The 261,823-nt window shown below is 38.6% G+C and overlaps 10 protein-coding genes and 1 long non-coding RNA gene across 26 annotated transcripts; 5 read left to right on the top strand and 6 right to left on the bottom strand.

Annotated features, from left to right (window-relative positions):
• Positions 1 to 9,573: 9,573 nt before the first annotated feature.
• leo1 (LEO1 homolog, Paf1/RNA polymerase II complex component) lies at positions 9,574 to 19,348 on the bottom strand. Its single transcript, XM_088640885.1, has 12 exons — positions 19,192 to 19,348; positions 15,554 to 16,279; positions 15,290 to 15,394; positions 14,735 to 14,829; positions 14,459 to 14,607; positions 14,223 to 14,307; positions 13,603 to 13,697; positions 12,791 to 12,925; positions 11,766 to 11,901; positions 10,696 to 10,888; positions 10,333 to 10,430; positions 9,574 to 9,871 (listed from the first exon to the last, which is right to left on the bottom strand). Exons 1-12 carry the CDS (start codon positions 19,247 to 19,249, stop codon positions 9,767 to 9,769), a joined length of 1,980 nt encoding a protein of 659 aa, XP_088497011.1. The 5' UTR covers positions 19,250 to 19,348; the 3' UTR covers positions 9,574 to 9,766.
• Positions 19,349 to 22,007: 2,659 nt separating this feature from the next.
• On the bottom strand, positions 22,008 to 36,464 carry LOC148659004 (uncharacterized). Of its 4 annotated transcripts, none has more exons than XM_088640889.1 (14): positions 36,196 to 36,464; positions 34,915 to 35,030; positions 34,276 to 34,394; positions 33,145 to 33,270; positions 32,572 to 32,657; positions 31,951 to 32,161; positions 31,687 to 31,820; positions 29,974 to 30,106; positions 29,324 to 29,467; positions 27,601 to 27,683; positions 26,449 to 26,590; positions 25,534 to 25,737; positions 23,986 to 24,143; positions 22,008 to 22,385 (listed from the first exon to the last, which is right to left on the bottom strand). In XM_088640889.1, exons 2-14 carry the CDS (start codon positions 34,953 to 34,955, stop codon positions 22,281 to 22,283), a joined length of 1,686 nt encoding a protein of 561 aa, XP_088497015.1. In that variant the 5' UTR covers positions 34,956 to 35,030; positions 36,196 to 36,464; the 3' UTR covers positions 22,008 to 22,280. The 4 variants fall into 4 exon arrangements, with proteins under 4 accessions (XP_088497015.1, XP_088497014.1, XP_088497012.1 ...); XM_088640888.1 differs by having other exon boundaries at positions 23,974 to 24,143; positions 27,601 to 27,680; positions 36,196 to 36,462; XM_088640886.1 differs by having other exon boundaries at positions 23,974 to 24,143; positions 36,196 to 36,461.
• A 193-nt stretch (positions 36,465 to 36,657) lies between these two features.
• tmod2 (tropomodulin 2) lies at positions 36,658 to 60,252 on the top strand. The gene is made up of 10 exons (XM_088640890.1): positions 36,658 to 36,832; positions 43,877 to 44,077; positions 44,541 to 44,697; positions 53,421 to 53,543; positions 54,374 to 54,448; positions 54,632 to 54,762; positions 54,942 to 55,049; positions 55,682 to 55,825; positions 56,420 to 56,564; positions 58,040 to 60,252. Exons 2-10 carry the CDS (start codon positions 43,952 to 43,954, stop codon positions 58,069 to 58,071), a joined length of 1,041 nt encoding a protein of 346 aa, XP_088497016.1. The 5' UTR covers positions 36,658 to 36,832; positions 43,877 to 43,951; the 3' UTR covers positions 58,072 to 60,252.
• A 14,635-nt stretch (positions 60,253 to 74,887) lies between these two features.
• On the top strand, positions 74,888 to 85,167 carry lysmd2 (LysM, putative peptidoglycan-binding, domain containing 2). Its single transcript, XM_088640884.1, has 3 exons — positions 74,888 to 75,228; positions 76,689 to 77,047; positions 84,363 to 85,167. Exons 1-3 carry the CDS (start codon positions 74,983 to 74,985, stop codon positions 84,415 to 84,417), a joined length of 660 nt encoding a protein of 219 aa, XP_088497010.1. The 5' UTR covers positions 74,888 to 74,982; the 3' UTR covers positions 84,418 to 85,167.
• Positions 85,168 to 86,591: 1,424 nt separating this feature from the next.
• On the bottom strand, positions 86,592 to 101,413 carry scg3 (secretogranin III). Its single transcript, XM_088640883.1, has 12 exons — positions 100,928 to 101,413; positions 100,245 to 100,297; positions 99,374 to 99,413; positions 99,022 to 99,243; positions 97,137 to 97,279; positions 96,567 to 96,722; positions 95,870 to 96,056; positions 95,089 to 95,205; positions 92,252 to 92,335; positions 91,444 to 91,554; positions 90,431 to 90,520; positions 86,592 to 87,605 (listed from the first exon to the last, which is right to left on the bottom strand). The coding sequence occupies exons 1-12, from the start codon at positions 101,022 to 101,024 to the stop codon at positions 87,487 to 87,489; spliced, it is 1,419 nt and encodes a 472-aa protein (XP_088497009.1). The 5' UTR covers positions 101,025 to 101,413; the 3' UTR covers positions 86,592 to 87,486.
• A 1,160-nt stretch (positions 101,414 to 102,573) lies between these two features.
• On the top strand, positions 102,574 to 122,602 carry ap4e1 (adaptor related protein complex 4 subunit epsilon 1). The gene is made up of 21 exons (XM_088640882.1): positions 102,574 to 102,842; positions 103,233 to 103,304; positions 105,119 to 105,242; positions 105,703 to 105,776; positions 105,862 to 105,983; positions 106,477 to 106,636; positions 107,865 to 108,031; positions 108,232 to 108,305; positions 108,403 to 108,525; positions 109,060 to 109,169; positions 109,559 to 109,698; positions 109,990 to 110,102; positions 111,626 to 111,744; positions 112,040 to 112,342; positions 112,728 to 112,839; positions 114,523 to 114,661; positions 114,968 to 115,226; positions 115,653 to 116,225; positions 116,326 to 116,516; positions 116,753 to 116,913; positions 117,597 to 122,602. Exons 1-21 carry the CDS (start codon positions 102,702 to 102,704, stop codon positions 117,755 to 117,757), a joined length of 3,438 nt encoding a protein of 1,145 aa, XP_088497008.1. The 5' UTR covers positions 102,574 to 102,701; the 3' UTR covers positions 117,758 to 122,602.
• A 1,607-nt stretch (positions 122,603 to 124,209) lies between these two features.
• tnfaip8l3 (tumor necrosis factor, alpha-induced protein 8-like 3) lies at positions 124,210 to 155,640 on the bottom strand. 2 transcript variants are annotated; one of them, XM_088640880.1, is made up of 3 exons: positions 155,401 to 155,640; positions 138,204 to 138,316; positions 124,210 to 125,510 (listed from the first exon to the last, which is right to left on the bottom strand). In XM_088640880.1, the coding sequence occupies exons 2-3, from the start codon at positions 138,283 to 138,285 to the stop codon at positions 124,948 to 124,950; spliced, it is 645 nt and encodes a 214-aa protein (XP_088497006.1). In that variant the 5' UTR covers positions 138,286 to 138,316; positions 155,401 to 155,640; the 3' UTR covers positions 124,210 to 124,947. The 2 variants fall into 2 exon arrangements, with proteins under 2 accessions (XP_088497006.1, XP_088497007.1); XM_088640881.1 differs by lacking the exon at positions 138,204 to 138,316 and having other exon boundaries at positions 155,401 to 155,638.
• Positions 155,641 to 161,872: 6,232 nt separating this feature from the next.
• LOC148658998 (uncharacterized) lies at positions 161,873 to 170,653 on the top strand. The gene is made up of 4 exons (XR_015940285.1): positions 161,873 to 162,434; positions 165,232 to 165,328; positions 166,585 to 166,703; positions 167,395 to 170,653. It is a non-coding gene; the product is annotated as an uncharacterized LOC148658998 (long non-coding RNA).
• Positions 169,040 to 178,140, bottom strand: cyp19a1a (cytochrome P450, family 19, subfamily A, polypeptide 1a). Of its 2 annotated transcripts, XM_088640879.1 has the most exons (10): positions 177,903 to 178,140; positions 176,275 to 176,434; positions 174,366 to 174,516; positions 173,891 to 174,045; positions 173,168 to 173,344; positions 172,203 to 172,317; positions 171,075 to 171,186; positions 170,770 to 170,932; positions 169,995 to 170,236; positions 169,040 to 169,653 (listed from the first exon to the last, which is right to left on the bottom strand). In XM_088640879.1, the coding sequence occupies exons 2-10, from the start codon at positions 176,414 to 176,416 to the stop codon at positions 169,414 to 169,416; spliced, it is 1,497 nt and encodes a 498-aa protein (XP_088497005.1). In that variant the 5' UTR covers positions 176,417 to 176,434; positions 177,903 to 178,140; the 3' UTR covers positions 169,040 to 169,413. The 2 variants fall into 2 exon arrangements, with proteins under 2 accessions (XP_088497005.1, XP_088497004.1); XM_088640878.1 differs by lacking the exon at positions 177,903 to 178,140 and having other exon boundaries at positions 176,275 to 176,443.
• Positions 178,141 to 190,588: 12,448 nt separating this feature from the next.
• On the top strand, positions 190,589 to 202,449 carry gldn (gliomedin). The gene is made up of 10 exons (XM_088640877.1): positions 190,589 to 191,176; positions 193,035 to 193,086; positions 194,398 to 194,415; positions 194,875 to 194,973; positions 196,877 to 196,969; positions 197,368 to 197,490; positions 197,795 to 197,878; positions 197,960 to 198,085; positions 200,432 to 200,582; positions 200,669 to 202,449. The coding sequence occupies exons 1-10, from the start codon at positions 190,847 to 190,849 to the stop codon at positions 201,132 to 201,134; spliced, it is 1,542 nt and encodes a 513-aa protein (XP_088497003.1). The 5' UTR covers positions 190,589 to 190,846; the 3' UTR covers positions 201,135 to 202,449.
• dmxl2 (Dmx-like 2) lies at positions 201,963 to 240,029 on the bottom strand. 11 transcript variants are annotated; one of them, XM_088640870.1, is made up of 46 exons: positions 239,580 to 240,029; positions 235,274 to 235,399; positions 235,033 to 235,104; positions 234,269 to 234,347; positions 233,418 to 233,562; positions 232,277 to 232,343; positions 231,192 to 231,364; positions 230,719 to 230,899; positions 230,093 to 230,267; positions 229,394 to 229,600; positions 228,382 to 228,644; positions 227,356 to 228,058; positions 227,043 to 227,164; positions 226,781 to 226,870; positions 226,525 to 226,639; positions 226,192 to 226,311; positions 225,769 to 225,996; positions 223,864 to 225,561; positions 222,506 to 222,616; positions 221,627 to 221,796; positions 221,348 to 221,445; positions 220,760 to 220,925; positions 219,215 to 219,479; positions 217,680 to 218,782; positions 217,402 to 217,593; positions 216,919 to 216,995; positions 216,637 to 216,767; positions 215,874 to 216,122; positions 215,138 to 215,297; positions 214,107 to 214,156; positions 211,436 to 211,617; positions 210,838 to 210,971; positions 210,535 to 210,620; positions 210,168 to 210,369; positions 209,937 to 210,054; positions 209,288 to 209,353; positions 208,711 to 208,797; positions 208,379 to 208,500; positions 208,141 to 208,279; positions 206,982 to 207,042; positions 206,608 to 206,735; positions 205,790 to 205,867; positions 205,494 to 205,585; positions 205,180 to 205,232; positions 204,395 to 204,612; positions 201,963 to 203,513 (listed from the first exon to the last, which is right to left on the bottom strand). In XM_088640870.1, exons 1-46 carry the CDS (start codon positions 239,664 to 239,666, stop codon positions 203,304 to 203,306), a joined length of 9,399 nt encoding a protein of 3,132 aa, XP_088496996.1. In that variant the 5' UTR covers positions 239,667 to 240,029; the 3' UTR covers positions 201,963 to 203,303. The 11 variants fall into 11 exon arrangements, with proteins under 11 accessions (XP_088496996.1, XP_088496992.1, XP_088496993.1 ...); XM_088640866.1 differs by lacking the exon at positions 214,107 to 214,156 and adding an exon at positions 214,749 to 214,823 and having other exon boundaries at positions 215,142 to 215,297; XM_088640867.1 differs by lacking the exon at positions 214,107 to 214,156 and adding an exon at positions 214,749 to 214,823 and having other exon boundaries at positions 215,142 to 215,297; positions 216,637 to 216,764.
• Positions 240,030 to 261,823: the final 21,794 nt, after the last annotated feature.

Below are 261,823 nucleotides of genomic sequence, written 5' to 3'. Positions count from 1 at the left end.
GCTCTTGTAATCCAGGGCTGACCTAGTTTGGATACCAGAGTTATGTTAAAGGCTCCAAAGGTAAGAGCAAGGTCTAGATGGAATGAATCATAACTACAATACTTGAAATTAAATTGTGAAGAATGTTTCTTTGAGATAGGAAGAAACTTGTACATTTCTACATATCCTGTATATATGGACTATAGATCTTGTATGATGGTAGAACTACTTTCCTGCAACATCAACAGATCTTTCTCACTCACATTGTATTTCATACCTTGGACAAATACTGCTTTCAAACCATTTCATCCAACTGTTTTGCTCCTGCCTATCGCTGCCTCTTCCTCTGATCTCCCTTCTGTACCCCCTCTCTGTTCTCCTTCTTCTAAACCCTTCTGCACCCTCAGCTCTCAGTGGCCTAAAGACCTGCCAACAGAAATCAGAACTGCTCTGTCACTGACCACCTCCTGGCTCACACAATCTGTTTAGACAGCACATGTGATCACAGCTCTCTATTGCATCCTTCAATGGCTCTCACACTGCATTGCACTAACATTCTTAGCTCTCAGACAGGCCATGTGATTTGCGTTATGATTTTGTAAACATTTCTTGATGGAATTACATACCATCAGGCTGTCTTCATTACTGCATGGTACCCACATTGTACAAAACTGTAATTCTTATTATTTCATTTTGCCTAGTGCAACACTTGTATTGCAGTTCCAGGTTTTGCTGGCCTTGTTGTCATTTTAGTAATATATCTTGTTGTACTTACCTGAATGATTGTTTCTTGTACTTAATGTAAGCTTCCTATATATAGTGTAACCCTTCCTGTATGATGGTGTTTGCTAAGCAAATATTATTTTTAATTAATATTAATTAAGAGAGGGTGACGTTTTTTGCACGTACTAGATATTGTTTCAGGATGAGCTTAGCCAAACTACTTTTTGCTTATAATATTTTCTTTCCAGAACAGAGCACAATGGCAAAATGATGGCCTGTAGTATGTGTATATATACAGTATATTGTAGTTCAGAATACACAGCCACATATCCATGATACACTTTATGACAGCAGCACAGAGCACACGGTCTACCCATTTCTTTCAGTGACCCAAGCAACATAAAAGTGAATGTTCTGAGTACAAGACAATACATTTGCAGATACTGCAAAAAGCAAGGGCTCTTAGATTTGCAGTCCAGATGAAATTCACCTATGAACCTGAATTCGTAGTTTACTGACTGTACCACACAGTATAGTTCATTGGGCATTAACTAGATCACTGGCCAGTGTTTGTAATAGAGACCCCTATGACACTTCACAAATTTCATCACCCCGATTTCAGCATTAACCCCTTATTTCTACTATGTGTTTCCTATCCACTAATCAGCTCTTGCAGTTTAATCCACTGGAATAATGCAAAAGAAATGCATTACTTTAAATTTCAAACTTTACATTGAAGCTGGCTCTACTTTTCCATGATGCACCTTGATGAACCTTCCAAGAACAAACTGTGAAAGTACAGACAGACACACATTACTTTTTATTTCACTCCAGAAAATATGTTACTGGCACAACGTTTATAAAAGTTGTGTAAGTTAAGAAGTTTGTCTCTGAAATCCGATTTCCAGTATATGCCAGCTATTCAATATAACACTCAGAAGGAACTTATGGAAGTAGATTTCCAATTAATTGCCCTCTTAACTTATATTCTTGACAATATATTTTGGATAGTGTTATTTTTATGGTCTTTATACTTTCATCGTACTGTGTCAAAATGAGGTGTTGAAGGGTTACATTTCACTCATCTGCAATGCAATTTAAAAGCAGAAAGCAGGTATAATAACCATGATTCACAGAATGTGATGAGATAATGTTTTTGTGAAATGGTGTAATTAGCTTTAACTTTAAAATGTACTGCTTAAAAAGCTTCACACAAGCAACACACTATCTTTATAAATGTGCTCCCTCTGATGATGAGAAAAATATATTAGATAGTTATTCCTTATAGGTTTGTCTAGATTTATGAATTATAGCACATATCTGTAGACTTTTTTAAAGGGATAAACAGAGACCTATAATGAATCCTTGAGCACAGTAGAAAATAAATTTGAAGTTTCTGGTTTTCAAAACAAAATACCGTAACTACTCATATTTTTATAGTTTTAAAGCTCAAGTATTTTAAAATATTTCTTTCTACATTTTTTTTGTTTACAGAATTAAGTATGTAATTTTAAATCCTAAAAGTAAGTAAACATTAATTATAATTACTTCATGCAGCTTATTAAAATAAGTGCTTTATTTGAAAGTACTCTAGAAAAATATTTACTTCAGACAATAGAAGAGGTCAGCAAAACATTCAATCACTATGTATTTAAAGGCCTCTTAGTCACCATCTACTGTATTTAAAGACTGCTGTGTTACATTTCATGGAGTTAAGTCATTATATTTTGGAAAATATGCTGGATTTGTTTAAATTGCCTTCGACTTTAAAACAAACCTAATTCAGAAATGGAAAAATAAAACATATACAGTACGTAAATATTTTGTGTTATAAGGCCGCGTGAAAATAACCTTCATTTGAATGTTATAGAGTCTACCTGAGGATTGACATCAGAGAAGGTGAAAGATACATAACAAAAAAACTGCTTTGGATTAGTCTTTTCTCTCAGGGTTAGGAGATATTGAATGCATGTCTGTGCAGCACAAACAGAACACAGGGACTCAAGCAGCCCCTGAGAAAGCAGTGCTGCACTTAACCAGCCAGAATTGTTGATGCCAGAAGCAGTCTAGGCAGCATTGAATTTCGCATCACTTTACTACAGTTAATACCCAGCTCATTAAAAATCCACCACAAATCTGTTAGTAGTTAAAATGTGCATTTTCCCACAGAGGTAGACCACTGTGTTTCTACACTGCTTCAGCACAATTTTCGTACAAAGAGTGTGGAGCTGTGTCAGTGGACAAGCTGCAAGGAAACAGGTGGAAATTAATTTTCTGAAAGAAGAAAACATGACGTTTTGACTGTGGACCCTCTTCAGGAGTGTGGGGGTATGAGGGAGATGGCAGGAGCAGGAGATGAAGGAGACAGAAAGAAAACATGAGAACAAGTAGGAGGGGAGTCAGGATAGCTCGATGGGCTAAATGACTATATTGGATGTAATCCTTTGCTTCCAGGAAAACAGGTTCAAATCCCACCTCTGAGGAATCATGGCTGTGCAGCAATTAGCACTGCTGCCTTGTAGTATTTGTACTTAGCGTTCACATTTCTATAGCTGGGATGCATCTGTGTGGAGTTTGTATGTTCTCCCCATGTTTAAGTGGGTTTCCTCTGAATGCTCTCCAGAAACATACAGTACTGTGGATTAATTGGCTTCTGGGGAAATAAACCCTAGTGTGAAATGGTGTGTGTGTGTCTGTTTGCTGTGATAGACTGGTGTCCTGTCCGGGGGTGTATCCTGCCTTGTGCCTGTTGCTTGCCAGGATAGGTTCTGGCTCTCTTGCAACCCTGAAATGGAAAAAGGATCGATGGAGGACGTTAGAAAAAGGGAGTCTAAAAAACTGGGAAATGAATTCCAGGTGTGTATGGTAGAAATCTAGATATTAATGTATTTTTTAAAATCAGTCAATAGTTGAAGGTGTGAACCTTTAAAAATAACTTTGGTTTCTGGTGTCTTTCTGGAGAAGCAGTCTTTGACTCCCTGTGAAAATATGTATATACTAACAGTGTATTTTCCAAAATATATCTTCATTGCTATACTTCTCAGAAACTGAAGAACTGCAATTGTATAAAACCCTACTTGAAAGACCGTTCACTTAACCCAGTCAATGCACAATAATTTAATCATTACAAATGGAGTCCTTTACCTCTGTGAATTCTCTCTGCAATATCCTTATTTGCCTGCCTATTTCACATTAAACTTAAAAACCTAGCAGTGCTAAACAAGATTGGGTCAGAATATAAATCTCTCTTCAGCTTGAGCCATGAACTTTCCCCCCTCTTTATTGAATTGAATTCTATTTATTTAGCTTTTCAAGTTGTATTGCTGATAGACTGATGAGAGAAACAGGAAGCAGGTCAGTGTTCACTGTCTACCAGAGTTCACAGCAGGTCTTGAAACCTCAGGTCTGCTGCCTGTGTGTTTATTTGTAAACATTTATACTGGGAATTACAATCCTCCTTCTTAATTGCCAAGCACGGGCAAATTACCCAGCAGACACTTACATGGGCACTGCATGCCACACAAATGAGAGAATCGATTAGAGGGGTTACACCTCAGACACCACAGAGGTTCGGGTGACAGAACAAGTGCCAGGGTGGTTCAGTCCTACACTATGAGCATGCCAAGGAGCTCTCTCCATGACATACGGACCCCCATTATATGTGCCTGTGGGTGCTGACACCTAGTGGTTTGCAGAAGCGATGCAGAGACCAGAGGGATTTCTTTAGACTAGAGCAGGTACAGTATGGGCGACACAATGACATAGTGGTTAGCATTGTCTTGGGTTCAATCCCAGACCTGGGGTGCTATCTGGGTGGAGTTTGCATATTCTCCCCATGGTCGAGTGGGTTTCCTCTGGGTGATCTGTTTTCCTCATACAGTCAAATCCATACTGGTAGGTTAATTATCTTCTGGAAAATGTGGCCCTGGTGTGAGTGAGGGCATGTCGGTGTCTGTGTCTGCCATGTGATGGACTGGTGTACCCTGTCTTGTGCCTGACAGGCTCCAGCTCCCCCACAAACCTGAACTGGAAGAAGTGGTTAGAAGGGATCGATGGATAAAGCAGGAATCTTCAGCCTTGGTCCTGAAGGGCCCCAGTGAAGATTGTCATAAAGGTCATTTGTTTTTAAAGATTGAGGACACCTATCATCAACAAATAATACAGCAAGTGTCCTGTTCAGTTAAGAGAGGTCTGGTTCTTGAAGAGTGAAGATAATTCTATCTTGAAGATGAAAACACTTCATGTCACCTGCTTAATTGATCAAATTTAAATTCTTCTATGTCTTCATGAATTAGAGACTTGATGATGACCCACAAACCTTGCTGGACTGGGGCTCCACAGGACCAGAGTGGGTGACCCTTGCTCTAGAGCAATGAGAGAGGGTCGAATCCACGAATGCCAACAGAGAAACACAATATATCCACATTTTCATCCTGGAAATATTGCTCAATTACATCCTTCTCCGACTGCGTCTGATATGGAGAGACTAGTCCACACCTCTGTCTCATCCAGAAATTCATATTGTATTGCCCTGCTACTGGATACTGTATTGTGAGGTAGTGGGGTTGGCTGGTAGCCTAGATCTTTATTTTTCTACAAATCCTTAAATATAGTTACTGCATGCATTTCAACCGATGCTCTGTATATTATCAGTCGTCTTCAGAAAGATTGATATATTAACCTCAGGGAAATTTGTCAGTCATTGGAGTGTAATATTGTACTTTCAGATCAAACATATATTAGGTTATAAAGCTTAAATATAAAGCTTACAGATCAAACATATATTAAGTATTGAACACCAGGAACTGCTTTTCATTATCATTAATTTAGCATATTTATAAAAAATAGCTAAATGAAAAAATCACCCATTATTTCCACAATTGTTGAAGTTAGACATACAATTCCACCAAGAACCTTCTGTTAAAAAGGTTCTGTTCTGTTCAGACTCCTAACACTCTCCACATCCTACAGAAAGCCTCAAATAAACAGAAACAAATGCTGCAGATTAATCACCTTCCCTTGCTACTTCATAGGCTCTCAAACGCTTTGGCTAAATTAAAAGCAATTTTAGCTGTTCAGAAACATAAATGTCTGGTGAGAAGGCAATTTATGTGGGAGACGATAGGAGCTTCTTGTAAGAATAAGGAGATTTAGAAATAAGAGATTTTGTACCTATTATTGGGATTTATGCACATTTTATGAGTCTGGACTGGAATGGCTTAGTTTTTTTTCTTCCATTTTTTAGGGGAGTGTTAATCCATAATCTTTAAGCGTAGTGCAGTTCATTTTGGAAAGTAACTCCTTGTTAGTGGATTTTCTCCTTTTCTATCTGGGTACAGCCTGACCTAAATTGTACAGTTCTGCAAAGTAAGGGGGAAAAAATCAGCAAAGCATGAAATGCCAGCTGGATGTGCGGGACAGTACTGAGAGCTCAGCTGGAAAGAGGATGGCAGTGGGAGACTGAGTGAACAGCCTCCCTCCGACAGGCACAGTGTTAATTCTGCTCTTCCCACGTCTGGCGCTGTAAACTCTCTGTCGGGGGTGCCAGCAGAGATCGTATTTGAGCCCTGAGCTCTTAGATTTCGTTTAGATTACAGGAATTAACCACTTACGTAAGCAAGTTAGACGGGGATATTCCAGTCCTGAGTACAGCATCTTGGGAAACACACACCAGTTGGATCATGAGCATCACATGGAGATCAAAGATATATGATTACTGGGGGGAGGAGGTTAGGCGTAGTGTTATAATGTTATAACTGTGTCAGTGTTATAATTCTGAAAGATAAGGGCAATAATCCATTAACCACCTCCTTACTAAACCTATCTTAACATGAAAACTTTCACTGATCGCAGGGCAATTGGGTACCAGTTGATAATTCTGTTTTTCAGCATAGTGTTGGTGGCCTTCCTAACTAATGGTGCACATTTCTAAATATAGCCTAATGAAGGCTTTAATAATATTTAATATCAATATTTAAAAGCAGAACCTTTCTTATCATTAAGAACGCTTCTGATGGGTGCGGCTGACAGGGTGACTGCTTTGTCAGCATTTTTTCCTCAGAAGGAGTGTCTGCATTTCATATTATTTACATCTCCAGGACTCCTGATTCAGCAGACGAAGATAAGAACGTAGCAGGGAACTGAGATTTAAGCTTTCTTGCAGAATGCGTACACTTCTTATTAATCTAAACACCTTAATAAGCAACAGTAGTGTTTTAGGCTAATCCTGTGCTATTATTGCTTGATCACGTCAACAGTATCTTGTTAAATTGTTTTAACCGGAGAATAATAGGTTTCTAAAGGTAAAGGAAGGATAAGGTATTGACAAGGATGTTCCCATTAACACTGGATGAAATATTACCCAGCAGTTTGTTACTATTGCCACCAAATCATCAGCAATTACACAAAGTGAACTACTGTAGTATAGTGAAAATGACAAAATGGAGCTGCATAGCTGGTATCATTGGCTAGTCTTACATCTCAAAGGAGTTGTGCCAAGGCTGTGTTGACTCATTCTTTTAAAAACTCTTCAGTAATCCAGGCATGCCCAGACCAGTACAAACATGGACGCTGTTAGAAGGGGTCTTTTGGGAAACTTAGCAAATACATTGCAAGACTTAAACCTTTCTCAGTGTTGCAGGCCTGGTTTCACAGGCAGAGAAGGGCTCTTGAATCAATCATTCACACAGAACAACCTGAAAGCCTTTTTAGTCATGCATGCCATTGCCTCCTAAGGCAGCCGAATTCAGAGCACGCTCCTGGATGATGAAATGATAGATAGCCTTTGGCTTGATAGTCACCTTTAGAAGATGTGATCTCAAAATGCAGCTGCAATCATGACACACCACCGGTCTGTAACTGGGTTTGTGTAATTAGGCATGGAAAAAAAGGAGTCTTGGCATAATAAGTATAAAAATAAAAAAATCTTAAGACTGCTTGCATTTTAAATCTCTGTACCTTGGGCAAGCAGCACATGTATTACTGAATCTCCCAGTTTTGTAGTGAAACGGAGGAAACAAATTAATCTTAGTGAAACGCAGTTTGTGAGCTCAGTTTTTCATGTGAACTTCTGAACTAATGCACTCCAGGCCCAGCACTTCTCTGATTTTTCTACTTCCCTGCTCTGTCCTGAGCTTACCACACTGTGAGTTTATTCAGTTCATCAATGTGACAGTATTGCATAACCACATTCTTGCTCGTCAGAGCAGACGGAGCAGAGAAAATGTATTTCAGAAAAGGTCAACAATGTCAGGCTGCTACCTCAAGACACCATTTTATGGCAAACACTGGATTAGTTTTTTAAATTGATATCAGCAGCTTTTAAAGTACAACTTCATAAAAATGGTTTGAAAGGAAAAGCCCATTTTCTCTCTAAAAACAATTCTGTACATTCCAAGAGGGAAATAAAATGATTTACACAGAAAGATTTATGACAGAAGAGCCCGGGACAGTTCCTGGAAACACAAACAGGACAAAGCACTCTAATTGTTCACAAGTAGTTAACTCAGGTACTTTCTAAAAACCTTTTATTACCAACAGTACCAGGAATTCAGAACCTCCAAAGATAAAGACACGTATTAACATAAGACTTTAAAGCTCACTGATGTCCCGTTCTGTTCTATGCAGACAGAAAAAAAAATCTGTAAAAACTGAGACTTAAAAATCATGCCTTTCCATGATTTTCGTTCTGGTATAATAGTATCAACCCTCATTTTCAGGAGCCAACATCAGTTTCGTATCAGAAACATTAACAACTCTAGTTCAGATCACCATTGTGACTAAAAGCTACCTTGACCTCCTATGTGTACCGTTTGAAATAAAGGCCATTCAGAATCAAAAGCTGAACCATTTTATATAATATTAGCTAAATCCCCCGGCCATTAAGAAAGACCGCTTCCTGTCTTGTGTGCAGATTTGCAGCCGGTTTTGTCTGGCTACGGCCGCCTCAGAAATGAGGTGACCTCCAGGGCATTCTCCCTGCTAAATAAATAAAAATCCCAAAGCAAGCAGATCTCTTTCATTCTACCAACACCACTTGCAAATCAGAACTTGCTCCCTGGGTTCCCCCATGACCATCAAAGTTAGCTTTCCGTGACACTTTGCCTCTTTTCCATGACATCACAATGCCTTCCCTCAAACACCTGGACTTTACTCTCTTTTGCCCTGGCTTACCACATTATTTTAGCAAACTTAGCTGTTCGGCATAAGCTTGTCAGTCACTTAAAAAAAGCTTGATGGATATTTTTGCAACTATTCTGTATCTATCTTTTTTATTCCTTCATTTACATCCAACTCTCACAGTCCTGAGCGCGGAGGATGCAGTCCTCCAGGTTCTGCAGGATGAGTATGAAATCTCAAGTTACTAAAAGGAGCCCTGTACAACCCACACTCTTCACAGATTATTGCACATCTCCAGTCATTGTTTACACGTCTGCATTATTTACATTCAAACTGTTTACTTGTACATTGTCTACTGTTTGTATATTGTCTTGATGCACTGTCTGCACTTTCTGTAAGTAAGAATTCCATTGTACCAGTACATGTACTGGTTACATATGGCAATAAAGTTCAAGTTCAGTTGAAGGAAATTAACCTATTGAACAAAGGAGGCAGACTGACAACGTTGACCCTGCAGATTTCTTCAGAACTGAGAGAGTGTAAACTAAATAGAAATGCATTTAAAACTGGGAAGAGGAGACAATTCTTCACCCAACAGGTAGGAGTATGGGACAAGCTACCAAATCATGTTGTTGAAATTAATACCCTTCTTTTTTTAAGATCCTCCCATCAATCAACTGCTAACTACCAAACAGGCTGAATGGGCCTTCAGCCTCTTCTCGTCAGGGCATGATATAAAAAAGGTTACCAACATTTTAGACTATTTGGTACATTATCTTTAATACTTTCTTGGGGAAAATTAGAAACTCCACTATAGTGTTTAATGCCACACAACTGAAAGGCTGTTTATTATTTTAATTTAACCAGTCTGTACAAAAACAAAATTCCTTTTTCATAAAAATAGAATAACTAGCTAAACTGACAAAATACTGCGACCGTTACAAAATTATTCGTCTTCCTCATCTTCATCACTTATGACATATTTCTTGGCCTTCTTTGTGGACATTTCTTCATCATCATCAGCTTTCCTCTTCCCAGAACTCTCTCCCTCCTGTTAAGAGTCAGTAAAAGACAAATGCCGATTGCAAATTCAAAATGTTTCTACCAGACACGTATGGAGAATTTAAAAGATTAAAATAATTATGTACTTCACAGCCTAATGTAGAACATAGCTTGGCTTTTAGTATATATTAATCTAACCAAAACCTAAGTAACAGCACCAACTGCTGTGTAAGAACAGTAATGCATCAGAGAGTATAACACAAACAACTAGCATATTGGAAGGATGAAACATTAAAACTAAGTTTGAAAAAAACGGCTCTATATGTATATCACAATATTGTGCTTTGTGTCTTTATGAGATCATAATTCATTAAGTTTAAAAGCACAGCTTTTGAAAATGTCACTCTGTGTTTAACTATTTCTGATTATTTAACCAATTCTGACGCAATCAATCAATATTTTATTTTGAGACATTAAGAGAGATTTAAAATAAACAGTTGAGGGACATACGTCATCGCTGTCCAGTTTCTTGGCCTTCATGAGTCTCTGGGCTTTGTCATCGTCCGAGCCCTCATCGCTGTCTGAGGAATAAATTCTGGCCCGCTCCTCTGTATGAAGAAATACTGTTAAAGCTCCGACATGACATTCCCATTATGGCAAAGTTTAAATTCTGAACACTGGTCAGCATGTTATGGGACTTTGACTGACTTAGAGATGTTCCAGTTCTGCTTGTTATACTGTACAAGAAAACAACCTCAAAACCCCTGTGCCCTAATTTCATTCTTTTCAGGTAGCAACACCCTCCAAAAACACAGGTGATTTCCTTCTTATTCAAGCAATTCACACTTGGGAGATGGCGTTCATGAGCTTCACCTCTGATTCCGCCGCCTCCCTTGTACTTGCTCTTGATGGCTGCCAGGCTGATGGACTCCTCCCCCTCCTCTTCCTCCTCGTAGCGATCAGGCTCCAGGTAGTTGGCACTCAGGCCGCGCTGGTGCTGCTTCTCCCTCATCCTGCGCTGCTGAGACTCCCTGCGAATCGACGCACGCAGCCTTTCCTCCTCTTTCTGAAAGGCGGAGGCAAGGACTGGGAGTTAACTGGGACAAGGCGGGAGCTCATGCCCGGATGGCAGCAAACCTGCACTCTGTACCACACAACTCTGCCACTATGGAAGAGAACATCCGCGAGTCCAACTTCTCTAGTCAAACCTCAGCAGTACTGCTCACAAAGGAGCTCATCCTCATTGTAAACAATTAACATGTGGAAAGAAAAAATAAGTCCATCAAAATAATACTGGCACCACAACGTGATGGATGACATTTGCAGTCATAGTGCATTGATTATTTCTCTACAATACACAAATGGGGGAAGCTGCACCTTTGAACCACCTTCATTAAATGTAGCTCAAAATACCTCCCTCGCAAAAAAATGAAATATTAGAGCAAACAGGGTAAACATTTGGCTGGCTTTGAGCTCTAAAGTCATTTCAGTAGATCCAGACCTGTGTAATTTAAAAATCACAGAACATCAGCTTTAAGAATGAAAGGACAAGGACTGTCAATTTAAATATATATATATATTGGAACTCCTGCTTCCATTTTAGTCACTTACCATGCAAAAGTACAAAGAACAACTACCAAACAGGCTGAATGGGCCTGAGCAAATAGCACTGAGCTAAACAAGACTGGTATGAACAGGGAAGATTCTGAATGTTTTCTTTAAGCATTTTAGCAAATCAAGAAAAAGGTGTAGAACTTTCAATAAAAAAAGAGCAATGGAGTGAATGCATTTTCCACAGTTTTTAATGCAGCTTGTTCATGTTTATGTTTGGTCTTGTGTCTTTCACAGACATTATATTAGTCATTAATTTCTTAACGAAGCATAAGTTACCTGTCAGATAACCATCTACTATTTATAAATGAGGCTACTGGTTGCCTCATTACCTTGATCATTTCATTGCGCTGAGACTCTGGGTCCCGGCCAGCCATTGGCAGAATCCGAATCTTCTGAGTCTTTGAACACCTGTCTGCTAGAGACAGAGTCATCTTCCTGTGAGTGGCACTGTCTGTGGAGTGGGGTCTGTAAAAGACAAATCATCATGAATAAGATAGGCTCAGGCTCACAGCACAAAAGCTGACATTTTAAATTTCAAGGGAGAACAAAATGAGAAGGTTCTAAACCCAATAAACTTGTACAAACATGTGCACAAGCAAACTTCTTATAATTGTGTTCAACCCTGGTCAATTTTAATTTCTATTTTCAAATCTGATTGTTTCCAAACACGTGATTAAAACCATCTTTTCACAACATGTGCTGACATATCCTCACTGTTCTCAGTACTTGAAACTTTTCCAGAAGGGTTGTAAGCTGAATGAGTCTAAAGTGTCAAACAAAAGCACTGCTGTTATGTCTTTGTGAACGTAATACTCTTTTATGCAAGACTCTCTATTGAGTTTTTCCAAGTGTTTTTCGTCTAAACAGAACAGATTTATGGTAGAATTTGAGCTTAAGAGAGAGAACAATAACCACACTCAGCCTTCAGCAGCTGTATGAAAGACCATATATACGAGGGAGGGACATTAAAAAGCACAGTCCAACGCAGAATGTTTTCTAATCTGTAAAGGTCCAGATAAGCCATTGATGGGGCTACATTACACTAGTAGCCCTACCTTTCTGTCAGAAAACCAGGGCTCAAACAAGTCACATGCCTCCACTATTTTTTATAACTTTGAAAACAGTATATTAGTAATATAGGACAGTATATTAAAGATATATTCTATATGTTTTGTATTATAAATATAATAGAATAGAAAATGTACATTAAAATTTGAGTCTCAGCAGGAAAGAATCGCAACTGTCAAGTAAGACAGGGGAACATCAACAGAACTGCCCATCAGGCTTTGAAAAGAGTTCATTTACTGTGTCTCATTCAGGAAGGTACTGTGCAGAGAGAAGAGTACTCTGGCACCTGAATGTGAGCTTGGTCTTGAACACAGCCTGTCCCTGAAGCCCAGTTCCCTGTCGGATGAAGAGATGGTTGTGATCTCCTTGAAGAGGAGCCTTGTAGACATCAAACACTTCATTCCCCAAGTGCAAGGACATGCTGGGAAGAGAAAGGAATACCATCAGCGTTCTTCCAGAAGGCTTTTAACACCTTTTATAACATGGTGGAATGCTTCAGAATATCACTTCTTTATCTGACTCCTTGACATTGGAACATAGCATGATCACTGTGCAGTATAAATGTAAAACAGCACTTCCTATGGAGTAGCTTAAAACGGAAAGCAATTCTTAAAAATGCCAAATTAGTTTATATCAATACTTCTGAAAAGTATGATCGCATCATGAAAGCTGTTACAATGATGCAAGCAAGGGCCAATTTCACAATAACAAAGACATTTAAAACTGCACAATCATTATCATCATTACCACTTAAATTCCCTGAAGTTTTAAGGCTTAGACTTTCTTACAATAAGTACTCTATAAAAGCCATGAAATGTCTGTACTTGCCAGAACAAAACACAATAAGAGTACAATTATTCTACCATTGTTACAATCTTTTAAAAAGACATGAAATGATATTTTACACAATTTTAAGATGGTTACTAGAACTGAAATTACTTGTCAAAAAACATTTTTTTCCCCCGTCGCTGAGACAATGATGTTTTGGAAAGAATTAAAAACATTAAAACCAAAGTCAGCTGGCAGCTGAAACTGAAAAAAACAGCACAGGAGGTTTTGTTACTGTGAACAAAAGTTAAGGAAAAGCTGCCTCCTCACCTGCCATCAGACCACTTCACAATGCGTGCGTTACTTTCACGGGTCTCGTTGCCCTCCTCGTCTCTCCGGGTCCTCCACCGAATAGTGTTTTCAACCTTGAAGATGAAACAGCAAGCAGTCTTTAATGTATTTTATTGAAATGCCGTGTTAAGCATAGCATTTGCAAGTGCTCATGCACCAGGTACCCCATCAAAGTGCTGTAACCCCATCAGGCTGCCTCTAGAGGCCGCAAGGGAGACAGACACTTGCTTGGAAAGTGAGATTCTCAGCTGGGTTTGAATAGTACACGAGGTTCGAATAGCATACAAAAGCTTGAGTGAGGTCATTTTAGGGGCTCTAGCTTACAAGATTATTATTTTTGAGAAATTCTAGAGTTTTTATATTGTGATTGAAGCTAAGAACTCTCCCACATATTGACGTACATGACCATTTTGTGGACTGTCATGTGAATTTGCCAAGTCAGGCTACCATGCAATAATAATAATAATAATAATAATAATAATAATAATAATTGCTTACACTTATATAGTGCTTTTCTGGACAATACACAGCCACCTTCAAAACCTACAACCGTTTTACAATTGTTTAAAAAAAGAATAATGTATTTTAGATACTCTTACCTTTAGTTTTAGCCTGGTTCTGCCTTCTTCATCTAACATCTCTTCATCTTCAAACTCATCCTCATAATATTGAGAGTCAAAGGGTCTGTCAAGAATGAGAAATTATAATGCGGACTTAGAGGGGCATTAAATTAATGGATTCAATTAAGTAAGCATGAAGAGTCTCAAGCATCTGTACTCAAATTTGTTATGCAACAATTTCATCTGTGTGCTGTATATTAAAGAAAACTATTCACCTGGGCTCCACACTAAGGAAGTTGGGCAGCTTTACAAAGTACAAATCACTTCCCAAATCTGTGTTGACTTTGGGAATCTCTACTTCTATCCTTGTCTCTGGCACTTGTTCTTCCTCCTGCTGCTCATTGTCCATTCCATCGTCATTGTCCTGCAGTACAAAAAGCTGTGAGACTCACGGAAGCACTGCACCGGACACATAATGGCTAAGCAAAGAAAAATCCTTTCACAATTTCCACATTTAGATAAGGATTGGAGAGACATTGGACTTGATTTACCATGGGCTGTCCAGGAGTAGGAGGCTTCTCTGCGTCGCTGTCTGAGGAGATGTCATCTGCTTCCCCAAAGAGGTCACTGGCTGCAGGCTTATTGCCTGGATAAGGAAAACATGACATGGACAAGTCTTAATCCAGATGAGACAAACAAGGGCTTTTACTCAGAGAGAGACACTTAAATCATCAACAATAATTAAGCCTAAAAGTTCTTAATGAAAACTACAAGGAAAATTTAAGGATGTAGATTCCTCTGTAATATAATTCTGCCCTTAACCAGCCCGCATTATTAACTCTTGACTTAAATGAAGAAGCAGGAAACTCTGTATAGTGGTCTCAGCCTGTCCAGCTTTTCCCTAGCTAAAAATCAATCATAGCCATCCCTAGCTTCAGGGCCATACAGCACTACTGTGCTGAAATCTGCGACAGCGAAAGACCAGAGACAATTCAGTTCTATCCAGGCTTCAGGGAGCCGGTGCCACCTTCTGTAACTTCTGCTAACTTGTGCCACCTTCTGCTGATTCATGCACTTCACACTCAGTACGCAGGGCGACTTCATACCTTTTTCTTCTCCGGCGTCACTGTCCGAGTCTGAATCTGAAGCGGCTGTCCTTTTGTGTTTTTGTCTCACAAAATCATCTTCGCTGTCGCTGCCTTTTGCAGATTCTATAAAATGAAAGGAAAATCCCAACATCAGATCACATCAGATTTTACAACCCAGAACGGTAAAACTCAGGTCACAAAGAATGCTTTTGCAAACACCACCACGTCACCCGCAAAGTGCACTGGCAAGATCGTTACGGAATTTCTCCATTCACCTCCTACCTGATTTATGCTCCCGTTCTTCAGCTTCCTCGTCGGAGTGCCCATGCTCCTCATCCGTATGCCGGGGCTTTTCCTCGTCATCTGACTGGTCGCTCTTGGCCTGTGCGTCCCACTTCTCGTCCTCTGAATGCGCCTCTTTCACCGATCCCTCCCCCTCAGAATGTGGGGTCACCGGTCCAGACCGGGGGGTCCCCGGGTCCGATCGAGGGCTCCCACCGTCGTCCGAGCGAGGGGAGGCAGCTTCCGAGTGGGCACTGCCTGCGTCCGAGCGGATGCTGCCCGCCTCCGAGTGCGGGCTGGGGGCCTCGGAACGGGGGCTGCCGCCCTCAGACCGATGGCTGCCAGCTTCCGACTGAGGGCTGCCTACATCCGACCTGTGCCCGCCTTCGTCTTCCTCCTCCTCTTCCTCCTGGTGCCCGTCGGAGCCGCTGGGCTGCTCGGCGTCCGAGTGCTCGTTGTCCTCCTGCTCTGAGTGCACGCTGCCCTCGGACTGGTTGTCCGACCTCTCGGAGCGGTTGTCGCTGCCGCTGTGCTGGCTGCCGTGCTCCTCCTCGCTGTCGTCTCCAAACAGCTCCTTGTTGCTGGGGTTGCCCGCCTCGCGCCCGTCGTCCTCGTCGTCCTCGTCGTCGCGGTCCTCCGGCTCGCTCTCGCTGCCTGAACCATTGCTTACCGACCTGGGTCGTTCCTGTTCCGAATCCGAGCCCGACCCTGAGCCGGATCCGGAATCTAGGGTCAAAAGAGAACGAGCAATGATGGGAGAATTCTACAAAACATGCGTTATTGTCTCACTGATTCATTTTAAAGCAACAACTAATAATTAAAAAATTACTCACTAACAGATTAACCTGTAATCATTTCTAAAATTTCACATTTCACCAATTCATCGTTGTTTTCATGTCTGGCTGTTAGGCTCTTGGTCCCTACTATATCTATTCCAAAACTGGAAACCTAGTTCTTTTATGCTTAATGTCAGGCATACTGTCCAATGTATTCCTTACACAATCCTGTAAAGTAAATTGCACTATGCACATTGCACTTTATGTACCCTGTACCTTGTCGGAAATGTCTGTCAACATTGTCTATAGCATTGTCTCGTCAGTGTCTTGTCTGTATTCGCACTGGAGACCTGGATAAAGATATATTGCTCCTCTGTATACTTGTATATGGCTGGAATGACAAATAAACTTGAACTTACACATGTACTTGGTGAAGTACATCACCAAGCACTTCAATTTTAAGAGCACTACAGAAGATTGTGAATGCAAAAATAATACATAGGTTAAGTAACCTATACATAGGTTAAGTGTGGAAGGATAAAAGTAACAACCGCACATACCTTGAATCCTGTTTTGTATTTTACAGAACATTAAAAGTGTAGTTTTTCAAAACAAAAAAATTATTTAAATGCATCAAGTAAAAGTCTTCTGTAATGTGTAACTGTAGCTATCAACTGCCTCCACAAAATGCCTGGATGGGGCTTTAAAGTCAATCCTAAAACAGAGAGCATACAGTGCAAAAAACTAACTTTAACCACTTTTTCATAACTGCTGTGCTCATAGTAATTCTAGACTGAGAGGGAAAAATCTCAGGCAATGCACAATGCTTCAGCTGTGGTTATACAGTAAGCTTTTGTATCCTCCACAGCCCACACACTGACACAGCCCCCAGTCTACCCTTCTCCGTAGAGGTGATGAACTGGTCCTCAGGGTGTCTCCTGATTAGAGAAAGGCAACACATCTTCCCTATGGGAGAAGACAGGGCTAGTCCAATAATCACAGCTCCCTGTGAATGCAGGGCTTACGTTTCCTTTATTAGGTGAATCTAATTTTTTATTCATCTGTGCCATAAGACTAGCCTTTCTTCATTTATTTTGAGATATATGAATTCCTTGTGGGAAAGGATTATTCAGTCCCTACCCTCCTGCCAGTGCTTGTAGATGACTGAATCCTGAATGAAGTGAACCATGCAGAGTGAGGTACATTACAAATCAATCAAACCACACAGAAACGCAAAAATATCATGAACTTATGTCATCACTCTGTTACTACTACGTTCCTATATGTTGTAATTCTAATGTACCTGCCATTGCACTCGTTCCTCATTGGGGAGGCAAGCATGCAAGCATGCAACCCTGCGGTGCACACATGATCTAACCATACACAAATATTTAGCAAATACACGTTAAAACATGGTTTGAAAACAATAATCATTGTATTACAATGGTGATTGCGTCGCACAAATTGTATCAAACCAATTTAAATATGGCTCTATCCCAAAAGTATTCAGATATAGTGTACCCAAATAAATCGCTACTCCCCACAATGCTTCTCCAACTTTACCAAGCACTAAGAGGGTACTAACTTGCTGCAAGTACCTGGGAAACTCAAGTCTTCTGCTGGTGTATCACACTGCACAAACCCCAACATGCTAAAACGAAGCACTGTCCTAACATAAGATAAGATCACTTTATTAGCCATAGACAATTTCTTGCACTAGGAATTTGTCTTTTTTACATACCCTAGCTCGCTCTTCATGAGACACACAGACAGGTAGAGAGAAGCTTGGGGTCAGAGCGCAGGGTCAGCCATTTATACGGCACCCCTGGGCAGTTGGGGTGAAGGGCCCTGCTCAGGGGCCCAACGGAGTAGGGTTCCTCTGCCGGCCGTGGGATTTGAACCGGCAACCTTCCAGCCACAGGCAGAGATCCTTAGCCACAGTTCGACTGCTCTGCTGTATCCTCAACATATCCTCCTTCAAAGGGATACCCGGGAACAGCACTGGCTACAGTGAAATTGCTAGTGGAACCTCCAGTAGAAATTAGAAACTGGTTTCTAATGGTATGAATTGTTCTTAAAAGTACTCGTCAATTATACTGGTCATCTCACGTTTCCCAGAATAATGTAAACAGTCTCTTTCAGTTATGCTGCAATAAACTTGGATCAGCTGGGTTTTTACAAGTTCTGAACTGGGAGATACAGGTCAGCATGAGAAACCAGCTGAACCTTTTTAATTATGAACTTTCACAAGGCACTGACGGATGGTTAACACTCAAACAGTAAATGTAAAGAAACTGCCATGTTGCATTCGTCCACTCTCCACAAAATAGATAAACAAATGACGTCACTAATCTCCTAAAAATAAATCGTGAATATCTTGAAATGCAAGAATGCCACAACCTTTATTTCAAAGCGTTTATGTTGTTTTGTATGTATTCATACTGCACCCTGTAGTTCGGTCCTGGAAAAAAGAGGCCTTCGTGAACAATTTAACAGGCTTGTTATCCAAAACCGATGTTTTATTTTTGTAATAAGCCTTGCTCCCAAAATTGTGGTCGAACAAAGGACATGATAAAAATTCAGTGAGTCCTTAACTTACTGAAAAGACACGTTCGTTACTAAGTGCCCGATGTACAGCACGACTGTTAATGTGCAGAAACTAATGATCAATAATCCAAACTACTACAGACCTCAGCCCCACCATAACTACAGATACTGGGATCGCGTAATACAGTCATACCTAAGTCAGGAACAGGCTTCGCTTTCGCCAGTGTCTCTCGAATCACATGCATTCAAACACTATAATCACCAACGCTTTATAATCATAACTAGAAAATGATCAGTGATGAAGATAACCATTACCTCTCTGTTCATTGTCGCTATCGCCATCACTACCAAACAAGTCGTCCATGTCCGCCATTTTTAGGAAGGGTGACGCAGCCGTGCCTTATGCGATATAACCACATTATTCTCCATGTGGCTTCCTGTCTTCGGTAACTCCCGGAAGACTTCGTGTATATCCGACGCAAGCAGACGAGCTGAGCAGCTCTGGCCTCTAGTCGCTACTACGTCATCGGTTTGTACATTCAGTTCTTGGAAACATATGAGTTTTAATTCATTTAGAAATTTGACTAGTTCCGTGTGAATGGAGGGGGTTTTTGACAGCTACAGGGTGCTATTATTTTCATTTACGTCTCACTACTTCGTTAAACGAATCACCTGTTCACAAAACGTGAATATTCAAATTGTTTAGAAATGTTAAAGAGATAAATAATAACTGCCACCTTTATCTGGTTCCAATTCAAATCTATAAATTGTACAAAATAAACATGATGCGAATTTGATTATATATATCATGAAGACGTTCAGAGCTCGAAATAAATGTTCGTGAGACGGACACTTAATAACATAATTCGCCCGAATAACAACTCGCTGCGAGAAATAATATAACATTATCATTTGTAAAAATGTTTTTTTTCCTTCCCATTTATATTGCACTTTCATCCTGAAAGACCCCAGAGCGGTTCACACATAGGATGGGACGGACACACTTGTCTTACCACTCCGTGCAGTGCGCACCAGGCCTGTAGGCACTACACTGCACAACCGACCTCACCAACTAATTTGAGGGGAACGTCATTTTGTACAAGCCCAGAATTAAATTTAGCCAGGATATCTGGGTCAACACCCAACATTCACAAATAATGCCACGGGAGTTGTACTGGTCAAGCAGTGAGGACCTCAGTTTAGCGTTTCGTCAAGGAGTCTGCATGGCCCATCCAAGGCCACGTGGCTTTCTCTGTTTACTCTAGTTTTCCACAAATACGCTGTCGAGGGCCGGGGGCTCCCAACACTGCCACTGGAGCTCTTCAATTAAACGAGTTCTGGATTGAACCGACTGGTTGCTTGGTTAGAATATGTGCGTTTTTATGTTTTGCAAAGAATATATTTATCTGACTTCCTCTTCAGTGTTTTTCAGCTCCACATTCTTATATAACCTGTAAGACTGTGAAGGCAGTGTGTACTAAACTCCCTCCCCTCCCTATATGCGGTGCTTGAAAATTTGAATGCGTTTATGTAGTATAAACCAAGACGGTGTCATGCGTGGTGGGGTCAAACAGGAAGTAAAATGTATTTATGTACGCCAGAGAGAGAGGGTTCGTTTTTTTCTGATTAATAGATTCAGTTTTAAAGCTAAATCAAGTTTCTAAATAAATAATGAAACCCACGGATGACGTGAGGTTGAATTGTACCGAGGATAGCAGGCAACGCTGGGCTAGCACTAGTTGTTGCAGTAACGTGGTCAGCCACTGGAAGGAGTTGCCGATTCAGTTTGATTGTTTCGATTTATTTTTTAATCCGACTGTAGTGAACAAAAACTGTAGTAATCCACACATTATACCTGAATTACTTTAAGGAATGACTTTATAAAACACGAGACAACGTCTGCACGTCCTGTACAGTTCTGAGCGTCCTGGCGCACTAAGACTGCCGTCGCATCATCCAGGTGGGGCTGCACATTGATGGTGGTGGGAGTCCCCATTACCTGTAAAGCGCTTTGAGTGGAGTGTCCAGAAAAGCGCTATATAAGTGTAAACAATTATTATTATTATTACAGTATATGTACGTAGATGGACCATCAACTTTACAAAAATATTTCGCATTAGTATTTTTCTTTTCTTTTCCCCAAACACAAAATGAATCACCAAAAGAGAGATGATTTACTTACAGTTAAAGACACTGTATAGAGTATATCACTTACCTGTGTGCTGTTGAATGTTTGCCTGAAAACAATGTATAATTACTATATATGTATCGTAGTTTTCATGTTTGATTATATGTTGTGCGTCTTTGAGCAGCTTTTATCTGATATGAAATTTCCAAGTACCGGTTAAGTCAGACCTTTGATATAGGTCCTTCAGACAAGGCATGTTTTTTATTTTGCTTTATGGTAATAATACTCTAGATTCTAAGGGTATTGTTTAAAAAAATACAAATGCCAATACAGAAGTTTCACATTTTATCCCAAAAGTTGCAACTGCTGAACTGTGGAAATCTGTGCTGAATATTCTCTAGTCCCTGTCACACATCTTATATACTGAAGTTGCATCTGTCTTTCTTTGTCCTAGAGCTTTGCTGGATTCCTGTTTTCATTTGGTTTCCAATAAAACTGCATTGGGAAACGATGTCATTTCTAAAATATGCACTTATGCTTCCAGGTTGACGCACTCCAAGCTTTTAAAGGGGTTTCCACAAAAACACGATGACATCATGTTGCTTGAGAAGTGAAATTTCCTTAGACCAAGGAAATTGGTCTAAGTTAGACCAAGCATTGTCAAGTCCTATTTAATCAAGGGGATGCAGGACTGGATGCAAATGACAAAAGTCTCATCTATTATAAGATCATTTTAAATTTGCTTGTAAAAATGTAGACTTTTGTTAAAGTTAGTTCTTTTTAAAATCAATGTGTTTCAGTACTATAAAATGAAAACAAAAACAGCTTTATAAAGAACCCACTGAAAAATAATAAGAACAGGGTGTTTCATTTTTAAATATTAATAAAGTAGGTTTTAAAAAGTTTAAAGTTTAAAGGTTCTATTTCTGCATTTTCTGTTTGTAAAATTGTGATTCATAGATTCAGCTGATCTGCAAAAAATAAGAAATTGATGTGACTAAGGTATGTGAAATTACACTTTAATATTCATTGAAAACAATACATTGTTGAGTCATTCAAGGCTGTACATTGCTAAACTCTACTATTAATGTCCCTGTAGTGTTTCACACAAAGTAAGATTCAATTTGTTGTGAATACAGAAATGTGTTTTCCTTTTAACTTATTTATTTTGGTAAAGTTTCACAAAAAACATTTTTAACAACCCTATTGGCTTATACTAATCAAATGGTTATGTATTAAAAAAACAATACCACTACAAGTTATGTAAGCTAATAAATTAAGAGAGGTTTATCTTTTCCAGGGCTTGGGTGAATAGCAGCACTTCAGTTAGCGAATTGAATCCCACATCTTTTCTTAGGCTTGTGAAGAAGAATTCTGGAGCCTAGCAGAAGAAAAACAGAAAGATACATTCAAATCACACAAGGGGCACAATTCAAAAGGGAATTAGCATTTAGCTTTTTTTCCAATGTTTTTTGTATGTTCCTGTTAAGCACAATTCTCTTTCGCCTCTAACAGTCTACAGCGATCTCTTCCTTTTCTGGTGAAAAATTTCATTTTGTATTTGAAGTTTTTTCTTTTAAGGAGCAAAATATTCTGCACAATGACTGCACCGTCCCATCAAGCAGCAGGCCAGGAGTGGAAGAGTGAAGTAGTGGAAAATCCCTATATATCAAATGTAAAATACTTTTGTGCTGAACTGACTGTTTAATGCATTAAGCTAAAGTGAAATAGGATCTTATTACAGATGCTTGCCTATGCCATGTACTGGCCCTGATGGGTAGGTGTGCTATCTCTTGCTGAGCTCAGCACACATGAGGCTTGACAGAATGAGTTAAAATGCAGCACAAGGTTTCAGTTAAGGCTGCATTGGACATTAAATGTTCACACCCTAAAGAACATGCTGGAAAGGTTTTCAACGGTGGGGTGTTCAAAGGCATTGAGGTTCCAGTCAAGGGAGCAGGTAGCCAGGCCCTGTCCATTATTAAAGACAACTATTACTGTTGTCATTATTAAAAATGAGAGAAGGAAAAAAATAAAAATAAAGAAGACATCCAAAGTTGGGGGGTGGAGGTGGGTTTCATAATAAAAGACAACTTTTACCTATGGTACCTGTGGAGAGTTAAGAAGGAGGAAGCAGAAAATCTGTGGAAAATACAGGGCATAGGACTGTGTCTCAACATCGTATGATGTTAAAAATCATGTAAGGAAAAATGGCATTTTTCATGGAAATTGGCGTCAACAAAGGTTTTGGAAGTGATTCAGAATGACATGTGAGTTCAGGCACCTGAGCATAAGCCTTATGTCTGTTAACCTAATTTCCTTAGATGTGTGCATATATGGTATATATAAGGTATTTATCATACTTAACAGTTTTCTCACTGTGTTTTTCTGTATTTGTGGAAAGAAAATGAAGTTCTTAAAAACGGAAGAACTGTGCTGGAGCACAACTGAGACAGGAAACTGAGGAGTGGAAAAGGATAAATAATGGCAGATAGAGATTATATTTTACCATTTATATCTGGTACATTTATTTGTGTGATAAAAAAGGGTTGGTAAAGAAAAACCACCAATGTATTCAAATGACATTGAAGTACAAACATGGTAGTTTTTTGTTTACTTTACTCATAACATATTAGAGGTCTATTTATAAAATCCAGTAAATTTTTAAAATGATGTCCATTGGGTTGTCATCACATTCATGAAGAATAAAACAACAAAAATTGGTATGTGTTTCAAAGTCTGCATTTTCAAGTTTCTTAACTTGCTCAGATATGTCAAATATGAATGTGGCAGTTATAAATGGGATAACCTATAAATGTAGCATTAAAATATTAATTTTGCTGACTAATTCAACCAGTAAAAACAAATATGTTAAAGCAGTTTGTAAGTGAACAAAAAGGAGTTTGCCATTTCAATTAGGAGCTAAATTACAAACCATTCCATGTCACATGTACACATTAATAACTTGCCTCTTTCCGCACCTTCTGAAGCTGATAAATCAATGCTCCATCATACTCTGCAAAGATTTCGAGGCAGAAATCCAGTTTGCTTTCTTTCAGCCATGTGGCAACATCTTTTTTTGTCCATTTGAGCACAGCAGGATCATTCCTACTGGTCATCGGGGGAATAGCATTTTTATCTACAGTGACATCACGTAAATAAAGACGTTATTATGCCCATCATTCAGTGTGTAGTTGTAAGTTTGAATTCAACATTGTATCTTCTAAGAAAATCCTTTCTGTGATATACTCACTATTCACTGGGTAAAGCATAAGAATTTTATTTTTCTTTCTTAATATGGTATGCAGTATCAATAATTTATAAGGTAATAGCTCCAATATGCAACTTCATGATAATGGCTTAAAATGTAATTTTAAATGATAAATTACAACCTTAAAAATTCTATATCCAACATCATAAGACCTCATTTATAACAACGTGTGACGGATGCATAATACCTGTTTGATACTACAATCAAACAAAATATTTTTTAAAAGTTTATATCAGCCTCCTGAATGCAGGCTGTGCTCCATGTGGGTTAGATGTTGGGTCATGTCACTAGCCAATTGTGACAGTGATTCCCCAAGTGGCCACACAGAAACAGCGTTCCCTTGTGGCTCCCTGGGCACTTGCAGGCATGTGGTGTTGCCTGTGAGTGACTTGCTTCTTCTCCTATCAAAACTCAGCCTCCAGGAAGGGCAGTGGTGCCTGTGTCATATTTTAAGAGATAAGGGGCCTTAAGGTGGGCAGGTCAGAGGAGTCTGACCACACTTCCTTCTTTTCCCCTGTGTGCCACTGAAGGTTTTCTAACCAGAGAAACTTCATTTCCAGTCATTTTCCTGCAACTTTCACAGTTGAATAAAATCCTCATTGGCCCTTAACTTGGAAACAGTGGGAATTCATGCCAATTAAGGCAGTTTATTCAATTCATTTATAATTAATAACTAATAATTAACAACTTCATTCAAAGTCGCATGGCTCTACAGAAGCAATTAACTATTTCCCAACTTACACCCATGTCAGCTGTTTTAAGAAAATAAAGTTCTTAAACTTACACTCATTAGACTGCATTAAACGGTCTACTCAAATTTTCTCACAACTGAGCAAAGGTTTCATACATTTTATTCACCAGCTAGGAGATCCCTTAGGATTCAATTTTATTTGATCCTAAGCCAAAGACCCAAGAGCTAAAGTGACCGAACTTCATTGAACTAACTTGGTAACATGACTTTGAGAAACCTGGGGATTTGGGCTTTCTTGGATTTGATGGCAACTCTAATTTCCTGTGTTACTATCTGCCTTTGGAAAAAAGAAATGAGCTGGGTTGCTTAAAGGTCACATTATTGGCAGACAAAAGAAAATGAGTCAAACTTCCCTGACACTTAGCTGACTTCTCTGTTGGAGGCTTGTTTTGTCTCTCAAGACCAGAAATTGGACAGCATTTGTTAAACAGAAAGTCATATAGTTACATGTCGTAAGACAAAGGAAGTATCTCCTGCATTTGCTGAAAGATTGAAGGCAGCACTTACTAAGAACTACATTTGATTTCATTGGTGTGTACGTTTCAATCTCCTTTATCAGTTGGCTGATGCTCTCTTCAAAATTACTGTCATTACTGAAGTCAATCCACAGTTTAGCTCCCAATAAAGCCCCAAGCCAACCATCTGGCCTGTAATTCTTTTCCATCATGAGGGGAATGATTTGTTTTCTTAACTGGAAAGTGTATTCTGCCTCTGCAAATAAAAGCAAGATCTGCTGAGTTACACGTGGAAGATCACAGAGGAAGGTAATGGTTTGGCCTCGTTGCAGAATTCACACGTGGGAAGATAACAGACTCCACCAAAAACCTCAAACGCACACGTGTGGTAAACTTTTTTAATCTGTGTACACAAAACACTCTTTAGCTGGGATCCAATGCTCGTCTGTTTCAATGCAGAGAAACAGACCTGTTGTGTTTATTTAATTTACGGGACAGGGTCTTGGCATCATTTCACAGATGGGGGTTCTCCTCTCAGCAAAACTAAGCAATCAATTTCGGTTTCTGTTTTCTCTGAATGGGACAGATCAAGGTCACCCCAAGCATTTTCAGAGGGTTATCAGACCACACAAAGCAGTGTGTTTTGTGTACAAAAGCACCATCAAGGTACTTTAATTTTATTCTAACATATCACAAATGATTTCAAAGACAAAAACGGTGAACGGACACAATATTAATAAGTATTTAACAGTGCTTGTCTTGAAAAGATACTGTACTTCCTTTAATTGTAATTTTGAGATTTTAAATGTGTATCTTTTTGTTTTTAAAGGCCAGTTTTAACTTATTATGCTAAAAGAACTTAATTATAATATGACTTACTAAACACTTATATATGTAGTTTACGTACAATGTTTTCATTAATGATGGCCCTCTGTTTCTACTACCCTGATACTGCAAGGTGTTGTACCTGTTCTGCAGCTTGGACTCTCTTTGTACTTGGAAGAGATGCAGATTAAGACAGCATAAGCCTGCTCAACAGCCTCAGCCATAGCCTGCAGTGTAGAGCCAGCCATCTGCTCCACATCCATCCACAACCTTAAGCCACTGTTCTGTAATTAATCAGAAGTCTGTTCTATCACATGAGAAATGGACAGCACTGTTGCCAAAGCAATGTATCGATGTATAAAAAGAGGCATTCAATCACAGCATGGGTTTATGAAAGGTTTGTCTTAAACTGAAGACCTCAATTTTTACATCTCTTTAGTGTTTCAGTGTATTCCAGCAATTGTTTGCATTAAACAACGTTTTCCCAAACTGGAATTGTGAGTCTGCCTTCCTGATACGGGAGAAGAAAGTGATCTGAAAATCATCCACTAACTTCCTGTCAGTGCAGGGATATGAATGTATATTAACTCAGCTGTGGTTTCTCACTGCCGCCTGCATTAATCATATTTATACAGGTTATTTATATGCTATTCACATCACAAGAATTGTTCATATGCTTATAATGAATGTATGAATTATTTTTCTTGTAAACAGTTTGAGAGTTATATCTTATTCACCTGACAGTGTAAATCTGAGACAGAGATAAAGATTTTTTTTATCGGACACAAAAAATGTAAATATTATATTCAGGTTACTGTCATGAATGTCGGAAGGGACGAACCGTGGAGAGGCAGGAGAGCGGAAAAAGACCCTATGCGAAGCAGCAGAACGGGGAGTTAGCCCGGGCTCAGCAGTGCAAAGAGTTCTGGAGCGGCGGCCTGGTGCTAGGCGGGTCTCAGGACATCCAAACATCAATCCTGAGCCAAGCAGAATAAGTGACCCGGAAATATATAGCCCCAGAGAGAGAGACACCGGAAGGAGAGCAAAGCACAGGAAACTAGGGACAGGACAGAGTAGGAATGCCCTCTGGCTACAGAAGGCGTGACAGTTACCTTAAAGGTTATGTTACCTTTGTCTCAACATTAGCATAAAAACATTAAAAAGGCTAATCTTTTATTTTTTTACTAATTTATTTGTACACTGCAGTCCAACCTATTCTAAAAATGTAAATCAAACCAGACAGACATGTTGGTAAATATGTAAATTATCAAAATTTTCAAAATATTCAACCAACCTGCAGTCTTTTATTGACTTTCAGCATGGTTTTTTGGTTGTCCCACTGGTAACTTATCATTATGTGTCCCAAAGTCTGTCCTGCTGTAAAACAAACATTATTTACAAAACAACCTAGCTTTACCAAAAAAATAAATAAGATTTGTGCCTTTTCATCCGAGTACAGTATGATAGTATCAATCCATCCATTGTTTGACCTGATCATTGATTGCCTGATCTCATCAGAGGTTCTAACCAAGGCTGGGCCTGGTTAGCATTTTAACATGCGGAAAACAGACCTCAAAGGAAAACCAGGTAAGTGATGTGGGTGGACCAGTAGGTGAAATTTGTGAGAGCCCTAGGTTGGTCCAGGTTCCTGTATATTTAAGTCTAAAATGTAATTAGATCTTCATGAAAGTCTTTAGCCTAACCACAAATGCATACTATAGATTTGAGTGATTTGATTGAAATACTAATAAAACAACAGTGAATATTCTCTTAGGAATATGTCTATGATCCCTTGGATTCAGTAACAGGTGACACCTCCTTGAGCATACCAATCACTTCAGCTAGAAGCTTCCTGCAACTGTATATCAATCTTTCACACTGGCTTTAAGGAATTCTGGCACATTTTTCCTTATAGAACTGTTGCATGTCGGTGATATTTGAGGATTGTCTTGCAAGAATATGTGTCCTATCATAACATTTTTATGGGGTTTAGGTCTGAACTTGTACTTGCAATTGCAATTTTTTCAGCCATTTTGTTATGGTGTGCTTGTGTGCTCAGGATCATTGTCTTGCGCCGTGACCCACGTCGGGCTCAACTTCAGCTGATGAATGCATGACATTCATCCTGACATTTTCCAGAATTAGCTTTTTGCAGAAATTGTTCATCAATGCCAAATCCATGCTTTTGTCCGTGATGGTGAGCTGTTCAGCCCCTGAGGCAGGAAGGCAAATAAGCTCTAATCCATGATACTCCCACCACCATATCTGACAGCGGAGATGATGTTCTTCTGTTGGAAGACATTTTTCTTGTTCTGATGGTTTCTGCCACACAAAAGTATACACCTGTCACTGTGGTCATGAATCTTTTCTGTTTGTCAGTGGATAGATGTAGTCCCAGTTGTTGGGAAATGGTATTGCAACAACCTCCAATCAACTATTCTTTTTCTAAGGTCCTCTGACATTTCTGTAGGTCAGTGCATAACATGGTTCCACTAGGTTATATGGGGAAGACCAAGCTGAGAGTTAATCTGACCATTATTCAGGACACGGCTGCACAAACTAAGACCTTGTTTAATTGTTATCTAACGATTTAACCACCTGATTCTAATTATTCTGGTAACTATGCAGGTTGAGAATGTCAATTGCAAATAAAAGGGAGGGTCAGCCATTTATACAGTGCCCCTGGAGCAGTTGGGGTTAAGGGCCTTACTCAGGAGCCCAACAGAGTAGGATTCCTCTGCCAGCCGTGGGATTTGAACCAGCAACCTTCCAGACACAGGCACAGATCCTTAGCCACAGCGCCACTGCTCCACCCAGGTGGGGGTGGGGGGGGCTGCACTTCAGTGGTGGATAAAATTAGATGAACCCCCCTCCTATATGTGAAGTGATATGGGGTTCTTTGGAATAAAAAAAGCAATATAGAAAAAAAAATTACTACTGATTCTAAAATAGCATTTGCTGTAGTGTGCAGCAAATGTTAAGGTACAGTATATGGTCTGTAAAACAGGTTAATGTACCTGACTGAGAACTGTTATTTTCCTTGTTTTTTGATTTTTCTTCAGCTTGCTTTCCAATGACCCACTTTGCCCCATGGGCAGTATTACGAACTGCTTTGTTCTTATCTTTAGAGAGGCTCTCCAGCAGCTTCATAAGACTCTCATCTATGAAATAAAACACCATTATAAATGTAAATTTCTAAGTGCAAACCTCTCTTATTCTGCAATACTAATATTAACTACAAAAAAAAAATATATTTTTTGTGTGAGACAGTTGTATGCATACAGTACCAGGAAAAAATGATCTTGCATTTTCAGAATAAATTATAGAAATGTAATTTATTCTTAAATGTAGGATGATGACAGCCACTATAATTAATGGTTAAAACCAGAAATAGTTGCAATTACTATATCATTTGTAACAATTTAGATACCAGTAATTAATTTAAAAAGAGAAGCAACTAACTGCTTGAGAACAGATATTATTTGCAGTAATATAACACAAGAATATTACTTCATGAAACAGATGGTAGATTTTTAAATGCCTTTAAGTAGTACTATGGATTTCTGTGTTAGGACAATACTTCATTTTCCTGTTTTATTACTTTGCTCAAAATCTCAGGAATGAAAAGAGTGTGTGATACAGAACGTTATCTTGCTGACTTACTCACTTTCTCCCATCTCATCTCGTATTGACGCATCAAAGGCAAGCTGCCAAACAACTTTGGCTGCAAATAACTTGTCCTGACTGTTTTTGCTTTCCATCATCCCCATTAACACTGGAAGAGCTCCAGATCTGAATATCTAGGAAACATATAATATCAATAGGATGATAACATGCTGACTGACACAATGGTACAGAGGTTAGCATTGCTGCTTTGTAGTGTTGGGCCCCAGGGTCCAATTCCTGACCTGGAGAACTATCTGCTTGGTGTTTGTATGTTCTCCCTGTGTCTGCATGGGTCTTCAAAAGGTGCTCTGGTTTCCTACCACACAATTTGAAGATACTAGTAGGTTAGATGGCTTCTGGGAAAAATGGACCTGGTGTGACTGTGTTGGTGTCTGTCTGCCCTGCAGTGGACTGGTGTCCCTTCTGTTGCTTGCTGGGATAGACTCTGGCTCCCCCAAGACACTGAATTGGGTGAAGCTGTTATAAAATGGATGGATGATGATGTGCTGTATTTTTAAAAAATAGAGAATTAGAGAAAAAGAAGAGCAATGGTAATATTTTGATCAATTTCAAAATTCTCAAACTAAATCATAAGGGGGTTTCTCTGTTGTACTTAAATGAGATATGCTGAATGTCTTTCTTACAGCATTGTATTGTTACATGAATTAGCATTGTATTGTAAATATAATCGCAAAAAGAGAGCTAGCTTTCATGAACGTTTTGACTAACTAGTGTTGACTGAATTCATTTTAAAGTGCATATTGTTATTTTACATCACTGCTTATCACAACCAGTGGGACCAGTGATTAAGGCTTAAATTTCTCTCATAGATACAAAAGTTGTTTCTCATAATAATCCTGAATGTTTTAACTAACCTTAAAGAATATTGGGAAAAGGCATTAGGCCAAGACAGAGAGAACTGTAACACTGTTGTTAGCAAAATATCCAAATATTTTTTAGATTTAAATAACTCTTAATTTGTTCAAATAAACTGCATCTAGGCAAATACAATTTGAGAAAAACAAAATGTGTGAGGGTGGGGTAAATTTAAGTGGAAACATTAATGACAAAACAGCCAAATGGTTCATAATCTTTCTTCACATCTAATTACACAAGCATATCATGCTTTGACTCTCACTTAAGAAACTGGATGAGATGCTTCTGAATGTAAATAATCTTGTAACTGGGAAAGCGTCTAAGTCTGTAGTCTGAAAGCAACTGGCAGATGGTTTCTCAGGATGGAGTACTGATGACAGCACTGAGGATTTCTATCCCACAATTGCATACTAACCCCTCACATTGCTGGAAACCCACTTGAGACAAACAGCTTGTCTGTCACCAGTATGCTGGGACTGAGAATGTGATCATGAATAAAGAACAAATAAGGGCAGTATCAAATATGCGAGTTTACTGAAATAATGCTATTTTTTAGCAAAGCTTGTTCTGAACCTTGCCTGATTCCTTATATTTTTTTACCAATTGAATTGCAATTCATTTTGTTCTTGGTCAGCATGTGTTGAAACTATAACTTATGTTTAGGCCATTTCTCAAACAACATTATGCGCTCATATTCCTAGGGCATTCATATTTTTTTTCCTTTTTGATGCATGGAGTAATGCTTTCAAATGAATTTTGGAAATTCAGAACATATTCTCAGTATATTTTATGAAAGGATTTGGTTTAATCTCTTTAATTTGAAGTTTTTTTCTTTTACCTTTTCCTTATTCTTCTCACAAGTTGCAATGAGGGACAAACCTTCCGCAATTTCAGAAGCTCTGTATCCACAACACCGTTGGTCTTTGGAATCTAAAGCCCCCTGGAGTATTTTTACCATGATTTCCACAGCACCTGAAAGAATTACAAGCATACTATATTCTGTACACTTCAATATTATAACAGCATCTCTTCTCGTATTGCACAACACTGAGAGGATACAGCAACAAAGCAGGCACAGCTGCTTCACAAAATAGTCTGCCACCTGATTCATCCATGAGCACATCTGATTCATCCTCATCAATGATGTAACCCAGTAGCATGATAGACACCACTTTGAGCAGTCCATCATCCACTCTAGTGTAATAGGCGATTTTCCCAACCCCTCTGTCCTGTCGGAGAAGAGGCCTATTCTCAGGAACCTTGGCAAGATTGTGTAGAGTACAGAGGGAAGCCTTCAGAAGATACTTCACATTCTGGAAAACACATAGTTTATTATTTAGGATTTCCTTTTAAAACAACATACAGTATACATTTCTATAGAGAGGGTCAGGTGGGAAACTGCCTCAGTGTGTGGGGTGCAAAGAAACAAGTAGAGGTTAATCCCTTACCACTGTTTTTCGGAAAGAAAGACTATGGCTGATGTGGGACCAATAGCAGAAACATGGTGCTCTTTTATCATATTCATATTCAGTGTGGACTTAATTTCTATTTGTTCCAGTATATAAAACATACAGTACATTCTGAGAAGCACTAAAAATGCAGACAATCCTATAGTGGTTCCAATACTCATTTGCTGCATTTTTAAGCCTCTTAGAATATATGTTGCTCATTGCAACAGATGAGACAACCACAGCTTTAAAAAGGAGAACATGAAAATCCCCACCTTTTCTTCTTGTTTACTCTTGTAGGGCTCATGATCAAGGACTGCCACCAAGTATTTAATAAGTCCTAGTTTACCTAGCTCCTCTCCTGCAAGTTGAAGGAAAATAGCAATGCAGTGAAATGTAGGTTATTATTCTGACCACGAGCGTCCTTTCAATATACTTGGTGTTCCTCGTTTACCAAGGAGTTTTACGTTTTTTGTACCCGTAACAAATAGAGTGAAAGGTATGTCTATATTCTTATATAATTCTAGGAATACGAAGAAGCAGTTAAATATTTTTGTAATTGACAACTTGCTAGGTTTTGAAAGTACTGGATAGAATATTTTAGGGTATTCTGCAAAATTACACTTAAAAAAACACCTAATCTTAGAATGGCCCATTTATCTTACCTCTCTGTCCCAGATCTACAGACACTATATACACACGTTAAGAAGGAAAAAAGTGAAACAAAAGGTCTGAGTCATTAGTTGAATAAAGGCGCTTTTTAAAAATTGCTTTTTTTTGCCTTACCCACATGTCTTTAAAACAATGAACTCATTATGATTCCAAACATTTAAACAAACTTCACTTACCAAACAGCAGACTTGCGTCACTGTAGTTCCATATTGAGTTTAATGTATAGTAAGCAGGAAACCACACAGAATTAGAAGTGAAGAAGCCGATGTCGGAAAGTGTAATGAATATTTTAACAAGCAATTCTACAAGGAGACAAAACAAAACACCAATTTTAACCACACCCAGCTTAAAACCCTCTTAAATTTGAAAGATTGAAAGATGTTGTCTTAACTTCTATAGTTTTCAAATAAGATCTGACATATCACCAAATAAGGTTTTTTATTCGTTTTACCAACAAAATTTATTTTAATATATCAACCGTTATCTGCATTTGCTCACCATTTAGTCCAATTCAGGGTCACAGGCGAGCTGGAGCCTATCCCAGCAAACAATGGACGCAAGGCAGGGTACACCCTGGAGGGGATGCCAGCCACACACACAGACGCACACTTCCAAGGCCAATTTTCCCCAAAAGACAAATAACCTACCAGCATTTTTTTAGACTGCTGGAGGAAACTAGAACATCCGGAGGAAACCCACACAAACATGGGGACGACATACAAACTCCATGATGGTTGTCTGTCGTGTCTGACGATGACGGCTGTCCTTCGTGCAGCTCATCTGTTTGGAAGAGCTGTATTTTAAGTGGGAAAGCCGTTGCACTGGGGCAGTGCCGCTCTCTCGACCTCAGAAGCCTGGGTCCAGCGGTACGAGTAGTCGTTGCGACTGGAGACTTCCTTGGTTGCAGTGGATGGCCACCATGCCTTTCTGTGCCTCGTCATGCCCTTCGCTTTCCATGGAGCGTTGCAACAGTATAGTGTCCCATCACACCATGCTGGGGCATTTGGACCCACACAGGCCGCAGAGTGACAAACTCCATATTTAACATTAATTAACTTTTACAAGTGACAGAAACCCAGGTCTGTAATTGAACCCTGGGCCCAAGCACTGTGAGGCATCAATGCCAGCGTGTCGCCCATATTTAATAATGGCATACACAAAAAAAGAAACATTACCTGGTATTATTTAACGACGGTGGGGCAGTTTGAAACAGTTTACAATAGTGATGCACTACCTACGATACAGGACAGCTGCTGGAACTGTTACTGCATTGTAAATCTGACCATAATCTCAGGTAATTTCATTACCTGCCCCTCCTTCCCTGACCAGCAGGTCTGCCAGCTCACGGCGACTCCCGTCATCTTTGTTTTGGAAATACAACATGCAAAGATTTTTGAGAAGGTCTCTGGTTTCGTCATTGTTGTAACTGCGAACACAGTTCGACATTTTGGCTGCTTAGTGTTTTACCGACACCTACGTCCTCAAGTAAGAGAAAACGAACGAAACGAAAGACAATATGTTTTCTTCCTAAATAGACAAATTACTAACGAAAAAAACAGCTATATCCAGCTATACGGGTAATTATATATTGGGAATTGAATTATATTGTAACGCATACGGCCTCCATTGCTTGCGAGAGCTGGCTTACCAGAGCGGTGACGTCACCGCCCTTCCCTGTGGATAGCAGGGACCGCAGCCATCAGGCTGACGGGAGACTTCCCTTTGGCTCAACAGGCTGGGTACCTGTTGAGTGACACCAGTGGCCTGGGTTTGAGTCCCCGATGGTGGGGGGGCCGACCTGATGCGGCAGCGGCGAGGGTACCCACGTGAACCCCGTAGCGTTACAATATATATATAGTTCGAACCCATTAGTTTCTTGCATTTATTTTAAAAACTGGTCGGCAAAAACAAGTATATATTAAAAGTATAAAATGAAACATACAAACCTCTGCAGATCTTTAAGAGATTTTAGAATAGATTCCGTCATACTGTGTATAGTTTTAAACGGATTTCTTCATAGCAATACTGATGTTTGCAAGAAAACCTGCAGAACAATTATGCTCTGTTGAAAGAAGATACAATTAAAAAATAAAAGTTTAATTTCACGATGAAAAGTAAAAATAAAAAACAAACTTCGTTTTGCGGTGGAGCCTCTTCGGGCGCAAGATAACGCCATAAAAATTAACTACGTTAAAAAAAAGACATGAATTTCAAAGTTACAGTGTAGGTGTTTAATTATTGCATGCATTTCAAGTTTTCTGACCTTTTCAACCCACGATGGTATGTTTAAAAGTAGCTCTTATGAAGCAGGAACAAAAGCCGGATTTCTATTAAGGTGGATGGAAATTTCTAATTTGAATACAGCCATTAAAAATAGAAATAATGTCTAAAAGATGAAAATGGCGGCTTAAAATGCAAAAATGGGTTCAGAGTTTTGTACTATTTCAATTTTTCATGTACAAGGATTTAATACAGTCACGTTCAAAAATATATAAAAAAAACATTTTAAGAGATTCTGTTCCAACATGCACGTATCAAAAACGCTGGAATCACAGCAAAAGTTCGGTTACCTGCGAGATGTCTTGTCATGCAAACATATTTGTTTCCCTAAAACTGCACCTAGCAACATTTCTCTTTAGACGCTAACCTGTTTTTTTACCTTTTGCGGATATCATGTCCCTTGTTGTACAGCTAAATGAGGCATGCGTGTATTTAACTCATTGTATTGCATATCACCCACACTAACAAGGTGACAGCTGAAGAGCTATTCGAATTCAGCATAATAGTATAGACTCACGTTAAATGTTCTGCTCCATCGTATACTTTTTAACAGTAATTATAATTCTTATAAAAATACTATATTTGAATGTTACGATTGTTTCACACAGTACAGATGAAAGGCGTGTGCATCTTTTTCTGCAATTTCCTTCACGGGATCAATAAAGTATCTATCTATCTTTAAAAATAAAAAATAAAGTAATTGAGAATAAATCGGACTTTGTGAGTTTTTTTTCTGTATGGATTTTTCTAAACGAGTGCTTTTCCCTTAGCAATTTGAAGTAAGACTTTGTAAAAGTGAATCAATTTTGAAAATATTTTCTCAGGTTTCGATTTAAGTGTCACTGGCGTGGGAAAAAAAACTGGATTATTTGATTTAATGGTAATGAATGATGTCTCATTTCTTCCAACCTGAAAAGTGAACCGTCCGCCCCTTTCTCTGTCCGTACCTGTTAAGGAGACACCTCGAGACCCATGAAGTTCAGGTACGATTTTATCCGTTCATATTTGTAGGAACATTACTGAAGAAGAAATTTCCTATAAAGAAATTTGTTTTTTTTTAAGTATCAATACACTTTAGAAACGATAGATATTCTCTTAAAACAATAAAGAGAACATTACACAATTCTTTTGGAATGTACCCTGCGTCCAAAAGTGCTGTATAACTTGTTGTCACAGAAATGCCAGCAGGCGGTGTGACTTCTAACAGGAGAAAAAAACTCATTTTCGTTCAGCACTACAAATCCCATGAGCCTGTGGAAATTGCAACCGCTCGCTGAATCACTCTTAGGGCGAGAATCGCTCGTTCCGCGACGTGATTGGCGCATACAAGAGTCGAGGCGGGCAGAGACTCTTCTATTGGCTGTCTCAGCTGTCAGCAATCACCGCCCCACGAAACGTCGCTTGCGTCCAGTTTCTATCTTCCTGTGTTACCGCCCTTGGTGGTTGAAACAGTGGAAGGACTGACCCTGGTGTGAGTAAGGAAATAATAGTTATAAAGCGGCTGTTAGCACCAACGGAAGAGAAATAACATTCGAAGAGACCTTTTATTAATGTGCCTGCGGTTGCTCGGAAACAGTGCTTAGGGTAAGTAGCAAATGCGATGGCTTTGGAGTTGCTGTAGGTTGTAGGGCTGCCCAAATCAGACGCACACTGCTGTGTTGGCTGTCTGTGAATGTGGTAATCTAATTGATACTGTGCGCTATGAACGGATAATAAGCTTTTCGAACACCGACACATAATTATTATTGCACAGAAAGGGCTGGCACCGTTAGTGGTTTAATGGTCTGTTTTCAGCGAGAGAGACGATTAAAGTGAAGTAGCGGGAGGCAGTAGGGAAGGAGGAGGAGAGTACTGGACTGAGTCATTTTTCTCTCACATCTCCGCTGAGTGTGTAGGGGCGACGCTGATTTCACATTTTGAATCCGACTGTGGGAAAGATTGCAATGAATTGCTAGAAAGGATTGTTTCCTATTGTTCGGTGTATTACTTGAGTTTACGCCCAAGTAATGGATAATTAAAAGAGTAAACGAGATTAAGCTGAACCATGTTTATGTTATGGGGATTATGTGGGGGCTCCCTCTGCTAGAGATAATGCTCTTGTAAAATGGGCTCACTTTGCAGGGCACAGGTTTGCTTATCGTCCTCAACATTAAATGCAATAGTTCTCGTTGAATAACATATCCCACGCTGATAATTAGGGGTGCTGTAAGTTTTCCCGGAAATGCGAATCTCTCCTTATCCCCTGTTGAGCGTTATTGCTACAGTTGCAATACAGGAAAACATTTTAATTCGCTGTGTGCTTCTTGTGTAAAATATATCCGAGGAGCCTAAGTGAGAACAACCCAGCTTGAAGCGGTTTTGAATTGGATGCATCGCTTTTAATGTAAGGCATTTAGTTTGCGGCGCTTTGTGTTGGACGATTTATTTTTACGAGAGCTCTTGTCATTTACATTTACGTGGAGTCGCCAGATGTGCCGCTTATAGGTTGTAACGCTACTGCTACACCACAACGCAACATGGACTTCCCCCGCCGCAGCAGGAGCCCAGCCTCGACGGCGGTCTCCTCTCATTATTTAAAGATGAGAAGTGAAAGGGTGGTTGAGGCAGTGATCAGATTGCAGTCTCTGAAATCCACACAGAGCTTTATGCAATCAATGCTCTGTAGACGACCAATGAAAGGCTGCGATCAGAGTTATTTTTTTGTAGCCGTCCCCTAAATGATATTGTCGTAAGGGTGATAACTACGTGTGCATGTATGCATATAAATCATAGTTTCGTTAGTCATGCACAGTGTATGATCATGGCGAACGAAACCACGCATGCCTGTTAGAATTGCTGCCTTGGTGCCAGTATGCTTTCACATACACCTTGTTTGCCCTGCAGCTGATAACGAGCTGGACAGGCGCGGCGCACAGACATTTCTCGACTGTGCGGTTTTTTATAAAATGGGTTAAGGTTGCAACGCGTATGTACCGGTCGTATCTAACTGGCTAAACCAGAACTATAATATGTTGTGCTATGCCATGATAGCTATCTTAGGTATGTAGTTGTGAATATGACAGGTGTAAAAGTCCTAGTTAATCGTGAACGCACAAAGTTTAAAGATTTAAGACTTTAAAAGACTACAGACTAAAATATAATTAAAACTGCTCTGCTGCCACTGTTAAAATACCGTTCTGAATGTTTTTTTTTTAAAACGTGTTATTAGCTAGTCCGATACTGGGTTGAGGGAAGACGGGGCCAATCCCGGCAAGCAACGGGCGCAAGGAGGGATACACCCTAGACAGCACCGCAGGGCCCACATCACACCATGAAGGCATAATTTTCCCAGAAGACAGTAACTCTGTCAGTATGACTTTGGACCGTGGGGCGGACACCGGAGCCGAAAACCCAACCGTAAATGGAAAATACAAACTTCACACAGATAGCAGCCCGGGAATTGAATCCAAGGGCCCAGCACTGTGAGACAGAATGGCAAACACTGTACCACTAGTGTCCCTCATTAAGAATCATTATTCTTAAATATGGAGTAATTTAAGTTAATATTTTTAACACTTCTAAATCAGTTTGGATTTTCAAATTGTAACGCGATACTACAGGACAATAAAGTGTGAAGCAGCTGGTTGTCTGAGATGGTCTTACTTCCGTTATTGTCTCAGATGGGAAAATTGCTTTGCAGGGAAGTAGAGACACAACACATACACAATATGTAACACAACATGAGTCTTCAAGGTATTTTCTCTAAAGAATCTTTTGTACAGTTGTTGAAGTGTGCTCATGGTTAAGACTGCCTCTTGAGAACCTTTAACATTTTGCATGTCCCCTGTTTTGCGTTAAAATAAATATACACCCCTTAAATTCCATCCCCATTATACAAGTGATTATAGGCTCTTAGTCTCTGTCTCACATAGCAATGTTAGAAGCTGAGTCTCATATCGCCTAGCTTAGTCGATGCGAGGTAAAGTCTTTCCTTGATTGTACCTGGTTAGATTCTTGCCTGAACTCGGTAAAGAGGATGGCAGAGATTAACATGTTTCCTTGTGAAATTGATTTTGCTGCTTTTAAACACACAGACTTTCCTTTGTTTTTGTACTGCCATAGATGTAATCTAGTCATAGGGGTACTGTTGCGATCCTTTGCTTGAGAGGGCTCTCAGCACAGATGGGGGTCAGAGACAGCAGACCTGATGTCCTTGTGTGGGACAAGCCCTAGACTAATCAGTATGAAACAGCTGAATCCATTTCCTTGCATGTGAAATGATTAATAGTAGAACTCGGATAAACTAAAGCTGGCAGATCCCAATGGCTTTAAATAATACGAATGTGAACAAAATTAGGCAAGCCTAGAATAGAATTTTTTATTTTCCTTTTCACGACACTTAACACTCTTCTGCACAGTTTACAGAGACTCTCAGCACAACTTACAAAGATAAGTGATTTCTAAACACCACAGATGCTGAGCTCCACCAGTCTTTGTGACGCTGTATTCCTTTTCTTCACAAGCTTGGGAATCAATTCTCAGCTTTGTGGTTGAACGTAGAGTATTTTCTTGGTATTCTAGGAAGTTTGGCAGTTTTTTGATGAATCTGCCGCATTGTTCGGTGATAAATTCAAAATCTATTTTCTTTCCTTTCAAGGCTTTAAGTGTTTTTCCGCTAAGTGGTGATGAAAATCAAGTCACTAACAGAAGAAAGACTAAAAGAAGGAATAAAACTGCCAAAATGTAACAATCTGTATGTAAAGATAATATGTAAATGACCTCTGTTCTGAAAGGCAAAGTGAGGTCCTTGGAGAGGTGGATATATTGAAGACAGACGTAGCCAAGGATATGGGATCAACCCTTATTTCTTTTAATTATTTTTGGTTTTGTAAACCCTTTGTAAAAAAATCCCAAATAATGTTTTATGATTCGTAGCATCTCACATTGATCTTTTGGTCCATTTTAGTATCACTGTCCCCCGTTGAGGAACACTGTTTTCCCTACCTCAGTCTTATTTATTCCGGTTAGGCTTCAAATCCCCTGTTGGAGCTTTGATTGTGATATATTACCGCATCATTAAAGAAAAGCCTCCCCATTTGAGTAGTTTTTTATCCTTGATTGACGCTTTGTAATTCTTTTTTAAAAATAAAGAGTGCCTCGGTACAGAGAAGAGGTTAAAAAAGTGATCTTTCACATCCCCTCTGAAGTTATAATGTGCATGTCCCTATCTTGCTTATGAAGTGAACTCAGAGAGTTAAATCCCATCTGTGTATTACGGCAATCTAATGTGTGACCTGTAGGTTTCCTATAGGCTGGCTGTAGTGTTTCTAGCTTGTCCGGCCCCTAAAGGACAGAGATCCACACATGGGTGTAGCTGGACGGTTGACAAGAGTTCTGCTCAACAGTGATTCTTGAGGGGTTTAAGCACATGATCACATACTGTAGCAGCACTGTACAAGCAGTAGAGTTTATTTTAAAAAAGTTAACTTACTTGGTCCACAAAAAGTAAAAACCTTGTCATAGGTTCGGTGCTGGTAAAGTAGTGCCTGCTTAGTGATCTTAGCCTGTTAGGGGTTACGGAATCGTGTGTGTTGGGAGTTTTGCAGTTTAACTTTTTACACAGGACAAAGGGATTCAAGTTTGTAAAAAGTCTTAGCATTGTTGTGAGGAAAGTTTAAAGGGTGTTTGAAATGCACAGTGTTGACAAGCTTGGATGTGCAGAATTCCAGATATTCATGCACCAGTGATTTGATTTTTGCCATGGCCTAACACAATGGCAGTGTATTATGCGGCTTGCCTTCAAACTGATCAAAAATATTTTAAAACAATTACAGAAAAACCTTAAATATCATACCAATGTTGCCTTAGCTGTTATTATCATTGAAGATGGTTACAAATTTAAAATAGCATTTTTGACAAGGTAAATCCTGATATTTGTAAGAGTATTATGTATATTTAAATAGATTAGCCTAATCCATTTCTGGCAGCAGCTACAGGGGAGAGTGGTCCTGTGCTGGCCCAGTGTCAACATGATCAAGTTACTGAGAAGTTTAATGGTCTGAGCTAATTGTTAGAGGTTTCAAAATATGAGCAGTCTTAAGGCCAAGGTAGCTAGAGAATGTAAACCTAATGGAAAATAAAAGCTCCCCTGAAAAAATCAGAGGGTTTAACTATTGTAAGGAACATAATGTTATCTGTATTGGAGTAAGAGCACCATTTGAAAGATTACTCAAACTCAGAATATGCCCAATCTTGGAAATTTAGCATGATCAACTCTGGATAAGTCTTGGATGGCATCATTTTACTTCAATCATTTTTATATATTTTAAAATAAGGCTTGAACTGCTGGCTTCTACAATGGTAGTAGTATTAAAGCAAGAGATTATTATTATATGTCAGAGAGTGGAACATTTTCTTTTTCCCTTTCAATGTCTGGCCCGAATGTACAGTCACAAGCTACTCAGAAGCTTTTATCATATTACGTTTTACATATTTTATGGTTCTCCAGAAAGGTGCACAACAGGACTGATTACAGTTTTACATGTAAGCTTAAGAAGACCTAAGCTATGGGGTAAAGGACAATATTACATAGCATTTGGTACTTTTCCATAGATTCTTACAGGTATAGGTTGTAACTAAACAAAATAATACATTTTTAAGACACCCCATTTACATTTATCTGCAAATTTGTTTTGTTTTTTAGGACAGCTGTTTCAGTTCAGCGTTCAAATTCTTGAGTGGTGTTTTGTTTTTCATTAGCAATCTCACACCGAGATCCCACACAAATATTCAGACCAGATGGTTGTGATTTAGTGGGGAAGTGTAAGAGGAGGATGGGGAGATCTGCTCTCTAGCTCTCAGGACGTGAGAGCTGGTATGCGCAAGCCTTCCTCAGCCCTGTGTCCTGCGGAAGAGAGCAGGCGTTTCTGCAGTGGAAAACCTGGTTCGATTCTGTGATGCAAGTAAATCAAAGGGATTGATAAAATGGGTCTGTCATTTTTCAGAGGTGCAAGTTATGGTGTGTTTTTTGCTTGAGCTCTACCTTTTTTAATGCTACGCTAAAATACAGTTTCTTTACGTGATGGTTTTACAGATCCACTTGTTTCAATTTCTCCAGACTACGCAGCATTTCTGATGTTTTGATCTATAGGCTATAGGTGGTCTGCATTCAGGTTCTGTGTTATATCTGCAGCAAGCCACTGGTTTTGATCAGCACAGGGAAAATCAAATGACAGGACTTGAATGTCAGGAATGCTCCTGCTTAGAGTGCTAATTTGTATTCCATCTAGCATCATAAGGAATTCCCCTTTCTTATCAGGATTCTATCTGCATCGGTTTAAAATGGATATATGTGTACTGAAATTATTTGCCATTCAGTAATGTGAATTTCTAAGGCTATGCTTGCAAAGCAAGTAACTAAATGTCCTTTTCAAAAAGGTACTCAGAACTATGACATCTTTTTCAGTACAGCACATAAAGCTGTTTCACTGTATTAGCATGCCAACTACTGTACAGTATTTCAATTTACCCAATAACCCTCCATTGAGTCATATGCATTCATTATACCTGGTGTTTTGTTGTGTATACTGATGTTCCACAATTATAGCATTTAGCGTTCCAGTGGTCATGCCTTTTATTCACTGAATAGTTCTGTTTTCCCCACGCTTTGATGTCTTTAATCCTTTCTTTAACCTTATGTTAAAAATGTGTAGTGCTATACAGTAATCAGAAAAGATTAATTTGAAGAACTAAAATAATTTCAGAATTAGTGAACCCAGAAAGCTACATTGAGTCCTGTTGCGGGCCAGTGCTGTACCATTTCAAGGGTTAAATGAGAAAGTCTGCTTTGTTCAGAGAATAGTTAACATCTGTTGCACACTGGAACTCTGGAATAACGAGGTAATTGTGTAAACTGTGGTTAGTGGGAGAGGACATTGATGAAGTTCATCCACATTATAACAAACAACTTATGTAAACAATTTGTTTTTATCGTTTTCACATATACTGTACAATCATTTGGGTTTCCTTTTATGGTGTTAATGATCAGAATGCACATTGAAGGAATTTGAGTTTTTGTGCCTCCTTTTGTTTCTGAGGTGTCAGCCCTTTGTAATGATGTGTCTCAAGGCTGCTGCTGAAAGTCAGAAATGAGATTTGGTGCACAGTAGCACAGATGCCCCCCATGTACAGCACATTCAAAATGGGCAGTAATAGGCCACATAATATGAAGATTAACAAAGCGTTCTTTATTCAGGCAGCTCATGAGCATGCAGTTTGAATCGGAGGGGGAGAGGACATGTTAATCATGCTTTATGCATACATTTTGGGAGGTTGTTGTTCTCGTCTGGCTTCATTCAGAAAGGTTCAAATGAAGCCCATTGGACAGGAGTGGGTGGTCCAGAGGAAGAAAAAGGACAAAAACTGGGCCTTTGGCTTTTACAGAGCTATATGGAGGCTAAAGGTTAGCTCAGAACTCAGTGGGGGCATTTTCCAGTTCATAGTCTGTTTCATTGGCAATGTGAGGAGGGAAAGAAAGAGATGGAGAAGAAGGAGCCAAAAGAATGGAAACTGAAGAACTTAATGTAACTCTTTGTTTCCACTTACATAACCTTTCCGATTTATTTTTTTTGTTCGTGCATGCTTGAACAGTGTACATCGGCCTGTCTGGACACACCGACCCTGAAGACGCCACAGAACCTTGTTTAGTCGACAGACGCAGTGGCCATGGCGTTGCCATTTAAGAAGGACTTGGAAAAGTACAAGGAGATCGACGAGGACGAAATCCTCAACAAGCTCTCCGAGGAAGAGCTCAAGCAACTGGAAAGCGCCCTCGAGGAGCTGGACCCCGAGGTGAGGCCACGGCAGACTGCATGCTTCACAGGGCTGTGCTGGGAGAACCGGGGCTCTCGCGTGGTTTTAGCAGCACAGTGACTGGCTGTGTCAGTGTATATTATCCCACTACACAGCACAGTCAGACAGACAGCCAGGACTGCTGCTGCTTGCATTGCACAGCTGAGTACTTAAGGGTCAGTAGCTGTGAGGGGTTAAGACTGGGCTGTGTAGTATCGTGGGGGAAACCACGGAGGTGGAAGTTCAGAGCTGTTTTTGAGGGATTGTTGGAAAGCTGTCTCTGAGATGTATTTCAGTCCGCTGTTTCTCACTCCTGTAGTTATAAGCCTGGTTTCTGTTATTCAGTAAATTGGCAGTATGGGTTTTGCCGATTCTAAGAATTGCCACCTCAGCAATGTGTTTGATTGATTTCCTGTGTGCAGATTGAAGTTGGAATATTTTTCCTTTTTTTTTTTCTTTCTAGAATGCGCTGTTGCCAGCAGGATTGCGACAGAAGGATCAGACCACTAAACAAGACACAGGGCCCTTCAACCGAGAACGCCTCCTTGCCTACCTAGAGAAGGAAGCACTGGAGTATAAGGATAGAGAGGATGTAGTGCCTTTCACAGGAGAAAGGAAAGGTATGGTGGGCAGTGAGGTTCTGTAGGGACAAGTGTCTTTCACTCAGCTATTGTCAGACTGCTGTGCTTTTAATATTGCTAATAATCAATAGTAGATAATATTGGAAGTAAACTGAGTAGTTGTTTAAAAAAAAGCTTATGAAACGTCTGTAGAATATACATGAAAGGATTTGGAAGATGAATGCAAGATTTTTAAAACTTGTTGGGTTAACATTAGATAAAATTGCCAAAAGACGTCTTTTTCGTTGTCGGAAAGCACAGCACGCTTTTCCGATTTAGAAATAGCACCATTTTAAATCCTGCTAAAATTTTCTTGGGCACTTCTCTCCATTGGTATGAAAAATAAATATAGGCCCGCTGAAGCAGAGTGTGCAGTAAAACAGTTTTACGTCTTTCTTAAATCTGGGATGCGAGTGGTTCATGGATTTTAAAATGATGAAATCATTAATCAAATAACGACATTTTACTAAGTACAATTTATAATCTAATTAATCTGTTTAGTAAAATTTAATAATACATGTAGTTTTCCTTTTCTTACATATTTGTAAGAAAAGGGTACTATAAAACAGTGCATGAGCTGAAGTTCTGGGGGCACTCTGAAAGCACTTGTGTATTCCCTGTCAACTTTCACAGACAGGTTAAACCTGGATTACAGAGGCTAATAATGGAATTTAAAGCCTTCGCATTACACATGTAGCATCTTAGAAAATCTACCTTTTCACATGAGTGTCTGCTTGGCTATTTCTAATTGATCAATTGTCTTAGGTTTTCATGTGCAATTAAAGAAAATAAAAAGTGCAGGTGCAGCATTGTAACATAAGCAAGGTTACAGACAAGAGGAGGCCATTCAGTCTGGCGATCTCACCCAGATGTTTCTTGAAAGAATCCAGTGTATTGTCTTCAACAAACACGGCTGAGAAGCTTGCTCTAGACTTACAAATTCCTTTTCTGTAAAGAAGTACCTTCTATTCTTCTTTTATCCCTGTAATTTCTACTCATGTTTAGGTTCCCAGTAGTTTCAAGCCCAGCAGTGCAGCAACAGCTCTTATTGCTAAAGGTATCTTGCATTATGCAAATTACAGTTCTCAGCCCTCCTGTTCTTTTGTCTTCTAATCAAAGGGTACGTGAATCCCATGTCTGCTGTGCGGTGTCACAGTAAAAGTGTCTTTTGCCTGTTGGCACAGATAGAGACGTGGCTCTGATCAGGGGTTGGGTTTCCTGATTACAACATCAGCAGGGCTTTTGTAGAGCAGTTTTGCCTCTGGTGAGTAGAAAGAGGAATGTGTCTTGTGGGGGGGTCAGGTTAGAGTTCATTATAAGGTCTGAGACTTCATACCGCATGTTGATGATGCGCATTGCATCATCATGCACTAAAATGGTGTGAGCAGATTCAGGTGGTATAATACACTGGTGTTTTCCTGTCAGTAACTCCCCAGCAAAAACCGTATAATGCACATTTTCTTAACATGACAAGTGGAAGCTTCAATTTTTCTCTGCTGTCTTAATGTTTACAATATTGTTTTTTTTATATTTTCATGTTATCTTGTGATTGATTAATCCTCTTCTGTCATGTTTTCTGACAGGCAGGTTATGTGTGTAGCTCATTTCATGGTACGGGAATAATTTTGTTTAGGATTTTGTAGAATTAATACATTTTGCAGAAATATGAGTGCATAATGATAAAACATTTCGGTGTTGTGATAGATCTGTTAAAATAAGCATGTGGAAAATTAAAGCACTTACATGAGGTTTCTGGAATGATATACTAAATAGAAAAGCATTGCTGAAATAGGATGAGTTGAAATACACTTGACTTAAATCCTGCATTGAAAATGAATTGCTGTTAGAAAGGCACTCCTGTTTTTGTCTTGGAATGTAGAGGGAATTGTATTTAAGGGTGGAATGTAGCTCACCAATTGAGTTAGCAAAGTTAAAAATAAACTATTATTCAGTGCTGAAAGTAACAAAAACAGTTCCCTCAAAGATGTATGCTGTAACCTTAGTACTAATTAGTACTAATTCATCTTTTATGAGAATTTCCTCGAGTTTCCAAAGGCAAGGCTCTTGGTCGTTTTAAAAGGTGATTTGAAATCTGTAAGTTAAGGAACACTTTTTTTTTTGTTAAGCCTGGAGTTTAGCCAAATTCCAAAACCATTAGTATTCATTCTCTGTGATGCAAATAGAAGATGTATTAAATAGTCCTAGAAAGACAAAAACAGAACTTAAAACTTTGATGGATTCTTGGTCTTAATATGCACATTAAGAGATGGATATATATCTTCTTCCTCAATTAAATGTTTCTGCTTGAAGACTTTAATTCCTACGATGAGCAGTGTCCTTAGCCTTCAAAAATGTGTTTGTATGACTAAATCATTAGTTTTTGTTTTTAATTGATGCTTGAAATAAGTCATACATTGTTGCATTGTATGGCCTTTTCTCATGTCTTGTTTTGATATGTATTTTTATATGTACAGTATCTCTACTGTTGTTGAAAAAAGGAAATGCATTTCATTTACTGACTAAAGCCATACAGATGTCGGATATTTAATGAATTGTTATCGTAAAGTCTTGTTGTTTTTCTCTTTCACGCAGGTACAGTACAAACTCGGGTACACTAAAGTTGATAGTTTGTGCCTGTATTTGTAAAAAAGTTTTTCCTGTTTTCTGTGCTCTTCATCTTACAGAAAGGCCATGCTTTGTAGTACATCTTGCTTTTAGACCACAGTCATGAATTATTAGGAATGCAAGGTTCCATATTTGATTGGGCAGTTCACTATTATAATTATGCTTGTCAGCAGTGAATGACGCAGAGCTAAAAGGTGCCACGGCATGCTTTTGCTACTGAGTATAGTGTATTAAACTGCAGTGTCTTCCACAAGCAGGATCAGTGGAACATGTATAAAAAATCTTTAAGAGGCATGTTTTTAAATGGACGCTAAGCTTCTTTAGATAAACACAAGGGTTTTTGAGATTATCACTTACTTGTCAACAATGGTGGTTTTTGATGTTTGCGTTCATTTGAACGCGGAGTAATGCAGGATCTTGTGTGGCTGCATTACATAGATTTGTTTAAGAGGACACTCTTCAATACGACCTGACCTTAATCTGCATCTTATGTCCATCAAACAGTGTTGAACTTATTTTGCTGCAGAATGAAGTGGACTTTACTGGAACAGGTCTGGCATTTGAAAGGGAAATATTAGGCTGCCTTACTATCTTATGTGTTGTTGACCAAAGGAGCAACATCAATATGGCAGATTTACGTATTAAATTGGTGTTTTTAGTGACACTCTGGTTCATTTGCCTTTAGTTGGTATTGCATGGAGTTAAAAAGATATATAGTACTCTCTACTTTTTTTCAGTTCTGATCAAAGTGTATGAAAAGCTTTTCTGTTGAATGCTGGTTGGGTACATCTCCTGCGTTTTTTACCTCAGAAGTGGGATAACTGCAGTGCCTGATAATCTGTACCCTATTGTTTTACTAATCTTCAGATCTTTAGCTGAGAAGAGTTGGCTTTATAAGTGATCATTTCTTTGATTTCCCAAGACTGGAAATGTATTACTGCTGTCTAGACACTTTCCTGACTCTGATCATTAACTTCATGCCTGCTCAAGACTCGTACAATATAAATCCCAGTGATTTTTGTTGTGTCCTTTTATGATACATCATGAAAGTCTCTGTCAAACTTTTTACCACTGCTTGTGCTACATGGCAAAATATGTGTGCATTCAGTACATGAAACATTGTGCTGTGCATCAAATTGCTTTGTTGGGTTCTTGCAATGCATGTACAATACTTTACAAAAAAACAGGAAAACTACTGATTACCTTCTGATTGCTGGTTGGGAGGCTGTCGGGAAGTGCAAGGTCCCTTAGTGACTCTGCCTCATTAAAGTGTAGGGGACTACTGTGGGGGAGGAGGCGGTGGGAGAGTGTCTTTTAATATGCTCGCCAAATTTTGCTGCCGCTGTGATATGGAGTTACTGGTTCAGCTGCACAATCATGATATTTTTTCTTAGCAATACTCTTTGCTTCTACAAAGCTCCCTTCAAGCTTATGTAGAACAGACAGTTACTGCATTGCTTTGGAAGCGCTGCTACGGCCATTTACTCTTTCTGTCTTTCTGATGTCCTGTTCTCTTGGAATTGAATTGAGAACCCCCCCCCCTCTTTTGCTAAGCAGTAAGGGTTTTAATTCACCTTTCTTTCATTTTCACACTTTGATCATAAGCATTCGAAACAGAGAGTATGGCTATAGATAATTGGGTGGGGGTGAAGGATACATCTTAAAGTCCTTTTAATCTCTCATCTGGCCCCTTTTTAATAAACGTTTAACATGTTTAATGACTGTGGTCACTTGGAAAAGTCCTGGCTGGACAGCACAATACTGTTTAATCTTTTATTTGAGCTATTCAGGGGTGAGACTGTAAGGGGTTTGCAGGAGGTGGAGTTTCTGTAAGGAAACTGTCTATCTACGGTTGTACGAGTTGACGCTGATCTTGAATATCTTCAGTGCTTTAAAGCATTGTAGAACAGCAGTTGGTCGCTGAGGCATGTCATTCAGGCCTCATGGTGGTTTGGCTGGCAGGATGCTCTCCCTAGTATAGTAACTCTTGTACGGTTACTGGGGAAACCCACTAACCTTTTTATATTTACACTCCAAACATTTATTTTCATTCACAGTAGGATCCCAGGGTGACAAACTAAACCGCCATATTATGTCACAATTAGTTTTTTGTACTTTATCTGCTGTACACAAATATTTTTTTTATAAAATAATAGAAGTGATATTAAACATTTTTAAGGACAGAGCTGTGATTTAGAGTTGATTGGTAAGAGTCCAAGGGTAAAAAACACCTTACTAAATCTGGCAAAAGGCATTTATGTTATTATGTTATCTGATGGTCTGTAATCAGCTGCAGAATGTGGCAACACCCTCTGTTGTCAACAGCATGAGATCTGGGAGTGGTCCTGAAATGTGGTGCACCATGTACAGGCTAAGAGCTTTAAGAGCACAAAGCTAAATTGTATTGAAGTTCACTCTGTGCTCTCTGTAGACTCTACATCCCGTTTGGTTTAATACCCATAGGTCCAGACTATCAAATGCCAAAAACAGACCAAACAAGATTTTGTAATTTTCAGTTGGCAGGTGGGATGAAATTTTCTTAATTAAAGACCTTAATCAGTTAAAGGCCTAGATTGTGTTTTGTCAGAAAAATTAAATTAAATTAGTATTTAAATTTAATAAATATTAGGTCAAAAAAGAGCAATTTTCTTTTTTATATAGCTTTATATAGCCTGCCTATGTTGAATGGCTTGTAATTACTAATTAATAAGTTTTTTTTAGAAATATTATATTGTTATAGTATCCTGAGGTAATACGAACCCATTTGTTGAAGGTAGAGCTCCAAAAGATTTCTTTTATTAATATGACAACGGTTTTTAGCACCCGTCATGAGTGATTGGGGTTTTTGTCAGGCTGTACTGTTTTTGAGAAATAATAGAGGAAGTTTCCTTCTCTGTGGAAACACGCTCCTGGGAAAGCACATACTTGTTTTGATACGAGGCAGTGATTTTCACAAAATGTGTACACAGAGGAAACTTGATGTTGTGTGATAAGTTTGCATATCCTGGTTAGCGGGACATTTGTTTTGGGAAAGTGAGGTAATATGTTCCTCAGTGCTACATTGTGTACTTCGGGAATGGAGCTCCTCAGCCTGGAGGGGAGAGAGTTGGCAGGAGAGGAGTGGGATGGCGTTGCTGCATGCCAGAGAAGTTAGTCGACAAAGCACTGCTGAGAATGTGAAATAATGGATGAGCATGGAGAATAGCAACTCTTAACTTTTTTTTTGCACGTGCTTTCAATTTAGTTACATCCAGTTTTACATTTCTAAGAATAGTTTTTTGGGGCTTATTTGCCAATGCACTATGGTTTATCAATTTTTAGGAGGCTAACCTTTGAAAAGAATTGTGAAAAAATGATAAAAAATGCCAATTTTCCCACAGTTATTTTGCTATATGCCCATCTGACCTCCAGTCACCAGTTGAGTGTGTTCATGTCTTGGGTCAAAGCTATAAAACCCCTGAAGCACAATAGGAGAATGAGTGTAGTCAGACTGTACGGACCCACCGGAATTTCTTTTACCATGTCAGGCTGTGCTGAGATGCATTGTGCCTGCAGGTGTTCTGGGACTTGAAGAGAAAGTGTACCTGAGAGATTTGAACCATTATTTGGTGGAACTCAGGCAATTGTACGCTGCAGCCTGGAGAATTCTGGGTCACAGTCATCTGGTGACATTACTTGAATCCAGAACATTTGAACCAGAGAACTTGACCTGCACTCTGAGCAAGTGCCTTTACAAGCTGAAACACTGAGAAAGCCCACAGTCTGTCATCGTGTGAAAATTCTGGCCTGTGTACAGAGCGGTTTTATAAGTGCTGAATGAACAGGTTGAATGACATTTGCACTGCTTCTCAAGTACATTTAGATCCCGAGAGATTCCAAGGTTTATGTATGTTGCTATAATCTACCCTGCTCCCTGCATGCACTGGTTCAGTTTTAGAGTCTTGTAGACATTAGTACGTTGAGGTATGTTTTTCAGTACACTACATATATTTTTCCTTTCTTAGAAAAATGCACTTTTGTTTCCAAAATACAGGCGTGAATCTCTCTATATATTGCAGCCTTCTGTGCATGTATTGTGTTGGTTGCTAAGTCGAGCATTACTGTTTAGTCCCTTGGCTTTGTGAATTAATTGCCTGGAAAAAATGGATAATGGAAGAAGTGTAGCCCTTTAACTGCTGCTGTATGTAATTATCTGTGAAGTTTAAATGTTAGTTAAAATCCTGCATTCTCTGCATCACCAGAAGTTTCTGTATTCTTTTTTTGTATTTGTGTTCTTTGTATTGATCACCAGTCGTCCAGTTCTTGGACTTTTTCTAATCGCTGCGAATGCGATTTGCATTAAATGATTAGCTAGAAAGTGTACAGGTTCCCCCCCAAAAAGACATCTAGCTAGCAGCCATATCACCCTGCAACTCCCAACTGGCAACCCTTTGAAGCTCAGGAGGTGTGAGCCTGGTCAGTACCTGCATGGGTGACCTCCTGGGAAAACTAAGGTTGCTGCTGGAAGAGGTGTTAGTGGGGCCAGTAAGGGGCGCTCACCCTTTAGTCCATGTGGGTCCTAATGCCCCAGTATAGTGACGGGGACACTATACCGTAAACAGGTGCCGTCCTCCGGATGAGACGTAAAACTGAGGTCCTGACTCTCTGTGGTCATTAAAAATCCCAGGGCCTTTCTCGAAAAGAGTAGGGGTGTAACCCCGGCGTCCTGGCCAAATGTCCCATTGATCCTCTCCTAATAATCCCCATCTATGAATTGGCTTCATTACTCTGCTCTCCTCCCCACTGATAGCTGGTGTGTGGTGAGCGTTCTGGCGCACTATGGCTGCCGTCACATCATCCAGGTGGATGCTGCACATTGGTGGTGGTGGAGAGGAGTCCCCATTACCTGTAAAGCGCTTTGAGTGGAGTGTCCAGAAAAGTACTGTATAAGTGTAAGCTATATTATTATTATCTAGCTTCCTTTTAGTGTTGAAATATTTCAGGTAGTGTTTGGTGGTGGCAGTTGATCACTTACTGTACAAATGTTCATGTTTGTCTTCACTAGTTAGTGCGTAGTTCAGTCTCTTTTCTGCACTGTAAATAGTGATACCCCTCCTCTTGGTGTGCCTAGAATGGTTTGCTTGAATTAACAAAATCACAGTACTGAGGTGACAAGCTTCATAATCTGGTTATGGAGTTGCCAATTACTACAGTTTGTTCCACAGAAGAAAAAATCAGCATTAGCTGTGCTAACCTTTTCAAGTTAATGACCGTGACAGAATTTTACAGCCGGTTTGATTTACATACCCTGAAAGCATTCACTCGTTAAAAACAACTCTGTGACTTGAGATATTTAACAGTGCAGAGAGTGTGTGCTGATGAGGGCTGCTTTTACATGGTTTACACTGATGCTGGTAGGCCAGAAATAGTTTCTACACTGAATGTGTTTTTGAAAGCTTTGTTTTTGATATTAATGTATTTTATGCTTTTCTCTCTTTCCATCTGTGGAGTTTCTCTCTGTTCTTGTGCACAAGCAGGACAAAAGGAAAATGTAGGAAATATTCATCCATTACATCGGAGGACAGATATTGAATTCCTAGAAGGCCTGGTCTCGACTTGTTCCATCATTAAACACTTACACATTGGGTCTAATTAGTTACCTATAATTATAAAATAATCTAACAGTAATTATAATAGTCATCTTTAAAAGACCTTAAGAAGAATGTATATCATGTGTCCAATTAGGAAAATTAAGTAATTGTTTAACTGACTAATCAGGTTGGAACAAAAATTGGAAGATATTAGGCCCTCCAGGAACTGAATTTGAGACCCACGCTATATGCATTTTGCCTAAGATCGAGTTCCTGCAGCTACAGTTGCTGTGATATAGTCTATGCATACAGTGTAACTTCCTCTTTAGATTACTTTTCTCTTGTAATCCTGTTTTATGTAAATTCATTGTTTGGATTTAAAATTGGTTTAATTACAGTAACCTACTAAACCTGTCACCAGTTCAGAATGTTTTTTTGAGGCAAAAAGGGAAAGTGTCTCTTTAAATATTTGTATTTTTTTATGTATTGTTGCATATTATAATAAGATGTATTGTCTGCCTACATCAGGTAAAGCATGGGTACCTAAACAAAAGCCAATTGAAACACGCAAAGAGGAGGTAACGACCCTTGACCCGGAACTTGAAGAAGCCCTATCTAGTGCCACTGATACCGAACTGTGTGACCTAGCAGGTAAGAGGGCAGGAGGGCAACACTGCTGGTACGTTGTGGTCTGTATGGGAATCAAAAACCTAAATAGATGTTACCACTCCAGAAACACAACTTTATAGAATGATCCTGCATTAAAGTCACCAAAAGCCTCAACATTTAGTCTTACTCCATTGAACATTTTAAAATGCAACCAGGCACTTTGCACTATTATTTATAGAGTCTGTTGTCCTGGCACACTACAATGTAGCTGTGTCTTTGCTGCAATTTATTCCCCATTTACCAAAAAACACAAAGGCCATTCAGTCCAAGCCAGTAGCTATAGTGTGGATCCTGCTTCACTCCATGTAAGTGTTTCCTCTGTCCTAATAGCTCACTTTAGTAATACATTATTTATCATCTCCCATAATTCAAAGCTTACAACATTTCAAGGTTCATAGCAAGAAACTTAACCTAGAAGGTTTACAGAAATGTTGAAGCATGCATGCTTTATTAGCAAAAGAAAACCAAGGAAAACACTTTTAAAGCAATTTTATCTTTATTGTGTTTTTATATCTCAAAATGTTTTTAATAGAATATACAGTATATCAAACTTAAAGCATGAAATATTGAAATTGTTAATTAATGCTTTAAAATATGTATTACCAGTCTAGTTACATCTAGTGAAAAGAAATCTGCAGGCAATCACTGCAATTCTCGGTTGCTGTGGTTACCATAGAGATGTCTGCCAGCTTGCACATCTGAAAACTGGGGTCAGTGTTCAGGTCACCAGACAGACGGGGGTGGTTTAAGATTTTGAGAATAAGTTTAGAAATTGTTAATCACACAGCCGTTTTATTTTGATTGTTTTTAAGCTATTCTTGGAGTGCATACGCTGGTGACGAGCACTCAAAGCTATGATGGAAGTAGCAGTACAGAAGGCTACAACAGTAAGTAAAAGTTTTAACATCATACTTGTGAGAAATGGGTTCCATTTCACTACAGTAATGGAATTTAATTTTTGGCTACAGGGCTTTACTGTTCTGGTTCTAAAAATGTAGGAACAATGTTTTAGATTTATTGCAGTAAAGCCTTGTGAACATGCAGCTGAGCCTTTGTTGACTGTTTTATAGACGTCATTAAAGGGGAAAAAGTCAAACCTGTCTTTGACGAGCCACCTAATCCTACCAATGTTGAAGAGACCTTGCAGAGGATAAAATCCAATGATCCAACTCTGACAGAGGTCAATCTGAACAACATCAAGGTATGCCTCTCGCTCTCACCAAATGCCTGATTGTGTTTAAATCCTGAAGGAAAACTGAATGTCAACGTTGATGGCTTCCATTTAGTTTTGGGGAGTTTCGTGTTGTTAAGGGAAGCATAAAATCTGCCGTTTCCGAATGTGAAAACCGGGACTGAAACGTTGTGTCCGCATGCTTACAGAATATTCCCATCCCAACGCTGAAGGATTTCGCAAAGGCCATGGAGAAGAACACGTGTGTGAAGAAGTTCAGCCTGGCAGCGACGAGAAGCAACGACCCGATAGCTGTTGTAAGTGTCTTTTCAGAGAAGCGGTTTAGCAGGGATTCTTTCTGGAATGCCATTTATATTTACCTTGACCTGCAAAGTAGGTGAAACTGAATTCTCTGGATACAAGAGCTCCTTGTCCTTAGTAGGAGTTATGTATGCTCAGGACCATGTTAATTTCTATTGGGTTTCTTTTTTTCCATCTCTCTGTCTTGTTTTTTACCAAAATTGTGTTAGTTGTGGTGCTTTCTTATTTTTTGCACTTACAGTATGTTTTGATATGAAAGATAAAATAGTAGCAATAGTAGGTCAAAACAATTAGTAACGGTCAGAATAGTTCATTTATGTTTTGACATTTTCCATGTACAGAATTGAATTGTTTTATGCATATATTACACAGGACATAAATGTTGATGTATGTGTTTATTCCCTGTTTAAACAAACATAATTGTTTCAGATCTTGTTACAAATGTTTTTAAAACAATGCTTTGTGTTTTAATTTTTTAAGAAAATGAAAGGAATTTCTTACTCGGGGAGATTGTTCCCAATGCAACAGTACTGTTTATATAGAGAAATGGAAACAAATGAGCACATTGTACTGACTAGCCACTTCTCATGTGTGGCTGTACTGAATCTCTTTTTACAACCTCTCCAAGGCATTTGCAGATATGTTAAGAGAAAACAAGACGCTGAAAGCTCTGAACCTGGAATCCAATTTCATCACTGGGACTGGAATTCAGGCTCTAGTAGGTGCCTTAAGGGACAATGACACATTGACAGAAATAAAGATTGATAATCAGGTAAGAATAAAGCCAGTGTATGCACAGCTCTCAATCTTTAGATAAGAACAAATTTAAGCCCCTAGTTACAGATCTTAAAACTACAACAGTTCATCTGGACTCTTTGATAGTGGTGTCTATCAAGGGTGGAATTAAAGCAATTTAAACATCTTTTTTCAAATGTATTTTTCATGTGAATTGTGTCCACTAAAAATGAAATGAGTTCTGTTTTGTTTAATTGCTTGTTTTTCATGCCTTTCTATTATACAGTCCACATTTGTATTTTCATGCTGTATCTGAAACTCCCTCATGTATTAAATGTAATTAATATTTATGTCAGTGGTTCCTCCTCTTACATTCGTCTTTTCAATTGGGAGTTAAGTTATAGTGCGTCAACTAACGTTAGTTGTAGAGTACAAACAACTGACTTTATCATTGACCTGAGACAAATCTACTAAATTTGAACTTAAACTTCTGAACTCCGTTTCTCAGTTCAGTTTTTTTTGTTTCACATGTTCAGTAAAAATCGTTTTCAAAGTTCCGGAGTTGGCTTCCACCTCAAAACTGCAGCAGAGATGAATGATCTCTTTCTTTCTCTGTCAATTGATAAAACAGAGGCAGCAGCTGGGTGCCACAGTGGAAATGGAAATAGCCAAGATGCTGGAAGACAACACGAGTATCCTGAAGTTTGGATACCACTTCACACAGCAGGGGCCTAGGGCCAGAGCTGCAGCAGCAATCACAAAGAACAATGACCTAGGTGAGAACAGTGACCCATGCTTTACAGCTGGTTGGGCAGTGTCTTGTTCTAATCAGTTTTAAAAAGTATTTTTATATGAAAAGGATTACTTTAAAAGTTGTGCATACTTAACATAGTTTTATCATCCTAAAGAATAAATAAAAGACTTCTATACTACAGAAATCTTCTTAGATCTAGAAGGCATCTCTTGTATTGGGTGTGAGTCTGTTTATGTGTTTGTTAAATAAATACTTTGGGTCAAAAGGTCAGAGACAAGGCAATCAATGATCTCTTCACAGACAGAAAAACAGATTGTTTCAAAATATGTGAAATGTGAATTGAAACAGAGTGATCTGTGATTTTCTTTGGTACAGACATTCTTTAACTTAGTAATCATCTGACCATCTTTACATGTGTCCTTATTCTTAGATGTGCATCATTTAATAATGAAGGTTCTGTTGAATTAGAATTGAATTTTTGTGATGTAAATGATGAAAAATGCTGTACTCTTGTGCTTTTTTGTTCTCTATTCCTTGTGCTTTTGGTCTTTTATTCTTTTCTTTTTTCCATTCATGTTTTTGTGTTTTGAAATATTTCTTTGTTTCCTTCAACCAAGCTGTTCAGCCTTTCACCCCTAAAGGTCTCTGGAGTGAGAGGCTATGTCATTGTACAGACTCCCTCCCACCTGTCCAGCTGTGAGTCTGCACAACCCACACCTGGCCTTAAGCCTGCCATCCAGGGTTGTGTGTAAAGCTGCCAAAAATGACAGTTTTTTATCTGTAAGGTCTAAGTTCCTTTTCAATTCTCTGAGTATGTTTCTTACATGTCTAATAAGCAACAGGTTTGCTTTTTGAGTGTGCTGTCTAACAGCATGTGATGTGTTCTCAGGAATGCACAGCGGCTAGAGTCTGTAGAGAACTCTTCTAACCCATTGATAAACCAGCATGTTACTCTTGTTCTTGAAGTAGTTCTACAATACTGTGTGCAGTGTGACAGTAGTTCTTGTTGATGTTCTTATTTATATGCTATAGCTGCAATTTTTCAGATATTAGCCATTTCTTATAGTATTTTAGATGGGAAGTTGTGTGCAGCCTGACTTCAAACCTCAGAATGTTTCAAACTTCTCAGTTCATGCAAAATCACTGTTTCGTAAGAGTGGGTTTAAAAACAGTTGTTTATGAGTATCCTATTAGTTTCAGACCACGACATATGTTAGGTGATCCTAAAGCAATAGACTAGTGCTACTTGGCATTCAGACTAGTCTTGGATAGATTAATTTCAGTGTCAAATCTAGTCATTAACCCACCTATTAACAGAAGTTTTTAAAAAAGTGACAGCTTTTTGAAGACTTTCATGTTTTGTACTTGACTCAGAAAAAAAGTTAATATGGATCATTGAAGCATACACTGACAAAATGTTTGTAAGAGGGGCTTATTTATCTTAAATGATAAAGCATTCAAGTTTCTTATGTGGTAACCTCTAGCTCTTTTGTTTAGTTCGCAGAAGGCGAGTGGAGGGAGATGTCTAAACGTGGATTGTTCGCCTGCCAAATGCCACATTGCATCTTGTGGAATTATTACAGCTCTACTGCAAAGTCTTGTGCCAAACGTCCGGGGCAAGGCATCCTCAGAGAACACCTGTCTGGGTTGAAGGGAAATGACTGGAATAGCCCTCTCCTATAATACAGCAGTTATTTTTAGTCTAGTAAATTGTTTAAGTATTTTTTTTCTTTCATAACACGTCTCGAATAGCACCCACCTTTTAAAAACTGTGCTTATAAAATAAAATGCTAGGAATTATAATGAGTAGTGATTTGGAATTTTGCACAACTTTTTTTCTAGGTATTGAAAACATTGTAGAAATATTCTAAAATCCTTGCTTGAGGAGAAGCACCAGGTGACGGTTTAGACTGGTCAGACTCCTTGGGGTGTTCTTAACCATTACCTTGTTATTGTTAAAACTTATTTTGTATGTTACATTGCATAGGGATTTTTTTCTGTATTTGTTTTTATATAATGTAATTAAGGTGCGTCATTCCATATTTTAAGTGGACACTCCCTTTTTTTAAGTGTATGATACTTAAAGGTTCTACCTGTATTCATGTGCAAGGCTTTTGGTATGCAGCTAGACCTTTAAAGACCTTAAGGTAGTGTTGTATTGATTTGCTTATTATGACTTTGAAATTTGTCATTATCAGCAGTAAGAATGGGCACAGACTGGAGGCTGTTTACTGTTTGGAGTCACAGGAAAAGGAGGGTTTGCATGGAGCCACGCTGTATGTTTTTACACCCCCTCCACACACACACACACTTCATCAGGGCAGTTGACAGTTCATGACTTCTTTCAACTCTCTGAAGCATGGAGTTGATGATAAAAAGGGAGCTGAATAGGACCTTGCAAGCATAACACTTTGTAAACTCGTGTGTCAGCAGCACAGGGATGAAGCATACTGATCATCTGTTAGCTTAAGCATGGTATATGTATGTGGTTTCATTCTCTTACTCCAGTTTCAAGTTTATTGGTAGTGGTAGGTAATACATCACATGTAATATCCTTCTGAGCACCATTGCATAGAGTGAAAGCATTGGGTTTCTTTACCAAAAATGTTTTAGATACACCATCTATGTGGTAAATGTTTTTTATTTTGCTCTGAGTTTTTTCTTCTTCTGTGAGAAAAGGGAACTTGCAAAACAGCCTACTGATGGACTTCAAAACCCCCACTGTTTCAACACCCTTTTAGTATGAAACTTGATTCTTAATCTTTTACCGTACGTTTTCTAATAAACTCTTAAAAGTCGTCATAATTTTTCAGATAATATGCCAAAGACATCTATTGATGATATTCAATTTGCATTGCTTTATTTGATGCATTTCAGATTGCTGAGTTATCGATTAAAAACAAAAAAGGAAGTTTTTTTTTTAACCTCAATCCATTTTATTAAAAGCCATTTGAAGATACATGGGGATATGTCCAAGTCCAATAGTAAATGTGTATCAATATAATTTTCCACTCTGAGTAACCCATTATATAGAATTCCAACAGTGAAATATTGTAGAGTTCATAAGAATAGCAGCATGCTGTTAGCTATAAATTGACTGGATTTATGCAGGGGAATATTTGCATGCTTTAAATGTGAAGGCTTGGCCAATTCTCCGTTGGTACTTTTCCATGTGATGTTTGTATAATATGTGTGGAAAGATAGCTCTTATATGTAATGATCTGCATTTGTGACACTCATTTAAACCACCTCCAGTTCTTTAAACATTGAATTCTGGTTTATAATTGCACAGTGGCCTTGAAAATAATAAACTTATTTTCTGAAGCATTTAGCCAAGTAATACAAGAACTTATACAGAATGTGTGCAGTAATAGTAGGATAAAAATGTTATTGAAAGCATTATTTTAACGAAAAGAAGGAAATTATTAAATCTGTGCAAAACTCTCCTGCTCTGTGAATATTCTATGACCTTTTGGTGTGTACTGTAGATGTTCCTTTTAAACTTAAGTACCTTCCCACAGCAATGTTATTCTCATGTAAAATACTAGATGTGTGTCTTAAGTTACAAACTGCTGAAATAACAAATAATGTACTTAAATACTGCAGGTTTGAACTCAAGAAGAGGAAATATTATGTACTGTTATTTACTGCATAGCTCAGTGGCACTATACTGTGTAAAACATGCGCAACAATAAATGTTTTTACATATCGCTTTTGTGATTTTCTCATTCTTTATAGTGTTTGTTAGTGTCCTGCATACAAATGGGGATGTTATTTCGCATTAGATGTTTTTTTTTCTTGTCTCGGAATATATGAATACAGTAATTGCTCTTTATTTATCAGTCTTAGAGACCAGATGTTACTGTAGAATGCACCTGATTCTATCTGTGTGATACAATATGATTACAGAATTATCTCAGGAATTTCAAGAATGGGTTGGCATGGTGGTGTAGCAGTTAGCGATGCTGGCTTTCCAGCTCTAGCTTTCTGGACTGAAGTGCCTTCTGGATGGATTTTCAATGCTACCTCTGGTTGCTGGTTGTTTCAGTTCCCTCATACCTTCCAGAGAAATGCTGGACAGCAATGCAATGTCCAGGCTCCAATGTGCTGCAACCCTTAAAAGCCACCAGCTTGGAACTAAATATCAATAAACACTGTTTATTTCCTTGAAATATTTATGGGATTGAACAACATATGATTGCTTAAATATCCGTCCCGCAAAAGCAACAGGTATTTCATGCTCTTGTGCAATACCAAAATGGATCCCATAATCAGTCCTGGAGATGTACCTCCAATTGTGTTTAAAAGCTTTGAAGCACATCTGTTTTATCAACGCAAAGGGGAAAAGGTTTGTGTAGAGACTATAGTTATACCAGTCCTTGTATGTCCTTGAATTTGCAGGTGGCTTCTTAATCAGAGACAGTTTCTGTATTTGTTTTAAATGCCTATTATATGATGTAATTGAAATCCATCCCATTTTCAATTCTGTTTGTAGCCAGGGCATGAGTTCAGCTTCATTAATTAATGCAAATGTCCATGAGAACATTTATATTATTACCAACTTGATTAGAACCATAAGATTCAGCACTTCACCTTAGTGACCTTTCGAAAATCTTTGGCAGTATATATTAAAACAAATCCCTGAAGGTCTGTTTCCTGACTGTGAACTTTTGCTTTTTTTCTGCTTCCTTTGGAACTGGAAAAGCGGATTGATTTGAAGCATTGTAAAAGACTGGTGTTTTCTTTTAGTTTTTGGTAGTTTGGTTTTTCCTGTGGCATTTATGGGGTTGGGCTTCTACAAGGCTGGAAGCAAGATTTATTATCCTCCACTGAATACAGCATTTATTTGGTTTGCAAGAAGTGGCAGTTTTTCTCCCCAGCTTCAGACTGCTGCTGTGGAGAAAAATACTGAAGGAACTGGGGGGGTTCCTTTCATCCTGGAGGTCTTTTGTGTTTATCTGATGAACTGCTTGCACTGCCTGGATACTATGTCACTGGTTCACTTCATGAGCAGAGTGAGTGTAATAATGCTCCTTAATGCTGTGAACATAAGGTTAGAAACAAGAGGAGGCTATTTGGAACATCTAGCCTGTTTGATAGTAGTTAATTGATCCAAAGATCTCATCCACCCCTTTCTTGAAAGAAATGAGGATATCGGTCTCACAAACGTGGCTGGGTAGCTTGTTCCATACTCTGAGAACCTGCAGGTGAGAACTGGGCCAAGTGTTTGAGGTAAACAGGGGAACCGTCAGAAGTAAAACCTGTATTTAATGTCAAATAAAACCTGCAGGCCTGACAGAGGTCAAGGGTGATTTTAACACTTCACGCTCAAACAAAGGCCCTTGGACATTAATTCATAACTTTTCGTGAGATCTTACATATTGTTCCTATATGTTTTCTTATAAACGCAGAAGGCCTGAGCCTGAGGCAGCATGTCCTGTCACCTCAAAGTAATAAATTACATTTTCGCCATTTCGTTGTGTACTAGCTGTACAGAGCGTGTCTTGACAGGTCACACCTCTTCCTCTGAAGGTGTCCTGAGTCAGCACAGATGACTAGGAACAGACAGGACAACACCTGTCTGGCAGAAAATTACCAGACTGTGTTGTAACCATGACCCATCTCTCAAAGCTGAATGAGGTAAGCTTTGTCAGTAGTGCAGTAATGGACAAGTTTAAATTGGATCTGGAGCACTGGTTAACACAGACAGTGTGAAAGTGAAACACCATGACCTGGTAACTTCTTTCTGCACCAATTAAATTCCAGCACACCCCAATTAAAGGTGGGGGGTATCTTCTGGGAGGAAAAGAACCTGCCAAATATCCTCTCCTACAGACTCTTCTGCCCAGCACCTTTATTGCTTGTAGCAATAACTCTTGGTTAAATCTTTTTTTTTTACCCAGTATTTAAATCTTTCAGATGAAGAGGTGAACAGATAATTACAGTCACAGAAGTGCATGGGTGTTGAATGCTGAATGGGTGTTTGAAAGCTGTATTGCCAAAGAGCCAGAGTGGATCCTGACATCGAGGAGATTAGGCTAAATTGTTAAATCCTGTTTCCTGGAGCAGTAATGGGAATTGGATAATAAAGTGCTTGAAAGCGTGCAAAGGTCGGACCCTGACTCATTGTGTGAATCTGAATATTCTCTGCAAATGTCCACTGTCCACAATGATTACTTCAAAATCGATTTTGAAATGTCAGAGTGGTTTGCTACTTTAATTTATGTGAGAAAGTATTGGGAGGTGGAACCAGAGATCATAGCTGAAACCTGTACTGGACAGTTATTCCTTAAAATCAGACTGAAATTTTTTCTAGGTTTTGCTGGAAATAGAAAATTAGTTGTTTTTTTTAAGTACATTTCATTGTCAAGAATGGGGAATCAAATTACAGATGAAAATGAATTTTATATAGTAAGCAGTTTAATCAAAAACAGTCAAGCGTACTTTAAAATCCAATGACTATAATGAAAAGCATGAGCAGTGCTGCGTGGTAGTGAATTTACACAAAACAAGCCTCCTTGTGCAACAGTCCCAGGTCACTGAACTGTAGGTACAGTGCTTCTTTGTCTCTTTCTGGGGACTAATCTCAGAACCCACGGAGTCTGCAGAGACCTGATGTGACTTAAGACACGTTTTGAAGCAGTATCATACCTGACCCTGCCGTAAAACTGCTATTCCAAAACAATTACCTTATTTTACACAACTTTCGAAGCGGAAAAAAATGCCTTAACTTCTGAACGTTTATCCAAGACAAGTACCGCTCACCCGTCAACTGCTGAATTATGTTTTACGTATTTAGTTAAACCTTTTAACATAAATCGGCCTTGTTAAAGTGTTTTTTTTTTGTCCTATGTAGTAGGTTATTTAATCTTATATGTATTTTATGTATTACTTAGATGTTAAATAACCTGTAACTTCGCTGACTTTTTTTCAAAGAATCATAGAACTGTTCAGATATATTTGGCTGAAGAAGTTGTTAGTTATTTTTTTGTTTATTGAAAAAGCATTCCAAATTCCTAATCGGTTACAGATGCATTGAAATGCCCCCTGCTGTCCACATGTTGCAGATAATGTTTGGCAATTTCACGACAGACGTTTATACCCAGTTATTCTGCTCCTGCAACCACGCTTTTGTTTGGTCATGTTAGTAATAATAGCAGTGTTTTAGAGCCGCACTGTGGTCTGAAAGCTTCAGTACAGTATTTACATGGAATTATAATTCTTCTAGAAATAATCAATCCTGATTGGAAATTCTTGGTCGAGTAAAACGAAAGCATTATGAATCCGAAAATGTTTTAAAGGATGAGAGCTGCTAACACACTGAATTCGAGTTAAGGCGTGTGTGGTACAGTATATACACGGAGCCCTCGGTTCAGTTCTGGACCCGGGAAACTGGAGTTCGCAAGTTTTCCCTGTGTTCGCGTGGGTTTTCTCTGCGTCCTCCGGTTCCAGTCCAAAAACATAATGGTAGGTTAATTGGCTTCGGGGAAGACTGGCCCTGGTGTGAGTGTTGTGTGCCCTTCGATTGACTGGCGTCTCATCCAAAGTGTACCCTGCCTTGCGCCCGTTGCTTGCCAGGATAGGCTCCAACTCCCCCTCAACCCTGAACTGCACGTGTTCCGTATACAGTACTGTATGTACTGTATGTACTGCATACACTGTGCTTTAGGTGGGAAATGATATCCTTGATGCTGTAAAGGTGATTGCACAGTAGAGGGCAGCAGAGTTCTAACTGATAATACATCTCTTTCGGTTTTTAATACAGTGCAGTACAGCACTCTGAAGTCACGTTTACAATGCTGCACTCAAGGAACAGAAATAAGGTCATGGTACCTGTTCATGATAAACAGGGTGTAATCAAATTACACCACACAAAATAAAGATGAACTTTAAGGAAAAATAAAGATTTACAGTATTCATATTTCTGCGTTGCATACGTGATTCTCAATTTGCCGGATTAAGATAATTACCGAAAATCCACTGTAAGCTTCTCGTATTGAAAGTTAGCATGATTACTTTTAATACAGTTTTACTATGCTAATGAACTTGTTGTCAGTCAATGTTCACTGTGTAGCAAAAGGCGTTGTATCCATCAAACATTACAGATGAACAATTTCACTTAATTTTACTTCTGGATTTCTGGACTGGAAATTCCAGACAATAGGCACTTTTGAGGACAGGGATATGTCTAATGTTGCCTTCTTGAAGAAAACAAACTATTGGTTAAATCTGGGTTTGGCTGGCTGCTTTAAATTGTCCCTTTCCCTGTGGCCCTGAGATGGCTTGGTGTGCAGGGTAGATTCCAACATGCTGTGATCTTTACCAGTTTACCAGTAAGAGACTTTCTATTAATGGGTGTGTTGATGGATTAAAGGACTATATGTGGACCCCACAATGATTTAGAGATATTAAAAAAATGAACACAATTCAGAAGGCCTTCATGACTCGGCTATGATTTCCATCTGAGGCGCTGAAGTCGCTTACAAAAGGAATATGATTTTCAGTGTCATGGCAGTCCAGCAACCTACATCTTTATCGCATTACCTGTGGTTTGATAAGCCTCATGAACAAGGTTAGCGAGACCGGAGGGATTTCATTTCATGTACATCTGCTTACAGGCTTTAGAGGAACAAAGCCAGCAGGGCAGGCAGCAGGCACAAAGGCCATGATTTATCCAATACAGCAAAATCGTCATAACAACCACTCGGTTTGACTCAAATCTACCTAATTACCATTACTGTGGCCTGAGGACTGAGGTCTCAGTCAGCTATTGTTTAATAGAGGGAGGGTTTAATATGGATTTAATTTTTTCTGAGTCACTGAAATCAGATATTAAACTTTGAGAATATTGAACATGAGCTTTAAGCCCTCATGTGCATAAACATGGCAAGTGAAAGTAATAACATTATAACATTATTACTTTTATAATTTCATTATGTCTATGAAATTAACCTGGGCCTGGATGTGCTGAGCCACAGTCCAATAGCTTCTACAGGGTCACCCTCAAATCATCAATTTCCAAACACATTTTTCCTTTGACCAGTTAAGCGTATGATTTGCTCAGTTAAGTAGTTTAGAGGTCAACTGAAATGAGAATGCAATGTAGCTCTCAGAGACCAAAGTTGTCCGTTCCTGACTTTTTCCCAAACCAATTAACTTAATAAATTAATCAAAACTCAAATGTGTTCTGAATCTTTGGAAGTGGGGGTTTAAGTGGGACCTGCTAGGCCTGTGGTACTGTGGCTCTCCAGTACCAGGCTTGTCCATACCTACCTTCCATGATCTCCCCATGCTAATGTTTAAGAACAGTTTCTGTGTATCCCCGCACCCAATATTAATAACTGAGAGCCTTCACTCATGGTACTAAGGAGATTGAGGAGAAGGAAGAAGCAGAAGAAGAGAAAAAAGAAGAAACATCATTGAAAGTCCTCACCTGTTTCTATGATCTTTAATACATGTATTTATTGTGACCACATTTCCTTTTAAGTGCAAGCGTTAAAACACTAAGAAGTAAACCTCATATGCCTCACGAATTCTGATTCTCTTCTAATACTATATAATACAAAATGTTTCAAGGCTGTTGGTTTTGTTTTTTTTCCACTGATGACTACACTTATTTTATTTGATCTGTATGAAGAGACCAACCAGCCTAAATGTGTCACATCAAAGTCGGCTGTTTTGCCTTCTGTTGTGTATTGTATACATTTCAACCAGTAAGGCGAGCTTTTGGTTACTTTAAAGCATGTTCACCTCATATCATCTTTGTACAGCTCCTTTGTAGCAGGTTAATTGCATCTATTAGGAATAAATCAGTATGATGGATAGCCCTATTCTATAACTTAAGCCTGCGGTAGCAGATGGGCCACAAATGATTGCTGATGTGCTAGTGAAGCTCACCGAGTCACACAGGAACTGAGCATACTTACCCTTTTACCATTGTCACTTCCTTGAGCAAACTTCATTTTGGCACATAGTCAATGAGTCCCCTGTTTGCTTTTTCATGCCCAAACAGCTTATCCCCATTATAGCAGAGATAGGATTTCATGAATTAAATGCTTTCTGCAGTTAATTTACCGAGCACACGCACAGCACCCCCTTCATAATTTACTTTACATAGGAGTGGTGGTGTTCGTAAATGTCATTCACCCTAAATAAAGAACTATATTTGACTTCTCCCTTGTGTCTGAGCAGGCACTACATTCAGAGTCATGTAGCAGGACCTGTTTTTAACCTCAGATCCAGATTGTGCTCCTGGGCTGAGAGCTCTGATACCAGAGGCAGTAAAATGCTGATGTCAGAGGTGAACATATTGAAATGTCATTGGCTATTAGATCAGTGAGCACAGAACATGAGAAAAAAGGGCCCCTGTAGTTTGTTTTGAACAAACTTGCACGAAGGAGTGAGCACATCAAAACATTTAAAATATTTGTGTTGCTTCATCAAACTAAATCTTCATTCTTTAATTAAAAATGCAAAATAAAACACCAAACCATCAAAACAAACTGCTTTGTAGATAAATGTTTCAAAGACTTTGCAGGGGTACTCTTGATGGTTCAAAACAATACAGACCCATGAGCCTAATGAAAACAAGAACCCTGATACAGGTGCTTTTCATTGTCTTCCATAGGTAACCCAATGAAAACCATAGCACAGTGAGTTATTTCACCATTGTCCTTTCGTGTAACTTACTTTGGGCAGAAAGGAAGAGGATGGTGCCTCATGCATTAATGGTATAATCTCTCTGTTGTGGATTTATATCCATTATCATCTCACATGAACTATAACCACCCCCTTGATCTCAGGGTGTCTCTTCATTATTTATCAATTGATGTCTCTTGATGCATCTATTATTTTGCTTATTGCAACCATTGTATATTCATATTCTAAAAGTTGTTATTTGTCCATTGTCTTTTATATGTATTAAGAGAAGTTTGGCGATTTTCCATTCTATCTTCAGGCCCTCTGCACTGTCTTTATTTCCACACTGAATGTTGAGATTACGAGCCTAACACTTTTGCACAAACTTCAAAGTAAGCAGTTTTGCAAAATGTTAACACAAATAGTCACACAGATGAAGTTACAGATCAACAGTGGCATAAAGGGTCAATGCTGAAAAGATGCATTCTTCTTTTCACAAAAAAAATAAATCTAAAGGCCTGTTTGAAAGAAAAAGCACCTGCAGAATTAAAATCCTAGCGTACACACACACATTTCCGTGGTCTGTGCAGGGAATGAGATAGTATAGAGACAATGCTGAATTCTCTCAGGAAAGTAAAAAAATAAATTACATTAACATTGTATTCTTTAAAAATTAAGGAACTACTTTGACACCTATTGTAGTTGGTTTGAGAAACTGGGATTATAACACAGTACTGTATATATTGGTGGAGACAACCATTAAAACAAGACTTTTCAAATGGTAAAGAAGGAAAATCCCAGGGATGAAAACCTTTACCATTTGGTATTATTTGTGAAATTTCCATCCATCTCTTCATTTTCTAACCACCTGTCCCGCAATGTCGCAATTGTCGCTAGCAATGCGCACAAGGTGGGGTATACCCTGGAAGGGATGCCAGTTCATTGCAGGGCACCCACAGACACACTCACAAAGGGACAAATTGTCCCAGAAGCCAATTAAGCTACCAGTACGTCTTTGGACTGTGGGAGGAAAACAGAACTTTGTGAACACGGGGAGAACATACACAAAAAAACTCCACACATACGGTACAGCACCTCAGGTCCAGAACTGAACCGAGGGCCCAGTACAGTACCACCATGGCACAGATTTCTGTACCATTTTTGTACTTAAAAATACTCCACCTACACTATGAAATTCTAAGCCCATAGAAACCTGCTTTCCATAGCTTACCTGCATAGTAAAGTTTTCTATGCCAGCTGTCCTCAAATACACCCAACCTGTTTAAACAGGTTCCCATGTAAGAGGCTGGATTAGAGGAAAGCAGCTGGCTCCTGCAGTCCATATGGTGTTCCAGAACTGTAATAATTCACTGTTTTCATTTGTCAGCTCAGTATAAGGTCACTGAGTCTATGTAGTCTGCTTTTGTAATGAATAATATTAAATGTCGGTTCCTTCTTTGCATGAATTCATATGACTAATGAATGTTTTTAAAATCTCAGTTTTATTCATTTACTTATTTCCTTTTCAGATTAACAGGTGTAGGCTACATCTAATAAGGTTTTATAGGCAGTTGCTGTATTTTAAATAATAGGTTTGGTTGTTCAATGATGAGGGATGTAGCCTTCAAAGATTTTTATATTTATATTGCTACATTAATGTGCGCTCCTTGAATCTTCTACAGTGGAAAATAAAACAAAAGGTAATTATCAGGTATGAACTTACTGATAGTTTCTTGGCTGTGTCAGTGCAGACAGTCTTTGCACATTAGTCTGATTGAGAGCTTTAGAATGACATTGTATATTTTAATTACACATCCCTACAGCAATATATGTGTGGTGTGAGTATGTTCAGTTAGATTTGATCACCCACGAAATGGGCAGTGTCATTATTCCACAAGGGAGAAAGGTCAAAATGTCAATGGGTACAACTCATTATTATTCACTTACTGAGGGATTGGAATAATGTTTAAACCAGTACTTACTGTAAAGAAGTACTTACTGAAGAAGGCTCCACGGCCGAAACGTTGTGTTTTCTTTCTTCTCTTTTCAGCACAGAATAAACCTATTACTTGTTCCTTAGCCCCAGGTGTACTAATACCAATTTTTTGGAAAGAAAAAATGCAATTTTTAGACCTTATAGACCAAGCCCACGACTTTCCTGCCAGATGCATCCCAAGGGCTAACAAAAGCATCCGGAATCAACCAATTTCAACACTGATTCACTAGGAATAGGTTTGCATGGTTCCCAATCTTCATGGATCTCTGTCAGCATGGCAGGAGTGTCATTATACAGGAGCTCCTAACAAGAGCACCGTGGAGCTCTCACAGTGTGTGGGATACTGCAGCTGAATAGGTCTGCCCATCAACAGAACAAGGGCTCCTTCCAGGAATCCTGCCATGTAAGTTAAGGATTTTCTTCTTTTGGTGCTCTTTCCTTTGAGCTGTTGGAAGACATTTCCTTCAGATTTGTACCCCTAATGGTTCCCTTCATTATTTTCTGTAATGAGAGACCCACTGCTGGGCTTTGGGAGAAGGGGCTTTGCTACAGTTATTCAGTCTGGTCTTTGTGGAAAGTGTTAAACCCAATGAGGCAGCTGTAGATTAAGAGTTTAAACTTCAGGCCTGACAGATGGGGAAGGGATTTATTGAAGCAACTTGGTCTGAAGGTTTCAGCTACTAGGATGCAGAATATCTTTTGTAAAAACAGTCTTTTGAGTTCAAGCATACCTGCATCAATATTTATCAGAATGATACTTTCAGTCACAGTCATGAATAAATATACATAGGATTTGGCGAGTGAAAGGGGAAGATCATCTTGAGATGTTTGAAAAGCCATTGTAACATAAATATGCTGGAAATTTAGTGGAGTTATCACCGAGGGCTGTTTTACAATTTTTGAAAGATAATTTTGAAGTCCTCTTTGTGGCTTTGTAAGATCCTCTTTGGAAATGGAACGCTGAGAGAATTCCCTCAGTAGGTGGAGCTGTTCTGCAGTAAGACATCAGTAGTGTGTATATTCTGTCTGAGTGATGAGGAGTCAACTGAAATGTACAACAGCTTCCTCCCAGCAACATCTGGATTTTACAGGGACAGATTAGTTCAGGTTCACATGGTGCAACTTTTTACAGCTGCTGAACAAATCATATTTTTAACTATAGCTTAAGGCAAACTGTCCCTCACTATGCCAATGTGTATTCTCAGTAATTTGTTACTGCATTGTATGGATCACTAAGAATGGAAGGTTTGTTCTCATGATCTTTTCCCATTCTCAAAGGTGCCCTTGCCAATTTACAGATCCATTTACTGGTCGAAGAAGTCTCTCAACTTTTAATCTGGAAGAGACAAGACCAAGACTTCTTTCCAGCAAAACCATCCATCCATTTTGTAACCACTTTATCCAATAGAGGTCAATAGTGGATGCTGCCCCAGTCCTCAGGTACTTCTTCACAGTCATTGCTACTGAAATCAGAACACGTCATAGGGGAGAAATGACTTCCAAATGATTTCCCCCACTACTGTCATTGGAGCAAACACATCATTTAAAATGATGACACAATATTTGCTGTTTGGTTGATTTATTGTTTGCTGTACATCGGGTATCAGTGTGAGTGCAAACATCATGTCTGTGTAACTGATAATTTCACAATTTCTCAACCATATCTGCAATTGTTCCATGTTAACTACCTTTTCTTTTCCTTAAGAATATAGATATTGCTGTTGATTTCACAGCCAATGCCATTTTGAGATTTTAGAGTCTCTTGCAATCTCTAACATTTCATGTTATATCAGCTGCCTATGTGAGTATTTTAAAATTCAGTAATTTTGCTCAGTAGGGCCGTGAAAGGAGTTTTGTTGTCTTGTTCTTGCCATCTTACATCTGTTTTTTGGGGAAGATAATTTCTTAACTGTTATATTAATTTGGTCACCATTTATTGTATTTTTTTAGCACTTGTTGTATTAGGGACTAGGGTGTGCATCGTCTTTCCTTGAGTGCCACAGTGTTCTTTGTCTTTCATTTCAGCCAAGCTCTGAAGGATTTAATTGGATCAGCTTCTCAATTAGGAAGAGTTACCTATGGAGTTTTGAGGAGTTACAGTACCAGCTTTCCAGATCTGTGCTCATTGACAGTTTAAGGTTTGCTACAAAACCCGCAGAACTGTGGCTCTCCAGAGCCAGGATTGCAGACCCCTGTGTTAGGGCACCATATTATTATATTATATTTTGTGTAATAAACCTGTTTAATGAGCACATATACAGGTGAAGTAACAATTTTTATACAGTGACTCTGTTGACGATCGTGTTTAATGATGAAACAATACAGCTATTCTACAATCATTTAAAAAAATAAGAATGCTTCACCCATTTCTCTTTATGGAGATAGAGCTCTTTATTTTTTGCTTTATTTTTCCTTCAAAGTAGTTACTGTATACTTGTTTTCATTATACTTACTAATGCAAGAAGACATCATCACAACAAAAGGAAACATTTTCGTTTTGTTTTTGTGTTACATGCTATTTTCAATAACAATCAGGGCTCTGTTTAATGTAGCGTCTGTGACAGGGGTTTGGTGTTTACCTGATAAGGGAACATAACCGTGCTCTGGAATACTGGTTGCTATGGGATCCCAATTACTTCAAGGAGTGAGTCATTTATTCATTATTTGTAAGGAGCTAGCTTGCAAGCAGCAAGAATTTGTATTTCAGAAAAATAATTAGTTTTGTGTAAATTTCCTCATTTTGATTGTTTTGTCATCCACAAACTGTCAACCTGTAGATGTCTAGTGTTTTTTGTTGCTACTGTTTTTTTAATACATTTTGGAGAACACTGTACTTTGCATGCAAGCCTTCAGAGTCTGAGTACAGTGCACTTGTCCCTTATGATTAGGTTCACCAAAGCATGGCTATCACATTCATTAATAAAGTCAGCCTCATTTTGTCAGCCTGGTTGTATACATGTGTAAATAAGATCTAAAGTATAGAGAAATGTATATTTTATATTTAATATATGCTATATGCTGTATTGCTTAAATGTTATATAACAAAAATAGGACACAGATTAATATGAAAATCTATATTTATATAGTTGTCAAACTACAATACACATATGAAAATGATTAAATAAATGTATTGTTCACCGAAAGCAGATATTGCCCTAGTCAATTCATTGATACATTTCCCCCCATTACTGTGATTGGAGCACACACAGCATTTAAAATGATTTGGTTAGACTATTGCATAACCGCTTCCTTTATCTGACGTGCATCCTGACGTGCTCCAGAAAGTAACTAATTACATCAGATGCCAATGATGTATAACAGATGAGTAACAACAGGGCACAGATCTGATACAGTGACATTTGCAGATGGTGTCGACTCATGATGACTCACAGGTGACCATAGGTAAAAGGCCAGTAAAATCACTATCGACAGAGGAGCACTGTCAGAAAGGCTCTTCTGCTAAGCAGCACCTGTTTGAGAGGACATGTGGAGTACTTCCTCCTGACGCTTGGTCTATCTTTTTCCACCTTCCTTTTGTAGGTCTGTCTGAAGGAAGGTCAATGCAGATAAGTGGCTTAATCCTCTGGGGCTGTTTAAACCCAGATAAGCTTTTAATTCCTCAAAGTTTTGACTGTATCGGTTAAATTAAGGGGATTCTGTACAACTGCAAGGTTTTGCCAACATTTCCAGACTGGTATTGGGAAAAGCTATTTTCATTGTTTATAGGTCGTGTAATTCTTCGCAAGTGACAGACTGAAACACTAGTATAGTACTACAAAAAAACTGACCATAAAGAACAGTGGCAGGGCTGACGTTTCCTGTCATGTTTGTCAATGAAACAGGTCTGAAGAGTATTCTTTCACAAGAGAGCACTGATGTGTTGCCATCATTTAGAGTGTGCAATTTTTACATGCTGTCGTTTCCTGAAGAATGGGACCAATGTAGAGCCACACTTTGTCCATTGCTGTGTGCCTGAATGTCCACATTCACACGCTTCTCGTTTACAGCATCTTGGGCTTCAGCAGATCACATGGAGAGTACAGATTATATCCACATATCCATACACTTTAGGGATTTGTTACAGATAATCAGGGTGTTTTTTTTAAACTGGAGACTAGGATAGGATCTAATATAAGACACTGAGTAATGCCAGTCACACTAAGATGACAGATACTTGCCATTCTCGTCAATTCACATAGAACTGATTCATTTTCCCTGCTCTTCTGGCTTCAGAAATACAGTGTTGTTGAGTGTTGAGATAATGTGATGGTACTAAATTTTAGCTTTGCAAATAGTGAATGATCCTTTAATCCATAATTCGATTTGCCTTCTTTCTGTGGTTTAAATTAAGAATCTTGATTGAACATTTAGGGTATCCTATAGGGTTGTCTTACCTTATATTACTTAAAGATAGGGTTCCAGCCCCTGCACCTGTAGAAATGAGACTGTACAGTGTATGTACATCTGCTTTTTACTTCAACAAATTATTGTCTGAAAGTGCTAAGATTAGTATGAATTTCAGCTGCTGGTGGACAATACCGTATGTACAAGGTCAAAGACAGTTGTTATTATCAAGACTTAATAATTTTTGATGTTATTTTGACATGGCAATTAGTGTTGCTACTGTATAGATCTTGATCCAAGGTTTGATTCTGGTTTGAGGTGCTTTCTGTGTGGAGTCTGCATGTTCCCGTGTCTTCATGTTTTCTCTGGGAGCTCCAGACAAAGACTTGCTGGCCAGGTTAACTGCAGTCTCTAAATGGTCACTGTGTGCGTATGTGCAAATTGTGATGGACTGGTGACCTATCGTGAGTGAAGTCCTGCCCTGCCATGCATCCTATACATGCATGACAGTTTCTATGTTGCCGCAATCCTTTCCATGAATAACCCATATACACCCATATTTCCTCATGCAGATCTAAGGAAGCTATCCTTTGTTTCTGCTTCTTGTAATTTGCACCTTAACTGCTTTGCTTTCAGGCCGACAAAAAGAATAGCAATTTATCTTTACAGTGGAGCCCAAAGAAACAGCAGTCCTGTTCTGCATTTTCTGTCAGTAAAATACTGCGTAGTAGATGCTGCTTGGTATTCATCTGGCTAATTACTACATCTTAATTGCTGGTATTAAGCTTGTTCAGGGCACTAAGATCTAAAAATGCACTCTAAATGAACACATTACTGCTTGTGTTTTAATGTGCCAAAACTGTTTTCACTTGCCGTGTATAAGGCTTGTATAATATAGTGATTATATTTATACCACATGAAAAAGGCACCCAGCCATGAATTATCAGGGCAAAACAGACAGGTCAGTAAAAAAGTCGTTTTCAGTTTCTGTTCCTGCCTGGGTTTCTTTTTCTTTGCGTGATAGTTTCTCGGTATTTCTGGAAACTTGTCTTTCTAGTTTTTTAAAAACATTGAACCATTATCATAGGTGTCAAGCGCATGTAGGATAACTTCAGATTTTTTACCAGCATGTGATACTGTGGCTGTGGGTGGTAGGAGAGATAGATAATGTCTATCTGTGTATTTGCATGAGGCTATGCAAATCCCACCCACCAATATATTAGCATATTAAAGAAAGGTGTAAAATAACTGACCTTTTTGGCAGCATAATTTTTAATTAAAAAAAACATTCTTCACTGAATGCTTTTCTAATGCACAGTTCTTCAGAAATCACGCACAGGCAACACTATTCTTGAAACAGCTACTCCTTAACTCACGGTTTGAATTTGCCGGCGCATCTCTTTAACTGGGACGAATCAGCCGTATCATAAACACAGCTGCTTCATTATTTATTGAAAAGAAGATGGCGGAGTTCTCCCCAGTACTGCCGCTGCGGGATGGAGATGATCGGTTCGGGCAACCCGTCTTTTCCCGCTCGCGTTCCGGTTCGGAATCCGAAACCGAGCTGTCGCAGAGCCTGGCCCGGACCAAGACCCGTTCCTACGGTAGCACTGCCAGCGTTGCAGCCCCTCTGGCGGAGAAATACATTGTGCACCGAGTCACGGCCAGCGATACCCTGCAAGGGATAGCGCTCAAATACGGAGTAACGGTAAGAATCTTCAAACAAAATGTTTGAAAGATCAGGCTGTTGTTTACAGAGAAATCTGCTGGGCAGATATCATAATGTTTTCTTTGGCACAGCGAGCCTTAGGGTAAGCACGCCGGTTTACCCAGCACAGCGACATTCACTGTTTACAGAAGAACTGTCGCCCGGTTTCTCAAATATTCACAGCCGGGTTGTTATGAATATGATTAAACACTGGCGCTTAATAAAATATATAGTAGCATGTTCAAAACGTAGATATATTGTTCATGCAGAGCATGACATCATCTACAGAAGGAACTGCTTCCATATGGGCATGCTTATGTACCAGGAAGTAGTTCTGTACTCATTCTAGCTGCACCAGTCTATTAGCAACATAAATACACATTGTGATGCAAAGAATCGTTTACAGGTATCACCCCGTTCCTATGCGGACATATATACAGTATATATTCATGTGTATTATGTGGATGATTTGTTACCCACTCCAATTTCAAATAGATAAAATCAGTTAATACAGGAAATGAACAGATTTAACATTACATTAACATTACCTACTTCTGTATTGTGCAGTGTATTGCATTCAGGTGCAATATGAAATAAGATTGTACTTGTACTGTACTAAGAAATAACTACAGGCAAGACTCGGGGCTATATTGACTAAAGCTGAGATGCATTTCAATGTTTGCTTTACTTGTTGAGATCTGGGGTAGCAGGGTGGTGCAGTGCTTAGCGTTGCTGCCTCACAGGGCTTGTGTCCTGGGTTCAAGGCTGGGGTGCTGTCCGTGTGGAGTCTGTACATTCTCCCCGTGTTTGCGTGGGTTTCCTCCAGGTGCTCTGATTTCCTCCCGCAGTCCAAAGACATGCTGGGAGGATAATTGGCTTCTGGGAAAATTGCCCCTGATGTGTGTGTGTCTGTGTGCCCTGTGATGGAATGGCGTCCTGTCCAGGGCGTACCCTGCCTCGTAATCATTGCCAGATAGGCTCTGGCTCCCCCACGGCCCCGAATTGGGAAAAAAGTTACTAGAAATTGCGTGGATGCCTATTGTGTCGGTTCATCTGATATAAAACAGGTCTTGTAATTTCTTTATGATAACTTTGTGAATCTGTTGCAGTCGTGTTTATTCTGGTGCTCAATGTTTTACTTTTTCTTCATGTTTTCATCTAATAAAGATGTATAATAAATCCACAATTATAAAGGGAAACAAGACACGCTCAGAATGCTCTCTGGTTTGCAATACAGTATTTTACAACATTTTTTAGCACTTATGGTTGCATACTGTCTGCTTTTAATGTAAGTCTTATCTTCTGTTTTGGCTGTAGCAGAAAATTGAAAATTCTGTTTGATCTTGACCCAAGTGCTTGAGTTCAGATGTCATCTCTGGTAATGATTGGGTGAATTAATCTTTCCTTTGCTGCAATGTCAAACCTTGAGTTTTCTCTTTCTTCATTGTTTTTTTTTTCAGATGGAACAAATAAAAAGAGCAAACAAGCTCTTCAGTAATGATTGTATATTCTTAAGGACGACTCTGAGCATTCCAGTCTTCTCGGAGAAATCCACGCTGCTCAATGGACTCAGCTCTTTAGAGTCTCCAGAAAGTGAGGCCAGCGACGGCTGTACACCCAAATATGAGTGTCCCAGTGTGACACAGGATGGTGAGGGTAGCTCATCTTCATCCACTTCTGCTGCTCAGAGTCCCCAGGAACCAGACAGCCGGGCCACTCAGCCTGAGGAGCTGTCAGCTAAAGACTACTTACACAGACTGGACTTGCAAATCAAACTCTCGAAACAGGCTGCTAGGAAACTGAAAGAGGACGATATCGGGTAAGATTTTTATCATAACAAAATGACCTACTGCATGACGTTCAGGAAGGCCAAATGAAGGAAAATATTACTGGTTGTGGCAGAATAGGAAATGGTTAAAAAAAACAGTACCCATGAAAGCATGCAGGAAAGGTTTTGGCCGAGCAAGTTTTGTCCTTCAAATGGATCCGGTCTAGACCTGCCTCTCTGCTCGTCCTGTTCATTCTTCAGTCAGGGGTTGAATGGCTCAGCATCCCTTTCTCCTGTCAGGGCTTCGCGTTGCATGCACAGCCACTACAGGATGAAAATGTAACAAACTCACCACCTCTGCAATAACATGAGCAAGTGAAAAAACCTGTGTGGCTTTTGAGCACAAGGAAGGCGTTTTATCCACCTTTTTAATCGTCGCCTGCCAGCCAGTCTCTTCCTATAGCACAATGCTGTATGTGCATGTGTTCTCACGACAAAGAGAATCTAGAGGTCCTGAGCTGTGCATCCCCAGCCTCTGTTTGCCTTGTTTCTGGAAGCCATTGAGTTGCTGTGTCTCGCCTGTGTGACATTGTAATTGAATGGAAGCGTGGGGTGTGGAAGGAGCAGGGTTGTTACTCTTAAGATTCACCACCAGTTAAAGGGGAGGTGACTAGAAGCTCTGGAGAGACAGGTGATACCTAGGAAGTGCTTCACATCTGCTAGCTGGGTTTATTGGTGTCCATAATCCCTTTTGTGGTGCAGTCCCACCTTGTGTCCTATGCTGCCAGGAATGTCTGTGACCCTCCCGAAGAATAAGAGGCTTTTTGATGACGAGCGGATATTTGGATAACTGGTTGAGAACTTATAGTGGAAAGATCACAAATCTAAGACCGACTGTCTTGTTATTATTTTCTTACACTTATATAGCGCTTTTCTGGACACTCCTCTCAAAGCGCTTTACAGGTAATAGGGACTCCCCTCCACCACCACCAATGTGCAGCCCCACCTGGATGATGCGACAGCCGCCAATGTGCACCAGTACACTCACTACACTATCAGTGGGGAGAAGAGCAGAGTGATGAAGCCAATTCATAGATGGGGATTATTAGGAGGCCAAGATTAGTAAAGGCCGGGGGAAATTTGGCCAGGTTAACACCCTTACTCTTTTCTAGAAACACCCTGGCATTTGTAATGACCATAGAGAGTCAGGACCTCAGTTTTACTTCTAATCTGAAGGATGGCACCTTTGTTTTACAGTATGGTGTCCCTGTCATTATACTGGAGCATTAGGACCCACATAGACCGCAGAGTGAGCTCCCCCTACTGGCCCCACTAACACCTTTGCCAGCAGCAACCTTAGCTTTCCCAGGAGGTCTCCCATCCAGGTACTGGCCAGGCTCACACTGCTGGGCTCCAGTGGGCTGCTGGTTATGAGTTACAGGATGATATAGCTGCTGGCTATCTTATTGCAAACTACACAAAAATCTTTTTTAATGCTCTGGAAATGGCAAAGTTCTTGTTGTCTTCAGCTGTCTTCAGATCCGTCACGGGATCAATAAAGTATCTATCTTTTCTTAACTTGCCAGGGTTCTAAGTGGATCCAATAGCTCAACTGAGTGGCTCCAGAACTGAAGGAGACCCTCTAGCTACACAGCTACGTATCATTAGGCACAGAGTTAAACCGTTTCAACAGTGGTTTTATGTTAGGATTATCATTACGCTCAGTGTTTGGCTAGAGTGAAAACTGTGGGTTAAAGTTTATGATCTGAGGATTGGAGTAATGGGTGGATTTGATGGACTAGAGCCATGCTGTTGCTGTGTTTGTGATCATGGTTAGAGATGGTTGAAGGTGAGGGGATCGGCCTGGTTTTGGGGTCTTGATTATGGTCTGGGCATGAAAAGTCTCAGACCATTTTTAAGGTTCATTACTCAGTCAGACTTAGTAGGTCACAGAGGCCTTATGATTCAGATGGTGAGAATTTATCAGTCTAGTGTCATGTGAGTGTGTTCCTGTCATAATAGAAAAATAGAAGACCGATAATAATTGCGTACAAGTATGTATTACACTTTCTGGACACTCCACTCAAAACGCTTTATAGGTAATGGGGACTCTTCACCACCACCAATGTGCAGCATCCACCTGGATGAAGTGACGGCAGCCATGGTGCGCCAGAACGCTCACCACACATCAGCTATCAGTGGGGAGGAGAACAGACCAATTCATAGATGGGGATTATTAGGAGGCCATGATTGGTAAGGGCCAATTGAAAATTTTGCCAGGACGCCAGGGTGCCATCATTACTCTTTTCGAGAAACGCCCTGGGATTTTTAATGACCGCATAGAGTCAGGACCTTGGTTTTACGTCTCATTCGAAGGACAGCACCTTTTTACAGTATAGTGTCCCCGTCACTATACTAGGGCATTAGGACCCACATGGCCCGCAGGGTGAGCGCCCCCGAGTGGCCACACTAAAACCTCTTCCAGCAGCAACCTTAGTTTTTCCCCAGGAGGTCTCCCATCCAGGTACTGAGCTTCAGTGGGTTGCCAGTTGTGAGCTGCAGGGTGATATGGCTGCATATCATGGCAGATACATACAGTATTAGAATCCTTAAACCAGGCTTCTCTTGTTCTTTACTCTGGTGTTTTAGGCACTGCTTAACACAAAGGGTTGTGGTAGTGTCGAGTCGCCTACCCAGCCACGTTGTTAAAGTTGATATTCTGGCTTCTTCTAGGTAATGGATAAGATGCTTGGATCAACTATCTAATAACTACCAAATGATCACAAGCTAGAAGTTTGTACTTAAGTCAGTTCATGTTTTCAACAATAGTCTCTGATAATTGACTATGGCTGTGACTATGACTATATGACTATGACGATAGGCTGAGGCAGGAGACTGGGGTAATTTTTTTTGTAAAATGTAATTAGTGCTTGTGCGCTTGGTTTCAAGCTGGAAGTTGCCTGCACCTTGTCGGGGGTGTTAAGGGACTGTCAGTGATTTCCCCCACTCTCTTCCTGCTCCCCATAGTGTGGCTGTGCTTGTAACTGCCAAGAGCTCTGCCAGCCATTCTGCAAGCCCCGAGATTTTTCAGAAGGCTGCGCCCCAGGAGACTTCCAGTTTCTCTCTGTTGCTGTCAGGACTGGAGAAGGGCTCTGACAAATCCGTACCAAAAACCGCCAGCCGAATTGAATTAGGGATGAGAAAGCAGAAGCAGGTTCATCGATCATTGCAGCTCTCTCCGCAATAAAGTCTCTGGTTTTGTCTCCTTTCGTAGAAAAAAATACTTATAGAATGTTTTTTCAGTTCAATGTCTACTTTTTTTGTCATGTTGTGCAGAGAAGGTTTGTAGATTTGTACACAAGCTGGTCTTTTTATGTTACAGGGGTTAATGGAAAATATTTGTGTTTTTGCAGCGTTAAGTTAATTTGGAAGGCTAAGCCCCTCAGAAGGGTGAAATGTAAGGAAGGGTAAAGTGACTGGTATGAATGAAAGAGTTTTCCTGGTAATAAATAAAAGGCCAACAGTTTCCACAAAATGTTGAGTTTTTTTTTCTTTTAAAATTACATTTTAAGTCCTAAATCTTGTAACAGCCTAACAGAAATAAGGGAGATTGATCACCCATGGTACTTGCTGCATGGAGCGGGACGCTCAGTTGTAGAAATGAATTTAAAAATGTAAAGTTGCAAAAAAAAAGAGGATTAATTCAAAGGATTAATGGAAAGATTTCATCAATGTGTCTTTGGGTACAAAAGCCAGAGTGTTGGCTTCAACAACATGTCTGATAGCTTGTACCATACTCCCACAACCCTTTGGGTAAAGACCTGTTTCTTGTTCTCAGTTTTAAACCTCTAAGCACTAATGGATGGTACAGTGGAAGTACTTTACTCTATTAAGAAACTCTGCTTCCCAGGAGTGGTGAGAGAGAATTCTAGATATTGTCTGCTCTGTGGTTCATTTTCGAATAGTGAACACTGAACAGTACATTGAAATGAATATGTTGTGCAGTAGCGTCTACTGGTGATGAGGGTGATTATTATTTTTTCTTATTATTCTTTATCAATGTAATACTTACTGTGTAATTTTTAGTCATTTGAAAACTGTGTTAAAGTTGTCTTATCAAGTTTCAGGCTGTGAAGCTGTGCATTTCTATTCCCTGTGTAACAGACTGTCAGCAGAGTGCATCATAACTGCAAATTTCCATGACACGGTGGAACTGCTGCCTCGCTGTTTCTATTATTTTTGAAAAGATCCATGCAAGGCAGCCTTCCTTCCATAGCTGATACTGGTATGACACTATGTTGCCCCGAGCAACAGTTTCCACGAAGCTGTCACATGACAAGGAAGAAGATGTTGGTTAACTGATGGCTCTGTTTGAATGCTGAACTGCTGCTCTGATGAAAATCTGACCACTCAGAAGCACAAAAGGAATATCTCCTGTATTCTTAAGAAGAGAATTAGAAAGAAATACGTACAGGTTTTTAAAAAAAAATCAAATCTGATAGCAGGTCCACATTTTCTGTGAAAGGTTCTGTTGTGTGGGTTTCATATATTAAATAATATTGAAACATAACAATAAAATAAACTTTTTAAAATTTTAAATTTGATTTGAAATTCCCATCTTGATTTGTTGTTTCTCTTGTCCATACGGCTGTACAGATGTCCCTATGGTTTTTATGAATGACATGCTGGCATGTTTTGTCACAGTGGCGTTTGAATATTGCACTGGCATGGCACTGAAATATGTTTCATGGCAGTGCTCTAATATTTTGTTCAAATGTTTGATCCAAGCAGCAGTGGAAGTTAATGTGCTGTTTTAATGGGAGGAAAAGCCGGGCCACGCTGTGAATCATTGACTCAGCTCAAGAAGCCTCCCCTCTCCGTTGTCATTGCTGAATGCTTTTGGCTTTTACAGCATTTCTATCAGTATGTTCTGTCATTTGAGAAGAGGAAATGCCTTATATTTGAAAACAGACACTCTGAAATGGCAAAAAGGTTTCCTAGTTTATTGGCGTTTGCTCGTATGTCGGAGATCATAGAACTGTGTAATAAAGGTAGCAGGCAGGTCTCACTGTGCCAGCAGGAAGCTATATGCGAGAACAGAATAGGAAATATGAACAGAGAGACACTTGTGCCCCACACAAAGAGTTAGGGGGCTAAGGAACAATTCACACGGCATTGTTGTTTAAATCAAAATCTTGCAGTCTTTCAAGACACGGCTGGATGAATTCCTGGCATCAGTTAGGTACTAACTACTGAGTAAGCTTGTTAGGCTAAATGGCCTTCTCTTGTTTGTAAATGTTCTTTATTGTAGTCTGAGCCTAGTTTTGAAAGTTGAGTGGAATTTATAGAAATTAATTACCCCAATTGTAATCACAAATTTTACTGGGTGTATATCTTTTTATCTGTTTTATTAAGCAAAATTAATCCATGGTTTCCCATACTCTACAGAGAAGTCTGAATGATTTTGTTTTAAAAATATGCTTGTCAGATGTATTATTGTCTCTCTCTTACAATGACGCGGACAGCAGCAGGCCTTTTGAATTAATTTGCTGTCTTTCAGGCTGAACAGGTTACTAGTGAATAAATAATAAAGCTTATTCACAAATTAAAGTGGAGCTCTATCCTGTTTCATAGAGGGAGGCTTATCTGCTTCTGGAGCTTTCAGGAGGATGTTCTAGGTCAGGTAGTAGCCGGATGTGCTATTTATAACTGAAGGACGTACGAAGGTAGACAGGTTTTCGGTAGAGTGTCCGCAACAACCCCAAAGCATGACCTTTTTTTTTAGTTTTAGTTTGATTAATGGGACACAGAAATAAAACATTTTTAAGATTCTTTGATTTAAGATGTCTGAAAAGGAATGATGCCATAAGCAAGTGCCAGGGATTTATGAAATGGGAAAATTAACCTTTCAGTTAAGACTCCAGAAGGAGATTTTTGAGAGAGATTGGGAGAGACGGATTATTTACATTACCTATTGATAATGATTGTATGTTTTTGGAAGCTTGTTCTTTTTTTCCTTCACCTTTTTACCCTCTGTAAAAATGCAAAAGAATGATAAATGACAGACTTTATACTCATTTATATTTGGAATACTTGAGGTTTTGAGATGACTGGCAACCTTTTTCTTTATTTCGGATTACCTGTTTGTTCTTCAAAAAAAAACAAAAACATAAGTAACAAAAAAAAGAGAGTAAAGGCAGCAGTACTGTTTTGGGAGCTGGCGATAACACGAGTCACAGTGAGTCAACTTTCTGTTCTTGTGGAATTGCCACGTGCGGCCCGTGTTCTGTGTACTGTAGAGAGTGGGGCTAGCTGGGCTCAGTGGCAGGAGGTGTCACATAAGCGTGACTGCAGTAGAAGTGTCAAACTTTGCAAAGGGAGGTGGAGGGAGAGAGAATAAAAGAGCGATCAGACAAATATTTTGGAGATGCTGTCCAGATAAAAAGCGGCATAATTAGTAGAGTCAGCTGGACTCACGCGCTGTGCTCCAAGATCAGTTTTATTAAGCAATTCTCAAAGTTTTGGCACCAACACATGAGGCTCAACAAGGCGCAGCAAAGCTCTCACACTTCCAAAATACATACCAGGTCTCCGGGTGTGAAAGGCACCTCTTACTCACATTCACAGTGCAACTCATGCTTGATGCTGTTACGTGAAAATAAAGATTTCTAGACAAAAGAGAGAAAAAAGACACATTGTAAGATGGCGCTTGTTTTGCCATTTTTGTTCTCCTTGGGTTTTTGGGAGGTGGGGTTTTCCAAAAGGCCTACAGATGTACCTGTTGCTCGAGAGCTTGTAGTCCGGTAGGTTTGCGAGGTATCTTTAAACCCCTAGAGATTATCAGTAAAAAAATAAGAGACCGCAACAGAAACAAAAACCAACAGTTTTTGGGAACATGCACCAGTGCACTGCTAGTGTGTGTCCCAGGCGTGTGATGTGTGTAGGCCGAGTGTAGTTTCAGTGCTATGCAGTGCCATTCCCCAGAATTCCACTACACCTTGACCAGACCTCCAGCCCCAGATGGGACTAGCAGCACTGTCCAGCTTCCAAGGGGTGATGTCACCTTCTGCAGCAGGCTCAGTGCCAAATGAGCCCTGTTTGAAGAGCAGCAGGCCATCAGCCCTGTGCGGAGGAGGAATCTGTTCTCTCAGTGCAGAATACCTCACCTCCCATCAAAACAAGCCATTTCATTTCAATTCCATGTGAGAGCGTCAAAAGTAATATCTCTGTCAGTCTGCGCCAGTACAGTGGGTATTGGATTGTATCCATTTATTTGTTTGCTAATTAGCCAGATTGTAGTATGTGGCTTTTGTGTTAAACATCCGTGGATGAAAACAGTACTTTATTTCTTCTTTTGTGCTTGCAGACACAAGGGGGAAGAGGAGCCACATGCAGCATCTTCATACCAGAGTATTGATTAAATCAATTGACAGCTGATGTAGGAGACCCAGGATTTGAAGATGAAAGTGTTTACCTGGACAGCCAATGGCGAAATCTGGAGCAGTGACAGCTGAAATATTCGGCACGTTTGTCATGTGTTTTTCTAATTTGCGTTGACCAAATTATGGAACAGGACTTTCTGTCCATGGATTTGCACTGAGCTGTTCTGCTTTGCCTTTTTTAAAATCTTATTTTTAATCCAAGGTCCTTACTTTTATTGGCGAGAGTGTGCGTTGTTGTTCCAGGCACCCACGGCTTGTTTCCGCTGAGAGCTTTCACTACATGTGCCACAAAACAGGTGTCTAATAACCTCTACTGTACAGAGTACCTCTTGTGAACTCTCTACTATTGTATTACAGATTAGCATGTTAGAAAACTGATATTAGCACTATACCCATGCAGTATCTATACAATATATCCCTTTACTATAATAACTATTCTTTCTTTTCTGAATATGTAGCATTCCTATCAATATATTCCTTCCTTCTTCAGCCATGTAACACTGATTTTGAATAAGCTGTGGGTGCATGGAGACCTTAATTTCTCATTTGCCTATTTAAAGTCATGCTTTGAGAGGGTTAATTCTATTTTGAAGTATGCATGTGTTGGTTTGTGTGTGGTGTGTAAAGTTATAAACCTTCTTGGCTTGGGTTCGGTGTTATTGTGCTTTGATTGTTACTTATGGTTTTGAATATCAATAAACTTGACTGTTCTGAAATCCTTTCAACAAACTTGTTTCTGGAATTTTTTGTTCCCCCTTCCTTTGTTTTTTTTGATTGGGGGAGGGGGCAATAGTTGATCAGACAAAAGGACATAGTCTGTGATGTTAAATGTTCACTATCAATGTAAATGTTATTTTTCCTCACACAGACAAATGTGTACATAGTGACAAAATATGTGTACTCTGAAGGTATTTAAGAGTCATGTTCACATACTTCTCAATATGCCTTTTTTAGATGCATTTACTAACTTGTAATTGGCAATTGTTATTGTCTTTGTTGTTGTCATTAGTGGGTATCTGTTAATAATGTACATTGAAAGGTATGAAGCAGTTAAAATATTCTAAAGCAGTTAAATTATAACTTTCTGCTGCATCTCATTAAATCACAAAAAAAATATTTTTCTTGCTCTGTCTGCATTGAAACCAGCCAGCTTGTCTTATTTTCCTTATGTTCTCATTTGATACATATTTATTCTGTTAGCATCCATTGTTAATTATACACGTGCTATCAGTTGAAAAATATAATAAATGTCTTGGCAATTATTGTAAGATCTTATCTATAATATTTTTGATTATTTTTCGATATACCTGTCCAATTAGAACTGATATGCTTTGCAACTCCTTTTTCCTCTTCCTTGTGGTTAAATTGGTCTTGTCAAATGAAAGGGGTGGAAAGCTGTAATTTGTCTTAAACTAGTTATTTTGTCAAAGCTACCTGCTCATGCATATACAGCATAAGAACATGCGTGGAATACATTTGAATTCTCATTTGCAAATTGTGAATCATCTTCATAGGTTACTATCATTTTGAATGATGTAGTTTTGTTTTCTTTCATATTTACAACAAAGCTTATCCAGCTCCATATGTAATACTGAGTACTGGAGGCGGAACTTGTCATTGTGTTACATTAAGTTAAATCAGAGAAAAAAGTTTTTGATATGAATTAATTTCTGATTTGTTTTAAACTAATTGGATATATTGTACTAACACCAACTATTCCTATTTGTCATTCCTGGACTACAAACTGTGGCTGGACAATCATTTATATATGAAACTCCCTCACCACAGGCTGTTTTAAAGACCTGGCTTTAGGTATACCTTTTTATAACCTAGATTTTTAAAATTTTGAAAATATTTTGAGGGCATTTATGTGTTCTATACAAATCTGTAAAGTACTGAATAAGCAAAATCCAGTCTTTTAATGATGACTTCAAAATCAAATAGCAGCATCCTGGAAGAGCCAATCTCTGCAAGGCTGACTTGAACATTTCAAGTGTAATCAATAACTGCTGGCTGATTCTGTAGTAGATGAAGGTAAAATAATTATATTTTAGATATAGGTGCTTCAAATGCATTTGTTTGATTTACCAAACAGAGCTAGAGTCATGAAATTATAGATAGGAAATGCTTTACAACTGTACCCAGCTACTTCATTAAAGAAAGGCAAAGTTTTTAATTACTTTTACAGTATTTTGAAAAAATTCACAAATATTTACACTTAAAAATACTTCAGTTGCATTTACTCACACGACATCAGGGTGCTTTCTTGTTTGTTTCATGTTCTTTTAACATGCAGAATGGAAAAAAGGACACAACATAAGTCACAATTATAACGATTGACACAGAAGGTCCACTGGGGACTCAAAAAGATGTTTCCCTGAACTAGTGAGCTTTACAGAAACAAATAACATAACGAAGATATGTTAGATGACACTGGACAGAACACAAAATTATTTTTTGGCAGAATTAAAAGCCATAGTACAGTATGTTTCACGCTGATGCTGGAAAGGGTTGTGAAGGTACATTCTCCAGACAGATTACATTTAGTGTTTTCTTTTTTTTAGTAAATGAGTAATTGATTGCACAAAAGGATCAGCAAAAGATAGGGTTTGCCTTCTATTGTCTATTCAAGCATTTTGCAACTCTTTCACTTCCAGCTTGTACTGTAGCTTTAATCTCTTTTACAAAATCATATACACGACAGCCATTTCGTTGTGACTCCAGATTGTACCATAACAATTCCCCGTTGTGCACGCAGCAATTTGCAGACAGGAGATTAGTTGGGTGCTTTTTGTTATGCAGCAGTACCATTGTGGAAGCTTTGTAAAAAATGCTTTCTATCGCTATTAGAGGATATTGCTTTTGGGACATAGTGTACATGACCAACTGTGTAGTTATTGCAGTATTTCTTAATTTAGTTTCAGGTGGGTTTGTGGGGCACCAGCCAGCTGACTGGAAGTGAGAGCTGCAATACATTTGCCTATTTTTAATAGATTATATTATTTTAAATTGTATATTTGAATATTTGCAGTTGTTTCTGTCTGGAGTCTACAGGCTGCTGTAGATCCGCTTGATGATCTCGCCCTCATCTTTCTCCAGGATGCCCTTGTCGATGTAAGAATCCACTTGCTGGTCCATGAAGTCTCTCAGCTTTGACAGATCATAATCTGGAAGAGGCGAGACAAGACAAGGGCTTCATTCCAACCGGACCATCCATCCTTCCATTTTCTAACTGCTTTATCCAAAACAGGGTCAGCAAGAAGCCAGAGCCTATTCCAGCAAGGAATGGGTGAAATGTGGGATACACCCTGGATGGGATGCCAGTCCCTCACAGGCTACACACAGGAATAAGAAATGGATCCCCAGGTAATTGAACACAGCTAGCCACTGTGACACTGTGCCACTCCCAATCAAGACCATTTCTTATTATTTTGTTCCACAGTAAAGTCAAAGATCTAAATGGCAATAAAGAGGCAAAAAATTCAGCCCAGCAAATGTTAATTGCTCGTGCATACCTGTCTTAAACCTGGCTTAGGGAGGGACTCTCGTTCTGAGTGCAAGGGCAATGAGGAAGAATATGGAGTGAAGGGGGCCTTAGCTGTTTCACCTGATCTTTTGTGTTATGCTGGCTTGCTCTGTTTACGTCTATGGGAACAGAAACAGCTTTTTTCCTTAACATTGCCACCTTACATTGCCTTTACATGACCTTACTCAAGATATTAAATTAGAAATGAACAAAAATAACATGTAACATTGCAGTTATTATTCAGTTCTGACATTACTGAAGAAAGTAAAAGTTGTGAATTCAACTATTGTGAGGCAGCTTGACAGAATCCTGATGAATATTCTTCTTTAATTAGGGTTCTTTTAATTGGCCCTCATACTCGTTCTTGTTTTCCTGTGTCTCATTTGTGTGGGAAAGATTCTGTGTCACACCAGCTGCGGAATAATGGGGTGGATGAGAGAGAAGTAAAATGACAATAAAAACGGATGTGAATTTCAGGCACGAAATCCAGTGCTAAATTATAACAGATAAAACACCTCTGACTGGACACTTCAGTATCGTGATATCCAATTTTCTTCTCTTCTATTTCAATCAATACCCAAGTGAAGAGCTGTCTTTCTCTGAACATTTTTCCTGAGTGCCCTAATGCTTTGCTTGCCTCTGGGACTGATCAATGGTGATGAAACAGGAATCTTAAACACCATTTAGTTTTAACATTTGAAATAGAATGTAAACTAAGAGCAAGAGAGTATTTAGCTATTGTGAAAAGGAACCTGCTTTTGCTTAAATATCCTACAGCTCTGATTAAGAGGGTTGTCTCTGGTGCTCAGCCAGCTATCTCTTTCAACCTGTTGTCTCATTCTTTTTAATTTTACACTGCTTTGATGTAAACATATTCTGGTGCCGATTCCAATGCATCATTATTAATAACTAGGGGCTTTGGATGTTCAAATCAGCTTAACACATTGTGGGCGACACCGATGCAGATGTGATTTTTGCCTGGAGATACCTGTGCTTTTAAATACCGTAGATACCGTACCAAATTCAGGGAGTTATGTTTGCCAGTGCATGCGCTTCATGTGCATTTGAATGCAAACAATATTTGGCTCATAAGACATTCATGATGAGTAAGCAATTCTTCCATTAAAACAGGTTTAAAGTTCACGGTACGTGTTTATGAAAATGGACTCAGTAAATTTCCATAAAAAGTAATTAAAGGAGTAACAGACATGCTGGAGGCCTCTGAATTTATAGGGAGGGTAGGTCCCACACAACAGTGGAGAGAATAGTGAAGGCAGATGCAGGTAGAGAAGATTAATGCAAATTGCAGGTATGAGGAAAGGAATGAATAAGCTCTATTAAAAAAATGAAGAAAGCTTGTTACTCTGTAATTACGGCAAGCTCATCAAGTCACTGATAAATATTCATGGTGCTTCTGAGTAAACTAGCTGTTTCCACTCCTCCTGAACACTTATTTCAATTGCAAATTTTTCCCAAACAAAAGGGTCTTTAATTTGGTTATTTTGAGATCTTTAGTCGCTTTCTGTAATGTCCTATGTGTTGTGTGATCCTATGCTGCACAGTAAATTACATAGAATGTCATTAAAGACTAAGGTTAATATTATGCATGAGCTCTATTCAAAACTCAAATCTCTTTAAACAGAACAATTGTAAATTATTAAAAATTATTAACAAATTGAGATGTGGAGAATTACTACTATCGCATTGCAGGCAGCATTGGATGAATGATAACGGATATGCAGGAGGTCTTTAATATCTGCAAGGTACAAAAGACAGTTATTGTTTAAAGACAGACTTTCACTGCAGTGCCTCAATCTCCACAGGCTTTTCTATCTTCAGGCCAGTTGCACTGGTGTGAAAACTGTCCAAATATTAAAGGGAAAGGGATTAGCAGTATGTTGTTTCAACACTGGTGTAATTATGTAAACATAAGGACACCGAGGTTAACTGTTGTGAATAATATCATGGGATGTTTAATGGCCAAGTAACTCCAAGTTATGGACTTGATTTTGTCTCTGCTGAAGGACATCTACAGTACCTCCTAAAGCACTGTGTCCCCTTTGTCTATTTGATGGGAACTTGGGTTCAGAGAGAAGAGCACCACCTACTGGTCCATAAGCATCCGCTTGCAGCAGCAATCCGGTTTTCCACAGAGGTCACTCATCTCCGTATTGATCAGAGCCACCCCTGATTAGCTTGTGAGATCTGGCTACAAGATACCAATGCAGCTGTCTATAGCAGTTGTTTTTAAATGATTGAATATTTTTGTCCTGAAGATAACTTACTCAGACTGAACAGATCAAACCTTGCCATGAATAATCAGGCTGTATAAAGATAGACCAGCAGAATTACAGTAGCTGTTAACACAAGGAAACAGCCCTGGTCTTGTAGAAGTGTAAACAGTGTAATAAATGCGGCCCACTGCCTTTTGCTCTTCAGTTTGCAGGAATGATGCTAATTGCTTACCTTCCTTGTTGCCCTGTTTGTTATGCTTTTTCAGCCACTCAATATTCTTTCTGATTGCCTCCAAATAGGTTTCTGTCTTCCCCGAAGAGCCTGTGAAAGGAAAAGATCTCTAGTGTCAGCTCAGATGGATGTGCCTCTTTCAGTTAAGTAGATTCAATTACAGTCGCAGGCAGCATCCTTTTTCAAGTCTGTTTATTGTACAGTAGCATGAAACCGCAGTTCCTGCAGCAAGGGACCAAACAGGAATTTTTGCTCTCATCTGCAGTACTGTGGCTACAGTACACTCATGTATATAGAGAAAAATGTACAGTAGTTTGGATTATTTCTGTAATCTCAGTATCATTTGTGTTTTTTACTCTCAATAGTATTTCATTTCGGTCTTTTTGGTCTGTGCCTGTCAATGCAAGCAGATTGCACTGAAAGCTTTGATTTTAATCAAGGTGAGTTCTTCACAGGCAGTGAAGAGCTAAAAGTCAGATCACTGTGTTACCAATTACATTGGCTGTTTGAGGAATACACCTAATTAAATGTAATCCCTAATCCTTTATTTTTCCATTGTTTGCGAAAAGACAAGAATCAACATGGGTATTTTGTATACCAGGATGATTTTCTCCAATTTTCTGCGGAATTAGATTAGCTCAGTGATGAAAAGTAAGTCATGCGATGGCAGGTGTCCTCATTGCTTTACCTCTAAGTGTTATTGAAATGGCCTGGTTCCGCTCTGATGATGTTGCAGATGGATTTAGTTCACCGTGCTTTGGTCCCCGTGGGGCTATCACATGTAATGAATTCTGCAGCACTGCAACAATGTGGCTTTAGCTGGCTTGAAGACTACTAACATTTTCGAAAAACAAAGTTCTGACCCAAATAACGTTCCTTGAGTAGCTCTTTGCTAACAGGCGCACTGATTCTCTATATCCTAAAATACTCTTGTGTTTGTTGTGATCAGAATCAATATCTGTATCTTTTAATAATGCCTTTGGGTGCTTGGACAGGGAAAAAACAGTGCTTACCTGACTCTGGCACAGCCTGCTCCTCCTTTGTTGAGTCCTTGAGAGATTCATATTCCTTCTCCATTTTGGCCACTTCCTCCTTGGTGTTGTCTTCCTCCTCGCTGGTCTTGTCTAACACAGGCATACAAAAACACAACACTCAGCATCAGCATGCTGCTAGAACAACAATGTTATCAGAACTTGTTTTGGGCATCTTTCTTTTTTAAAGGGTTTATTTTAGAGAACAGATAATGCCATTTTAAATGCAGATGACATTACATAACAATCCTTTTATAATACATATGTAACCAATATACAGTACATCACACATTAAAATTTAGTAGATTCTTATCTGTTCTCTTAAGATTTTACAATTATTTTACTTCTAACCAAACTATACATTCAGAAAAAGAAGAAAAAGAATAGAACATACATACGTGTTTTATGATTTATGAAGAGGGAACAAAATTATGTAGATATACATGCTTAATTCTAGTTTTAGTTATTCTGTGTCTCAACAAATTCAGAGCTTAAGGTTTAATGGGAGTGGTGTAGCATAGTACGGCTGAATTCATAACTGGAGGATTGTGGGTCCAGGCTGCAGACTCTGCTGTTGTACCTTGAGTGATGTACTTTCCACCATTTGCTTAGTTACTCTGCTTATCCTTACTCTGGATGGGAATCCATTTTCCAGGGGCAAATTAATATTTTTCAGTGCAATAAAAGGAAGAAGTGGAACTACCTTCTTCAATCCCAATGATGAAAACTTGAATCAATAAACAACTTTTACCAACTGCCTACCCAAAGGGCTGAAGCTCATCCCGTTTACCTGTCGGTGCTCTGATGTCTGATGTCACCAGCGACTTGCCTAGTTTATTCTTAGTTTGTAGGGCGATCATGGCATCAAGATTTTCTGAAAAACAAAGGAAAACCATTTATATGTATTGATCACTTTATGTTTTCTTCTTTTCACATGAAAGTTTGAGTTGGAGCTTCGCTCATGCGGTCATGTGTTTACTCACAAATATCCAACTATTACGAAACTAACAGAGTTCCACGAGCAACTGATAAAGCCTTCTATCAATCAGAATGGAATGAAAACCGGAAACCTGCAGGATTTGCAGAGAGGAGTTGTCTAATAACCCAAGTCTAATAATCTGTAGGGTCATAGAGCAGTTCAGTGTAGTTCTTGAATAAGACTTTTCCGAAAAGCCCTCCAGAGAACCAAGCAAAGTGACACCATTGTCCTCTCATTCCTCAGCTCCAGGTATTTCTACGTGCTTGTGTATACCCTCGACACAGTTTGAACAGCCTCCTTTTTTACCACCAATGTTGTGGTGCGGAAAACATATTCAGAATGGATTTCTTTGAACAGTGCAATCAACCCAAATGTTCAGCTGTTCAATGTTATGTTGGGGCCATGCTCATCCTAAATAAAGCCTTGTCGCTATCAGAGCCACTCAGCAATGGGCTGCTTGCTTCCTTAAACATGAAGCAACGAAGTCTAACTGAACTCTACCATTCATAATCCTTAACTAACTGCGATTCTCCCGGGAATTATTGTTGCTCCCTTGAGGATGATCTTCTTGAAGCACGAGTCTTGCAATAGATGAGTCATCTTAAACATGGGATCGTAAAGGAACAAGCAAAGCATCAGTTACCAGGCAACATACAACCTTATCTGATGGTTTCCTTTGGACCATCATATTCTGCCATAGAGGTTACCATGGAAACTTCCATCTTACGCAAATCAAACTGAATCAACAGTCTGTTTACAGTTTATAGGTCCATGGCTTCATTAGCTACCTCCCCCGCAAACAAAAGAAAAGTAGTAGTGATTCTCTTGCACTTTGAAATGGTTGAGCCCATGTATATATTTAAAAGGTACTAGGTGCAGTAGGTTGTAGCATGTGCTGGGATTGCATCACCCTAATTTATAGACATTATTCATATAGTAAGAAGATGGGTATAGTCTCTAGAAGAACACAACCCCCCCCCCCAGTAGCTCTGCTGCAGGACACCCAGCTCATGTCGTCAGGTGGATGGTCCATGTACTGTAAATGTGACACTGCTGGCTGTGCACACTAATGTTGTACATCTTGGCACTGAAAGGTGTTAATAGCTTTTTCAGAGTTGCCTACTCCTGCTCAGAATTCAAAATTCAGCATGTTTGTAGTGCATGGAAATCTCTGTACGAGCACCCTCTATCCTGGAGCCCTAACTGTCTGTGAGGCACACCTTACCACGTCAACGGCTTCAGTCACTTCTTTTCTATTTGATTTTTGAGAAAACAAATGTAATCTTATTCCCTTTCTTCTTAAATTGTACTTTTCAGATGTTTGGGAAAAGCTTTTTATTTTTGGAAACAGAAGAGGTAAATATTTAATGGGAACCTTTTACCATCAAAAGTTTTTTTTAAACTGAGCAGTTGGCATCGTTGTTTCCTGCCCTTGCCTGAGGAGATGAAGGTCAGACTCAGAGACATTTATCATCTCTAAACCACCTGACAAGACCGATCATAATGACCATTCAGGATTTATGAAGCGATAATGAGGCACAAATGTCATTGGCTTCTGTAACTCTGTCTAAAACACACATCATGTAAACACTAGAATATTAATCAAGGAGACTTCTTATGTGTCATTTTCTAGTAGAGTAAGTACAGCCAACACAATAGCTGTATTATGAACTGGCCAATGTGTGTTCCAATATATGGTGGTGTGTAAAACTACAATATTTCATTTGTATTTAGTGTAAAATAAAAGACGAATAATAAACTGATAAGCATCGCAGAAAAGAAAGATATTTATACAAAGGACAGGGAATAAAAACAACAGCACAGTGAGACTAATTTCTGAAGAATAAAGACCAGCAAAAATAATGACGAGGGGAGATTAAATTGAACCTAATTCTCCAGGTTTATCAATGTGGAAAAAAACACCAAATAATCTGACAAACCCAAGGCATTAACATCACAAGCAGCTGTGAATAAGCTGAAGGACTTCAAAGGCCGAATGATGCAGTTTAAGATTGCAAATAATAAAGGAAAATAAACTTAACAACTTCTTAAAATGTTGGAATTTAAAGGTGTGTTAAAAAAGGTTTTTTTTTGTAAAAACTGTTTTTTGTATTTGGTTTAGTGCAAAATTAAAACAGAAACAGATGCCAGGCCTTCACTATTGAAAAGCTATTTTTAAAGCTTGCCTTTAAAACAGGAAATACAATGACTAGTCTGTGTGGCAAGAGCAGGCATCCAGGGTGTAAACAGATCTTTCCACTTGAAAAGACAGCCTCCCTGGAGCTAATCATTTCAAGCAGTACAACAGCTAACTGCACCAACAAGATAAGGCAAGGTCCCTGACTACAGGAGATAATGTAGATCTGCTTCCCCAGCACTCCGACAGCATGCAAAAAATAACCTCCTACATCAGCACATGGCAGCATGTAATTTAAAATCAGTCACGCTAACGAAAACGCTTCAGGGATCATATAAAATCACGCAGGTGAAATGGAGCTCATTGCGATCTAATTCGACATGAAGGAATCTCAATCTCTGCCACAGCACACCACACCCTTTAAAGCAGACGTCAGTAAGATGCACCTTTGCCCTGGAAATCCTTACAATGAGTTGGTTGATCTTCAGTTAGAAAATACACTCATCCTTACCCAAATAAGACACTCCTTCCTCGGGCGTGATTGTGCCATACTTGACCATCATCTTCACAAAGTCAATCAGTGTTTTCATTATGGTGATCAGAGTTTCTTTTTCCTTTGCGTCTTGTTCTGGAAAAAGGGAAAAGTCAATTTCATTTTTCATTTTGTGAATTGGATACAGCTGGGAAGGATGTGCCAAATTCATTTTGTGTGTTCTGGGTGGATGTTCCTGAATGTGAGCTTCCCCCCCTTACAAAGCAGGATGTAATAAAAATTATTTACCATTTTCTGCACATGAGATACATTGCATTAAAATCTGATGTATTCCTCCATTTGTCTCTGTTCTTTTTATTAGAAAATTATTCAGCATTTAAATATCATGATTTATCCCTGAGAAATTTACAAATATACTGTATAGGGACCATCTTCACTGCTGAACCTGGACAGTCACTATGTGCTAGCAGTCCCAGGATATCAGCTAGAGAAATTAAATGCTTCACCCACTGGAGGCCAGATTGTGAGAGTTAAAATTAACTCGGACTCCAGGGTTAACACCTCTACTTTTAGAGACAGTGTCACAGGATTTTTGATGATAGTAGTAGTCAGGTAGTAGAAGGTAGGGATAGTAGTAGGGACTGCTACTTTAATGAACTAGTCAGAACCGTGGTTTAACGTCTCATCTGAAAGATTTAACGAACGAGTTGCAGTTAACCAAAACAAAGGCTGCCTTTATGTTAACGTACAACCGAAATGTCAGCTCTGGAAATGGTCTGACAGTTATTTGCCATCTAACCTGAATTGAGGCTCTTCAGAAGGTTGTAGAAGTTGGGGAAGTACTGCAGGTCCTGGAGACTGTCCTCGGGAGACAGCTCGTTCCTTTGGTCTGCCTCATTGGGAGGTGCCCATGTGTTGTCCACTGTGTCATCAACGTCCTCACTCACATGCTGATCCTCATACCTCCTGCTGGCCTTCTCAGATACCTGAGATGGGAAAGAGAGTCTAAAGTCAATTGTTGAATTTCCTTTTTCAAGGTTGATTCATACATTGCAAAGATAATCTTACTCCTCATTTGCTGGCACAGCTGAGTCATGCAATCAGGCATTTCTGGTAACTGCTATTGTGATTTCCCAACAGATCAATATCCCACACAACTGTTTCGTATGGTTTTAAAGCTGAATGAAGAAGAAAGCTATTGTCCATGTTTAGTCATCCATATAGTTCTATTCTCCTGAGTATGGTAACATTATTTGTTGTGAATATTTTTTCAGGCTGTGTTCTTATAGGGATGATAGAGCTTTAACTCAGTTCTACAGTGATCCAACAGCTGTTTTGATGCATGTAAAAAAATGACCGTGAACACATATTTAAAATCGAAATTAAACACATAAAATAGAGATTTAAGTTATCTGTCCATATTATATATGTAAAGTTTTATACATTATACAGAAAGTTTTTGTTTCCTCTGCAGACATTCAGGGACCAAGACATACTGATTTCTCTTGCTTTTCTCCTGGGTCTTCGGTACTGGAGGCAGGGTAGTCCATGCTGGTGTCTTCAATCTCATTGTTTTTCACTTGATTTGCTATCAGTTGCTGCAGGGCCTCTGCCACTTCATATTCCAGTGTATCTGCCTGGCTTTCTGTGATCTGTAGCAAGGGTTTTGTTTGTGTTAGAAGAATCTGAATTGGTAATTTTATTACTATTTCAATTTTGGTCATTTTTATTACTGTCTTTAGTTATGCTAATTTAAATGTATACTCTTTTGAATAGGAGGTCCGCTGTTTTACACATCATTCTAAACATAAACAGGTTTGGGTTTTGTTCTCTTCTTGAACAATCTTTTTCTGTGCAATATTTACTACAATGATTAACAAAAGTTTTTTGTATATATAAACAAAAGAATGAAACATCCCAAGGGCTGCTAGTATTAATTAAAGATAATTGTTCGAATCCTTAATTCATAAAAACTATATAGGATTATGGAACATAATAGATGTATGTATTTTACATGTGTAATACTTTCAGATACATTTTATATGGGCTGTTTAAAAAAGTCATACCAATCCCAGGTTTAACAGTTTGGAAACAATTCTGTCAAAAACTCCTCTGTCATCTTCCTCATATATCCTGGTGGCTATTTTCTGGACAATGTCTTCAGCTGTCAGGGGAGTGCCATCCAACTGATGGAGTCCATCTGGGTCATCTGTAAGCAAGGAAGCCTCCAAATCTTTAGTAGATGCAGATTAATCTTGTCATCTGACTACTTTTTGTAGCATTTCAACTTTATCTTTAATACATATGTATGTAGTCATTGGAAACTAGAATATTAAAGATATGCCTTATGGAGAATGCACTTTTCAGGCTCTGACCAATCTCACTGATGTCTCTGAGGTGCAAAATGTTGTTAGCAATAATGAAATATCTCTTACAGCAACAATTTGATTTCAGCACATACATTTATAAAAGTCATGGATAAAAGTCATTATTGAACATCTCTTAGAATCTCTCAAACACTAGTGAGATAAAAACAATTGCTCACTACAGAAATGAAGCGTTGTCATAATAGGACAATAAAACTCTTTAAGCTGTGATTTTTATTGCTCTTGATACTTTCAGTATATCTCTTGTATATCTCTGATAGCCACTGGTAAAAAAATATTTAGCATGCTGCTGCATTCTCTGAAATAAACCTTGCACCATATGTGTGGCATCAGCAACACGACACAAGCCACTCAATAAGCACAAGGTCAAGGCAAGCTGATAAGCACAAAGAGACATGCTCAGCAGAAACCGTTTTCTGGTTGCTGACTTTACATCATCACTGGTGTGGTTCTTTACAGCCTTGCTGGCCATTCCTAATGAAGCTACCTGAAAAAAGTGTTTTTAAATATTCCTTTGTTATCTACAGTAGTGGTGTATTTGCTCACACGTGCTTTGGTTCCACATAAATCTAAAGTTTACAGAAATATGTAAAAAACAGCTTAAAAGCTCTGCCGTCTTTAATTTATATATCTTGCTGCTTATACTGAATAAAATGCTTGTTAATAAATGGAGACCAGTTTACTGTAAGGGAAACCTGTAAGAATGTGAATTGTACATTACATTTGCTGGGGAGAGTGTATCTACAGTACCACTAACAGTAATAATATCTTAAGTTTCTAAAGCTGGAGCAATTAAATTGCTTGGGCTGGAGGTAATTTTCCACACACTGGAGGTGTGGCAGTGTGCTTAGGAAGTGGACAGGTGTGAGTTGCTCTTGAGCCACACCATGCTTTTCATGTTTCCAGAGAAATAAACAGTTCTTAGTCTGGGTGCGTCAAGTCTGCACGCACCACCAATAACAGATGGTGCTTGGATAATCCCATTTTCTTCTCAAATCACCTCTTTCTTCTGCCCTCTTGCCACTAGGCTTCTGGTGTCTGGTGTCACACAATATATGTGAGCTTGGTATGCAGGTTTAAGAATCCCACTTTTTAATTCACCCCATTAAGTAAAAGCAACGCACATTACATTAAACACACACGCTTTGTGCTTAATATTATTTTTGTTGCTGCTGTATTAAGTGCATGTTTTCCCACAATCCTGTCCATATCACTGTGTACGTTTGCCACCATTCTTAGCCAGCACGATCTAACTTAAATCTGAAAAGCAAGCACGATAATGTAATGTAACCTTCTATACATAAAATATTTAAACACTGTCTTTAAATCCCTTAAGGGTAAAATTGAATTCCAGTAGCTTACTTGAGAAGCAACTCAAAGGTAACATTTCCTTTCCTCCTGTAATTTAGAACCAGGCAAGCCCCACATGAAATGTTGCAGAGTACTTCTCATATATAAGGTAAATGCATTTGGCTTCACAGTGAGATCTACTGTATGGCTACGGTATTAACGGGGACACAGACTAAATATTTTATAAGGCTGTACAAAAAATGTTATTCCATACCTTGATATCTGTAGTCCATTCCATTTTTGGTGGAGTCATAGTCATCCACGAGTCTTCGGTTCTTAGTTGAATCTGCGTCATCAGGAAAGTAGTGGGTATTGATGGACTTTGAACTTGGAGTCTTGCTGCCTAGATCCTTTGATGTTTCAGCCAAGGATCTAAGCAGACTGAAGTCATCATTGTCTGGATCAATAGTGGGTTCTGTCGATGCTGACTGGTTGTCTATAGTGGAGAAAGTATTAAGCATATGACATCCATCCATTTTCTAACCACTTTATCTGATACAGGGATCGTACGATATGTTCACATGTGATTTCTGCTTAAACAAAATAAATCTGCACCATCTACTTACCTTTCGCCACTGATTTGCTAACGCTGTCTGCCTCTGCAATCTGTTACAATGACAAGCGGGAAGAAATATGAATTTCACCACTGCATATCATCAAGCATTTGACCTGCTACTCTCTCTGTTACACGGTGCAGTTTTATTAAAGGATCATGTTTTCCACATTAACATGTGGATGATTCTCCTAACCCTCTGTATTAACAAGCCCCCTTGCTTCAGCTTTCTACAAAAACATATAGATAGCTTTTAGATCTTATTTTCTTGAAATGTTAGGTGCAGACAGAAAAGCGATGTTGAAGGGTAGCGATGGGAAGAAATTATCTTTCAAAACGATTTAATCTTACAAAATCTTTCCCCTTTTCAGAGCCTGGCCTACTGCACTCCAGTTTTTGAAAAATTTATCCGTGAATCTCTATAGCCCAGGCCGTGATCAGTTTACAGAAATAGAACAGTTCCATCATTATTTTTTCTATTTGCTTGCAGCTTCTGACAGTTTTTAAGGATGACAAAGACAAATGCTTTATGTGTCTTGGTCTGTATCATGGCTCTTTGCAGGGTTTTACAGCCTAGTGGTTCAAAGCTAAAGAGGTAGGCAGACTTAGCATCAAAAGCCTTGTACCCTATTATTGTGTTGGGTCAGAAATTGCATGCAAGTCAATGCAATGTTACTTGGGAAGTGATCACAAATGATGTATGCCAATCAATCTACACAGCAGATCAATCTACACAGTGTAATAAATCAGTATACTGTTTTATTAATAGGAAATATCATTATTTGCATTGAACAACACGTGCATATCGAGAATAGTCTGCTCTTTAAAAAAATATAATGTCTTGCTGTGACATTTTCATGCTTTTCACAATGTAAGCAACTTACTTGTTCTTGGAGTGGTCTCTCCTCGCTTAGTTGTCTATTGTACACGGCTTTATCTGTAAAAGAAATCAGATTATTTTTAAATACACACAAAATGTTGTTTAATGAGCTCCTATAATAGAAATTATATTTAGTCATGTCAATGCGCACTATATACTTCTGTGTCCCAAAAACATCATCTGAAAATGATAACCATTTATAATTTCGCACAACCCTTTCCGATAATACTCGTCATAAAAAGGCGGACTAATATACAATATAGTCTGTTCTTATGAATTTTCTCCAATATTTGTTTAGTTCATTGCTGCATTCTAAACTCTCAGACGGGAACAGCAGTGATATAATCGGATTAAGGCAATCAATGGATTAAACAGCAATGAAAATAGCACACAATCGACCTTACAGCAAGAAATGGAAGTCAAACTCTTTAGTTTCACATAGGATCGTGTCCACCATTTATATCATTCATTAAAATAGTTACTTATTAATCCGTTTCAGTCTTGCGGCAAGGTACTGTACGTGCTTAATATTTTACATTGTAAATCTTGAATCCACTGATTATGAACCAATCGGATATAAAAGATAATCCCCCTTTTCACTTTTACTTGGTGTTTTAAAGTAACGAATAAAATAACAATAACACCAGAAAAATGCGAATAAATATCGTCTTTTATTCTGTTACTTACCACTTGTAACGTCAGGTGTGGGAAAGGCATTGAGCTGGTATAGAAAAACTGAGAAAATCTGAACAAAGAGGAAAAATCCCATTCTTTTAGACGCCATTCTGAAAAAGAAGCTGCTGTTAATAGTTGGCGAGGTTGGCCCGGAGAATAACTCCAGGGGTGCTCTTATTCCAGGTTATTCAGAAATGTACACCTTAAACTCAACTCAAATATCTTCTTGATCTTGGGCCAGCTCCCGTTTTCGATCTACTGCTTTTTCGGTGACTCTTCTTTGTAACGCTTTGCCTGAGCGCACAGACTCCACAGCTCCGGTGGCGCTAAACCGGGTTTTGAAATTCACTCTGCGGAGCTGTTCAGCACCAGCGGTGCTGAAATCAGGTCGCCTGCTCTAGTTAAAGGGAAATGAGCTGGTAGGCTCGCAGGTTATACAAGTCCTGTCTAAGCCTCTAGCTTGCCAATGGCTGAATGGTACCCAGAAGAAATAGATCTGCCTCCTTCTGACAGACAATCGAAGAGGTGGACTAAAGAGAAAATCCGCCCATGTGCGTCAGCTCCCACAAACCTGCGTCAGTCCATCCCTGAAAACGCCTTTCCCAGCTTCGATAATAGGAATCCCAGATTTGCTGTTTAATAGTCAAACAGTGCTCGAAGTTCAGTGATTTTTTAACATTAGGAAATACTGCCGCACTGCTAATATTTAAACATCCATAAAACGGCATATAATACAGTAAATCTAAGATGAATTAATATTAAATACACTACACAATCTAAATACACAATACGCAATACACGAAAAGCGAAGAAGTGGACGTCACTTAATACAATTATATACTTAGTACACTATATTAAGATATAGATGATTTAAACTGCAAAGAAAAATGCCTTTCATGGTCAACATGTTTTCCTTGAGTGTTTTGTTACTATTGTGAAGCATTTACAATGGTTTTACAATGAACTTTTAAACTTGAGAATCGTAAATATACTTTTTTTTTTAGCGTCGCACTGCACGTTTTCGTTTACTATTCTGAGGCAACACTGGCTTGTAAACCTTTAAACCTCAGGCCATAACAGATCGCATGAAATGAAACAGCTGTTGTAGAATTGGTTCCCGCGGCTCATTCCGGGAGCGACTGGAAATATTATGTAATGTAGTGCACACCGTCCCTTGATGAGGTGGCGATTGAGTTCAGACTAAAATAACTACATGACAGCACTTTGAATATATCAAGTCCATTGTATGTGATATTCTTTCAGTTTCAGCATGTTGGTGTAGCGGATTTAAAAAAAAACGAACTATCACTCTGTGGACAGATGGACAGATTCAGGAGGAGCAGAAGTAGGAAAAGATATTGGTACAGAAACGCAGTTAAGTAATTTAGTTAAGGCGACATCGAATAGCAATGAATTATGGAAAGCGTCATGAATTTAACGTTTCTCTTATTTTGTAGTTTATTTCAAAAACGAATTCTGCGTGCACATTTTTACACATCAGTTTCTCACATCAGTTTTCAAATGCAGACACGCTAAATAATTAAACGAAATGTGCTATTCAGTGCTGCCATCTGGTGTAAATACAGGCGCATTATAAGTCTTTGTACTGTTTATATTTTACATAAAGTTTTGCTTCCAAACTAACAGGAAATGACGTTTTTGCAAAATGGCATTCTGTCTTGAATGATAGTAAATGAATTGAATTTGCCCAGCATCGATTTGTATGTTTTTGTTTTAATTGTGCAGCTTTTCGAAATCTACTTTTCTTTGATGTGAGGCAGCTGCAATGAGTGATGTAGTTGAGAAGACACTAACTGCTATTCCAAGCCTTCTGTTGTTGGATTCGCAGCCTGGAGCTGGAAAACTTTCTCTTACTTCAAAATTAGGAAGCCTGATAAGGAATATAACTGAACTGACTTCCAAACATGTGAGTAAGACTTGCTTTCAGCGGTATTTACAGCTGTGGCCTTACACTGTTGTAACTCAATCTGTAGAGTCTGAAGCGTCTTTGGCTGCACTCTTTGGCGACATTTGTCGAAACGTTTTTATCTTGGTACCTTTCAGGATAAAATTAACCTTTACTTGTTCCTTTGCATAAAAATAATATTGTTTACAATGTGTCTCGAGATAGATACGAGGAACAGCAGCGTCATGGCTTAAGTCTGCTCGGTTTCTTGTTTATTAGATGATCTAAGAAACCTCAGTCAAGCCTTTTGCGTTTTTTTTACAAAGTCACTTATAATTTCTAATGAAAAAAACTGCTGTTAATTTCCCCAGCGTTTTACGGTAAAATACATTACTCTGCCTTTCATTTTAGGAAGAGGAAAAACTGATTAAAAAGGAATTGTCTGCAATAAGGGAACAAGCGTCATCGCCTAACACGACTCTGGTAAGTACTATGCGGTATGCGGTGAATCATTTCGAGTGCAATTGAGGAGACAATCTAAGACAGATATATAGAAGCACTGTTCAGTTCTAGAAAGACGGTAGCTTTCAATTCAAGTTTATTATTTTCTGGGTGGGTTCTTTTACAGCACAATCCAGTACAACAATAAAAATAAGGAAGACAACCATTACCAACAGAGAAGACAATACAGTATAATAGTGTTATAAGAGATAAGAGAGTTACTGTACATTGAGAGAGGTTGCAGCAGCGATTAAAGATTTCTTGAGTCTGTTACTTTTACACCTGGGGACACAAAGGTGTCTCCTAGATAGGAGTAGTGCAAATTCACAGTGGAGGGAGTGAGACACGCACTCTGTAATGCTCTCGGCGTTTTTATAGCCTTTTGTTTGTAGAGGATATTTATAATAATAGTAATTGCTTACACTTATATAGCGCTTTTCTGGACACTCCACTCAAAGCACTTTACAGGTAATGGGGACTCCCCCCTCCACCACCACCAATGTGCAGCCCCACCTGGATGCTGCGACGGCAGCCATAGTGCGCCAGAACGCTCACCAGGCTCACACCTGCATAGCTTCAGTGGGTTGCCGATTGTGAGTTGCAGAGTGATATGGCCAGTAACATTTAAGTTGATTTGATTTGCCTAAATCATTTTGTTAGTGTTTTCTCTAATTTCCCCCATCTTTTTACAGTTAATGGTACTGATGTTGCCAAACAAACAAGCAAGACAGTATGTTAAGAAGCTTTCAAGAAATGACTTGGAGAAAAAATAGTTCTATCTACTTTTAAATAGCTGACTTTTCAAAGAAAAAAACATTACTTCTGGTGTTTTTTATACATGGTGTTACAACATTTGTCCCATCTTCAGGTTTTTTCTATGACTAGTCCCAAGTACTTGTAGTCATTGACTGCATTGACTGTTGATTACAGTAGGTTTGAGGGATGTTGCATTTTTCCTAAAATCAATGACCATTTCTTTTGTTTTCAAGACTTGAAAGAGAACTCATCACACCATTTTATAAAATTGTTTAGAATGGCCGTATTATTATTTTCTGGGTCATTTAATAAGTTGGCCAGGGTTGTGTCATCAGCAACAGCTGGCAACCCACTGAAAACCGAGGTCCTGAATCTCTGTGGTCATTAAAAAAACCCAGGGTGTTTCTCGAAAAGAGTAAGGGTGTAACCCTGGCATCCTGGCCAATTTCCCATTGGCCCTTACCAATCCTGGCCTCCTAATAATCCCTATCTATGAATTGACTTCATTACTCTGCTCTCGTCCCCACTGATAGCTGATGTGTGGTGAGCGTTCTGGTGCACTATGGCTGCTGTTGCATCATCCAGGTGGATGATGCACATTGGTGGTGGTGGAGGGGAGTCCCCATTACCTGTTAAGCGCTTTAAAGTGGAGTGTTCAAAAAAACGCTATATAAGTGTAAGCAATTAATTAAATTATTAAATGGAATCGGATGTCTTTCTGTGAGCTTCCTCTTACAATTGTTAGTGTACAAAATGGACAGTAGGGGGGGCAAGACACAGCTTTGTTGTGATCCAGTGGAAGTATAGCAAGTGTCAGGTAACTGTTTTCCCAATCTGACCTTTTGAGACCTGTTTAAGAAATCTGGGCCCCATCTTATGTTCCTGTGAATTGAACTGAAATTCTCTGAGAGTTTTTGTGCAAGCAATGATGGTTGTATTGTAATAACAGCAGATAAGAAATCAACCAGTGAGTCCCTTACAAATGCGTTCTGTAATTGTCACCGTGTTTTGATATTGAGGAATTCATTCTTTTATTTCAGAGGCAGATGAAAGAAATTATGGTGAGGGCAATCTATTGTGAAATGTTGGGATATGAGGCCTCTTTCAGTTACATTCATGCCATTAAATTAGCCCAGCAGGGAAGTGTTTTGGAAAAGAGAGTTGGTAAGTTCTGCAGTGTGTAGTGATTTTAATTATAAACTTATCTTTCATTGTTTCTCCTAATTTCTCAATTTTCCTTTCATTGAATTACTCATTACCTTTAAATAACATATATTTGCACTCTGAAAATAAAGAGACAGCAGCAAAAAAAAACTCAGAGAAACTCCACAGAGTAAACTATATACAAATGCTTCGTATCTAAGTGTGTATATTTAATTTTTATGATATGTGCACTGTCTTCATTCTATAAACATTATTTTCCTGTTTTATTGAGTATTTAAGTGGTTATTTTCTTATTTCTTACGTTGCAGTTTTGTTTCCAGCATGAAATGTGTAAGTCATCTTCCTATTCATCTCTGTGTCCATATGTCATATTGCCTTGACCATTAGTCAGTTGTCACAGCTGAGATGTATTTTAAGTACTGAAAGTACTTTAAGTAATGAAATAGTTATGTATTCTCAGGTTACCTTGCTGTGTCGCTATTCCTGAATGAAAGCCATGACCTATTGCTCCTGCTTGTGAACACAGTACTAAAGGTATTGTACTCTAAACAATCTTAGGAGCATTTTTTAAAACTTCCAAATATATCCTGGGTAACAAGTGTTTTATTTTCTGTTTTAGGATTTGCAAAGTACGAATCTCATTGAGGTTTGCATGGCTCTGACTGTGGCCAGTCAGATTTTTCCGAAAGACATGATACCTGCTGTTCTTCCACTCGTTGAGGACAAGTTAACACATTCAAAGTATGATTTACAACTAACTTTTTTTGGGGGTGGGGGGACTGAACAAAAGGGGCAGTTGCTGTTTTTCCAAACAGAGGAGTGGATGGATTTTCTTTAAAATCAACAAGTATAAAAGACAGAGATGTGAAATTTGCATAACGATGCTGAGACAGTTTTTGTTCTTACACGATATTTGCTGGCTTGTATATGAAAAGTACGGCAGTCAGCATTCCACTATGTTAACAAGCTGCTTCCATCTCCAGTATTGAGGAGCACAAGAGAGGTTCTGTCATCCCATCTCCAGTAGATCTAATTTAGCTGCTTCTTGAAAGACACCAGGGTATTTGTTTGAACAACATGACTGAGTAGCCTGTTCCAGATTTATTTTGGAACCGATTTATGTTTTCACTGTGTGTGGATTTATTAACATTTACATTAACAATGAACATTTTCTCCTACGGTTTTTCAGGAAGAGGCAATACAATTTGACAGTGTTTTATTTTTCGCCTTGCAGAGAGATAATCCGGAGGAAGGCTGTGCTCGCCCTCTACAAGTTCTATCTTATTGCCCCCAATCAGGTGCAGCACATCCATGACAAGTTTCGGAAAGCCCTGTGTGACAAGGACCCTGGGGTAATGACGGCCTCTTTGCACATTTACTTGCAGATGATCAAGGTGAGGTGGGTTAATTACATCGGGTAACAAAATGAATATTGTTGTGCATTTCAGTATTTTTTTTATTGAAATTGCCAGTTACTGTCTCCCAGTTTGGAATTATATGTATCAGCTGTGTGTTTTTCGCATCTGTGAACCCCACAGCCGCACACAGGGGTGAATGAGGAAGTGTGGGTAGACATCACCATGCCCACCTTCAAGCCATTTGTCTTTTTTAACATGTAATGGGCAACACAGCCATAGAGGGTTTCTGGATGTCCAGGGCTGAATGCGGAAGAGGCATGTCCCTCACAGATGGCACCACGTTCCTGCAAAGGCCCAGGAGGCTGCAGGGGTAGCTGTCTTGCTGAGAGAGCCCTGGCTGACTAACCCTGTCTGTATCCTGTTGGGAGCTGAGATATTAGTGTGCCATGCTTTGGAGAACCCCAGTCTCAGTTTGTGTGTAATATGGCTGCCTTGATCTCAGAACTCAAACTGCCATCAGGCACTCAGAGCTTTTACCATTTGAGCCACCCGGCCACTGTACTTTTTAAAAAAGTTTGTTTAAAACCTCATTCAGTGAAGATGTGATTTCGTTTAACTATATCTGGTTGCACAGTTGCCACACAGCAGTAAAACGTGATAGGAAATGTTTGCTGCTTTCCTACCTGAAATTTACCAGCATTTCCTTCAGAATTTGTAATAAACATAACTGGTATGGAAGACGCATGTGCTGTAATTCTTTCAAGCTTGGCAACTAAAAAGAGGTAATTTCTGTTTTGTATGTTTACCTTCTAGAGACATTAATGGATTTCTGCAGAAGTTTATTATTTTAAATCTTTGATGAAATAAAATTTGAATTGAGTAAAAAATATAACCAACTTGTGGCATTTTTAGTCATCTACTACTGGGCCAGTTGCTTCAAGATATTGGGCTTTTTTTTTCTTAAATTGAATAAAGGCAATGTTTTAAAGGAAAATATACATTTTTTCCTTTGTGTTTGTTCTTGCCTAGAATTGAAAGTAAAATAAATGGCTGTCGTCAATAAGAATTTGTCTTGTGTGGGGTTTGTCAAGCAGGGAGATTTGACCTTGCAGTGAAGGAGGGGGATAGTAATAAGCCTTAAAATAGCACATAGAATTGTTTATTCTGTTTACAGAAAACAAATCTAGAGGCAGCTAGCTAATGACTACCCTGTGCACAAAACAAGAGCTGTTTTTACCAGTATGCTGATTTTTTTTAATTTCAGGAGAACCCAGGTGGCTTTAAAGATCTGACGGGTAGCTTTATAACAATCCTCAGACAAGTGGTGGGAGGGAAGCTCCCCATTGACTTCAATTACCACAGTGTTCCAGCTCCCTGGCTGCAGATTCAGCTGCTCAGGGTACTGGCATTGCTGGGGAAGGATGACCCGAGGTGAGGTAACTCACTCTGACACTGGAGTCGTTATTGCATGGCCAGACACATCTGGAATCATTCCCTCTTACAGGCGTAAAAGAGCAACATGCTTACAGATGTGTAATGTTAACAATTATGATCATGCCTAATCTAGACCTTAACACTGCATTTTGAATGACTATATTATAGTTTTACATGTTTTTCTTTTTGATTTGCAGTGCGAGTGAAATAATGTACGATGTCTTGGACGAGTCTCTGCGAAGGGCTGAAATGAATCATAATATTACTTATGGTACGTTAAACTGATTGTTAGTTTCTATTGCATAAATTACAATTTGCATAGGTATGGTTTACTTAAGACTGTAAATTTACCTTTCTTATCTCCCCAGCTATTTTGTATGAGTGTGTGAGGACTGTCTACACAATCAGCCCAAATTCAGATTTGTTGGAAAAAGCAGCTCAGTGCATTGGAAAGTTTGTTTTGTCACCCAAAATTAATCTAAAATACCTAGGTAAGTAAAATGTACATTGAAGTACCTTATGTGATGCATTTGGAAATTAATAGCTGCAGCATTCTATACGTTATGCGATTATGATTTCGTTTTTGGAGGACTTTAAGTATATTTTAGAAATTTGAAATACATCCTCTGTTCTGAGGTTATCTACAGAGAAATACTGATAAATTTCCTTGTCTCTGATTCATATAAATTTAAAATGTTAATGTCTGTAAGATGTGTTTGAAAAAGAACACGAATGGCAGAGAGACTCCAGGGACTTCTACTGTCTGGATGCTTTTAAATTTTTCTCAATCCGAGGGCAGTTAGCTGTAATCCTGCTCTTAGCATAAGCCATAACCAAAACTCTAGGCATCTCTCACGCATTTACTGATGTACTTTTCCATAGGTCTGGGTGTATCGAGAAAAAATAATTTGCAATTTTATTTTTTTAAAGTGTATTGTCATTGATCCTTCTCTTGGAGTTTCATTTCTGAGTCAAACATAAGTCACTAACTGTCACTAACAGCTGGATGTGTCTTTCTAATTTAGGATTGAAAGCACTTACCTATGTAGTCCAGCAGGATGCTAATCTAGCCCTTCAGCATCAGATGACAATCATTGAGTGCCTGGATCACCCTGACCCCATTATCAGGAGAGAGGTGAAGAGCTTATTCTGCTTTGCCTGCTTTGGATTCACAATGATGCGCAGTTTCAGAATGAAGTTTGTATGATTGAGATGAAGCTTTAGCCAGCACAAATCGAAAAAGCTTGAAGCCCTTACTTTACCATCGGAAAATTCTGCTTATGCCACCCAAGAAATTTAGGACTTGGTTTTTGATTTTATACAGTTAGCTTGACATTTGTATAAAAAGGAAAGTGTAGTCTTTATAAGGCGAATAATTTCATGATCTACTGTGTGCAGTTTCGGAAACTGAAACCCAACATCAAATATCTTAAATAAAATCTTTGCATGATTTTACATTCAAGGCTCCTGTTAGATCTTTAGTGCAGCTGAATTTACTTAAAATATTTTGACTTTTTTTTACAGACACTGGAGCTGCTCTATCGGATTACCAATGCCCAGAATGTGACCATCATTGTGGAGAAGATGCTGGATTTTCTGAGACAGAGTAAAGATGAATATACGACCATCGACTTGGTGGGAAAGGTGGCAGAGCTGGCTGAGAAATATCCTTTCCTGAGTAGTTGGTGATTTAACCGCAAGACCACTGAGCAATGTGATCCAACTTTGTAAAAGTCAACTTCAGTGCCTGCTCCAGGCTGGATACTGACATAAAGAGAGAGGCCTGTGATTGCAGTTGTAGGTTGTAGTTATGTGATTACAGATATGTTGTACATATAGATTCTTACTATAAATCTAAAATATGGTTGATTTAATGTACTCATAAAAATGAGTAGGTGCTATTTCAGTCAGATATTTTTAAAATAAATTGTTTTTTTTCCTATACATTTCTGCACATATGCCCCAACCAATGGGTGGTTTATACAGACAATGAATACAGTTTTCTCCCTGGGTGGGGACATGATGCAACCAGATATCCCTAATAATTTCCTGAGGCTCCTGGCTGAAGGTAAGAGATTGAAATTGCTTAAGTGTCACTTTATTTCCCAGAACTTGTTCTGTAGTGTAACAGTGTGGGAGTGGGCGGAGCCGCGGCGAGCACCAGTGTGAGGTTAGCAGCAACCGCAAATAACACAAAAAAAGGTGAAAAAAACTGGAACAAAAAGCAAAAAGAAAGGTGTACCGCTGTGCCTCGTGATATCCAGGTTGGGCTTGCGCTATGCCACAGGGTCCAGCCTGGGGAAAGGAAGCCGCTTAGCACAGCGGTAACCAGACTGGGTTTCTTCTGTCCTGTGGGGTCCAGTCTGGCAGAGCAGGGTGCGTCAGGCCAAAAACAAAATAAGAACTCAGTGTGGCAAAAAGAAAAATAACAATTTACGTGGGTACAATCCCCTCTGGGACTGCTGGTGAAAAGATACTCTTGTTCAGGGGGTGGTCCCTGCTTGTCGCTTCGGGGGGTGTCCTGTGAGCCTTTAGAGGACCTTCACAGCTGTGTTTCATCTTCTAGTAGCCAGAACAGCTACTACAAAGGCCTGGCGTCGCCCTCCCTACAGGGCTCCGCCTGCACACTGGGCAGGCCCCCGTGTAGTGCCACAGTACTTAGAGGATCTAAAAAATGTAAAGCTTTCGTCAACTGGTAACACCTATGGGAAATAGATTTAGTGTCAGTCAATTGCTGCTAACCGCTGTAAATTATCTGCTGAGCGATGATTACAGTTGTCTTCCTCTTTCCATGTAGCAGGCAAAAAATATTGGGTTTTATTTGTGAATTTTGACAGAAAATTTGAGAAGTTCAATCAACACACAAAAGTGTTAGTGGTCTCTCTATAGATTATTCAGCATTTCACTGTGTTGAATAAAAGGCAATGTAATTCATGGCTGTGGATTAATATTTAAGTATATTAATCTGACAGTACAGTAAAACCTTAGGTTTCCTTGGTATTAAACCCACAAGAACTGTTACTGTAAAAGGCCAGTCTTGTAGTACTGTTCTTCATTTCTAAATCGCAAACATTGGTCTTTTTCATTCTAATTGGAGTTGAAATAGGACTGTATGCGTTACAGGATTGTAGTACTATTGAACATTTTTGGTGTTTCCTTCTTGCCCTTTAACACTGCTTCCTATGTTTTAAATGATTTTCTGTTTTAAAGAAAACACATGCAAGAAGTGTTTTGGACCATTGGACCCCTAGTCTTTCTGTCATCTTCTTTGTTTTCTGAGACAAATCATCAGATGTTTGTCTATGACCGCACTTTCCTGAACTATAAAAATAGCCAGTTTGTTTTGAGAAAGAGCGAGCAAAGAAATGGTAAATGTATACAGAGATCTGACAACCTGCCTGCGAATCAAAACAAAGCAGCTTGTTTTTCTTCATTCCCAGCCGTCTATGAATAGCCTGTCAGTTCTCTTTCAGATACTGCCTCGGAAACAGGCTTCAGTTTCTCTCACAGCTGACATCGTTTTGACTTCTGTTTGTTGAGACGGTTTGGCACGTAACCTAAATAAACATTAATCAGTAGCTTTCCCACCAGGCTTTGACAATGAAGATGAAGACAGGCAGTTGAGGCTGTATGCAGTCGATTCGTATCTCTCCCTTCTCGAACAAGACAATGTTCACTTTCCTCAACGTTTTCTTCAAGTTATGAGCTGGGTAAGGGGCACCGTAGCATTTCTACAGTCCATATCTCCTTTTCTTGGGTTGTCTAGAGTTTGATTCATGTCATTTTTTGTTATTTAACACAATGTTGACTTTCTCCTAACCTTCATCCACCACACAGAAGAACCACCTTTGTTGATGTGCTTGGTTACTTTACTTTTGGCACATTTGATATAGTTTGGGAGTGTTTGCAGTGTTAAGAAATTACTTAATAAAATATCTGTATAAAGAGCAGTTGGGATTACTGGATTGCATACAATTTAGTTACAATTAAGTTTTCCTTCCTTAGGTTTTGGGAGAGTACTCCTATTTGAAATCGGAGACAGGGTATGAGGTGGTGCTTAATAAACTGGCAAGGTTGCTGGATCAGAGTTCGGTCACCCCTGAAACCAAAAGTTGGATTATGGCAGCCATTACAAAACTGTCAAGCGGCACAACATGCACCGAAACGGCTAGCGCAGTGGCACTCAAATACAGCACCTCCCTGGACACAGTCCTGCGGCAGTGCGCTTTCGAGCTGAGGCACCTGACTGAGGACAGAGACTTGATGAGCCAAGTTCTGCCCCTGGATGCCAGCTGTGAAGATCTAGAGGTATTTCTGTAGCTGAAAATGGAGGCTTTAAAGGTTGAGCCATGGCTCCAAACATAGCTCAGATGTAACGAAAATCTGTGCCTTTTTTACTTAAGGAAAGCAACTTCAAAGTGTTTTATGCAGAATAGTCTTGTAGTGATTGTATCTAATAGGTATTACACTTATGCTTTCATTTCCTAAATTGTAGCTAGTGTCAGTTCAGCAGTATTCTGACAATAACTTGTTTTCAGCCTCACTTTGAAGTCATTTGATAACTGTCTGGGCCTGACAGGTCTGAGAATGCGCTGCACCAGGCAGGCCTCTTTTTGCTCGGAGCAATGCATGCGGCGCCAGGGATTTACTCTTGTGCACTTCCTCCTGTTTGCTATTATCTCTGTTAATGCAGGTGGACACCTCACTGTCATTTCTGGATGGCTTTGTGTCTGAGGCCCTGGCTTCTGGTGCAGCACCTTATAAACCTCATCACCAGAGACAAGAGGAGCTCTCCCAGGAGAAAGGTGCAATCGCCCACTTTAAAGTGTTCAGCCTTACTTTAAAGTCATTTTATAATGAAGTATGAAGCAGGGGAAAGGATTTGGGATAGCATGTTCATTTTTCCTTTCGTTTGTGATTAAAAATGATTGACAAAATCAGAGATTTCTGTGTGCTTTGCACAAATACACAATTTTAGTTGTCTGTATTTTAGCTCTTCTACCTACTCTGAACAGTACCTTGTAGATTGATCTCATCAGATCTCAGAAGCTGAGCAAGGCTATGCCTGGTTCTGTTCAGTACTGGGATAGAAGACATCTAAGGAAAACAGTGTAGTTGGACCAGTGGTTGCTGGTGCTCTTCTTGGAAATTAATTGGACAAGAATTTCCAAGCCAGTATCACACTATGGTGTAGGAGGTGCTGTCCTTTGGTTGAGACTAATCCAAGGTCATGAGTACTTGGTTGTTAATGATTAAAGGCCCCATGGCATCATTAAAATGGAATTGTGTTAGCCCCCATGTTCTGGCTGCATTGCACTGGGTATTGTACAATCTGGTGTACATAGTTTCTCTTTAGACACTCCCCTGTGTCTTTTAACAATATGCCCTTACTTGTAATTAATGATTAATTCCTATGGAGTTTGTGCACCTGCTTCAGAAGGAAACAATAGTTGTAATATGCAATGGATCTGGACAACCTAGTTAATCAGTGCAAAATACACACAACAGCAGAACTGACAGCAACTGTGGCCAAGATATCAGGCTTAACCTCTTATATACCGGTTAATATACCATTGGACACGCACATGTGGCTCAAAAGGGTTTTGTGTAACCTACACCTTTTCTGCTTCAGTTACTCATTCTTGAAGTTTGTCAGTGGGTTTTTGTGCTTTCCTTATTGCGCTTCTTGACAACAGTGATTAGCAGAATACAGTGGCATGTGGCCCATTGGGAACTTATACCAGAATACAGATGTTATAGCACTTGCCATCAGGCAAAACTGTATTTTCCAGCCTTGGACATTTTTTATATCCATATCAAAATTATAAACTGTATTATTTTCATTTCTGACTTTCCATATTATTTTAAGAAGACAGTGCACCAGTATAAATATTGTACCTCTTCAGAGCACCATATGCATTTCAATATATTATTTTCTTATTTCCGTATATATTAATTTTTTCATTTATTTTTAGTAGATTCATAATTCATAGTAGATAAAACCAATTGCTTTAAAAAGCTGAGATGTGTAAAAATACTGTCTTACCATTTAGTATTTCCTATATATCAGTGGTGAAAATAGATTTTTTCCGTGTCGCCGTAATGTCATTTGATAGGGTGTATGCGTGGATTTGCATTGATGGAATAGAGAACTTGGGGGAAAAAAAAGAGGACAAAAGTAAATTAAAGCTGTCAGGTTGCATTAAGATACAAAGGGAGTGCAAAAGGTAGTGAGACACGGGATGCAATGATCCTGTCACACGTTACATTAACATGAAAAGAAGCAGCCCACCCTCAGGGTTACCTCTCTTGATCTTGGTTATTTTCATGACATTGCGGAATCCAGAAAAGGTTAACAGACGACGAGATAATCATCCTTTTCAGACAAGCTGTATCCTCACTGCCTTTTTTAGGTTGAGGTTTGTTTAAAGCTTCATCAGAACATGCTGAGTTTTTTTTTACTCTGTTTGTTTTCCTTTTCCTTTCAGCATTGAATTATGAGCCTTATTCACTGTCCTTACCTGTGAGCCTGTCCTCCTGTAGCATCACAGGCAGGCAGTCTCCCTCAGGCCTCTCTCTGAGCTCCGGGCTCTCGGGGAACAGTGCAGAGATGGCACAGAAGGGAAGGTATGTTTAGGGCAGCATGTGAGTTAACATGCTTTACTGAAAGGGAGATGCTGTTTATAAGGATCAGGATTGTGCAAAACCATTTATTCCTCTTACAATAGAGGCAGCGCTAGGTGCTGTTTGTTTTATATACCTTTTCACGTTTTTGACTGCTGATTTTAAAGGGGGGTGAAGCAAGTGATAAAGAAACATTTTGCTCATAATGAAGGCATTCTAAGTAATATGCAGAGGATAGATGAAAGAAAGCAAAATTAAGAAGCAAGTAATTTTCAGACTGCAGTTCAAGCTGAATTGTTTGATTTGCAGTTCCAGCACCCTGAAGCTGGAGGGGGTGAGGAAGGTGTGGGGTAAAGAGGGGTACCTGCCTCAGAAGGAGGCTCCAGAAGAGAGTACATTGAAGGCTTTGTCCAAGCCCGCAAGAACACCAGCTCAGTCTCCCAGCATGGAGGGAACAACTCCACAGGAGTGCAGGATCAATGAGGCTACACCAGAGCAGGACCAGGAGAGGCAGCAGCTGGCTTCATCCCTGTTTGTAGGGCTGGGATCACACAATTCTTTGTGCCTGGTGAGTGGACCATTAAAAGCACTTATTTTGGAACTTAAGAGCCCAGTTCTATAGTCCATTGCCAGATTTAGTCTGGCCTCTGAGACAGAGGGAAGTGAGCCTATTTCTTATCCCTTTTGTGCTGGTATGAGGTTCATCAATTGGTGATTCCAGATGTAGAAAGATGTGTAAAGAAAACAAAAGGAAATGCAAATGAGCAGAGCCCTTTAGGCCTATCTTTTTTATTGATTTGCTATCTTTCTTTTGATGCAAGATCCTCACTTTCCCGGTGAGTTGCCTTTTACAGTATTTTTAAAATTCCTAATTATATATTTTTAAAACTGTATGCAGGATTACTTGCGCTTGCAATACCAAGAGAAAAGCCCACAATATATAATCCCTTAGACATAATGAAAGAAAACATGATTGATCTTGTTCTGTGTACAGATGGGTAAATCGGAGGTGGCTTCACAACGATTCCGACGGAAGAACAAAGCTCAGGAGTCTCCTGGTGCTGACGACAAATTTTCAGATTCTTCGGTTTCCTCACGGAGCACAGTGGAAAGCCTCTTAGATAATATTTTGGAACCCAGCCCTAAAGCTCAGGACCCGGGACTGGTCACACCAAGTCAGGCACTGAGGAACTCTCCCGATGTGAAAGAGTCCACAGAGCTGGGTGATGTGACTGGAGAAGGGAAGGTGAGACAAGAGGGAGAGTGTCTTCTCCCCTCCCAGTCCCCGGCCTCTTTGTTTGCAGGCAGTGATATGGTGGTTGTGCAGCCTTCTGCAGAGAGACCAGAACCAGACCAGAACAAGTCCAGACTCTCTTCTCATTTGCCAACAGAACTGTCAGAGCTGGCTCGCTCAGTAATTGAAAAGGTGTGCTCTGATGAACGCCTGACTCTGTCAGTTTGTAAAATCTACAGAGAGGACTCCTTGGTGCTGGTTTTCTTTGTTGAAAACCACAGTGAATTATCTGTTATGGATGTTTTACTGCAGCTGGTACCTGCAGAATTGAAGGTAGGCATGTGTCTACATAGTCTTTTGAACTTCAGATTGGATTCATGAAATGGATGTTCTGTGAAGTCAGACGTGCTCATGTCTGATGTTTCCTTTTTAGGTTCACAAAAGCTCAAGTCACCATTTTCCATTGCTTGTACCCCAAAGTGTCGATATCTTCCAGACAGATGTGGTGATGGAGGAGCCATGTGCACAAGCACCTCTTACTGGTACAGTATCTTACCACACGGAACCTGGACGATCATGGGAATTGCAGTTCTCTGTGGCCTTGGTGCTATCAGATTTCATCAGGTACAGTGGTGAATGTACTGTGGTGACTGTTCTAGTGATCATCTTGGTAGGGGGAGTTTTGTAGCTCCCCCAGTTAAGTGATAAATGGCTTTTATCACAATGTTTGCCACCTCAAAATATACTAGATGACATACTGATATATTGTCACATTAGGATGTTTAGGTTACAGTACATAGAATCAGATCGTTACTGGTCTACGTCTCTTCTGAGAAAAGTGTTGTGGTTTTTATTTTTAGGCCCTTGAAAGTGTCCACAGAAGAGTATGGGAAACTTTGGCTGTCCTGTACTCATGATGTGAAACAGAATCTCAAGCTTTTGTCAGATCAAATCAATTCTCTTGTAACACCACTGAATGCATTAAAGCAGAAACTGCAGATTCACGTAGTTGATATCATAGGTAAGTAGTTACCTGTGCAGTATAATCCCCTGTGATTCCTAATTTAGAAGCTTGCTCCAAACCTTTTGCAGTTTTCTTCTGAGATGAATCTAGGAAATATTCTGTTTTGTTTTAAAAGGCTGGAGGTAGATTGCATGTTGGTGTACTGTATTTCAGACCTTGAGACTTTTAAAAAAAGCAAGCTCATTATGTTGTCTTCCAGCTGCTTCTGTGATTTTTAGCAACAGGACTTGTCACGAATCCTGAACTGCTAGCACCTCATAAAAAAACCTACAGGAACAGAGCTGTTGTGTCTGTAGTGTTGGCAGATCTCCTGGGTGCATCAGACAGGCAGATGGCAAACAAGTAATACCGACAGCCAGTTTGCAATGTTTCTTTCTTCTTCAAGGATGAGCCTAATCTGTGATGGCTGTTGTACATTAGAAAATATTCTGTCTGAAGTGAAGGCTCTCAATAATTCACAAGACTGAATATTTTGTGCTCCCAGGTATTTTATATAAAAATGTACATAATCGTTCTTAAAGTGTGCCTGGATGCAAGGGGCATATAAGAAATCTTTACCCTTACAGCATATCTGGTATAAAACATAGAACACATAAACAAAAAGTGAATGTTGTGTGTAGTACCTTATACCTTGGTAGATGTTTGGAGACTGACACTGAATTTGTCATGTTTTCCCACAGGTGAAGAGGGTATAGTAGCATGCCAGCTGGTTCCATCTACACCATGCCTCCTACACTGCCGGGTCCATGCAGGAATGCTGGTGGTGTGGCTCAGGTCCCCATCACCCTATCTCCCAGACTGCATGATCTATCAGTGCCAAAAAGCCATCCAGGAATCATGATTGCTGCTGTGGTTGTGATTGACCTGGAGGCCAGTTGTTCAACATGCATACAATAGTGTGTGTAAGAAACTGAGTAGACGACAGCAGGAATTATGGAAGATTTCTTGTAAAGCAAGAAAAGTCCCATGATTGTTGCACTTGAAGTGTTTTGTGTTCTAGAAAGAAAAACTAAAGGTTACACTGCTTTCTTTTTTCAATTGATTTAATTGTAAGGAATGGAGATGTGCTGCAGGTCACTGAATATAACTACATTGCAGCTGTCATTGGCTTGACCTTTTTTAACCAGATGTTATATATATTTTTTATGTCAAGAGTGAAGGGCATTCTTCATTGATACTGTCGGCCCTTATCTCAGGGAGTGAAAGGAACAGTATCAAAACCTGTGCAGCAGGTTGCAGGTGCAGAATGATGTCTAAACCCATGCAATGTTCTGTGTGTGAATGGCAGGGGTGGCAGATTGAAGGCAGGAATATCACTAATGTCATTTCAAAGTCAGCACAACTCCACGATGTCTAATATCAAAGATGATGTGAGAATTTGGGGATGTAAATGTGTTCTTTTGTGTCACCTTGTCACCATAAGACTTTGACTTAACCTTAACTGTGCACAAATTGTGGTAAACAGCAACAGAGGAACATGAAATGTATTTGTGACCTGTGGATATCAAGCAGTAGCTACTGTATGTCCCATATGAAAATAAGAGTCCTAAACCCAGTTTTAACATGTCATTAATATGCAGTGTCATAAAAAACTATAAGCCTCTGCAATCGTCTTGTGTTTGAAAATAATCCAAGGCCAAAGATAGAAACCAATGTACCCGATCGAAGGAATAAAGTGCAGTATTGCCTGTGGATCAGTGCCCATTTATAAAAGACCTTTGTCTTATAAAGTAGCAACTGTAGTATTAAAGCATGCCTACATATACATTTATAAAATGCTACACATATACATATATAAGCAGTTTCACAAATTTGAGGTGAAGGAAGGTGAAAAACATCTTCAGATTGGAGCTTTTGTGCACTTGAACAGATAGGTTTTGTGTTGAAATTAATTTAAGCCTGCAGTTTTATGACGTATATGGCTGCCAAACTAAAAAAAGAAATTGTTTTTGCACTTGAAGTACTATTATACCAGTATGAAAATGTTAGCTTTTCATATGTCTTAATTATAGGGCTTTCCAGACAGTCTTCATAATTAGCTTATGCAGTTACTTGGTTAATTTTAGCATGTTCTAAATTTGGGGCTTGATAGCATTTGAATGAACATGTGTAAATTACATTTAATAACTCATTTGTGTCATATTGAGACTTAAACATTAATCTGTTATGTTCATAAGCCTGTTTCATCCTTTCAGCAGAGTCAGCATGTTGTTTTAGTGTTTTCTTCATTAAAGCCACACATTTTTGTTGAATTTCACTTTTAAGTATTAGGCTTTTGTATATTTTGTAGAGTAAAAGAATCCTCTAAATATGTACAGTAAATAATAAGAATACATTTCCTTCATATGCATGTTTAGTTTTACTTACTATTAACTGTGTTTATTTTAATCTCTGGTCATTATACATGATTTTGGTGAAATAGTTGAGGCCTTTGCTTGTGACTATTAATACACACCTGAACTAGTTATTGTTAACTTTTAACAACTGGTATTTCAATTGTTCACAATTATTTTTATAGTTCATACAATTTTCGGTTTGCTTTTTATTTTTGTAACTCTTTGCTAAATGTGTGATTTTAACTTAAAGGGCTTAAAACAACACGTTTTTAACATTTTGGGTGAAATTGCAAAATCAAATAATTTGTATTTTAACACCGATAAAGATAACCAAACGTCTTATGTTTTAAGAGTTTACTAGTTTTCTGCTAGTTTACTAGGATATCGATTTTTGTTGCTGTGGTACACATGGCTCATTTAATAACTGATGCATTTCATGTCATTCTGTCATTCTTAAAAAACAAACGTTGTGGAGAATGTATTTTCTATCTGAATTGCGTCTTCCGCGTTTCAGGTGAGTTTCCTTTAACGTGTAATATTCAAATCCGCCATTATATTATATTTTATGTAAACTAGAAGAGAAGCAGAGAAAGTGATGCTGCAAATGGAGAAATAAAATCACATTTTCTCCAGATGAAGCGTCGATTTTTCGTTTTTATGCACTAGACTTTTGTGACGTCCGAACTAGGCAAAAAACATGGCCGGGAGATTGCATGCTTTTAAGACGTACCACAAGAGGGCGCCAAACACTTTAAAATTTTAAAAACGCTAGACGAACCCTAGTTGTGAAAACATTCTTAAAAACATGTTAAACATATGAGTAGGTGTACTGTACGTCAACAGTAAAATTTATACCAGTTCTAAATTACAGTACAGACATCGCCCGCCCATGGGCTTAACATTACTCGGGTGTCATGAGTGTCTTTCATGTGATGTAAGCATAATGGGTTTAGGTGAAGCTAGTACAGATACACCAGCCTTTAATGATATTGGTCATGTCATATTATGTTTTGTACACACAATTAAGGTATGTGGGCTGTATCTGGCGCTTTTTTAGTGCATTCTACATGGGTTATTTTTCATGCTAAAGCACTTTTTCTAAAAAATAAACATTATAAGAAACGGGTTTGGTCTATGTGGGATGTGAGGTATTTAAAATGATGTTTATGTATACAAATGCTGTCCCTTCATCGGTGACTTGTGTTATGATCACGCCCAGAGGGTAATGGGCTCAAATCCCAGGTGTGATGTTGTATACTTTAGCAAGGTACTTCATTCTCAGATTGCTTCAGTAAATGCATTGTTGTACACCTTCATATTATTTCAAAAGGAGGATTTCATGGCTCTGGAACCAGTACCTGGCATCTTTTAAGTAACGGCTAAATGAGACCCATGGATCACTAGCTGCTGTCAACCAAATGAGTTAGAGCCAGCTGGGTGGACTTTTCTTGTGTGTCTCCTCTTTCATGTTCTCTGTGCTTTTGACTTCTTATGATGAAGCTGCATTTTCATGTCTGGTATTTCTTGACATTTGATATTTAAAAACAAAGCTAATTATCTAAGATTGTAAAATCAGAATCTAAGATACAGCAGCAGAGTAACAGAACAATTTATGCAGCACATGCAGTAAGTTATTAATGTTTTCTTCCCGAAAGAACCCAAAGCTCATATGTATAGGAGGGAACTCCATGTAGTGCTGCAGCTGCCCAACTACACAGAAGTTTCGGACAAGAACTGAGTTATTGCTTCACCAATTGAATTAAGGGGAAAGGCCAGATTGTTGCAACCCCAGGGTGTGACAATGAGTTATTTTGAAATTACTGGGTTTTGTGGTGTATTGTTAGAGAATAAAATTTGGATCTTTGTGTCTTTCTGAAATTGCTAATCAGGATATAATGTGGAAACCACTTCATTAAAACTATGCATTAGGTTACATTGCAAATCCACCCCTGCACTCATGATTGTGTAATAGCAGTTAATGCACTATTCTCCACAGCTCCACAGTGACCATGGATCTGTCAAAATCAAAGTGACAGTTGTGCTTCCTAGGGGAAAAAATAAAAAGCAACCCTTCCCACACAAGGATGCATCTTTTCCTTCACCTGTTTGGAAGGCCAACAGTCGTGGCCACTCTGAAACCATGCGAAAACCGCAGACTGATGTACTGGCTCATTTTCTCTGCTCTGTGTGGGTGGGCCTTGGAGCTCGTTCTCCTGTGTCAAAATAATTGCTTTGGGGAAAAAAAGCCTTCTGTGATCAACTCAGCTGTTGTGCTTAGATGTTCTGCAGAAATATACAAAGTAGAGCAAGACTGTATTTATCAAACGTGTTTGAGAGCAGTGTAGTAGTTATGGTGGTTAATATATACAAAATAGCTTAGGCTAATTTGCATGGCTGATTAACTCTTAGGTTCAGCATGGTCCCATCTATCCTTCTACCCATGATTCATTGTCCTTATAGAGTGGCTTGGTGCTGCTTTTCATAACTTCTATCCATCCTCCTGTTTCCTAACCACTTCATCCAATTCAGGGTCATGGGGGAGCCGGAGCATATCCCAGCAAGCAACAGGCACAAGGCAGGATACACCCTGGACAGGATGCCATGCACAACCACAAAAGCACACACACCAGGGCCAATTTCTCCAGAAGCCAATTAACCAATTAACAATGTGTTTTTGGACTGTGGGAAAACCACACAAACATGGGGATAACATACAAACTCCACACAAGTAACTCTCCAGTAATTGAACCCAGTGCCCAGTGCTGTGAGGCAGTAATGCTAACCATTGTGCCACCTTCCCTATTTTAATGAAATCTGCAGTATTGATCATAATGTGACGCAATGCACTTGATCATATATTTATATTTTCATTACCAAGTATACAAATTCAAAAACAATATAGAAATCATGTAATATTCCATACTTAGCTAAAAACTAACATTAAATATGATAAGGGTAGTTATTTATTTTTTCTTTGGCAGATTTTCAGGATTTTGTCAAGTAATATTCAGTGTATGATTTTCCAATTGAGTGTTCAGCGTTGAGGAATAGAAATTCAAACTCTAAATATTCCTGCACTGAGAATCAAGTTCAGTTTTATTTATTTGTTCCTAAATTAATTTAAACGTTTTTAATCGTGTATAAGCAAAAAGCTCTCGTTTTGGATGAACAGAAATTTAAAAATGGTCCTCAGTGTGCAATAACAAAATATTACAATTTACTGAACAAGGAAAATGTTGTTGCATTTACATCTAAAGTAGGATCAATTGGAAACATCCAGCAATCTGTGTGGGTGGATGTAATAACTAGACAGTATTTGAAGCACATATTAAAATCCTTTTTTACAGACATCTGTTGTTTTTTTATTTATTGCATGCAGTAATGGTAAATTCCGATACCTCGTAGAAGGAGTACATTGCTAAGCTTGTATGTAAAACTCGTTAAATCACCAATCATTTGCATAGTAACATACTGTGTTAACACAGCTGCACCATTTATTGTATCAGGGTTTTTTTCCATGTATCCTTTCTGGAATAGGATGAAGTAATATAGTATGCTTGACAACATGTTGGGGGACAAATGGCATTAACAAGTCAGAAATTGCCAGTATGTCCATATGAACCCCCCTCTGCAACGCATAGGTGGAGTGAGGAATGGATTACCTGTTTTTTAATTACTTCTGCTTTTTGGAATTTTTTTTCCTGGTTCCAGAGCACCTTACGTCATCACTATGAGGAAGCAGGGATTTAACAGCATTGGGAAATTTTCAGCCAATCCCTGTGACTCATCAAGAAACCGTCATCTGCTGGCTCTCTGTACCCACTTACTAACAGGTGGGTTAGTTCCCACAGCATCCTTGTGTTAATTAGAGGAATTAATTGGCTGATCCTCTGGGAAGGAAACATTTGCCAACCTTAAACCGGCTTTGCTGTTTGAAGTGGCAATTTAAATGTGTTTAAATGAGACTTAGAAAGTATAACTGGGGCTGTAAAAAGTCAAAGAGAGCAAGAGTATGAACTTAACAAACAGAATTCACCGGCTGAAAAAATTTCATTTTGGAATTCCAACCTCTCAGCTCAATGTCAGATTTGTATGTAGCAGATTTCAGGGGTTTCACTATCTGATGCTTATTACAAGTAGGTGTCATGATATGATGGATGAAATCCAGACTTTGAGAAACCCTGTGGAGGGCAGACTTTCCTTGCTTCAACCCAATATAATCTGCCAACGGCTGGTGAGTTTAATTTCATTTGGGTTTAAGACTTTCTACTTGCTAAGACAGTTTTTATGGTCTTAATGCTAGGAAGACATTCTCCTTAAAAATACTCTCTGAATGTCTTCTTTTGGAAGGTATCTGACCTTATGATCAACAGCAAATTTGAACAAAAAACACAACATTTCATGATCGTGTTCAAGAGGAGCCTTTAATAAAACACACAGCCATTAAAACCTTGGTAAGAAAGACTGTATTAAAATAACCATGGTCATACACTTACAGGACTTTTTCTGCAGAACGTCTTTTGATTGTTCTGGCAAATGTTTTATCCAAATATTTGGTATACTCTGATAATGCTGACACTAGCTAAACAGAGCTAACATCTGGCCAAGAAAGGCTGCAGCAGGCTCTGATAGCCCAACATTCTTATGAGTACAGCATCTGTTAATGAATGTAGTGATTCCTGATAGCAACTGTATCTACAGTATAAGATTTAATAACGGACGCTAAAGATAGAGGGATAAATAAAAAATGATATATAAATCTACAAATCTATTTCCTGACTGTGTCGTATCCTGCTACCTATTCCTAATCTCTCCTTGATGTTTCATGTCTAGTTTGCATGCTTTAGTACTTAACTCTGCTTAAATTTCTTTTTCAGTGTGCTTGTTCTCTCTTCAGAAAAAAGGACAGCCTAAATCCTAAAGCGGGTGGCATGGTGGCATTGGGGTTCAATTCCTGCGTGGAGTTTATATGTTCTCCTCACAAAGTTGGGTTTCCACCGAGTTCTCCAGTTTCCTCCCACAATCCGACGACATACTGATGGGTGAATTGGCTTCTGGACATAATTGGCCCTCATGTGAGTGTGTCTGCCCTGTGATGGACTGACATCCCTTCCAGGGTATATCCTGCCTTGTACCCGTTGCTTGCAGGTATAGGCTCCAGCTTCTTCACAACCTTGTACTGGATAATGCAGATTAGGAGATGGATTTGGTTTGTGGGAGAAAACAGGAGCACCTGGTGGAAACTCATGCAAACACGGAGAGAACACCTCAGGGGTAGAACTGAGCCCATGGCCCCAGCAATGTGAGGCAGCGATGCTAAACACTGCAGCACCGTGCCTCCCTTAATGTTTTCCATGACAAGAAAACACTGCTGCAAATTCTTACTGAAAGATTTTCTCATCTTAAATTATTCTTGTACTGTTAAAATTGTGTTGAATGGAAACCAGATACAAGTCATTGGCACAGATACATAAGATAAAGCCAAGAGTGGCAAAATGATATTCAGGGTACAATTTACAGTAAGGTTCTCTCCAGAAAGAAACAAGCTAAACACTAAAGTGAACATTTTTTTTACAATTACACACAAGGGCTGAGCAGACATAAAAAGAGTTAACAGCCACATGAAAAATCATCCATCCCTTAAAAAATATATATAGTTCATATAGTACAGGAAGGGTTATAGAAACAGAGCTGGTTAAAGAATTCCCTCATCCAGTAGTTTGTTAATTCCTTCACAAATCTTTTTAAGGTATTGTCTGTATTCTTCAGAGGAGCTGTAAAGTACGGAGAGAAATTCTACATCCGCAAAGTGGTCGAACACGTGATCGATGCGACCATGGGATTTGGCTGTTAAGTGGTGCTCCACCAGCTCGTGCAGAAGGTCCTTGCACTCCAGGAGCAGCTCGGAGAGAAGGTTCCTGTCGAACGTGTACTCCACCTCGTGGAAGCTGACCGCAGTCATGGCTGTCTGGTTCATCTTCTTCTTAAACTTCTCCACCGTTTCCAGCTCCTCTGGGCTGAATTGATTGTTCCTGTAGAGGATGCCAATCTTCAGGGCAATCTTTATCACATCCTTCATGATTTTGTGAGCCTCCTTTTTGTTCTTCGTGTACTCCCGGCTGACTTTGTAGAGCTCGTCCAGGATCTCACTGCTAGTGTCATCAGTGAGGAGGTTGGCCACGACCATGGTGGCCATTTTGCTTAAGATCTTCTTCTGAGCCTGTAGGGCCAGGCTTTTGGAATTAAAACTCTCTTGGCCTGTAGTAAAAAAAAAACAAGAAAGTCAAAGATTACCTGGGATACAACATCACATGACATTCAACTCATGGGTTCTGTTGACTCAACACGTTTTTAAAACTTTTCAGAGTCATACAGTGCTTAAAATTATCTGAAGAATGCTGAAGAAAAAAGACTGAATTACTGACTTTGGTAAAAGTAAATTAGGGATCCAAAACCTGAATCTTCTTTGTGTCAATGATCAGCAATGCATTGAAGTAATTAAAATTCAAATCCTACTTGAAAACCCATACATGATTAACCTCTGATGACAATTCAATCTTGAATTCATGGAGTGCAGATCAGAAACATGTGGACTATGTAATAAAGAGGAGGGCTTGAATCTTCTGTTTTTGAACAGTTTTTATCTATTGGCATTGGCATACTGAAGACTTCTGTTCCAAACTGCTGTGTTACAGCCCATACAGCTGCAGTAGTACCATCTGACTTCCCTGCTGGTCATGCAGCACCTGGGAGAGAGTTCATATATATATATAGCCTTTGTAAGGAAACTGAAGATTAAAATATCCCTTTATTTCCATTGTTTTATGAGGCACTAACAACTAGTATACAGTCTTGAGGATTCCTGCATAGCAATTAAACAAAAACAGCTGTTATTTTTTCTTCATGTGATAGTCAAGAGGGAGTTTCTAGTTTTGGAATTGTTGTGCCCTTTTGTAAGGAGTTATAACAGCTGAGAACAACAATTAAAGTCCAGTTTAGTCAATAGTAATTAATTTTGGGAGTCTTTGCTTATTTTTGTACTTTGTTTTTTCTCTGTTACATTCTAATAGAGTGCTTCACATCTGTGATTCTAGCAGCACTGAGAAGCAGAGTCATTGGTCACTAAACATCTGGAGCGTCTCACTTTGTCATTCGGCAGTAATACCTCTGCTCTGTCATTGAGAGTCAACATATATGTGCAGAACAGCAAAGTATATCAGTAGTATGTGTGGCATAGAATACATTAATATTATGTCCTAACTCTGTGTAATGTTGGGGTTGGGAGAGAATTTTGACAGGATACTTTTATCATTTTCAAAAGCTTTTTCACCTGTGAAATGCCAAAGTCATTCTACATTACATTTTCTGGCGGGGAGGAAATTGCAGGCGATGCTTCATTTGACACTCTTTGGTGTCGTAACAATGTAGAATACTGAGCTCTGGCCTAAAGCACATAAAATTAATCACTTTCCTTTTGGGGGCAGTGGGTCCTTATTGTTACGCTGAGGCTGTTCTCTTTGCAAAGTCTGTAAATTAGGTAATGCGGGTTACCTTTATGAATAGACACTAGAATACTTTTTGCAAATGTAGTAAAGAAATGATTAATACTTTAAAGGGAGAAAAACTGTTTCTCCCAGAAATAACAGCAGGCTTCCTGTTCGGCGGTGTTCCGATCAGTGTTGTAGGAGGAGTGGGTGCAATAATGGATTTTTTTTAGATGCCACCCAGCTGCAAATTGCTTACAAAACCAGACCAATTAAGCTGAAAGCTGCTAAAAGAGAGCAGTTTTTGGTCTGCAATATAAAGAAGGTCTTTTCTCTCTAAAAAGATTAAATTGAAAGTCTGTGTCTATTTTACATTAACAGTTTTCATACTGCTGTTACCTTGAAAGGGTTTTGTTTAACTTATTGTTCAAAGTTTAAGCCCTAAAAGTTCAAAAAGTCTGTATCATTAAAGTTTTGTTATTGGACATGTACTGTAATATTCATTTAGTATATGAAACATTTTTACAGCATGTAGGAATGGGACTAAATAAACCTGTCATGTTTAGCTGTGTTTATAAAAATAGAACTTTTCTGAACATTGATGCTCAGCCAATGTTCAGTTTCACTGAAATATTATAGTTTAAGTTGAAAATGTCTGCATTTCAGTTCTCCTGGCAACAGTGTGGGGCATGCTGCCAAGGAGACGTACTATAGTTATTTCAGATTTCTTTCTTTTATTGTTTTTTAGAATATCTCAGGGAAATCATTAATGTTGTAGCATTGATTACAGGTGAAAGCTGGATCTGCTACACTTTATTTTAAACAACGGAACTTGCAAATGTACCTCTGCCCATCTGATGACTGCTGACTAAGATGTAACCTGGTTGTGTGTGAGCTTATATTTAAAGCTGTACACCTCCCTGCCCGGGTTGCACATGAGTGTGTATGCAAAGCAGTGTTTGCTTTTGTAGCATCCTGGTATACCATGACCTTTCTGAGGCACATACACACAGGTGAGAATGCAGGCTGTCGGCTCAGATGGCTGAGGTGGAGATATGGAATTCTTCCCAGTTCTTTTATAACCTAATATGACAGCCTGCTGACTGGGTGCATTCAGTAGCCCCTCAGTAGTGAAATACTTTTGGTTTCCTTTTCCTGACAGTGAGGAATTTGCAGAATTTTTCAAAGGAGACAAATCCCAGCCTGTGTTTAGTCTCTTGGCTTCAGCCTTGTCTCACCACTCCATATGTAACCTTGAGCCGGGTGCTCATTATTAGTGCTGCTCAAGTGTGTTTAAACGTCCCCTTTATAAAACGATGTATTTCTACAGGTTTTAAAGAATAAAGCCTGTATGTCTAAGCTGTTGCTCAAATATGTCTGTGCATCAGAACGTTATTTTAAGACTTCAGCTCTGGTAAGCATCATTTAAGGATAAGCCATCTGACAAAGAAATTCTGGAAATTTGGCACTTTTTAGGTTTTGGTGTTATTTTATAGGTTTCGTAAAGAAAACTCCTTAAGAAAAAACAACCAATGAATCATTGTAATTGTAAAATGTGTGTTGAGTAAAAGTAATTTCCTTCTTGAAACTTTATATACTGTGGCTTTTGTGGGACATGAGTTCTGAACGGCGACCTGGTAGCAACATAATAGGGAGTCTTTCTGAATCACTTATTAAACAGATGTACGCATTAATTACTAGAAGATTTTTACAATTTCCTTTCCCTTCTCCTCTGTGGTCAATGAAACTGTGATGTCTTAAAGAATTGCTCTTAAATATGGTACAGTATGTCTAAACATCTGTGAAACAGATTTTCATGCTTGTTATTTACAGCCCTGGTATGGGAAAATATAACTACCGCAGAAGTTGTCAGAAAATTATAAGATATTAGTTTTTATTTTAAAAGATGTGAATGTTGGTGGATACTCTTAATAAATGTGTTCTTTTAACAAGGGGCAGGTCCTAGTCTTAAGATCTGACACAAGCATCTGTGAGGTTGGCCTTCCAACACAAGAAGAATGAACAATTCATTGTTGAAGTAGCCACTCTTAGGGTGTGACTTCAAAGCTGGTAATTTTATTTTTAAAACTGATTTAAAAAAACACAATGTGCTGGATAGAACTTGGTGCTGATTGCAAGGATATCTTTAAAAAATTTTAGGCTTGAATTGATTCGTTGATTTTATCCTTTTATTGAATGGCTCAATTCATACATTTGAGTGGGGATGTGGTGGGGATACAATTCATATGTAACAAGAAAACAAATAGGGACTGTTTATGATATTTAAACAAACATAAGTACTGAGATGCTTTTTGATTCTTCATTTAAAGTGTAAAAGATGGTTCTCTTATAACATGCAACACTACCTGAAGAAGGGGACAACGTTTTGGCTTCAGCTTTTCACTCTGAATTAGATGGAAATTGGTCACAAGATGGAAATGAGTATAAGGAAGTAACATCTGTAGTAACTACTCTAAGTGGTCAGTGCTGGGTTATTTTACATTAAACCAGTACTTGCTGTGGAGTCTTGTATTCTCACTTGAGCCTAACTATGGTTGTTTAAAGTCACAATAGGAATTGAAATTGTAAAAAAGTCAAAAGACTGGCAGTTTCAAAAAGCCCCATGACATGATTTTAACAGTCACAAGTGCATTCTGTAAATTAATATTCACACTACACTGCTATTGGTGATGACAGAATTTATTGTTTTGTGGAGATGTGTGAAAGGTTTGGTAAGTGTTGGAGATTTGTTTTTCAATGAGCTTACAGTAGTTTTATAGTTTATTTGTATGTGTTATATACTGGTAATACTGAAATCTAGACCAGTATTGACTGTGGTCACAATCCGGGATTTGAAATGAATTTTATCAATACTGATATGTTTTTTTTTTTTGCTTCAGAAGAAAAATGTATATACAGTATACTTTCTTATTTACAACTGTTTAATTTACCTGTTTTAGTGGAGATTGGGGATAAGAGAAGGAAATATCTGTGGAAGGATTAAAGGTGAAGAAGTAAACTCTTCACGTAATTCTCCTTGCCAGTTATGCTATAGTACAGCTCTATTGCCTGTATTTAGTATAAATGGGAAGCAGGTATCAGATGAAGGGTTAATGTGCTCTTTCCCTGGCTAGTTTTTATGACAGTCCTTTTTGAAAGTCTTCAATGCTTTTATGGCTAGAACATGAACCAATTTGTTATGTGATAAGTTAATTTCAAAATCAGTTCATCTCTTTTAATTGTTTTCGAAGGTGCATATATAACCATGGTATTTTATCATATTCATATTAAATGACCAAAATAACAGTGGTACTTCTTTATGGGTTCGCTTTTCAAAGATAACAGTATTTTTTGCACCAGTACAAGCCCTTCTTTACCTTAAACAACTACTTTTGAATTGGACCTACATGTTGTCTCAGAAGAAGTTGCCAATAATAAAAAAGGAAAAATAAAAAGCTAGAATGCTGTAAATTGGCCTTAAGGTCCTAACAAGGAAAAAATGAATTTCCTTTTCCTTGGTTGGACCTAAACCTTAACCTTTTTAAATGGTAATTTTCTGTTGTTATGTTACTGCACTACTGTGCATGTGATGTGCATGTGTTTTAAATTATTTCTGTCCACATGCCTTTCACTGTGTACAGCACTAATCTGTACATCCGTGAAGCCATAAATGACAAAGAATGTTCCTTATTATTTTAAAATCTGATCCAGTGTCTTTGGGCAACACAACGTGTTCGTTAATACAGTACATGTATCACTGCCAGAAGAGGGTTGCTCGTTTTTGTGACACTCGTGCATTGTGCCAGCAGCCTGCTGTTTACATGTAGTTCTGTTGTGTGTGTGACTGTTGGCTTCCACGTACTCAGAAGGTATTAAGAAGTCTGAAAGCTGCCCTGCTATGCACAAATTTATTTTGGAGCCAGCCTTTAGTATTTAATGACTTTGTCATGTTTTGGATGGAAACCATAGATTGCTCAAAATTGCCACAACTCCTATCCATCAGCACTGAAATTTTCCACTGTTCATGGCATCAACATAATTTTATTCCATTTGACTTCCTGCAAAACGTGAGTACTTTATAAAAAGGCAGTACTTTCTAAATAGCTGGAGAGATAGCAACCGAGCAACATTATTATAAATAACACAGCAGACACACATTCCAAAGATCAAATGCAATTTCCTTAATACTTAATTTGACATACTGCTCATTTGAAAAGTCATTGACATGATACTGGTTATGTTTAATGCAGAATTTAAAATAAATGAGAAAAGTGTTTCAGCAGAATTTCTCTTCCAAAATATTTATACTACAGTATTTTTACACATGTATGGAAACCTACAAGAAACAACTTGGTCAATTGTTTAACTGTTGTTTTTAAAGCCATATTTGACTTCTCTTATCACAAAGTATATATTTTAGAGTTAAACTCTGCATTATTCCTGATGGTAAAAAAACTGTTTCACTGAAAATTAAAGCTGAAAAAATAAAGAATATTTTCGACATCTCTTTGTGTAATCCCATGTAAAGAGATTGTGTGACTTTTTAAATTAGCACTTTAACAAAAGGTTCTCTCCGTGAATTTTTAAAAAGTCAGAAAGTGTGAGACGTGAGAAATGTTTTTTAATCCAAGGTGATATGACAATATTTTTTTCCTGGGGTCTTAATAAACTCACTAGCAACCTGTTTAATCCTGATATTTTATCTTGCTGCTGCATATCTGTCTTTAATGACCTTTTTTCTTGTTCTGAAAGAGCACAATATAAATTTGAGCCCTAAACAAGTCAGGGTAAGGCTAAACCTACCCACCCTCTTTTAAGACTTAAGGATAATAAAGGTTGCAAAAGAAAGGAGTCAGTTCAGTTCATCTAACATGTTGGTTTGCTAGTTACTAATTGATCTGAGGAGCTCATGCAGCCATTCCCTGACAGATGCCATGGCACCAGCTTCAGAAATGTGGGTGGGCTGCTTGTTCAAAACTGCCGCAACCCTGTGCATAAACGTGCCGCCTATTCTCAGTTTTAAATGAGAATTCCAATTGCTTCCCCTGGTTTCACTCATCACTTACAATGCACTTCATTGGGTTAATTTGCTAGTGCCTTTGAAGAATTAAAAAAATGTATTTGAATTAGGCGCCCTCGTAGTCTTCTCTGCTTGAGGCTGAGATTTGTTCTTTTTAGCCTGTCATTGAAGGGCATTCCTTGAAGGCTGATTGTCTCTTTTTCGGACTGATTCCATATACAGTAGCAGCAATAATATTTTGTAAATATGGTGGCCAGCATTTTGCACAGTATGCTAAATGAGTCCTTACCATGGTATTGTACAATTTCAGTATGACAGCTTGATTTATATTCTACATTTTTAACTACAGGGGCGGCATGGAGGCACAGTGGCTAGCATTGCTGCCCCACAATGTTGGGTCCCTGTGCTCAATTCCAGTCCCGGGGTGCTGTCTGCGTGGAGTTTGAATGTTCTCTTTGTGTTCATGTGGGTTTTCTCCATGTGCTCCAGTTTCCTCCCACAGTCCAAAATCATACTGGTACGTCAATTGGCTTCTGAGAAATTTGAGCCTGATGGGAGTGTATCCTGCCTGTTGCTCACTGGGTTAGGCTCCGGCTCCCCCAGAACCCTGATCTGGATGAAGTGGTTAAAAAATTGATGGATGGATTTTTACTGTATGTCATAATGTTCTGTTTGCCATTTCAATTGCTTCCTGAAAAATTATGATTACATAAACAAGTAAGTCTTTGAAGATCCTGCAGTATTTCCTTTCTTTACTACTGTATATAACTACAGCTACTATAGAATAGTGTATGGAAATTGATTATCTTAGGAGTGTTTTCTTTGCTTCAGCCTACAGAAAAGATGTGCTTGTTTTGACAGTTTCAGTGACACACATTATATCATGTCAGTACACCCATCTGCCCATTGGTCGTTTGTATGGTAATCTGCCCACTCTCTCTCCTGGAACAAAGAGCTCGCACACACCTAAAAGCCAGCCCCCAGGGAATGTTTTTAAACAAAATATTAGTCATAGATGCAAAATGGAGACCAAAGTTTTGCCCACTCACATCTGGACAGCAAACTCCCTTTAACAACGTGTTTCACGAAAGCAAGCAAAGAAAGCAAACCATGTTTTAAATAACTTAGTTGTCTAAAAATGTCTATTGACATGTTCCCGTCTGTCAGTCCTCAGAAGACTTAATTGAATCTGAAGTTGTGCTCCCAGGCAATGTATTATTAATACAATGCATTCTCATTTTTCTCCCCCTGAAGCAGTTAGCTAAACTTGTGCCACATCTCACCAAAACTGTGAAGAAAAAGGTTGCTTGTGCTCCATTCTGAGCCCTTTGAATGACAGCAATGCGTTTGCATGCTGTTAACTAACTGTGGCAGTTAAAATTAGATATCTACAACACTGGGGCAAGTGTACCATAAGTGACTGTAAACAAAAATGAATGACATTTGCTGTCAGTTCAGTCTCTCCACAATGAACTGAGATGAGATGAATGTGAAAGATATCTGGCCCTGAAATTTGACATCTCACACTTGTTCTCAGTGTCAGCAAATCCATCTGACACTGTGACAGGGTCTGGCAAACAGTGAATGACGTCACTGAGTATCCTGAGTGTCAGTATTACCAAGCCTCAATTTTCTTCTCACTGTAAAGGAGAATGTTGTGTCTCTTGAAGTGAACACTACTTATTTTTACTATCTTGGGTTTGGTTAGGAATTAATATTAAGTAGCTTAAAAAACATAGTTTTTTCCATAGTTGTTGTCCTCATGCTTTCTAGTACGGAAGAGGTAAAACAGCAGAGGACATTGTAAAAATGAGTCTAAATGGGGATGTGCATATATAAAATTTTCATAAGATCAACATGGATTGTAAGATTATTTAGATTTTTAATGTGGCTATGGGAAGCAACATTAAAATAGGATTTTTAAGGTGACCTATGATTTAATACTATTTGTGTTACTACTTGTGATTCTTATTAAGAAATAACTATGGTATTCCCTTTATTTGTGAAATGCTGATGATGCAATTCTTACACATCAGACATGATAGAAAATGAACAAGGTGCGTGGAACACGGCCAGTTAAAAGAAGCTTAGCTAAGCTTCTGGAGTGTAAAAGCAATTCTGTTTTTGGGATCTCTTCCCAATAACCAGCACATTTATCCATCAGCACTTCGTTCTCTTACATATACAGCACTTTGCTTTATTAAATGCCATTGTACAAATATTATTTTGATTTAGCTTGCAACTTCATCCCTTAACAGTGCTCTTATTGATATGAAAAAGACATACAGTAGGCCTCAATTACATTAAAACTTGACAGCAGCTTTTCTATACTCAGAAGGCTTCTTGCATATGGATTCTCAATTTGCAATTGGTTTCTGGGTCAGAACTGTGTTTTGATCCTGGACTGGTTTTGATTATTAAGCTTAGTATTGGACAGCCACTGTCTGATTGTGCAGTGTCATCATCTGTGATCAATTACCCGTTGAAGGAAATGCAGACAGAAAAGACATGTATTTTGTATAGTTCTTTTGACTATTTTGTTAACTTGGAAATGTTCTATGTCTGTGATGAGATTATGAACTGTGGTGGACAGGATATGATCTTGTTTTTGGAGCTTTGTGTTTAAAAATACTGCCCTGTCCTGAAAAAGAGTTTTCCAGACCAACATTTTTCCATATATATTAAAGTAATCATTGCAGGCAGCAGGCAGACTTTTTTTAATAGAGCCCTGAATGATGTTTTCTGCCATCAGTGGAAAATGTACAGTATAATGTGGCTGATTTTTTACATTGGCAGGCATACTGCGCACTATACTGCACCTAGACCAGTGCCAGTCAGACCAGTGCCCGGAACAAGCTGGGGTTTTATTCTAAATCAAAATGTGGTTGCTTTGAACAGATTCCTTTTTATCTCCACATTAATAAAACTTTGATGAATACACACATTAAAAAGCAACAGATGCTCCTGATTCAAATATTATTTATAAACCTTTATGGTTCAAGTGAATCATTTCTTGTATTTAAGTGCATCTCAGTTTAAAACCGTATGTATAACCATCTACAGTGTATGCTCTTCCTGTTGAAGTAGTAATTTTAGACGTAAATCTGAGACCATAATTCTTCTTTTAGATGGAGCCATGTGTCTTTTCTTGCACGTTTGATAGTCAAATAAGTTTTCAATGTTACATTACTCTTCCCACATTAGGTTATACCTGCTAGATTGTCTGGTTATGGATGCAAATGGATATTCTATTTTTATCTCCTATAGATATGTCCTGAAGGCTTTGTCATCATTTAACTTGCAAAATACAAGAAAGCCTAATTTTTATATCCGAGTAGCAGCTGGTCATTTCTTGGGAGACAAACGTTGCACTGAACAGTGCATGCTCCCTGCAGGCTCATCAACAGCTCAGGGTACAAATGCTTGTTTTTGAAATGTTTGTGTTGTGGAGGGAGCTGACTTCTGGACTCACTGGTATATCCATAATTACTTCGGTGGGTAAGATATATTATCAGTTTCTGCATGGGAGAATAGAGAGAACATTATGAACGTCAATATTATTCATTGTCTTTAAAAAAAAGCAGACACAGATGCCAGGATCCATTTTCTGGGTGGTTCAGGTTGCTAGGTGCTGCTGAGATACTTTGTGATGATTTTTCTGCTATGGCTGTGCATACTTTAATAAAAACAGGAGCAAAGCTCAGCTAGCTTCATAACAATTTGAACACACAGAATTAAATATTGACACTATACACATGACCTTTCACACATGTGGCCAACGTGTTTTGAATACCCTTGTTGATTTTCAATATAGGAATGCAAGGAGACAGTAGTTTAGGTTCTTGCGTCATTGTCAGCAGGTTCTGTCTAGTATATAATCATTGCATTGACAACAGCGCAGTCCAAGCTCAATCTTTCACACTTCTGGTGCTGTTAAATAGACGTCTGGGAGGAAGTTAAGTTGCAATCTCACATTCTGCTCTCTTACGTATAAATGATTGCCTGCTGTCCACAACACTGAGCTCTAGCCCCTCCACCCCAGCTCTAGCTTTGCAGCTTCCTGCCTGGTTAATTCCACAGAGATGAGAGGGGTTGTGACAGCTCTGACCTTACAGTCAGGGCTCATATTTTCTCAGTGAAGCAAGTTAACACCAAACACTAAAGTATTAAGTACGCTATCCCTTAAGATTCATTGGCTCCTTTTGTTATAATTATAATGTGATAGAACTACTTAATCACAGAAATGTTCAGCATGTAAATTGTTTATCTGAGTGCCTAGTTTTCAGAAACTCACAAAATTAAACAAAAAAATTGTTTTGGCTCCTTGTAGCTAGCCAGGATTCCCAGAATGAACGTTCCTGATTTTATGTTATTTACAAAGGCATTAGTTCCAAGTCCAAATGCCAAGTAAAATTGCCACACAAGGGCTCTTACACTTGATCGAATGGGAGACCCTGTACCATCTTTTCACATCTCTCATACCCAGTGCTGGACAGAAGAATAGGTGCACTCTGCGCCTTCTGAAACACTGAATTGTTTCCTGTCTGGTAACCCACATGGAAAGCAAGTGTTATATGGACTGCTGGCATATCCCAGTATGTGGCTCCTACAATGTTTATAACCTTTTATGCCCTCCAGTACATGAGTATTACAAAAGCATAGTATTTATGTTTTACATATCTGAGACCATTAGCAGAACATTATACTTTGAGATATTCAAAAGCTGTTTATCTTTTGTTTCTTTCATTTAGAAATATGCAGAATATACAGTATACTTATAGGAAACGTCTTTCTAAGTGGTGATTGAACTTAGCTACCTAACGTTTTCAAAGGTATTTACTAGTGTGCAAATGCAAAAGGATGTCAGTCTGGTCAAGTAATTTTTTGCCCCTGATCTAATTTAATTCAACGAATGGGTTGTCATTGGAAGAGGGGTGAATTCTTTTGTAAGGCCCGATATAAATGCATGCTTTATCATTTAAGACACCCTCGAAAGGATTATAAGGATTATTTTTTTCACTGTGCTTCAAATTAAACATCCGCAGGGAAAGCGTAGGGATGTTTGTATTGTCATGATTTGTCGTGCAACTTTAATGTGCCATTGCATTTAATCTTCTCAAACACTGACAAGAAAAGGTAAAGGTGTTTTGAGCTGCTCTGTCTTTATTAGCAATGTTCTTGCTGAAGGTGAGACCATGTTAACAAGGGGTGAAAGCTCCATCACGCTTCCATGTGAAAGATGTATCTTATTTCCTCAAGATGACAACATTTTAACTACATCAATGCAAAGCCTCATTAAATCTTGAAACCATATATGCTTTTTATGTACAACTGACAACACTTAGGTTTTATAAATAAATTAGGAATAACACGAATACTAACTTAATTGAAAGTGGTTATAAATGTCATCACAAAACCCTTATGTAACCTCTGTATCTCAGGGTCAAAGCTACTAGCTTTAATTAAATGGCTTATTTTTCACACTGAAAATGGTAAAAAAAAAAACATAAAATGGATTAAAAAAAGCCATTAGGTTTGCAGTAGGAGGAGTCTGTCACCACAAAATGTTTAACAATATAAAGTAATTTTAAAAATGGGAGCAATTTAGTGTTATTGTATTTTAAAATGTTTAAAAACATTTTTGGTTAGTTCTTTCAGAACTGTTTTATTATTTCACAAGGTTTTTCATATAGAACATGCATAAATACATTTTAAAATTGCACACTGCTTTTCTGCTTTTCACGTTTCACTGTTAAGTTTCGTCTTCCTTTCTTCTGTACAGCTCCTATTCTAAGTGAGAGTTCTAATATTCCAGCCAGGGAGTCTTTGAATAACATCATCAAAATGCTAACAGAACCAGATGATGTACTGTACTGGTTTTTAGCAACCCTATTCCCTGTAGGACCTCAGTGACAGTCACCCAACACTGTTGGAGCTCATAACAAGTTTACTATATCTATCATCTTCTATGATTCTCCTATTGTTTCATGAAATATCTGCCTTTCCAGTTTTTTTACTTTGTATTATATATTTGCCTCTGTTGCAATATTATTTTCTGCCTTCTTCTTGTCAGCTCTGATGTCTCTTTGAAGAGCTGTGCCTGTAGCTCAGTATACTCTTGATGTATCTCTGAATGGCGAGCTCTTTCATGCAGCCTATGGAATGCTCTCTTCCTTCTGACATTTTCCCACTGTTACCATTGAAACATTTAGGCCATATATTTTCTTGAAATAGGGCTTCATTGCTTGTATTTGTTTTGAGCCTTTAACATTACGTTTCAAAATAAGATCACCATCCATTTTCTATTGATTCTGTATCCATCTAGAACTAGCCTGTTGTGAGTACCCTGACTCCCAGTTCCCTAGTTTAAATATTGCTCAAGCACTCTACACATACTGTACACTTCCCCTGAACATCAGTACTGGGGTGCAAATGCAAACCGTCCACCTTGTAGAGGTTCCATTTGTTCCAGAATAACCCCAATGAACAAGAACCTAATCCATCTTCTTTGCACCAGTCTTTTAGCCATGTGCTAAATCTTCATTTTTCCTATTGCTTCCCTGGTCAAAGACAAAACAAAAGGAGACTTATAATGTATTTAAAAACTATGTGAAGGATTACCAATACAACGTGCACTATGTGCAGTGAGTTTCACATGTAAAATACAAGAAAAAACATGAGGTTTATATAAAACCCTGCTACAGCATGTGAAAATGTGACTTTAATGGCAGCAAGAAATGGGTTCCAGGAGCAAAGATGATTTACATTTTTCTATAATTAAAAATGAAAAATCACAAAACTAAACAGATTAACAATGACCCACAAACGTTATGAACGATGAATGAATCAGATGCAGTCCATATGTAATTATATGAGCACAGGCAGGGCAGCTAACCAGCTCAAGGTTTTGCATATGAATGTTCTTGTTTTTCAGTGATGAACATTTTAAATGCAAGAAAACTCAGATGCACATGGTATGGTAACAATTTGGGAGTTTTCTTTTTTTTCTAAACATGATGACACTGAGCCAAACTGAACACACTTTGAAGATTGATCACTAGCATGTTATTTAACCTTGGGATTAGCATGTTTTTTTGTCACTTTGAAAGGGTTGACTTCCCAGTGAATCATGTTAGTGCCCTTTTGATTGTGGTTTTAGTGCACACAACCTACAAGTGAATACAGCCTGCAGTGATTTGTACACGTGTCAAAAGGTTTCTGTGCTCTGGAAAATTCAGACCGCATTAGAAATGTTATACTTCAGTGCATACATTCAATCTAATATAATTCTTACTTTGTGGTTTGAAAATTCATAGGAATGAAATCATTTCTATGTCAGGTTTTCTGGGAAATACAGCTACTACATTTTATGATTAATGTCATCTAATATTGTGAAGACTGAAGTTAAAATTTACCACAAGTTGTTTTATACACATATTTCAGTAAAATAATGTATTTTTATTTTTATTTTAAATGTAACTGTATCATGAATATTACAAATTAAATAAGATTTATGAATATAAATCAATTTTTAAGAGCTGTGAGCAGATGGACTGTTTCTGACCATTACATTCACATATCTCCACTTTCTTCCTTAAATAAAATGTATTTTATAGTGAGTGTGAGATTTCAGAGATTATGAAATAGATCTGTCAGTGCAGTGTGCAATCAGTGTCAAATATAATGAAACGGAGTCCTTGAAAAAATCTATGCATGATAAGCCTCGGAGGACCAACGGCCGAGTTGCTTGATGAGATACTCGGGTATGCCTTGGCGAGCGGCAGAGGACGCGGCCCCTGATCTGAAGGAGTGCCTGGAGAATTGTTCAGGGGGGTATCCGGCGGTTAGAAGGATGTCGTAGAGGTGAGAGAGGAACCAGTCGTGGGTCACGATACGGCCCTTCTCGTTTCAGAACAGAGGGTCAGTAGGCAAAGCTCCGGCAGAGGTGCAAAGATGTGCGTAATGGGATAGAGGCTCATATGGGCTTACGTAGGAACAGAGTTTGAAATAATAGATGAGAGTGCCGGACCCGAGTTGGTCGGTTTTGCTTTTCTTGAGATAGAAGGTCAGTGTATCGGAAGATAAGATGGAGATGTCGGATAAGCAGGGTTGAGAAGAAGGATCGAAGGATGTGGAAGCAGCTGTAATTTCAGAGCATCTTAGGAAGCCGAAGAAGGCTAACAAGAATAAATATTTGAGAGTGCGGTCGACCCAGGGTGAGTGGTAACCCGACCTGAGAACGTAGATGCAGGATTTGAGGATGTCCGAGGTAAGTGGTGTGCGTTGGTTCGGAAGTGGTTTTTCAAGCTGCTGAAAGCCTTTAAGCAGGAGACTAATTTGAGGGTGGATAAGGGAGGGACAGGTCGTGCTGAAAAGGAGTTTAATGAACAAGCGGATGCCACACAGGTATACTTTGGTGGTGGATGCTCGTACCTTGAGTGAGTTTCTACAATAGCAAACGAAGGATGATACGGTGAGAATATCGAAAGAAGGGAATTTTATGTTCGTGGAGAGGTGGAAGGATTGGAAGCCCTTCCAGGCAGTCCAGTAAGAGTTGAGAGTTCGAGGGGCAATCCCTAAGAGGATAGTTTGCTGGGCCAGCTGGACGTAGTGATGGAAAGGATGATTCAGAGGAACGTGAGTTCCGAATAGGGAGGTATTGTGCATGGGTTTGGTCTTGCATCTGGTGCCAGGTTCCTGAATTTCTGAAATTGAAAGCGAGAGAGAGAGTCAGCTATCTCATTAAGGTGACCTGGAATGTGAGCAGCTACGAGGACGAATTGATGTGTGAGAGAAATCTATTTAAGGTGGCGGAGAAATTTCATGATAGATCGGGATGAAGACCTTCCTTTGTTGATTATATGGACTACTGCATAGTTGTCCGAATGGATAAGGACGGATTTTTGTTTCCAATTGTGGCCCCAAAGAGAAGCTGCAACGCCAATTGGAAATATTTCGAACAAGGCCGATGACTGGTCGGCGAGAGGGATCGAAGAGAATTCAGGAGGCCAAGGGGCTGCAAACCACTGGCCTTTGTAATAGCCTCTGAAACCGACTGAGGGGGCTGTGTCTGTGAAAAGTTGGATATCCTCGGCGTCGGAGAGGAGGTCATCGTAGAAGAGAGATATGCCATTCCAGTTGCCCAAGAAAAGCTGCCAAAGCCTGAGCTCGGATTTGCAGTCGGCTGAAAGGCTTACGTGGTGGTAAGAACACGGACACGGAAGAGGCGAGGTCGAGAAGGTAGGAGATGAATGACCGTCCTTGAGGAATGATACGCATGGCGTAATTGAGGTGGCCGAGCAGAGAGAGAAGTTCCCTCTTTGTGCAAGATTTGGCGGAAGAATAGGTAGAGATATACGTCTGGATCCTGTCGATCTTGTCGCGAGACAGGGAGGTGGAAAAATTGATGGAATTGAGGGTGATCCCGGGGAATTGGATTACATGAGAGGGACCGGTTGTTTTGTCTGTGGCTAGAGGTACCCCTAGTTTCCCGAAAACGGAAGTAAGTGTGGAAGAGGCTCTTGCGGGTGGGGCGTGAGGAAAATCTATGGTAAGGAAATCGTCGAGAAAGGGAAGCCTATAGTTATTCAAGAGGATCCAGCAGAGAGCTTCAGCTAAGGTATCGAACATTTTTGGGCTACTCCTGCATCCGAAAGTAAGGCGGACTGCGAAGAAGAACTTGTTCAGCCAATGAACTCCAAAGAGGTGCCAGAAGTCTGGGTCGAGAGGCATAACTTTAAAGGCACTGGAGATGTCGGCCTTAGCGAGCCAGGCGCCCGGACCTGCGATTTTGATGAGAGAAATGGCATGGTCGATTGTGGCATAGTGGAGGGAGAAGTCTGAACTGGGAATAAGGCTATTGAGACTTGGCACGTGGGAGTTATGGGGGGCTGACAAGTCGATTATAAGGCGTTTTTTACTGGAATACTTACGGACCGCTATACCGATGGGACATGCGGTATGTGGGGAATGGGGGAGAGTCAAGTGGGCCGATCATGAAATCGTTCTCGACTTCAGATGCTAACAAGGAATCAACGGCCTGGGGATTGGCGGTGGTAGATTGCAAATTTTTGCATAAGACGGGGGAAGAAGGAAGTGTGCACAGGCCTGGTGAGAAGGAAAGGCCGTCGAGTAAGATGTGGGTGGAAGAGGGGTCGGGGTGACGGAGCAGTTCAGAAGCAAGAGTGGGGATATCGATTGGGGTAGATAGAAAAGCCAGTATTCATTTGGGAACGCTGAAGGTGGAGCGAGCATGGAAAGGCCGGTGGGGGCAGGCAGAGCGAGCGTGAAGAAGCCACAGAAGCTGCAAATGTGGAGGAAGCAACAAAGGGAAGAGGTGCATGTCGAGGAATTGAAGTTGTTGCAAATTTGTTGACCTCTGATCATCATGATGGGGTGACCGTTAACGTCTCTGGACCTGGCGGGAGAATTGATGCTGAGGGGGAGAAGGGGCAGAGTCGGGGTTGAGCTTGCGGACTGTATTTGGGCAAAGATTTGATGAATGTGTCCAAGAGGAACAGAAGTCGCAGGAAAGAGCTCTGATGCCGGCGAAAGTGCGGCAGTAAAGCTCAATGTCGAGGGCTCCCAAGTAGGTGCGCTGGTTCCATTGGAGTAGGGGGGCAGCAGCCTTGGCCGAGAACTGCTTGTGGTAGTCGTAGAACAGGGAGCCCTCGAAACGGACAGATAGATCGAGGATGATGTGCATGTAATCGTCGAGTTCCTGACGACGTTCAGGAAAGGCGGAGCACATGATGTCGCGAAAAATGCTGAAAGCCAAGCAGAAGTCGGAAATTCGAAGGACTGAAGCAGAGTGAGGGTCAGAAGATTTGAGAGTAACTGAAATCGAGCCGCAGTTGACTGTTCTGGAATCGGAGTTGTAAGTGGAGGAAGAGAGAAGGTGAGCTAGATTGACATCCGCACCTCGTAGAATTTGCTGCCGGAGTGAAAAGGGAATGGGAGGAGGACTAAACTTTAGTGCGTTAGGAGGAGCTGGGAGAGGAACGGCTGTTCGGAGAGAAAAGTCCTTAGTAAAGGGGAGATTGGAATCCAGGGCCGAAGTCATGGGATGACTGATGCCGTGTTGGACACCGGGGATGGGAGAAGATGAGGAGGGAAGAAGAGCAGAAAGCAGATTGTGGTGGGAGGGGTTAGACGGATCTGGGGCCTGAAGCTCATTGGCTTGGGATATGGAAGCCGAAGACTGTTGAGGAGGAATTGAAGCAGGGGCAAAGGCTGGGTGAAGGACTGAGGAGGCTGCCGAGTCGTCTTGGACGCCAGGGGGTGGGGGAGAGTAAGAGCCGCTTGCTGGCTGAGCTGGGGTCGTTTACTGGATGGCCTTTGGGCCGTGGAGACCGCAGCAGGGGCCGAAAGAAAAGAAACCGGGGCCGAAGGCACCAAGCTGGCGGAGCTTGAGCCGTGTTGGACGCCGGAGGTAGAGACAGAAGAGAGTGCAGAAATTAGATTAAGCAGAGAAGGGGGTTGGGGAGGGGCGTGAGCCTGGGGCCTTAGACTCGGCAGCAAGGAGTTTAGGGAAGGAGGCTGGGTGGAAGAGGCTAGGTGTGGTTGTTCAGCAGAGGAATGGATGGGTTGGGGAAGAGACACAGACACGGATATATCAGGACAAGACAAGAGAGAAGTGGGGGTTATTTGGAGGCTTTGCCGTGGAGGGACGGGAAGGCTGGGTTTGTGATGAGAGAGGGACTACGGCGGCGGAACGCAGTCTTCGGCGAGGAGTTGAATCTTGTGAGGACTGGCTGGGAGATGAGCAGCGCTGATGTGGCACGGCGGGTGAAGGAGGCAATGAGACGGAGGTGAGGGGAGCGGGGGGGGGGAGACTGGACGAGAGGGGTAGGAGAGTCTCCTGTGCTGCAGAAAAGGTCTTCATCGGAGCAGCGAATTTGCAGATCCATGAGAAGGGAGCACAGATTCGAGCTAGGCGAAAACGAACCATGCAGAAAACGAATGAGGAATAGGAGAGGGTGACGTTTGATATATATGGAGACCGGTTGCTTACGTCAGGATTAGTGAGAATTGCAGCAGCTGTGTCGAATGAGCTCGGCTGCCTTCATTCCTCCCAAACTTTCATTAAAAACTCCATTAAAATAAACAAGCTGAGTGGAAGTAACTTTTAAAGATAATCTTTTACAGCGATACTTGTTGAGTGTGTATTATAACTATGTAATACATTACTTATTAAAATCAATTTCCCTCAAATTGCTATTTACAAGTGCAAGCCTTTGGACCAGTAACATGTTACTGCATCAAATTATTTTTTTACAAGCACTGCTTATGTGTTGATGATGTATCTTTCACAGCCCAAGTACGATTTTCCCAAGTGGCAGGAACCTTTAATATTTTTGTATAATATGAGCACTTATTTCCTCCCCTCCATTACATAATGTTACCTAATTCTCTTTGAAAGAGCCTTTTCCATTTGGCTGAGGGTGGAGAAGACACACCATAACTGAACAGTGGAGGTTGTTCTGGCATCACACACAATCCACGCTTTTGTTTTTTTCCTCTGGTCCAGATGTAAGGCTTCCTTTTTTTAAAACTTCAGAACACGGTACAATGACTCAGACCCTTCTTGTTTTTTTTTCCTTCCTTTGAGCATTTCTCTGTGTTCATGTGAAAGTCACAGACAGAAAACAGACACCATGGGGAATAAAATAGCCAAACAGCTTTGTTGGGGTCTGCATCAATCACTTCTATCTGTCCAAGAATACCCTGAGAGACTAGCTTCCCAAATTAGGTCGCCATCTGATGAGCACAGCAGGTCTCTTTGGATACTCATAAAGATCTCTAAAATAAAAACCCTTCTGTTCACAATCAGAAAAAAAATGGTACATCCTACACAAACTGTACTTATATTGCAACTTTGCTTGTTTTCCCAGAAGTAAAAGAAATTTAACCCTTTAAGTGAAGATCCTGGCTTTAACTTGTCTGCTATGTAACATTAAATTGTTCTGATTGTATCTGTTGAACCAAGGTGTTTTTATTAACTCTCTAGGTGTTTTTTTCTAAAGTAGCCTTTTCTGAGCATCTTTAAATAAAGGAAAGGTCATTTTAATAAATGAACTGAGCCCTTGCTTTGAAAAGAAAATAGAGCATTTCATTAGAAGTTACAGTACATTTTCTCTTAAGAATCTTAATTCAGACCCTGAATTTAAACGCAGCATAATCTGATGATGTGTTTGTACCAAAGGGTGTGAGATTTGAGCTGACTCTGAGGTATATGGTCCAATGCTATGCCCCGGGGCATTCAGGAGAGCAAAACTCCTGTCTTTCAAAGATCATTAGCTGACATGCTGGTAGCACTGCTCTGAGAATGGCAGGAGAGTAGTCATGAGAAATTAAAGGGCTCTGACCTTTCTGTCCTCAAGTCTTCACTTGACCTGTCTGCCCTTCTGAGAAGTGTGAACACGGAAGCAAACCTGTTTAAATACCAAACCAAAAGAAAACAGCCCATATGCTCAGCTTCTATTGGGGACACATTTCTATCAGAGGATAGAAATAACTGACTGTTTGGTATTAACTCTTTCTTAAAGTGAAGGGAAAAAAGGTTTTTTTCTCCCAAGACAGCAAGAGTGATTTTCTCTTATATTCAACATGTATCACTGATTAACAAGGAGAATATTCATTCTGTGTAGCATGCCTAACCCTACTGCCACACTCCCTCTGCTGGGGGAGATGGAAGGGAGGATTTAAGTAAAAAAAAATCTTTTTCCTGTACTTTCCTACTACCTTCAGGGGGGTTAATAGCAAATTATATTTTGATAGCAAATGATAGCAAAATTGTGCTCTTTTTTGTCCACTGTCACAAAAATGGAATTCTGTCATGCTTTCAGGACGGCTGTAGCGCTCCTGTGATTAGTAGGGTTGACCTGCGTATCCCAATTCAATTCCTCCGAGAAATGTAAAATTGTATTGCAGGCTGTGCCACCAACTACAAAATGACACGCACTAAAATAAACAACAAAATGTCACTTTATCCTCCCTATGCACACAACCTTTAGAGGCAGAAACAGAATCCCTCAAAACAGAGATTACCGGATTCAATGCCTTTCCATGCATCTGTCTTGGCAGGGCCCATCTGCTGGCTTCACTTTTTCCGACTAAGATGTTGGTGTTTACCCATAACCGCAGTGTGAGACGCCAGCCTGCCTGTGCGTGACTCTCAGTTCAAGCCTGGAGGAAACCGTCCATGCCATAGGCACATGATGACCCACCAATGAAGTGCGAGTGTGATTTATGTCACTTACAGGACATAATGTTTTATTCATGTAGATTGCATTAAAAAATACAGTATTTTTTTTGCTTTGTGGTGCCATTCCCTCTCTTATTCTAAATTCACATGTGTTGTCAACAAGCATCTGGCGGATGATGCTGTTAAGGCTGTTAAAAAAAAGGTTTTGGCAAAGGTATGTTAGTTACATTTTTTTAATGTAGTGTATGCACTGCTGCCATGTTTGTATTGTAACTGCTTATGCACTGGGTGATAGCCATGGAAGTCAGGAGTCTATTCAGTTACATGACTGAGACATGTTACTGTTATGTTTAAAGCTTTTCTACTGTCACATCAATATGGGCAGATTGTCAGCGGACAGGTGCATTAACAGACTGCAGGTATGGCAAAATGTTTTAAGTGTCAGTTTTCCAACACTCTCTCTCTCAGTCCTGGTCTAACAAGCTAATAAGCAACTCAATCATCCCTGAGATCTGCACAAAATGAAAATATTGAGCAAATCTTCTGTTTGCTCTTTTCCTGCTAGCTTAGTCTGACATTTTTCCTTGCTCACAATTCCAAGGATATATTAATTTAGATAATTTTTATTGTTGTTTCCTTGAGTATGCACTTAAAGGCGCTGACCAAAGTCTATTTCAGTAATAAAAGCATGATATTGTGTTGGACAACAAAATGCTCTTTATTTCCCGAGTTAAACATTTATCTTAAAGTATATTACCAAGGAAAGATGTGTCATCTCAATACCTCACAGGTCAAGCATTATCTCTCTGTTTTGAATATAAAAGCATTCTGATATTTGAATGAGCCCTTTAAGTGTTTTTAAAACTACAACAGTGGTATAGTTTGGATTTCATAATGGATTTTTTCAGTGTCTAGGAAAGTAGCATATCTTCAAAATTATAATCATTTGAATTTATTTCACAAAGTATAAAGTTTAAATATGATATATACAGTATGTGCTGTCATTAGGATGTCTCTAAATCCCAAATTTCTGTTGTATATTTTGTCCTTTCTCATAACTGTCTTTGCAAGATAAAGGTGTTTGATTTTCAAAGGTTATGTTGTTTTAATGTTTGTACACATTAAGTGTAAAGAACTGTTTAGAGTCAAGAGTAAGGCTTGTCCATGTGGTTGAGTGTAGCTTCAATCTCTAAAGATTGTCTTTTAAAAACAAATACAGATATATGTTTTATATTTAATGTCTGTAAAAAAACAGTTAAAACATAGCTGTTTTTTCTTATTTTAGAAGAACGGGGAAAAACATCTTGGTTTTATTTTATGAAGACTTTACATTACTGTATGTGTGGAGCCCCCAGGGAGGCCTAACATGCTACATATTAAAAACATACTGTATCTGCAAGTGTTTATAAAACATTTACAGTAGGTTATTTAAAGTATCAATGAGGACAAATTTAGTACCAAATGCTACCCAACCCCTACTTCTTAGTCACCTGGGACCGCTTGATAGCAAGTGATTAGTCTGATGAAATTTGCTCCCTAGACCTCAGAGTAGAAAAGAAAATTTTCCACGCCAAGTTTGTACAACGAGCTGAAGAGATGGATTAAAGACCCGTTAACTCTTAAGAGGGAGACAGACATGTTTTTGTGCTCTGGGCCTCAGTAGCAATGTCAGTAGTCCTGTTACTTTGGCCTCAAGGGGAAGTGGCTGTCTGGCAGGGAAAATGATGTAAGAGTTTGGGATAAATGATTTTCAGGCTACAAAGCCATTTTAGGCAGAGCACAAGACAGCAAAATGTAGCCAAGCCCCAGCATGGAACATGATCTCCAAAAAGCTTTTGGATTAGGCCTGCCAACTAACCCCATAACTTTGTGTCTGTAGGTTTTTTAAAACCCTGATTTTGGAAGATTGAATTGAATGCATGTACAGTAACTTATAAATGTGTTATTTCATTCTTGATAAATAACTGCAGAAGAAATAATTAGAATGAAATCTTCGATTAAGTTCCACAGTTCCAGATTGTTTTAGGGTGTCTGTTGTGTAGGTTAGTACTCCTATGGGCAATCTAAACCTATTTTCCAGGATTAAATGGTGAAACAAACAAGAAAATATTTTTTCATTTGAGTTACTGTCTTAAAGGCAATAAATGCCATTGAGGTTTCAGCAAAATGAAAGGTTTGATAATAAATGTTAAATATAAGAAACCCAAACACAGTTTTTTTTATTTAAGAATGTACCCTAGAGCAATTTATACTAGCAATTAAAGTTTTTAATGAGGAAGACAATAATATATATGGCAATTTGACTTTTGAATGTGGCCATTTAAAAAATTAAAAAGCAAATGACATTTACTGTACAGCTTGTTGACACAGACTCTGCAAACATCCTCTATTTTGACGTACATAGAAGACATGTATAATTATATGGCAGGGCTCTACAAAGGAACTCCTACACTGAAAGGGAAAAATGACGTTGTTAGCCTACTTCTCTGACTGGAGACGGTAGTGTATGTTCTGTGGGCAGGACTGGCAGAGAGAGAACAGAACTAGACTGAAATACAGCTTCCTTTCAATAAGTGGCAGCAACTGTGTGCCGGACAACATTAGCAAGATGGACAATTACTGAATTTAACTGACCCCCATGGCTCAGATTAACATAAACAGATGCAATAAGGAGACTTGTCTTTTCTTGCAAGAGGCAATCATTGCTAATCTGTAGAGTTCAGGTCAGGTGGACTGTAGCATTACTGGAGAAATGAGAGGGCTGAACACACTACCTTGCTCTGTGTGTTCTGTCAGATAATAAATAACAACAATTTGACCCACCAATAAATGACTTAGTAAGGGAGGAAAATGTGGAGGTACAAGTCCAATTTTGATTGCACACATATTGAGTCCGCTATCAAATGGAAAATTATTTTAAAGGAGACTGCTGGTTTCTATGGGGGTTTGTAATGAAACATTTTATTTTAATCCGAAACGTGGAATTTGACATAGGTTAGTCATTAAAATTCTTAAAATTTAAAAAAAAAGTTATATGAGGACTTGCCTGAGTATAGGAGGCACCTCTTTACCCAAAGCGTTGTGGAAGTATGGAACAGGATACCCAGCCATGTGGGTGTTATCCTGGTTTCTTTCATGAAGCCGATAATCTGATCAATTAGCTTTTAGTAGCTGAACAAACTAGATGGGCCAAATGGCCTCTTTTACTTGCAATCTTTCCTATGTTCTTGTGTCTAGTTTCCCATAAAGCATGCAAAAGCAACCACAACAATGATAAATACTTGGAACACTGACCACACTTTAATAAGGCCACCTTTGTTCTAATTTTAGACTGGCAGTCAAATTAAGTATCAAACACATATTATGTTTCTAACGTGACAGCTCAATCTGCTCTTAATTAACTTGAGATGTTTCTTTTCAGTAGACATTTAAGCACAGCTACATGAAAGCTGGTTTTCTTTTAAAAGCGTGACTGAGTTTTTGTATGCAGAGCCCTGCTAAGAAAAACAGTTCTTATGGATTTCATTAAAATAGGTGGTTCTTGGAGGCTGACCCTCTTTCGACCAAGAAGTGAATTTGATAACTTTGATGTCTTGCTACGTAGGCATTTGTGCTGATGTGCCGAAACTTGCATGTTCTTAGGTTTGCACTTCCGAGAACGGGACTGTTAAGCTGATTTTTGTTTGGCTTGCTAATTTGTTAGAGTGGATTATAGCTTGTAAAGTAAAATCATTCATACCTCACTTTCTTAATTTAGAGTTGCTGAATTAGTACTTTTGCTGTGTGAACTGATGTTTGTGTTATGAACCGCGTTGTCTGCATTTATAGGCGGCAAAGTGTTGCCCCAGAATGTGCAAAAACATTCCAAACGATTCAGAGAGGAAGGGGCTGGGGAACACGCGGAGTCTTCACTACCTCAGAAGAAAGGTACGGTAGATTCCGGCTATCTGCTGCTGAGGTAGGCTCAATCAGAAACACTTTGAAATGAGAGGCAGGAAGCCTTGTCCTTCAGAAAGTGCAGCCTCTCTGGCGGCCATGGTCGACACATCTGGGCTCCTCTCACCCTGGAGGCACGGCGCAGCTGCACATCGGATCCAAGCTGACATTGGAGTAAGCGGAGGGGGGTGGGGGGGGAAGATTTGCTTTGCTCACATTTACAGCCTTCTATCAAGCAGCAGGGCACAACAGTAGAACGGCCTTCTTTTTCCAGGGAGGGGTGCTCTGTCCTTGTTTTTTTTTTTGTTTAATTCCTCCAAAGAAGCTCAGTGTGTTCGAAGTGTGCCCAGCTGCTTCAGCTGACCTTTTTATTCAAGTGCTGGAACTGACCTGCGAAGCCTTTGCCTTTGCTCTCTTTTGAGTAGCTTCTCTCCCTTCTTTCCTGTCAGCCAGTGTCTGCAGGAAATGACTATGGTTACATTTCCAGAACCTTCCTTAAAAAGAGCTCCATAAAACACAGGGTTAATGATGTCCTTGTAACGTTAAAAGAAGTTCTGCGCTCCCTGTCTAATATACAGTATAATGTGATCTGGCTCAGCATCTTGCATTTGAAACACAGCCATATTTCAGCAGTGCGTAGGTTGGAACTTTAAACTGCTTTTTCTTCTTCTCAAGCTGTGATGTAAACCCCAGAGCTCAGCTCTATATGTTGTCAGAAAACGCCAAACACACTGCTCACAGGCGGGTGAGTGATTTGCTGAGCCTCCATAAAAGAAAACTGGACTTCATCACTGCACTTAAGCATTTGATTGAGCTGAGGAGAGGTACTGTAGCTGCTCAGAAAGTTTTGCATCTTCTTTTCCAGCACGAGTCTCCGACAGAATTTCCGTCTACAGCTTTTGGCTGCTTCTGCAATAAATCTCCAGGCCGCAAAGGAAGGCTACATCTGTAGACCAGATTAAAAAAAAGAGGGGAAGTGTACTGCAAAATATAATGAATCAGTACTTAAATATTTGGCATGGAGATGTACCCAAAATAGTGCTTTATGTACAGTATGTGTCACAAATTGTCATTCATTTAAGGGCAGCATATCTTGGTTTGCGTCTCAGTTTCACCATTTTCTGGGTGTGTCTGGGTAGATGTTCTAGAAGACTTAAGAAATGTTTCAGCACATGATTTTAATCATCGTAATACTACATGTTGTATGCTCCAGTCTGTTTTGTTAGTCATCTTACACCTCTCACTACACACAAGACATGGTTAATTTAGTTCTGCCTTTTTAGTCACTGCTATGGAGAGTGCTAATTTAGTTGGATTTTGCTTTTGTTCTAGTCACAGATGTAGATATTGGCTTGCTTTATTGTAAAGGTGTCGTGTGGTGCAGTAAAGAGGGGCTCTTTAATGGGAAGGTGATGGCTTCAAATCCCAGGTGTCAGTTCTGCTGGTGTACATTTGAGCAAGGTCCTTTTCAGATATTACTCACATATACAACATGGTTGTATAAACGGCAACCATAGCTTGAATGGTCTGTTTAAAAAGAAAGATAATTGAACAATATGCCATCAGCTATACTGAGGAGAATTATCCATCCATCCCTTTTCAATCCTAGTCTGGTGGAAACTGCAGCGTTAGAATGTCGAGCAGGAGCTCCCTCAGCTACAGATTCCAGCTCATCTTGGGAGGCTCAATTTGTTTCTCAGTTCCATCCAGCCATTTTCTAAAGTCTTTATCCAATATAGGGCCATGGGACAGATGGAGCCTATAAGGCTAAGGCAGGATACACCCTGGACAGGATGCCAGTCCGTCGCAGGGCACCCAGAGAAAATCCACACAGACACGGAGACAACTTCACGCACCTGAGGGCCCCAGTGCTGTGAGGCAGTATTGCCAACCACTGTTTCATCATGCTGCTATGAAGAGGTTTACTGATAGTTTTAATGAGACAATAGATAGTCTTAATACAATATGTCCGTCACTCACTAATGAGTATATTTAATCACATTTAATAAATTAGCGCAACAAAACTTGAAGAGTGAAAATACATACTGTAGTTCTGCAGCTACATTTCTTATTGCCCTCAAATTATTCTCCTCCATGAAGACCATATTTTTTTCTTCCAAATATTTGATTGCCATTAGAAGTGTTTTTTTTTCACAACATGTCACAACGATAGATCTTGAGATCGACTGAATTCATTTATTTTGTCCCTTCAGTTCTTTAAAAACTTTCAAATCACAGCTTGTTCCTAGCAGATGTGATTCTGGCTGTTTAGCAAAGCCCTCTTTGGTAGCTGCTGTATTTGCAGCTGTCAGCTTTGTTAATAATAGATTTCTAAAATGACAAGGAAGCCACAACAGAAACAAATTATACTTAAACTGTCATTATTATGACATCACTGCCAGAAAGAAACCAATGGGCACCTTATGATCATCTATATGCCTGATACAATATGACTATTTTTTTCATGAGTCTGATTAAATTCTGGAATGAGCATTATTAATATAAATGCATGCAGAAATTAATAATAAACGCCATAATATACACCATTTCTGATATTGTTTTAAAAACTAAATAACTATGTAAACACCTCATGCATGCAGTAATTCACTAGAAACCAGTCATTGATTTGTAACAGCTATTATAGACACCAAGCTTTAATTATTGTAGATATGTAGTGCTCACCGAGCTTGTTTGCAGTTACTTAAAGGTTGGCCATATATAATGCTGTCTATCGGTAACATAAGCATAGCAAAGCAGTTTGAAAGGAAAATGAAAATTTTGTTTGAATTTAAAATATGGCCTATGGTGCTTTCTGATTGCAAAGTCTTTGAAGTTGATTGTTATACTTTCACAGTTGCTTTGAATCACCTTTCTCTGCGCCGTACAGAAATATTTCTTGACAGTTTTTCAATCATGTCCCAGGGCCAACAATTTTACTGATGCACACGACTGCAAATTCAGAGAATCTGTTGGGATGGTCTGTTGTGTGCACAGCCAGATCAATGTTTTACTTATAAAAGCCATGCATTAGGAGCAGTAGCACACAAAATAACATTGATGAGTGTGACCTCTCTGGGATTAATTGCTGCATGTTGCTTTGTAACTAATTGTGCACAGAAGACTTAAAAGAAGCAGGTCTCAATAGGCATAGCCACAGAACACCGTACACCAACGCAATAGTGAGTGTGGTAATGCATTTTCAAACCAATTACTTTTAAGGTACAACTCTTTGACAAAGAGTTGCACTGAACAGAGAGTCACAGCCTTTATTACAGCCAGATCTGAGAAGGATTAAGATTCCATAATGTGATTCAGTACTATGCTGTGTGACGATATCACATTGATCGAAACACCACAGAAACCACAAAGTTCTACTTTTCATCCAAGAGCCAGATTAATTCAGAATTCTTAATTATTACTAAATGTGATCTTAAATGGAGTTCTAACGAAAATGCTGGTGGAATGTAGGCAGCCAAAATAATTCAGTTTACCCGGCGCAACTTGCAGCTTATCCTGGCGTAATCGCCTCAGTTCACTTATATACACCACATCACCCTCTCCTCCTTCTTGTTCATTTTCACATCCCTCCTCCACTCCATCTCCACCTCCACCAGCAGCCCCTGGGTCACCTCTTCACCAAGCATGGGGGTCCTAGCATCCCCCCCCCCCCATGGCCGAGAGGCTGGCCCTCACCCAAGTGGGTTAAGCCAAAGTTTTCAATAAATTCGATAAGTGATTCAACCATCACAGAAACTTTAGCTGCTGTCATTCCTCGTCAAATTATAATTCAGTCTTGTGTTTGTTTGCCAGGTCTTGAGCGACCTCAAAGCTCAGCTGGGTTTAGAACTGTAATCCCTATGGATACATAGTTTATCAATTGGAAATCTCTCCAGATTTGCTGTTGGTCTTCACATCTGACATAAAAGAGAGCTGCCAAATTCACTAAAGCTAAAGAGCACTAGATGCTAAATCCGATAATATAGGGTCTTTGGGTGTGTCCTTAAATTTTGAAAAGGATCAATAAATTGCCTTTTTTAATGTGCTACACTATTACTAATCTCTTATATACTGTAACCAAACACAAAAACCTCACTCTGCAGAAGATTTAATCATCACCACTTACTGTTTTTAACAACTATAATCCAAAGTGAATAATTTTCCTAATATTTCATGGTTCCCACCTGATCAGCATCCTTTGCTTTTCTTCACAACTCTAATGAATCTTGTGTGGTCAGTACCTTCCTCATCACTGTAAATTTCACCTCCAAGTGGGTCAGATTAGTCTTGAAGGAGTATCTATGTTACTGCACTGAGATGGGAGCTTCTTCTTCACCACACAGTCACTCAAAAAACATGCTTGGCTACATCAAAATTGAATTTTGTAGGCTTTATATAATATATATATATGTGTATGAATTAATTACTTACAGGTATCAGGCATAAACTACTAATGTACTGGAATATAAGGGGAGGTCATTTATTCAGCTCATTATAATAGTAACGCATCAGCTTGATGAATCTTTCTTCTTCAATGCAAAGAAAAGTACTTGTGCTTTCTACTGTAGAGTGTGAGAACAATTCATTATTCAAGACCAAAATACTGTTCCCCATGCAGCATGTGTGCAGTTTTAGTCTTTGTCTTGGTTTTGGTAATGCTTTGTAATCAACAGGAGATCAACAAGTACAGGTACTAGATTTATAAAAGATACCACTATAAAATGTATAACTTTTAAGCGAATAAATGTTTGTGTTTCTAACTTGTCAACATAATTTAGAATAAAAGCCCAGGAACTGGCACCAAATGTTATGTTCAGGGTCTATTCACACTGCAGATAAATATACAGGTCAGTCCGGAAACAAAAAGGCCAAGGAAACAATCTATCTCCACAGACGAAATCTAGCAAGTTGGACTGGCCTTGACAGAAAGATAAGGAGAGATGCAATTTATTATAGCTGAAAGGTTTTTCTTGGCAATCCACTGTAATTCTGCTGTTTTCTTATTCATTTGAAGGATCAGCAAATTGCCTGTTTTATGCCATACTCAAACAATTAAATCTTAATAGAATTCCTCTTGATGAATCTGAAATAGACTTCCTGAAAGAAATAGAAAATGTTTCTACAATGTGTGGACATGCTGAAATGCAGTAAACCTCTGGAAAGTGATTAGCAACAATCAATCTTATCTTTGTAGTTGAACCTCTTCCAGCATCCATAGCAAGAGTTATAGATTTGGTAGATCTGATGATTTACCTGATCTAAGAAAAAAATCCTACTTTTGCTATTTTTAAACATCTATTAATGATGCGTTGAAGCAACACTGAATTAAAAATCCCTTGAAACATAATGTGTTGATAAAGATTCTGACAGCATTTGCCTGAGCTTGCAAGATCTTGTAACTAATGCAGTCCCCACAGTTATTTTCTTACAATGCAAAGAAGGCTTCAAGCAGAGCCTGGTTTTACCAAGTTATCAGAAGAAATGGGTATAAAACCAATCCCTTACCTGGAGACAGTTCTCCTTCACTTAGCTCTCCAGAGTCTGAATCCATGTTTCCTGTTGGACTGCTTTTCCTGCAGACTTAATTCTTTAACTGTGACACTAAAACTCTTTTTGAGTCGAGAAGTAGCAGCTGTGTATAGAAAAGAGCTGGCACCGACACTGCCTTCTCTTTGCTAAGCTCGCTCTCTCCTCCTCTCTCTCTGAGTCAGAGCTGGATGCCCCTGAAAGCACTGAGAATTGCAATAGCTTTTGCACCTCCCAGCCAGCAAAAGCTGACAGAGCCACTTCAGAGCAGAGGCAAGCCTTCTGAATGCCATTGGCTGTTTCAGACAGTCATTAAACAATCACACGCAGATAAAGTAAGAATGCCAGGAGCTTTTCTCTTGAGTCCGGTGACTGAGGATATGGTGAACTGTGTTGATCTTTTTGATAAAATGTATATTGTTTGTAGACTAATGACAGTATTGAGCATTCCTCTGCCATTGTATTTACAAAATCAAATAAATCAACTAGCACAACTATACATTTAATCCCATATCTGGGTCAGAAGAAGATTACTGTAATTCTTATTTTGAAGTGTCAAAAATGTGTCTCTGCTGGGTTTAACTCTTTACCTAATGAGAACATGAAGGAAGAGCTGTGTTACTGAGGTGTAAACCTTTATGTTTGGTTATTGAGAAAAACTTTTTTCCAATAACTGTTGAATAAATTGAGACCACTATTTTGATATTATGTATATAGTAAGATGGTAAAGTGTAATCATGCAGTATACCGAGCTCAATGCAAAATTATTTATGGATCAGAATTTTCAACAAAGACTGTTCAACTGACAAGCCTCAGGCAGCATACAGAGATTTTTATGTAGACTGCAGTTTGCTAAAGAATACCCTTCCACCCTTCCTACACAGGTTTGTTTAATATGCCATAATGCCTAGGGGGGTCTTGAGTGCAGATAACATCATAACAGGATAAAAGATAAGAACTGCACTTTGGTTTTCCAGTGATTTGCTGAAAGGTAAGGTCAGCTAAACTGTTAATAGCTTGTGCTATTGACTGTAAACAGTGGTTGAGGAGTTATGTGGGTATGCATGGCTTAGACCCAACCAAAAGTACCAGGTGCCTGCTAAGTGATGTTTGCATGCTTGTATGTCCTGCGCCTGCACAGCTGCTCTATGGTTATGGTAAAATGCTTAATGGGCCAAGTGTATCTGGGCTCTTACCTATTTGTAGCAATCGATACATATAACAGCTGCAATGCATTATAAATGTTAGCATCTCTTATTTCACAAATTGCAAAATACTAAGGAGAGTCCTACAGATAGAAAACGTTTGTTTATCTGAGCATAGAAAGAAAAGCTACATAATCAAGGAGGAAGAGTTCTGTAGGAGAAATAACTCAAGTGAAACTCTGGAACAGCCATTCACTTTTCCTGTTATTAGACAAGCTATTGTAGTTCTTTGTACGATTTACGTTACGTTACGTTGTTCTTGTTTTGAGGATTTGTGTTTCTTTGAAAATTCATACCTCACTTTCATGTGAGGTACTCTGTAATTACTGTGTGCAAGCATAAAAGAACATATAAGACAAAATTACATCTTTGTTTTTTTTTTTAAAAAGATGTCATTCACCTGGTTTGTTTGAATACAAATGAAGATTTATATATCAACCTTTTTAGCTTACTATAATATCTGATGATTGTGCAGTAGAGAGGTTAATTCTATTTTAGTGTCTTTGAATGGTAGGATAGCCTTTTTTATACTTATAACCTGGATTTGACTGAGATATTGAAACTTTGAAAGATATATACATATGATCTGTTTGCAGAGATGTACATCATCAACGGAGTGAATGATAAACATTCTGCATACCACACAAGTCAGTCCTTTGGCAGAGGGTGAGACTACATTGTGAAAGACACGCAGTTAAGGCAAATCTGCATGCAGGAGTAGTTTAACACACGTGCCAGGAATTAGAACAAAACTCATAGTTCCAAAAGTGCAAGAAGATTCCAAAGTTCACAAAAATAAATTCTTCCTCAGATTTTTCCTTGCCAGAGAAAAATGACATTACAAAAAGATACTTTAGGAAATCATAATTTTGTTCTACAGTATATCAACTTCACATTAAAAAATACAGTTTTTTGTATCACATTGCCCTGCATGAAATCTCTCAATGTGTCTTCTTTTTATTGGAGTTTGAGAGAAAAATGATCTTTTTCAGCCAGCAGTCAATTGGAGTCCCCATTACCCGTAAAGCACTTTGAGTGGAGTGTCCAGAAAAGAGCTATATACGTGTAAGGAATTATTATTACTAATTACTGTACAATGCATCTTATTGCCTAACCTCTTGCTCTATAATGATGCGCATATATACTGTAAGTATGATGTGAGATGATTGTTAAAATGTTTTTAAATGTACTTCACACAGGAATAAAATGTGTCTAATGTTACAGTATGTTAATTTATAAAATAGACAACACTCAGAACAATAGAAACAAATTAGTCACAAATTATTAGAAATACTCATTTTTATGTTCCAATCATCTTGTCTGAGCACTATACTGTAATTGCACAAAATATCTGTTCAATTACAGTTATTAATATCATGTTTGCTCTTGTTACTACTGTGTTTGGTGATTTGAGCCATGGAGTTCTGTGGGAAGCTTTTGTAGCTTTACCTCGAAAAATGATGCTTTTAAGAAAATGTGGGAGTTGGTAAAATAATCAACACAAACACAAACCTGCATTCTTTATAACAAATGAGTAGCTCAGTAATCTCTTTATGTAAATGTTTACATACAGAACAATGGGAATTATATTACTCTGAAGAATAAATCTATTTTAAGAGAGCTCTCTAAAGCCCTTTTAGAACACTAATTGATCAAAGCTAATGCATTCCTTTTTGTGTAAAGCTACATCCCAGCACTTAACAATTAATAGGACAACTGTATGTGTAATGCTTTTTGCGGGTGTGTCTGGAGCTGCCTGTCTGTGGAGTAGTGGTGAGTTCTCTGTGCTCTGTACTAGTGGGTCATGGGTTCAAATCTCAAATAAATTACCCCTGTCGTACCCTTTTATTAAGGTACTTTACTGCAATGGCTCTAATAAGTATCCTCTCGTATAAATGGGTCTCCGGTTGGTAATTGCAAATGTGGATTTGTTTGCCATTGATTGACCTGCTGGAATATAAAATAAACACAGTTCATGACTGGATCTATGGAAGTGGGTGACCTTTATATGATTATATCAAGAACTCACATGTGAATAGAATAGGCAATAATCTTTATGATTTTGTTGTTTGCTTGAGAGCAAAGGTTAATTTCTCCTTGTTATGAGGAGTACATGATTTAGCAACATATCGTAGTCACATTTTATGTTTTACATGATATTAATCATTGCATATGATATATGATTGCAAGATCTACACTGTTTTTGTATTTTATAATGATATGTTGTGGATCTTTCAAGATTGATGTTTTATCCCAGGCTGTCAGATTACAGAAGCTTCCTGTTAAAAGAATTTGGAATTTTCAGCATTAGCTCATCTGTATACCTAGATAGTTCCATCAACCACAGGCTTGGGAGCTGAAGGTTTCTTTGAAGACGATGATTTGGTGTAAGTCTTTCCCCTTCTGGCCGACCTGATATTAATAATTACAGTAGACGTGTATCTGGATTTGAAGCATGCTTATTAACACATAGAAGCTAATAATTAAACACAGCAGCTAAACCTGAGCATAGTGTATGATGCAGGAATATTAAAATCTAAAAAGTTATATACAGCTGAAATCAGGAGATAATTACAGTAGATGCTGCATGCCATCACACCAAATATAATTACATGTAGATGGATACCAAAGGATTTAAAACATACAAGAAGATTTATTTTGAGTGACTACAAATCTATTATGTGGATAACAAATTAGAAGAGAAAGTTAACTTAGGTATGTTGGTATTTTACATTAACTGTTTAAAGAATTGGGATATGAAAAAACATCTATGGTACATTAATACTTAATGGAGAAATTAAGATATTTTAATCTTAATAAGAATATTTTATAAGACTATTGAAGAAGGCTAATAATTTAGTTTCTCGCAAGCATTCTCATTAGAGGCGATCATGTGGCTGTTATTTTCTGGATGACCTTCCCAATTTTTGTTTACCCCTGTCCATCTGTTCAATTCAGTATTATAAATAAGCCAGCTTTATGTTTTTTGTTGTTTTTCGATATTTTCTCCAGTAGAAAAAACATTACAGTACTTTAGTAATTTGGCAAAGCAGTTGCCTATAAGGAGGCAAACTCCAGGAAATAATTAAAGCCAGCCACAGAAAGCAAGTGAATACTTTCTGTCTGGGTATTTTTTGAAGTGCTGTGAACCTCTATATGTTTTGCACTACATCAATATATGCTGGTGAGGGAGGAAGAGGAAGGACTGCAGTTGCTAGATGGCCACTAATTACTATACATGTACATACAGTAGGAATGAAATAATTAATTAATGAATAATTGGTGAAGAGTTGAGAAGTTCACATTTTCACGTGGGTGTGATTAATAAAAGGCTGGAATCAAGTCTGGACATGGGGTGTTATCTGCATGGAGTTTGAATGTTCTCCCCATTTGCATGGATTTCCTCTGGTTCTTCCATAGTTCAAAGACCTACTGGTAGGTTAATTGGCTTCTTGGAAAATTAGTCCTAATGAGTGTGTGCATGTCTGTGGCTGTGTGTACTCCACAAAGGACTGATGTCCTGTCCAGGATGTATCCTGCCTTGTGCCCATTGCTTGCTTGGATAGTCTCTGGCTGTCCCATGACCCTGTTTTGGATAAATGGAAATGGATGGATGGAATTGAGCCAGACAAATGTTACATAATGTTTCTGGATACAGGTCTCATTGTAAGAAACATTTGAGGATTTTGATCTTTTAACTGATGTTTATTAGATTTTCCATGGCTGTTTACAATCAGAATAAAACTCTCTCATAAAGAAACAAGCTGTTTTTCATTAATTCTGAAGAGATTAAATTGTTTTCTCATTAGCAGCAATATTCTAGTGAAATGATTTTTTGTACATAAAAGAGTGATTATGCTAGATAATGATGCCATTGTGCAAACTTTTGAGGTCTGAGGTGCATGTAAATGTCTTTATTATTTGAATATATAAAAATAAGACTAGATAACTAAATTTTAAATATCTAAAAATAGGACTAGGTGTCTCTAGATTTTGATATATGAAAATAAGACTAGGTAACTCTAGATAGTTATCAGCCTGTTCCTATCAGTGTTTCATGGAGCATATGACTGAGTGATTTAGGTTAAGGATGAAGACCTACTCCTTTGTAACTGCAGCTTCCCAGAGTGGAAGAACAGAATTTTTTTCATTTAGAATTTTTTTTCACATTTATGATCCAGTGCCGTTATAGGAGTAATTATGAAAACACACTTTAAGAAGCTAATCACAATATGTCACATTGCAAAAGCTGCCTCTTAATTCTGTTTTCCGTGCTGTTAATGTCTGACAAACTATTCATATGGAAATTTTCAGAGACTTAAAAATGCAGACCTTTTCCATAATGCCATAGTGAGAATATAAGTTATGCATTATTAAGAACATATTCAAACACTTTGCAGTGGCAAGTGGAGTGAGTCACCCATGTCGGAATGAAATAGCTAAAAACCATACTTATTCTTGTAATGACTGTTGCTAGTTGGAAGAAAAACTATGGGGGGAAGCTGTATCTTCTTTCCCATCTTTTTCTATCAGTTTCCATCTCTGAGGACATGTTTTGCTACAGACCTGTTCTCCAGAGGCCAGTACAATGGTACATCACGGTTCTTTGGTTCTGGAATCGATACTAGACTTGGGCTCCGAGGCTCTTCTCTTTGGAGTTTGAGATCTTTGCCATGTTTGAGGGAGTTTTCTCTGGGAGCTCTAGTTTCTTTCCTCCTTCCACAGGCACTTATTTGTGTGCCCTATTTTAGTTCTCATTTGTTTAGTCAATGAGACATGCATTTCACTTGAGACATAATGACATTGTCAGTTGGTTTTAATTCCTAAATACTAATGTTTCCGGCTCAAGGAGGAAATTACTTGACAGCCTGAGACCAATGAGAAATGTGAGGGTGAAACCTGTGTTGAAGAAATAATTTCCATTACGCTACAAAGCTCTTACAGCTCACCTCTGCTTGCAGACAGCTATTGACTGCAAATTATCATAGGTTCTCTATATAATCCATATGATGTCAGCCTGGAGATTTTGTTGGAGCAAGGATTAAGAGAAAATTAAAGTGGGATATCTTTGGAGCCACTTCAACGTTCAAACGTTCGGGGTGACCCCGTCTGGTGTATCATCAGTCGAATAAAAACCTTGACATCAAGTACAGTGGGCGAGGGAAGAGCAACATCAAAGTTAATGATCCCCAGACCAGGGGAGCACCTACCTTCTTAAAGCTGAGCCTACACTTTGACACCTTGACCCTTATCTTAAGGAACAACAAGAAAGCTGCATTTTCACTTTAACTACTTTAGATCTACATTAATCCCAAGCTTTATTGTCTGTGGGTTTGTTGCTAGAAGGGCAATTAGAAAACAACTACTCTACTTTACGGTTTCTTACATATGAATACTCAGAAAATGACTTGGCAGAATTCCTGCCTTCTAAATGCCACAGCTGGGAACAGACACGTTGGTCCAGAGGATCTCCAGACACTGTATGGGTAGGATACCAAATTAATCTTTTATTGAGCATACTCGTGCGTATACAGTAGGTCTATTTAGTTACCACTAAGCTTAGCATTTTATATATCTTTGATTGTTAGACTGTACTACAGTACATTTATGACGAGATTGTGTGCACATTATTTCACAGTGCTAGGTTATGAATTTGGCACATTTCAGTGTACAGATCTTTGCAACACTATCAGATATCCAATAAAAACATTTGAAGACTGCCATTATTTCATATAATTTGTTGGTTTATGGGTGGTTTTTTAAAAGAGAACAGTCCTGGCATATTCCTACAATTTCTTCTCTTTAAAGGTGAGTTTTTGTTTAAACAGTGCCAATACTGTATGTTAAGCCTATCCTTTACTTATACTCATTTTGAATATAGGGAATTAATATAATTATCAAATCAGCAGTAGCCTTGCTGCCTTGTAATTCTATGAAACGAAAATTATTTTAAAATGTGCCTAATGATTTCAAGCAGCAACCAATGCTAATACATCCCCAGCATTGCTGTTTTTTGTGTTATAGGAGACCTGCAGATTATCAGCACATTTCATTTGTGAATCAGTTAACAACACGACTAATCTGCACGCATCACTCATTATGATTACTTACATCATTAGAAGAGCTAAGTTTAGTAAACTGGATGTTGGCTGTTTTTTCTCACATGGTGTAATATGCTAATTATTCTAAGCCAATCTGCAAACTCATTGCCTACCCACAGGATTGATTATGTAACTCCTTCTTTAGGAGTACTTTATTTTTGCCTAATGTAATGAGAGCTGAATATTGTTGTTTATGCCTGGCTAAATATCATTCCAGAACATGGTGTGATTGAGTCACCAGACTGAATAATAATGAAATGAAACCTGATTCCTTATTAGTGTTGGCTGTGCACATAATGGCTGGGGGTGCTAATCACTTTTAAAATGTAAATCTATGAAAACTCAGAAATAATTTCCTGTTTCTCCTTTTGAAGTGAGTGACTGTTTCTGCTGCCTTTTCTTCACAAAACTTTTCAGCACAGTCTGTCACCTGGATGTGCCAAGCAATTATGATGCTACATACCCTTAAACGTTGGGCCACTAATATATAGTAGAGTATCTTTATTTAGGAGATTGTTTTGTTAGTTTAACACTCAAATAACATTGTCCTGTAAAATCACTGGCACCTCACATGAATTTTATATCTAGAAAATTGTATGTTCCATAATTACTGTATAGTATAGTATATGTATATTTTCCATATCACAAATTGCAACCTGTTAGTTGAAATCAAAGGAGAACAAGACTACATTGCTTAACGGGTTTTACAATTGAGTGACCTTTATTAGTCTGTATCTGTAGGAGTATCTGTACCTACATTTTCTGCAGAGGCACGCATTGCCACAATAACACAACATTATTTGTGTTACACAACATGACTAAAATGGAACTTTACAGATTTTTTCTTAAGAGGTTCAAATGAAGACTTGCATCAGCACCAGAAGAATAAAAGAGAATGTGAGACTAGGTAAAGCAGGTAATTAAATGTATTCAAACAAGTTTAAAATGTGAATTGAGAAATCTGGAAATCTGTTGAGGCGGAAGTCTGTAAATGACTGGAGAGGTGAAAGAAAGCAGTCTAACCATTGCAAACTGGAGGAAGATACAATCCTAGGTTAGGATAATCTTAACATCTGATTTTCCTGAATATCTCATATGTCTAAACTGAGGCATTATTTCACAAAGTGAAATGTACATTTTCTATAACAAGCAATAGAGTTGGTCCATGTTTAATTCTTCAGCCTGGAAATGGCGATCTGGATTCTGGATTAGCAGAAATGTGTAACAGAAATGTACAGGAAACAGGTTCAGCCTTGATTATTTATGAACAGTAAAGGAACACAGTCATTACATTTACAGTTTCTGCAGCGTTTGTTCATTGAAGAAAATAAAAATCATAATGTATTTCAATATTTTTTACTTTCTTTTAAACAACAATGGTTTATATTCTTGCTCATTACTTCACAGAAAAAATAGATATATAATTATTTCACAATATCAGGAACAAACAAAGGATTTTTTCCATTAAATAGTAGAATGGTGTTCACACTTTTGTCCACATATCCTTTTATCTTTTGCCCAATAGATTTTTAAACCCTTTTATCAGCATTTCATAATGAATATCATCGTCATTGATGTAAAAAGAAGTGCCTCTAACGGACAAGGCTACATAATTTTAACATAAACATCAAAACACTATTGAAGAAAACAGTTAAGTGTTAATTGTGTTCACAACCGACACTCTTCATTTGTGTTGAACCTGAGTCAAGTGTATTACAGGAAACTAGCGCAAATGTACTAGATCGCTAAGAAAATGTGAGAAGGTCAAGAAATGTCCTTTTAAAAAAAAGTGTTAACACAGGATGCTTTCTCCTACATGTAAGTTCATATATAGACATTTTTAATTTGTTTAGGATTTTTTTATTATAGGTGCTTACAGTTTAATGTTTTTTTTTTAAGTTTGCGTGTCTATATGTATTAGGATTTGCTGAAACAGCATTACATCTTAAGAACAAAGTGCAAAGTAAAGACATACTTTCTTGTGTTATCTCAGAATATTTTCCTTACCAGTTTTTGAAGGTTAAATGTTACATATCTGCTTGACATTCCTCCATAGGAGGACTTTGTAACATACAGTATATTAGACAGAGATTTTGACTTGGATTTTTCTAAAGAGAAATGTGTTTGTTCCCTCATTGTAATTCAGTTGTTTGCCACTCTGTATCATGCAACACAAATTAATGTGATATTACTTTTTAGAATTAAAGCCAAGCATGAATAAAGTATGAAATATTATAGAAATAGTAAAATTCCTAAAGGCTTAGAAATAACTAAGAAGCATTTCATTTGATTTGAAGAATGTGGGAGACAATGTGAGCAATAGCTATTTTCTGGGTTATATTTTAGTGGCTATCCAAAGCTGCTTTTGTAATTAAGCCTTCTGCTTTATTTCAACATGTGAGTTATAGGTATCAGATTCCTCTCCCCCCATTTCTTTAGAAAACACTAAGGTCTGTGGGTTGGTCTACCAATGACTTCATGTCTTCATTCCCTTTTTCTACCAGTCAGTATAAATTGAGAAAAACATCTGAGAAGCTCCTGTTCAGCTTTACTGCATGAACACAGGGTGACTCATAACTCTTTGGAAGAAGGGTTCATACTGTAAGTTTTACATTTACTGCCTACCCAGTAGTTGTTCAGAAGTGCTTTTTATTACTAAAGTGATCAATTAAAAAAACATGGTTATAGGTAATGGTTAACATGGATTTGGAGAAAGACAGATCTTGGTGAACTGTTACCAACAATAGTAATGGACACAGTGTGGGCATATGATATGGTATATTTAAATTTCCAGAAGACTTTTGATAGAATATCCCTATATGGTTCATTCTTGAATTGCAAGCAACAGACTTTCAAGATAATCTGAGTGTTTGGATTGAGACCAGGATAATGAAAAATTACACAGAATTCAGATAGAGGTTTAACACTCAAATTAGGGTGATGTAATTAGAGGAGTACCACAGGGATCTGTACTACGACCACTGCCCTTCCTAATTATAATCTGTGATCTACAGTATATTCTGTTATAGTTAATAAGGTAGTCAAATTCACAGATGATAGATAATTAAGTAGGAGGATGAGCCAACTTTAATATAGACAAGTGCCAAGTGTTACATACAGGTAGCACAAATGTCATCTATAAATATAAAATGAGAAACAATGAATTTCTTAAAGTCAAGGTGGAGAGGCAAACAGAATGTATAGTTAAGGTGTAGAATTTAAATCAAGGGATGTTATGTTAAAATTGTAGAACGCAGAAGTTGGATGACATTTAGAATATTGTTTACAATTTTGTACAGTACATTATAAAATACTATTCTGGCTCTTGGTTGTGGGGGTCTGGAACATTTAGTTGCAGTACAGCCATGTTCCTGAAGTTGATATTCTTTTATTTCAAGAAACAACTTGGATCAAATAAGCAAGATGGGTTAAATGCCCTTGAATTTCAATAATGTTTTTAAGCTAAAGCATACCTTGGATTTGGTGCAATTCCCCTTAGTGTTTCAAATTTAAAAAGGTAAATTATTAAGTGTGATGAACTGCTGGCTGTTGGGTTCTTTCCTGAGAGATTAACTGATTAAAACTGCACTTAAAGGTAACCTCAGGAGGATCCAGCATTCATCTCCATTAATTACCACACATAAAAAAGAAAAGGGATGCCTTTTAAAATGGCAAAGTATTATGTGGAAAGATTGATTAAGAAAGAGAGACTGAAATTCAATATCCGAGGACAGGAGTTCTTTAACTTGTTCCACTTATTATTTTTCAGTAGTTCAGTCAATTTCAACAACAAAGCGAGCTGATGAATAAAAAGCTGTAGCATTTTTAATACTTTGTTGTTAACTCTCCTGGTTGAGGTAATGACAGTGCTGACTGAGGATCACAACCCCTCTCATAAAAGAGGAATGAACCAGGTAGGCAGCTGCAAGGGTGAAGTTGGGGTGGTGAAGAACTAGAAAAGAGTTGAAGGCAGCCAGTAAGTTTGTATACACAGATGAGCGGAAGAGCGAGATTGGAATTTGACCTCCTCCTGAACCTCTGTTAAATATCACCATTTTTCCATCCCAAAGATATGCAGAAAAGATTAAATGTGGTTAACGTTCACAACTCAAGCCCGCCAATCAGGAGCCTGTGACTGAAGCACAGCCAGCTGCTGTTTATTGGAGCCTATCTCTGTCAGAGCTGTGCCCTCACTCAGGCCCTCTGAGGTGCCCTAGGGCTTGTGTCATTTCCCAGCTGAGCCATGCCGAAACATTTGCTGAAATTTCACCCCATCCTCGCCATGTGACTCTACTTTCAAAAACAGTGCATGTTTTATAATTGTCACAGGTATTATACAGCTGAAATTTCCCTTGGTCCAATGTGGCATAATATACCACTAATTTGATTAAATATTTTCAATTACAGATAGCTGTATTGTTCAGTCTAAGAAAAACAACAGAACATTATACCTTAATGGGTTTCGATATGATTGTTAAATCAAAACTTAAAATACTAAAATGATGAGTGAATCTGTATTTTTTAAATAGAAATGGCTATTGAGTCACCATATTGAAATACAGTACATAATGACATTATATTAATTTAGATGAAGTGACTGTTTCACCAGTGGCATCACAAAATTGAAATAAAATGGAAACTGAATATGTGCCCATCTGTTTCCACAGCTCTTTTGCCGAGGTGATTGCTCCAGTGTCCTCTAAAACATCAATGTGAAAACAAAGAGTCCCACAGGATCCTGCAGTGTATCCGAGAGGTAGCCCAGGCCGGTCTTTTAAAATTGAATTGTTTTCAATTCTGGCTAAGCCAAAGCAATCTCTCCAGTGACTTTGTTCTTTGTTGTTACTGTTCATTTTCTAATGACTGGCAGAAATTTGTTCTGGTTTTGTTGCATCTCTTAACATTGCAGTTCCCTGAGGGAAATTCAATTCCTGTGACCTTTTGAAACACAAGGAGTAGGAGTTGCATGTGTTGGGGGTATGCACTGCTCAAGCCTGTTTGTGGCCAGGAAGCACAGTATGTGGTCACCACCTGCTTATCTATTTTCTTCTCTTGTAAACACAAAGGAAAAAAAAATTAAGCTGTCTTTATGGAATAACACAGTGCATTGGTTGATTTTATATATAATATGTTTATAACACATATATTTTAGGATTCTAAACAGGAAGGGGACAGATGTCGTGCTGGTACCCTAAAGAACCTTTATATTTAAAAAGACGATAATGCAGTAATAATAGGCTGTGAAAGGTGAGGAACTGTACCATCTGTCTTCATATTGTCCAGTAAGTGCACACAGCATACGTCCAGATCCCAGACGTTCCTGGTATTTAGTGCTGGGCTTTCGCCAGATGAAACTGTTGAGTTTGGCCAAAAGTGTGGAGACAGGGGAAGACCCCCATATCTGTTTTTTCTTGTGGGACCTGATCCCAGACCTGCATTATAGAATTAAAGGCTTGAGAATACAAATGCTTTACTGACAAACCCATCTCAAACCCTTTACGGCTCTTTCCAGGGCTCCAAGATGTTCATATTTTTGTTGTTTTTCACCATCTCCACAAGCCGAGAGGGGTGATGTGTTGCTGTACAGTACTGTATATATGAATTCACAAATCATTTAGATCCATGCATTTGTTCTCCTCCTTCCGCTTCATCTTTGACATCTGTTTTCATGACCGCTTTCGTAATTCCCTGATACATCATCCAAATGCATCCAAAATAAACTAAGCATAAACACACCCAGTGTCATTCAGTTTCATCGGATTTCGTATTTTAGCACCCATCTTTATTTCTTAAATACTGTTAGTCATTTTCTTCTAATTCTCTAAGCTACATTCACCTCGCTGATTAATGACATAGCTGGGTTAATATTGTATTATATCGCCCTCTGCTGTTGCATCTGTTGCATGTTCAGTTACTTTATACTGTAAGTCTAGACCAGTGGCTCTTCACTGCTGTCTGCTCCCCTTTGGTTCTCACAATATTATTTCTCACACAAAAATCATTAAAATTTAAATGTTTATTCCTCAAAACTAAGATATATATAATAAATAATTATCTTTCATTCTACAGTAATTTTAATTTTGCAGTAAAATTAAGGATACATGAAAAAAATCAGCATAATGCAACACTGAATATTAATAGTACATTATACAAACTTTTGTATATGAAGCTCTGATTTAATTTAACTAACTTATATCCAAATACTCTTTTTACTGAAAAGAACTGTTACCAGACACATGCTCTATGAGCAGATATCAGCAAGGGCCACTTGTATACACATATTTAGCATTGTACTCAGAGATACAGAAACACTGAGAGTATATCAGTTTTATTATTGAATAATATTCATTCACAATGCATTATTGCAAGATGGTACAGTGACTTTACAGGAAATTGTTTGTGAACTAAACAGCACCCAAACACAAGCAGAATGCTGAAAGGTTCATGTGTACAAACGTAATATATTTTCCTCTACTTAGAATACTTTCACTGACACAGAAAGCATAAAGCCTATCATGCTGCTGTTTTTTTAAAGGACATACATGTACATATTAAGTTAATGCAGTAAAACACATTTTCTAAAATACCTGGGAAGAAAACCAGATACCTGTCCACCAGAAGTAACCCTACAATACACACATATAAAATAATAAGTAATGTCTTTTTTCCTTCCCAACCTTGATATCCTAATGGTGTGATTTCTGTCTGGGAATGAAGATCATGTCCAGAGTGTTCCTGTCCTCTACCGGTTGCTGAGAGAGGTTGTTAGTGTGTTTGATACTGCTTAAGCTGCACCCATTCTGCGGACTCACTGTGTATCTCTTCAGCAGGGTCACTAGGATGGCCTTCATCATCACCATGGCGATGTGTTTCCCAACACAAGATCTGGGCCCAGAGCCGAAAGGCTGGAAAAAACGGCTGGGTACCTGTAGTGAACAATAAATAAATGATTGCTTCACCACATCCATGGAAGGATTTAGCCAACAGACTTTGATTCACACACACTTATGCCACAAGAAATGTATAGTAAAAACAATTAAACCAAATTAGTGTGGACTTGGAGATTCAAACTGAGTGAATGATATCTTGTAGAATTTGTTATTGATAATTCCTTTATTTCTGTTTCTAAAATACATAGCTCACCACTTTCATTGGGAATTGTATTTTATTTCTTCTAGAAACTCTAAAAAGAATCCAATCTAGCATTCTTCGGCTGCATTACGGAAAGGCAAAAAGTGTTGGCAAGACTTCCAAAATTCTATCTTACATTGTTCTCAAAGTTTTCCAGGCTGAACTCGTTTGGCTTGGGAAAGAACTCCTGCCGGTGCATGCGCCCCATGTTTAGGATGATGTTTGTCCCCCTTTTCACTCTGTATCCCTCGATGACATCATCCTCTAATGCTCGCCGCATTGTGAAGTCGACAACGGGGTGGAATCTCAAACACTCACAGATAAAATTCTCAAGGACTTTCAAATTTTGCAAGTCACCATTTTGCAAATCCTTATCTCCTAGAAGAAAACATACATCACTTCAAGGCTTCATTCATATTTATAGATCATAAATGTTATAAAAGTAGTATATAGATGTACAGAAATACAGTATATAGTATCTCCCTGCAATTATAGCTAGATTAAGAAACTGCAAAAATGATAAAACCTTTCTTAATAAGTGGTTTAGACTAGCTGAATGATTCTGAAGAATGAATAAAAGAGAGAGCTGGTTTATAGCATTAAATCTTAGCCTCCTCTCAAAAACCCTGGCTCAGTGATTGTCAGTTTCATTTAATCTGCAGTCAGTAGCCCGAATCAAATTTGAAATAATTATAGGCTTGAACTCAGCTTGTCAGTTTCTTTATCTATGTCTTTGGTAAAGTGGGCTTGCTGTATCTCTTGCCATTTAAGCAAAAAGAAACGATTGCAAATTAACTTCAAGTGTGTGCTTTCACCCTTTTTTATAATCACAGACATTTCAAGCTGTCTTATCTGCTGATGCACTTACACTATCAGTGTTTTACAGCTGAGCCTCAGCAGGTGACACTCACCTATTAGAGTGTCAATTTCCTCAAGCAGCTTCTGTTCCACATCCGGGTGTTGTTTGAGGAGCATCAACATAAAATACAGGCTGACAGACATTGTGTCAGGTGCTGCTATCAGCATCTCCAGCACACACTGGTTCACATTGCCTGAAGACAGATCTCCATGATTCTGGAACAGCCCAAGCCAGCAAGACTCACTGATGAGCAAGTTCTTTCACAATCCAGGCAGTGCAACAAATCCATGTAACATCAACACATAGATTTCATTTCCAAAAGTGAACTGGGAGTGTGTGCCATTAGCAGATACTGACCTCGGCAAATATTAACTCTGACGTGAAGTCAATTTCATCCAGTTTCTCAGTTTCCAGCAGCAATTTCCTCTTTTTCTCAACAAGCCTCTCAATGGCTTCTGGTAACTCCTGTCTGCAAAGGATTGTGATGTCTTGAGTATCAGTTGATTTAAAATCTGACACATTGTAACACTGAACAAAGAAACTGTAAAGACTCTGATAACTGCAGGTGTCCCCAGTGAACAAAATCCAGAGCAAGTGTTGACACAAAAGCACAGATGCAGTAGCAGTACTGTGAGGGACTGTCAGAAGAGATCTGAGGTCTTGCCATATACTGTAGTACTATATCTAGACTGTCTTCTGTTAATAAAGAAATTGTTACTTTTACCTGCAGCATATTTTCCTAAAATGGAACATGTAAAGGTTTATTCCATGCTGGAAAGAGAAGAAAGGAAACACAACGTTTTGGCTGTGGAGCCTCTTCGAGTGTGAAGAATGCTCCACACCCGAACAATGCTCCATAGCCGAAACGTTGTGTTTCCTTTCTTCTCTTTTCAACATGGAATAAACCTTTACATGTTCCTTTGCAGCCTGTGCATGCTGATGCAGCTACCTACTTGAACTATTTCCCTAAAATGTCATGTTACAATAGTTCTTATATCATTAAGTTATGATGTATCCCAAAGGAGACACTTCTGTTGTACACTTGAACAAGGTACTTAATCCAGCTCCTGTAGCTCCAGTCAGCCTATCTTTACTGCATGTATAAAAATGGAAAATAGATAACTGTATAGCAATCCTTTTTAAGGAGCTTCTGAATGGCTTTGGAACCCTGTCATGTCATTGAAGGATATCCTGGCTTCCGTCAAGAAAGGTCTGGAATAGACATTCAGGTCAATTAGCTACTGTACAGTACTAACTACCAAACATAGAATGGATGGATGAATGGCCTCTTCTCATTTGTAATCTTGGCAAGATTAATAAATCCTAAATAATCCCTGTTTTCATAAAATAACTGCTTATTTTACTGCTTATGTAACTTAGAGTTACCTGTGAAATTGTGATACTTTATTTTAGGAACTGCAAAATGACACTATACTATATTAATAATACGTCAACTTAGTACAGCGTTAGTTGTAATTTACTTACGCTGCTTTGCTGTGTTTTTCATACAACCACTTGAATTTAAAGAAAATGTCTGGCTTGATCAGAAGCGCTTGCCAGGAGTCAAAATACCTCTGCGTTTTATGCACAAGGTCCTCTTCTGAAATTGGAGACAGATTAATCAAATGGAGGAAAACAGCATACTTAAAATATTATATAAATATTATAACTACATTTAATAATTACATTTATTCCAAATAAATACAATTAAGGAGATGTCATACTATAATAAAACAAGTACTACATCTATCTGTCTTCTGTCAATGAATTTTGTCAAACATTTTATGAAATAATAGTTTTTATTTTCAATGAGTGGATATGCCCCTGAAGGATTCACCTTCACTAGTATTACCTTGACTGATGTTAAAGTGGGAAGTTTGATTTTTTCCCTCTATTTCCCATAAAGTTATAATTAAAAAAAAAGTTGAATAAGCCTTAGAGAACAGTAAGAAATCTTAAACTTCCAGAGCACAAAAGAGTAACAAATCATTGTTGAGGAAACTAGAAAAAATACATCCATTCATCATGGAAAATAGTATATTTCACCTTCTAATCCTGAATACATTCCAAGGATGGTTTAGCTTCAAATATCTTTAATCTGTTGGGTTTTTTCAACCTACAGGTTCTGATCCATGACATTTTTCAGAGTATCACTTCCGTTTTCATTTGTTAACTTACAAAGTTTTTGGAACATTCAGGTGTATAAAAAGAGGTAGACTGTTTTAGGATCTGAGCTCCCTGCTCAAACTGAGAATAAATCTACTTAAAACAAAGAATTAAAACCCATAATTATATTTGTTGCTATTTGTTGTTATCAGTATTGCCTCACAAGGTGAGACCACCCCCTTTCTAATTAAACGTGCAAGTTGAGCACTCTGAAGGCCTTGAAGGGGATGCTACAGGTTAGACAGAAAACTAAAATCGATGAAAAATGGAAGAAAGCCACCGACCGTCCAAGGGAACTCGGAGAAACAGCCTGTTGTTGATGTCCATTATGGTGCACCTCAAGAAGTGAAGCACGTTAACCTGCCCCTCGGGGTTGCTGACAGTGTGAAGGCAGTCGAGGTGCTTGTTAGTGGACACGGCACAGATCGCCACAGTCTGCTGAAGTGACGGACCTGTCAGGGCTGGGGAAAGGTGAGACAAGAACAGAAAAACTAATTGGTCGGATAAATCTCAAGCGCTGCTCGCGCACAAATCCCGACAAAATTCTTAAACTACAGACACATCTCTACAGAGGATAAAATGGGTGTCGTGGGAATCGCGTTATTTGAGTCTGGACAGAAGACCGCTCACAATTTTATTCATCTATCCATTATTTATGGCCAGTTAATTTAATCTATAGCAGAGTGCACAGACATGATCTGAAGTGCAATTACCTGTATACTGTATAATGGGTCAAACAATAAAAAGGGTTAAGACAATAATTCAATATAATGCAATAACTGAATAACATGGTACATGGTGGAATGAAACATGAGCATCTACATCTAATTTATGTTGGTGAAACAACAACAACAACAACAACAACAACAATAATAGTTTATCTTATCTTAATTTGTCCAGTTCAAATAACTTAACATTCAGTTATAATTAATGGTTATTGTTAGTAGAGCAGGTACTGTCGGCAGTAAAAGTGTGTGTGGCATTAGAAAAGGCATCTGTTGACCTACCTTTGGCAAAGTAAGTGCGGACTGTTTTCCAAAGAGAAACATTAGAGTTAAAAATAATGCCTTTTCCGTACATCCCAATACATTGAAGTCCCTTCTTACTCCCAAACCGTGAGATGTACTGTCCGTGTTTCAGCACATGGTAGACAGCCGAAGATCTGCAATATGTACACATAGTGATTTATTATTAAATTTAAAATAACAGCATTAAATGAATGCAGTTTATTTTTCTCCACCCAAGGCACTTGAAGGCTTTAAAACGAACGATTAACTAATCAACCACATTGACATTCACTACGTTCAATGAACAATTACATTATTATTATTATTATTATTATTATTATTATTATTATTATTATGTCGACATGGATACTCTTTAGTGTTTTGAACTTTTGAACTTTGCAGACCAGTCGATGTAACCGAGGAACAAGGTGCATTGTGGGACCGCACCTCAGACCGGTAGGCTTTCCGTACCCACCCGCTGAGGATAAGTGTTTCCTCTCCGTTGATCCAGACCCTCGCAATGTCTCCGTATTTCTCATTGAAGTAATTGGACGCCGTCCCTATTCCCAGCCACAGAAACCGGGCGTAAGAAGCGATGGGCCCAATTCCAAAACAGAATGAAGGACCTACCATTAACAACAGAAAACAGATGCTTACAGTGGGGCCGATTCCCAAGGAAACCTACCGAAAGCTTTATTGTGTAATTGCTGTGTAGGAAGGGTGAGCAGACGCAAGAATGGGAAATAAGAATGCATCCACTGTAGGGATAAAAAATATTACTTATACAGTAACACGATGTTAATAATATGATTATTACATCTTTAAAATTGCTTGTTTTTGTCTTGCCTACATGTACATTTTCGACCATTTGTATGTACACCACTTAACTTTTCATACGTATTACATTGTATGGGCATTAATGCAATTGCAAGAGTAAAATCCCAAAGCATTTCTAAACCATTTTTTCTATAGCCTCAGTAATACTGGAGTGATGCTGTTTAATTAAGCTACTGGACCAAATACAGAAATACATTATCTTCTCCGGCTTCAAAACGATGATTTCTACTTTTGCAAGCGTCCGAAATAATTTTTCATTGTTAATTTTACACTTAAGCTTTCAGTATTTTAGATTCCAGTATTATTATTTGCTTTCTTGACTGAGGGTATAAAACTGCGGTGGCCCAGTGATAATGTGTTATTTTTATATGTTAGGCTTCTGCCATTGGGAAGTGATCTGATCCTTGTTAGAAATACTGTTTGAAACAATTAGTTTTGGGAGAATTAAAATGCATTGAGTGGTTTTGATTGTTTTTTTTTTTCAAATTCAATTATATAGTTTTGCATTTATAACCGTTATATCACGTGGAAACCAAGTAGGTGTAGTTTAGATATCTCTAAACCATGCAATTAAAATACCAGTTACAAAAGACATTTCAATTGTCAAGGTCGGTAGTGAGCAGTCATTTGAACATTTCACATTACCTTGTTATGTTGTCAAGCAGTCTTACATTTTTATTTTAAAGATAATAGGTTTTAAGCTGTTCTTTTGCAAATGGTACACTATATTCTAATTTTGGGCTTCTTAATACAGGTCTGCACTAAATACTGTTTTTATAATGAAAAATACATGCCTCTTACCTACTCAGTGCTGTTGCACCGCAAGATGGTGCAGCAGCACACAATTACCTCGATATCAATGCACAGCCAGGACGAATTTGTGAACAGAAGATAAGATAAAAAATAATATTTTATACACGTGTTTTCAACCTTTTCTCAAAATCCGGAAAGAGTCATCGAACTGAAGGTGTCTCAATCAATTTAAGTTTAACACGGAATTGTGGTCACCTCAGCAACAGTTTTCTGCCTAATGCCGCTTCACCGATTGCCCCTTCATAGAAATTGTCACCGTAACTGATTTGATATACTACAACATATATGTTTTTAATTATAATTATGATAATAATCATTGTTTCATTTTTTTGTAGCTGTTCTAATCACGAAACGTCCTTTTAAACCAAAATTCATATCAAAAGCGAGAGCTGCAGATGTTTTGCAAGCTACCGTCTCTCTGCTAGACAAGTGAAATAGGACGTGGGCATTCTGCAAAACCGAGGTTATTTGAGCGTTAGTTTACGTGCGTCGCAAGTTGCTAAATAAATTAAAATCTGTGTATTTTAAGAAAATATGGTTATTGGAAAAGTATACGTTGTTATGTTTTATTTTTTACACCAGCGTTAACTGTTTTCATGTCAGTCTAAGTTGTATATTCTTTACTTACAACAGCATAGATATTAGCATAAAGTATCATCCATCGTTAAGTATAGCTGTTACACAAGTGAAGAGCTCACAAACGGTTTCTGCTGTATGCATGAAAAGCTATTCACCTGGTATGGACTGTTTGGCTCTGCAGTTCAATGCCACCACAAGCAGACCAAGCAGAGGCAGAAGGATGGCTGTGGCCCCAGACATCATCTCCGGAGTTACATCAGTGATGTTGTGTGAGACTGGATTCTGCATCTTCACCATCACGTTATCCAAGGGTACCTGTTTCATGTTCCAATTAATGTATGAGAAAGATGTGCTGCCACACCAACACTGCTTTCGCCAAGAATTAATATGTCAATCTGTAGCCTGAGTTCAGCACCTCTGTAGCCGGCTTTCCTTATATACTAACAGAATTGGTTATTAGACAGGTCAGGGTGATTTAAAAGTCAAAATAAAAAAGATAGTTTATTTCTATTTCTAAAAACAATCCTGGAGTAACCTTGGTATTAAGTGCCGTTGACTTACCCACAACACTGTTCTTTTTTCATCTTTGTCCTTGAAGATCAAATAGTGACGTCGAGTTGGTACACAATGTTAAATGTACAACCAAAACATACAGACATGAAAGCTTTTGAATCTGATTCCTAACGTGTCGTTGTTACAGCTGTTTGAGTGATGGTTTCCAGTATTCACTTTTCGGTGGAGACTAAACTTAATTTTCTTATAATTTGCTAAATTATCAGGGTTAGAACACCTGTTCCCTATGATTCAGCTTCCTTGTCAGCTTTGACACACCTGTTCAGTTTTCTCTTCCGTCAAGAGGCTGCCTTAATAGTCTGGGAGATATAAAAATACACTTTCTAACTCCATTGTTGACTACAGCAATGGTTCTAATTATTCTGCAAATATTGTTATGTTCAGTATATATATATATGTTTTGTTTTGGACATCTTTTAATTTTATCCTTCAGGTTAGGTCTTTGTCAGGAGATGGAAAGGAATGTTATTGATAAAACAGCATGTTCAAAATAGAGAAGAGCTTGTTTAAGCACTGTTTAGCAGTAAAGGAAATGCTCCACATTTAAAACCTCTCTAAAACATCATAAAAAAACTTGTAAAAGCAAATGACTCCCAGAGTCTGATCATCTGAATTATGGAAAAAGAGGTTCAAGTATTCAATGTCACCTAATGGCTGTTAAATCCATGTTGGAGAAAAGACAAGAAACCTGCTGATACTTGTTTAGATATATCAACCACATGTTGCTGGAATGTGTTAATTCACTTTTAATTTCCTTCTCTTGTTTAGCACCATTTCTGTCAAAAATGCAATAACAATGTCCTAATTTATTTTCAAATAAATTCATATGAAACTGCAGTTTAATATCATTAAATAGATGTCAAATTAAGTACAAATCTGTAATCTTTTGAATTGTCAATATCAAATAAATTCTATAAGGATTCATCTGCGTCCATTATTTGGATTGATTCCTTAGAAATATTTTGCCAGCTTTCTAAACTAATTTTGTTCAGTAAGACATGACAATATTTACTTTGACACAGTTTGTCTTAAAGATAACCCCACCTTCAGGAAAAGTAAACTTAAAAAAATATTTTATTTATTTCTTTCCATTAATAATCCCTAAAATATACTTTAGAAATGAGAAATTTTCTAATATCCACTGTAAATAAGGCAGACGTAAACACTTATAATTTAATTTAGATTCAGTGTAGAGTTGAAGAGTACATACCGTTTCTTGGTGTCAGGTGGCTGTTCGAATAGAGAATATCTTTGACTGTTTTGCAGCAGGTATTTATATCTCTTCAGTTCTTTTCCTTATCAATTAACATTTTCTTTTTTAAAATCCCTTTTCTTCTTTCTTTTATAACACGGTGTATAGCTGCTAATTTACTCGTTGCCTAGATACAGCTGTAGATTTTGGGTACAAGTGCCATTACCAGTAGAAATCTCCCAAATTTTGCACCAAAGCCTCTTCAGATTGAACAATGATGCAGTGATGCAGAACCAAGTAGGACAAAAAAAAACAGCTTTCTAGAAAAGAGTTTAGAAATTAGATTTCAGAAGGATGAATGCTGTTGCTTAATTTTTAGTGACGGGCGTACCTCACTGCTGGATTTGTATAAAAAAACAAGCCAATCCAATAATAAAAGGTGGAGAAACAATTCAGGTCAGTTTTATCCAGCAAATCCTGAGTGAACTGTGGCACATGAATGTATGAAAGTTCTCAGACCATTAAGTAAAAATGTAGTCTACTCAACAAAAAGTGTGCTCAATATGGAACTGCTTTTCACCATGTACTGTAGATTCTTCACACTAGTTTATGGTAGAAAAAATAAAGGGCTCCTGCTTGCTGAAATCACTCTCAACCATTTTTACATCACCCACCCTAAAATAAAAAGGAAGAGAAAAAGGAAGAGAAGAGTAAGGTGTATAATATTGTTCCTCATTCCACAGCTAAATCAAAAGAAAATCTATTTTAAAAGAAAGATGCAATGAAATAGGGGGAAAAAGTGTATTCCCAAAGCTTTCAAAGTGCTACTTTTCAAGTGGTCTTTTATGGGATCATACATAAGTGTGGTCCACAAAGCTTCATTACTTGAATGTTTTGTAGTATGATGGAATTTATATACACTATAAGTGATGCATTGATTATACATAAGATCTTGCAAATTGATCCTAGCTCTTTGTAGATGTTCCAAAACTGTATGTCATGATTCTGTAAATATAGGGGCTTGTCAATACTGGAGTGACGATCTGACACCAGTTGTAAGGCTGATTTTAAAAACCCTTTAATGTAATTGTGAATTAATTCAGGTGGATAGCTGCGTCAGCATGCGTAGTCTGCAAAGGAACAAGTAATACTGTAGGTTTATTCCATGCTGAAAAGAGAGGAGAGAAAACACAACGTTTGGGCTGTGAAGCCTTCTTCAGGTGTGCCTGAAGAAGGCTTCACAGCCAAAACAGCATGGAATAAACCTATTACTTGTTCCATTGTGAATTAATGAATGAGGTCGCATCTTTGAGGACAGAAAAACAGAACATGGCTTTACTCTGATACCGGTACAATTGGCGATTCTGGTAAATGCATACACACTGTTGTAGCTTGAGTCATCCTGAATACAAACAAAGCAATCCATGGCGATGAATGTCAGCAGAAAGTTTAGATTTTGTTATTAGTACAATTTTCTAGCCCCAAACCCCATTCCCTTCACTCCCCCTTAGTTGTTGTTGTGCTAAAATGTGACATTTTACTGTGGTAGGTTATTCTTAAGCTCTACACTTTCAAAGGCAGCATTTAATTGAACATGTATTTGCTAAGTGAGGCGTGATCTAATTTAGGTGCTCAGACGGGCCGATCTGGAGCAGTTGTTTAAGAACATATATTTCTTGCTGACAAAAGCCAGATAAAGGCCTAGTTAACTGGTAAATATTGTACGGTATAATGAGTTGGTGCTTAAGGTCATACTGCTTTGAGTAGCTGGCGCACAGCTAAAGAAGGTTTTGGCTTAACGTTGGTCCAGGTTTTTGTGGAAACAAACAAAAGAATCAGAGACAAATAATGTTGTAGTCCACACAGTGTTTTGTTGTAGCCAAGGAAACAGGCCTGCTAGTCTCTCTGAATACTAAGCCTGCTTGCTTGAGTTATGAGCATGATGCAGCTGATGCTAATGTGCACCTTAGTATTTTTCTTACACAGCCATTACACAAAACTGCCTCCTGTTCAAAGGTTATTTAGCCTTGATTGCAATAACTATAGTGTTCATGTTTTCTAGCAGACAGCTTATACAAAAACTTCAAATCCCATTTTATTCGGTAAGACAGTAAAACCATACCATGTTATTTCATGTATGGAATATATTGCCCAAATACCTATTAAGCCTGCTGTGAAAAGATGGACAATAAGAGATATAATTCTCCTTCAAATTCAAACACATGAAATATATTGTTTAGTTTAGATTGAAAAGACAGCATCATGGGTTAAAGAACTGGATCGTTTGTAATTTATTCTAAACAGTACTGCTCATGTATTTAGTGTACACTTGGGTCTAACATTAGTAAGTTTAACTCCGATATTGTTGTAAATCAAATTGTTGGTTAAAAAGCATGAAAAATACATAGTGTAAAACCGCAATCTGTCCAAGATTTCTAGAAATACAACACGTATTGGTGTTCTTTACTCTATGTATATCACAGTAAAATATATGGGGGCATGGTGGTGCAGTGGTTAGCACTGCTCTTCACAGCGCTGGGACAGGAATCATTTGAAAACTTCTTGATGGCACTGAAATTAAGGTCCTTAATTTAAGTGAATCCTAGCTAAATGCAACAAAATGAATCTTCCTTTTCTCTCAGTAAATACAAACAGATGGGAAAGAGATGCACCACAAGGAAATAAGCATTTCATTAATATGCATTTCCTGCTTTTTATATGTTTAATACATATATTGAGCACATTAATACCATATATTTGTGCAAAGTACATTCCTATCTACAATATAGCGGGGTCCTATTTTTTCCTTTTTTCGAACATTCATCCATTTTCTAACTGCTTCATCTAATTCAGGGTTCTGGAGGAGGCTATGCCAACAAGCAAAAATCGTAAGGTGGGGCACCCCCTGGACAGGATACCAGTCCATTGCAGGGCACACATACAGGCAGACATGCAAACACATCCATTTTTGCCCATTTTCTCAGAAGCCAGTTGACCTAGCAGTAAGTCTTTTGACCCTGCAAGGGAACTGGCTCACCCTGAGGAAACCCCTGCAGACATGGGGGAACAGACAAACTCCACACAGATAGCAAGCCAAATCTGGGACCGACCCCAGGGCCCCACTTCAGCTGTGTGGTCTTGCCAATAAAAAATGCTTCTTACTGTGTCTAAATCCTGTCCTTGTCTCTGACAGCTCTCTAATTGCAACCTGTTGCAGATCATGCCAGTAGATGGCAGAGCTGATTAATGAACCCTGTTGTAATGTATTGCATGAAACCACCAGTTAAGTGGATTGTTAACGTTTTGAGAAGCTTTTTGTGTGGTGAAATATACATAAGTAACAGCTTCATTAAATAATCTCTTATTCTCTCTGGCCTGGTGTTTTGAGTAAAATATCATGAACGGCTAGCTAGCCTCCAGCTCAGGTAGCTATGCCTTTCCACTCCCTATAGAAGTACAGTGGTACTGATATTCTATTAGTTTGTGTGTATATGGTGGTGTAATTCTACATGATCGAGGTCCTGAATTTCTAGAACAGGAACAATATGATATTTTTTCCTTTCATCCAAAATTACTTCTATTTAATAGAGATTTTAAAAGAAAGTTTGGGAGAAGGACAAGCTTGAACCTAGTCCACATTCACCCCTTTCAACCCATCTTCATCCTTACGGCAGCTCCCTGACTCATTCCTCAGGAAGTGGGGGAGTGTCCAGTCAGTTTTGACATTACAGTCAGGTGATACCTCAGCCTTATGACTTATACCAAATAAATATTAAACAAGCCATCCCTATAATCTCAATTGCCTTGTCATATTAATTTGTGTCTGACCAAACTACTGAATATCCATTTGGAGTAATTTGACAAATACACAACAGCAGTGCCCCATCTAGGATTTGAGCCAGCAACCATCCAGTTGTTTAGAGCCATAACCAGTAATCCCCTGTGGCTAATAATTGGGTACCATATAATTGGATAGCTCATTTCATTCTGTTTGTCTGTGCTGTCTGTAACTGCCAATACGTGCCATACATTTTGTTAAAGAGTACAAGTAAAATGAAAAGTTAATTTAGCTTACAAGGGCTATAATGTGGCTGAGTACTTTCCACCAAGAACTATCAACTGAACCACCAATTATCTTATAGTATTTGATTGCATTTGTCTATTCTGTCATATCTGCTGTATATTAACTCTTTAATTAGGGATACAAGACTCTTGATGGACTATGTTAATGTTGTTATTATTATTATTATTTACAGTAGCCTTTTGTATAAGAAGAATATCTGTGCATTATTTAAACAATATGAATAACTTTGTGAATTCACTTAACGCCTACATTCCTGACAAAAGAATTTGTAGCACTCAATTGGGTATCTTTGTAATGAACAGCAACTAACATAATGGCGTCTGTATGATTTCAAGCGCACAAATTCTTTGGCATGAATTAGCAGCCAGTCAGTGCTTGCTGGTATGCTCCAGCAATGGCTCACTCTCAGTGTGTTCCCACACAAGGAGCCGGTGACTAAAATCTCAGCTTGTGATTAATGTGCTCCTGCATCTTAATAAACATTGCTCCTCAGCAGTCTGTTACTTGGTGAAAGAGTGTCTTGTCTTGAGTCAAAGCAAGTTTGTCTTTTATTTTGGTGTGTTTTAGAGAAAAAAAACCTTTTAGCAATAGTAACACTGGGAATATCTCCGTCACTATTATTTTCAGAGGACTAGCATGACATCAGCTACAGACATCATCATCAGTGGAAGTAACTTCAATTAACACCATTTTCTCACAGAAAAACATTTTAATTGTCTTATGTAACATAAAGAGTATAAAGGACGGCATACAGAATCCATGTACCAGTGTTTGTGTCCTCTTAAAGTTTATAATCCACTGGGTGGCAAATGAAATGTCTATTTTTGTCTACAAGTCTTTAGGAAAAGAGGCACTCATTGACAAAGTGAAAATGGCACAGCAGATTAGATGAAAAGAGGGAACGGAGTCATTTTGGTATCTTTAGACGAATTCTGGAATGAGTATTCTCAGAAAGGGCCTCTCGACAAAAGAAGACATCTTTAATTCATTATATATTGTAAAGACTTCTAGTTCCCACAAAATGAAACTTAGAAACCACAATAAGACCATTGTGTTGCCATATGAACTCTGAACACTCATTCCTGAGTTATGTAATTTACTTTTACCAGTCTACTGTATTCATAAAATAAAAACAATTGGCAGCAAAGTTTATATTTTTCTAAGTGTACCTCAATAGCATTGTTTCATATCTATTATCTTACATGTCTGACTCATTGTAATTCTGTAGGAATATTTGCTCTTTTACTTTTCTAAAATGTAAAATCATAATCAGTAGACACTTGTAACCTTTTTTTAAGTTAATTTCAGACTTTGAAAGGATGTGTGTGGCTGTCCTCATATGTTGCTTCTTTGCCAAATTGTTTCAATTTGAAGAAATGCAAAAACAAAATTCCAATTTCACCTGCTGTGCAAAGCAGTGAGCACCCGCAACACATCCACATCTGAGGCAAAATACAACTGATGCTTATGGTTATGATTCATGGTCTGCCCTTCATGGTGAGGGGAGAACAGAGACTTTGCAGAGAGGCACATTTGCTGTCTTTTATGAGAATGTGTTAAAAGCCTTTATCTTCTCATGTGAGACACAGTAAATAGCCAAACAAATGTTTTATTGTTGGCAAAATAGTCATGGAATATATACAGAATTGAAAATTCTTTAGTAAGAGTTGCCTTTTAAAGGGAAATTGCAGTCCCATATTCTCAGACCAGCCATTCAATATTGGTAACAAAATAAATAAATTGACAGCATAGAAAAATGTTACAAATTTCTAATTGGGCACAAAATCTTGAACTATGTGAAAGTACTGTACAGTCGGCATTGTTGTCACAAACCCCTGGTCCATACATAAGAGCACGAGTTCAGACGTGAAGTGGCCCTCCCTGCTCACTGGTCACTGGAATGACTGATGTAATGCAATGTAATGACATTTCACCGCAGAAATGTTACAACATGATCTGCATACAGAGTTAACAAGTAAGAGATATTTGTCGGGAAAAAAATGTCTCTAAGTGGAGAGCAATATTTCTATTGGATTAAAAGTGATGTATTCACAAGCCTGCTTGTTTACAATGTAATAGGGCTGTTTCACGTTACCAGTTGTATTGTTGCCACGTTTCAGTTCATATGATAAAAATATGGTGCTGAGCATACCTGGAAATTTATCTTTTCTATTTTGTGATGTAAATTGGAAGTTTTACACATCACTTTGTACATTTCATTTTCACTGTGGTTTGAAATGCACCCATCAATGTTGATTCTTTACAGTCCCCTTTGATCCTATTACCTACACTTTCCACTTCTGTATCTTGGCAAAACTCTAGACTTCATTTTCTGTATATTGTGTGCTTTTTTTTTTACTTGCTTCCCACCACTACAAAATCTAGAGACTATTTGGTCAGCAGCTGTCAAAATGAAAGCACAGCCAGCTGTGGAACCATCTGCAGTTTGTAGAGTAGGTGGGTAGAATGCTCTTTCACACAGTTTTGCCACTGCCAGAATGAAATGAGAATAGTCCAGTACAAAATAAATTTAAAGGACTAGTGTAAATCTACAGTACTACAAAATCTACTCATTCTGTTGTGTGCCTGGTACTGTAATTCATGTATATCAGCTAGTTCAGTAAAAAATAGTTCATGAACAGGGTCCTTAATATTGATTCCCAGGAAATGGAAAGAGGATGGCAATTACCTTTGCAGAATGGTCAAAAGCATGTTGGAGAAAGTTAAGATCTTTTGCAAGAATGACAATCTAAATTTCCTTTAGATTAGAATAGTCTTTTCTTGTAGATCTAGGGTAGTGTGAATTTCGTTCCCTTTTAAATGTCCTGGAAAAGTGTTCGAATAATGTTTGGAAAAGCCATTCTGGGTACCCATTCAATTGGAAAAAAATCAATTTATTAGTTCTTTGTAAACAGACTTAGCGGAATTTGACAACCGTATATTTGCTGTGCACAAAATACTGTAAAGAATACACATTTTAAAGGTAATCATCTTGTTTAACCCAGATTGTACACCTGTTAATTAGTTTCTTGAGCTGGCCATAAATTAACAGGTTAAGCAAAAACTGTCAATGGTTTTATTTGCTGTTACTTTATACACATTGCATTAGATACACAAATTACATATTATTAAAATTGTTGCTAATTATTAATTAATTATTAAAATATTAGTTGTTTATTTTGTATATGTCTGTGTATTAATCTTTAAATCCTAATCTGAAAAATGACCCACTCACTTAATTTTCTCACAATGGGGGGCAAGAGTCTTTACAGACTTTGGACAAGATCAATCATGCAATTTTTTTCTTACAAATTTTAAATTAGTATATCCTAATGCATCCCACTTGTAACATGTTTTTTAAAAGGTGAAAAACATACTTTTCAGCTTGCTATGTGGTTAAATTTTAAATAGATAAACTGGTAAAATAGGCATGTTAACACAGCCTCATTAGAAAAAAACAGGCATTTTATTAAATTTGTGTGCAACAAAAATATAAATGTGAGATTCTACCATTCCAATTCATCACCTATTATATATAAATAAACGTAAAAAAAACTAAAAAGTCAGTATCCTGATGATAACTAGTCTTAGTCAATAATTAATAGGTTTATTCCATGCTGAAAAAAAGAAGAGAGAAAAAACACAATGTTTCGGCTGTGGAGCCTTCTTCAGGTGTCAATAATTAATTGAATGCTTATTTAACATGAAAGAGGCCCTATAATGTGCTTCCTATAACATTTCTTAAGTGTCATTCTCTGTTATGATAATATGTAATTGTCATATTTACTACAAATATAAAGATAACAGCTCATAGACAACTCATACAATGACACCTGCAACAAATAGCACAAGGCTTGTGACATTACTGGCACATTAAGTACTTGTTGATCTAGGTCTCAAATTTAAAGGATATTTAAATTTGGGTAAGGACTAAGGTTGGGAAAATGGTAAGGGGTATGAATTGAGATGAAAACATTCAGTATTCCAAAACCCACCCAGATCCTGCTGATAATGACTGATAGGTTAGGCCAGAAGACAACAGGAATGTGGTATGTTATTGCTTGGTCTTTTAAGATGAGGCTAATAAGAAATGTGAGACCAGGAAGGAAAAGCTTTCACTCAAAGATTACATGCCAGAACAGGCAAAAAGCTTTTGTATGTTCTGAATAAAGGAAGTGATTTTTGTCTAAATGCTTTAGCGCACTGACGTTACAACCTAATTTCATTGCCCTCATGTGCTTTCCCACAAGTTTAGCAATCAAAGAACAAAGCGGACATTTAATCATGGCTAATATTGGTGTAAGAATCTCACCACTAAAAGTCCACTTACATTTGTCATTTGATACAGCATTTACTTTACTCCATTCAAACTGCAATGAGTGGTTAATTTGTTTTCTGCTTGGTTTAGTTCTAAACAGTCTTTTTTCTCTTTTCTCACTGATTCTGTTTCTGCTGTGAATGTCCTGTCACAGGACAAATAAGGAAACTTCATGCCTCATATTTCTGTTTTTGTTTAAACAGCTCACTTAAATGTTTCACTTCCATGTACAAGCATGTGCATAATATTGTTAAAGAGCTGAATATTTTAAAGGTTAGTTAACATGCTTTGCAAAATGAAAATTTCGATTCCAAATTCATATTTCTCCTTAACACTTCTTTTTAACACTACAGAGTACCAAAACTTTAGATTGTATGCAGTGCTTGCATTTCATAGTTTGCATCATCCATCCATTTTCTAAATGCTTTATTCAGTTCTGAGTTGTGGGGGAGCCACAATCTATCCCATAGAGCAATGGGAGCAAGGCAGGGTAGATCCCAGGTGAGACTCCAGTCCATTGCAGGGCTCACTCAGACACTAACATGCACACACTCACAAAAGGGCCAAATTTCCCAGTCTTTGGACTGTGGGAGGAAATCGGAGCACGCAGATAAAACCCATGAAAACATACAAACTCTATGCAGACAGCACCCCAGAAATTAATTGGACCCAGGACCCCAGCACTGTGAGGGTAGGAATGCTAACCATCACGCCACTGTGTGCTCCCCTCAATTTGTGTCAAATATTTTTTTAAACAAAACATGCTTCTCAGTGTAAAGTTTGAGGTGCTTCTTATAATGTGGTATTATCTATGTGACAAACTGAAGATGTTCTTATTAAGATGCCACTGTTACAAACTAAGGATCCCAGCCCTATATGTTAGAAAGTTTTCTGGAAATCTAATTTACATATCAAACATAATGTTATCCTTTAGGATGCATGGATGTTATATTGTGTTGGAATATAATTTTTGGCGAGTCGATTTTAAAGGTTTTCAAAAGAATAGTTTGTACAGTATGTATAATGGAGCACTAGAGTAATTATTTTTGTCAAAGTGAACTATGGGAAGGATTTACTATCAGTGTAGTATCTGGCGCTGTAGATTCAACTTGGTTCTGATTGTATGGTGCCTTAATTGTTACCCCTAAAGGACACTTTGCTACATCAAGACAAATTGCCTTGGCAGCAGTAAAAAAGTCAGGACTGAGCTGCAATTACAACAGAATAAATACTTCCACAGTTTACCGGAACCAGTGATCTTGTCTCCTGAATAACTCAATTCCAAATCTTCAAAAGTAGTCTCAAATTGGAATATAATCTACTAGGGGAAAAGCATGCATACATAATATCGAACAATATTATGTTATTACTCGCCAGACTATCTAACACACTATCAGATATTAGTGAGACCTGTGAACCTGCTTGTCAGCGAACAGCCTGTTGATGACGAATATTACTCAACATGGTGAACTAACTTAACTTCATAGATTTGTACTTGTAAGTGATGTTTCTTTTCTCTGTAAATATAATAAAAAATGAAACCACGGAGTAACCAGGAGATTTTTTCCAGAACAGCTTTGTAGGACAGTAAAAGAGTAACCCTTAAGAGAACAGGGGGACAATTGGTTGCCTTTTAACATGCTGTTAAAATTAAAATTGAAATGTAGACCAATTAAATTGTAAAGACATAATGGGTGGGATAAGGTTTTGATGGGTGACACAGTAGCACAGTGGTTAGCATTGCTACCTCCTAGACCTGGGTTCAATTCATGGGGTGCTGTCTGTGTGGAGTTTGTATGTTCTCCCCATGTTAATGTGGGTTTCCTTCCACAGTCCAAAAGATATACTGGTATTTTTATTGGCTTCTGGGAAAGTGGCCCTGGTGTGATTGTGTCTGTGTCTGTGACTGGCATCCTGTCCAGAGTGTATCCTGCCTTGCACACACTGCTTCGCAGAATAGGTTCTGGTTCCCCCGTAACCCTGTATCAAATAAAGAGGTTGGAAAATGGGTGGATGGATGGATGAATGAGGCTTTGATCAGATGTGTGTGGGCCATAGTGATTTTGGATATTAACCCCCAAACAGTATTAAAGAACTAAATTTCTAGTGTGAAGTATATCAAAGGTACTCACTGGACGCAGTCAGCACATGCTGCTATTTCAGATTGCATCCTGCCTGCTTTATTCCTTTTGTTTGAATTATTGTTCTTTGGCTTCCCTTGACCTACAGCCTCAAGGCAAAAAGATCTGAAAGAATATCCTCAACCTCAAGCCCACTTCACCCCCACTTCTCACATAAACAAACACAATCAAGCACAAGACAGGAGACATCGACAGTGCCCATTCGACAATTACAGACATCTTTCTACTATTCACTCAGGACCTTCAGCCGTGAACAGCATCGGTACCATAAACTCATTCATTTTCATTTTTAAAATATCCAATAGAACCAAGTTTTTCCACCATCATGATAATGAAATTTCTGCTGTCTGTTTCTAATGGCTGTTTCCTGAAATGCCACATTCTGGCACTGAAGCAATATTCTCTTTATAAACACACTCTATATTAGAAAGGAAGAATATAATTTAAAGCTTCAGCCTCTGTTTTCTTCAGTTTAGAAATGACCAGCAGCTGGGCTCCCTGTAGGCTTTCTGCTTCAGGGCCATACCTGTAACATTAATATACAAGTACAAGTGCTGATATGTTTATTAAGACATGAATCACCTAAACATTTGTGAATAAGGTAATTTTATAACAGCATCCTGTGCATATAATGCAAACACTACTGAGTATATACAGTATATGGAGTAGCCATTTGCCTCAAAGTAGATACGACAGTTCCTAATTGATTTAGTGGATGATTTGTAAGATCTATTCATTAAATATAAAACACTAGAGGTTTGTGATGGAAAGTGTGTTGAGCAAGCATATTGATCTCTGTTGTCATTTTGCTGTGCATGACACTGCTATATTCAAGCACAATGTCAGTTGGTTAGTTTGGTAAGAGAACAAATCAGAGTAACAGAAAGAGGTCATTTTTAAGAGCCATTGTATCAGCTGCCTGCAGGTTGGCTAAGGCTTCTCTTCTCTGTCAGCTGGGAATCTGCTGTCAAGAACAGGCTCTCAGCAAAGTAATCAGTTACATTCAGGACCTCAAGCATTTCAGAGGATGCCAGTCAAGTTACAAGTTTTTTAGTAAGATGTTAATTCTTCTGAGCGTGCAGGAAGAAGCATTATAAATAAGGCTTAGATGGTTCATTTTTATATCTTCAGCCTATATCCTATATTCTATATCTTGAAATAGAATTACATGTAATAACCAATATTTGTTTTACTGAGTAATGTCTGGTTTGGATAAGTGATATACCATCAGAAATGCCAATATTACCTGAAAACACTGTTAAGATTCCTCTCAAACTTACAGTAATCTTCTGATTCTCCCAAGAGAACCGACACAGTCACTTAAAGAAAGGAGCTCAATAATGTAATTCTTCCACCCTTCCACTTTCTTACCCTCTCCTCAGCTAAATCTGTTGAGGTGAAATTAACACCAGCTAAAGAGTTCTACTGGCCTATCTCTTGATGATCTTTGGCTAGTGGAGTGCATATCTGGGTTTACAGTATGTCTGTCTTTAGCTTGCAATACTATCCATACAGGTTTTATGAGTTATAAACAAGAACAGAACATAATTTTTCTGAAATTGCATACTGTGAAAAAAAAACAGGTTTTCAATACATGTTTAAAGTGATCAGAATCTGGATGTGTTTAAACTGATGTTGCATAGAATACAAAGATATTTCAATAGTTGGTATTGTACCACTAATCCAGTTATTAGTATTATTACTAATTTATGGTTTCAATCATTACTATTAAAAGAAATGTATACAGAGGGAATGTGGGATGTCTTCGAACAGTATAATAAATAGTAAAATTAGTGTATCAGTATCTTATTTTGGTAACCACTGAGAAAATCACACAGTATATTATTTATCAAATGCTCAGTTTTGAAGGCTAACTGGGTATGGTGAAGACAAAGCTTTAAATGGGAGGTATACCCTAAAATATAATTTTCCAACCATTATGACATTCCAGAATTCTTGACAGTTAGGCCCCAGAAGTCTAGTGAATATATTCTATTACAATATTTTTTTAACATGGATCTTTTCAGACTTCTAGAAGTCAGCACTAGAGTAGGTCAAGTCAGTGTTCAGAAGCATCAGAACGTTTGTCTCCAGACCCTCTCCCTCTGAACTTCTTCCACATCATTAACTGCTCTATGAATGTGAATTATGTCAAAAACAGCCCACAGCCATAGTCACTGTGCACAAATGGGCACTACCGCATATAAATCAGGTGCCTGAACAGGCTTACAGTTCTTTCCAGAACACTGGGATTGCGCAACATTTATACTGTCTGACTTTCGGGAGCACAAAGGCTGCATTTCTATTCCAACCTCCAACTCTACAAAAGTTGGGACAGTTTTGTGTTTTAGGCGTATTTTCTCAGTTTTCCTCTAAGACAGATTTAGAGACTGGTGCAGCTTCAAGGACCAGCTGAGCCATGAAAGCCAGCAGTTCGAGCGGCTCTTGGAAGTTGCGTGTCCTGTTCTGTGGGCTGGGTGTGCTGACTATGCTGAACTGCGCAGGGATGATCTTTCTCATCTTGCAGCACGGCCGCCTGTCCGGTGAGCTGGCTGACCTGGGGGCTCGTCTGCAGGAATTCTCCAAGAGCTCAGTGGTGGAGTTTCTCTCAGAGGTGACCCGGGACCAGGCTGAGGACGCTGGGCAGTACCAGTACTCACGCAACAAGAGGAGCCAGGAGCTGCGGGAGACACACATCAGAGCTGAGCAAGAGGACATGCTGATGATGATGACGTACTCCATGGTCCCAGTGAGTCTGATTGTGCTAAAGTTTCTTGACGAATAACACACCTACATAAATGAACTCTTTAATATAGATAGATAAGACTTTATTGATCCCAAAGGGAAATTGATGTGTTACAGCAGCCCAAGACAAGCCCAAAAATCAGACATCAGGATAGACAAAAAATTTGAATACATACAGTAATACAAAATAAATATAAAATAAATAAATAAAAATAAATACATACTGTAGGTGTGTGAAAAATATTTTCATAATCACTGTAAAAACAATAAAATATGTGAAAAATGTGCATAGGTATATACAGATTGAGTGTCCAAAAAGTACAATGGAGCAACATGCTCTTCATAGATGAGGGCAGCCTAGGGCAAAATGTAAAATGGAAATTAAGAAAATCTACAGTTACGGTAACTATCCAAACTTACTTTATTGAGCTTAGATTCACTTTTCAGAGTTCTTTTAATAAAAAGGTTGAATTGTGACACATTTTGTCCATCAGCCCTCTCTTCTGGTGCTTTCTAATTCACTGTCTCTTTCATCTCTCATTCTTCTTCATTCTCTTTTCTATTTTTTTTTTTAATAAGCATGTCTGCTTCAAGGTCGCAGTCTGATATTTTTTATGTGGTGCCCTTATCTGTAACTTAAGTGTGTTAAAAAACCAAATTAGTGGAAAAAAAAAAACTAGTCATGTTGTTGAACCCGAGACCTTAGTTTCTTTCAAAAAATCAGTCAGCTCCAAACCACATGACTACATGGTTAGATGGTCCAAATGGCCTCCTCTCATTTGTAACTGTTCTTATGTTCTTAACATGCCAGTTGGCTGTTGTGTAGTTTTCTGAATCTATGGCTCTCAGAGATTTAATCAAGTATCTTGCCTGGCTTATGTCAGACAAGTGTCAGTCAGTGTTTTGGCTCTGTTGCTTCACTCTGCAGACTCTTTATAAGGTGACCCTTTGTAATAAGCAATGGTTTCAATAGGAAGCTGCATCAGTTTGTAAATTTAAAAGAACAAATGGAGGTTGAGTCTGTGGTGAAAAGTGAAAATAAGAAAAGGAAATAAACGTTTCAAATGTGAAGCTTTGCGTTATACACGTAATGAGGTATAATCAGGGCTCTCGTGATCTATACATAATAATAATACATCTTGAATGAGGTGAAACCTACACAGCACAGTGTTTGGAAGCATAGCATTCATTGTACAATATATATTTCACAAAGAATTAATGCACACTTTAGACACTTGCTGAAAAGAAGTGATGTCTGACAATGAACAATTATGAGGAAAACACGTTAAATTCATTCACACTCTTTGAAACCAAATTTTCCCACTGTAAACTGCACAGAACAGGCTTTGTGTTTGATGGTAAGCTTAATTTACAGAAAATTACATAAAAGGATGTCATAGATTATAATATACATAAGTGTTACCTAAGTCATTCTTTATGGAAGATATCAATGCTGTGATTTTATTAGTCAAATGCATGCACTTTATTACACAAAACAAGTTCAACTGCAATAAAAGGCCCATTTCCATTACCACACAACAAATAATACAGTTGATCACTTATAGTAGGTCTCAAAATGAGGTCAATATCTTATCTTAAGATAGTATTCAGTTATTCAACAATAAGTGGAAAGAGTATTGTCTGCACCCCCGATTGCATCTAAAACATTTTAAATGTATTCATCCCTGAAAGCACCGTCTGAGAATAAATTATGATTGTTCGGAAAAAGTTACTTCACAGTTTGCAGGGGTGATTGAAATGAGTGCAGAACTGATGTGGGTATTGGTTTTGCATTCAAGCCCATCCTGAAGATGTGCAGTTAGAATTAGCCACTGAGCCTCTGTCAATGCGCTGTCCAACAGGTCAGAGTCTTGGTGGATCTCTGTAACAGCACTAAAGGAATTTGCTTAACAGGTATGTATCAGAAGTATTTTTTATTATTATTCATAGTTCATATCCCATTTGTACAATATATGAATATAGTATACTGCATATACCGTGATTAAGAAATATAAAAATATTTTCAAAATAAAAATTAAAAATATATATATATTTTAAAAACTATATGCAGTGAAATCTTAATATACACTTAATATTACTGAACAAATGCACTTTACTGTAGCTTCCAGATTCACTCAGACTTTTGGCATATTGTAGCAAAAAGTTTATTTGACATAGAAATCATGTCCATTTGAGGTATACATTCATTTTTTTTTCACTGCAAACAAAAAACTAAAGACTTGTATGACTGTAATTATTGTTTGTAAAACGACAACATACTTCAATAAACGTTGCATATATTTCTAAATATGACACCTGAAGAAGGCTTCACAGCCGAAACCTATTTTCTCTCTTCTCTTTTCAGCATGGAATAAACCTATTACTTGTTCCTATATTTCTAAATGCATTACGTTCAATCATACTGCAGCATGACTGAGGGTATTTCACAGTATCTTGTGAATACTTGGCTTTGAAAACTTTGAGCATGCTCTTCCTGTAGCCTTTTAATAGTTTCCTAAAGTCCTCTTGAAGGTTATTTAACCACTTCTCGAGGCAGAAACTCTCCAGCACCACGTGATTCACAGCCTGCACTTGCGTGCTGATTTCCTGAGCTCATACTATAACCGTTCTACTAGAGACTCTGATAGCTGATCAAGAACACTGATTCATATGTTCTCTATGTGTCATTAGGTTTGATGCAGGTTTTGTGCTGTTATCCTATTATAAAGACCACATGTGACCAAGCTTGAAGTTGAGAAACCCACACAAACACAGGGAGAACATATAAACTCCACACAGATAGCACCCCAGGTCTGGAATTAAACCCAGGGCCCCAGCACTGCTAGAAAGCACTGTGCCACTGTGCTGCCCCTTGTATTTCTTTTACATTTAAATTCAGAAATGTTGGAAACCCTTGATTTACACCCGCATTTCTTTGCTAAATCAGCTTTTACTGTAGCTACAGATCTAAAAAGGTACCAATAGCTCTAGAGGCTGCCATACACATAAAAATGAAAAGAAGCAAGAACCAAATAGAGTAATAGTTTAGAAATGTGTATAAGACGGTAATTTCTTTCAATTATTAAAAATGCCAGTTACAAAAAGAAAATAATATATTGTTTAGAAACATATCATTAACTGTACAGTATATATCTAGATAGAATATGTATAATCTGTAATGTGTATAATGATGTGTGACTTATTGCTCTTTGTTTTGCTTTATAGGCCCTCCAGGACCAACTGGTAAGGAAAATATGTGAAGAATAAAATATAGAGAAAAATGAATAATTCTGCATTGCATCATATAATTCACTGAAAATCGCACAACAGTATTCATATCTTGAGTCACAATCTGAAACACTAGTTACAGTATAGTCTATATAATTATAATACAATCATATAATCACCAGCATAACATGTTATAGTTATAATTGTATATGGCTTTGTAGTTATACTGTATAAAATACCTGCAACTACAAAAACATACTAAAAGAACTGAGTTTAGATTTGCTTTTTTACTTTTCCTATTTTCGGGGGACGGAGGACAGTTCTCGTCACAATGTTTTTGTTCGCTTTTGTGTCTCGCACAAATATTTTCCGTTCCGCTGCGTATTGCCTCCCTTCCGCAAATGAAAGGGACTTACCGTGAATCAAGAGGCTATGTAGCAGATGGCAAGGCCGGCGCTGTGGTTTCTGTTGCAGGTCCGCCTGGCCTAGACGGCCTGCCGGGTTTCAACGGAACAGACGGGCTGCCGGGACTCAAAGGGGACCCGGGAGAGATGGGGAAACGTGGAAAGAAAGGTGACAGCAGACGCCCCTTTAGAACCACTGTCTTGAGTCCGTTTCCTGTTAAATAAGTCAGGAGATGTGTAATCGCAACTGACCAGCTCTTTTTCACCATACTCACATACTGTATGCACACAGATCACGGGTGACTGGAAATGATGCCAAGAAGCAGCTTCATCGTCTTCAGATTCATATTGTCATTTAACAGAAGTTTGGGAAGAGGTCAAATAGCAATCTTGCACTTCCTCTCTCCTACGAAGGCCGCCCACAACTCTTTATATCTTTTCTACCCCCCTCCCTCCTCCCCAGCTGCACCCTTTCAGCAGCTCCCTGGTTCATTCCTTCAAAGTGAGGGGCGTTGTGACAGAGCTGAGTTAGCCAGGCGAGTTAACACCAGAATATTAAGAACACTATCCATTTATATTTGCCAGCTCGTCAAATTCTTATTAAAATTTGTATGAAATAAAAATATTGACTGTATTTTGGAAATCGCAATAATTTTCTAATATTGAACAATGCAATAATTATGTTAACATACAATATTAACCATAGCAGCTTGCGGACATTGTGATTTTGCATTTTCAACTTAACCTCATATTTCAGTGGGTAACAAAGAGTGAGTTTATGTTTGACCTGGGTGGGGAATCTTTATCTTAACCTCAAGATCTATTACCGTACGTGAACATATGATCATGTTCAAGAAGAGAGGAGGTCTTATTTTCTCATTTGAATAAAAAAAGTACAGTTGTCTTTTGATAGTGACACGGGCTGTCTGCGCATGGGATTCAACAGTAAAACAAGAAGGCAAAAATGTAGCAGGATCCTGCAAATACCTTTTATATCGTACATAACTTTCTACATTTCTGAGAAAATATAGGAAATACATTTTATTTAAATTGTATAGTAATGGCTGAAACTCACTTTTACTTTCTGCTTTTAATATTTTGATTTTAAATATTAAAATCTGTGGGTGATACAATTTCAAGAATTTCTTGGTAAATGTTTGACACAATGTACAGTATATTATATTAACGTGCACTCACGATCTTTTTTAATCCACTTATGTGCTATTGGCCTCTGAGTCACGGTCTTAGCTATGTGACTCGGTGATTTGCCATTTTAATAGGGCTTTGTCTCACTGTGGCTGTTAAATGTTTTATCAAACGTGGGCACTACAGTTTTTTTCTCTATAGGTTAACACAGGAAATGAAAAGCACAAAGATCCAAGTTTTCTTTCCCAACAAAATGTTATTCATGACTGTGGTTTCGACTGGATTAATACAGTATGCTGACATTTCCCCCCGAAAACGTCAGTGAACATCTAACGTTATTTTACTACCAGAAGCTTGATCCCATGAGTCAGGCCAGAACGGGGGAACAATGAATGAACAGGCAGTGAAAGCAGGGCTTTGAAAGATGACAATTCAAGGAACATACATCACCAAGAACAAATGTATGACTGTGTTTTGGAAAATGATCTCCTTGAATTCTCCCTGTCCCATCGGGGTGGAGGATCTGAATGCGACAAACCCCCTTCTTTCCTTTTTTAAAATGTATACAGAAAGAACAGTCCTTAACCTCTCATTATGCTGGAATCTAAAACATTTTGGCACAATTTGCTGTCTGTTCAAGAAAGCCTTGAAGAGATCAAGGCTGGAGACTAATCATCTGAACCCACTGCTTTAAGAGCACAGCCCTATAGCCTAACAGAGTCCTCAATTAGATTCCCATGTGTTGGGAAATCTGTGAGGCTTCCTGCCTTCCCAGGTTCTTATCACGCACATGATTGTCCCAAGGTTCTGTTTCTCCTGCGCTACTGCGGTGTTATAGTAATAGCGGTCAGATCAGGGGAAGTATCAGGCTCTTGTGATCACGTGAGACACTGTCTGAAAACGCTCAGGACTGTTCTGTATTTCAGGTGACAAAGGAGATTCAGGAGAAAAGGGAGAGAAAGGAGATCCTGGCCCAAAGGGGGAAATGGGAGAAACCTATAATGATGTCTTATCGGAGGGTAAGGCCAAGAACTGACCGTTAAAGGCCAACACAGGTACCCGGTGGACATACTTCAAGCAAATGTCCCAAGATTCCATACAGGACTGTTTGCGATTTAGATTCACCGTCATCATGTGCGATGTAAAGCTTCAGGTTATAAACCTCAAGAATGCTTTTCACATCCTTGCACAACTTAAAATCGAACACATTCTCCTCACTTCGGAAGAGTGCTGTACTGCCTTTCTGTTTTGTTTATGCCAGATGTTTTTATTAACCTAAACAGCTCTTCCGTGAAGGAAAAGACAAACCAGCATGGAAGCTCTTGCCACATCATTGCCTTACAGATGACTTGAGCCCCTGTGCTGCACCCCGGCTTTATACAGTACATCCTGTTTCGATCTTTTCTTGTGTCAAAAGGTCCTCCTGGCCCAGTAGGTCCTCCAGGTCCTCCTGGTCCGGTCGGTCCATCTGGTCCCCCTGGACCCCCAGGGCCTCCAGGCAACAGAAGTCACAGAGCAAGGGCCCAGAAGAACAGCATCAGTAAGTCTATGGCAAGCAGTCTAATGGACCCCTCCCTTTCCTGACAACCAAGTACTCTGAAAATGGGCCTCTCTGTCTTTGACTATCCACCCAGCCAACCATTTTCTAGCAGCTTTATTCAATTGAGGGTCGCAGGGGAGCTGTAGCCTGTTCCTGCAAGCAATGGGCGCAAGGAGAGATACACCCTGTAGGGAATATCATAAAGTGTATAGAAAATGCAAAAGTGTATAAATAATGCAATTATTTTGAAATTCAAAATAATTACAAGTGCCACACTATTCTGTTTGTATTAATTCTCCCACAGGTTTGTCATATGCTGTCCCAAATGATGATACGTTAGCTGGAAAAGCTCCAGAAAAAGCAAAAGCAGCCCCTTTGAAGAAAGCTGGTATTAATATATTTCTTAGTTTTTACTTTTTTCAGTTTTTGCTCAATTTTCAAGGTACTAACCACACTTTTCTCTGACTAGAGTGCATCATAAAGTTTGTTAGCTGTCCTACTGACATCACAAAAATGGAAACCACATTTGGGACATGGATGCAAGATACTGCATCCGAAAATGACGAACGGATTTGGGTAGCCGAACACTTTTCAGGTAGGTGTAGACATTGGACCTCTATCCCATTTTGCTGTGTACCAACATTTAAATGGGATGAATCATTTTTATTGTAAATTTTTTTAATTAAAAATATAAAACTGAAAAACTGAACTTGGACCAGCATTTAATAAAGTATACTGTATACTGTAGTTGCTCCCCCTTTTGCATAAAAAAACCCTCAGGTCTTTTGCGTTATGTTGTAACCAGCTTTTCACTTCTTGCGGGTTTAATTTAAGATCACTCTTCCTTGCAAAATTGCTCCAGCTATTGCAGGTTACTAGGGGAAAGGTACTGGACAGCAGTCTTCAGTTCCTGCCACAGAACTTCCATGGGATTTGAGTCTGTACTTAAAATACTCAAATCCTCAAATACATAAATACTCAAATACATTCTTTTTAAGCCACTCAGGGTTGCTCTGGGGTCATTGTCCTGTTGAAATCTAAATCTCCAGTTTCAGATCTTTTTCAGACTTTTCCAGGTTTCAATCCACGATCTGCCTATATTTTGCTCCATACATTCGTCCCCTGTATTTTGACAAGCCTACCAGTCTCTGCTGATGAAAAGCAAACCCACAACATGATGCTACCACTGCCATGTGTGGGGATGGTGTTTTGCGAGGGATGAGTAGTGCTTTTTCACCAGACATAACACTGCATTAAGGCCAAACAACTCATTTTTTTTGTCTCAAACCACATTTTTTTCCCAATTTTTTCCATTTTGCTTTAGAGGCTCCTATGTGCGTTTTTGCCTAGTCCTAAAGGGACGTCCTATGAGATTTTTCAAACAGGGCTTCCTCCTCGCCACTGTACCATGCAGCCCAGATTTGTGGAGTACCTAAGTTCTTTTTGACTCACTCACAGTTTCTCCCATCTCATTTATGAAACACTGTAGGTATTTTAGGGTTATTTTCAGCCTCTTGATAGCTTCTCTGACCACTGTCCTTCTGGCCCAGCTGCTGAGTTTTGGAGGACGACTTGTTCATTGAAGATTCTGAGTAATATTATGTGTCCTTCACTTTCTGATAGCTAATTTAACAGTACTCCATGGGATACTTTGTTCCTTTGAAGTCTTTTTATATCCCTCATCTGAACTGTCCACAACTCCTGTACCTTAGTTGTTGTGGAAGCTCTTTTGTCTCCATACTGCTTTGCAATATCCAACAGTGGGAACCCTCACAGACAGGTATGTTTAACCTTACTGAAACTGGTGTGTCCAATTTGAATGGATAACCACTTTAATTGTACACAGGTGGTTTCCAGTCAACATATTGTGCAACTTCTAAAGGCAATTGCTTGCAGCAGAGCTTAAGGACTGTTAATGCTTAGGTGATTACCTTTCCAATGAAGATTTGTAGGGGTTTTATTTTTAACTAACTTATTTTTTAGCTCCAAACTTTTAAACACATCAACAGTGTTGGGGATGTTGTATGGATCAAGAGGGTAACAAATATGTAAGTCTGTCGAGTTTCCCTTAGTCATTCAACAAACCATGGCAAAATACAATGGGGGTCAATACTTTATACACCCACTGTGCATCAAAACATGCAGGCTCTTTTTGAACATTAAATATAGCTATATTTATGATATAATAAATAACTATTTAATATAGAATATTACGTATTTGTACAAAATCCATCCAAGACAGTGACTATGAAAAGTATTCACTTGGATTTTTTCACGTTTTGTTGTTACAGTATTATATCATAATGTATTTAATTGGGATGTTTTGCCATTTTTGCTTATCAAAACACTAGAATATCAAAGTGGAAAAAAACAGATCCTCCTGAATTAATGACAAATATAATACAAGAAATAACTGATGGCAACATATTCATCTCCTTGGCTATCATGCACTATTACCTTTAAACTACTCTCAATTAAAAAAAAAATGAAACTGCTAAATGCCCCTTCTATGGTTCATATCCATCCATTTTTGCCACTTTAACCCCTATGGGGACCTGTGCACATACTCTTCTAAAACGCCCACATGTTGGAGCATCCAACTGACTGACATACCGCTAATGCAGCAGCTCCGTACAGGGGTTTGCACCAACTGTGCATCACTCGCCAACTTCACTGCAAGCTCGAGGCTGTCCTGCAGCTGCGAAGACTTCTTTTTGTTTAGCAAGGCATGGAACTTGTGGTTGACTCCAAACCCACCCAGCCCTGGTGTCTCAACGAATTGTACAATACTGCTTTCCAGTCCTGGTCACCCATGGATTCAACCCAAGCTCTGATCAGCAACATCTAGGCAACAGGGGTATGCATTTAGTGTCTTTAGTGTTTGGAAAACATTTAAGAAATTGGTTGTATTGCACTGGAAAACTTTGTTGTTATCATACAGGTCGAGCCGTGAAGCAATATAAGAACATTGCTTCACTCCAGAGCAACAACAGCTTGACGTTGGACATAAAGAAGTTCTACCAGGGGTGCGGTCATATTGTACATAACGGATCTCTCTTCTATCATGTTGGTGGTACAGACAAGATTGCAAAGTAAGTGTTCTGAAGTAAGACAGCCACTTTGTTTTCTTGCCTCCAGACCCTGAAATTGATTTGTCAGCATCTCCATTATTTTACAGGTACGAAATCAGCAGCAAAAAATTATGGACTACGAAAATAGAGAATGCTTTGTTCCACAACCTCACCTATCTCTTCCACAACTCCAAGACGTACTTCAACCTGGCAGCAGATGAAAATGGGCTTTGGATCATCTTTGCTTCACATTCTGATGAAAATATTATGGTTGCTAAACTGGAGGAAAAATCATTTTCTGTTGTTCAATACATTAATACGACTTACCCAAGGTCCAAAGCTGGCAATGCGTTCATAGCCTGTGGAGTCCTCTATGTCACTGATACTAAGGACATGAGAGTTACATATGCCTTTGATTTACTGAAAGAGAAACCGGTCAATGTCAATTTTGATCTAAGATCATCAAATGGCGTTTTGGCAATGCTGTCTTATAATCCTAAAAATCACCGTTTGTATACATGGGACAACAGCTATGTAAAAGCATACAACGTACACTTTTTATCAGATGAATGATCACAAGAAATTTGCATGGAAACACATCCAAAACCATTTAATTTTAAAAGTTTGTTTTGTACAATTTTATACGTTAGACATTAGTAGCAGGCTTTATTTTTTTATTATATTTAAATGTGTTTTTGACATTATTCATTGCTTTTTGGTCTGTGTCCAATTTAATCAAAATTAAAGTGCATTTAAAACATGGGTTATAAAATATTTTACATTTAAAGTAACCTTAAAATTTTACATATTACCTCCACTTCTATAAGCATGAAAACCCTTTTCTTTCATTCCATTACCAAAGAGCACACCAATCAGTTCACTCTAAAATACAGTAAATAAAGTGAAGACTAATTTATATTAATATTAATTTAAAATATGCTTAATTGTAAACATCATTTCTTAAAAATTGTCTGGAAAAAAACATTTGCCTTGAGATAAGAAGTATACCAAGTTCTTAATTTCCCTTAAATACTGTTTAGAGAATGAAAATCCTTTTAATATACTTTAAATCTAAAATAATGTACAGAGAAGTTATCAAATCTAGCTTTTAAGATTTCAGGTAAAAGACTCATGTTTTCATTCACATTCTCCATCATTTACATGCTTAAAAGTTAGGGAAGTACTCCCCTCAAATCAGGCTTTTACCATTCAGATCATACTTTAATTACAAACAAGCACATAATATAAAAAAACAAATTTCTTAATGTTTAAATTTGTGTTGTTAATGTGCACAATTACGGGGCATTTATCCAATAGAAGATTAAATGTCCTCATCCTTGAACACAGAAAGAAGTTGCAAGTCAACAACTAGCTTTTAAAAGAAAAACAAAGCTTGATAGATTTTCATGAAATAAAAAGAATTTATTCAACTTACAAAGGTAAAACTCTTAACAATGACAGAACTACCCGTTCTTGTACACAGAATTCATTCTCGGCAATGAAACGTTTTGTTCCCATGAACAGTGCATTAATGCTTGAGATAAATACACAACACAGACATTAAGTAAAAGGAGGACATTCAGTTAAACAGTTACAGTAAATACACAAACATGATTTGCAATAGTTCTGATTGAAACACAAATATGTTTAATGAATACCATACATTTAACCAAAGAACTAATTCAGTTTTTATGTTACAAACAGAGAATAAAGAAAAGCTTAAATGTTTGTACAAGCTGTTGTGGTAATTTATATATATTTATATATTAAAACTATTTCAAACTATTTACTACTTGGCCAAATAAAAGCCAGACATTCATTTGTAAATGTAACAGTTTCTTCCTTCATAGCGTTTGTATTCTTAAATAAAGTTTTGTAGTGTCCCACATTTGAGTGCAAAGGTTCTCTTTTTCATGGGTAAAGCATTTAAAAAACAACACTAACCTAAGTAGTGTTGTACTGTGTCCCTGTATGCTATGTAATACACCTTACATTCCTAATGTAAAGGCAATAATTGAAATATAAATACAACAGTCTGGAAAGAAAAAAAAAGTGAAAAGTTTTTTGTGCAAAACAAAACCCTGTTTCTGGATAGATTAATCCGCCAGTTTAAATGCAAAACTGATGCACCAAATAGATGAAACATAAATTACATTTACAATATTTCACAGAATATCCCAATGTATAGATCTTACATGGATTTTATAAACACTTCGTTTATGGATGCATGTAAGAACACATTATTTATCCTGTCACCATAACCCTACAATACAACAGGTTTAAAGGGCCAGGCATTTAATATACTGATGTAAGCAGCAGAAACAAAATGCAGATCCAACAACTCAGTTCACACTGGAGACCACTCACCAACTTGAAATACAGAACTACAGTGTTTGTAGTAGAAGCTAAGAGTTTTTTTGTTGTTGATTTTTTTGTTAATAGCTGTGGGCACAAAATGACAACAGATACACACCTTTTTAAAAAAAAAAATCGGCATTGAGTACTTTTACAGAGCACTACCAATAACCTGTGATTGCACCGCTTTTACAATTACAGTACATGCATAGCTTTCCTATTAATACACTCTATAAGAGATTCTGGAACAAATGTAACTTTTTTAAACTCAAGTAGAATTCCTTGCATCTCTTATCAAGCTTTGGAAAAATAACTGTAAGCTTCACTTTGCCACTATCCACAATCAAGGAACTTAAATTTTGCTGTCAAAAGCTTTATGTGTATAATTTATAAAATATCAAATATACTTGCAGGTATATTGTAACGGTCAGGCAAAACCCTCATTTTCAGAGTCCCATCTGCTCCACATGTGAAAATGCGATTTCCTGGGCAGGTTTCAATCTGCATGACCCCAGCACCGATGTTCCTGAAGATGGACTGCTTAGCATGCTCATTTGTAAATGAGTGAATCAATCCATGACCTGTTAATTTCCACACCTGTCCAACACAGAATCAGAATTAGGAACGATAACATTCTCGTGTGCTGCACGAGAAACAATCCACATCTCACAGGTGTTGAGTAATGCAATGCTTCCGCGTCAAACATTTTCCGTCCCTCCATTTTCAAACTGCTTTACCCACTAGAGCGCCCCACAGGAGCCAGAGCCTGTCCTGGCAAGCAACGGGCGTAAGGGGGGGGAGACACCGCCCGGACGGGAGGGCAGTCCATCGCGGGGCAGACACACAGACACAAACTCGTACACGCCTACACCAGTGCCCGTTTTCCCCACAGATCAATTAAGCTACTAGTGTGTCTTTGGGAAGCGGGAGGAAACCAGAGGATCTAGATGAAACCCAGGCAAACAAGGAAAGAAGCCACGAGCTCCACTCAGAGAGCACCCCAGGTCTGGAACTGAGCCCAGGACAGAAGAGCTGCGAGGCAGCAGGGCCAACCACTGCACCACATTTCAATGATTACAATACTAAACTAGGTTCTGCAAGCTGATTGAGAATATAACACTTAATTCGTTCCTTAAAAACTTCGGAATGTATTTGCTTAAAATAAGCAAATCAGTATGAAGGCAAGAACCAGCCCAAGCTGCAGGATTTGTGTAACTCTTATCAGATACAATTTCCGTGGTAAACTAACTGTATTCTATACAACAACACTGGTAGCTTTTACTCTCCAAGTTTCTCACCACTCACTTGGACATAATTTGATTTTGAATAAAAATAAATCAAATCGCATTTAGTGCCATCACTGGACCATAAAGAATCACAGCTTGCTTTTACCTCCTCTAGCGGCATAGCCCGTCCCATACTGATTCCAGATCTGCGTCATAGATCTTAAACATTAAAAGCTCTCTAAAAGCAGGTACCTTCATGTTTCCTTCAGCGGAGCCAGTGATAAAGAAGTCCTCTGAGGAGTCCATTGCCAGAGCTTTGATGGCTGAATCATGTGCTTGGAATGTGTGAAGCAGTTGTCTTTGTCTTATATCAAATATGCAGATGAAGCCTTTTCTACCTCCAGAAACAATAAGCTGCTGTTTAGGTGCATACTGGAGTACCGTGGCACCATTGTCATGACAGGGGAAAGCTAGTGAGAAAAACGGAGCACATCAGGCACAGTGGAAATTGTCAATTCACAGAAATGCATCTTCCAATGAGACACATCATTCACAGATTTCAAACACCAGGGAGACTGCTTATTCAAATAAATTTAAATAGTTTAGAGGGTTACTACTACCCATATTTCTGATGGTTACTTAACGTGTGCATGTGTGAGTGTTCAGATTGAACGTACATGTGAAACATTTATCCATCCATCATCAGTTGCTTACTGATGGTGAGGATTATGCTTAGCTGGAACCCAGCCTGGAAGCACAAGGTAGCTCTCCTCCTGCACAGGATGTGCAGTACAGTCATGTGCAGGGTCACAGCGAAAGGGACAATCTAGGAATGTTCATCAAATTTAGCCAATCTTTTGAAGCTGGGGAGAAGGGCCTGGAGCCCCTTCCAAAAACGTACTGAGAAACAAGGGAGAACACGCAAGCTCCACACAGACAGATCAGAACTCAGGAAGCTGGAAATATGAGACAGCTTTAGTAACATTCCACACATCAATGTTGCCCACAACCACTAATATTCTTGGAAACTAACTTACCATGCACCAGGCTATTATTAGGTGAAATCAGAGTGTCCCACAAACACACGTTTCTGTTTAGAACAAGACAAGGAAAGAAATAGTGTTCATTCTGTCCTTTAGTTTCTGTGCAAGGGCTGTTTAATTTCCACTAAATATATGATACAATCGTATATGCAGAAAATAAAACATCTAGATTTTACATTTACAATTGAGATTTTCTCTTTTAACAAAGTTATAGAATAATCAGCAGTTACATTTATACAACAGTTCTCTCCAGAATAAAACGTCTAAGCCATGCTTCTCATAAAATCAATGGGCACAGTCTTAATTACCTGTTGTCATTGGACTGCCCTGCTGTAGCAATGAGGCTTGAGGAGGTTATAAAAGCAAAATCTCCAGTTGATTTAGTGTGACACTGCCAGCTCTACAGTGAGAGTAAGGAATGTGTTAGTTAAGACCATGGATCTCCTTTCAGCCTCAGAGATGACAAGAAAATGTAGAAAAGACTATAAATCTATGGTATGCTTACGGAGTTATTTAGCAAACATTAAATTAACCACGCTTCACTAATTCTGTTTATATGCTTACAATGACAGATTCTTGATGAAGTTTTCTTTTTTCTACTTACCAAATAAGGTTTAGGATTAGATGCTGTTTGGTTTACTTGCCAAAGGCTTAAAAATCCTTCTCCATCTGCGACCCCACACTGCAGAAAAAAAAAGTATGCATTACACTAAAATGAACTGACTCAGAAAACAAATTTGGAAAAAAATCTAAAAGGGCTATTTCTTCCCTGAATGTACTATATGAGGCCCAGGATAACTTTTATAGCAGACAAGGATATACACTGTGCAAAACATCCACATACTGTACATATGTCTGATATGTCATAAAACAAACATGCAGCATACCAACAAAAATAAGTGGTTAATATAAAAAAAATTAAGAACCTAATGCAAATCTGAAAAATGATTCAATAATTAAATATTGCTGAAATGGTTTATTGTTAAAAGGAAAAAAACAGTAGCAAATCTGAACTGGATTAAGAGATACCTAAATCTACCGTCACAACAAAAGAAATAAAATCTCACTTTTCACACAGCAGTTTAACAATTTTAAAGAGGAAAGGTTCTGTACACTTTCTAAATATGAGACGCGTGAGAGTAAAGTGCAAATTACACACAGATGGCACAAGGTTCTCATTCCCTGATGGGCGATATGTTTCATCAGGTCTTCATTCCTATTCAAGCGAAGTAGGGCAAATCTTATGGCTACTTTGAGTATGGAGTTATTTTTAAATAATGTAAAATGTTTGCACTTTAGTACCCAAGTACACAACTTTTCGAGATGTATTTCAGAGACATCATAGAAATACTGGCATCCACCACATGCAATAAAAAAAAAAACAAGCAGCCCTAGCTTCACAAGCAACACAAGCTATTTTACCTTGTTTCCTTGAGAATTGAAGTACATTCTTGTGACCCTTGCATTGCCAGCCTGTCGAAAACATATCAGTTGCTGAGGTCGACTCCATTCAAACATCCGCACACTGCCATCCTGAGCTCCGGTTAAATCTGATCACAATTTGCAGGGGAGGAAAGATGCTGAATTACTATAAATATAACTTTACAATCAATACCATTTGAAACATGCAAGATGCTAAAAAAGAAAGACCAATGTTTTACTCAGGATTAAATACATAATAGCATCATCCCCTTCATAAGTTTGACAAAAGCGCTTCAAATAATCATTACAAGCATTACAGTAAGTAAAAGTCAGTATAGGCCGTGAAGGCTTAGTTCATAAATACTGATACTTACAATACTGGTAAACGGGATGTGAGGTCATTCTTTTAACATTATTCAAGTTCCTTTTCATAATCTGCAACACATTTTGCAAAGACTGATATTACTATCCAGACTTTGGTTCAGAGCTTTATTCACTTCTATTGATACAATAAGAAATAACCTTTAAGAGTGCCTAAAACATGTGATGAGCTAGAATCTTGTTATTGTTGAGACACACTGAAATCCCACAATTCAATCATTTTAGTGTGACAACAGTGTACACGGTAATTCATCATGGAGTTGCTTATTTAAACTCGCTTTTTTTTTTACTACACCATTAACTTAAAAAAAAAAGATCACCACACACCTCACCAAAACAGAGATTGCTACATCATATTTTGGTTAAGACCAAGTCGTTTACATAAGGTAAATTCTGTAAGAACTAATTCTACAATATGCTGAATTTATCTAATGGCTAGTGGTAACAGTGGAATATCTGGCACTAAACCACTTTAGATACAAATATATTGTGAATATAGGAACAAGTAATAGGTTTATTCCATGCTGAAAAAAAAGAAGAAAAAAAACACGTTTTGGCCGTGGAGCCTTCTTCCCACACCTGAAGAAGGCTCCACAGCCGTAACGTTGTGTTTTTTTTCTTCTTTTTTTTCAGCATGGAATAAACCTATTACTTGTTCCTTCTCAGCCTTTACAAGACATTGTAATGTTTACATTTGTGTAATTCAGATAAATAAGAAATAATTAATAATATTAAAAAATAATTAGAATTAAATGCTGTAAAATATGATTAAGCAAAAGGGCCTACATTTTAAAACTTAAAATCAATCAGGACCAATTTAAAAAAATATCATGCTTTTATCATAAAATTAAGGTATACATATAGGTCATCTTTAACTGGCCACAAAAATGATCTGTATACCCCAAGCTCAATTTCTGCACTGTAATAACTCGATTTGAAATAACATTAAAACATCAGAGCCGAAACATTTAAAACATCTTTAGATTAGATGTTTGAAATTGTCAAAACAAAACAAAAATACAAATAACAAATCCTCATTTTTTTTGTTTGAAAACAGGGCTTTCTAAAAAGCACGCCATGTCCACCTAGTGGCAGGATGATAGTATTGCAGGACCGCTGGATCCTGCTTACTTCAGAAAGCCAGCTACATACCACGCTCGCCCCCATGCTTGTTTGCCCACTGCCTAGCCATGGCATCGATGCGGAGGCTGGTATCTGAGTGGAGGCAAAATGTGGAGCGCTAGCCTGGGCAATATTGGTGTGGGAAGACCGATGATCAAGATCGTCAGAGCTGAGGAAACACCACCAAACACAAAACGTTATTCTCGCACTGACACATCAGCACAGCCTGCAAAGGCTCCATTAAGCATGACTGCGGTTAAAAAAATACCTCCGTGACTCCCGGTCACACTCCTCCCCAATCCAGGTATATGGCTGAGCAGCCAGAAGAATGGAAATGTCAACTTCTTGCACATCATGGGTTGATGCAAGGACTATTTCATTATTATTTGACTGCAAAACAATGGGAATAAAAAGTATGCATTCTATTATCATGGTGTAGTGTGTCATATTTAAACAATCTAAAAACCAACACTGGGTGTCCGGCATTGCAGAAATAACATGCTGTAAATGGTTTCACTTCTGATGGCTGATATACTTGTTACTTTGCAGCTCCCATGACGGGAATAAACACTTGTTGTCTGAAGTTATGGAATGCCATACCTTGTTAATGGCAAAGGCCATTATAATGTCTGATTCCTTGTGAATAATTTTAGCTTTTCCTCCTGGATAGCCAAGATCTGCTTCCACCTGAAATAAAATTGACATGCTGTAAGGTCATATATTCACATTTAACCTGCACTGCAGCACTGGAGTATTCATTTGGCTTTATAAAATAGTTAAAAACCATGCATATCAAAACCCATGTACTGCTTCTGTTCAGTGGGTTTGGCATTTCCTGGATGAAAGTCTCTATGCCTTATGCATGCTGATATCACACATGCATGCTGACACAACCTATGTTGAGCAGTCACCTGCACAAATAGTTTTGTTCTAGAAAAGCTCTTGCAGTTTTGGTAAAAGCCACATGTTTAAAATTTCGAAGTTTGTTAATGGCATTAGTATAGCAGTCTTAAAAGCTTTTGTTAAAGAAACAGTGATGCAATTCCAACAATTAAAATGAATCTTCATTGATCCACAGCCGCTGTGTCCCAGAACATGTTTCATGTCAACAAAGGCGCAAAGCCACTGAAAAGATAGGAAGCTGCTCAAGGTGAGGATCTCGGCAGAGGGATACTACCTTGTTGCTTTTGCGATCTCCTGCTACGCAGTTTTGTTTGAGTTGCTCCACATGGTCTTCTACAGACTACACAACACATCACACAGTCACAACACAAAACACATGCACAGAAACAAAACATGAAATGAAAAGAAATGAAAAGAATTCTTAACTGCATAAAGAAGGCACACACATGGGCAATTTTGCCAATGCCAATCACACACCACTTTTTACCTGAACTGTGGTCAGAGCTTACCAGATGGTTTCTACCTGCGTGATTGCCATGCATGGTTTTGCCCCCTTACAGTATATAACTTACCTTGAATCAGATCACTGGTTTTGGGGTATTGCCTGATAACATGAAGGCGTTTTGGGTTTCTAAATGTACTTGATCTTTTGACAACCAATTGAAAAAATGATGTAAATAATAATAATAAGAAGAATAAGATAGGCAAAGGGGGATTTAGTTCAGTATCAACTTTGCACTACATGACAATCTATTCATGTAGGACTGAGCAAGAAAAATGCATAAAAAGTCATGGTTATGTTAAATATGTGCATGGGAACAAAATAGGAGCTACACTGGTAGCTCATTATTTTGTGTTGCCTGAATGGGAGAACAGGCAGAAAGCTGGAAACAACAGAAAGGCTCTGCTCTTCCCACATTTACCTCACTCTGCTTCCTCTTCTTGGTGAAGATGTAGCGAATCAGTGTCTCCTGCAGGACCTCTTGCTTCACCAGAAAATGCCACAGCCGTTTAACAGGAAATGCCAGGTGATGTTTGGCCCTGAGAAAGCAATATGAAAAGCTTTACATGGGGAAATAAAATTACACTTCTCTCTGTGAGAGCCTGAAAGCCTTGAAGGTGAAGCGAATGCAATTCATTGCAATGGTGCTTACTTGAAGGGAGTGTTCTCTGGCTCCAGCATGGCTTTGTGTCTCAGTATGGCTGGCCCCCCTCCTGCAGTAAGGTCACTGGGGTAGGTGTTGATGTAATTTGGTGGAGGACCCTCAAACTTGTTCATTTTTTCCACCAGAACCTGCTCCCAGTTTTCCAATGTTTTCATGACCGCATTACACAAAGGTGAGTTGACAGGTAAGTCTTAAAAGAGTGACATGCAACACATTAATTAAGGGTTGAACATCTCTTGAAGCACTACAACATGAGAAAAAACAACCTCCAGGGGCAATCAATACAACAAATCAATTTAATAGAAAGGCAATAGGAAGATGCCTATCATGAAAACTACTGTACATATTTGTGTACCTGCAAATTCCAGTCCGGCCACAGGAAAGAACGTCCTGATATTGTGCAGAGCTAACTTAACCATGGCTAATCGCATTAGTGCCCAGCTGCAGGAAAGAAATAAATGCATGCATTACATCAAATATGGCAGAGTTAATAATCACAATAAAATCTATCCTTTCTATCTTGAACTGCTTCACTAATAATAAAGTTTTGGAATAGATGAAAAGAGGAACAGTTCTGAAAACAGAAGTTGTCAGTGTAGCCTTTCTGTATATATACTGTACATATGCAGTCTTGAACAGAAAAAAACAGGTAGCAGACCTGTAAGAGTTTGGGTCAGAATGCTCCGTCATCTGAGTGTCAGAAAGGAATGCATCGTCATCATCCTCATCGTCACTTGGAATGCTCTCATCAGAATCGTACAGGGCGCCACTCTCCGACAATGGGAGGAAGGGCTGCAAAAAAGGATAACATTTCATAGGTCCTGTTACTAAACACATTCACAGAGGAGGTATGTTTAAAGGAATAAAAGTTAATGAGTGACATTTAAATTGCATCAAATATTTATACTTGTGGGTGGCACTGTAGCACAGTGATTAGCACTGCTGATGTGCAGCACCTGGGCCCCTTTGTTCAATTCTGGACCTGGGGTGCTATCTGAGTGGAATTTTTATGTTCTCCCCATTTGTGTGGGTTTCTGCCAGGTGGCCCAGTTACCTCTCACAGTCCACTGACATACGGGTAGGTTAACTGGCTTATGGGAATATTGGCAGTGGTGCGAGTGTGTCTATGCCTGGGTCTGCCCGTTGATGGATTGGTGTATCCTGCCTTGCGCCTGTTGGCATTGTTAGAAAATGGATAGATGCATGCGTGCTTGTAACTATTATTTAAAATAAAGAGCTAAAGTTGTAACCCCTACTTTGGCCACAAAATAATCCCACATGCTAAGCTCCGGAGGAATGAACTTCTCCTTGTACGTTGGCCTCTCTGTGGGGACTGGAGGAGGTGTCACTGTCTCTTTGGATGGCCTGCTAGGCACCAGCATCCTCATGTTGAACCGGCGGCGATGCTTGTCTATCTCTTCTGCAGGGGCAGGAGGAGCTACATCACACAGAGAGAGAGGGGGGAAACAGAGAAAGCAGTCTATGTATCAGTCACGTCTCATGAGCACCTGCAATGCTGGTATTTCTAAAGAGAATAAGAATTAATTCAGCATCTCTCATCCGCATCCAACAAAAGCACCGATGAGAATGTCACACTTTTAACCAGGAAAATTAAAGACCACTCAAGTGACTAATTAAATGGCATATTTCCCATCCCTTCACGCACATCTGCCCCCTAATACATTAGTTTTTATCTTTAACACTGATTAAATTAACGTGCAAAGATAACAACCGCAAAACAAATCACTTATTTTCTGTTAATCATTTAAATGTCTCATTCTTGATCTTCTTTAATTGTTTTGTTATACCTTCAAATGAAGTTCTACGACTGAATTGTCTTGTATTTATTATTAATTTACTTTACCAACTTTAATTATTTAGCCCTCTTTGGTATGCATGAGAAAACAACAAAGGCTTCCAGCTATTGTACTGTACAGATGAATTAAACCCTATAAAATAAATTCAATGATAAATACTAAAAGCACCACCAATGACTTGTACCCCATTTAATTATATTTATAGAGAAAACTGCTAGATATCATGAATGCAAACAGATAAAACAGTTAAAATGTAAATAACATATCTATAAAATTGTACAGTGTATTACAAGAAGTTCACATAAAAGACGCCCTACACATATGTATTTACAGACCCTGTACATTATCTGGGTGAAGCAAAATATTTTAGGAATCACTGAGGATAACAATTATGACCTAATATAATGTCTATGTTTTTTTGCTAATTAGACATTGATTTTAAAATTATTAAAAATAAACAACTGGAAAATATTACTCCAACCCATTATGCTTAATATATTGCAATATAACCCAGTATAAAAGTACTACACACTCGATAGAACAGTTTTGCAAACAATTTGCACCCACAACGAGGAACATCCTAATGTTTACAGTATTTAGTTCTGCCCAGATAAACTAACATATGCCCAGGAAATATAAAATCAATTTATCACCACATGCAAAGGTTGAAGACAAACAGCAGATCAAAAAAATATTTAAGTCCAAGATGTTACAGAAAACACAGCCAATTTAGAATATGCATATGATAAAATAGTTCAAATACTGACATCTTGCTATCTAGCACTGCATGCTATTGTTTGCTCTTGAAAACTTTAGTAGTGCTTACATTTATTTTTCCACCAGCTTACAAAATTAGGTTTGACAGCTGTAAACCATTCAAATCGTCCATTTGGAGGAAAATCACTCTGAGATGACCAATAAGTTACAGTGCCTTCAGAAAGTTTCCAGTCCCATATGTACTGTATTACAACCTGAATTTGTAGCACATGAAGATGAATTTAATTCACACAACATATACAACAGTTTAAAGGGGAAAATATTTTTAGCATCCAACAAGAATTTACCCACCCGCTTTCTGCCCTTCTTCCAATTTAGTTACATGGGAGCGGGAGCCTATCCCAACCATCAGTGGGTGCAAGGCAGGGCACAGTTTAGACAGGATGCCAGCCCCACGCAGGGCAGACGCACACTCACGCCTGGGCCAATCTTCGTACAAGCCAATTAACCTACTGTACCACTATGTTTCTGGACTGTGGGAGGAGACGGGAGAACCTGGAGGAAACCAATGTGAGCATGCGGAGAACGTACGAACTCCACGAGATAGCAGTCCAGCTCCGGAACTGAGCCCAGGGCTCCAGAGCTTCAAGGCAGCAACTGCAACCGCTGCACCACCATGCCCCCTTAACAAGAATGATACTGGCCATATATTAATTTACTGAAATATTCACTGCCCTGAGTCAGTTTTGTAGAAGCACCTTTTGTAGGAATTACAGCTTTGAGTCTTCTTGGGTGTGTTTCTATCAGCTTTGCACATTTGGATTGGGGGATTTACACCCATTCATGCAGATTTGCTCAAGCTCTGACAAGTTGGATGGAACTACAGTCTTAAAAGTCCTTTCGCAAATTGGCAACGGGATTGAAATCTAGGCATTGGCTGGGTCACTCAAGGACATTCGCCTTGTTCCAAAGCCACTCCCGTGTGACTTTAGGGTCATTGTCCTGTTGTAATGTGAATATTCTCCCCAGTCCCCAGTCTTTTGCTGACTGAAGCAGGTTGTCCCTGTCCTTGGCTCCATTCATTGTTCCCTCTATCCTGACAAGTGCCCCAGTCTAAGCCCCTGAAAAGCACCTTCACAAGATGATGACGGTGATCATGGTAGTGAAGCATCTGTTAGACAAGTGTTGAGCACAGTGCTTTGCTTTCAAGCCAAAGAGTTCAATTTTTATTTCATCAGAACAGAGAATCTATTGTCACATGGTCTCAGGTTCTGCCACCTCCCTTCTTCTCTAGAAGTGCTATTTACTTCTGTCTAGCCACTTTCCCATAGAGACTAAATCTGTGTAGCGACTGCTGTCCTTGAACAACATCTGCCATCGCAGCCATACAAACCTGTAGTTCTGTCAGGTTGGTTAATGGGTTCTTGGAAACGTCTACTCCTTCTTGCCTGGAAGTGTTTGGGTGGTTACATAATCTTTCCTTTACAGAGCAGTTTGTGTAGATCAGTGACAAAAAATCCCACATAAATGCATTTCTATCTGAGTTTGCAACAAATTCTGAAAAACATCCAAGGGGGGTGAATACTTTCTGAAGGTGCTGTATACAGATGAATACAGTTAAGAGAATTATTTTATTTAGTGCCATATGTTCTCATCTGTAGGAAAGGTCAGAATCAAGGACAATTTCAAGGGAAAGAAAAGTTAAAAAAAAGTTAAAAAATCATACAATATTTTGACTAAAATGAACAGACTTGATACTTCTGTAGCGAATTATGACTCCAAGGCTTTTTATAGATATTTCAAGTAATTTCACAATGTAAGGACAGAAATGACACAAAGTTCCATTTCAACAGTTTTCACAGTTTGTGTGGACATTTATGACTACCAGTGCCATTTAGCTCAGAATGTCTCATGACAATGGATGCATTTTTGTCTGAACAGCTCTGGTTTAAAGAAGGGATAGTTTATTTCTGCAACACTGAGCTACATAAATACAGCTGAAAGATAAAAACACAAAGTAATGTAAAATTTATACCTGCATCAGTATCATTACAATCTGAACTCTGGTCTCCTTTGGATTCAGAATCCATGTAAATGTTATCAGCATTGGCTGCATTGTTGATAGACAAGCATGTTTAAGTAACATTATTTTAACAGCATTTCAAACACTACGTTGCTCTGCAAATCCACCCCACACTGCAAAACACATGCACATCATTCCAACCTGATTTACAAAATGATTGGTAGTTTTTTTAAGGAAACACTGTTTCCTAACAAGTTAAAAAATCAAACTGATTTTGTATGCAAAACAAATTACATTTGGCATAAGCTGAAAATAATTCAGCATTTAGGTAGAAAATAAGGTAAAAAAAATAAAGGAAAATTAGAGGAGCTTGGCACAGCACCGCAACCAACTAACTTTACTCACAATTTGATGGAGGTGACATGTCTCCTTTAAGTTCAGTGGCACTCAAAGTAGTAGACAGAGTGATTCGGAATGCAGATTGCTGCTCAGTATGTGCTGGTCTACTCTGTTCAGTTCCTACTATATACAAGCTTTCTGTTTTATCTCCATCTAACACAGCTGTCAAAAGTAAACAATGTTATGGTGGCATTAAATAATTCACCATAACAAGCAACACAGTAAGGCACATACTGTATGCAAAGCATACTTGCATTGGGTGCATAAACACTGTTACATATTAATATTCTCTTTCAGCTGTTGCTATTAACACATTATTCATAGTCATATACATTTCATTCCTGAATATTTCACGTGATGAATTTTGCCAGATTCTTCTAAACTTTCAAAGTAGATAAAAGAAACTTGATTGAACTTGCTTTTCTCTTATTGGGAAATCATTTTACATGTGATTAGTGATATAATTGTATTTCCTGCTATAATTAACGAGCTTTATTTTATTCTTCTTCGATTGTCATATATGTATGGTCATTCTACAGGCACGTGAACGTGTTTACTACTTCATTTAGTTCAGAGCAAATTTTACTGAAATATTCTCCTGGTTATAAAATCAAACTGAGCTCCATAAGGATTATCTTACTATACCACTGTTCTGCTGTTAGGCAAAAGTCACAGATGTACACAGTATACAGGGATCACTGAATGCACCCGCTGACAGCACTGAAATAATGCTCATACCTGGTGCAGTCTCTGAGGGTCTCTTCATCTTCACGATTAGTTTTGCACCTCCTCCAAACACAGCAGCCCACATGCGGCTGTTCAGGGGATGTGCAGCGAGCCGAAACAGCTCGTTGCTAGAGTGGGTGGCTAGGCCATGGATCAGCAAACTGAGATAAACAGCCACGACGGCCTCACACAACATGATGTTCAGCTTAGGCTGGTCCTCATCCTGGGCAGAGGCGAGCAGATTAATGAGCGAGGTCACACCTGCATGGAGACAACAGGACTACATCAGAGCAATGCACCTCGCTGACTATGGCCCACATAAGATATCTTTGGGAATGTGCCCCAAGATAGGTCACAGATTTTTTATTCAAGTTAGTTTTTCCACGGAATTATGCAATTAATGTAATGTACTGTAACAAGCACAGTATCTCAGTACTGTGCTCTGCTCGTTTCTGTTCTTCACACTGTATGCTTACAAAAGCATTCACACAGTACACCATCTGTTCTGTCAAAGTGGATTGTAGAAAATGCAAAATCTTTGAATACTTGGAAAATGGAACAGGTTTTCAAGGATGTGCCTGCCTCCTCTTATAAGTTAGTATGAAGACAGACATGAAGGAGATGATCATGATTCGTGCAAAGAGCAAATTAACAGGCTCTACTTCCAAAGCAAGAATGGAAAATAAAGAGGAAGCAGCTGCAGTGAAGTTGGGATAAATGCTTGAAAAAGAATAGGAAAAACTCAGAAAAGCAAGAAGCTGGCCAAATTCCAAACCTGGCCACTGGGCAGGAAGTGAGCTTGGCGTTGCATGCTCCTCGATGCTCTCAGTGCGTAATCTTCGTCTTTCACTTAACAGCAGGCCCTGATAAACCATTCCTGTGAACTGATTTGCTTCCGTCTGGCTGCTTAATTGGAAGAAGATTGGAAAAACGTGGAGTTACACAGAAAGATAAATGCATATTTTTTCTTAAATGTTTAGCTTGGTTTTTCATATACTGTATGTAGGCATGAGATCTCTCTATATATCACAAATTAGCTGCCCAATACAACCTGTACCTGTAGCTGTGACTGTCACACAGGGCTTGGTAGATGCATGCAGAAAGGGAAGCTGCCAGCGTGTGCAATAAGTAAACCTGCAGGACAAACCAACCGACACCATTAATAGCAGAAGTGAAGCATGTTATTCAACACACTAAAGCTGCTTCTACAATATTCAAGATACTCTGTACAAAAACAAGTTATATCGACTATACTTAGTTTTACAGAAAACAAATCATGAAGGTGCCATGTTTCATACCATATATATATCTCAATAAAAACACGACAGAGACACAAGACTTCAGGTGGAGAAATAAATATTACATACTGTACTAATATACACAAGCAACATTTATCCACCTGCTTTATTATTCAATCTGGCTTATTTTACATGACACATCTGCTGTCATATGCTTCATTACACAGCTGATTCTAGAATCTGTGGTGCTTTTGTGAATTTCAGGACTAACATTTGCATTTTCTGGAGTCACCAGTTCTTACCCTTACATCGTGAAAATCAGGATGTGGTGGAGAGTCCATCTGCACTATTGTATACAGAATGTCGTGAATATGGTTACACAGGTGCAAAACTGGGTTTGCTATGACAGTCTTGGTAAGAGCAATGCTTGCAGAGAGCAAAGGCAGCGTTGTTGGCAACGGAAGAGGGGACTGAAGCTGTTTTACTGTAGTTTCCTGCAATAAGAAAGAAAAGGGAATGAGGCATGGTATACAAAATTCTAAAAAGGTTCAGTTCAATTCTAAAAGCTTAAAGAGCTGACCTGCTGTGACTCCTGGAGCAGAAATATGAGTTCCATTCTTACAGATGCAACTCCCCCTCCCTGTGCACCGTGCAGGCTGCAGTAGCTCAGAAACACTCGCAGCAGTGCTTGGTTTTTCCTCAGCCAGCCCTTGCGCCTTTCGGCGTGCTGCTGTTTGGCCTGCAACCTACGACGCTCCAGCTGGTGCCGTTCATAGGCCCCCGCATCAGTCTTGTCTAGAGCACCGTCCTGATCCAGTGAATCGCTGTCTTTCCATTTCTCTAGTTCGGCTGAAGCTTCCTTGCCCTTGACCTTGTAGTTACAGATCTGATGCATGGCGCCTATTTCTTTTTCTAACCAGTTGTAGAGCTGGAACCGCAGCTTGCCTCCATCCACCTCATACCCCGTAGCCAGTGTGCGGAGCTCAGTCATCAGAATCTTTAAGCATGCTCTGAATTTCAGCTGCTCGGCGATGACATCCACCTCCGAGTCCGCAGCCCCGGAGTCCCCTCTCTTAAGACCCTGAGGTTTCACTGTTCCCGAGCTCAGCTGCTCTTTTGGCAGTGCAACCTTTTCATCTGATTTAGACGCTTTCATTGTTAAACCACCATCCTCCTCCTCCTCTTCATCCTCGTCTTTGTCATCTCCCCAGTCCAGCTGCAAGCCCTCGTCTTCCAGGGTCATCACCGGCTGGCTCCAGTCAATTACTGTGGCGGTATCACCACTACTCCCACACGCCAAACCCGCGGAGGACATGTCTGACACTGACCAGTCCACATCACTAGTTCTTCCTCCATTTTCCTGCGGCTGAGATGACCTCGCATTAATCACTGATGACTCCTTGCTCAAGGAGGAAGTGGACTTCTTGGTAACTTTTGGTATTTTGGAGAGCACCTCGAGGGCTAAAACTGGACAACCGACTTTGAAGTGGGCATTAGCAGTGGTGAAGAATAACTTTCGCTCGATGAGATTGATCTCATCTGCATTGCTCTTTTCAGCTGTGAGGCCTAAAGTAGCTAACGTGCTGTCTGGAGAGGCAAAGTGTCTTCGGATCAGCAGAGGATGTGTTCGTAAATAGTTATAGAAGCTGAAGACAACAGGATTGCAAGATTTCACCATCACATCTGGAAAAATATCAAGAACAAGAATGGTTACAAACAAAAGCAGGACTTTCAACTTATCTAGCCTGTTAGGTAATAGCTAGCTATTTGATCCAAGAATCTCAACAGCCAATTCTTGAAAGAAGCCAGGATAACGGCTTCAAAAACATGCATGAAGACTTTTAGTCAACCACAAATTAGTGATTTTTAATTTTCGCTACATTTCTGCAAAGACTATATCAACCGAGTTTTCTTATCGACACATAATGCCTTTCAAACTGTACCTTGAGGAATCTACAGATACCAACCTTTTCTTTCACTTTGTCCAGATAACTCAAAGAGCAATTTTTGTCTTCCCAGGAACAAGAAGCAAAAACATTTATCTACAGACAAATGAATCATAAAGTTTACATATACCACAATATTGTCTTAAGTAAAACCACCAAATCAAATTACCTGGATTTTCATCATCTTCCTTTGGTATCTGTTCTAAAAGTGTATCCAGAGCCTTTGTATAGTCTTTTGTTATCCAGTATGAGATGCTCCGCAGAAAAGGATCTGGGTGTAACTTAGTGCAAGAGAAGCCTGTTCCATCTTTCATACATCCCAGAACTCGTTCATAAAGAACGCCCGTGCAAGTAGAGGAGGTTTCATAGTCAGACTCATAAAGCCGAGCAACAATCATGGCTAACTGGATATCGTCCATTTTCTCAAGGCACACCTATGAAAGTCCAAAATAAGAGTCATGTGAACATTTATGCCACAAAAATTTTACTTTTTAAAAAAATGTGTAAACTTGGATAGCTGTAAAATTCACCCCATATAAAGAATTACTACAGAACTGCTTCTGCTTCTACAAAAACCGACTCTATAATAACCAATAGTATCCTGTAAAAACTTAGCACATTACTACATAAGAACATAGTAAATAAAACACTAACAGATTTAGTCCAAAGTATATACAGTAACTGTTTTATTGCAAAAACTTCAAACAGAGAGGCACAAGACTGAATTTAACATGGATGTATGTCTTATCTTGTTGTTTAGACTATAAGTAGTGATAAACATTCTTCTCAAGGTAAACTAAATGTGTGATTTTCTTAGTACTTGCGTTGACTTATCTGAATAGTTTAGACTACATCTACTCCCAAGAAACACAAATCTCAGGGTTATATAAGAAAAGTGATCAAAACCACAGAGAGACAATCACACCATTTATTTTCTTCATGGTCAGGCACGTTTTTTTTTCCTAAAACAAATCACAAGCTAGTTTTCCATGTAATGTTTAGCATAAAGAACATTACCATGGCACATTATAATTTTCAAATCAACATAAAAACTCTGGTCATTAAGCTGCATTGTGAGCAACACATTTCATTTTGTGTGCCTTTATTCCTGGATATCAGCCTTCGTCAGCCAGTACAGATGGCAGACATTTAATTATTAGTGTTTTGCTAACTGCCACACTTACAGTACGAGCTGGCTTGGATAAAGGTGTCGGCCAAGTACCCACTAGGTAATAGTGCTATTTATACTCAAATGTACAGTTTCTAGATCTAACAGACTCCCGATTAACAAGTTGCATTCAGAAAAACAGTTTTGGTGTGAATGCCTGAGGTGGACAAGCTGTACAATCTGACAGGACATGAAACAAAGCTATGATTTATAAAGCTCAATCATCATATTCAGAAAATTCACCTTTTCACTCAGTAGTTTTTAAGTGTCATTTTGTTAAATGTCACAACTCTAAAATGCAGCTAGGCTTGCCTCTCTTCCTATGAATCTACAAACAATGTAAAGATATCACAGCTGTGTCATTTGGTCCAAGTAGAGTTCTTTTAAGAAAACAAGCTTTAGTTAGTTATATTTTCCTCCCCATATTACTTATTTTTGTTCATTATTTATGCAGGCCTTAATATTTCATATACACCTTTTAGAATTCTAAATATAATTTTTCTGAAGCAAACTCATTTCACTTATTAAAAAATTAAATCTCTGAACCTCAATGGCATCTTTCAGTGAACCCGCCAGTAAGAAGAAGGCTGCAGACTGCTCAAACCGCTGCTTTCCCAGGAGGGAAAAGGCATTCTTTAATGCTGCTTTGCGCCACCTGTCTTCACTGAAGTTGTGACTGAAGAACTGGGTCATCCTCTCATCATGCTGGGACCTGCCAATCAAGAATACCAATGTGCAAAAGAAAGTGTTCGCACTCCACTTCTCAATCTATGCACATTACACAAAAGTTTTGGCTGTAAAAGCCTTCCTTTTGCTCATAAAACAGTGAGATGTTGTACTAATACAGAGAATACTGAGGAAAATTTGAATTTAATTGACCTAGCCAGCACAGGCCTCAAAGGCAAGAGGAAATCAATACACCCAAAGAATACCCACATGAACATGCAAACTCCACACAGTACCCCAGCCTGTAATCAAACCCAGAACTCAAGAGAATTGAGGCAACATATACCATCACCCCAACATACCATCTAAAACTTGCGTTGACTTATACTTGAGTATTAACTATTTAATAATAGTATTAAATTTAATACTATTAAATTTAATACTTGAGTAAGTGGCTTGTGTTATTACCTAAACAGCCCCCAAAGAACAGCTTTTTTCTTCATGGCGAGGTAAAACAAGGCAGCATCCAATGGATCATTATTCTTTTGAAAAGCAGCTTTCCCAACCTGGAACCAAAAAAAAACAAATCATGAGAACACTCCAAACCGCTTCATGCATATAGTCAAATATCTGCAGTTGACCACAAGACAAACTCACGACGAAGTTGGAAACATTGGTAATGGATAATAAAACAAGGTAGCTCTGCTTATTAAATCAAGGTGGTTCAGCATATGTGGAAATCAGTACCTTTTCCACCATCCTCCTGAGAGTGTTGATGTTCCTGACCCACCAGCCCACTCCTACGGCTCTTAGCTCGGACCACTGCGGGTCCCCTCGTTGCATCGCTGGGATCATGTTCAGAAGCTCCTCTTCTGCCTCGGAGTGAAAAGCCCAAGCAAAGTGGCAAGTGGAGAGACCTGGAACAGTATGTCATGGCATTAGCTCATGGAAACAGTTTACAGGGGTCAGACTCACGTACAGACCAGGAGTGTGTAAAGCTAGGCTACAGACAAAAAATAAATGAGCTAATAAGTTAAACTTCCTGTACTTCTACAAATTGTAAATAGGTATAGATTATGTAAACTTGGATCATTAAAAGGAGCATATACAATAATAAGAGGACTGTAATTCCTTATTACATTAATCCTTTATTTTATTGAGAAAAATTGACATCAATTAAATGCATTCTGGTAAATGAGACTGTAACTGCAACAAACTACTATTTCAGTAGATCAGTTAGATCCTAATGAATGTGATAGAAACCTGCTCACTATTGTGAAGATTGAGCTATGGAGTTGCTGTAAGGATATAGATGGTGAGGCTGAGGGATATTAGAGCTACACAAAGGAAAGTCCTTGGTGTGAGACCCATACTGTATATGTATGTAGGCAAGGAGAAGTGTGCAAGTTTAGGATCTAACCTTCCTCCCCAACGTCTTTAATAAACTCCCTTTATTTCAACTTCAGCTTTCATTTCAACTTTTATTTTTTAATAAAAATTAGCATGAAAGATCTAAAATACTGTATAAAAATATTCCTTTTAAGCCTTTGCCTAAAGTATATGCCCACATTTCCCATGAAACTGAAAACTAAATGGTAACAGACACATAGATGTGGCAGGTTATACCTTGGTGCAGCAGCTGCATACGATACAATGGAGGAAGAGACGTCAGCAAACAGGTGTGCAAACGCATAGCCAGCAAATACCTCAAACCACACTCATCTAGCGTCTCGCCTCCTGGACAAAGCATGAACAGAAAAACAGGTCAGAAAAAGCAGTGACAGGATGGATGAACTAGCAAATGTCAACATGCCTCCGGCTATCTAAACATCCCCATTCTGTATTTTTTCATCTCTTGCTTTCTTTACAGAGCCTGTCCAGCTAGGCTTTCCCTTTAGGCCTGTCTAGCTTTCAATCTGATTAGCAAACCAGATATCAGAAGCAAAGCAAAAGTCTTTTGCAGTGCAGATGATAGTTAACCTTTCTACTAAAAAGAAATGAATAATTTAGATGGAAATCTAATGGAAATTTCACATAAAAAACAAAGTAATATTAGCTGACAAGCTCTACTGAAGCTGATCTGAGTTCTATTTAAATCTCTAGGGAAGATCCACATTTATTAATACCCCACACAAAGTATTTTGTGTAAAACATTAATATTTGCAGTAACACCTACAAAAGCCTATAATATTACCAACTACATCCAGCAATCAGAGTCATGTTCCATTTTAATAAGCACCCTTGAACCTTGCTTTTGTGATCACAGTAATGCTTACTTTACGTGCCGGAACGCTCTGTTAAGGTCTGATCTACATTATACTGGAAAGACTAAATATGTTTTAAATTGAAGGTAAGAGACATCAGATAAGAAGCTTTATGCTTCCATTTTGACAGTACAGTTAGTATATACTGTATGGAATAATAGACTGAGTAATTATTATGTAAATTTCCAAAATTTCTGTCACAGGGAAACAGCCAAGGTGCCATTTTGTAAAAGGGACATGAAAGTAAAACAATTCACCTAAGTAAATGCATCAGAAGGTTACTGCATTGTTTTAGGAACAGTAATCAACATTTCCTCCAGCAGGATAGCCTAAGCATTCTACACAACGAAAGGCCGTCCATTCATTGGAGACTCTAAAACATTTGCAACTCCCATTTGATTTGGTGCCAAATAAAAATGGAAAACTACGCCACAGTTAAGAATGAATTATATCTTTGGATTATAATCATGTGCTCCTCACCACACATGAACATTATCAACTTGGAAATACCATGTCTCCAATATCAAAACGCAGTTGGTTCAGTGCAGCAGTGTGGGCATTACTGGGATGTTTTGTAGCAATCACACATTAACATCCTAAACTACAGCCATGGCATGGATTGCCTTTGATTTTTGTTTTGCAACAAATTTCCCTTTACTGTTATCAGGACATCATTTGTCCCCGCCTTATAAAATAAAGTTTGAAACACTGTTGACTCGCCTGTGTATTGTTTGTCTGTGCTTCCTCCACTCACTTCAGCGCTTGTCGTGGCCACTGTGTCAGCTAGTGCCACTAGGAACATCTGCTCAAGACGAGTAAGCCCAGGTAAGCTGGAGTGCATTAGGTGACTCGATAACACCTGGGCGTGTTCTGGACCAAAGTAAGTAGGCCCGTACTGTGACAGATTAATAACACGTGATTTACTCTCCTTCTTTTCAGTTGCAAAGCTGACAAAATCATCAGTCGTAACTGACTGAACCTGGAACAGTTTTGCATATTGGTCTTCCGACGACTTCTGCGTTTGCGCCTCTGAGCCCTTGACCCCCTTCCCGATTTCCTCCACAGCCTTGTATGAGGTGTCCAAGTCAGCAGCCAACAAGGCGTACAAAGGCAAGGGAGGAATTGAGTCGATTTCTGTGTAATCCCGTCCGCCTTCTTTCCCAGCTATGATGATGTCCTTTGCCGTACTCCCGCTGACGCTGATGGTCCTGGAGAGGTGACGCCTTGCTCCTCCCTCTCCTGCTTCTACATCTTTCACTACCGCCACCTCCCCAGCAATGCATTTCACCAAATGGGAAAGTATTGCTTTGGCTCTACGGACCTTGCCTAAATCCATGAGCTCCAGGAGCTGTGTGGGGTGATACTGAGGCAGAGTGGGTGATAGGGAATGTGCAGCCTCAAAAAGACCCCCATCCTGAGTGACAGCAGGGGCTCTGAAAGCATCCTCCATGCACATAGTTCCTTCAAACACGCTGTGCTTCTTTGCCTTGGCTTTGGTGTCACTTTCTGTAGCTGTAGCCTGGCTTGCAATGTTCTCAGAAGATGACACGCTCTCATTCTCTGCTTCACCAGTGGGTTTCTTGCCTTGCTTCCACTGAGCATAAACATGCATTTCGCAGTCCATTCCAACAACAAGTATACCATCTCTCACCCATGACAGGGATACAGGTAGGGAAGGAGTACCATCCACTGAAGATACTAGGTCCACTGATCTCAAAAGAACCCATCGGGATTTTATTCCTTGCTTAATGCTTCCACCTAGAGGCAGAGTAATGACAGCTACACCATCTTTACTGCTGGTTTGCTCATTTACAATCCCAGAGATGCGTCCATACATTAAAATGTTGGATCCCACTCCTACTGTCAGTATATGAGAACCATCTTCTTTGGACAGCCAGTCAAGATGAACAAAATGTTTTATATTTGGGCTCAAGGAAATTTCTTTATTAAGGTATAAATCTGACTTGCTGTACACAAACAAGTTACTATCAACACTGACTCTGGGGTCTAGCACATTTCCAACCTTTGCAAAATCATCCAGATGAATAGTCTGTTCAAGCACCCATTCAGACCCTCCAGTTGACTCGCATTCAAAAATAGACACATGCATTGAGAAATCTTTAGAGACACAGCCATTGTTCTGCTCCAGTTGCTTATAGGACACTGCTAATCGCCCAGTGTAAGAACAGCTGACAGCAACAGGCCTCCCTTGAACACACACTGCACTGTCGCTGTCTTCCTCCTCATTCATCAGAGACCAGGGCTCCCATTGATACACACGGCCTTCCTCGGGATCCCCAGAGGTACAATCTGTGTCCACATTGCACCGCCAAAACCTCACTTTGCTGTCAGAGCACGTTGTCACAATTAAGTAAGGTGCCAAGCAGACGGGGTAAATTGAAGAGGAACTCAAGTGCCCTTTAAATTAAAAGAAAGAAAAAGTCACTCCAAGTTTTTTTTAAAGGTTATACACTCTTCGCATAAAAATAACAGCAGTATCCCTCAACCTCACAAACCTTTATATTAACTTTTTCAACTGATCATTAATTTAGATTTCCTTGTCTCTAATCTTCAAATTAAACATACTGGATAGAGATAAATTACCATTAAAAAAAAAAACATTACCTGCTGAGGGTGTGGCCCGGATAACTTCCACACCCCTAGGCAGCTCTAGAGGCTGGCTGTACACCAGTTTGGAGCTGAGGATGAGCTTGCTCGCAGACTGCAGGTTTGCTGTTGATGATGAGCGGGGAAGGGGGCTTTGTCCTGGGGAGGTATCTGGTGAGGATTCTGCATCATTCTGACCTGGTACTGTTAACTGGTTTTCAAAAGGCTGTTCTGGTATTGTTTTACCTACACAGCAACAAAAAAAACACACATTATTTAACATCTGTATATGCGTTTAATATTTTAATTGAACCATTTTTACCTTTGCCAACAGCAATTAGAATATGACAAAGAAGACAAAGGCAAAGAAGAAACATTGAACAGAATTAGTTATTACAAACTTGGAACATTAGAAAAACAAAAAAGAAACATGGTACTTGCCCACACAAGCTTGCACAGATTTTAAATGAAGGTGCCACATCTGCAGAACAGAATTTCTGTTATTGTCCTTCTCAATTACCACAAGAAAGAACTTTTCTGAAAAAGGTTGAGGATGGAATCCTGTTTAAAACATAAAAAAATAGGATCATGGTAACAATGAAACTAAAATCAGAGATCTAGTTATTTTGTGCTCTGCTGCATTTGTTTTTTCAGTAGATATAGCATAGTAAAATAACTCTGCCACATGATATTTTGTGATTTACTTTTTGTGATTTACAGTAGACTGTAAAAACTTGAAAAGTTCATCACAAAACAATCAAGACAGCAAAATACCTGGTGCTGCTGGAAAACACGATGGATCCAATATTTCATCATTTTCATTGTGTGGTTTATAACCCAAGATGAAGTCCTCTTGAAAGACATGAAGAAGCTGTGTATTTGAACCACACTAAAGAAAAATGAAAATGACTTTAGGAAAGATGACCTTTACTTATGAGCATAACATGTAAGATACGTATATTCCAAAATTAGTTTTTACTAGACAAAATACCACCTTGTTTAAATAAGAAAAAAGTTTTCATTTGCTCACCTGATTAGTAATGACATCAAGTTCGATAATGCAACCAGGCCGAGCCGTGGACTGTTGGCTGACAATATTAAAGACTTCGCCAACAAGTTTCTATAACAAAAGACGGGGAATTAATCATTTTAATCAGTCTGCAATTAAATAACAGAGCATATAAGGCATCCCACCCATGTTTCTCTCTTCAAACCTCCAAACAAGACTCATTATCATGCATAAACCAACGGAAATTTAATAAACAAGTTATCTGTGCTGTACATCAACTTACAGATATCTCGGGATCTGAAAGCTCATCTAAAAGTTTTCGTGCATCCACTACGGCTTGGTAGAGCCTAAGGTTTTTGCCATCAGAAGCCACAAAGCAAGCACTTGCAGAATTGCAGTAGGTACCTGACATAAGGAGAAAACAGTGAAGAAACATGTGTTTTGAGAGAAAGGTAAGTAGTTGTTTTCAAATAAAAATTCAAAGAAATGTGAACACAGTGCAAATCAAAATAATGACAAATTTTAGTCATATAAAAATTAGCATTCTAGCACAATGAGCAGCAGCTTTCCATGGTTATAAATACACCCTCACTCACCAAGCACCGAGCTGGGCACCAGTGTTGGAAGCCAGGCCACATTAGAGAAGGCAGAGGTATGTAAAGAGTTAATCCGAGCCAACTCGGATACGCCACCCGTGCAGGACAGAGGCCCGATGTGATCCACGCGCCACAGGATCAGCTCGCTGTAGATGGCATTCGGGTCGTGGAACGTTCGAGTGGCTGCGTTTTTCAGCTGCTTCCTGGAGAACCTTTTCAGGGGCTGGACGGTCTGCAGCATGTGCTTCTCCTTCTCCAGGTCCCACTCATTCTCGCACTGGGGCGTGGACAGAGCGTTGTGGTGAGAGGATGTCAGGAGCAAAGGAAGCACCGTGTGACAAGCCAGGTCGTTGAGGTGGAAGCGATGCCCGCAGTATCTGAATTTGTGGGAGACGGTTAACACTGACGAGAAAGCGGACTTCTCTGCAAACGTCACAGCCCACTGGTTCAGAGAGCCATCAATGTGCTTTGATACCATCATTACTGCAGGTCCACCGATGGCTCCCAATGAGTAGCCCAACCCAGAGCCTAATCCAGCTGCAGCCGATGCACTCTGAGGAATCCTCTTTACTGGGGTCTTCTGCTCCACAGCATGACCAGGATCCTTCTCGGCAAAGGTAGAGGCATACATCATGATGTTTTTACTAAGGGAATTTGCGTCTCCAGTGGGGAAAGCCACAGGAATACGAGAGGAAAAGGAGACCTGGAAGCAAAAAACAAATCACCTGTAATGTATCAGTAAAAAAAAAAACAGTTGAAAGTGTCATAAGTGATAATACACTGAAAACAGAAAATGTTCATAATGAAGATAACTGTAGATGGAAAAACTGCAGTTTTAAAATTTAACTGGCATCAATAGTTGGATTGGTAAATTGTAATATGGTAATATTAATGTTAATATTGTGACATTTAATTTTATCACCTTAGTCCATAAACTTTAAAGATAATGGATATCTGAAATCACTATCACTTCCTGGAACCTACTAGGACGCAGAGAGTAAACCACAGCAAAAACAGAGGTGATACCTGGACCTGTCGGAAAATCCCAGGGGTGTATTCATCTAAATACTTCACATGCCAGACTAAGTAGGAGCCGTCGACTGGATGGATAGTAAAAAGCATGTCAGGGCTCTTGTTCCACTCTGTAACAAGGGCCTCCATCTTCTTGTCCAGCAGCATTGTGGGAAGTGGAACACTGCTACTGGAGCCGGGGGATGATGCTTTGGTGCTCCCTTCCTGCTCCCCATCTTCATGCTCCGATGAGCCCTTGTCAGACATGTCATCCAGATCTAACATGGACCGAGAGCAATCAGGACATCAGCTAGCAATTGGCAATAAAAAAGCACTTCAACATCTAAAATGTATTCCAAAAGGGCTAACAATGTACCAATGAGTTTCAGTGTAGTTCATGAACTGACTCCTGAACACACTGACACAATACCAGGGTCTTCACACCAGGTATACATAAGAACATAAGAAAGGTTACCAAAGACAGGAGGTTATTGTACATATACAAGGTGTTTAGTAAACTATCAAATAGGCTATATGGTTATGAACAAGAGGAAGCCATCTGGCCCTTTAGTTTTTATGGTTTCAAATGTGACAGCTGCAGTTCTGTTCTTCCCTTGCCAGGGTTCAATCAGTCACTTGCTAGATCATAGCACACCCAATGCCACTTCCTGCTTAACAGTGCACTCCACTATTCAAAACCATCAGGTCTTCTGCCGCAGAAGAATTCTGCACTGCTTAGGTCCAAAGTGATGAGGTCACTTCTGTGACATGTTCAGCACCATTGCATCCTGTTGCACTAATTTCAAGAATATATCACTTGCAGTTTAAGTTTGATACTTTGAGAATAACAAATACATCTCTTTGTAAGCAATGTTATATAATATTTTGTATTATATGTATTAAGATGGAATGAATCTACTGAAAGCAATAATTACCGTTATGATAACGATGTTATAACAACAACATTAAAATTAAAACACTTCTTGCAATTAGGTTTTATGGAGCAATGCTTTTTGAAAGCACATACCAAAGTCAAACTTCATCTGTAACCCTTCCTGGTCAAACTCCTCAGTGGTTGGGTCTAGGTGCTGCTCAGAGATCTTTCTCAGCTGCTGCATGAACAGATCCATGGAAGACGTGAAGCTAAGATCTTTGTTGTTAAGCCAATGGACAACAAAGCCACCGTTTCCTTCATCCGATATGAAAGCTGTACCAGCCAATACTGATGGAATGTCTGCAGAGAAAAGAATACAAAATGTATTCTCATTTCCAGATATGAACCCAAAACGAAGTGTTGTTTCTAATGAAAAAGGAACACAGTATTGTATAATAATGTACATAAATTTTAAAGTTTGGCACTGAAATTATAAACAGTCACACACAATGCTGAAATTAAGGCATTTACTTAATTGGTAATGATAAACCTCTTGCTAAGGAACTTTGTATTTAATTAAGGTTCAACTAATACCCTGCTGTAAGAATCATAGAAAAAGTATTTCAGATAATTTAATTTTCCCTTTCCCACTTTACCATTTACTATTAAAAGAAAGGGATTCTACAACAAAGAGGGGAAGGACACAGTCCACAGCACCGTAGGGCATAAGAATACAAAAACAATGAGTACAAAACGAGCATTAGAATCTCTGTACCTTCTTGAAAACACTTTCACATTAGAATTTCTAAAATAACTACTTCTAATACAAAAAAAACTGTTTTTGCACTGTACCTGTGTTAGGGTTGATACTTGCTGCAATGTGAAAATGGCAAAGGGCGTTAGCATGTTGAGAAATGTGTCTGTGGACTTCATGTGAACCCAGCTGACTTGGTAACAACTCAGTGTGGGCCACTAATGCTGAAGACCTCCTTCGGCCTCTTCTGAGATGTTTAAAATGATGAATCGTCTGCAAGGCACAAAGATGTATTAACAATAATATGTAAGCATAAGAGGCACAACGGCATGAAAGTGTTGCTGCCTAACAGCATGTGAGCCCTGAGTTTGATGCTGAGCAAGAGTGTAGAGTGGTAATATTCTCCTCTTATGGCCAGGGTTACTGCCAGGTGATCTGGATTCCAAGCACCTCCCAAAGGCATGCCAAATAGGTCAATCGGCATCTCTAAACTCTCCCTGTGGGATTCCGTGTGTGATCTCTCCGATGGCCCCATCCAGGATGAAATCCTGCCTCCAGCCCTGAGCTTCCAGGACAAGCACTAGGAGGTGGCTACAGCCTTTTCCAGGAATAAGTACATTTCTGATAACACATGCTCAGAGCTGTGATAGAAACGCCTATGTTGTTATAACTTCAAATCTACCACCATGTTCCTACAGAATGTCACAAACATGGGTGTATTCACCTCCAGTGCATGTTGGATTTTATCTTTCTGACTCCCGAGATGAGGAAGACTGCTGCTGAAACTGGTGCTGCTCTCCGAGATCTGTCCACCCAGAAGACTGTCTTCTGGCAGCAGAGTTTCAGACCAGAGTCTACAAATGCCGTCCTGACATGAGGTAAGAAGTACATTGCACACTGATCCCCTGTGTACAGTACAGAAAAAAGGTTAAATTGTTGCAGTGAAACACTATGCTTATGTTACAGTGATATAAAACAATTCTCCAGTTTTTCAATGTGAAAATCAAAACAATGTAATTGGATGAAGCTTAAAACAATAATTTAACTTGCGGCTGCCTTATCCAAGGTGACATAAATTCAAAAGAATTAATCAGTGGGGCTGTAAAACATTACAGTGCACAAATACGTAATATCATGATTGTGTCCAATCTGCTTATTTAAACAACAAATCAAATAGCTGCCATAAAAATGACTAACTTAGGCATGTATTTGCTTGTCTTCCTCCAAGAAAACCCTGTGACAGTGCGAGGATGTGCCAGGTACACAAAGGAGAAATGGACAGGTGGTGGCTTTTTGTCAGGCAGCTCTGGTATTACAACAGCAGACTTCCAGCTTGTGGTGGGATACCACACCTTCAAAAGACAGTCGTCCTGTACAAACATGCATTTAAGAGCTCATGTTAAATCTGCAGCGACAACATGTTGAACACCTTCATTCCAAAGAGTTCTCGCAAGTTACAGAAAAGACACATGTTCCATCGAGAGATTCTGGGTTTTATGCCATACTCCAAGAGACAGGTGTAACCCCTCCAGACCGGCCAGGGAGAAACGAACATGTTTCATGCTAGTTGGCTTGAGCCTGGGCTACCCGACTAGAGCTTCACCAGGGCTGGGGGTAGGGACACCCCGGCTTGATGTACAGCAGCAACTTCTGTGGCACCAGCCTGTCAGCTCAGGGCATTGTAAGTGAAAGCAGTATCAGTTCTAAAATTCAATGCTAAGTTTGCTAAGAACATTCCAGGACTAACAGTATGAAAATGACTGAGGGTTTCAGAATAAAGTTTGAAGAGTCAAGCATAAAAAACTCAGATTGCCCCATAGTGGCGCAAAGTTAAATCCAGACTGGAAGAAGTATGAAAACAGAAATCAATTCGTAACTTCAAGTTAAAAAAAAAAGACCAAAAAAATAAATGATCCAGTGTTGAACAATGCATTATAGTGAGGCAGAAACTCCTAGATCTACTTTGCCAATAGGTCAGGTTAGCTTGTGCAGCAGGTATGCACCATGTTTACTCATTTCCTTTATCACTTTATTTCACAATTAAATAAATAATTTGCATTCTTTTGAGTATTTTAAGGTTTTATCATTTTAAATTAGCAGTATGAAATTCAGCATACAATGTGAATACAGTCATTGCTTTCCACAGAAAGGGAACTTATCAGTAAGCTTGTTTCCAACACATTTCTTTTTTATAAAACCCAACGTGAAACATTAACCCCTTGGGAGACATGTAGCATTTTGGATTACATTTTAGTAATTGTTTTAATTCATTTTCTCCTTACCTTCCCCGCTGTGGCAAAATATTCACCATCAGGGGACCACTTCATAATGTGGACCGACACTGCAGTCCTTAGGAAACAAAGGAATGCATATGGTAAGGCATCAAAACTGAATGTCTGACCAATTATGCTTCACAAATCGCAACACTGAAATCCTTAAGATCTATAATTTATGAGAAAACTGGTTTTCCACAACCCCCTTCATCATTTTCATTAGTGTAAAAAGCAATGCAGCATTTTAATTTGTAATAATGGACAAAAGGTTTGAGAGCACACCTATAGAAGATTTCTCTATCCTGTATTGCGTTGTATATACAGTATATATTGTACACACATTCAGCAGTAACGGAAGAGCAGCAGTAGTTTATCATGTTCACCAGTGAAAGAGACACACCCTGAGACAAGCAACAATATATCACATTAAAGTACGTGTGTGGCATTTACTTATCTTTAATACCACAAGACTGTTTTGTTCATTTGCTGTTATCATAAGCATGCTCACTGCTTTCATTTCTATTTTACTGACACATTTCACTACTTCAACTGCTAGGATTTAGTGGCTTTTTATTGTACAACTTCATTGCTATGTTAGTTCTCCCCAGTGGTTTATAACCTGCCTTTTCTAAACTCCTCATTACTCATTATCACCACAATGAGAAAGCATTTCTTTGCTTAACAGTTACAGTAGAGTCCTCATGTTGGTAAAAGATAAGCTTTGGCAAAAAAGCAGCCTGCAAGCTCTTTCCAAATATTTTTGCACAACCCAAGAAAAAAATCATAAAATGCGGGACAGTTTGCTGGCGATTCTAGGTAATAGAAAACATCAAAGAACAGGTTAACAGAATCAATTTTCTGAACTCAGAGTTCAGTTCTGCAAATATTTGTCTACTTTATATTTTCACTGTATTGTATTGCATGAAATTTTAATGCAGTATATACACAAGTACAGCATACATACTTAATGAAATGAATAATGTAATGCATTAAACCCCCTTCTGTGTCTCAAAAAAATGAAAGAAAATGTATATTTTAGTGAAGACTGAACGGATTTACCATTCAGCCAATGCTATAAAACTGAAGTTACAACTTCTGTTTCTGCTTTAATGGGTGGGTGCAGAAAGTGCACAGTATGAACAATACTTACTTGCACTGCCAGACACATTTCCAGTCATTTAAGACTGGTAGTATTTTGTCATCTGTAACGTGACAGTCTTCCTCCTCCACTAGAACATCACTAGAAGGCGGGGCCCAGAGCTGCAATTGCTCTGTTGCTGTTAATATCCGATTGCCTTGACAGAGGAAAACAGGAACCGGAATTTGAAATGGACAACACCAATATTGCAATGAGCACTTGATGACACAAACGCAATTTAATAATATTACAAAACAAGCTACGCTCCAACATTTGTAATGAGAAACATTTTAATTCAAATGGCTTAAGAATCACAGTCAAGAGTAAGGACTTATTATTCTAGTTCCCTGACAAGCTTGCTTTTTAGTTCATTTTCATTCAAATGTTTTAGCTGATAATGATTACAACAACTCCCATTCACACTCTTGTCTGTACGAACATCTAAACATCAACAACTAATATTTTTCTCTCTGCACTGGCTTGGAGCGATCTGCACTCACCTTTGGGGAAAACACCTTCAATTAACAAACAGTACAACACAAAAATATCTATCCTTTACTTTTGTGCCTCAACAAACTTTCTTTGCAAAAGATAAATTACAATTTAATTGTGAGTAAGTTGGTGAGCTAAAAGCTAGATACCAACCCAGATTTATATAGCTAGTAGGCAAATACCTTTCTAATCACCTGTAGACCTCTCCCCGTAGTTCAATGATTAAATTCAGACATAATACTGCTCTCAGTAACAGATCAGTAAAGGTAATCCATTACACTATGCTGTGCACGCATTCAAGCTTCTACAACTATGAAGGTGAAAAACAACGTTAATTGGAAATGTGATGATAAACACATTGTCTAAGTTACCTGGTGGGTCCCATGCCAAATTGCAGGTAATGGAATTGAGGAAAAACTGTCCTGTCTTTTGCCATTGATAATTTAGGTGCTGTTAGTGGAAACAGGTTAGTAGAAACAAAGTTAGATTCAAACAAAAGCAGGTACAATTTGAATTATTAGGCATGTAAAAACTGACAGCGAACAAAGCACAGGGCTTCTAAAAATACAATGCATCACCACACCCCAAATGCATTATTTTTCCTTATGAATTCAAATAATAATTTTAATTTCTTAGATTAATGCATGCAAAATAGCATTTCATTACTGATCTGCAACCTATCATTGAACATTTGATATTTTGTAGTTTCATCTTACAAAATATTTTGACAAAAGTCTTATTGCAAAGGTACATACAGTACGTTCTTTCCTGTATTTTAAAATCAAAATACAACAGTAGTTTCACTGAACACAGACCTTTCTAGTGCAAATACATTATTTTTAAAAAGTCACTTTTAGAGACACACAAGTTAAATCATTTTTCAATTCAAATACAACTGAAAAATAACATTCCTGTGTTAAAACAATTATTTGTGAAATAACCACATTTAGTGTTAGATAATCAGAAGCCAGCTCTCATGCATGAAAACCAACCATTTCTGCGCCTAAACGTGTTATTTAAAGACATCCTATTTATTTCTAATACACTTATTTACAGTATTACAGTATTAAATATTCCAATTAAGAAACACATTCTGGGGGGTGGTAATACAGATGGTTAGGAAAAGATTACTTACTTTATGTCTTTTGTGTGGATTTGAAGAAACTGGCTCAAAAATACACACAGTATTCCCATAAGAGGCTGCAATCTAAAAATAATACATGCAATGAAAATAACAAATAGCAGTGGACATATTAGTCAGGACACAGCAAATGATGACCATTAAATACACAAACCCCAAACAGCTACACAACCCTGTATGCCCTCAAGGGGTTTCTACTGTACATGATTTCACTGAAAAGGTAATCAGCACTTACTCGCCCCAGCTGAGGTGAGCACTCCACGCAGCCCACTTGAATATTCCCATGATTAGCACCTGGTATGATCTGAACACACTCAAAGTCGCTCGCCAAAACAACAATGTCGCATCCTGATCCGTAAGCCTACAATTAATGCAACAACAAAAGGAAAATGAATGAATTACCTGCTCAATAATACCTGCACCGTGAATTTGCATTTTGTTTTAAGCCTTAATTCAATAGGCTCAAGGGTGTACACATTAAAATAAACAAAGTTATCGTATTTACACTACATGGGGTAAAATGATTGCATACAATGTGCTTTTATTAATTCTGAGCTGTTTAATGATGTGGTGTCCAGCTACAGTCAAGGATACCACAGGGCTTAATTAGTGTCCAACTAAACCGCTGATCAATACCATGGACCGCAGTCACCTCTGGTGTGGAATTTGGCAGTTACCATGTGTCAGCAAAACTGCAGTTCTACAGCTCAGGCATCACACCTCAAAGAAGAGCTTCAGTGCAGTTTTTTAAAAATAATGAAAAAAGAAACAACTGCACTGTGACTCTCCACAGATATCGCCAAAAGACCCGTTGACTAACAAGCAAATATCTTACCCTGGTAAAAAGCTCCAATGTTTCGCCAGCACCTGTCGTTACCCAACCCACTGGACATCACGAGTGTTCTTGTCGACATCATGATTTATTAATGGGAACATCAGAAGGAGACAATGTCTGCCATGTTTGCATTGTTAATGTGGGCACACGTGCGCTCAACCTCAATGCATACACAAACACACAAAAAAACCACTCAGCCTCCTGTGGTACATAACTCAGTGTGATCTACAGCATTGGGAAAGAGGGGAGGAGAGTTGAAATTACCTCCACATCAAATGAGGCTTAGCGTTTCACATGAGACCTGCATAGCAGCAGCACTGCGAAACAGCCGAGCGAGACACTGCAGAGCTCATCAAGGCTTACAGGCACTGTACATTAGCTGAAGAATTAAAGCCAGTCACCGTCACGGCTGGGCCAGCCATTCCCAGAGCAACCGCATCATAAAAACTCTCCATCAAAAACACAAAACAGGGGAAGAATATCAAAGACAGATCACCGTTGGCTTCAAAAAACCTCGCACAAAAACCTCTCTACGGCCTCTTTTTTTTCCCCGTTTTCCACATTTCTGCAAGTTTGGACTTTTTCCACATAGTGGAGCCTTGTCGTCCGGTGTTGGAAATTGTTCTCCACTGCTTTCTCATATAAGAACTACATTTTAATGTATTCAGTACACCAGACACACACAAGCCCCTTTTGCCATTTTAAGCAAAACATGAAATATTGAAATTTTAAATATAGAGTTGCTATGTGCTATATGAGAACTGAGTGCCCACATGTCTCTTGCTCTTGTTTATGGTGCTTGGGGAACCCTTTCAGTAGTCGTGTTCCTGCAGGTCCTGCTGAATCTGTGTGTTTCAGCCTGCAGTAACACACCATGATGACAGACCTGGTGTAAACTTGTCCCCACCTTCAGTTTGCAATAACCTCAGCAGCATGTTTTGAAGTGTTTATTTAGGATTATCTTCTTCATCTTGCTACTTTTAACAAATTTTAGATTATATAACTATGAAATAAACAGAATAATAATAGTGTTTTCAATCTTCAAAGACTTCTACATACAGGAAGGGACAAACGTCATCCATCACCGATAAGCAGCAACCACCTGGGTGATGGGTGAGGTGGAGAATTGAGAAATAATTTTTTGCTTTTGAATAACAGGGACTATTTAGAGAGGCCAGGCTGTTCAACACTTAATTTACAGACTATGGTATGTGGGATGTAGTCAGGACCTTAGTTTAACGTCTCAAAATCCTTAAACCCAAAACAACAGAATAACTTTTTTTATCTTGTAACTTTCTGCTCCAATGTAAGGACACAGAACAATGAACTGTTGAGACTGTCCTCATACTGACATTTCTTGCTGTGATCGCAAGATGAGGATTTATGCTAAGTGATTTAGAGTACGAAGAGAACTCATTAACTAAGCTCCTACTGTTTAAGAATCCCTAAGAACCCCAATTTTAAGACAGTCTGACCGCAAGGGGATTCAGTAACTTGCTCAGTATGACACACAACTACAGTAGTTTGTTGCTCATCTAAGTTGCTTTAACTCTGGGTAACCTCTAGGCAGAGAGCAACTACTCTTGGACAAGCCAACATGAAGTTTGAAGAGATTAAGTGAATAAGACAGCTCTGAAACTGTGCATCTTTACAAGGGTATTTTGGCACAATACGAAAACTAAATAAATTTCAGATGACACAAACACAAACTGAAGCCAAGCTCCAAAGACCTGTCTAAAATTTAAAAAAAAAACATCAATGAAGATTCATACACATTTTCGTTAATTCAAACGCATCAAGATATGATGCAAGACTACATCTGTAGGCGACATTGAAATCTAATCCCAGGGTCTGAGAAACTCTACATTAGATTTTAACTGGATCCGACTGGTCTGTGCAGGTCCTTCTCCATCTGAAGTACATTATGGTGTCGCACTACTATCACATAAACTCAGTCATAGCTAAAATGTATTTTCCAAATATGAGACCCAGGACTCATAACATCTTAGACAGTTGCACAACACTTAAACAGTTTCTGAATTTGATGCATATTTCCCTAACATTGCTCTGACACAACCAACGCAAAATCAGTGTAAAAGTTTGGACAGTAATTATGATGAATTTCAACTATCATTATCAGACATCTTTTCTCTCCTCTGCAAATGCCATAGTCTAAATGGGTAATGCACTTAGTTAAAAAAAAAACTTTTCATTAGTATCCAATGAGGGATGCCACAGAATCACAAAAGCAATACTAAATATAGTATACTCCGTTATATGCTTGTTGTGAAGACAAAATTGTGATTGGTCACATCCCATTTCTGAAAGGGTCATTTCATGGTTGACAGTGGTTAAATGAATGCAAAAATGTTTCAAGACAAGCTGTGAAAGAACAAAAGAACTGCTTGCTTCAAGTTTTAAGTTCTCCATTTTACACAGAAAACACTGTCAGTTGTAGTATCGTTGAGTAATTCTACCAAATACAGGAAGGAAAACCTAAAAAAGAGGCAACGATTTATAAGGTTCCATTGTCAGAAATGAATCGATTCACTATAAACCAGTAAAAAAAATTCTTCAAATTAACAAGACATACTAATTCTTTGTCTGCTTTTACACTTACAAAACATAACGGAATAATCTTAAAACGTAAGTAGGTATGACAGTCCTGTGTCACATGTACAGTAAACGGCTTATCAACCCTCTCTCATACTAACTAGTCTGCGTTTTGCCTGCGTGCAATTCAAAAATGTGTGATGAGCACGCGTGAAAACAACAGCCAACAAACAAAAAAATCTCACAGCAGCACCAGCAGTGGAGTCTATGTAAAAAATCACTGAGCTATACAAACTTCTCTCGTTGCTTTTACAAAATAGCAAATACTTGCTATTTTGGAAGATATATTACCTCCCGACAGGCTTAAGTTATTGCACGTTGTAAATATACAGAAAGGCAAAAAGACTGCCCTAAATAATGCATATGCATACTATAACAGATGTGTAAGTGAGGCCTCTTTACAATTTTAATTTAGTCGTATTTACAAGACACTAAAAACACAACAGATGCTATTTGTTCCAGTACTCATTGATTGCGTCCTTAATGTCTTGTGGTGCATTTATCCTGGTCAGTGCTTCATCTGAACAGACTCGAGTTGTTTCCTATAACGGCTGTGCTCACAACAGCTAGGTACCTGGTAATCTGGTAACTCAAGCACAGCTTCGACAAATGCGTGGTGCGGGCAGCTGATATGATGACTTTACTACCCAGCCATTCTAATTACAGCATCTCTCGTGCGATGCTCCTCGTCATCGTGCCAGCTGTGAACTCGAGCCTTGAGGAATCGAGAGCAACATTGTTAACAACTGACTGCGCTAAAAACTCGCCTTCGGTAAAACAACAACACGAAACAGCTTAAGTACGACACGTCACGGACAGTACTTTCTATATTTTGCGAAAACCGCAGAAATTCCTTAAAGGTCATTTGCCGAAACTTGCGTATTTCTAAACAAACCTACGTCGGCAGGAGTCCAAGGGACAGCGCCAAAGATAACCTTCAGACACACACAGAAAGCCCAGCTGTCATGAAAAATTAATGATGTTTCGGATAAAGATGCCGGCAGGCTTCCCTGGCAGATCTGACTTGCGGGTCGCTAAATATTATTACACGCTGTATCACTCTGATTTTTTGCCACAATATTTACATTCTTACCGTGAAGGGGATGTCATTGACGCTTCCGACCGAGTAACAATTATCGCCTGGATTGACAGCACCCGTAAGCACCTGGTGTAAATGCATTTTTCGCTCTTTTACGGACACCGGGTGGATCTTCAATTATTTACAACACACCGGCACTCTTCCTGCCTCTCGGTTTCTCCATGGACGCTGGAATGGAAAAGGAACCTCATCCGTCAGTTTTCGGCCTGCCTTGCGCAATTATAACAAACACCCGTGTTTACTTGATATTTTCTCAACGCCCTGTGTGAAACGCCGAAATGCTTCCTTTCTCGCCGTCCGGTTTCCTCGATACCTGTTTTTAATTTCTAGTCTTGGTTCGATATCAAACGTAAATGCCCGGATTACTCTCTTCAACTGCACGGACTCAGCTCTGCAGCGGCGCAAGCATGCGCGCCCCCATCAGTCTCTGGGAATGCGCGGCGCCGAGACCCGCTCAGTTCGGCGGCGCGCGCTCCAGGTTGATGACGACACGCGCTTTGGCAGACGGTCAAAGGACGCGCGGCTGCGGTCAATTCTTTGCCGATAGCGTTGGGAACTCGGCTATCTTAAGTTTTTACGTCACGATCACTGTCTGGTAAAGAGTTCAGTTACTCATTATTGGGAATAGAGGGGGCTGGAGATTTATAAGCATTCAAAAATTAAATGTACAGTAATGGTTTCAAATTAAAATGGTTTGAAATTGTATGATCATATATTTTGCACATGCCTTAAACCTATATTAAAGCACGTTAATTCTTTGCAAATGAGGCACTAATACATTATAACACCATAAAATAGAATTGCCTGAAGAAATACAAATCATCCATCCATTTTCAGTATCAGCTTTATATTTGGAGGGTTGTGTGAAGCTGCACCTAATCCTGAAGGCTACTGTATGGTCAGAAAACATTGATACAACCACAACGAGACACAGGGCATTTGGAAGGACAAGAAACCAAATTGGCTTTGCACTCTGCGATGGCCCAGCATCATGCCCAGGCTGAACGCTGCCTTGCACCCCATTGCTTGCTGGGTTAGGCTCCTGCTCCCCAGTGACCTGAACTGGAAGAAGAGGTTAGAGAATGGAGGGGTGGATGGATGGACGTCTTTGGGCTTTGGGTTTGGGAAGTACCTTGAGTGTATGCAATATGTTTTGAATTTAACAATGTAAATGTCTATATAGAGCTGAAATAAAATGTATTTTTGCAAGAAAAAAGATACTGAAAACAGCTTTGGTGTGCCTGGTGATGGTGTAAATGCTATCGGCCACATTCAGCTGAGCACTGCAGGAAGTGGTATTCAACTCCATCTGGTGGGTAAGGTCCGAATATGTCACCAGGTATTGGATGTGTCAGGCACTGGTTCCCAATACCATGAGGCGTCTGATCCAGTGGTCAAACACTAGAATAAAGGCAGAGGAACGACATATACTGGGGCATTAGGACCCACAGAGACTGCAAAGCGAGCTCCCCCTACTGGTCTCACTTACAACACTTCTTACAGCAGCAGCCTTAGCTTTGCCAGGAGGTCTCCCATCCAAGTACTGCTGGTGTCCATTACGAAGAAGAGACTTTGGCAAGGAATTCCTTTATCCTGCACAACAAGGAGTGGGGAGTCAGGGAATTGGTGGGGCACATCCTTGCAGACTTGAGAGAGTGGGGGGTGGACTCTCGGTTGTCAAGGAGAGAGCGGTTGTGAGCCTTCCACAAAGACTAACAATTTTCATAAACAAACCATCCTGCTGAAGCACCTCCTGAGAATATTCAGACAGTTACTGTACATTTTAAGAGCCAGGCAGGAAGCAAATGGACATAACAGGGGTAAACAGGTCCCTTAGTCAACAGGCTGAGAAAATGTAATATAGTGAATGTAAATGGTGAAGGATCTAGGAGGCCAGAGAGGTGTGTTTTCACACCTCTAATGGCCAATAGAAACTAATGTCTAGCGACATGGAATTGATTGTATGAAATAACATGTATTGCAAAAAATCTGATATAGGCACCAGCCTTGGTTTCTTAACTGTGATTAGTTTTGCTTTTAGAATTCATAATACATCTTAGGAACAAGTAATAGGTTTATTCCATGCTGAAAAAAAAGAGAAGTATATAATTAAAAATTGACGTATATATTAAGACAAATGCCTAGATATTCGTACCTACAAACAAGCTATATTTCAGTTATCATTATTGTTACTTAGAAATCAAATATGTCTCTCATGAAGCCTGGTTTTAAGCTGAGATGCTCAGGTGGTAATACGGATAGAGCAGGCTGTAGCTCTTGGTGACATGTCTGGAGGTGGTGAGTCAGCCAGAGAGGAAAGACTAATGGAAAGAGACCTGAGAGACACACAATCACAGAACAGGAGGCAGTGGCCTGTAGGCTTCATGACAGACTGGATGATGACAGAAGCTTAGTTAGTTTAGCATCAAGACAGTTTGTCATCCTTTAAACTGCTCAGAACAACAAGAGCATGCAGAATATCTAGATTATTCATACACAAAGGCACTAAATTCTTTAATTCTTACTTGATACTGCATGTTTAAAAAACATAACAGCATTTCAAATAAAAAAGGGCTGAAGCAAATAACATTTCACCTTCCAAATGCTCTTGAAACCTGACACCTAAAAATGCCTGTTTTTGATGTTTTTTGATAATTCAATTGAAAATGAATATAATTAGGTAAATATATAGGGAAAATCGTGTGTTGCTTAAGCTTGTTTTGCCGAGTCATGCGTTTTACAAGGTTACAGTGTACCAAAGTGGATGACTCGTAATTTCTTAATGGAGTACTTGGCCAGAAACAGCTTCCTTTGATTAGCAAAACAGAAAAGAATTAGTATTCTTTGGCATTTTATTGGCAGAGAATATGCAGACACATCATAGTACAATTGAAGATGGTGTGATGTAATTCTTTTTCCTGGGAGACCAGTACTTTAGAGGCTTTAGAAAAGACAAAGTATCAAGATGATACAGCTAATAATTTACAATAAATCTGCCAACATTTGTCATCAGCAGTTAGGAATCTCCAGATCACAACTCATGTGACGAGCAGTAGTCACACATTTCTTTATACAGGTGAAAACCAATTCTTTCACTTCTTAGAAGTTAAAATGAAGAAAATTTAATTTATAAACATCATATATTCAAAGTAAATGCATTGGACACTAAACATGAAATGAAACTGATGCTATTACTTTAAATAAATGATTAGACTCTTGAGCATGAATTTTATTGTTTTAGAAATATAGTTGAACAAGCTGTGAAGAGTTTTATGAAAATGCAAAACAAAAAGGACATGAACAAAAATCATACTTTATTGTTGCCTTTAGGATATTTCATCTTGGATCCAGTAGCAGGAAATGTGCTCTGCTAAGAGCAAAATTAAGGGAGTTATAGATTTTTGTTTTCTTCATGGTTCAGTTTTGGCTTCAGGGAGTTTTACAGTGTCCTGTGTGCATTAGCTACACTGTAATGAATGTACCAGAAATTTACAGCCTGTCCTGACTTGTTATATGAAAAAGAAGACAATAGTATTTCTTCCAAAGGCCTTGATACTGATTTATTATTAAAATGCTGTCTTTCAGATCCGTCTTCTCACTGGCATTTATTTACCCTGAAGGATATATTCAAAGAAATATAGACTGCAAATTAACATAAAATACTACACACAGAGGGAACAACAATTAAGTTTACACTGCAGCTGGAAAACAAAATATATATTTAATTGAATTATTAAAGGGGTTTAAAATCCCAAGCCTAAGAGAGGAGGCCTAATAAATCACAGCAATTTCATCTAAGTCAGAGTGGTGAAGCTGAATGTCAGAAATTAGTGTCACCCATTGAGAAATATAAAGTACAAAATGTTTCTCTCAAAAGTGGCTCTCATAATAAATCTGTAGGAGCTATGAATGAAAATTAAGCCTGTCAAGATAAACACTTTGTGGTATCAGAGATTACCTGCACAAAACTGACAAGTGTTTTGACTCAGAATAAAAGAAAACAATTATTGACATGAAAATAAGTAGCAAATGATTTAATCAAAGTAAATCCACCATTTTAGAAATTCATCTGAACTCTGTATTCCATAGTAAAAGCAGGAATGGTGAGGTAGTTTGAGAATAAATAGAATTCTATTTATACTAATCTTAGTGTATTCTTATTTTCAGTCTTTTGTAATGTTACTTTACATTGAACTTACAATATTTAAGACCAATAAATTAGTTTTGTGCTGAGCATTTTGCTCCACTTTTTATATTTCATGGCTTTCTTGACCAGACAAGAAAGAAAAGATGTACTGTACTGTAGGGAAATACTTGTTTTGAAAGATGAGATTGAAAAATGAACACCCCTTGTCAGTCTATCCTATAATGTCAAGCAGAGACCTCTAACCTGGTGTAAAATATTCCACAAAAAAACAAACAAATCACATGAAGAAGAAATGAGAAAACCATATCCTATCCACTGTCTAACAGATGTGATCAGGATGTCCCATTTTATTTAAACAGAAAGCACTATAAGACACCTTTATGAATTTATTTCAAAATACTTCACTTTAAAAGTTAACATAAAATATATTGTGATACATTTAAACACATTATTTGAAATATAACCAAGGCAATTAGTCTTACTAAATACTGAGGTATCAATATCTTGCATCTTGGAAACATGACACCGAGTGCAACCATGACGCATGTAGACAGAGAACTAATGTGTTAAAAATAAATTCCCTGTTGTTTCCTGCAATTCAATTAAAATGGGCATCATACAGTTCAATAGCAGCAGCTACTTCTGACTGTTTGTGGCATAAATGACTGTAAAACGAATTAACAAAATAACAAAAATTAGTACGAAACTACACTAAACAAAATAGTTTTTACGTTCTTACATAAACATTCATTTAGATGCAACTCAAAACAAGTGCCTTTAAAACTCAGACACAATATACAGTACATACGACGTAGTATTTATCAATATTTTCAGTTTCAAACTTGTTTCCAAGCCAAGGGGAGTTTGGCTCAAAAAAAATAATTATTTTTGCTTTCCCTTATGTATGCACAAATTAATTTAAAAAGGTCATTCATAACAAGGGATGACTTATTGGCTGGATTGCCTTTTTCCTCCTAGCACTGACACAAATCCTAGTTGACACAAATCCAATAAAGCAACAATTTAATGAACATTTGTGCTTTTAAAGCAGTACTGCGTATTGTGACACCAAAGAGTTGCACTTCAACCACGTTTGCAGTTATCCTCATTTTAGCACAAAATTTCTCCTGGGTATGTGTGACTTTTAAACAAGCTAAATAACATGCTGCAATATTTTTCCAGTCAGATAATTTCACAAAGGAATAGATTTGTAATATTTCATCAGATTGCAGCACACATTTGTATTCAACATTCAGTGTGACCAATGCATTTGCACTTGAAGCAAATACAATATATACAATACTTGAAGCTCTTGTCTCATTGTTTAGTGATTTTGGGATGCTTGAGTCGGAGTTGCACTGTGATTTGTTTTTAAATTTTAGGCAAACAGACCATATTAATTCATGATAGGGAAAACCCCTCGTTTTAACGACAGGGGGAAAGGATGTAATGGGCAATGTCCATTAAATCATAAATGAAGCCTCAAAACACACTACTACAGTATGTATTAGAAAATATGTACATACTGTATATACTTTATACATTGCCCTTCCAATGTAACACATTTTGTGACCTAACAGCCTGAAATCAAGAAACACTAAATTAGAAGTTATTTACACATTTTAACACTCAACCTTGTCCAGTTTTCTAGGATAGTCAATTAATGTTCCAGTATGTCCTGGAACTGTGGGAAGAAGCCAGTGCACCTGGAGGAAACCCATGCGAACACAGGGAAGACATACAGATAGCACCACAGGTCCAGAATTGAACCCATGGCCCCAGCACTGTGATGTGAGAGAGCAATGCTAACCACCAGACCATGCTGCCCAGTATATTTATCAAATCTACTGTTTATTATTGTTCAAAGCTAGAGGGTCCAAACAGTCTATTTTGCATGGCACTGCTTGGCTGTAAAAGTACTAGAAAGCATTAATATTAACTTTAATTTATTTTCTTTGTGTGTCTGTCATTTACGAAACATAGTCCACATTATTGTACTAATAATAAACTTTATTCTACATTGACACTCATGTAGAATGAGTGTCAATGTAGAATTGACACTCATTCTACATGAGTCTCACCACATTTTAAAAATGAAAAAAAATGCAAAAGAAAAAATGCTAGAAACAGTAATACAAAATTTAATACATTAAATTAAACCTAATTAAAAGAAAATACATGTAAGTTCTAAGGTAGGATTTTAAAGTGTTAACAGACTCATTAAGATTTAATATGGGATGGGAGGTCATTCCACAGCCTAGAAAAAGCCAAACAGAAAGAACAACTCCCACAGTTCAAAGCTTAGTTTTGGAAACTAAACTAAAAAGCCAAAAAGTGTCCATAACAAAAGTGTACTGGGATAGTTCATTAATGCATTAAGGAGCCAAACCATTCAAGCCCTTAAAAGCGAGCAACACTGCATTCACGTTTTATTCTGAAATCCACAGGGATTGAGTTCAAGGATGCTAAAACAAGAAATATGCTAATACATTTTGGTATTCATTAAGATCCAAGCAGCTGGGTTTTGAACATATCGCAACTTGTTAAGAACTTGTTTGGATACACCAAAAAGGACTGTATTAATGAAGCCTGGAAAAGACAGAAGCATACATTAGCTTTATTTTAGCAGAGTGGAAAAGCACGGACAGATATGAGCCATGCTACAAAGGTAAAAAAGTCCTTCATAACACTGCTGTCAAATACAAGACATGGATCAATGATAACACCAAGATTCCTGACCAGAAAACTTGAAGGGATAAAAATGTGTTTTTATCAGAGTCCAGAATTGAAAAGGTAATCATTTTTTAGCATAATAATAATGACAATAGAATCAAGAACAGAACCTCAAGGAGGAACAATATCCAATTGGAAAAAAATGTTTTCAAACAGATGAGATCTAAACCACAAAACAAGATCAGATCGGGCAATACCAACAGCTCTTTCCAATCAGCTATGTTAGAGGATATGATCAACTCTACCAAAGTCAGCACTGAGGTCCAGCAAGATAAAGGTGGATAATAACACTGAGTCAGCAGACAACGGTAAATCATCTGTAACCCTAACATGAACCACTGCCACACCATTCATCAGTCTAAACACAGACAGAAATAGTTCATATATCTTATTTGATCAGGTCAATAATCTCATACCTGAATAGCAGCAACCTATGCTAGGGCCTTTGCAAATGTCAAATCTTAATTGTCATAATTGCAGATGATTAATCTACAGGTTGGAGTCCAAGGTCCATTTTTTTATAGTGCAATAATATCTGCTCATTTAAGTACCAAGAATGCAATTTTAATGATCCATTGATTATATGCATGATGATGGGGACAGAGTACACATTTAAAGAAAGCAAGACAGTAAAATTAGGACCCAAGAAGTGTGTGGAGGGTTTTTCTTGACTATTTTTTATATTTTCTGAGGAAAGACTACATGAAATGCTACATAGAGAGATGTACAGTACTAAACATGAGATTACATAAACTGGGCTTGACAATGGAGTCACAAGGTACATTCCACCTCTGAGTATGAAATTTAGAGCTAAAAAACTCAGATGCATACATTGCATCTGTAGTCTCTTCAAGAATGCTCAAGATTCAAGATTAACTGGATTCAAGAGATGATGAATTATGAGAAAAGGTTTTCTTGGATTACTTTTCCTTCTTTTATTAGTTTCCCAAAACAAAATAACTTCGCAGAAGTCAGTGCATTAGTACAGAATTATTGATGTTGCTTGAAGTGAAGTAATTGAAAAAACAGATCAATGTTCCTCCACCTACATTCAGGTTCATACAAATGGGAGTGTGGAGTGAAGCTTGTTGTTATGCCAAGGGGGATAGTGTGTAAATAAGTCTTCTCTAGTTTTCTGGTGCTACAGATGCGATCCCGGGTGGAACTGTAAAGTCCTTCAGTCTAATTGGAAAAGGGCCACTGGCTGGCAAACCTAAAATGGATTGGAAAAATGGCACTGAATGAATAGATTTGAGTGGCGGCACAGTGGAGCAGTGGTTAGCCTTGCTGCCTCACAGAGCTGGGGCCCTGGGTTCAGTTCCTGGGGTGCTGACTGTGTGAAGTTTGTACAGCACATTCTCCCCATGTTCATGTGAATTTTCGTCAATGAGCTCCGGTTTCCTTCCACACTCCAGAAACATATTGGTAAGAAAATTTGCTACTGGGAAAATTGGCCTTAAAGGGGAGTGTATGCATGTCTGCACTGCGATGACCTGGTGGCCTGTCCAGTTTGTACCCTGCTTTGCACCCGTTTTGTCAGGATAGGCTCCAGCTTCCCCATGACTCTGAATTGAAAGTAGAGCTTAGAAATTGAATGGATACAATAGACCTGATGTTGCAAAACCTTGGTTTGTAAATACAGTAGATACTGAATCCTATAGATAAAAAACATAATCTCCTGTTCAGAGATCAACAGCAGAACAAGACTCTCAGTGGTTCCTGGAGCATTGTGGATTTTCCTCACGATATCATCTGTCCTTCAGACAAGAAGAGTGCAGTGTCAGCGCAAATTGTACAGAAGATAAGATCAATTCACTGCATTAGGAATTTGTCTTTTCACATACCCCAGCTTGCTCTCCATGAGACACACAGGCACACAGACGGGGAGAGAGAAGCTTGGGGTCAGAGCGCAGGGTCAGCCATTTATTCGGCGCCCCTGGAGCAGCTGGGGTTAAGGGCCTCGCTCAGGGGCCCAACGAAGTAGGACTCCTCTGCCGACCGTGGGATACAAATCGGCAACCTTCCACCCACAGGCGCAGATCCTTAGCCACACTGCCACCGCTCCGTTCGTATATGTCACATCATCATATCTCAGCTCATAAGCAAACTGTTGTGTGGTTTCACAATGACTTCAATAATGTACAAGATAGTTCAATAATAATGGACTCATCATATAGACAGCACAGCACAAGTCATTATCCATTAGTCCTTCACTGTATCACCATTGGGTGGTGCAGTGGTTATTTCTCCTGCCTCACACCGCTGGGGCCCTGGGTCCAATCCTGGACCTGGGGTGCTGTCTGTATCCAGTTTGTATATTCTCCCTGTGTTCAAGTGGATTTTCTCCCACAGTCCAAAGACATACTGGCAGATTGATGGAAAAATGGCCCCAATGTGAGTGTCACACCCAGTACAGCTAGAGGGCACTCTACTTTTGTCCTGTTTCTGGTTCCCTGTGATTATTCATGTCTTTCTGGTGTGTCTTGTTGTGTAGCCTATTTACTTCCTGTGTCTGCTCTGCTCCTCACTCAGCATTGAGGTTCGGATGTCCTAAGGCCCACCTAGCACCGGGATGCTCCTTCTGTCAGTCGCCTGAGGGCATAGGTTTCTATATGGCATTTCCTGAACAGCTGAGCCTGGGCTAGCCCCCCTCCCACCGCTACGCATAGGGTCTTTTTTAGCTCTCCTGCCATTCATTGGTTCGTCCCTTCTGACATCTGTGAAAGGGAGTGTATCTGTGTTTGTATCTGCTTTGTGATGAACTGGCATCCCAGCCAGAGGACATCCTGCCCTGTACCTATTGCTTCGCTGGGATAGGCTCCAGTTCTCTTGTGACCTTGTATTGGACGAAGCATTTAGAAAATTGATGATATCATCAGGTGGCTCATCATGTAGCCAGCTGCATGTGAGTTACTTTCCCTGGAAATGTTATTGAGTTTATTTGTACATTTACTGTAGACAGAACTTAAATTGACCATGTCTTCTCTCTATAGACCACACCTCATCTTAGACCAGTGATTTTCAATCATGCTCTTAGTGGGTTGCTGTTCACCAGCTTTTATGTATAACTTATAAGCCTTAATGAGTAAAGACCTGGAAGCAGTGGTAATATAGACCAATTAAAGTGAACATTTGATTCAAATTGAGTCATTAATTCAGGATTCAGAGTGGAATGAAAACCAGAAGCCCTCCAGGACAAATGCCTTAGGCCATTCTGGTTAAACAGCAAAACACACGAGAGTCCTTTTTATACTGTGTTACATCTTTCCAACTTGTTATTCTGTTTATTTATCCAGTACTTTAATATATCTTGTTTCCATTGCTATCCATCCATTTTAAATAAATTTAGATATAATACATTGATCATAGGCCAATGCGGAGAGAAAGTCAGTATCCTGGCAGACAACAGGCACTAAACAGGATACATTCTGGACAGTGGCCCCGGCAAATTCCTGACTTGAATGCAATTGGACATCTGTGCAAAGTCTTGCAAATTGCTGCCCAACCAATCTGATAGAGCTTGAGCACATTTGCACAGAAGACTGGCTAACAACCGCACCATTCCAGTCTGCAAAGTTGGGATATATCCAGACATATCCAAAAAGACTCGCAGCTGTAATTGCTGCCAGAGATATTTGCCCCAGGTGTTGAGTCAGGGTGGTGAATACATCTTCAATCAATGTATTTAATTTGTAATTCGACAAAAAAGGTACATTATTGAAAGGGGATAAATAAATTTACAAGGGAGTGTATACTGTATAGGAAACACTTTAGATAACCTAGATAACCCAGACAGCATGTTTTTGGCCTCTGGAAGAAAGCCAGAGCACCCAGCAAAGACACACACAGTCATGCAGATACCATACAAGCTCCACACAGAAGGCATGCCAGACTAGACTTGAATCCAAGTTCCAAAAGCAGCAATGTCATGTCAATATGTCATGTCACACATGCTTTACATTTTAATTAATGCTTTACAGTACACCCAACACTGGGAATAAAGAGTCATCATTGCATTACACCATTGTTTGATAGTATTTTCTAATTTGATGACTTTATTAAATAGCTGTAATTGACTAAATTAATTAGTAGTAATAAATGTAAGTATTATTATTATTTTTATTATTATTATTATTATTATTATTATTGTTGTTATGATTATTATTAAGTAGTTACTAAATTAATTTGTTGTTACTGTCTCCTATTGTCTTTATTGTTCCCAGAATTATTTCCTTCTGTAGTGCATTTATATACACTAGTGCTCTGAATCAGTCATAGATGAAGAACAGCATGAAGAAATAACAAATGAAAATTGTTATTATTTATAAATGTTGAATTGACTGTTTTAATTTATTATCTCAAAGGAAAAAATAGCCGTTGTGAGTCTCATTCAGTATTAATGAATAGGTAGATAGTGTATTCCATAGATCCTGCCGTATTGTACACTGAATGACCCAGGTAAAACAGCTTTTATTGAAGCTATAAAGCTTGGGAAGATTACTTTTTCATAGCCTTTCACGGTAACTTGCTCTCACCTTCTGAATAAATGAAGTCAATCCATTTAATAGTTGAAAAAGTGTCATGGATAAGGCCTTTGACTTTCAGTGCTCTGATAATAATGATAATAAAACTTAATGGAGTTATAATGGTAGCAATCTGAAATTCAGGGCCAGTGAAACTGATATGGTTCAGACATGTAGGACTTGTACATTAGTGCGACTGCTGTAAGGACGTTGTTGAAAGCCTCTTGATAACTTAGACAAAGGCACGGAAAGACCTCTGTCACTACAGAGAAAAACAGATAAAATCAGATACAATATGCATATTACCACCTCTTACAATAATGTAGATGAGGGTCGTTGCACAAAAATCCTAAACAGTTCCAAAATGTTTAGAAAAATTCCAGATCCCTGAAACCTAAGTCAAATTTTCCTAAAGAAATTGATTTACGCTGAACATTTAAGAGGCACCAGAGAGTTTAATTTATTATGATGGCCTTTTACATCTGCACATTCTGTAATTCTTTATATGGTTTGGCTTTTAATGTCAAAATGAGTATTGTAATTTCAGTAGGTTGGGCTTCAGAGGTTTGTTTGTCACAGTCAACCTTTTCTTATTACAATACCTGCCAGGGGAGCTGCAGTCCAGCGGGTTTTAAAGGTCTCTTTTAATTCATGTGCCCATCGAGACCTGGGAAGAAAACTATAAAATGGTATAATTAGGTGGTCAGGATCTGATGCAATGGAAACTAAAGACCCTCTTTAGCCCACATGCCATCACTGATGTCACTTAGCATAATAGTGGCAAAACACAAAAAACTAAAATTGATTCTAAACATTTGCAACAATTAATTATAAATTAACAGAATGATTAAAACTTTTCCTATTACAAATGAATCCCTAAGACCAGAAGTACTGCACAGTTCCTTTCAGGAAAATGTATAGAAAGCTTGTGCAACTGCTATGTACTGTATAAGTACAAGTCTAATAAATAATTATTATCATAATAATATCATAATTATCAGTGTATATTTTATCTGCAAACACAATTAACTTGTCAATTTTCCTCTTCTGCTCTTTTGGATCTTTAGAATTATACATGCACTTATCATGGTGGGATCTACTTTTCTAACTTGATAAAACAACATGGCTTCAGTTTAAAAAGGACAGTAAATGTTGTACTCTTTACAAGAAACACACTGAGAGAATTGCATTTGATTCTACTGCCTATTTATTAAGCAATAAATACATTTTGTCTCATTCTCTAAGGTCGCTGTGAAGAGCAGTACAATTAGTGTGGTACTTTATCCATCAAAGCATTTGCACTAAAACAATGCCTTTTCATTTCTTTACCTGGAGATCATGTTCTCCAAGTCCTCTCTGATGTGATATCTTGGGTTTACATATAGTTACTTATCTAATGCAATCCACAAATTCATACATTTGAACACATATGTTTTACAGTATATAATATGCATAGCTCCTATGCAGTATTCCAAATATATTGCTTATTTGATGTCATTAGGATGAACTGCTTTTTATTGGGTTTTTGCCATTCATACATTCTTAGGCATTCATCGGTTTTCTGCATTCCCACTGCCGCAGATTTGTGTCTAATGCAGTTCACATTCCCCATGATCTATTTGTCTCCTATGGAATTCAGGAGATTTATGGCATGCATTTCAAGTAGTCTCTTTCACTTCTTTATACATTACAGCTTTCAGTCCAGCTATTGAAATCTTTCACTCTTCTCTATCCCCCTAAAGCATGTTCATCCATCAGATTTCTCATTTTTACCTTTTAAAAGCTTCCAAAACTATTTCAGATTTCTTTTTCTTTTCATCCAGCATACCTGGCATTTTCTAAAACTGTAGGCATAGTCTCTGGCTTATTGAAGCTCCATCACATCTCTTTATATCCTCTCATTTCAGAGATTCATTACATGTTCTTTCAGTTTCACTGCATCTCGGTCTCGTAAAATGTATTACTGGACTCTGGCTAGTCATTATCCAGGAGCTTGTTTGCACAGTGTTCTGATTTGATGAGCTGAACTCCTCGGAAAAAGTTAATGCTGCCTATTTGCATATCATTCTGTGTGTTTACTGAAGTCATAAGACTTGTGGTAGTACTAAACTGCAGACTGATTATGCTAATATTATCGCTATTATTGCTACTACTAATAATGATAGAATAAAACTTCACACATTTTCTTCTTAAACAAAGAGCTGTAATTCAGAGCAGATGCCTTGATTTAGTATGCTTCAGTATCTTCTTTGCATCGTCCATTCTTTTAAATGAAAAAAAGACTTTTGTACAGATGATACAATGTGAAATTCAGTATTACTGCTCTGTATCCACACTGTACACTGTTTGACATCTTACTGCATTGCCCTTTCAGTTTGGGTCTTATTACTGCTTTGAAATATTCCTTATTGTACCTGCATGACTCCTCCTTTTACTCGTACCTCATGGTACCTCCTTCGGCCTCAGTTATTAATAACTGTTAATTCTGTCATCTCTCTGTTTCACTACAAGACTATTTGCTTTTTATTCTTACAGGCTGTCAGACATGGTTCCCTGTGTTTTATATAGCATAATGTGCAAGGCTCAATCCTTTTCATCTGTTGAAAATCTCTGAGGATAGTAACAGATGGTGAGAGGGGACAGCCACCACAGTACTAACTCCTGAAGCGGCACTGATGACGGGAGATCAAGGTGTTGGATTCATGCCATGGGTCTTAAATGTCCAAGATCCCATAATCCCTGCTTCTTTTCCGCAGGTCACTGGGTTGTATTCACAAAGCATGCGTGTGTTTGTGGATGCCTTCATGTCCTGTGGATTTGCTGCCTCATAAATGCAACATATTGTCACAACTAAATGCAGCCATTCTTTTAAAATGCAGAACAGCAGTGCACTCAGTAATGAGTAAACCAGTGATAAATCCATGTCACTACCGCATGGAGCTCACATTGAGGGATTTGCTCCAGGGGAGCAACATTTCTGTGAGAGACCCATACAGAACACAAAGAACTGCACAGAATAGATGTACTGCTGATATGTGCAGTAAAACACCTTCTGATAAGAGATAGCAAAAATGAAGTTAAATAATCATGTTTGTTTACAGATTTTACTTATTCATAGAATTAAGATACATTAATCTGTTAATACCAATTCTTCAATTTACAGGCTCCTCTTTAACTAGCTGCCTGTGCCACATACAAATATTTAAGGACTGATTAACATGAAAGTATATACTGTAATATCTGTCATGTAGCATCGCAAGGAGTTTAACCAGTGATCACCCAACACATCTGAGATTCTCCAGTTTCTAAAAGCAGTGTGATCGGGTTCTAAAATTATGTTTTTCATATTCTATAATACTCTGCTGGAGAACTGACATGCTGCCAATTCTATCCAAAGTGATTTACGTTCGTACTCATTTACTCATTTTTGGTGTTCTACAAAAGAGGAATACCTTACTCAACAGCACCGTACTACCTGGGATTTGAACCTCTGTCCTTTATTATAAATCCAGAGGCCTAATGACTACCACTGCCTAATGCTACGCTTCCAGGCTAACAAGGAAAGGAGCAGTTGCAGTAAACACACCCAGGGAAGGAATAAGGTTATTTACAGCCAGGCAGAATGGACAGACACCTACTTTTGGACTTAAATGTGTGCACCGAAGATGAATACAGAAGGCATTCTTCCACCAGGTATCTCCTGATATCTATTTCTGGATCCCTGTGGAAAAGCTCTTCACTGAAGAGAAGTTTTTGATGGACTCTAGCTCAAAGAGACAAGCATTGCTATTCTTTTCTGTCATCTTATTCCAGCCAAGCCTCACATCTGAATGTCAATATATCTCAGTTGTTCTTTTACTAAGGACAATTGTTATTAAAATTAAAGTCTGTAGTAATTTGAATATTTTCCTCTACTTATAGTTCGAAACAATCTCAGTGCTGTAATAATCTCTGATCAAAATCAATGTATTTATCTGTATATCTGAGTGATTGCACTTACTATAGGATTCTGGTTGAAACCTCAAACAAAAACGGCCTCAATAAGTAAAATCAGGGAGGGAGTTTCTTGATCATAGCAGTTCATGTGCAAGTCATCAATGCTTACACTCATTCTAACTTTCCACATACTGTATCTCTCCTTGCTGGGTTTAATATAGAAAGTCAACACAACAGCACAGGCTAATTTTGATCCTGAGGTTTTATCATCAGAAAAACATCATGCATCTGCCTTTCAGTGCTCAAATCCCATTTCCACATGGCTGAAAGCGCTGTTTCTTTGCAATTTTCATTATTGCTTTTTTTTATCATCCAATCTGCTGTCAGAGCGCTGTATTGTAAAATGATCTAGTGTCGAGACCATCATCATATGACTGGAAGGTGCAAAATCCGCCAGAGATTGATCTGTTATTTGTTTTGTTATCTCCAAGAAAGCTATTGTGAATGGATAACAGGAACTGAACTGCCATGAGCTTAAAGCGAGTTATTAATCACAGCCCTCAGCAGGTATGAGTTAGCAGACATTGTTTCATACACAAATTGAATATTCTTACAGAAGATTATGTCTAAAAAAGGAAATTCCTCTTTATGGTTTCCAGTGCTGACTTGCTGCTTTCAGAACCATCACATCAAGGGCTTCTAATTCTATTGTTCCAACAGTCTCACTTCCTTTCAAAATCGGGTTACTGTAATAGTTCTGGACGTGCTACTGAGGTCAAGCTAATAGACATGATCATGTTCTAGCCCGGCGCAAACCACCCAAAGGAATCCATGTGTTCTGCAAATCTGCACTTGCTTCTCCTCACTGATGAACTCCCACTGTGCCACTGCAGAAATATGTGCTTCCAAAGGTCATAGAAGCTTGCCTGTCTTCTGCACTGAAAAATCAAGACAACCTCATTCAGAAAAGCAGTAGTTTGTTGATGTGACCAACGGACCCCAAGGAGATAACATAAACCTTTACATTTCTGCTATGTAGCAAAGGTCAACAGTCTGATCCTGAGATTAACTGATACTGGAGCCTCTTGGAGCTCATGGATGTAAGACTTTTAAAAAAGGGTAAGACTTTCATGTGACATAAAAGAGAATGTGGAGTGACTGGCATTTAAAACAACAGCAAACAAAATTGGACTTTTCTTTTTAAAGCCAATTTCAAATTTGAGGCATCGTTTTTAAGACCTGGACCATATTCCCATATTTGTTTCTTTTGGTCTTTTACATATACAGTACTGCCACCTTTTTAGACATTTGACTTGAGAGGGACTGTCCACCCGATGTTTTAAAAAAGTTAGCAGATAGTGCATGAAACAGTTTTTTTACAGGGAGAAATATGCACAACGACACACCAATCTCTCTATATATTCTTTTACACATTGTGGTTCCTTACAGAAACCACAAAATGTCACAGCTCAGCACAGCTCAGAGGATTCTGCACTCTGATCTACCCGACTCCAGGATACTCTGTACCAGGCTCCTCAAAGAAGCAGAACTCTTGATAATTCCCTGAAGAACCTGGGATCCTACGTGAATGGGAATCCTATTCACTCACTGATTTCCCTGATGTACAGCAGCATTCTGACTGACATACAGACAGCTGACGAATCAGCACTGACTTTGCATTATACTGCAGTTACAGTACAGTACTTTTCATTTTGTAGACCAAGATCAATTTAAATGATTTTGATATGCATAAAGACAAAGGGATTCACCCTAGATTTTTAAAGCATGTACACTAGGCATTTACAGATTATTACAGAATGGATAAAATGCCTACATCTAGTATAAAACTATTTTTCCTTTTTGGTTGTGACTATGAATCCCCTCTCTCTTCATACAGAACATACAACTGATTGCTTTGAGGTTGCCTTTGCACCAGGGCTGCAAACAATTCGCCTTTTCAGTGGTAGTTTTTCATTTTAAGAAAGCCACAAATACGAAACTTTCCCTTGCAGCAATTAAATCGTAAATACCACGCTGTTTCAAAAAATAGGATCTACACTTCGTGTCTCTTAGGCCAAAGGTACAGTACAGATGGCTGAACAGTGTAACGAGTTTCTACATTTCACTACTGTGGCCAGCAGGTGGCGTATGTATATTTTACCTGGTCCTGTATTGCCTCCTGTCAGCCACAGGAGGGCTTAATCCACCAAGATTTTTCAGACAGCATTTAACAGGTTTGTACAAAAGCCTGTTAGCCCCACGGAGAAAAAAAATGCATTTAAACGAGAAATGTGTGTTTAAACGAGATAAAATCACGTCATCATGAGATGCTGCTCCTAACAATAATTATTATTTTTAAACTCAATGCCATCTCGATTAAAAGCAATATTTTGTTGTGGCACTAATAGGCTTCCGTAAGTGTACACGTTTGATATGTAAAATAAAGAGAAGGCGTTTTAGTGAAAGTTGAAGAGGGCTGAACACTTGTATCAGGAAGTGCGAAGATATGCTATTGTGTGTATCTTCCTGCATGTTCTAATATTTAAGCTTTGCGCAGGGGAAACGTTATATAAAAATGCAGTGCCTTGTCATTAAGCAAATCAGATATAAAGTTTGCCCAGATAATAGTTCGTTAAAGAAGAATTTAGTAGCAAGAGAAAGCAGTCGCATTTTGTCAGTCGTGAGACTCCGAACGCTGGTCTGGCTAGTTTTCGATTAAAATCCCAGGTTTGTTGTTGCAGTTGTGCCTTCGGGCGAGTTACTCCGCTCAAATTGGTCCAATAAATGGGCCTCGCAAGAGTTTGCTCGTATTTCACTTATTAAGTAAAATGAAAGTTATTTATGGTAAACATAAGCAGATGTTTCAACTTAAGAACGTAAAATAAGCGAAATGCAGCCTCGTGTCGTTTTAGGTTCAAAATGATATGGGGTAAATAACGACGTTATTTGCTTTTTTGTGATGTGGGGCTAGAGTCTCTCTAGCTCCTGACGCTTCAACAGGAAAACAGCCAGAAGCCCTCTTCTCGGTTTCCCACAGTTAGCTCGGGGCACAGACCCCGGTTTAAAACGGACCCAGACAATTATATCCGTGCTGCGACGTTCTGCTGCAGGCGAGGTGGCCTGCTGTGCTCACGAGGACTCAAATCCGGGGTCCAAAAAATCTCGAGGCAAAGACGGATCCCAAAAAGTTCCAAGTCCAATTTTTTTTTAATTTTCTCAGAGGAAAATTATCTCCGCATTAACTCGGCATTCCAATTAATGAAGAACAACACTGCAGAGAGCAATAGTCTGGTTTTGGCTTCTTGTTGGTACGGCCCTGCAGGGATGAATTCTTCGAGGCAGAATGGCAAGCAGCAGGATTCAAGCTGCCCAGTGAAAGGAGATGTAATCTCGCCATATGCTCTGTATCATTTATTTTTTCAACGTCCTGTACGAATATCGGTTATGAATGATTATGATGCCACAACCTAAAGCTACACAAAGAGTATAGCATAGATTTGAAAGCAGTCCATTCAGAAAAGTATATCTAAAGTTTATAATTTATGCCCCTTCTCCAGGAAAGATATGTATATGATACTGTATGTAAGCATTTGTTATGGCAAAAATTTGGACTGATATACTTATTTTCATACTGTATAACGAAGAGTTAAGGTTTTTTAAAAAGCGATTAAAAACATAGAAGCTATGACAAAATAAGAACTATCTCCGCATGGAAAGTCATTGAGTGTCCCTGAAGGGCCCAGGAGATAATCCCCTGGTAAAGCATAAAAGATTCAATACATCACCGAAGATTTAGGTAATTAGCTCTCAGATTTCCATCAATAGCTGGGAAAATGCAAGAAAGGCATTGTTCCTCACTGGGGTACTTTGGAAAAAAAATAAAGAACTCATTTAAATGCAGTAATCAGAGTTTCTTTGTGTTTTGCAAGCCACATTAATCCAAACAATCTGCACTATGATAAGATGGAGCGGGGGAAAAGTGCTATATTCAAAAGTCTGTGGATCATGCGTCTTGTTCACCCACTGAATATATAATGCAGAGCCATAAAACCGCTGGCCTGGCGCACAGTTTAATCACCAGCTGTAAAAGACCTGGTGTGTAATATCGACTTCAGATTTAAAGACTTTGAATCTTCTGACTGATTCCTCAAGGCATCCGTCTTGACAAGAAGACAGAAGCAGGGAAAGAAAGAAAGGAATACAGGAGGTGGTAGAGCAGCACATCCACGGATACCTGCGATAAAACAAGGATATCCGCCTGCACTCATCAGCACCCAGCAGTGCTTTGTTAATATGACCCATTTACTAGTTTTACAAAGTAACACGGATTATTATTATAGTCACACGTGAAGATAACACAAACATGTATAAGAGTATAAAGCAGACAAAGCTATAGGCTTCAAGTCCTGTTTTTTTTGGCATAAATTCCTAAATAAACTCTGCTGTACAACACATAACGGCCATCGGCGGATATACTGTACAGTTCAGTCACGTTTTTAACTTTAGAACAGACTCGCAGTACATCGGCAAACCAGCAGAGGGACCCCAAGTCATAAAGAAAATGGAGGCAGCTTTTCTTACGGTGCAATTACCGCGCTGAAGAATAGATGGCGCTCATCTCTTTTTCTGACTCCTACAATGGCACTTCTTTTTTTTATGGAATATTTATAGCGCGTTGTCAGAAACGTCACAGAAACTAACTTAAAACATGGATTGTCAGCACTTTCTAATGAAGACCATTTGTTTTCAAAATGTGCTTTTTGGCTTCAATGACCATCCCATTTGTATTGCATGTGTTGTGCTGTGTGTGTTCTTGCTGATCGTATAATCACTGCTCGGTTTTACCTTGAGGAAAATTCCAAAGCAGCTTCGCCCCCGTTTGCACATACACTAGTAAAGGAGAGCTGAAACTAGAATTCGTTTACCCATAGTGTGACAAAAAAACAAAACAAACTCAAAATATACCAATCCCTTACCAACTGTTCTTGTTCTAAGCACAAAGTTTGTTTATAAAAAGGCAACAAATGTATAGAATTGTACTTTTATGGTTCCATTATTGTCCCTCACAATATAATGTTTTGTGCAATTGTTCTTCAACCAGCTATTCCCTTTAAGATTAAAGTTCATTGGTAATTGTCTGAGTTTTAAAACATAGTCTTAGTAAAACCTTTCATACATAGCAGTACTCTGGCTCTTTATCAGGCAGTATGTCTGAAATACAAAAATGGCATTTAAAGGTTTCTGACCATAAAAGTAACAAATAGTAAACTACAGTATGACAAATCTACACGATTTGCTGAGCAATATAAAATAATCGGCCTTAGTTCCAACGCTAAGCAAAAGCAGATTTAAAGACTTTAATTGGTGTCACATCTGTGGACAGATGTTGAAGGAGGTCTGTAAAAGTTGAGTTAGCATTTCCAAAGGAACTGTTTTCATTAACCTTTCCAATCAGATGGGTACACTGTATATCCGTTTTCTCTGCGACCTTGATCGCAGTACCAGTTGAACTTGCACACAAGTTTTAATCAGTCAGTCATGTCATTAACTTTGGGAGAGAAAGGTTAAGTTGTCTCCCCTTCGATTTCATGGCATTAGACATTTAATTGTGTGCAACTTTCACGTGAAATTTGATTGTTTAAGAGAAAACTTCAAACTCAATCAATGTGACCTCTAAAAAATCTTCAAATCAGAGAATCAGTTTGGGGTTTAATGAAATATGCAAAATTTTTCATGAGATAAGATTCTTAAAATGAATGTAAGTTGATTTGTTAATGGAAAGGTAGAAAAAAAATTGCTTTTAGCTTCTTAGGTCACAGTAATGTAGAAATGCATCAAAATACAAACAAGCAAACACAAAAATGATTTTTACTGCCTGCTTACCGTCAGCACTCTCAAGACCAAATGGCGGGTGAAATGATGAAAATCAATTATTTCATAGTGAAGTAACTTCACTGAATAAAGTGATTGCTTTTCCTAGTGTCTGGCATTGATTATGAATGATGCTGGTTTACAATCAGTGAAGAATATTTAAACTGAAGACATTTTTTATGTATAATAGGGGAATTTTTCACCAGTGTCTTTCTCCTGAGATGTATTGTGTTTTCTATGCACAACGAAGTGGCTTAGTGACAATCACATGAATTTTGTGTGCTGCCATAGATTCCTAGGTGCCGTCACAACAGTCCTGAAAAATAACAACAGGGCTTACTGTGTTGTTATTTGCCCTTGCTCCCAAAACATAGACTTTACCAAGAAGCTGGAGAAATCCGCTTCAGACCTAATTTACGGTGACTTTTAAAAAAGTGAAAGTCAGCTCATTGTGCCTCCCACTAGGTGTTTCAATTAGAATGACTTTCCACTGCTTTGTTGCCCTGAGCTGGTCTCCTTCCAGAAGACAGCATCCTAATCCCTGACCTTGAATAGACACCTCCAGTGCCAGCTGTGTATTTCTGGCAGGGCCTGTGATAGGTTCTTGTCTTCTGCTCTGACAACATACTACAGACTGATTAGCGTTCTTGAAAATTCATCAGCCTGTACAAGCAGGCTTTTAGGATTCTGTCTCAATGAGGATTATGATTTGGAATAACTATTTGCTCTACAATATGAGCATAACGAGTTTTTTCTTTGGAATTTGTAGCTTTCAGTAATTGCAATTAGCTGGTAATAAACTTGGTGCTAACACTCAATGATTCTTTCCCCATGTGTAATTAGGGCATGATGTATCAGCACTGTTCGTGCTGTATTTTATTAAATTACATCATCACTAGCCATTCAGAAATCATAACAAGCAAAGTTGTACATTTTTTAATTACCCAAGTCAATCCCTAAATGAAATGAAATTAAATAAAAATAATATTTCATCATTCTTTTGATAACAAGGACAATTTTAAAAGGAC

Source organism: Lepisosteus platostomus, chromosome 7 (assembly GCF_059453375.1).
Source record: "Lepisosteus platostomus isolate fLepPlt1 chromosome 7, fLepPlt1.hap1, whole genome shotgun sequence".
NCBI classification, from domain to species: Eukaryota; Metazoa; Chordata; class Actinopteri; order Semionotiformes; family Lepisosteidae; genus Lepisosteus; species Lepisosteus platostomus.
Note: the sequence above shows the minus strand (reverse complement) of the source record. Positions and strands in the feature narration are given on the sequence as shown.

What these genes read in the sequence shown, in the direction of transcription:
- leo1 (XM_088640885.1), bottom strand. Translation starts at nt 19,249, where the DNA reads ATGGCGGACATGGACGACTTGTTTGGTAGTGATGGCGATAGCGACAAT. An exon ending in TAGCGACAATGAACAGAGAG is followed by an intron (nt 16,280 to 19,191) that starts GTAATGGTTATC and finishes TTTTGACCCTAG; the next exon opens with ATTCCGGATCCGGCTCAGGG. An exon ending in AAGACCAAGCTCACATTCAG is followed by an intron (nt 11,902 to 12,790) that starts GTGCCAGAGTAC and finishes TGTCTTTTACAG; the next exon opens with ACCCCACTCCACAGACAGTG.
- LOC148659004 (XM_088640886.1), bottom strand. Translation starts at nt 34,955, where the DNA reads ATGACGGAATCTATTCTAAAATCTCTTAAAGATCTGCAGAG. An exon ending in TGACGCAAGTCTGCTGTTTG is followed by an intron (nt 32,658 to 33,144) that starts GTAAGTGAAGTT and finishes TTCAACTTGCAG; the next exon opens with GAGAGGAGCTAGGTAAACTA. An exon ending in TGTGCTCATGGATGAATCAG is followed by an intron (nt 31,821 to 31,950) that starts GTGGCAGACTAT and finishes TAATTCTTTCAG; the next exon opens with GTGCTGTGGAAATCATGGTA.
- tmod2 (XM_088640890.1), top strand. Translation starts at nt 43,952, where the DNA reads ATGGCGTTGCCATTTAAGAAGGACTTGGAAAAGTACAAGGAGATCGAC. An exon ending in TCGAGGAGCTGGACCCCGAG is followed by an intron (nt 44,078 to 44,540) that starts GTGAGGCCACGG and finishes TTTTCTTTCTAG; the next exon opens with AATGCGCTGTTGCCAGCAGG. An exon ending in CAGTACAGAAGGCTACAACA is followed by an intron (nt 54,449 to 54,631) that starts GTAAGTAAAAGT and finishes ACTGTTTTATAG; the next exon opens with ACGTCATTAAAGGGGAAAAA.
- lysmd2 (XM_088640884.1), top strand. Translation starts at nt 74,983, where the DNA reads ATGGCGGAGTTCTCCCCAGTACTGCCGCTGCGGGATGGAGATGATCGG. An exon ending in CGCTCAAATACGGAGTAACG is followed by an intron (nt 75,229 to 76,688) that starts GTAAGAATCTTC and finishes TTTTTTTTTCAG; the next exon opens with ATGGAACAAATAAAAAGAGC. An exon ending in CTGAAAGAGGACGATATCGG is followed by an intron (nt 77,048 to 84,362) that starts GTAAGATTTTTA and finishes TTGTGCTTGCAG; the next exon opens with ACACAAGGGGGAAGAGGAGC.
- scg3 (XM_088640883.1), bottom strand. Translation starts at nt 101,024, where the DNA reads ATGGCGTCTAAAAGAATGGGATTTTTCCTCTTTGTTCAGATTTTCTCA. An exon ending in TAGCAAATCAGTGGCGAAAG is followed by an intron (nt 99,244 to 99,373) that starts GTAAGTAGATGG and finishes TCTCCACTATAG; the next exon opens with ACAACCAGTCAGCATCGACA. An exon ending in GAGAAAAGCAAGAGAAATCA is followed by an intron (nt 96,057 to 96,566) that starts GTATGTCTTGGT and finishes TTCCCATCTCAG; the next exon opens with GTATCTGAGAAGGCCAGCAG.
- ap4e1 (XM_088640882.1), top strand. Translation starts at nt 102,702, where the DNA reads ATGAGTGATGTAGTTGAGAAGACACTAACTGCTATTCCAAGCCTTCTG. An exon ending in TTGTGAACACAGTACTAAAG is followed by an intron (nt 105,777 to 105,861) that starts GTATTGTACTCT and finishes TTTCTGTTTTAG; the next exon opens with GATTTGCAAAGTACGAATCT. An exon ending in CCTGAGGCTCCTGGCTGAAG is followed by an intron (nt 110,103 to 111,625) that starts GTAAGAGATTGA and finishes CTTTCCCACCAG; the next exon opens with GCTTTGACAATGAAGATGAA.
- tnfaip8l3 (XM_088640880.1), bottom strand. Translation starts at nt 138,285, where the DNA reads ATGGCTAAAAGACTGGTGCAAAGAAGATGGATTAGGTTCTTGTTCATT. An exon ending in ACAAATGGAACCTCTACAAG is followed by an intron (nt 125,511 to 138,203) that starts GTGGACGGTTTG and finishes TTTTTACTACAG; the next exon opens with GCCAAGAGAGTTTTAATTCC.
- cyp19a1a (XM_088640878.1), bottom strand. Translation starts at nt 176,443, where the DNA reads ATGAAACAGGTACCCTTGGATAACGTGATGGTGAAGATGCAGAATCCA. An exon ending in GAAACACTTATCCTCAGCGG is followed by an intron (nt 174,046 to 174,365) that starts GTGGGTACGGAA and finishes TACATATTGCAG; the next exon opens with ATCTTCGGCTGTCTACCATG. An exon ending in GAAAAACACAGCAAAGCAGC is followed by an intron (nt 171,187 to 172,202) that starts GTAAGTAAATTA and finishes AATCCTTTGCAG; the next exon opens with ACAGGAGTTACCAGAAGCCA.
- gldn (XM_088640877.1), top strand. Translation starts at nt 190,847, where the DNA reads ATGAAAGCCAGCAGTTCGAGCGGCTCTTGGAAGTTGCGTGTCCTGTTC. An exon ending in GGGGAAACGTGGAAAGAAAG is followed by an intron (nt 194,974 to 196,876) that starts GTGACAGCAGAC and finishes TCTGTATTTCAG; the next exon opens with GTGACAAAGGAGATTCAGGA. An exon ending in TAATGATGTCTTATCGGAGG is followed by an intron (nt 196,970 to 197,367) that starts GTAAGGCCAAGA and finishes TTGTGTCAAAAG; the next exon opens with GTCCTCCTGGCCCAGTAGGT.
- dmxl2 (XM_088640866.1), bottom strand. Translation starts at nt 239,666, where the DNA reads ATGCATTTACACCAGGTGCTTACGGGTGCTGTCAATCCAGGCGATAAT. An exon ending in TTTGGCATGGGACCCACCAG is followed by an intron (nt 233,563 to 234,268) that starts GTAACTTAGACA and finishes TCCTCTGTCAAG; the next exon opens with GCAATCGGATATTAACAGCA. An exon ending in TGTGACCGGGAGTCACGGAG is followed by an intron (nt 208,280 to 208,378) that starts GTATTTTTTTAA and finishes GTGTTTCCTCAG; the next exon opens with CTCTGACGATCTTGATCATC.